At 38.7% G+C, this 270,793-nt stretch overlaps 17 protein-coding genes and 1 pseudogene across 33 annotated transcripts; 12 read left to right on the forward strand and 6 right to left on the reverse strand.

Moving 5' to 3' along the window:
* Positions 1-6,081: 6,081 nt before the first annotated feature.
* On the forward strand, positions 6,082-9,038 carry LOC127447551 (uncharacterized; annotated as a pseudogene).
* A 14,772-nt stretch (positions 9,039-23,810) lies between these two features.
* On the forward strand, positions 23,811-28,383 carry txndc9 (thioredoxin domain containing 9). Its single transcript, XM_051708365.1, has 5 exons — positions 23,811-24,018; positions 24,500-24,706; positions 24,902-25,020; positions 25,218-25,472; positions 27,730-28,383. The coding sequence occupies exons 2-5, from the start codon at positions 24,521-24,523 to the stop codon at positions 27,848-27,850; spliced, it is 681 nt and encodes a 226-aa protein (XP_051564325.1). The 5' UTR covers positions 23,811-24,018; positions 24,500-24,520; the 3' UTR covers positions 27,851-28,383.
* Positions 28,179-33,067, reverse strand: mrpl30 (mitochondrial ribosomal protein L30). Its single transcript, XM_051708367.1, has 5 exons — positions 32,782-33,067; positions 29,205-29,282; positions 28,970-29,116; positions 28,811-28,884; positions 28,179-28,700 (listed from the first exon to the last, which is right to left on the reverse strand). Exons 1-5 carry the CDS (start codon positions 32,830-32,832, stop codon positions 28,568-28,570), a joined length of 483 nt encoding a protein of 160 aa, XP_051564327.1. The 5' UTR covers positions 32,833-33,067; the 3' UTR covers positions 28,179-28,567.
* Positions 33,068-33,166: 99 nt separating this feature from the next.
* On the forward strand, positions 33,167-45,266 carry zgc:162944 (uncharacterized protein LOC569993 homolog). Its single transcript, XM_051708366.1, has 4 exons — positions 33,167-33,384; positions 43,046-43,217; positions 43,342-43,540; positions 44,963-45,266. The coding sequence occupies exons 1-4, from the start codon at positions 33,277-33,279 to the stop codon at positions 45,156-45,158; spliced, it is 675 nt and encodes a 224-aa protein (XP_051564326.1). The 5' UTR covers positions 33,167-33,276; the 3' UTR covers positions 45,159-45,266.
* A 2,389-nt stretch (positions 45,267-47,655) lies between these two features.
* Positions 47,656-54,064, reverse strand: acod1 (aconitate decarboxylase 1). Its single transcript, XM_051708363.1, has 5 exons — positions 53,931-54,064; positions 53,563-53,724; positions 53,331-53,420; positions 52,331-52,530; positions 47,656-49,255 (listed from the first exon to the last, which is right to left on the reverse strand). The coding sequence occupies exons 1-5, from the start codon at positions 53,940-53,942 to the stop codon at positions 48,286-48,288; spliced, it is 1,434 nt and encodes a 477-aa protein (XP_051564323.1). The 5' UTR covers positions 53,943-54,064; the 3' UTR covers positions 47,656-48,285.
* A 5,991-nt stretch (positions 54,065-60,055) lies between these two features.
* On the forward strand, positions 60,056-61,521 carry kctd12.1 (potassium channel tetramerisation domain containing 12.1). Its single transcript, XM_051708364.1, has one exon. The coding sequence runs from the start codon at positions 60,108-60,110 to the stop codon at positions 60,975-60,977; it is 870 nt and encodes a 289-aa protein (XP_051564324.1). The 5' UTR covers positions 60,056-60,107; the 3' UTR covers positions 60,978-61,521.
* Positions 61,522-99,940: 38,419 nt separating this feature from the next.
* Positions 99,941-174,408, reverse strand: lmo7a (LIM domain 7a). 14 transcript variants are annotated; one of them, XM_051708353.1, is made up of 34 exons: positions 174,122-174,408; positions 166,274-166,344; positions 163,103-163,172; positions 148,517-148,623; positions 131,948-131,978; positions 131,097-131,210; positions 129,929-130,124; positions 128,398-128,638; positions 126,798-127,097; positions 126,280-126,561; positions 125,568-125,717; positions 123,619-124,383; positions 121,889-121,918; positions 121,112-121,244; positions 119,387-119,529; positions 118,367-119,006; positions 117,667-117,915; positions 116,919-117,033; positions 113,744-113,905; positions 110,437-110,519; positions 110,231-110,294; positions 109,802-109,858; positions 107,743-107,768; positions 107,366-107,464; positions 106,996-107,088; positions 106,511-106,806; positions 104,380-104,436; positions 104,145-104,200; positions 103,773-103,931; positions 102,939-103,122; positions 101,747-102,001; positions 101,435-101,543; positions 100,734-100,836; positions 99,941-100,650 (listed from the first exon to the last, which is right to left on the reverse strand). In XM_051708353.1, exons 1-34 carry the CDS (start codon positions 174,188-174,190, stop codon positions 100,628-100,630), a joined length of 5,532 nt encoding a protein of 1,843 aa, XP_051564313.1. In that variant the 5' UTR covers positions 174,191-174,408; the 3' UTR covers positions 99,941-100,627. The 14 variants fall into 14 exon arrangements, with proteins under 14 accessions (XP_051564313.1, XP_051564309.1, XP_051564308.1 ...); XM_051708349.1 differs by having other exon boundaries at positions 102,939-103,119; positions 110,437-110,594; XM_051708348.1 differs by having other exon boundaries at positions 110,437-110,594.
* A 568-nt stretch (positions 174,409-174,976) lies between these two features.
* uchl3 (ubiquitin carboxyl-terminal esterase L3 (ubiquitin thiolesterase)) lies at positions 174,977-183,989 on the reverse strand. Of its 2 annotated transcripts, XM_051709319.1 has the most exons (9): positions 183,807-183,989; positions 183,630-183,641; positions 183,165-183,293; positions 179,016-179,172; positions 178,787-178,872; positions 178,563-178,610; positions 177,310-177,385; positions 177,129-177,187; positions 174,977-175,413 (listed from the first exon to the last, which is right to left on the reverse strand). In XM_051709319.1, exons 1-9 carry the CDS (start codon positions 183,846-183,848, stop codon positions 175,330-175,332), a joined length of 693 nt encoding a protein of 230 aa, XP_051565279.1. In that variant the 5' UTR covers positions 183,849-183,989; the 3' UTR covers positions 174,977-175,329. The 2 variants fall into 2 exon arrangements, with proteins under 2 accessions (XP_051565279.1, XP_051565280.1); XM_051709320.1 differs by lacking the exon at positions 183,630-183,641.
* A 290-nt stretch (positions 183,990-184,279) lies between these two features.
* On the forward strand, positions 184,280-201,065 carry sgo2 (shugoshin 2). Of its 2 annotated transcripts, none has more exons than XM_051709362.1 (10): positions 184,280-184,445; positions 184,523-184,633; positions 186,026-186,201; positions 186,308-186,385; positions 186,548-186,593; positions 191,390-193,432; positions 193,651-193,765; positions 199,074-200,299; positions 200,819-200,889; positions 201,005-201,065. In XM_051709362.1, exons 1-8 carry the CDS (start codon positions 184,367-184,369, stop codon positions 199,183-199,185), a joined length of 2,760 nt encoding a protein of 919 aa, XP_051565322.1. In that variant the 5' UTR covers positions 184,280-184,366; the 3' UTR covers positions 199,186-200,299; positions 200,819-200,889; positions 201,005-201,065. The 2 variants fall into 2 exon arrangements, with proteins under 2 accessions (XP_051565322.1, XP_051565324.1); XM_051709364.1 differs by having other exon boundaries at positions 193,654-193,765.
* A 1,525-nt stretch (positions 201,066-202,590) lies between these two features.
* Positions 202,591-204,424, forward strand: si:dkey-57a22.15 (uncharacterized protein LOC795575 homolog). Its single transcript, XM_051709014.1, has 3 exons — positions 202,591-202,843; positions 203,143-203,385; positions 204,084-204,424. The coding sequence occupies exons 1-3, from the start codon at positions 202,835-202,837 to the stop codon at positions 204,357-204,359; spliced, it is 528 nt and encodes a 175-aa protein (XP_051564974.1). The 5' UTR covers positions 202,591-202,834; the 3' UTR covers positions 204,360-204,424.
* A 674-nt stretch (positions 204,425-205,098) lies between these two features.
* crygm7 (crystallin, gamma M7) lies at positions 205,099-206,801 on the forward strand. The gene is given in 4 exon segments (XM_051709062.1): positions 205,099-205,921; positions 206,025-206,208; positions 206,211-206,263; positions 206,366-206,801. Coding segments are annotated over 4 exon segments (519 nt in total). The 5' UTR covers positions 205,099-205,912; the 3' UTR covers positions 206,639-206,801.
* An 8,299-nt stretch (positions 206,802-215,100) lies between these two features.
* si:dkey-57a22.14 (gamma-crystallin S-1) lies at positions 215,101-216,152 on the forward strand. Its single transcript, XM_051709511.1, is given in 4 exon segments — positions 215,101-215,131; positions 215,257-215,331; positions 215,334-215,488; positions 215,877-216,152. Coding segments are annotated over 4 exon segments (537 nt in total).
* Positions 216,153-217,410: 1,258 nt separating this feature from the next.
* On the forward strand, positions 217,411-218,534 carry crygm6 (crystallin, gamma M6). Its single transcript, XM_051708956.1, has 3 exons — positions 217,411-217,520; positions 217,697-217,939; positions 218,206-218,534. The coding sequence occupies exons 1-3, from the start codon at positions 217,506-217,508 to the stop codon at positions 218,479-218,481; spliced, it is 534 nt and encodes a 177-aa protein (XP_051564916.1). The 5' UTR covers positions 217,411-217,505; the 3' UTR covers positions 218,482-218,534.
* Positions 218,535-220,732: 2,198 nt separating this feature from the next.
* LOC127447249 (gamma-crystallin M2-like) lies at positions 220,733-221,734 on the forward strand. 2 transcript variants are annotated; one of them, XM_051709009.1, is made up of 3 exons: positions 220,733-220,756; positions 220,911-221,153; positions 221,303-221,734. In XM_051709009.1, exons 1-3 carry the CDS (start codon positions 220,748-220,750, stop codon positions 221,573-221,575), a joined length of 525 nt encoding a protein of 174 aa, XP_051564969.1. In that variant the 5' UTR covers positions 220,733-220,747; the 3' UTR covers positions 221,576-221,734. The 2 variants fall into 2 exon arrangements, with proteins under 2 accessions (XP_051564969.1, XP_051564968.1); XM_051709008.1 differs by lacking the exon at positions 220,733-220,756 and adding an exon at positions 220,778-220,813.
* A 4,830-nt stretch (positions 221,735-226,564) lies between these two features.
* On the forward strand, positions 226,565-227,577 carry LOC127447251 (gamma-crystallin M1-like). Its single transcript, XM_051709013.1, has 3 exons — positions 226,565-226,678; positions 226,839-227,090; positions 227,257-227,577. The coding sequence occupies exons 1-3, from the start codon at positions 226,670-226,672 to the stop codon at positions 227,530-227,532; spliced, it is 537 nt and encodes a 178-aa protein (XP_051564973.1). The 5' UTR covers positions 226,565-226,669; the 3' UTR covers positions 227,533-227,577.
* Positions 227,578-237,246: 9,669 nt separating this feature from the next.
* Positions 237,247-238,820, reverse strand: LOC127447464 (gamma-crystallin M2-like). The gene is made up of 3 exons (XM_051709353.1): positions 238,703-238,820; positions 238,199-238,441; positions 237,247-237,585 (listed from the first exon to the last, which is right to left on the reverse strand). Exons 1-3 carry the CDS (start codon positions 238,712-238,714, stop codon positions 237,313-237,315), a joined length of 528 nt encoding a protein of 175 aa, XP_051565313.1. The 5' UTR covers positions 238,715-238,820; the 3' UTR covers positions 237,247-237,312.
* A 19,462-nt stretch (positions 238,821-258,282) lies between these two features.
* LOC127447448 (gamma-crystallin M2-like) lies at positions 258,283-259,152 on the reverse strand. Its single transcript, XM_051709335.1, has 3 exons — positions 259,039-259,152; positions 258,705-258,947; positions 258,283-258,607 (listed from the first exon to the last, which is right to left on the reverse strand). Exons 1-3 carry the CDS (start codon positions 259,066-259,068, stop codon positions 258,335-258,337), a joined length of 546 nt encoding a protein of 181 aa, XP_051565295.1. The 5' UTR covers positions 259,069-259,152; the 3' UTR covers positions 258,283-258,334.
* A 1,101-nt stretch (positions 259,153-260,253) lies between these two features.
* On the forward strand, positions 260,254-261,122 carry LOC127447449 (gamma-crystallin M2-like). The gene is made up of 3 exons (XM_051709336.1): positions 260,254-260,318; positions 260,438-260,680; positions 260,775-261,122. Exons 1-3 carry the CDS (start codon positions 260,310-260,312, stop codon positions 261,045-261,047), a joined length of 525 nt encoding a protein of 174 aa, XP_051565296.1. The 5' UTR covers positions 260,254-260,309; the 3' UTR covers positions 261,048-261,122.
* Positions 261,123-270,793: the final 9,671 nt, after the last annotated feature.

Below are 270,793 nucleotides of genomic sequence, written 5' to 3' on the forward strand. Positions count from 1 at the left end.
TAATATATATTATTTGCCTATTATTTCGATTTTATTTTTCTTGTATTGTCTTGTAAGGGTACGCCTGGGATTTGCTGCCTAATCCGTTAGTAGGCTTGTTTGAGATGCCATACGCCTCGCCTTGAAAGTAGATGAAGTAGTCAGGGGAGGAGTGAAATAAGAGCTGTGAAGTCGGACAGTTCTCACTTCTCGTAGTGGATCAGACACCTTCGAGATCACCTTACTTGGGAAATATATACATAAAGCAAAATGTATGTCAAATTTGCAAAACAATAGACTATTTTCCATTGACTTAGATATCTATTATTTTATGATTCATCAGTTTCCCTAAAGAATAATAAAAAAAGCTAATAAGACCTATCTACTTTTGAAAAAACAAACAAACAAAAAACATGTTTTTAAGGAAGATGGCTTATGTATTTATGTTGGAATGTGTTAGATGAATAATGTCTTGTAAACATGATTGCTTGATTGTACTTGCTTTATGACTATGGTTGTGTCTCGTTTGGAAGGATGCGCGCTCCGGAGGTCGCATTTGTCGGCCGCATACGTCATCGAGGCTGTCTCGTTTCATAAAAGCGAGCTTCAGAGGACACTTCGAATGCGACCATCTTTTACGGTAATTCGGAGGATGCATGAGGTGTATCCTTCATGGGCACTCACAACCCACAATTCTTTGCTTCAACGGAAATGTCTAAAAAAACAATAACGCCAATTTGCCCGAAAATATGATGTTCAAACGCAAGTAATGTTAATTCCCATGTTGAAGTACCTCAGTTGATGGGTGCAGAGTATATAATATGTATAATTATATTAATATATAATTAAAGTATTAGACTAAAAGTACACCTGTAAAATCTATTTTCTTTTCTCTTTACATCATTATGACTCCTAAAATGTACCTCATACATTCCCTTCCAGAGGGACTTTGTTCCCTTCTCACTCAGTTTGTCCTACGAAGGGCGTCTCGTTCAAACGAGGTTTGTTTAAAGGAGGACACTCGGTAAACTGCAGCCTTCCCCTGTTAAATTTAATAAAAAAGACACCTACGAGATCAAATGCAGATATCGTGGGATTCACGTTCATACGGGTCGCGTCTAACTCTCATCAATCTCGCGAGATTCATACATGACGTTAATTGGAATTCGCAGAACAACGAGGAGCGTTCGTAAAATATTATTTTTTAATTATCTATTTTGATGATCAATTCAAGCTCTAAAATAAACATTTCACATAATAAATTTGATAACTTTAGCTCTACGTCTGCTGCTTTCGGTCATGAGATATTGTTGGTCACTGCACAACTACATCGATCAGCTTAAATTGTAAAAGTTTTACTGGTGGTCTAGAGGCAACATTTTCGCTCATTGTATAAGAAGTACCGGTTTCAAATCCAATTAACTTTATATTTTAATAAACAAAGATTGCATCCTTACTTGAAGTATATCTTAAGTGGGGACACATTTGTTTGCAATTTCTTTTTTTTTTTTTTTTTTTTTTTTTAACACAAACACCTTTTAGTTAATAAATTACTATTAATGTCAAATAAGTCATAATAACATAATCTAAGATTTAAAGTAATATGTCCCTTAATAACATTAACTTATGTCAAAATATTACTGTATCCTAGAAACATGGGATGCTATATGAGATTTCAAGAAGACAACAGGATTTCTTAATAATAAGGCAGAGGTTATTTGCACTAAGTGTAAACAGCAACATCATTGCAATAAGTGTAAATAGTGTTAGACAGATACTATGTGCACTCCTAATTAAATACTAACAGGGTGTGACTGCAGTTTGTTTATTTAGAGTCCCACAGATACCCTACACCAATCTCAACCCCTAAACCTAATCCTAACCTTCTCTTACAAAAATTAACCATGGTTTTAATACAGTAACCATAGTATCATCATGGTATTTTATAGTAACCACTGAAACATGGTTATTATATTAACACCGAAATACTGTAGTAACAAATAAGGTTAATTGCATTAAAACTATGGCTTCCGCCAAAAAAAAAAGAGCAAACCTTTCTCTCAACTATCTGAACTTCACCGTGACCAAATCACTGCAAGGAAATCAACCTTTATATTCATTTTATTTATTATTATAAGTAGTATTAAAGAAAAATATTAAGAGTTGAGACAGAAAACAGAATGGGGAAAACTGGGTCAAAAGGTGTATTAGAACCCAGATCATCCACATGGTAAACTCACAATCACACAATTTTATCACACTAAGCCTTTGAAAACCAGACCTTTTCAGTGTAAATAGCAGTACTGTGTGACCTAGTACAAATAGTCACTCTGTGATAAAAATTTTATATTATTGATATTATTGAAGTTTTTAATGTTCTCCATCATTAATATGCTGATATGCGAGTGCAGAAATCACAGGTGAAAGCATCATAACAGAATGTGCACGCACGAGAACGTCTCCATTTACACTTGTAACCTGGGTAACCTGGGTTCCCTGAGATGAAGGGAACAAGACATTGCTGAACACTTAGGGAAATTCCTTTTCCATGACCTTGTAGAAGCCTTTGTATCATAGCGCCAATCTTATGATTGGCAATGGTGTTTGAGCCCCGCCCTTTTAATTGCGCATTTGTCCTATATAAGCAGGGCTCACACACCAATTCTTCAGAATTTTCTGACTGAGGACAAGAACGCATCACTTGTACCTGGAAACTCTGAAGTAGTAGTGCGGCCAAGTTTGCAATTTGTCATTCCCTTTATCTCAGTGAATCGAGGTTACAAGGGTAACTGGAGACATTCCCTATCGATTCAGTTCACGAGACATTGCTGAACGCTTTGGGGAATGGAGTTCCATCACGCTGCGCTACGTAACATAATACACTTAGATGCACCTGGGTATAAAACACTTAAAAGAATATGTATATAAGGTCACAGGCCCGTCGGGCAGTGACTTAGTATAATATCTCTTTAGTGTGAATGAAAATGAATAATCCCACATGGTGAAAACCAGACAGGAAGTTAATCTCAGTCTGAGGATGTGTATGAGTCATATACACACAGTATAATTTAACCCCTTTGTACCAGAGGTTGGGAGAGAGGTTTCATTATTTTTATTGGTAGTGCTTGTGACTTCTAGTGGGAATAAATTGGGTAGTGGCCTACACAGGTGACTATTAAAATATAACAGGTAGCCCGCCCGTGATAAGGGGCTCACCCGCCGGGTGTTGGAATAGTAAGCTCACTAGACAGAGAGGACTAACAAAATGATGGACGCCACGTCTAGGTTATAAAACCACACGAACGCGTCCTGCGAAGACCATCCTGCTGCATAGCATATATCCTGTAGGGATATACCGTTTGTCCATGCCCATGAAGAGGCCATGCCTCTAGTTGAATGCACCTTTACGCCAATATGACATCTCACGTCCTGTGATTCATAAGCGAGGGCGATCACATCAACGATCCAGTGAGAAAGCCTTTGTGTGGAGACGGACATGCCTTTTGTGCATCCTCCATAACAGACAAAGAGCTGATCTGGCAGTCTAAACTGGTGAGTTCACTCCACATACATGTGCAATGCCCACACGGGGCATAATAAATGTGCTAACTGATTCTCATCCAAATTAGACTGTGGAGAAGAGAAAGCTTGTAGGTGCACTTTTTGAGCCCTAAAGGGCGTGGAAAGCACCTTAGGCACATAGCCTTTTTTGGGTTTGATGGTGTCTTTTGAAAGCCCCAGACCGAATTCCAGACATGAACTGTCAATCGACAGCACCTGTATATCACCAACCTGTCTGACTGAGGCCAGAGCCAACAGCAGTGCCATCTTTAAAGAGAGCACACGTAACTCAACGGATTCCAATGGTTCGAACGGGGGGCTCGTGAGTGCCCTCAGCACCAGATTTAAGTCCCATGTTGGAACCGCAGCAGGGCGAGTGGGGTTCGAGAGCCTCGCTCCCCAAAGGTACTTTATGATTAGATCGTTTCTGCCTATAGAGGAGCCAGCCTCTGGGGCATGAAATGCCAAGATGGCCGCTACATAAACCTTGAGGTTTGACGGAGTAAGACCTGCATCTTACCGCTCTTGAAGGAATGTAAGGATCTTCATTATGGGGGAATTCACTGGGACTTTGCTGTGTAAAGAGCACCAATCAGTAAACACGCTATTTTAGTGCATAGAGGTGTCTCATGTACGGCGCTCTAGCCTGCAAAATGGTGTTTATTACAGACTGAGCCAATTCTGGCTTGTTCGTTGCGCTCTGTTCGGGGGCCATACGTGTAGGTTCCACATCTCTGGCTGGGGATGCCAAATCGTTCTCTGTGCTTGAGAGAGCTGATCCCTCCTCAGCGATATTTCCCATGGATGGCCGCCTAATATCTCCATAATTTCCAGAAACCATGTTTGGTTGGGCCATTTCAATGCAACCAACAGAACTGTATCCTTGTCCTCTCAGACTTTGCTGATGACAGCGTGGAGGAGACGTATCGGGGAAATGCATATTTGTGCATCGTCGGCCACTTGTGGGCCAAGGCGTCCACTCCCAGCGGGGCTTGAGACATGGAGTACCAAAGAGGACATTGGGCTGTCTCTGCGGAGGCAAATAGGTCAATTTCCACTTTTCTGAACAGTTCTCAAATCTTCATAACCATTTAAGGATGAAGTCTCCATTCCCCTGCCACCGGCCCCTGGCGCGACAGCATGGCCGCTCCACAGTTCAAATGGCCTGGGACATATGTCGTGCACAGGGAGAGGAGATGGTGCGCACTCCACATGAGGAGGCGATGCGCTAGGCTCAACATTGGTAGCGATCGAGTGCCGCCTTGGCGATTTATGTACGCTACCACTGACATATTGTCGGAACAAATCAGAACGTGATGATTCACTATGTTGGAATGGAAAGCTTTTACCGCTAAGAAGACGGCTATCATTTCCAAGCAGTTGATGTGCCACGCCCGTTTCGCACCTGTCCAAGTGCCGAAAGCCGGGAGTCCATCGCACAGTGCATCGACATATTTCGTGAACGTGTTCCCTTCAGAACGGGGTCCGTGCTGAGGTGGGCGAGGCTTTGTTTTGGGCCACAGTTTACTTGGTTTCACCGATGGCTCAGCGGCAGCTCTTGGTGACACTGAGGTGGCAGGAGTGGGTTGTTTTGCTGGGCACTGGCTCGAAGCAGAGCGTGAGCGGGGTGGAAGGACACTTTCCTTAGGCAAAAAGTGCTTAATCACTTAATTCCATAGCATTTCCGAAAAGGCCGTCAGGGGAGACGGGTGTCAAGTAGAGTGGCTTATTCAGCGTCAGGCATCTCCATGAGCATTAATCAGACATGCCAGTCCAAAACCACCAAATTACCCATCATCTTTCCGATGGCCTGTGCGGTAACTTTAGTAGCTCGCAGTGCCAGATCTGTGGCAGTGCGGAGCTCTTTAACCACATCAGGGTTCGGGCCTTGCTCATCCACATCTTTGAGGAGCTTTGTCTGAAAGACTTGAACCAGCCTGGCCCACCACTGTCTAAGCTCTTCCAGCCAGTGTGGACATCAGTCAGCATGCCTTGGAAGGGTGAGCGGCATGGAATTTCCATCCAACAGGGGCAAAGGGACAGAGATGTGCTGCAACCGCCTCTTCAATAGGGGAAGCTTAGCATATCCCTTATCCTCAGCATGGTCCACTGTTGTGAGGACCGCAGCTCCTCGGATCTGGATGCGAGACGAATAGGGCACGCGCCAGGTCTTTGTGAGCTTGTCGTGGACTTCCGGGAAGAATGGCGCAGTTTTCTGGACCACGGCCTGCTGGTGGGGGCCGGCCTGCAGGAACCACTCGTCTAGGCGAGTCTTTGCCGGCTCCTCTGGAGGGGACCACTCGAGACCGAGCTCCTCAACTGCTTGTGTGAGGATGCGAAGAAGCTCTCTTCCAGTGGCCAGTGGGCGCTCCTCACCCTCGCTGGGGAAAGGGGCTGCAGCATCCTCCATGGACCATTCTCCCATGCCCGATGCCAAAAGAGGCACGGCATCGTTATCATTATCAGACCCGCCAAAGTCGACCAAACCGCACTCATTCATAGAGGGCTGGAGGTCATCATGTGCGAACTGCACTGGCGAGGATGCTGCGTGGGAAGATCAAGGGGCTTGTGGGGCTTGCGTTGGCACGAGATCCTCCTCGGTTTCTTCCAGCTCTACCTCGCAGCCCCGCTGTGCTTCCTCATGTGGTCCCTCGAGACTTAACACAGAGGAAGCGGTCGGGAAGGCGTGGGAGGCAGAATCATCCCTCAGAACAAGAGCGACCCTAGAGCAGAGCGTCGGAGACTCATGTCCTCACATTGAGGGCAGTCTGTCTCCATGAGAGCTGCTTCGGTGTGGATGCAGCCCAGATAGTGAACGTAGCTCTCATGTTGGTCTGACAGAGCGATGTGTCGCTCAAAGTAACACTTGCGATATGACATCTTTAAAAAGAAGAGTACACATGGATACGTCCAGAGGATACAGCAACACCTGCTGTTCTCTCCAACAACTTCTCCTTCTCTCACACACCTCGACACACCGGTAGGGGTGGGGGAACAGGTTTGCTCATTCATAACAATTGGACTTTTTCACCACACTCTTCACTATGTAACAATACTAGTTTTGAATTCCATGCTATTACTACAATGCAACCCACAAAAATACATGTTGTTGTCATCTATCGCCCTCCAGGTCCACTGACAAACTTTCTTGAGGAGTTGGATGTCCTGCTGTCCTCTTTGCCGGAGGATGGTAGGCCACTTGTGGTTCTTGGTGATTTCAACATACACCAATACAAGCCCCAGGCCACTGAACTGAATAATCTCCTGGCCTCATTTGACTTGGAAAGACTACACACCACAGCAACTCACAGATCGGGCAACCAGCTGGACCTCATTTTTACACGTAACTGTACCAACTCAAATATTCTTGTTACTCCTTTACATGTCTCTGACCACTACTTTGTTCAATTCAACATGACTCTCCCATCTACAGTAAAACAGTCTCCACCTTTGGTTTCCTTTCGCTGTAACCTCCGTTCTCTTTCACCCTCACGCCTCTCCACTGCTGTCTCTACCTCTCTTCCCACACTAAATGTATTTACCACGCTTAATGTAAACACTGCCACAGACACACTAAGCTCTACTTAACAACCTGTCTAGACAACATCTGTCGTATCTCCTCTAGGCCAGCACGTGCTACACCACCCAGCCCCTGGCTGTCTGACGTCCTTCATGAACATTGGACTGACCTCAGGACAGCTGAGAGGAGATGGCGGAAATCTAAAGATCCAGCTGATCTAGGTAAATATTAGTCTCTGCTGGCAACTTTTTCAGATAACGTTAAATCTGCAAAAATCTCCTATTACCAGAACAAGATCAACAGCACCACAGACACTCGCAGCTTGTTTAGAACATTCAACACACTTCTCTGCCCTCCCCCTCCACCACCTGACACATCACTGACAGCAGATGTCTTTGCCACATTTTTTTACTAATAAGTTTATAACCATCAGCAATACATTCTCAGCACCACACCCTGTCAAACACCCGTCTCCTGTATGCAACTCTTCTGTCTCTATGTTCTCTCCTCTGACTGACACTGAGGTCTCTAAACTCCTCTTCTCCAACCACCCCACCACCTGTTCCCTTGACCCCATTACCACTACAGACCAGTCTCCACATCCCATTCATGGCAAAAACACTTGAAAGGGCAGTTTTCAATCAAATCTCTGCCTATCTCTCACAGAACAAGCTGCTGGATGACAATCAGTCAGATTTCAAAAGTGGACACTCCACCGAGACTGCCCAACTGTCTATCACTGAGTCGCTGAGACGGGCGAAAGCTGAATCCAGATCATCCGTCCTGATTCTGCTGGACCTTTCTGCAGCCTTTGACACAGTCAACCATCAGATCTTACTCTCTAACCTCTCCTCGCTGTGCATCACAGGAACTGTGCTTGACTGGTTTAACTCCTATCTCTCAGGTAGGTCCTTCAAGGTAGCCTGAAGAGGTGAGGTATCCAAGCCTTATCGGCTACTTACTGGGGTACCTCAGGGATCAGTGCTTGGGCCACTTCTCTATATACACAACATCACTGGGACCCATCATTCAGGCACATGGTTTCTCTTACCACTGCTGTGCTGATGACACGCAACTCTACTTGTCTTTCCAGCCGAAGGACACCACAGTGACTGCTCGAATTTCTGCCTGCCTGGCAGACATCTCGACCTGGATGAAGGAACACCACCTGCAACTCAACCCAGCCAAGACTGAACTCCTTGTCTTTCCAGCCAACCCTCTGTTGAACACAACATCACCATGTAGCTGGGTGCAACTAGAGTAACGCCTTTCAAATCAGTCAGAAATCTAGGGGTAACCATCGACAACAGACTAAATTTCACAGACCACATCTCAAAGACCGCAAGATCATGTAGATGTACACTCTACAATATCAGGAAGATAAGACCCTTCCTCTCTGAACATGCCACACAACTGCTTGTCCAGTCACTTGTCATAACTAGACTGGAATACTGTAACGCTCTCATTGCAGGCCTCCCTGCATGTGCAATTAGACCCCTGCAAATGATCCAGAATGCAGCAGCACGTCTGGTCTTTAATGAACCAAAGAGAGCGCATGTTACACCACTCCTTGTCTCTCTCCACTGGCTGCCGGTTGATGCACGTATCAAATTCAAGGCTCTGATGCTGGCATACAGAACAGTCACTGGGTCTGCTCCAGCATACGTAAAATAATTTATGCAGAGCTACGCGCCCACTAGAAGCCTGCGGTCGGCTAAGGAACGTTGCCTTGTTGTGCCAACACAAAGAGGCACCAAAACACTTTCCCAGACTTTCAGCTTCATCATACCATGTTGGTGGAACGACCTTCCCAACTCCATCCATGAAGCTGACTCACTCTCTGTCTTCAAAAAATTACTAAAAACACATCTTTTCCATGAGCACTTAACCAGTCATTAAAAAAAAAAAAAAAATTCCTGTTGCACTTTATTCTGTTTTGAATACTATTCTGATGCTAGTGAAACTTTGTAATATGGCACTTTTCATACCACTGTCTTCATTAGATGATTCGCTTATGTTTTCCTCTTTTGTAAGTCGCTTTGGATAAAAGTGTCTGCCAAATGAATAAATGTAAATGTAAAAGCGGCTCTTTTATTAGGTTTTTACATCACATGGATGGAGTATTACTAATATATATATATATATATATATATATATATATATATATATATATATATATATATATATATATATAAGTTTTGAAACACTCATTCTTTATTATAATTTTTTTTTTTTTTTTCACATTTTACAATAATAGTAAAGTCATCAAAACTATGGAATAACATAAATGGAACTATGGGAATTACGTTGTGACTAAACAAAATCCAAAATAAATCAAAACTATGTTATATTTTAGCATCTTCAAAGTAGTCACCCTTTGCCTAGAATTTGCAGACATGTACTCTTGACATTTTCTCAACCAACTTCTTGAGGTATCACCCTGGGATGCTTTTTAAACAGTATTGAAGGAAATCCCATCTATGTTGGGCACTTATTGGCACTTATTGCCTGCTTTTCTTTATTATTTGGTCCAAATCATCAATTTAAAAAAATTTTTTTTTTTTTTTGTTACATTTTAGTTTTATAATGATATAAATTAATATGGTGGCACAATTATATTTTTGTCTACCAAACTAATTTCAAACATTTAAGCATACGCCTTCAGATCAAAAGATTTTTAAGATCACGAGAAACATTTCAGTCAAGTGTATATATATTTATATATATATATATATATATATATACAGTTGAAATCAGATGTTTACATAAACCTTAGCCAAATACATTTAAACTCAGTTTTTCACAATACTTGACATTTAATCGTAGAAAAAAATTCCTGTTTTAGATCAGTAAGGATCACTACTTTATTTTAAGAATGTGAAATGTCAGAATAATAGTAGAGAAAATGATTTAGTTCAGCTTTTATTTCTTTCATCACATTGCCAGTGGGTCAGAAGTTTTCATACACTTTTTTTTGTAATTAACATTTTTTTATTAAATCATACAATAACAATGAAATGCAAAACATATATATATATATATATATATATATATATATATATATATATATATATATATATATATAAAACAACATTTAAACCCCTCAACCCCCCCCCCCCTCCCCCTAACTTATTAAAATGCAATCTGGGACGTTTACCATTCCAAATGAAGGACTTCGCTATGCTATCAAATTGCTTGAAATAAGAGAGGGGGACATTTACAGGGAGAGATTGAAGCAGGTAATTAAATTTTGGAATACAATTCATTTTAATAACATTAACCTTCCCAATCATCGATAAATGTAATGAAGCCCACCTGCCCACATCGCTTGAAAACCTTTTTATTAAAGGGTCAAAATTAACACTAACTAAATCAGACAAATTTGCTGGGAATAAAATCTCCAAATACTTAATGCCCTGTTTGGGCCACTGGAAGGCGCCCGGCTGGAAAGCCGTTACTGGACAGTACGCTGTCAGAGCCAAAGCTTCGGATTTAGACCAATTGACTTTGTATCCTGAGAACTTGGAAAAGGAATTAATAATTCTGTGGAGGCAAGGCATAGATCTAGTAGGTTCAGAGACAAATAATAAAATATCATCTGCGTAAAGCAGAAGCTTATGTGCCACGCCTCCCGCCACCACCCCTGGAAAATCATCCTCCTTTCTTATCGCGGCTGCTAATGGTTCCAGGGCAAGACAGAACAATAATGGGGAAAGAGGGCAACCCTGCCGAGTGCCCCTATCCAGAGTAAAATAATCTGAAATTAATCCATTTGTTTGAACCGCTGCTACAGGATGTCTATAAAGTAACTTAATTCAACCAATAAATGTACTCCCGAACCCATACATTTCCAAAATCTTGAAAAGATAATCCCATTCTACCATATCAAATGCCTTTTCGCTGTCAAGTGAGATGGCAGCGACCGGAGTCTGATCGTTCACCACTGCCCACATGACATTAATGAAATACCTAATATTATCAGAAGAGCTGCGGCCCTGAATAAACCCCACCTGATCTATATGTATAAGAGATGTCATAACCTTACTTAATCAGTTAGCCAAAATTTTTGACAAAATTTTTACATCTAGTTGGATCAGGAAGATTGGACGGTAACTTTTACACTCGCTTGGATCTTTGTCCTTTTTAAGAATCAGACTGATCTGGGCTTGTGTCATGGTTGGAGGAAGCTTTCCATTCTTTAATGATTCAGTATAAACTTCTAACAAAAGTGGAGCCAGTTCTGTAGCATAGGATCTAAAAAATTCAGAGGCAAAACCATCTGGCCCTGGAGCTTTGACTGTAGGTAAGGCCTTAATTACCTCGTCAAGCTCCTCCAAGGTTATCTCAGAATCAAGAGAGTTTTTTTGCTCAATCGTCAGTTTAGGAAGATCTAATGGTTCCACAAAGTTTCTAATATCTTCATCTGTAGACGAAGATGTGGAACTATAAAGATCAAGATAGAACTCTTTAAAGGCATTATTAATATCAATGGCTGAGGTAAAAATTTCACCACCAGCAGATTTCACTGAGGGAATGGTAGAAAAAGACTCTCTCTGCTTTATATATCTAGCCAAAAGCTTCCCTGCTTTGTCCCCCGACTCAAAGTATGACTGTCTTGCCCTGAATAACCAAAACTCCACTTTCTGCGACAAAATAGTATTATATCTATATTTAAATCGGGTCAATTCTCTGAGGCCATCAGATGACATACGGTGCTTCAGCTCTGCCTCTGCACTTTTAATATTTCCTTCCAACTCCACAAGTTCTTGTGGTTTGGATTTTTTGATGAATGAGGCATACTGTATGATCCGGCCCCTAAGAACCACCTTAAGTGCCTCCCAAGCCACGCCCACAGAGGATACTGAGGACCAGTTCGTCTCCATATAAACATTGATTTCAGTCTTTAACATTTGTTGGAAATCAGGATTTTGCAAAAGGGATACATTAAGCCGCCAACTATATGATTTCTTTTTCTCTATATGTGGCAACACCTCTAAACTCACCAGAGCATGATCTGAGACTAAAATGTTTCCAATTGAGCAATTAACAACAGATGAAATGAGGGATTTGGATATATATATATATATATAAATCTATTCTAGAATAAATCTTATGGACTGATGAAAAAAATGTATAGTCTCTACCAGATGGGTACAAAAGTCTCCAAATATCTGTAAGACCAAGATTTTTACACATCCTGTGAAGCGTCACTGTTGCTGTAGGGAGCTTACACACTTTTTCTTCACTATGATCAAGGACTGAGTCCATCAAAAGATTAAAGTCTCCTCCCAAAATTATATCATGAGGGGTGCCAGTGTCTTGCAACATCCCTTCAAGATCTATAATATCCCTGATCATCAGTGTTAGGTGCGTAAATATTAGCCAAAATCAGACTTTACCCCTGAATTTCTGCTAAAACAATAATGACTCTTCCTAATTTATCAAACTGTTTGAGACATTTGAATTGTAAATGTTTATTTACCAATATAATGACTCCCCTGCTCTTACTTGAGCCAGCACTAAAGAAAACATGTCCACCCCATATCTTCCCAAATTTTTCAGCTTCCTGCAGATAAAGATTTGTTTCTTGAAGAAACACTATATCATATTTCTTACGTTTAAGAAAATAAATAACCTTCCTTCTTTTTATGGGGTGCCCCAACCCATTCACATTCCATGTGGAGAGAGATAGTACACTCATATTAACATTTGACATTTTGATATAATAGAAAAAATAAATTGTGTACCAAAAATAAAATGATGAAGACCACATTTCAACATTAATGCAACAATAAAACCCTGAACTTCCCCCCGAACAAAACAAACAGAAAAAAGAAAAACGTGCGCATTAACCCCACGCGCACGACAGCGCCAAACGGCGTCAATCCCTCTAAACTCAAAGAGTCTATGTACGCCTACGAGAGCCCCCGTGACAACTTTGCCATCGGATTGCTCAATTTTGCCTCACAAATTTGTAAGGCAAAATTACATAACATCAAATATTTTGTAAAACAAACCCCAGCCAATAGGCAGAATAAACACAAAGAACATGTAGACTCATTCACAGAACTGTCTCAAAGGTGTGTTCCTTCACAAAACAAATTCCAGCCAATATAAAGCCGTTCAGTTTCCTCAGACAGACACACGAATCTTCAGTGAGCCAGCTGATGAGTGCAATCATTCCAGTGTCCCACGAAAATACTCCACAAATCATACTCCAGCCAACATGAGGCATAAGCACAAGGAACTGACAGATTCATCCATAACTGTCCCGAAGTAGTGTTATTTAACAAAACAAGCTCCAACCGCTAGGCGGCACCAGCACAAAAGGAAACGAAACACGCATCCCGGTTCCTCGGATGGTCAAGAGTCAATTCACTCGGAGGCCACATAAAAGTATATTCCATGATTTACACAGTCCGCCAACTTTATAAAAGACATCCGTTGTGTGGGCATGTAGATATTTTGCGGTCATGCGTAGTGTCTATTCTCAATCTGCCTGGGAACTTCATTGTAAAAGTGATCTTCCGTCAATGCAAAAGTTCCTTTAAGGAAAAGTGTTAATCCACAAAACAAAACAAACAAACTCCAGCCACTCGGCGGAGCCAACGCAAAAAGAAACAAAAATGGCATCCAACTTCCTCCGAAAGCAAGAGTATGTACAGTGTCAATCCACTCACAAGAAAAACACCCAATGGTTACTCACCCATCTGTAGGGCTTTACTGGTTATTTAGATCAGTGTTACTATCAGAAATAATTAATAATTATTTCTTTAGTTATTAATTAATATTTAAATTAATTAATTGAATCTAACTCATTAAAACCTCATATGGGGCTCCAGTGCGCTAAGTTTAGGAGCGGGTTTGGTTATTAGCAATAATTAATAATTATCAAAGACAATTATTAATTAAAATCAATAGAACATTGATGAGAATCAATGTTAGCTTTTTTAATCCTTTAAATCAACAATTATCAAAGATAATCACCAATCATTATCATCGATGAAACATTAATTAAAATTAACACTAGCTTATTGATCCTTCAAAATCAACAATCATCAAAGATAATTATCAATTATCAAAAATCAACAGAATATTAATGAGGATTAATATCGCCGGGGCACCACCCTGGAATCAGGGACTAATAACCAGATAGTATAACAGTCTCAATATTAGACTGTTTTTTTTTTTTAAGAAAATCGACATCCGAAGAATATCGATTTTCGGGAAAAAACAATGAATGAAGGCTTGAATCCGAGCACTGACATCCCGTCAGCATGACACAGGTGTATGCAAAACAAACCAAAACACTTCTCTTTGTAATATAGCAAAGTTTATTTATGCAGTAATATCAATTAATAATTAATACAATGCAGTCAGTAAACGTCCGACTTACAACTACAAACTTAACAGTGATATGATTAGATATGGAAATCAAAATAATCCCATAACACATGAGGGTGTGTGTGAGCATGTGTGAGCATGTGTGAGCGTGTGTGAGCGTGTGTGAGCATGTGTGAGAGTGTGTGTGTGTGTGTGTGTGTGTGTGTGTGTAAGGAGGGACGTGCACAAAATGGCGGATGTGACTCTCGTGGAGAGTATGTCACGCGAGACTTCCGGCCAGAGAATATGGCCGCGAATGTGGGCGGAGAGAAACCAGTCAATGGCGTCTATCAGTTACCGTGTGTACGATAGCTTAGGGACAAAGCTGAGCTTTATCACGAAGCTATCTACTAGCCAAAAATGTGTGCGAGAATGTTTGTGAGGGGTCGCGCGCGCGTGTGTGTGTGGTTAGTATGAGAGAGAGAGAGAGAATTAAGTGACGGCCCCAAAGCCGGTTTTGCAATCTTGGGAGAGAAAGCAGCTGTTAGTTTATCACTCAGAGACGCGGTGGACGGCTCGTAAACCGTCCCGTGGTCTTTGATTCTTTAATGGATAAACTCAGTTTGCCGGTCTCACCCGCTATGGCGGAAATGCACAACAGTCCAGTGTGGTTGGACTACAATACAGCAAATCTCATTCTTGATAATTAATACCCTGAGTATTAATCGCAATGAGCGGACACGGCGGTCCGTAAACTGTACAAGCAATAACCTTGATACACAAGAATAACACACTGTAATATTCTATCTCTGCCCAGACGTAAACCTCTTACTTGAATCGTATGAGGATGTAGAATGTGTATTCATCCGTCCTTTAACTCCAACTCGGTTCCTTGAGGCTTGGGTGATGACGGGAGGCCGTTTCCTCGCTCTGTTGGCGGGCGGTATGGCTGCTGATTCTCGGCGGGCTGGCGGAGAAATCAGCGACATCGACTTGATTGAAGATGGAAGAGAAATCTTTTCTCTCTTCACTTCTGCAGGCAAATGGATGAAGATGCGAATTGCTCGGCGGTCTCCTTCGGATCCGTTAGAGTGTTCGGTTGAACACAGAGTAATCTCAACTCGTCCAGTGAGATGGAGATTGTATGGCCACAGTTTCAAGTCGGACGTTACTTCCTTGTGCCACGAGGCTACACCTGAGAGCAGCGATAAGCTGCGTCTTCGCGCGGCGAGCAAAGTTGCTGGAAGCAAATCCCGGAAGCATTTCAGAGGTATTTCTACTCCTGATGATGTCATGGTTGAGGGACATTCTGTTGTGTGCCTCATCGAATAGGAGTTGAGAGTTCGATCCTTTAGTGAGCAAGGCTTCATGGGATTTGTGGTCTGTTTTGGACTCCCTTTGTTTGATTTTAGCACGGTTTTTATCAGTAAGATTTATGACTTGGTATGGGGGCCTGAGTTAGGTTTTACGACTGTGTTAGGCCTGCCTTTGTCTTCTATCTGAATACATGAGGCCCAACACATTGTTTCAATAAAAGACATTGCCTGATTGGGACATGTAAATACTTTGTTTATTCTCAGTCTGGCCGGAAACTTCAGAGCAAAAGTGATCTTCCACTGATGTAAGAGTTTCTTGCATTCCAGCGAGATCTTCCATGTCCGCAAGTACCTTCGTCAATATCACCGACATGTTGGACAATTGACGCTGGATTCCTTCTCCCGCCGCGCCATCCAAATCGAGTCTCCGGTCCACAGGCCTGTCTGGGCTTTCATCTTGAACTCGTAAGTGTCTTTTAATGTCTCCAGAGCCCGAGGATTTTGACTTCTTTGCCATGTTTACCTCAAACAGCAAATGTGTAACTGGGTGTATTGAATTTCACCAGATTATATCATGAAAATAATTTTAAAAATTAGCAAAGTGCGCAGAGCTGTCTCTCATATGTCTGCCCTTCGCATGGCGTCACTTGGCTCCACATACACTTTGTTAATATTTGGTATCATTGCCTTTAAATTGTTTAACTTGGGTCAAACATTTTGGGTAGCCTTCCACAAGCTTGTCACAATAAGTTGATGGAATTTTGGCCCATTCCTCTAGACAGAACCGGTGTAACTGAGTCAGTTTTGTAGGCCTCCTTGCTCGCACATGCTTTTTCAGTTCTGCCCACAAATGTTCTATCGGATTGAGGTCAGGGCTTTGTGATGACCACTCCAATACCTTGACTTTGTTGTCCTTAAGCCATTTTGACACAACTTTGGAGGTATGCTTGGGGTCATTGTCCATTTAGAAGACCCATTTGCAAATTAACTTTAACTTCCTGGCTGATGTCTTGAGATGTTGCTTCAATATATCCATATAAATTTCCTTCCTTATGATGACACCTATTTTGTGAAGTGCACCAGTCCCTCCTGCAGCAAAGCACCCCCACAACATGATGCTGCCACCCCCATGCTTCACGGTTGGGATGGTGTTCTTCAGCTTGCAAGCCTCACTCTTTTTCCTCCAAACATAACGATGGTCATTATTGCCATTTTTTTTCATCAGACCAGAGGACATTTCTCCAAAAAGTAAGATCTTTGTCCCCATGAGCAATTGCAAACTGTAGTCTGGCTTTTTTTATGGCAGTTTTGGAGCAGTGGCTTCTTCCTTGCTGAGCAGCCTTTCAGGTTACGCCGATATAGGACTCGTTTTACTGTGGATATATATACTTGTCTACCTGTTTTCTCCAGCATCTTCACAAGGTCCTTTGCTGTTGTTCTGGGATTGATTTGCACTTTTCGCACCAAACTACGTTCATCTCTAGGAGACAGAATGCATCTCCTTCCTGAGCGGTATGATGGCTGTGTGGTCCCATGGTGTTTATACTTGCATACTAATGTTTGTACAGATGAATGTGGTGCCTTCAGGCTTTTGGAAATTGTTACCATGCATGAACCAGTCTTGTGGAGGTCCACAATTTTTTTTTCTGAGGTCATGGCTGATTTCTTTTGATTTTTACATGATATCAAGCAAAGAAGCACTGAGTTTGATGGTAGGCGTTAAAATACATCCACAGGTACACCTCCAATTCAGTACAGCTCTTATCAGAAGCTAATTGGCTAATTGTCTAAAGGCTTGACATCATTTTCTGGAATTTTCCAAGCTGTTTAAAGGCACAGTTAACTTAGTGTATGTAAACTTTTGATCCGCTGGAACTGTGATATAGTCAATTAAAAGTGAAACAATCTGTCTGTAAACAATTGTTGGAAAATTACTCATAACATGCACAAAGTAGGTGTCCTAATCGACTTGCCAAAACTATAGTTTTCTAATATTAAATCTGTGGAGTGGTTAAAAAATGAGTTTTAATGACTTCAACCTAAGTGTATGTAAACTTCTGACTTCAACTGTGTGTGTGTGTGTGTGTGTGTGTGTGTGTATATATATATATATATATATATATATATATATATATATATATAAAATATAACACAGTTTTGATTTATTTTGGATTTTGTTTAGTCACAACATAATTCCCATAGTTCCATTTATGTTATTCCATAGTTTTAATGACTTTACTATTATTCTAAAATGTGAAAAAAAAAAAAGGGGAAGCGGGTAGATGTAGTCCTGGTTCTATGGTGCTAAGCACCCTCAAACGAAACTTAGAGCACCCTCAATTGCGGACCAGGGCAAACTACTGCCCGTGGGTCGATTTATCATGAACGTTTTTTATTAGATCTTTCAGATCTTGCTTTTGGACCTATCCCGCATCCACAAGCTTTTAATATGCTCAGGGTTGCCAGATTATAAATGCAACACCCCAATCAGAGAGATTTATACTTGCACAAATTGGAAATATTTCACCTTATGTCATACTTAATTTATGCAATCTGGCAACCATACATGCGAGTGCAAAACAAAAACAAACAAACAACAACTTAGGCTCAATAGTACACGGAGGGGACATGTGAGTAAAACCAAGTGAGAGAGGAATATATTTATTCTTTGTGTTATTTGTAAAATGCTGAAGTCCCTCACACCTGTATGTGAATGCTACTCTGGCGGTAATCATTTATCAGTGTCATGCAGCCTGTTTTATTCAGTGGTGTGCTGAATGGGGTGCCAAACATTGACAAGACCCACATCATGACCCATGAGCATGTAAACAGGTTGATAATGTTCTGAGAATAAAACAAGTAAACGGGTCCACTTTGCGGCCAACATTAAAATAAGCTTTTAGAATCTCTTTCCCAAATATTTTATTTTAATTTTAAACCAAACTCCTGATATAGAGTGTTAAATTGAATACTAAATTACCATTGCATTGAATAAAATGGTAAAATAATCAATTAAAAATTATTCAGCCTTTATTCAGTTTTATTAACACATGATAGAAAGTATAGCAGCAAAAATTCAAGCAATCGCAGAATGGTCCCATCAGTATACACTTCAGAAAATTGTGCATCATTCATTGAGTGCATGTCTGTGCTTAAAAGATAAAACTATGCAGAACTTTTTATCTTCTCTGTTCCATGTTCTATTTAACGGCTGATGTGGCCCCAGTACTAAAATAACTGCACACCCCTGCTCAATTGAATATGTAAGACTAATACTGTAAATTGGCAAGCAGATTTTCTTAAAAATCCTTGCATATTGTGAATGCACAAAATGCTGCATCAAAACGTATAAACGTGTATGATTTTGCAAATCAGTATGTCCAGATGCATATCGCTCTGTCCCTAGAGCAGCTTTGGGACTCTCTGATCACTGTCTGGTTCATCTTTTCCCAACCTACAGGCAGAAATTAAAATCAACCAAGCCAGTAGTAAGGACTGTAAAAAGTGGTGGTGGCATAGTGGACTAAAGCACTGAACTGGTAAGCAAAAGGTTGTTGGTCCAATTCCCACAGCCACCACCATTGTGTCCTTGAGCAAGGCACTTAACTCCAGGTTGCTCCAGGGGGATTGTCCCTGTAATAAGGGCACTGTAAGTTGCTTTGGACAAAAGCATCTGCAGGAACTAAAAGTCTGCTTCAATTGCACAGATTGGAGTGTTTTTTAGGCTGCAGCTCACATATACTGTTACATCATATATCAGTTTCTGTGAGGATATGTGCATTCCAACTAGGACTTATTTAAAGTTCAACAATGACAAACCGTGGTTTACAGCAGAGCTCAGGCAGCTTCGTCAGGCCAAAGAGGATGCTTGCAGGGGTGGGGATAAAGTCTTGTACAATCAGGCCAGGAACACACTGAACAGGGAAATCAGAGTGGCTAAAAGAAGATACTCTGAGAAGCTGAAAAACAATTTTCAGCTAACGAACCTGCATCAGTGTGGAGTGGCATGAAACAACTCACAAATTACAGGACACCTACCCCCAACCTTGTGGTGGACCAACAACTGGCTGACGACCTGAATGTGTTCTACTGCAGATTTAAAGGCCCAATCTCACACCCCACACCCACTCTGACCTTCACTTCACACACATACCAACACCTCCTGCAACCCCCCTCCTGCTACTCAACCTGCACTTAAGATCTGTGAAGATGATGTGAGCCGCGTCTTTCGGAAACAAAAGACGAGGAAGGCTTCAGGACCAGATGGCGTCTCACCAGCGTGTCTTTGATCCTGTGCTAACCAGCTGGCCCCTATCTTCACACAGATCTTCAATAGATCACTGGAGCAGTGTGAAGTCCCATGCTGCTTCAAACGCTCAGTCATTATTCCTGTCCCAAAGAAACCAAAAATCACAGGACTTAATGACTATAGACCTGTTACCCTGACGTCTGTGGTCATAAAATCATTTGAGAGACTGGTGTTGGCCCACCTGAAGGACATCACTGGACCCTTTCTAGATCCCCTTCAATTTGCTTATCGAGCAAACAGGTCTGTGGATGATGCAGTCAACATGGGATTGCATCATATCCTGCAACATCTGGACAGACCAGGGACATATGCAAGGATCCTTTTTGTGGACTTCAGTTCAGCTTTCAACACCATCATCCCAGCTATACTCCAGAATAAATTATACCAACTCTCTGTTCCCATGTCTATCTGTCAGTGGATTACCAGCTTTCTGACGGACAGACAACAGCTTTTGAGACAAGGGAAACTCACTTCTAGCACCTGTACAATCAGCACAGGTGCACCCCAGGGATGCGTGCTCTCCCCATTACCCTTCTGCCTCTACACCAATGACTGCATCGCCAAGGACCCCTCTGTCAAGCCTCTGAAGTTTGCAGATGACACCACTGTCATCAGCCCCATCCGAGATGATGATGAGTCTGCATACAGAAGGGAGGTTGAACAGCTGGCTGTCTGGTGCATTCAAAACAACCTTGAGCTGAACATGCTCAAAACAGTGGAGATGATTGTGGACTTTAGGAGGAACACCCCAACACTGACCCCCCTCACCATTCTAAACAGCACTGTGGCAGCAGTGGAGTCATTCAGGTTCCTGGGCACTACCATCTCACAGGACCTGAAGTGGGAGACACACATTGACTTTATTGTGAAAAAGGCCCAGTAGAGGTTGTACTTCCTTCACCAGCTGAGGAAATTCAACTTGCCACAGGTGCTGCTGATACAGCTCTACTCAGCAGTCATTGATTCTGTCCTCTGCACTTCAGTAACTGTCTGGTTTGGTTCAGCTATGAAATCAGACATCAGAAGACTACAAAGGACAGTTCGGACTGCTGAGAGGATTATTGGTTGCCCCCTGCCCCCCCTTCAAGAACTATACACTTCCAGAGTGAGGAAAAAGGCTGGAAAAATCCCTCTGGACCCCACTCACTCTGCCCGCTACCTTTTTGAACTGTTGCCTTCTGGCCGATGCTTCAGAGCTCTGAGCACCAGAACCGTCAGGCACAGGAACAGTTTTTTCCCTCAGGCTATCCATCTCATGAACAGTTAAATTGCCCCATTGAGCAATAACTACACTATATTGCCAAAAGTATTCGCTCATCTGCCTTTAGACGCATATGAACTTAAGTGACATCCCATTCTTAATCCATAGGGTTTAATATGATGTCGGCCCACCCTTTACAGCTATAACAGCTTCAACTCTTCTGGGAAGGCTTTCCACAAGGTTTAGGAGTGTGTTTATGGGAATTTTTGACCATTCTTCCAGAAGCGCATTTGTGAGGTCAGACACTGATGTTGGACGAGAAGGCCTGGCTCGCAGTCTTCGCTCTAATTCATCCCAAAGGTGCTCTATCGGGTTGAGGTCAGGACTCTGTGCAGGCCAGTCAAGTTCTTCCACACCAAACTCGCTCATCCATGTCTTTATGGACCTTGCTTTGTGCACTGGTGCGCAGTCATGTTGGAACAGGAAGGGGCCATCCCCAAACTGTTCCCACAAAGTTGGGAGCATGGAATTGTCCAAAATCTCTTGGTATGCTGAAGCATTCAGGGTTCCTTTCACTGGAACTAAGGGGCCAAGCCCAGCTCCTGAAAAACAACCCCACACCATAATCCCCCCTCCACCAAACTTCACAGTTGGCACAATGCAGTCAGACAAGTACCGTTCTCCTGGCAACTGCCAAACCCAGACTCGTCCATCAGATTGCCAGATGGAGAAGCGTGATTCGTCACTCCAGAGAACGCGTCTCCACTGCTCTAGAGTCCAGTGGCGGCGTGCTTTACACCACTGCATCTGACACTTTGCATTGCAATTGGTGATGTATGGCTTGGATGCAGCTGCTCGGCCATGGAAACCCATTCCATGAAGCTCTCTACGCACTGTTCTTGAGCTAATCTGAAGGCCACATGAACTTTGGAGGTCTGTAGCGATTGACTCTGCAGAAAGTTGGCGACCTCTGCGCACTATGCGCCTTAGCATCCGCTGACCCCGCTCTGTCATTTTACGTGGCCTACCACTTCGTGGCTGAGTTGCTGTCATTCCCAATTGCTTCCACTTTGTTATAATACCACTGACAGTTGACTGTGGAATATTTAGTAGCGAGGAAATTTCATGACTGGACTTGTTGCACAGGTGGCATCCTATCACAGTACCACGCTGGAATTCACTGAGCTCCTGAGAGCGGCCCATTCTTTCACAAATGTTTGTAGAAGCAGTCTGCATGCCTAGGTGCTTCATTTTATACACCTGTGGCCATGGAAGTGATTGGAACACCTGAATTCAATTATTTGGATGGGTGAGCGAATACTTTTGGCAATATAGTGTATGTGCAATACACAGTTTAGTCTTTCTTATATTTATCCAACACATCCAACCTCTTCTGCCATTTGATTCCTTTGGGGGGAAAAACAAAAAAGCATTTGCACTGTACATAACAGATTTGTATTTGCACTGTACATAACAGATTGCATTAGATTTGCACTACCCATGTGTATGTGTGTATGTATGTATGTGTGTAATTACTTTTATTTTTGATTTTTTTTATTATTATCTATGTCTTGCTGCTGTTTTTGTATTGTTATTGTATTGTTGTACACTGGAAGCTCCTGTCACCAAGACAAATTCCTTGTATGTGTAAGCATACTTGGCAATAATGCTGATTCAAACGAAAATCAAACGTTTTAAAAGAGCATAAAACATCACGGTTGTTCAAGCCAATGAGCAATAAGCAGTGTCGTCAGCAAGTCTTTTCACATCATGCCCATGACAGCGCAGGCGGAGGAGAGCAACTGCGGTTGTAGCAGACAGGCGCAGTTGCTTTTTCCGAGCTGCGCGAATTGCAAGCACAATGGGAAATGACTTGCTGACAACACATCTTAATGCTCATTCGCTTAAACAACGTGATGTTTTGTTCTCTTTGAGAACAAAACATGTTTTGTCATGTTTTATATGCATAAGTTATATGTGAATATTCCCAACACTATAACAGTGCGATCACTGTATGGGATATGTGATTGGTAGCCTATTATATTTCTGAAATTCTAAAATACGTGTCTTTATTAAACTAGAAATGGATGAAAATACACGTCTTATCAGGGGAATTAAATAGCAGGTACACTGAGTGTGTTGTTCATATTTATTTTCATTTTAAAGTAACAGAATTTAAACTGCATCCACTTTATTACAGCAAAAGACATTCACGTGATTCACGCGATATCTGCCTTTGATCTCGTAGTGGCTGATTAAAAGAGCCAATCACCGTTTAGAAACAGACATCACCTGTCAATCAACTCTAGAATGCGCATGCGCATTAGCTATACAAGCCGGGAAAATTTGTTTTTTTAGTGTAATACGACGAAAAGAATCACAATTTATTATTCCAGTATTGTCAGATTTTATTGCAGATTTGAAATATGTTCGTTGATCGTAGTCTTGACCAACCGTTTTTGAGATTTTGTTCTTTCTCCATTCAAGTAGAGTTGGAGCTGCACTATCATGACTGGAAATAGCCTCCCGAGAGCGTTCTAGAGATGGCCGACAGTGGACTTTGACCACACTCGAACAAGCCTAATGGCTTAACCGACAGCGTTTTTGTATGAATGGAACTCCTAAGGAAATTGGTCTCAGAACAGTTTGAAAAGCACCTTATTTTCATCCTACATGCGTATAAATCTTCAGAAGGCTGCATTTTCCAGCTTTCAGACGCAGCATACACGCTTTGCTTGACGTAATCAGTTGACGTCACTACGTTCAACATTTCGTCATCGTGCCGCCTTCTTGAAACCACACAGCGTAGGTAAGTACTTTTCTCTAACCTATATAAAAAAAATCGTTTTTTACTATACAAGATAGATACATTGAGAGAGATTATAAGTGGTGTTACTTTCTTCAGAGTCTATCGCATTGCATTAAACCGGGGGCTGCAGCATAGCAAAGCTGTCGCCAGAAGCCAAACCTAGACGCTAGCACTAGCATGATTCGACACAGTCGCATAAATATGAACGTTAAGCTCTAATGGTTCTTATTTTCTGGAGTTTATGGTCATTTAAAACCAGAATATGTTGTTGAGGCACTGACATAAGGTCTAGAAAGAATTGGCACATTTGTCATGCTTGTCCATATGCGTCTCTATTGTTGTGGCTCACTTTCTGTCGTGTGCCACTCCTTAGTAGCAGTTGGTTTGTTATTTCATGCTGTATACACATCTTATTTTCATGCAGTTTTACATCTCCAGCCAGGATTTTGTTGGATGTAACAATGTGCCATATGTGTATCAGGCAGTCAGTGTTTGAAAGAAAATGGCCAGTCAGTCAATGGAGATTGTTGCGAAGGCTCTGGAGCAGCAGGTGCTGCAGTCTGCACGGATAGTGGAAGAGCAGCTGGATGCTAAACTGGACAAGTTGGAACGGCTGGATGAAGATGACTTGGAACGGCTCAAAGAGAGAAGACTCGAGGCCCTTAAGAAAGCTCAGAAGCAGAAGCAGGTCGGTAATATATAAGCTTTTTAGCACTCTAGTCCTAGTTTGGAAGTTTGTTGAAAAGCTTGTTCTAGCATTTAATATTAAAAGTTTTTATTCTGAGTTATCTTAAACATGTGATCGTTATAATGCATTGAAGCAGATCAAATTTCCCATTAGTATGATGAGACTTTTTAATTTGTGGTGTGTGTCTATTCTCAGGAGTGGATATCTAAAGGACATGGAGAATACAGAGAGATTCCAAGTGAGAAAGATTTCTTTGCAGAAGTGAAAGAAAGCAAAAATGTGGTCTGCCATTTCTACAGAGATTCTACATTCAGGTGCTCAAGTTAATCATTTGTGCTTCACTAAGAAACAAATACTGTTAAAACTATTTAAGGTCAAATGTTTTATTTTCAGTGCATTGTTCACATTACCTGCAAATCTCTGATGCGGTAATACAAATATTTTGTATTGTAAAATAATGCAGTAATGCATACCATTTTTTTTAATTGTCTGAAAAATTATTTCTCTAAAGATGCAGAATTTTAGACAAGCACTTGGCTATTGTGGCTAAGAAACATCTGGAAGCAAAGTTCATCAAGCTGAATGTTGAGAAGGCTCCGTTCTTAACCGAGAGGCTGAGCATTAAAGTCCTTCCGACACTGGCTCTGGTAAAGGATGGAAAGACAAAGGATTTTGTTGTGGGCTTTACTGATCTGGGCAACACAGATGAGTTCCCCACTGAAGTGCTGGAGTGGAGACTGGGCTGCTCAGATATCATCAACTACAGGTAAATAACAACATAGAAATATATTTTCAATGGAAAATGAGTGCTCCTTTGTCTTTTTCATGATACTCATCCACCAGTGTAAACTGTTTTTTTAGTTGGGATTCTCCGATCAGGATTTTTACAGCTGATACGATCTTGTCACCTGATCAGCAGATACCGATCATTTCACCTTTTATCAGGATCTCTGTCATAACTGGCTATATGCAAGCTTTCTGCACAGTCACTGTTAATTTAATTTTCCTCTTCCCAGTAATATCACATTGCCTAGTTTTTGCTGACAAAAGAAGTTAAAGTTTAAAAGGCTTATTAAAAAAGCTTTTTAATTTTTTTTTTTTTTTAAAGACTTTAAATCAAGTATAGGCTAACAAAATATTCTCTGTATTAAGATAAAAAAGAAGCTTAGTGTCAAACTGAAGACAAACTGATAACCCATTGGTGCAGTTAAACTTAATGTGACATTTTTGGTTATTGATTCATTGTCATTATTTCCTATAATTATTATTCCTTATTTTATTTATATTTTTTATTTTTGCATTATATATAATAGTTATATTATGGTATCTTAATACTGTTTAAAGAGTTATTATATTTATAAATTCCTTCCCTGCCTTTTCATTTAGTTGGATGATTGTATTAATAGTTAATTTTTCACTTGTTGCTGCTTAAACTTTAATGAGGGGAACATGCGCTCTGTCATGAGGGGACTGAAAACCCTAATAAGTTCATTGCACTCATTTGAGTAAACTCGTTCCTTCAATTCCACTGAGTAATGGGGTCTCCCAAAACTTGAGTATTTAAGTTCCATTAACTTGGTTTTCAAGTAGAGTGAACTTAATTATTTAAGTTGAGTTAACTACATACAAGTAGACTTAAATCAGATGTTATTTTTACACAATTTGGAATGCCCAATTCCCAGTGCGCTTTTAAGTCCTTGTGGTCGCATAGTGATTCGCCTCATTCCGGGTGGCGGAGGACGAATCCCAGTTGCCTCTGCGACCATCAACCCACACATCTTATCACGTGGCTTGTTGGGCGCATTGCCACGAAGACATCTGCGCTCAACTCGCCACGCGCCCCACCGAGAACGAACCGCATTATAGCGACCACGAGGAGGTTACCCCATGTGACTACCCTCCCTAGCAACCGGGCCAATTTGGTTGCTTAGGAGACCTGGCTGGAGTCACTCAGCACACCCTGGGATTCGAACTAGCGAACTCCAGGGGTGGTAGCCAGCGTCTTTTACCACTGAGCTACCCAGGCCCCCGATAGACTTTAATTTAAATATTGTTGTATCTATTGTTGTACATTTTAATTGAATTGATTCAATTTTAGATCAAACTACAGCACAGCTCAAATAAAGATAACTGATTCTAGGTCAGTTATTAACTAATTCTTTACAGAAATGCATATATGCACTTCAGCTGCACATGCACAAAGAGAACTGAGATAGTGTGACCAGGGTCCAACTTGACCAAAGAGACACAGATCACCTTAATCGTGACATTACACCAAACAACTATTTGCAACAAAACATAAATAATACAACAAAAGAGCTAAAACAAATATGAATTCTTAATAACAATTATTTAAATTCCCCAATATGTTCCCTCTGACCACGGAAAAATAATTAAAGCAGCAAGGGATTGTGGGTATTCCCCATAGCCTCAGTTTTGTACTCAATAGTTTGAGTTAACACTTCAAATCATAAGTCTAAGATTTTTAAGAAAAATAAGTTCAGTGAACTTAAATATGAGTTATGAGTCCAAAACTTGACATTTCAAGTAATACTTAAGACAACTTGATTTTTACAGTAATGACAACTTTAGTGTTTACAGTGTATTGTTAATGTCATTTAATTGTGAGATATTTAATAAAGATGTTTGAATTACACCACATCTTGTAACTTGCATTATAACTGAGATGCCTGTGCCCAGCGGAGACTGAGAAGCTGCCGCCATGAACAATAAGGATGCCAAATTAACAGTACAGTACCCAAACTTTTCATATTCGTCATAACTCTCCCACTGCATCGTTTTTAACCGCTGAATCAAATTTGTTGTATTACAAAACTGCCACTATTCCCCACACTCCATTCCATGACAGTGCTACTGATGTCATAAAGGAGCCGCGCATCTTTTGCGACATGAGCGATTAGTTTATGTGATCTATTGGTGGCCGATTGATTGGAGCATCCCTACTTTCTAGCATACTCTACCTCAACACAGCATATTAGTAATTGTATCCTGTTTCCTTCTAGTGGAAATCTTTTGGGGCCTCCAGCAATTGGGCAGAAGCAAGGGTCAAAGTTCACCAAGGTGGAGAAAAAGACCATCAGAGGCAAAGGTTATGACTCGGACTCTGAATCTGATGAGGATTAGAGAACCCAAACATCAAGCTCTTTTTCAGGGCTTCATACATAAGTCTTGTAAAACCACATTGTGGTCACTTGTTTTCTTGCCGTGTCTATTTAATTTCTTGTCACTCAGCTATTACCTATGTTTGACCAATGTAAATGACTGAAAACAGCCACCTGATAAGGTGATAATTCATGCTTAAACCTTTATCTAAGTTTGATCTACTGAATTAAACCTTTCTACAAGGCAGAATTCTGGTTAAATGTCTTTTTTTTTTTTTTTTGTCCTGATGTATTAACCAAAGAAGATTGAATTTCTTTCAGACAGATTTCCTGTAGGCTTTCGTTTTGCAAAAAAAAAAATATATATATACACACAATATTTTGGCCTCTTAATGGACTGGTGCTTAGGTCAGCGAGCACCAAACAAGTGCTAAGGAAGCAAGCTTCTTCATTCCAATAAAAATTGCCACCTCTTTCTCCCATTGATGTGAAAGGTCGCAGGCTTTTTTCTTCTTTTGTAGCAATACATGACTCATTAAAAACTATCATTTTAAACATGTGAAGCTCATTCTTCTGATCATGGTCGTGAAAACTGTTGGGTGTTCTCTTTCTGTCTTTCTAACCATATCAATGATGCAAGTACTGAATTACCTGAGGGACTGTACAAATTAAAAGGAATGTTTAGTTATTTGAAACTTTATTAAACAGCAAAGACAAACACATCGTGGGTCAAAAAATCCTATGACTCAATGGCTTTCTGGTCAAGTGGTTTAAGGAGACGTTTCACTACCAGCTCCCCTCTGCTATTCAAATAGGTGTTGGCCATATCCTCCTCCGCAGGTAGTCCATAAGGGAGTTTGAGGGGCTGAATCCTGCACACAAGGATATAATTTAAATAGGATATAGTATCCTAATGGCCTACAATCAATTTCTTAAAGCAACAAAAAAAGAAACTGTGATGAAATGCAAGTCTCCAACTTACTTAACAAGATGCTTAATTATTTTTAGTTGATTGTTTACAGAGGGGGTGTTCTTGTGGACACGGGGTTCATGTGCCTGATGATAATGAACAAGATTTATTCAATTATACATTTTGTGTAGTGTGTTACCATTTTGTAGGTAAACAAAGACCACAGCCCACCTTCATAAGACCCAAACTCTTTACAACCTTCCTTTCCCAATAGGGTCGTCGCATTGTGCTTTTAACCCGTGTCACTATATGCAGTTTATGAGGCTGTTCTGGATCCCCACCATACTTTTCATGTTCCTTTGATCGCTCCTCAAATACCTAAAGGGAAAAAAGAGGGTGTAATGTCAGTGCTTTCAATAAATTGAATCAATTAATTTGTTGCATGCACACTTGAACCATCACATACCTGTGGAGGGATGCGGCTCCTGGTGAATTTAGTGCGACATGCTCCTTTCAGTGGACATGATGTGCCTTGTGTCAGATTCTGTAATGGCAATTTAAAGAAATAGTTCACCCAAAAATGAAAATTCTCATCATTTACACACCTTATTGCCATCTCAGATGTCCATGACTTACTTTCTTTTGCAGAACACAAAGATTTTTAGAATAATATCTTAGATCTTTAGGTTTATAAAATACAAGTGAATGTTGACCAAAGCTTTGAAGCTCTAAAAAGTGCATTAAGGCAGCATAAAAGTAACCCATAAGACTCCAGTGATTTAATCCATGTCTACAGAAGCAATCCAATCGGTTTTGGGTGAGACTGGACCAAAATGTAACCCATTTTTCACCATAAATCTTGCCATTGCAGTCTCTGCCCAATCATGATTTCAAGCTTGATTATACTTAATAGCACCATCTAGCACTCTGGTTAAGCACTTGGAAGTATAATAATAATAATTAATAATTTTCTTTATTTATCACACATTATACATTTGCACATATACAGTGAAATTCTTCTTTTTCACATATCCCAGCTAGGCTGGGGTCAGAGTGCAGGGTCAGCCATGATATGGCGCCCCTGGAGCAGATAGGGTCAAGGGCCTTGCTCAAGGGCCCAACAGTGGCATCTTGGTGGTGCTGGGGCCTGAACCCCCAATCTTCTGATTAGTAACCCAGAGCCTTAACCGCTGAGCTACCACTGCCACCCTTGTGGGATTGAGGTTGAAATCATGATCGTGCCTAGAGACTGCAATGGCAAGATTTATAGTTAAAAATTAGTTACATTTTGGTCTGTTCAAGGGGTGCACCGATCGATCAGCTACGGAACCGGCCGATATTCGTCTTAAATCCGTGATCGGCTGATCGTGCCTAGATTTAGGGACGATCTTTTTTGCAGAATGCAGGGAATCACACATACACTGCTACTCTAAATGGGCGCTTGATCAGCCCTTTAAGCACGAAAGAGTGGCCTTTGGAGGGTGAGTTGTTGACAGTTCTAAGCATTCACGAATTTAAACTTTCAGACATCCTGTAATTCAGATGAAATATGCCGGTTTGGCTTTAAAAATGTGTAAGAATATTAACTTGCCCATTTTCTAGAGTCGTTACGGTAGTAATTCTGACTCACTGCACAGTGAGCAGGAAGAGGATAAAGAGGCTGCTAACGGGTGTAAAAACGAATAAAACAAGTAAACATACAAATACATGACGTGAGTCGCGACAATCAGACGCTGTGTGGAGCGACAGAGAATGTTTGAGCGATCATGAGCACTTTTAGCTTAACTCTCTTTAACATGAGTGCTCTTGGTGTCAATCAAACATGCAGCTCTCCAGGTGCTCTCAATATCTCATCAGTCTCTCATCTCAGCGCTGTTCTGTGAGGATCCCAATTTAAATCAGATTAATATTAGTCACAATACCACTAATAACAGATGTAACTGTTTAACCTTCAATAACGGCACCACGTCTTCACGCATTTGCTTAATAATTAGTGATTTGTGTTACAAGACGCCAAAGACAGTAAACAAATCATAGATATTAATGATTTCTCACTGGAGCAGTTTTAGAGCTTGTAATGGATATATTTTTCTTATTTTTAGAAGTATCTCTGCTGTGTGTGATGCTCTCATGGTTTTTACTGGTTGCCAGTATGTCACAATGACCTTTTGATATTGACAAAGCTATTAATAACTGTTTCCAATACAAATAAATGTTAGCAATTCACAATTAATGTAATTATAATGTAATTTTGGTAACTTAATAAAAAGGTTTCATTTCTTTAACATCAGTTTATGCATTAGGTAGCATGAACAAACAATGAACAATATATTTTTACAACATTTATTAATCAATGTTAGTTAATAAAAATACAATTGTTCATTGTTAGTTCATGTCAGTTCATAGTGCATTAACTAATACAATTTTGATTTTAAAAATGTATTAGTATATGTTGTAACTAACATTAAGTTCATTAGTTCATGTTAACTACAGTTATGTTGTTAAATAATATGAACAAATTGAACCTTTTTGTAAAGTGTTACTGTAATTGTACTGTGTGGGGCATAAACATATATAGCAGCATATAACTTGAAAAAGTGTGGCAAAGGGCACTTTAAAGAAAATTGGTATCCGCCGATCTAAGTGTAAAAAAAAAAAAAAAAGGAGATCATATCGGCCTCAAATTTCCTGATCGGTGCACCACTAGAGCTTAATATGCAGTTGTTGCCTCTAATTTCACATAGCTACAGATATGTTTTCATTTAAGGCCAGTTTGGCCTGTAAAAGAGCAAATATATTTTTGATGAACTCTTTCATTCTTTCTTGTCTGTTGCTTAAACAAAGAAAAACAATTGGCTATCAGAATCGGCCATGAAAAATCATGATCGGTGCATCCCTAGTCTGTTCTCACCCAAAACCGAATGGATCGCTTCTGAAGACATAGATTAAACCACTGGAGTCCTATGGATTACTTTTATGCTGCCTTTGTGCTTTTTGGAGCTTCAAAATTCTGGTCACCATTGACTTGAAAGGTATGGATCTACAGAGCTGAAATATTCTTCTAAAAATCTTTGTTTGTGTTCAGCAGAAGAAAGTCATACACATCTTTGGTGTGAGGATGAATAAATGATGAGAGAATTTTCATCTTTGGGGCGTTTCCTTTAAATATATGGGTAAATGATGGGACATTCATATTTTAAAAAATACATGAAAAACAAGAATCACACAAAACAATTACTTTGAACTCAGAAATTTACAAAACTTTCATCGTAGTAGAGGTTTAAAGTCATTTAAATATTTTTTCTGGGACTTAAAATAAAAAATGTCTGGTGTAACTGTCCAGAAAGTCTCATTAAAAGCTGAAATTCTTGATAAAAGAAATATTGGCATAAGTAGTTTGAAATAATCTTTTATCATTATTTCTGAAAAGCAAGCAGTGAAATAATTTAGTTTCAAAATATAAGTATTTGAAAAACTTTCTTCCATAAATCTGTCAGATGGTGTAACTGACATGCAAGTTGCAATTTTGTGGTCATGTGACAAAATTTTTTAATAAAACATAGAGCCCTTTAGTCCTTTATGTCCGTGTGTGAAATAAAAAATCAAATCAGATATTTTTACATTTCTATAAAGGCGCACATTTTGTTCAGGTCCTTGAGAAAATGTCTTGATATTCATGACTCAAAAACTAATGATAACTGTAAAAAATACTTTACCTTGAAAATATATGTTTAAAAATTAAAATAACAATAATGATCAAGACTGTACTCTCAAGGAAAGTGTTTTAATACCTTTACTTTATTGTTACATCACTTGACAACTTTAAGTCATTAAATAAGTTTTAATTAAGAAAATGCTATAAATGTTTTTTGTTTTTCAAAAAAATGTATAAAGCCAACATGGAGACAAATATAAAATTTCTACGAACTTGATTCATATATCTTCTCGTACAACCTTAATCGTCAATTACCAGGATCACTCTTTCATTGACAGCCAGAAAATCAGTCATAACGGTTGATGGTTTAAATGTGAAATAATCTCACCTTTGTGACAGAGGAGGCAGCTGTTAAAAGAGCTCTATATAGTCCTGCCATGACCACACGCTTGACTGAGGTTGGCTTCAGTGATATCCACGAAGGTTATTAGCTAGCAAGCTTTCTTGAGTGAATTAAACACCACAGAATAAGTGAAGTACTTAAATACCGCACTTACATCAAGGAATGTAATGTTATTTACACAAGTCCCTACGTTAAACGTCACAGAGTAAAGATACCATAATTACAAATAAAAACACTACACTACATCGCATACACATATGTCAAATGTGTAGACCGGAAACGGAAAACGAACTTTGGAAATGCATTTCAAAATAAAAGTTTTCCGGTCCACAGCGCTCTCCTCTCTTCGCCACTGCCGCTGGAGGCGCTGTAACATTGTCGCTATCGCACTTTTCATTCCCGAAACTGAAAGAAAGTACTGAAGCTTTCAAGATCACCGCGTGTTTCAGCGAGTTTGTGATAGTCGTTTAATTTGAAGACATGGCAAAGCGTGTTGCTGTAGTGTTGGCAGGCTGTGGTGTATTTGATGGAAGTGAAATCCACGAGGCGTCTGCGGTGCTCGTTCATCTGAGCCGTCAGCAAGCTTCTGTAAGTATAAACAGTATACTGGGTGTGAACCTGCATGCCAACCGTATCTATATCAGCTCAAATGATCAGCTCCACTTTGCAAAATGCTCGAATTGATATGAAAAATGCCCCAACAATTGTTGTATGTTGGGTTGAAACAGCGCGTTTCTGAAAGATTATTGGAGATTTGGCCTTCTTTAAATTTCCTTCATGATCAGGATAAACTCAGGTTTTGACGTGATTAAAGGGATAGTTCATTTTCTCATCATTTATTCACCCTCATGCCATCACAGATGTGTAGGACTTTCTTTCTTCTGCGGAACATAAAGATTTTCAGAAGAATATTTCCGCTCTGTTGGTCCATACAATTCAAACATTTGTAGCTCCAAACTCACATAAAGGAAACATAAAAGTAATCCATATGACTCCAGTGGTTAAATCAATATCTTCAGAAGCAATATGATAGATGTGAGTGAGAAACAGATCGACATTTAACTCATTTTTTTTTATCTAAATTTCCACTTTCACGTTCAGATGTGAAAGTGAAACTAAACAGGCACCACGTGTGGGTTTAAGATGTAAAAGAGCCGGTTGCACCAGCTATGCGTATGTTAAAACTTAGACTATTTGTGGCGTAAATGGGCACTAAGTCACAATTTACGCACTACTAAATATTTGAGCGTTGCACCATTAAACTTAGGTAGAACCTAACCCCTACATATAAACTAAATATTTACGGCAGCCTCCATCCAGGAGTAAAGGATGGAATAAAAAAGCAGACTCATTTATTGACAATGAGCTCATGTTTTGGGTGACAGGCATCAATAATTTCGACATACAGTATGATGTTGACATTTACACTCGTTTACATTTACGAGAGAGAAAAAAACTTTTTATCGGCTCTTCAGCATGAAACCGATCTAACGGGGCCGTTTTTAGGGTGTGTCACCCGGTGTCAAGTTTCAACACATTCAAATATATATAGGATATTAAAATTAATGTCTATTTTTCCTGGCTGTTGTATTAGTATTTATTTATCACTCCTTATTTATTTTTGATACTAGTTCCTATATTTTGTTATTTACACAGGGCAAATATAGCCTACTATTTAGCAAATCTACTTTTATTACGTATCGTATTTTAATGGGGGTATAATTTATTACAACTGACAGTTACGAGCAAACAAGTTTTGAACATCAACTGTAACGAGATAAAACTGAAGCTGTTTATTGGATAAATACAGGTAAACGTCATATTATGCGACTACGCATTACTTTACAGAGAGCTTACGACCTACTAGTTAAGTCTTGCATTAATAACAGGTGGTGCAACCAAATTAAACACTGACTTAGTTACAAACTAACTAGTAGTTACTAAGCCCTTAGTGTGAACTTTACATCCCAACTTACGTGAGAACTTATGCACAGCTGGTGCAACCCTACCCTGATCACCATTCCCTTGCATTGTTTGAACCTACAGAGCTGAGATATTCTTCTAAAAATCTTCATTTGGTGGCACCTCGTGGCCCCCCTTGAAAAAAACTGGCCATCCCACTGGCCCCCCCAACCACCATGATCATTATGTCACTTTATATTTAACTCAGAATAATATTGTATGTATGTAATATTCTATATATATTCAGAATAATGTCTCATCAGCAGTGCTTGTAAGAGGAGCGCTGTGAAACAAACACAGCAAAACAAGCTCTTGGACAAAACAACCAAGTAAGCATTTATACAACAGTTTTTACCAAACATTTTACCTTGTGAAAGAGAGATATTTTCCCCAGGTGAACCAAAAGTCACTGTACGTACTGTATAGACTCACTGTAACTGTAATAAATTTGTCTTCCTTAAACAAACAGGTCTAGTTTCATTTTGAAAAGAATTAAGAATTAGCTTTCCTACTTTTTGTTTCCCATTCATCCAAGATTGGTTTCACGTGGAAGGTGAATAGCTGTTTTACCAGAATTTAGTATAATAAAAAACATAGTTTTTTTCTCGACGAGGAGAAATGGAGCATCAGAAACGTCATATGGTTTACAGTGAAAATATGTGTGCAGACTATTTAATGCACAGAGATGTTATAAATATATTAAGACCAGGATTACAATCGCGGGAAACGTCTCGGTTACGTATTTAACCTTGGTTCCCTGAGACGAGGGGAACCAGACATTGCATCACTAAGCTGACACTATGGGGAACAGAGTCTCATCACACCGCACTACACGACATAACCTCCCCAGAGAGGAAACATGATGCCGCAGTCCCGCATGAGTGAATATGCCGCAAGTGAATGACCCTCATGGTGGGCCAGGAGGGGAACACTCAGATATATATATATATATATATATATATATATATATATATATATATATATATATATATATATATGAACTATAATAATATATTATGAATTAACCCCTTTACGAACCCAGTCGGGAAGAAAGTTTTTTTTGTAATGAAAGTGCCTGTGACTTTTGGGAAATACAGCAGTCTGATTGCAGGCAGTTGTGTAAAAAGTCATTGAGCCCATATTTAAAAAGAGGGGCATAAGTATATGTTTGACCAAAAAAATAGCAAGCGCTCTAGACAGAGATGACTTGCTAAGAGAGAGACTTTGTCTAGGTTGTAAAACCTTGCAAATGTGTTTTGAGAAGACCATCCTGCTGAAAAACATACAGTGCATCCGGAAAGTATTCACAGCGCTTCACTTTTTCCACATTTTGTTATGTTACAGCCTTATTCCAAAATGGATTAAATTCATTATTTTCCTCAAAATTCTACAAACAATACCCCATAATGACAATGTGAAAGAAGTTTGTTTGAAATCTTTGCAAATTTATTAAAAATAAAAAATGAAAAAAAATCACATGTACATAAGTATTCACAGCCTTTGCCATGACACTCAAAATTGAGCTCAGGTGCATCCTGTTTCCACTGATCATCCTTGAGATGTTTCTACAACTTGATTGGAGTCCACCTGTGGTAAATTCAGTTGATTGGACATGCTTTGGAAAGGCACACACCTATCTATATAAGGTCCCACAGTTAACAGTGCATGTCAGAGCACAAACTAAGCCATGAAGTCCAAGGAATTGTCTGTAGACCTCCGAGACAGGATTGTATCAAGGCACAAATCTGGGGAAGGGTACAGAAACATTTCTGCAGCATTGAAGGTCCCAGTGAGCACAGTGGCCTCCATCATCCATAAATGGAAGAAGTTTGGAAGCACCAGGACTCTTCCTAGAGCTGGCCGCCCAGCCAAACTGAGCGATCGGGGGAGAAGGGCCTTAGTCAGGGAGGTGACCAAGAACCCAATGGTCACTCTGACAGAGCTCCAGCGTTTCTCTGTGGAGAGAGGAGAACCTTCCAGAAAAACAACCATCTCTGCAGCATTCCACCAATCAGGCCTGTATGGTAGAGTGGCCAGACAGAAGCCACTCCTCAGTAAAAGGCACATGACAGCCTGCCTGGAGTTTGCCAAAAGGCACCTGAAGGACTCTCAGACCATGAGAAACAAAATTCTCTGGTCTGATGAAACCAAGATTGAACTCTTTGGCCTGAATGGCAAGCGTCATGTCTGGAGGAAACCAGGCACCGCTCATCACCTGGCCAATACCATCCCTACAGTGAAGCATGGTGGTGGCAGCATCATGCTGTGGGGATGTTTTTCAGCGGCAGGAACTGGGAGACTAGTCAGGATTGAGGGAAAGATGAATGCAACAATGTACTGAGACATCCTTGATGAAAACCTGCTCCAGAGCGCTCTGGACCTCAGACTGGGGCAAAGGTTCATCTTCCAACAGGACAACGACCCTAAGCACACAGCCAAGATAACAAAAGAGTGGCTACGGTACAACTCTGTGAATGTCCTTGAGTGGCCCAGCCAGAGCCCAGACTTGAACCCGATTGAACATCTCTGGAGAGATCTGAAAATGGCTGTGCACCGACGCTCCCCATCAAACCTGATGGAGCTTGAGAGGTCCTGCAAAGAAGAATGGGAGAAACTGCCCAAAAATAGGTGTGCCAAGCTTGTAGCATCATACTCAAAAAGACTTGAGGCTGTAATTGGTGCCAAAGGTGCTTCAACAAAGTATTGAGCAAAGGCTGTGAATACTTATGTACATGTGATTTTTTTTTTTTTTTCTTCGTTTTTTTATTTTTAATACATTTGCAAAGATTTCAAACAAACTTCTTTCCCGTTGTCATTATGGGGTATTGTTTGTAGAATTTTGAGGAAAATAATGAATTTAATCCATTTTGGAATAAGGCTGTAACATAACAAAATGTGGAAAAAGTGAAGCGCTGTGAATACTTACCGGATGCACTGTATGTCTTATAAGGACACACCATTCGTGCATGTCCATGAAGAGGCCACGCCTCTAGTTGAGTATGCTTTAACTAGGGCTGCAACTAACGATTATGATGACGGGGCTTCTCTGTGCTTACTGCAAATATCCAACTAATCGATAATGAAATTCGTTGTCGATGATTTCCATTATCGATAATTATAAATTTTATCGATGAGTTGTTGCAGCCCTATCTTTAACACCAATTGGGCAGTTTGCACCCTGCGACTTAGTCCAGAGGCTCGAAGGGAGGCCCCACGAGCACTTTTAGGACCAAAGTTAGGTCTCAAGTCGGGACTGTAGCTGGGCAAGGGGGATTTAGCCACCCCTGCCCCCTTAAGGAATTATGATTAAATCATGTTTGCCTATAGAGGTGCCGGCTTTAGGTGCGTGATACGCAGATATAGTCGCCACATAAACTTTGAGCATTGACGGAGTGAGCCCTGCGTCCAATCGATCTGAAAGAAATGTACGAATTTCAGGTATGGGGCAGTGCACAGGGTCTTTGCCATGTGAAAAGCACCAATTAGTGAACACATTCCATTTCAGTGCGTAAAGGCGTCACGTGGACAGTGCTCTAGCCTGTACAATGGTGTTTATATCCGACTGAGCCAATTCTGTCTCGTCCGCTGTGCTCCGTTCAAAGGCCACACATGAAAGGCTTCACAGCTCGTGCGGTATTTCCCATGGAGGCCCGTCCAGTATTTCTACCATCTCCAGAAACCAGGACAGATTGGGCCATTTCGGCACAAGTAACAGGACTGTTTTCATGTCCACTCGGACTTTGCTGATGACAGAATGGAGGTGCACCGGAGGAAATGTATACTTGTATTTTGCCAGCCATACGTGGGTCATTGTTGTCCGAACGATTCAGAACGTAGTGATTGATGATTAATGAAAAGCACTCAAAGCTAGAAAGACAGCCAGTACCTCTAGGTGGTTTACATGCCACACCCGTTTCGCACCTGTCCAGGTGTCAAAAGTCATGCGTCCATCACATACCGCGCCCCAACCTGTGTTGGATGCATCTGTGGTCAGCACTTTCTCAATTCAACTCAATTTTATTTATAGAGCACTTTCAAAAACCGCACTGGGTACCAAAGTGCTGTACATGGAGTTACAAAAAAATACAATCACATACATACAGCTTAAGAATACAACAAACATTTAAATTCGACAAAGACAGGATAAGAGAAATTGACATAATACAATTTATAATGCAATTAATTGAAAGCTAGGAAAAATAAATCAGTTTTTAAGGCCCCCTGGAAAGACACTAGTGATGGAGATGACTTTCCTTCTGAAAATTTGACCCAGCATAACACCCTGTTGGTAGAAGGCCGGTGCTGTCCATGGTGCAAGAGCAGCCAGACAGCGGCGAGTCACCGTGATGCGCACGCGCCCGAGGCTCCAGGCCCAATGTGGAACATCCAGTCAGTACTGGAGAGGTCTCATGTGTAACAGACCTAACGGTATGACGTCGGTTGCTGCCGCCATAAAACCCAGCATTCTCTGAAATTACTTAAGTGGTTATGTTTTTCCAGTTTGAACTGAAATAGACACAGAAGAATTGTCTGTATGCACTCATTCATGAGGTGCGCACACATGCTCACAGAGTCGAGATGAACTCCTTAAAAGAAGATTTACTGGAACCAGATTTTCCAAATGGCACATAGGCCTGTCACAATAATTACGTTATCGACTTATCGTGTGATGTATGGACATGACCTCGATATTGCCCATTGTGTTTACATGCGTGTATGTTTACATAAGAATAAATGTCAGCAACAATTTAGCCAGTCATGCTGCTTCTGTTCTCTCATCTGCTCTCTGTGTTGGAGGCGGGGTAGTTCCACACACACAGAGCGGACAGCGACAGGTGAAGATTGCGTGTTACTCGAGACTAATAGGTGTTTTAATAGGTGTTTTTCCTGACGACTGCATAATTCCAGCCTGAAAGTTTGGAAGAATAAGTCCAAATGGACTTGGTTTCAAAGCTGCAGTCCACAGCTCCGGTGTGGGAACATTTTGGCTTTAAGCCAAATGAGAGAGAGAGCCCATTAACGTGAACGAGCCAGTATGTCGACTTTGTTTAAAAACAGTGGCAACGAAAAGTGGCAATAAAACTAACTAGAGCTGGGCAATACATCGAATACCCACAATGTCATCGCGATGATTTTGCTGAAGATATAAATTTCAACAATAACGTGTATATTACAATGATTTTAATGAGCCTTTTATTTGGCCATTAAGTTTCATAGAGTGCATCAGTAGACTTATTTCATGATTTTTCAGGGCTGTATAATTAATCAAAATAACATCAAAACGGAGATATGATCATATGTGATCATTTAACTGCCAAAGGCTTTAAAGACCGATAAACATGGTCTGTGTGCACTTCAGAATGAACCGGCAACGCGTACCATGTAGTGCTGAACCTGCTTTACCCGCTATTGTGTATGCTTTCCCAGCCAGTGCTGACGCCAGTTCCTCGCAGGGCATCCGCACTGGCTGGGAAAGCATACTCAATGGCGGGTAAAGCAGGTTCAGCACTCCACGCGATGGCGGTGCTCCAAGTTTTCCAAGCTAAGCTCCTCAAGCAAATGGACGAGCAAGGCTATGATCCAGAGACATTCAAAGAGCTCCGCATCGCTACGGACTTAGCACTGCATTCTGAGAGAAGAATAGCATTCTGAGATGCTATTCTTCTCACCACAATTGTACAGAGTGGTTATCTGAGTTACCGTAGACTTTGTCGGTTCGAACCAGTCTGGCCATTCTCTGTTGACCTCTCTCATCAACAAGGCATTTCCATCCACAGAACTGCCGCTCACTGGATGTTTTTTGTTTTTGGCACCATTCTGAGTAAATTCTAGAGACTGTTGTGTGTGAAAATCCCAGGAGATCGGCATTTACAGAAATACTCAAACCAGCCTGTCTGGCATTAACAATCATCCATGCAATTATCTAATCAGCCAATCGTGTGGCAGCAGTGCAGTGCATAAAATCATGCAGATATGAGTTCTGCTCATAAAGTTTCTATTGGATTGAGGTCAGGGCTTTGTGGTGGCCACTCCAATACCTTGTCTTTTTTGTCCTTAAGCCATTTTGCCACAACTTTTGGTATGCTTGGGGTCATTGTCCATTTGAAAGACCCATTTGCGACTTGTTTTAACTTCCTGGCTGATGTCTTGAGATGTTGCTTCAATATATCCACATAATTTTCCCCACAAAAGATCTTTGTCCCCATGTGCACTTGCCAACTGTAGTTTGGCTTTATATGGCAGTTTTGGAGCCGTGGCTGCTTCCTTGCTGAGCAGCCTTTCAGGTTTTGTCGATATAGGACTTGTTTTACTGTGGATATAGATACTTGTCTACCTGTTTCCTCCAGCATCTTCACAAGGTCCTTTGCTGTTGTTCTGGGATTGATTTGCACTTTTCGCACCAAACTACATTAATCTCTAGGAGACAGAATGCGTCTCCTTCCTGAGCGGTTTAAATGCTGCTTGGTCCCATGGTGTTTATACTTGTGTACTATTGTTTATACAGATAAACACGGTACCTTCAGGCGTTTGGAAATTGCTCCCAAGGATGAACCAGACTTGTGGAGGTCCACAATTTTTTTGGGATTTCTTTTGATTTTCCCATGATGTCAAGCAAAGAGGCCCAACTTAGGCCTTAAAATACATCCACAGGTACATCTCCAATTGACTCCAATTAGCCTATAAGAAGCTAATTGCCTAAAGGCTTGACATAATTTCTGGAATTTAACTTCATGTATGTAAACTTCTGACCCACTGGAATGATTGTGATATAGTCAATTAAAAGTGAAACAATCTGTCTGTAAACAATTGTTGGAAAAATTACTAATGTCATGCACAAAGTAGATGTACTAAACGACTTGCCAAAACTATAGTTTGCTAATATGAAATCTTTGGAGTGGTTAAAAAATTAGTTCTTGAATTCATGTGTTGGTAGCAGGAAAAATGGGCAAGCGTAAAGGTCTGAGCGACTTTGACAAGGACCAGATTGTGATATCTAGACAACTGGGTCAGTGCATCTCCAAAACGGCAGATCTTGTGGGGTGTTCCCAGTAAGCAGTGGTTAGTACCTACCAAAAGTGGTCCAAGGAAGGACAATCAGTGACCCGGAGACAGGGTCATGGGCGCCCAAGGCTCATTGATGATCCTACAGTACCGATCCTACAGAAGAGGTACTGTAGCATAAATTGCTGAAAAACTTAATGCTGGCCATGATAGAAAGTAAGTGCATCGCAGCTTGCTGCATATGGGGCTGCGTAGCCGCAGACCAGTCAGAGTGCCCATGCTGACCCCTGTCCACCGCCGAAAGCACCTGCAATGGACACATGAGCATCAGAACTGGAACATGGAGCAACGGAAGAAGGTGGCCTGGTCTGAATCCTGTTTTCTTTTAGATCATGTGGACGGCTGGGTGCGTGTGCGTCGTTTACGTGGGGAAGAGATGGCAGCAGGATGCACTATGGGAAGAAGGCAGGCCGGTGGAGGCAGTGTGATGCTCTGAGCAATGTTCTGCTGGGAAATCTTGGGTCCTGGCATTCGTGTGGATGTTACTTGACACGCACCACCTACCTAAAGATTGCTGCAGACCACGTACTCCCCTGCATGGCAACGGTATTCCCTGATGGAAGTGGCCACTTTAAGCAGGATAATCTGCCCTGCCATACTGAAAAAATTGTTCATGAATGGTTTGAGGAACATGACAAAGAGTTCAAGGTGTTGACTTAGCCTCCGAATTTCCCAGATCTCAATCCGATTGAGCATCTGTGGGATGTGCTGGACCAACAAGTCCGATCCATGGGGGCCCCACTTCGCAACTTACAGGACTTAAAGGTGTCATGCATTGAGAAATCAAATTTTCCTTGACATGTAAGAGGTCATAGTACTATAAAACATACTATAAAAACATACAAATGTTTACTGTTCTACTCTGGCCACCCCATAAAAAAATCCTGGAGGTGCATTGGTTTGTTTTTATCAGAAGAGAGAAAGTCATACCCATCTGGGATGGCATGAGGGTGAGTAAATGATGAGAGAATTACATTTTTGGGTGAACTATTCCTTTAATAGTGGAGTGGTACATTGAAATATACAAAAACAAAAAATGAGAAACACTTGTTATCATTGTATAATTTGGATATTTATAGCCAAAGAAATATTTTATAGTATAGTGTATTTATAACTTGGTTTGCTGGTTTGAAATCAGTCCCAGCCTTATTTGTACTACATTTTACAATGAATTGCTTATTCATGTCTAGGATTTTCTTTAGTAACAGAATCAACCTCCCAACAGGTCAAGATATTTGCACCCGATGTTGATCAGATGCATGTTGTAGATCACCTGAAAGACTCTCCAACTGAGGAAAAGAGGAATGTGCTTGTGGAGAGTGCCAGACTTGCCCGGGGTGATATCCAAGACCTTTCTCAGGTTAATGTGAAGAATCTAGATGCCATCATCTTTCCTGGTTAGCACACATCTGCTGTTTACAGCTGTTTTGGAAGAATGTCCATACTCTCTTTAAATCTGCATTTAATTTAGTGTGTTGTGTTAAAAACACCAGGATTTACTTTCTTATATTATTTTGTCAGGTGGTTTTGGTGCAGCCAAAAACCTGTGTAGCTGGGCTGTCCAGGGTAAAGACTGCTCTGTCAATGAGCAGGTGAAAACAGTGCTGCAGGCCTTTCATGCCGAGAAGAAGCCCATCGGCTTGTGCTGTATCTCACCTGTGCTGGCAGCTAAGGTTTTCCCTGGCTGTGAGGTGACTGTTGGCCATGAAAAGGATGAAAGGTAAACCATATATATAGACAGGGATGGGAGGGTTACTTTTGAAATGTATTCCACTACAGATTACAGAATACATGCTGTAAAATGTAATTTGTAACGTATTCCGTTAGATTACTCAAGGTCAGTAACGTATTCTAAATACTTTGGATTACTTCTTCAGCACTGGTCGATTTTTTCACTTGTTTTGACTATAAAAACTCTGCCAGTACAGTAAGACAAAATACACATGTTAAAAATACATTCTCTGAAAAACCTAAATATCTTATGCAGCGTTGTTTCTAAAACAAGATATATCTAACTGATCTTGTTTTAAGGATTTTTTGATATTTTTACAGAAAAACAATACAATTTTTTTTTAATCAAGAATATGATTTTTGCCCTAATATCAAAGGTCTCACTAGAAAAAAAGAAATTATGATCTAACGTGAATTGTCTTGATAAAAAAATATTATCGTGCCTTGTAACGTGCATGTAAAATGGCTAGAAATAGCATTTTAGCTTAGCATAAAGCTGACAATTTATACAAGGTTTATTTCTATTTCTTCTGCTTCATACTTACATCTCTGTCTGCTTGTATGAATGTAACACATAATAAGAAAGTGTTTCACCGCTGTTCAAATGCACTTTAGATCGCATCATTTATATGCATAAATGTTTTCCATCTGAAAGGACTAAATATTAAAATGAAATAAATGACAATAAAATGCAAAGTAATCTCTTCAGTAATCAAAATACTTTTTGAATGTAACTGTATTCTAATTACCAATGATTTAAATTGTAACTGTAGTGGAATACAGTTACTTATATTTTGTATTTTAAATACGTAATCCCGTTACATGTATTCTGTTACTCCCCAACCCTGTATATAGACAGTATATATTAAGATTTTTAGAGAGTGGGACTTATAATGTTTTCATGGAATTTAAAGCTTAAGCTTAGTATACGGGGCAAACTTGTTTTTATACATACTTAGAAACCGGGAAAACTTGTATTGAATGCAGCAGAGTAAAATAAATACAAGCTTTATTGTCAAACATTGTGTGTAAATGCTGCTTTAAGACATAATACATAAGGCCGTGTGTGAATGTGCATGCATACTGAGTGCAATACTATATATACTAAATAATTCAATGTACAATAAAGACACTATACACTACAGTACCATATACATTACCATGTTCCTAAAAGGCTAAGATTTTAGGAATATATCCTAATAGGCTAACATACTCAGGATGGGGCTTTTTGTCTTTGTATGGCAAAATATGATTTTGAAAAAAAAATGGAGGTTGCTTAACACACAGAAAAGCCTGAGCTGATTTGCACCAGGAATAGAAGGTCAGGAATAAATCTATACACAATTTAAAAAAAAAAAATTGCCATAATTGTGTTGATCTAAAATGATGTCACTGAATCCTTGTCTTTCAGATATCCAGATGTTCCAGCCACTGCTGAAGCTATTACTCAACTTGGCTGCAAGCACATCTGCAAGCATGTCAACGAGGCCCATGTTGATGAGAAAAATAAGATTGTCACCACCAGTGCTTTCATGTGCAAAGCACCACTGCATGAAATATTTGATGGAATTGGAGTGATGGTACAGGAGGTGCTGAAACTTGCCTGAATTCCTCCAAAATTCATTTATAGATTGACCATGTGTCTCTAATGTTTTTATATACCGTAAAGATTTAAATAAACCTTTGTTTTGGGCAGAGCATTGCAAAATAAGAAACATTGTGGACTCTTGATTAATATAAAGGAGAATTATTTCAGATAAATCATTCAGAGTTTAGGCCCTTTTAAAATATTTAGTCATCATTCAAAGCTATATTTGTGATGCTTTCATTAGAAAGGAGCATGTTGTAGCTGTCTTCTTTGATCTGGAGAAAGCCTATGACACGACGTGGAAACATGGCATTTTAAAGGATCTGTATCGAATGAATTTTAGAGGTCACCTGCCAATCTTCATTAAAAAAATTTTATCGAACAGACTTTTTAGAGTAAAGATAGCAAACACCTTGTCTAATCTACATAAACAAGAACTCGGAGTACCTCAAGGTAGTATTCTATCAGTAACTTTTTTAGTATTAAAATAGACAGCATTGCAAAAGTTATTGGTTCTGATGTTCATTGTAGTTTATATGTAGATGACATCTGCATTTGCTACAGAAGCAAGTACATGCATACTATCGAGTGAAAAATCCACATGAAGATAAACAAAATACATTCCTGGTCAACTCGGAATGGTTTCAAGTTCTCACAAACAAAAACTGTATGCATTTCTGTCAGCTCCGTTCGTTGCACAGTGAACCTGAGTTGTTTATGGACGGAGTCGCCATCAAAGTCGTTAAAAAGAACAGGTTCCTTGGTATCAACTTTGATAGTAAGCTGTCTTTTATCCCTCATATTAAATTATTGAAAAAGAAATGTTTTAAAGCTATGAATGTTTTAAAGGTTTTATCTAAAACCAAATGGGGAGCAGACAGTTCAGCTCTGTACAGAACCTTGATTCGCTCAAAGCTGGACTATGGAAGCATCATTTATGGATCAGCCAGGAGATCATATATATGACTTCTAGATACTGTTCACCACCAAGGAATTCGACTGGCCTTAGGAGCATACAGAACATTACCAATTCTAAGTTTTTATGTGGAAGCCAATGAACCTTCCTTGGAAATCCGATGCCTAAAGGTGGCCCTACCTTATGCAACCAAACTGAAAACAAAGAAAATCCAGCCTATCCAGCAGTTTTCTCAACTTAACATTCAATACTATATGAAAGAAAACCAAGTAACATTCATCCATTTGGCCTACATATAAAAACCCATCTAGAGAATCTGAAAGTGCATTTAAACATTCTGGAGCAGACACATTTTTGCGAAATCCCCTCATGGGATCTCAAAAAGCCCAAAACCCATCTGGATTTAACAAGAAACCAAAAATCAAAAACTCATCTGAATGAGTATTACCAACAGTTCCTGGATATAAGAGCAGTGTTCCCACAACATATCCCAATATACACAGATGGATCCAAATCTGGAAATCAAGTGGCAGCAGCCTTTGCAACAAGTCAACTGTGTCAAGGCATAAGCATCCCTGACCAAAGTTCAGTTTTTACTGCAGAGGCAAATGCTTTATTACTAGCACTGAAATTCATTGAGACTGTTCCACAGAAATCCTTTTTAATGATAACTGATTCCAAATCATGTCTGGAAGCATTGGAGTCTATAAAAACCGATCACCCAACAATCGTGAAGATTTTAAACAAATTGTTATCTCTAGAATCAAAGAATTTTAGTATTATTTTCTGCTGGGTACCTGGCTACTCAGGAATCTCTGGTAATTAAGAAGCAGATAGAGCTGCCAAAGAAGCATTATCCTCAGAACCAGTCAAATGCTCTATTCTGTTCACAGAGCTAAAACCAACATTAAACGTATACACTAAAAACAAATGGCAGTCGGTATGGGATCAGTGTTTAAACAACAATTTACGGGAAATAAATCCTGTTGTTGGGACAAGACACGTATTCCTTTTTAATAATCGTTGGGATCAAGTCACTTGCACTTAATGCCGGATAGAACACGCAAGGCTCACACACCAGTTTTTACTATCTGGAGAAAATTCACCAAAGTGCCCATCCTATCAGAACCCACGATTCATTAAACATGTCTTACTGGACTGTAACGCTTCTACACATTTGAGGAACCTGTATTATTCTGTTGACACTTTTGAAAAGGTTTTTAACCAAGTAAATCCAAATTTAGTTTTAAGGTTTTTAGAAAAAAATTAATCTTAAACACCTTTTTTAGTTTTACTCTTGAATAACTAAACTGGCTTTTGCCATGAATATAGCCATAGAAGCTGGCATGGCGTTAAAAAGGAAAGAAAGTCATCATTCACTCATTTAGCTATGTAACATTTAAAGAAAATACACATTATTAGTCTTCTGTTATAAAAAGTATTATAAAAATTAATGAGTAAAAAGGTGATTTGAACATGCTGGAATAGAACACAAAATAGAGCACAAAATGATATAAAAACTGAAGAGAAAGTGATCTGAATACTTTCGATCAAAAATGTGTGAGAGTGAAAACAGCTTTTTTGTCTGTGGTCCCCACTCTCTTTATTTTCTCTTCTCTAATTTCAGTTTCATATGCCAAAGGAATTTCCTCTCCATTGGGGCAAAAACAAAAAGAGCACTATTATGAAATTCTGTGCATTTGAAAAAAACTTGTGATGTTGCCCAAATCGACTAGCCAGGATGTGCTCAAAATGTAGTCTTTTTTTCCTTCTTTTTATTTTTCTTGCTTTATCACATGAGTCACATCCCAAATGTACAGACAGTGTCCAAAATTAACACCAGCTAAGTTGACTGATTACTTTATTGGTAATTACAACATAACTTATGGTTTCATTCAAAATAGTGCATTCACTGTCATGCTTTTCCCTCATCTGAATTTCTCTATTTATCTTCAGAAGTTTAGCTAGAAAGCCTGGCATTAAGATGTCAAAACGATGATAGGTTGGATAGGATAGAATAACATTTTCATGATAAGTCATGTTTCAAAAACATACGTATATTTTAGTTCAAAGTTTGCAATGCTCAAAACAAAAATATCTTATGACATAGTTTCAGCCAGGTACTGAAAGTTTTGAATGTATGACCATATCAGATTTTGTTCAGTTTATAATTATACATATCTACATTTTTAAAAGAATTACATAGCTTTGTCAGACATTACAATATAATTCAAGCCGAAACTGAGTAGTAGCACTCATCTGTGTGCAGCATTTCCTTATTAAAGTGCATATATGACCAAAGCATTGAGCAGTCTGGGTTTGTGTCCAGACTGTCTACAGTATAAATAATACCCTCCACTACATCTGGGGTTAGCACAGTTGACGCATTTGCCTTGAACTTCTGCACCAGATCCTCATGACTAAGTGGTTTCCTCCAGTGACCGTAAAACGTGTTGCAGCGAGCAGTGAACATTTCCCCCTGTGTCGTCTCCACAGCAATTTCACAATACATCTTTTCAAAGCTCGAGTGATTGTCTTGTGGATTTTCCAAATGTACTTTGAGAAGCATATCCTTAAGAGTGCTCCTGTTCATCTGACTTTTGCTGAAAGATTCAACGGTGACCTCACCATCAAGCAGAGCAGTGCAGCAGTTGAACTGGAAAGAGTGTCTGGCCTGGTGCTCAGTAACTGGAACAGGACAGTCTACATATCTGGATAAGGGCACTCTCAATGTAATTTTCTTAATCTGATTGAGATTGGCATTTGGGTATTTGTCCAGAAATTTCGCTCTTGCTTCCATTGCTGCATCTGCTACCCAGTGCATCCCAAGGTGGGCAGGGAAGCGCTTCTGTGCAATGTTCTGATCTTCCAACGCCCACCTGTAATAAGAAATAGGGGTGACCTCAGCCAGCTGGTGAGGAACATAATCTGAATAAAAGGCCCCGAAGCCTGATTCCACATCCAGAATTTGTGTATTGCCCACAAGACCAAGGAGAGCAAGTTCAGAGGCTTCCAGACCCCCCTGTGCAGCGTTGCCCATGTGTAGTGGCTTGGTTTGTGTAGCAGCATTTGCCATGGGAGCTCCAGCAGATGAACAGGCTATAGCCAGAGCTGCTATGCTCTGGGATGGAGAGAGGCCTAAGAGTTTAGCCGTAGCAGCCGCGCTGCCCATAACCCCAACAACTGCAGGTGGGTGAAATCTGAGCGAGAATAAATTTCAAAATGAATAAATCATTGTGCATCTTTATTAACAGACATACATTTCCATGCAATCATATTCTAGTTTGTCCTGAGGTTGCTTCTGAAAAGCTGAGCTTTGATAGTCCTTCAGAGTGTTTTACAGGAATAGTTCACCCGAAAAATAAAATTCTCTCCTCATTTACTCAACTTTATGCCATCCCAAATTCGTAAGACTTTCTTTCTTGTGTGAAACACAAAGATATTTTTGAAGGATGTATGAGGTGTTTTTGTCCATACACTATCAGTCAATGGGGTCCAAAACTTTCAAGCTCCAATAAGGCAACATAAAAGTAATCAATACGACTCGAGTGGTTTAATACATGTCTTCTGAAGCAATAGGATTGCTTTGAGTGAGAAACAGATAAAAAATGTAAGTTCTTTTCACATGGGCAGGGTTACGATTTCTGAGGCCCCAAGCAACCATCCAGCCATTACATAAAAGTGATTTTATATCATAATTTTAATATAATTTCTACCAGCCATTGTAGCAAAGTACATTCAAAATATTTAATGAAATAAAAATCTAGATAAAGATAACGAATGCATGTTCCAATAAAATGAACACAAGGAAAAATCTTATTTAATTTATAATATAATAAATATAATTTATATGCACCGATACAGTAATAAAAAAAAGCAATATTTACCTGTACATATATTTTTTGAAAACTTTTTTTGTAAATGAATACAGTGTGCAAAACTACAACTTCACTCACTTATAGCCTATTTTGGAACCCAGATGAATATTTTTTTATTACTGTTCAGTAACTATTTTTTATACAATAATTATATATTTCTGTCATATTCACCTTCACCAGGAGCTTTTATTTCGATGAACGTTGTTAGTGCACTGCAGTGTCTTTCAAACTCTATTTTACAGTTTACAATATTCCTCCTTACAAATTTGGTGAAACGCTGTCCCCTCCTACATTTCTGTGATACTGTGTTGAGTTTTTAGATTTTTATAATAACTTCAAGCAGGTTCAAATGTTCAGAACAGCTCGAATGGGTGAACCTGCAGCACTTTGCCTTCACAATGCATGAGAACCGCTCAGAGACAACTGAAAACAGCATCACAGCACATGAACACAAAACAACGCGTCACCGTCACCCCTTGAGCGTTTTTACTCAGCTTTCCGACCGAGGCCCCCCCAGACATCCGGGGCCCCACGCAATTTGATTTGCATGGTGGTTAACAACGATATTGCTTATTCATTATAAATCTGACATCTGCAGTCTTTTTGGTATGTTCATGAGAGAAGCTTGTTCACACACATCCTTGCACTTGACACATTGAGCACTGTACATAAACCAGACAGTGTTGCCAGGTTCACAGTTTTCAAGTGAAGTTGGGCTATTTTGAAAATGCAGATGCGGGTAAAAATGATAAGAGTTGAGGATTGGGGGGGCCTGGGTAGCTCAGCGAGTAAAGACGCTGACTACCACCCCTGGAGTTGCGAGTTCCAATCCAGGGGTGCTGAGTGACTCCAGCCAGGAGCCTAAGCAACCAAATTGGCCCGGTTGCTAGGGAGGGTAGAGTCACATGGGGTAACCTCCTTGTGGTCGCTATAATGTGGTTCGCTCTCTGTGGGGTGCGAGTTGAGTTGTGCGTGGATGCCGCGGAGAATAGTGTGAAGCCTCCACACTTGCTATGTCTGCGTGGTAACGCACTCAACAAGCCACATGATAAGATGCGCGGATTGCCGTCTCAGACGCGGAGGCAACTGAGATTCATCCTCCGCCATCCGGACTGAGGCGAGTCACTACGCCACCACGAGGACTTACAGTGTATTGGGAATTGGGCATTGCAAATTGGGGAGAGAAAAGGGGAGAAAAAAAAAAGTTGAGGATTGAGCTTTCTTGGCTGCCAGAAGGTCGATGGTAAACACAAGAAAAATGAAAATGCAACATCTGATTGATGTGAAGTATGAGACCGGGACTGAGTACAGGCATCGTGTGCAGCATCAAATAATCACTGTCTTGAAGCCTGCACTGTGTTCGGGTGGATGTCAAGATTTATAGTGAATACAAACGTAAATTTTGGGCCTTTTCTCATCCAAAGCAATCAAATAGCTTCAGAGGACATGGATCAAACCACTGGAGTCTTTTATGCTGCCTTTATGTCCTTTTTGGAGCTTGAAAGTTTTGGACCCTATTGATTTACATTTTCTTTTGTGTTCCGAAAGTCAGAAAAGAATGTCATACGAGTGTGGGATGACATAAGGGTGAGTAAATGATGAGCGCATTTTCATTTTGGGGTGAACTATCCCTTTAAATTCTCAAATTAACATTCTTTTCTGTCAGAGATTTGGTACTTGTAAATCTGTGATGATATTCTGTCACTTGGTCTTAAAGGCCTTAAAACTTCTGTTAACTTTTGTCCTTAATTATGCAATAAGGGGCACTTCATCATATGTAACTTTACAATGTTTTTCAATAAACAACACTTACAATTACTATTTCATGATGTATCCCAAATAGTTATTTAGTTAATGTACATTCAAACAGTTCTAAATTTCATGGTGCTTAGATTTTTAAATTTTAATACAGAATATATATTCATATTTGATGTAAATCAACTACAGATTTGTTAAGCAATATTAAATACTTATTAATGATTCACTAATAAAAACTATTATGATGTGTTACTTTAAGATGTTTCCATTATTGAGCAATTTGTTTTTTTCTGACTAGTCTTCATGGACCATAGATTGCATATGACATTTCTCTACCTCTGAACTTATTGTTTCTAATATTTCTTTGTACGTTTTTCAACCCCGATGACGCATAATTAAAATGTGTACTACAACAGTTTGAAAGCCACAGCCACAATTTGTGAACGTGTTCAACTTCTCCATAGTCTGTCTTGTGAAAATACTTGGGGAAACAAAATGGAAACATATGCTTTTATAGATCAACAAGTGGATCATTTTGGAGCCTCAGATTACTTACAGGACTATTTTATTTATTTATTATTTTATATACATATAATTTTAAACAGTGCATTATTTTAGACTCTTGAAAGGTATTCTTACCTTTTGGGAATGTTGTATGCCTCTTTGGAAAACCTCAGGAGCCTCCCCTGAACCTCTATGCCCACATTGAAAGCCAGCAACAGCTCCAAGCCAGAGGGTTTAACAGGCATTGTTTCAGCTAATGCCAGGAGAGCTGGCAAAACAGCACCGGAGGGGTGAGTGGCTGGATGCCAGGTGTCATCAAAGTCCATAGAGTGCACCTGATGTATCAAAACATTTCACAGTTTCAACATATTATTAAGTATCCTCTGCTGTCACTTCATCTGAGATAATACATTCATTCTCTAGTAGGACCAGTATTATTTTCTGCAAATCTGCTTTGAGATATACAAATAAAAAATGACTTGTTGATCACTTAGAGATGGACTGCTTTTGACAATGGCAGTCTGATTAAATGTATTTATCACAATACAAACTGGATGACTAACAATTTGCTTAAAGTAAAAAACCTATTCAATCACATTTAAATTCATGTTCTTGGCAGATGCATTCATACTAAAATTACATATAACATGAAAGTGCTTTACTGTAAATGTACTAAGATTAGCTGAAGAAATTACATGGTACACTTTACAATAAGGTTCCATTGGTTAACATTATGCATTAGATGTAATGAATTAACCATTAACAATAAGCATTTATTCATCTTTGTTAATGTTAGTTAAAAAATACAGTTGTTCACTGTTAGTTCATTTTAGTTCATAGTGCATTAACTTATGCTAACATATACAACATTTGATTTAAAAAGTATTACTATATGTTGACATTATCATTATGTTAACTAATGTTAACAAATGGAACCTTATTGTAAAGTGTTACCAATGACATTAATGCAACTGGGGTGCTCATACATGAATCAGAGAAGTGGTATGCAATGTGGTCAGGAATGATAGTTTTTTATTATTTAAAAAGGGTCTTTTAAAAATAAACATTGAACCACATATTTACAAAAAATCCCTCAGACATTTTTAAGTATAAGAGGACATTTAAATTGACCTACTGCAACTCCATGAACTAAGGCAGCATACTGCGGTGGAAGTGATGATCCTGGTCTTCCCCAGACTTTGCTGTTTTTCATTGCTTGCTGTCTCTAGTTTATAAATCATCAAAGAAATACACAAAACAATCAGACAAAAATTTAGGACAATTGAATTATATCGGTCTTTGCATATAACTGATAGTTTAGACTAATTTCACAAGGATTAATAAACCTGTAGAATATCAGAACCTACTTGGCTGTACTGGAGAACAGTTTTAAAGACTGGCGTGCTGGTTCCAAGTAATCCCACTCCCAGTGTGTCCAGTATCATTCTCTTACTCCTTCTAATCACTTCATCCGTCAGATGAGATGTGCTCAAACATGACACTGCTGCCCCAAAACTTTCAGTAACACTCTGAGAAAAATAGAAAAATCAAATTTAACACAAATTTTACACAGGCCATTGACAGCATTAATAATTTTGGTATTAAAAACTTGAATTCTAGGAAAAGAAGTAAATAAAGAACAATAAAAATAAAAGGCTGTATGAAATTTGTTTAAAATAATTTCAAAGTAGCACTGCGTAATTTAAGTGACTAGTAGTCAGTACGTAGTCATTACCTTTCTGAGCATCGTGTGAGGTCTGGATCCTACTGTGAGTTCAGGATGTCAACTTGTTCGCCTTATATACTAATGTGCCTGAGCAGAAACTGGCTTGTCAAATTTCCATTGTTACTTAACCACAACATCATAAAGTGCATGGTTTCACAATGCTGAACAACCCCATGGTATTAAATATCAGTTCAAACTTTGCTTGGGGGGGGGTATAGATGCTTCTCCATGCTTTTGAAAAACATTTGCGTTCCCATGAAATAATTTGCATTTTCATGACTTCAGCTTTTATATGCATTCCAGCATTATTCCAGCTATTGCGAGTACAACAAGAAGAGATAGCTAGAGCAGTGAAAAGTGTGACGCCATGAAGACAAGTGTAAGATGTAAGCAAAGCATAATTCTCAATATATAAACGTATAAAAGACTACAGAGTTAAATTCCATTAAATGTGAGTGGTCTAATTGGATTGGAATGCTTTTTTGTAAACATAGAAATTGCATATTATTATTTTCTTTCTTGTTGTGATCCATAAATAGGCCACAAATTGCTTAATTACGTTGGAAGTCATGTCAAGTCTCTTAGTAAATCTATACACACAGAGATTTTACATAATAAAGGATAATAAGATTTTTTTTTTTTCAAGAACGACTCAGGGTGCGTTTCATTCGGAAATGATCATCCCTATACCGTATTCCCTTCTAAGTCTTGGAATTGTGACTTTTTTAAGTCATTTGTATGTGAATTTGTGTTCAGAACAACACTGCAGCCTGGCATCCATGATTGTTCTCCCTTTGAAGTGCCCTGTGGTAGTGGCATAGCCACAGGTGTGCCAGGGTGTGCAAATGCCACCCAAATCGTGAAATCTGACATACGGCCATTTATAAACGTACATATAAAATTATAGTTCAGATATTTTCAAACATAATATTCAAATTCCACTAGTATTTGGGAAAACATATGCTACAAATATGAATAACTGCCATTTTGTAGCATTTTGGAATGTGTTGCAAATACAGTATGTACAAGGATGTGATTTTTCAGTAAAAGGATCAGTAAATAAACATATATGAACATATGTTTTGCTTATTGCCATATATCAGAATTCTGTATGGGTTAATGATGTAATACAGAAAGAATTTCAGTATTTCTGCAAAAACAGGCACTGGCCCCTGTCATCTTGACTTATCTCTCATAAATGCTAAAGCCTGAAGAGCATTCAAGTGTGCATATATGAAAGAACAAGTTTTCCAAGGGATGGCAAAACATTTTTCGAGAGAATACAAAATAATTTATGAGAGAATGCAAAAGTTGTGCGAGCGAACGCAAAGTTTCTCAGGGGAATGCAAATGTTTGATAATTGTTTTCTATCTTGCTTTTTATCTTAGATGTTTTTAGAACATTAAACACACACAGGAAAATTATTATTTTTAATAAAAAAAAAAAAAATTTATTGGATAAAATCTTTTCATGGAATTAGTATTATTCAGTGCAATAGATTTGAAAACAAAGGAACAGAAGACATCATCATATCATATTTCATTACCTTTACCATGAATTTCTTACATGTTGTATTTTCAACATTTGTGAAAACTGGAATTTTTTGGCAACAGTTGTTTAGTCAGAGAATGTGTCTGTTTGTCAGTGGTTCCTCATCGGGTCAGAGAAATTCCAAGAAGCTGAGGTTAAAAAGTGCAACTTGAATGTGACCATTGTTAGGTGAAAGTGAAAGAAAATTATTTTATTGTTTTATGTTTTATCTTAGAAAGTATTAAAACATTAGAATTTCCAATTGTTTGTTTTATCCTTTGATTTGCATTTATTCTTCACATGTTTTAGAGAACAAAAGAAGCTGTAAATATTTAATTATAAAACAATAAAACTTCATAAAACAATAGATATACTGTTAACAAATAGACAAAAAGTAGGCTATTTGGACATTTTCTGTTTATTAAACATTAAAAAAAACATGACCATAGCTAAAATAATGAACTACACCTGTGGTATGAACTTCAGAATAACTGACTATTAAAATAGTCTTGGCTAAATTGGTTAATTGGTTGATAGCAATGACAAGTATAATTTGTTTGCAGATGCCACTTAGTTGTAATGCAATGAAATTCACACAATTTAAAGTGTGGTTTAACCTTTCAAATACCTTAAAGCTATATGTCAGAATCATATCATTTTTTTTTTTTTTTTTTTTTTTTTTTTTGCCATAAATTTATTGTGGTGATGTGGCCGTGGCCGAGCGACATCTGTGGAGAGTGAGGCTGGGAGAGGAAGAACGGTAAGGGTTGACTGTGGGAAATTATCTCTAACAGCTGTTCTGTGTTACAGTGAGAGCTGGAGAGGGATAAGAGGGCAGTCCAGATGGCTGGAGGGGAGAGAGAGGGAGCGACACACGAATCTGACTGTGTGATTGGTTGTTCTGAAAAGCTATCAGTGTGTGTGTTTATACTGAAAAGTATCAAGAATAAAAGACTCACGTTGAATTGTTTGTCAGGCTCCCACTTTCTCCTTGAAAGAAAGTTAGTGATCTGTCACATATATATTTTTGCAACCCTATGAAAGACTGTATGAGTTTAAAAAAAATAAAAAATAAAAAATCTTTTGTATAGGGCTGCAACTAACGATTATTTTGATAATCGATTAATCTTCGATTATTTCGACGATTAATCGATTAATCAGATAAAAGTTCAATTTTATTTCCTGTATTTTATTAAAATATGATTTTTCAAAAAACTGAAATGATAAAGGGTGTAAGGATTTGGTTTGATTTTCATTACTGAATTAACGATTCTTTACTCTCACAAAACTTTGAACAAAGCCTGAATCATAAAAAGTTAAGTTTAAATGTATTATTATTATTACTTTCAGGACATATGCGAAACAGTTGCTTAACTCGTAAAACTTAACAAAAAATTCTCATCATTAAAGAGTAAAATGATCCATAGGGCATGGAGTGGGACAAAAGATCAGCCCAGCAGAGGGCAGTAGTGACACGAGAACAGAAATGTTAATAATTCTGCCCAACTGAAAAATACATAATTATGTTAGACACATACAGTATGCTTGTACACTGTCACTGATTATATACATTTAAATATTTTAATATTATAGTTTTTAAAATAGTATTTTCAAAAAATTGTGTATGTTTATCCAGTAAAATAATGTTTGCCATTGTATAAATTTACTAGTGAAATCAGACATTACATGATGTGGCATTATTAGGAGGACTTTCAAATATCAGGACCCTTCGCATTATTATACATTATATTCAGCATTACATACAGTTTAATATAGTACAATCATCTGTAAACACTGTGCAAATTCACTCTCGCGCTGAAAAGACACGTCCCGGTGCTCACTGTATTACATGAGCTTACATGAGCAGGAGAAAACACTTTGAAAACCGGCACACCTTGACTGCTGAGACTTCAGTCTGATATCCATGAAAGCTGCACAACTGATTACATTGAAACTGAAATCGTGGTATGATGTTGGACAGTTTAATCAAAACGATTGCACTCCCTTTCTCCATTGCGATCGGTTTGATTGACGTGGATGCGCGCGCTCGCTTGCTCGTTAGAGTTTAACAGAGACTCGCTTGTGGTAAGAACAAAATTTTTTGCGAAATACACGGCTGATTTTGAATTCATAAGATGTTTGCATTATAAAATATAGTAGGTCTGCCCCCGACCAAAGGTTTTCCTAGTCGACTAGTAGTCGTTAATTTAAGCCATTAGTCGACTAGTCGCACGTTTATGATATTAATTTAATTACTTAAATATATTTAAGGGGGGGGGGGGGGGGGGGGGGGGGGCATCATAAAATGGTTTGAGTTCCAGGGCTGAGAAAGAATGTTATAAGTAACATTGCTAACACTGTTCTACATTACAGAGAAATACTAAACCGTAATAATGAGCCTTTAAAATATATATTTTACTAGCGCATGCACGATAAAAGGTAAAAGCAGTAATGATTCTGAATATGTTGGAAAAACCAGCAAGGAGACTGTCTGAACATTTTGTTAATTTATAGAGAGAAATGCACATTAGGGTTGTGCCGACAGACGATGATCTCGGGGATAGACGATGGTCAGAGTGATCGCCAATAGCTGATGCCTTTGACGATGTCAAGACGATTTTTGGCTCGTTTTCCCATGTATTAAATTATTATTATTATTATTATTATTATTATTAGGCAATTATTATTATCAAATGAATATTACAAATAATTTGCCCGTAGACACACAGACACGCGCTTGAAGAAATACTTTATTATATTATTAAGAACAGATGACAGAAAAGCCGTCTATGCTCATGTATGACACGCTGTTTGTACGGAGGCGTGCAGTCTCATGGAACACGCGCATCTAAAAGTTTCTCACTCTTTCTTTGTTTCTGTCTGCTGAATTTTAATTTTTTTGTTTTGTTTTGCAAGAACATTATCGTCTATGAGTGCTGCAAATGACCTCAGACATCTCAGCTCAGGAGGCTTTGAGTTCATTCACTTTATTTCCACAGAGCAGTTCATTGTGACCACAACTCTGCAGCAACTCTTCAGCGCATCAAACAGCACTATCACCCTGTAAACGCACCTGACGCACAACCGGTCCACATTAAACCGTATGCTTATTATGATCTTCTTTGAAGTGTTTATAAAGTGCTCTGGTGTGCTGGACAACTTGTCTCAGCTGTTTTTCAAACGAGTTTTATCATACAACACATTTTTCACTGGGCTGTGAAGTGACGTCACTGACGGGGCTTCGCCGTGCTTACGGCAAATATCCAACTAATCGATAATGAAATTCGTTGTCGATGATTTCCATTATCGATAATTATCGATTAGTTGTTGCAGCCCTACTTCTGTATATTTGATGGATTTATGCCTATTCTTTTGTTGTCCAAAAGTTATGACAAAGGGCATAAATAAGGGTGAGAACTTTTCATTTTGGAGTCAACTATTCCTTTAAGAGTGGTTTCCCTTTAAAGGGAAATTTCACCCAAAATTGAAAATTCTCTCATTTAGTCACCCTCATGCCATCCTAGATGTGAATGACTTTCTTCTGCTGAACACAAACAAAGATTTTTAGAAAATATCTCAGCTCTGTTGGTCCATAAAAAAATAAAAAAAAAAGCTCCAAAAAGCAAATAAGTGGTTAAATCCATATTTTCAGAAGTGATATGATAGAAGTGGGTGAGAAACAGATCAATATTTATGTCCTTTTTTACTATAAATTCTCCTCCCTGCCCAGTAGGTGGCAAAGAATGCAAATTGCCAAAAACAAAAGAAGAAAGTGAAAGTGAAGACTGATAGTAAAAAAGGACTTAAATATTGATCTGTTTTTCACCCACACTTATCATATCACTTCTGAAGATATGGATTTAATCACTGGAGTCTTATGGATTACTTTTATACTGTGTTTATGTGCTTTTTGGAGCTTCAAAATTTTGGCCACAATTAACTTGCATTGTAAGGACCAACAGAGCTGAAATATTCTTCTAAAAATATTTGTTTGTGTTCAGCAGAAGAAAGAAAGTCATACACATCTGGGATGGCATGAGGGTGAGTAAATGATGAGATAATTTTCATTTTTGGGTGAATTATCCCTTTAAGGTAAACTGACTTTCATGCAATGGACTGTGCCATTTTGAAACTATTAGATTTTTATGTTAGTCATTGGGGCATTTTAAGTTTATTGTTAAACCAATGAGCTGACATACTGTATATCTCTCCATTTTATTCTATAGAGTCTGGCATCAACATTTTCATTGAAATGAAAATTCTTGACCCATGATTGCAACTTTCTACCACTAGATACCACTATTCTCCTGTGTCATAAATGGCAATGCTGTAATTTAACATTAGACAACGTTAACTCTTTCCTTTTTCCTTTCTCCTTTGTACAATGCACTGTAATGTATGTCCTTACTTGCCATGGACATGACAGACATCAAATAATGGTCACTGTAGCTTCTGACGTGCTGTATTAATCGCACGCCACCAGTTGGTCCCATTTAGCCAATAAAGTGTTAACATCTTGCGCCCCTAGCCATACATCAGCCGTCTTCTCTTCCCTCCCACAACCTATTTAAACAAACATCTGTCCTTATCTCGAGTCTATAGAAAGCTCGTTGCATACAAGCGCGCGTCACTGGCATCTCCTGTTGAAGACACGCGATGGCTTTGGCAGATCCAGAATGTGTAATATCAAACTGCGCAGAATCAGCGTCTCCGTTTTCTGAAATCGTTGAACTAAATGTTGGAGGACAAGTGTATTTGACACGGCACACGACTTTGACAGCCGTACCGGATTCTCTCCTCTGGCACATGTTTAGTAAGAAAACACCAAAAGATCTGGCACGAGACAGCAAGGGTCGTTACTTTCTGGACAGGGACGGGTTTCTTTTCCGCTACATTTTAGACTATCTACGGGATCTAAATCTGGTTCTGCCCGACTATTTTCCAGAAAAGAGCAGACTACAGAGGGAGGCAGAGTTTTATCAGCTGCGGGACCTGTCCAAGCTCTTGAGTCCCAAAATGAGCAAAGACAACTCCATCACCGATGAGATCTGCCAGAGTGATTCGGAAGAGCTGTCGATGCAGAGCGCGACTCCTCTGGTCGGACCGGACCCCTCACGCGCGCTGTCCGCCGTCAGTAACGCTCACTCTCCATCCCTGGAGTCCAAGAAGTCGGGCTACATCACAGTCGGTTACCGGGGTTCGTATACAATCGGAAGAGACATACAGACAGACGCCAAATTCAGGCGAGTCGCGAGGATCACGGTGTGCGGGAAAACTTCTCTGGCGAAGGAGGTGTTCGGAGACACTTTGAACGAAAGCAGAGACCCGGACCGACCTCCGGAGAGGTATACATCACGCTATTATCTGAAATATAATTTTCTCGAACAAGCGTTTGACAAACTGTCCGAGTCTGGCTTCCATATGGCCGCGTGCAGCTCCACTGGCACGTGCGCCTACTTCAGTAATGATCCGAACGAGGATAAAATCTGGACAAGCTACACAGAGTATGTGTTCTGTCGAGAATGATCCCACAATTGTTACATGGAAGCGTGTCCACTACAATAGTAAAGTTTCATCCACTCTTATAAAAGTATACTGGAGTTTTGTTTCCCATTGCACCTACCAGTTGTCTTGGTTGTTGTTATATATTTTATATATAAGGACGCATAACGTGTAACTATCGTGTTGCATTACTGCATAATATCATTTTTTAATTCAGAGGGCCTATTTGTGAAACGTTCGCATGTCCTAGATGTATTTTGTTTGTTTTATTCATTATGCATGTATTCATGTATACACACACATGAACGTTGCTTTACTAAACATGATCAGAAACATGGAGCATTTTCACTAAATAAGTTAAGTTTGGTCCTATAAACAGCCTCACGGTTTTTTTTAATTAATCAGTACGATTAATTTTTTTTTTGCATACATTTCTTTTGTCTTAGGTTCAAAACTTACTGTATCTATGTTCATTTCTTTATATTAAACAAAGTGCACCTTTTTCTTCCAGCTGTAAATGACTTAAGATGTCTGTTCAAAGAGAGTCAATCATTCAATAAATTATAATCTGTCGTCTTTCAGACTCACAATTTTTAATTATTCTCATCAAAATTCTTATATAAAAAAAGTGTCTTTTGCAGCTCTAACAACTAGAACATGTGTAACCATCTGTCTGTGTAACAGCCCAGATTTGCCCTTCTGTATTGTGCAAATGCATCTTCTGCTTCAAGTGCATTATATCTTTTAAATATCTTTTGGCTAAATAGAAATTTAAATGGGACAAAGTGCCAAACCATATTTGGCAATGTTTGTTTTAATAATGACATAAAACATGAGTCATTAATTCTTGGCTTGACTTTTATCTGAAATCATCAAACAATGTTAGAGATTCAGGGAGAAAATGAATCTTAAATGGGAGAAATACAACTGGGATTAAAAAATAGGCCCTCAAGCTTGATTTTTGGATGGGTGGAGTATTATTAACTGGGCTCTCAAGAGGTTTGGGGGTCAGCCAGTTTATTTAAGTGGTGAGATCATGAATCATAGCCAGTCCTAATGAATGCAGTAATTGTACCAATTAACAATAGTTCCCTTTCCGTTTTTTTGTGACACAAATTCAGTCTATGATGTTCAAATGCAGATGGCACAGCTGTGTGCAAATATAGGTGGCATTATCATTTCAAGGGTCAATAATGAAAGGATCCAGCTGCAAGGTTAGGGATACAGGACGGGTCTCTCTGAGTGCAGTGCACACAGTGGAGGACCTCAGCTCCAAGAGAGAGGTTTTGCATTCAATGAATTATACTGAAACATTTACAGTACACATAAACAGTAGGACCGATTTGAAAAGTGTGGAGGAACAATTTAAGGTTCCTACACTCCTAATACACTCATTACTTTCATACTGTTGTTATTACAGTACATATTTATTGTTATTGTGTATTGTGCAAATAAACAAATACAATTCTGTGCTGTTACACAAAGAAAAATGCATAAATTCCTGAACTGGTAATGAAGGGGGTGATATCTGAGCCACAACCAATGTTTAAGAAATTGTGAGGAAGTGTAATATGTGACTGGTCAGCTTGAAATACTATTTAGGCATAGCGAAAATTCTACAATAAGGACACTGTTCCCAGGACAAACAGAAAGAAATGACCAAACCCCTTTTCTAAAAGCAGCTACAAGTCTCAGGACATTACCAAAACAGAAAAAGCTTAAAGTTGGATTAACTCTGTTAACTCTGGAGAAGCTTTAGATGTAGATGAGCTGATAGGTGGGATATAGCAATAAGCAAAGCAGATGTTGTTCTTACTGTAAATATTACGCCAAATTTAAGATTAATGCTTATCAGACAGTTGGCCATTTCTGAATATCTTGAAAGTGCAGATATGTCTAAACCTATGCACTCTTAAACTTCAAACTACATATTCCTAGAAAACTTTTTGATTTTATTTTTTATTTATTATTATTCTTTTTTTTTGTGTGAAAATCAGATCAAAGCATTGCATAACAAAGCCATATTTACATACCACAACACTGAGTTCACACTAAATACTTGATTTTAAAACCAAATTCTAAGCTAAAAATGGGCTAACTCCCTGAGCACTGCAGCTGGGATTTTATTAATGGTATATGCACTTACTGCACAGCTTTTGTTTTTTCATGGAAAATATTAAGTGAAGTGCATATTCCACAAATTCCATGAATTGACGGGTTTCAAGCATAGTTTGTCTGTACATTCTCCAAAATATATAATTATAACTTTACTTCATAACATTCTGTTTGATTAAACCATAAACCAACCCTCAAGGTGGTCACTCAAAAGTAGAGTAATTGGTAATGTGATCACTTTTTTCAATGAAGTAATTAGTAAAGGAATCTGATTATAATTATAGACAAATAATTAGTCATTTGTAGTGGATTACTATTTTTAAGTAACTTAAACACTGAAGTTACGTAATATTTTGTTGGCATTAAAATTGGTATGTTTTGTACACACCATTGTTCACCTAAATTAATTATTGTTGCATCCATAATCTTATGTCTATACACCGATAAGCCACAACATTAAATCCACCTGCCTAAAAACGTGTAGGTCCCCCTTGTGCCACCAAAACAGCTTTGACCCGTCGAGGCATGCACTCCACAAGACCTCTGAAGGTGTCCTGTGGAATCTGGCACCAAGACATTGGCAGCAGATCCTTTAAGTCCTGTAAGTTGCGAGGTGGGGCCTCCATGGATCGGACTTGTTGGTCCAGCACATCCCATAGATGCTCAATCAGATTGAGATTTGGGGAATTTGAAGGCCAAGTCAACACCTTGAACTCTTTGTCATGTTCCTCAAACCATTCCTGAACACAGCCATCAGGGAATACCGTTGCCATGAAGGGGTGTACGTGGTCTGCAACAATCTTAAAGTAGGTGGTACGTGTAAATGTAACATCCACATGAATGCCAGGACCCAAGATTTCCCAGCAGAACATTGCCCAGAGCATTACACTGCCTCCGCCAGCCTGCCTTTTTCCCATAGTGCATCCTGCTGCCATCTCTTCCCCAGGTAAATGACGCACACGCACCAGGCCATCCACATGATCTAAAAGAAAATGTGAATTATCAGACCAGGCCACCTTCTTCCATTGCTCCATGGTCCAGTTCTGACGCTCATGTGCCCATTGTAGGTGCTTTTGACGGTGGACAGGGGTCAGCATGGGCACTCTGCGTCTACACATCCCCATACACTGCAAGCTGCGATGTACTGTGTGTTCTGACACTTTTATATCATAGCCAGCATTAAGTTTTTCAGTAATTTGTGCTACAGTAGCTCTTCTGTGGGATCCGACCAGAAGGTCTAGCCTTCACTCCCCACACGCATCAATGAGCCTTGGGCGCCCATGACCCTGTCGCCAGTTCACCAGTTGTCCTTCCTTGGAACAATTTTGGTAGGTACTAACCACTGCATACTGGGAACACCCCACAAAACCTGCCGTTTTGGAAATGCTCTGACCCAGTCATCTAGCCATCACAATTTGGCCCTTGTCAAAGTCACTCAGATCCTTACGCTTGCCCATTTTTCCTGATTCCAACACATGAAATTCAAGAACTGACTGTTCACTTGCTGCCTAATATACCCCACCCCTTGACTGGTGCCATTGTAACAAGATAATAAATGTTATTCACTTCACCTGTCAGTGGTTTTAATGTTGTGGCTGATCAGTGTATGTACATTTAATATTAAAGGCAGAGAGGTCTAATGAGGATACCACAACATGTCACTCATTGGCTTTTTAATTTAAGAGTATGCTCAGCATTCCTGAACCTGGTGCTAATAGCTTTTCTATGAGGCATTTGTATTTTACATATGGAAGCTGAGATTTTATATTATCCTCAGCCTTCTGAGTGGTGTCTTCACATACCAATTTTTGTTTAAAGATTGATGAAGACTTCATATGACCCTAATCCTAACCCTACTGAACCCTAATCCCAATATGATGTTAAATAGCAAAATTGTCTAGGGAACAAGAACAATATGAGAACAACATGTCAGGCACAGAATGTCTTCATTGTGATCTCAATGTGTTTATAATAATATACTATTGTATTATCCAGCTGTGACTGAGCCTGAGATGACACTGCTTGGTGACGTGTTGGTTTTTCACACCACTTCTTTTCAATTGATGTCACTAGAATGTGTTGTGAAAAGTTCCCTTGAATTAAAGGGAAAGTTCAACCAAAAATGAAAATTCTTTCATCATTTACTCACCCTCATGCCATCCCAGATGTGTATGAATTTATTTCTTCTGCTGAAAACAAACAAAGATTTTAAAAAGAATATCTCAGCTCTGTAGGTCCATACAATGCAAGTGAATGGTGGCCAGAAATCCGAAGGTCCAAAAAGCAGATAAAAGCAGCATAAAAGTAATCCATATCTTCAAAGTTGATATAATAGGTGTGGTTGAGAAACAGATCAATATTTAAGTCTTTTTTTACTATAAATATCCACTTTCATTTTCACATCTAAAAGTGAAACTGGAGATTTATAGCAGAATTTATCTGGAGCAGAAGAAAGTCATACACATCTGGGATGGCATGAGGGTGAGTAAATGATGAAACAATTTTCATTTTTGGGTGAACTATCCCTTTAGTTATTAATAGTTTTTCATAACTGAATGCAATAAAAATTAAATAATGTGACACGGATGTGTCTTACCAGGACTGTTTAAATGTGAGCTGGTAAAGCTAAATCAACATAGATAAAAACATTTGGCATTATGCAAATTTAAAATGCAGCTGTATCATTTTCTAATACCGAGCTGTTAAATCAAAAGAAAAAAAAAATTAAAATAGATTATTATGAAATTGAGGGTCATATCATTAAATCATCTTGTTTGTGTTCATAAAAACAAACGGCCTATGCTTTAGATATGAAAATCCCCTTTCAATGTGGGACAACAATACAGTGTCTGCTGTAGTGTAGTGACCATTAAAAATATAAGAATTTGCAGTCTGAATCTTTAATTTGACTGACAAGGCTCTCCCCACAAAAATCTAAAGCCTGGGAGTACAGAAGGTTGCTAATTAAAATATTTTTAATATAAGAACACACATTCAACAATGAAGAACTTTGAATGTCACTATTGTAGTGACCCCCCGTTACATTCACACCCACAACTTCTTATAGTAAGAACACTGGGCTGGCATGGCTTTTGCCTCATCTTTTATCACATCTTCTGACAAGAAACACTTCACACAGGTGTTATGCGAAACACTTGGCCTAATACTTAAGTGACTGTAGTCTGCTGATCACAAACCCTGCCTAATCCAGTGAAAAATTTGCTAAAGAAACCGGTGACATGTGTCTACAGGAACAATATTTCTGTGAGTCTCTGCATGTTTGAATGTGTTTTTCCATCTAAAATCATGGCTGTGTTCATATTCTCTCATCTCTTTGCTTTTAAGAGCATGTAAAATGTTCCACTACTGTGAACTGAGATGTGAGGATTGTTTGACAGTCTTCTCTCCATGGCACAAGAGTAAATAAGTATGTTACAGTGCAAATGACACAACAGATGGTCCACTCGCATAGATGGAAGGGGCCTGTCCTTTGGGCTAAACATGTCTTAAGGGGTAGGCCTTGTGTGGTTTGTAACCACTTTAAAGTGACATACCCTTACACACAACTACAAAACTACATTTTCCGTATGTTTGTGGGGTATTTATCAGACAACAAGCAATAAAAAATGTGTAGTCACAGGGGCAACATGGCCAGAGTGGTGAGATAAGAAAACATATCATGTTTCATTATTATATTATCACCAGATGTCTGCTTCTACATCCTATGCTATTATCAGGGTAGAGCTTCAGTATATAAGCAGAGCAAGGAGATTCCATATAAAAATGTACAGCTGTTTTATGCTAGCACATAAATCTGTTTTTGGAGCATGAAATATTTCACAGCAGTGACCTGGACTGTGATTTCCTGGTTGACTTGCTCTAGAAATAACATTACTTAAAAATCCCCCTTTTAATTGGATCAAATTATATGGTAAAACAGTAGGAGCACTACCTTTTTTTAATTTTTATAAAGTTACATCCTACGTCTTTCATAAAAATAGAAAAAATTCTAAGACAAATAAAAAATGAAACATTATGGAAAGTTATACTACTAGTTTAAGGACTGCAGCAGATCCTCAAAGCACTCTTTGGCACAGGTTATGGAAGAAGCTAATGCAGAGACATTCCTCAATGGAAATCTTATTGAAAAGGCAAACTGCGCAGCTCCAAAGTCCTGAGGCTAAGATTGTATATTTGGATTAGCTGAGGCAGAATCATTTGGATGCCTGCCTCAGCCCTGGCTTGAAAAAAAAAAATTTTTTTTTTTGAGGCAGCCTTACATTTTATGTGATAGTGACTTGACATGAGCATACTTCTTAAATCAATACCCATTCTAAGATCATCAGGTGCAACAGGGTACAATTTGTAATGTTTCTGTCTATCTTAATTTATTTTTGCAAAACCAAGTAAAATCTACAGCATTCTTCAGATAATGTTATTCATGTCCTCCTCGAAACATCAGCCACTGGACAAGTAATACATGGATCACTTTGATCAATATAGAGATTAAAAATCCAATAAGCAACTAAGTGGAAAGAGAAACAGCCCAAACATCAAACATCCCTGTAATCATTCGTGGGTAATCAAACCCACAAATCCTTCATCAAGCATTAGCTTTTCAAAAGAAATCAGTCGACTGTATTTCAGTGGGAGGGGGCTCATTTCATCACTAGCTGTATTCTACAGTGTGTCTACCTAAGAGGCAGTATACAGTTTTAAAAATGCAATCACATTTTATCAAGCATATGGGTTTCTACATAAAAACACATGATAGACCAACAAAATTCCTCAAGATGTTGTCCCAACTAGCCTAACAGAGTTTTCTGAAAAAACAGTTTCATATTTAACAATGTTGCTGATTTGCAAGTTCCCAGCATGCATTGCAACATGAATAAATTATGTTATTGTTATATGCTTATTTTTTTGCTGTTTGCTGACTTTCTTTATGCTGTTGTTGTTGTTATTGTTGTTTTGTTGCCACTGTTAGACAGTTGTTGTGTGCTGATTTTAAGAGCTCATCTTTTTACTTAATTGTTACGTCATTGAGGTTTGTGTGTTAAGGGTTGAGGTGTATCTGTATGAAACTATTGCAGGTATTGTCTTGTTCTCTGTAAAAAACTGTGGGTTTTGTGCGCATCTTCCTTCTGTAGCAAAGATTGCAGTTAACTTCATATAAAACTCATATAAAACAAAATATAAGAATGAAATGGTGACAAAATAAAAATTAGTGTATTGCTAATTGCTAATTTGCTGAACAAGACATCTGTAGTTGCTTCGACAAGACATTATTGGCTGAATAAAGTATTTTGCGTTTAGTGAACAAACAAATTCAAACTGATTAAACAAAGCAACCATACTGAGGACAATTCTTCTTATTGTTATTATTAATAATAATAATTATTATTATAAATAAAGTTGTTGAGAGAACTCAAAACTCCTATTATATAATGTTTTTTATTTACTTTTTTAACTCAATAATTCCATTTAACAGTGTAGTCTATTTCATTATTTAAAGGGGTCATGTCCTGAGGAATAACATTTACCTTTATATTTTGACATATAAGAGGTCTTTCTACAATAAAAACATACTGTAAATTTCAGAACTCAAAACTTAATCCCCAGTGCAATAAAAGTATTTACACTGCAAAAATGTACATTAATTCTCCTCTACAGCTCAAAAACATTAATGCCTACTTAAAATAATTGCACCCTTGGCCCCGCCCACTGGTGCTTCAGTTCATAAACATAGAGACAAGGACAAACAAGGCCTTCTGTGGCCTAACTATTCGTGAACAAAGGGGATCCATCTTGACTATTTTTAATTATTTTTGTATTTAAACATGCACAGTCTTTGACTGCTTGATACATATCTCAGGCCGCTTTTAAAAGACATGGTGTCAAGTTACAACTCTGAAAAGGAGACTTCATTCGGTTTCATTCAGCTGCTGCCTCTTGTTGTTTTGACCACACGCATCATGGATGCGTTCTTTCACCCATCTGAGCTATTTTTAATTGTTGTTGTATGAAAGCATACGCTGGATCGACATCTTTGACCATTAAGATGCGTTTCAGGATATTTGCATTTCAGTGCAGGATGATCAGCTAATATCAATGTGGATTGTTTGTGAACCAGTCATAATACGATTCAAGCTTTGCATAGGAACTGTTATTGAAGGATGGGGCAGTTAAGAACACTTGGACCTGAGCAAAAACGTAAGTAACACATTTAATTCATGAACATTTCAAATGTCATGACTGATTTTTCATTAATTTATGGTGCTGACACCCTGTTTACACTGGGCATGTCCGTTGACGTGATGCAGTGCAACGGCTTGAGGCTGTCTGCACCAGTCGCGCTGACACAAGCTTTCTAAACCATTTATTTGTGTTTTTGGCAGTAGTAACACCAGCGCGTGCAGTGCAAAATGGAACGGGACATCTATTTACTGTCACCGCAATGCGATGTGCCACAACAGACGCTTCCATGGTAGATAGCATCATTGATTAAAATGGTTTTATGGGGGCCTGGGTATCTCAGCGAGTATTGACGCTGACTACCACCCCTGGAGTTGCGAGTTCGAATCCAGGGTGTGCTGAGTGACTCCAGCCAGTTCTCCTAAGCAACCAAATTGGCCCAGTTGCTAGGGAGGGCAGAGTCACATGGGGTAACCTCCTTGTGGTCGCGATTAGTGGTTCTCGCTCTCAATGGGGCGTGTGGTAAGTTGTGCGTCGATCGCGGAGAGCAGCATGAGCCTCCACATGCTGTGAGTCTCCGCAGTGTCATGCACAACGAGCCACGTGATAAGATGCTCGGATTGACTGTCTCAGAAGCGGAGGCAACTGAGACTTGAGACACCCAGATTGAGGTGGGTAACCGCACCACCACAAGGACCTACTAAGCAGTGGGAATTGGGCATTCCAAATTGGGAGAAAAGGGGATTAAAAAAAATATGGGTTCTATTGCTTTTGGCATGACTCTCGCATCTGGTGTTGAAAGGTTGTGAGTGTTAACAGTTGTGCTTGAGATGAACAGTTTAATATATTCAGATGCAATGTGTCTGATGGCGCATACTAGACTCAAGATGGCGCCGAGTATGGCTGCTGCGTTGCAAGCTCCGACACAACATTGTAGTGTTTTGTTTGTTTTGTTTACAATTCTTATGTTTTTTTGTCTTGGATGTTGTCTGCCTTATTGTCTAGGACAGACAAACACTTTTGGACATTGGTTCTGCAATTAAACACCGTAAACTGGACTTCAAATTCCTCAATGCCGACCCGCTGTTTACAAACACACCAGTGGAGCCCTTTGTCTGGGCTGCCCGGCCGCGGAAACGCAAAAGGAAAAGGGGAAACAGAATTGGCGTTCTCATCGGAGTAAGGTGTCGTGCAAATCGACCCCCACTACCCAGTATTCTACTGGCAAATGTTCAGTCTCTGGACAACAAGATCTGCGAGCTGAGAGCGCGGATCTCTTTCCAACGAGAGATGAGGGACTGCTGCATTATCTGCCTTACAGAAACTTGGATGTCTGCGGAGATTCCAGACTCTTGGGGTTCCAACCCATGGGGTTCTCCGTGCACCGAGCGGACAGAGTGAAAGACCTCTCAGGTAAAAGCAGAGGTGGTGGTATATGTTTTATGATCAACAAATCCTGGTGTGATCAGAGGAACATACATTCTGTCAAGTCTTTCTGCTGTCCTGATCTGGAATTTGTCATGCTTCTGTGTCGACCATTCTGGCAACCGAAGGAATTCACAGCGGTCATTATCACTGCTGTGTACATCCCGCCACAAGCCGACACAGACTGGGCACTCAAGGAACTGTACGAGATTATAAGCAAGCAGGAAACCACGCACCCTGAGGCCACGTTCATTGTGACCGGGGACATTAACAAAGCCAATCTCAAATCAGTCGCACCAAAATACCACCAACACATTCGTTTTAACACACATGGGGACCGGGTTTTGGACCATTGCTACTCTCCCTTCCAGGACGGCTACAAATCCCTCCCCCGCCCACCATTTGGCAAATTGGACCATTCTTCCATTCTGCTTCTGCCCACTTACAGGCAGGAACTGAAACAGGAAGCACCCACCCTCAGAACAATCCAGTGTTGGTCGGACCAGTCAGACTCTACGCTACAAGACTGTTTTGATCATGTGGACTGGGAGATGTTCCGGTCCGCCTCTGATAACGACATCATGCTTTACGCTGATAGCGTAATGTGTTTCATCAGAAAGTGCGTAGAGGACATTGTTCCGAGCAAAACAATACGGATCTACCCGAACCAGAAACCTTGGATTCATAGCGATGTTCGCACAGCACTTGATGCGCGGACCTCCGCTTTTAATTCCGGGAGCGCGGAGGAGCATAAACAAGCCAGTTATCAGAAAAGCAAAACGTCAGTACAGGAACAAGATTGAAGGACAATTTAACACCACCAACTCTAGAAGCATGTGGCAGGGAATTAACATCATCACAGACTTTAAAGGGAATAAAAACTCCGCCGTGAACACCGTTGCCTCTCTCCCAGATGAGTTAAAGAATTTTTATGCTCGTTTCAGGGGAAATAACACCGCCCTCGCGGAGAGAGCTCTCGCGGCTGAAGCTACAGAGGTCAGTTCACTCTCCTTCTCTGTAGCGGATGTAACCCGATCCTTCCGACGGGTGAATATCCGCAAAGCTGCGGGTCCAGACGGCATTCCGGGCCGCATCATCATAGCGTGCGCGAACCAACTGGCTGGTGTTTTTATGGACATTTTCAACCTTTCCCTCTCTTTGTCTGTGGTCCCCACATGCTTTAAAACGTCCACCATTGTGCCTGTTCCAAAGCGATCCAAAATCACTTGCTTAAATGACTGGCGTCCTGTTGCTCTGACCCCCATCATCAGCAAATGCTTTGAGAGACTAATCAGAGATTACATCTGCTCTGTGCTACCTCCATCACTGGACCCATTGCAGTTTGCTTACTGCAACAACCGCTCCACTGATGATGCCATTGCATCTACACTACACACTGCTCTCTCCCACCTGGAAAAAAAGAACACTTATGTGAGAATGTTGTTTGTAGACTACAGCTCAGCATTCAACACCATAGTGCCCTCCAAGCTTGTTGAGAAACTCCGGGCTCTTGGCTTAAACAGCTCACTGTGCAGCTGGATCCTGGACTTCCTGTCAAGCAGACACCAGGTGGTTAGAATGGGCAGCAACATCTCCTCATCATTGACCCACAACACTGGAGCCCCACAGGGCTGTGTTCTCAGCCCACTCCTGTATTCCCTGTACACACATGACTGTGTGGCAACACATAGCTCCAATGCCATCATTAAGTTTGCTGATGATACGACGGTGGTAGGTCTGATCCCTGACAATGACGAAACAGCCTACAGGTCACCATCAATGGAGCACCAGTGGAGAGAGTCAGCAGCTTCAAGTTCCTGGGTGTCCACATCACTGAGGAACTCACATGGTCCGTCCACACTGAAGTCGTTGTGAAGAAGGCTCATCAGCGCCTCTTCTTCCTAAGACGGCTGAGGAAGTTTGGAATGAACCGCCACATCCTCACACGGTTCTACACCAGCACTGTAGAGAACATCCTGACTGGCTGCATCTCCGCCTGGTACAGCAATATCACCGCCCACAACCGCAAAGCCCTGCATAGGGTGGTGCGAACTGCCAGATACATCCCTCCAGGACATATATACCAGGCGGTGTGTGAAAAAAGCTCGGAGGATCATCAGAGACTCCAGCCACACGGGCCATGGGCTGTTCTCACTGCTACCATCAGGCAGGCGGTATCACAGTATCAGGACCCGCACCAGCTGACTACATGACAGCTTCTTCCCCCAAGCATTCAGACTTTTGAGCTCTTGATCTCCCACAATCAGTATACATCAGCACTGCACTTTATTACTCTTATATCTCATGCCAGACTGTCATAAATTATATTTTCTCTTAACAACACATTGGCAATTTACAATCAACCGACAGCCTGAATGTCAATACAGTACAATACAACCTACTGTACATTTTATATATACTATATATACTATTTTTTATTGTATAATGTGTATCCTATATTGTGTGTATTGTATACTGTGCATTGTATGTTATTATTTGTATATTGTTTTGTGTGTAATTATGTGTATATTAGATTTTAAATTGTGTTGTGTAAATCTGATGTTTATTGTAAACTGGTATATGTCTCATCACTGTCACGACTACTATGTTGCTCGGAACTGCACTCAAGAATTTCACACACCATTGCACTTGTGTATATGGTTGTGTGACAATAAAAGTGATTTGATTTTATTTGATTTTGATTTGATTTGATGTGCATTATTTGTAAACACTGAATTTTAGTTTTATAATGTTGTGGAGCTTGTTCATTCTCTTTAGATTGAGTTTCAGAAATTACTGAAATTGAGGGGCTGCGTGATGATAGCCAATCAGAACAGTGGGCATTTACATAGAAGGCGCTTAGGCCAAAACTGAGCGTTTTAGACAGAGGGCCAGAAACAGGTTGGAAAATGATCATATATTACTAAATTATGAATGTTTTAATACAACAAAAAAAAAAAACAGAAAAAAAAAACAACTTTGCTAATATTATCAGTGGACCTCAGGGAAGATAATAAAACTATTTAAAAAAAGAGCATTTCATGTCCCCTTTAACTGTACAACAGGTGTCTGTGGTTTTCAGTAAGTCAGTGAAAAGAGTGATTCATTGACATCATATGATCTAGACTGAATGGTAGAGAATCAAACACAACTTCCTCATGGAACACAAGCATCTCTTTGTTCACCTTCTGTTCATGCAAAAATTCTCTGTAAAACACTGTGGGTTTTTGGTGTGTCTGTTGAAATTCAATTCATGTTTCTATATCATTTTTGCTTGAATTTCACAGAAACAAAATATAAAATTTATATTTATTTACAAAAATATTAATTATGTTCAGATTCTAATTAAAGCAGCAACTCAATTAATAGAGTGCACATTAAGTTGCTAGCAAATATCAGGACAAGGAGAATACATTTGTAATTTGGGCTTTTAATTAAATCTGTTAATTTAATACAATTCATTTTATATATAAAAAATCAGAAAAAAATTAAGACATTTAATCATGCCATCTGACACATACATACAATCTATAACAGGGAATTATCCTATCATCAGAGCAATTCAGTCCAACCCCAATTGCTTCTACATCAACACACCTCACCAAACCACACTTACCGAGCAAAAGTATGAGTAAGATTGAGAAATGAGTAAGGAGCAATAAAAGACAGAGCATAACAGGATGGAACAGAGAGCAGGAGTCTCTCATTTTTAAAAGCTACTTATATTTTACACATCTGGCGCATGTATACATAGACAGGGTTGGGGAGTAATGAAATACATGTAACGGGAATACGTATTTAAAATACAAAATATAAGTAACTGTATTCCACTACAGTTACAATTTAAATCATTGGTATTTAGAATACAGTTACATTCAAAAAGTATTTTGATTACTGAAGAGATTACTTTGCATTTTATTGTCATTTGTTTCATTTAATATTTAGTCCTTTCAGATGGAAAACATTTATCCATATAAATGATGCGATTTGAACAGCAGTGAAACACTTTCTTATGATGTTACATTCATATGAGCAGAAAGAGAAGTAAGTTTGAAGTAAGTTTGGAGCAGAAGAAATAGAAATAAACCTTGTGTAAATTGTCAGCTTTACGCTAAGCTAAAATGCTGTTTCTAGCCATTATAGATGCACGTTACCAGGCACGATCATATTTTTTTATCAAGAAAATTCACGTTAGATCATAATGTCTTTTTTTTCTAGTAAGACCTTTGATATTAGGGCAAAAATCGTATTCTTGATAATAATTTTTGTACTGATTTCCTGTAAAAATATCTAAAAATCCTTAAAACAAGATCAATTTGATTGATCTTGTTTTAGAAACAACACTGCATAAGATATTTAGGTTTTTCAGAGAATGTATTTTTAACATGTGTATTTTGTCTTACTGTTCTGGCAGAGTTTTTATAGTCAAAACAAGTGAAAAAATCTACCAGTGCTGAAGAAGTAATCCAAAGTATTTAGAATACGTTACTGACCTTGAGTAATCTAACGGAATACGTTACAAATTACACTTTACAGCATGTATTCTGTAATCTGTAGTGGAATACATTTCAGAAGTAACCCTCCCAACCCTGAACATAGACCATCAATTAGAACACATTTAGAACAGAATGTGCTAGAACACATTCTGTGTGAATGGTCCCTAAGTTTACCTTGGACATTGACTTCTATATACTGACTTCTGAAGCCGCATTTTGTAATGTTTATTCAATGCATTACTCATCTGCCAAAATAATGTAATGTCTTTGAATTATCTTCATTTGGGGGCTTTTCTAATACAACCCCAATTCCGAAAAAGTTGGGACAGTATGAAAAATGCTAATAAAACAAAAATGAGTGATTTGTAAATTATATTCACCCTTTGCTATATAGAAAGCACTACAACTACACATTTATGATGTTTTACCTTGTGAATTTCATATATATATATTTTTTTAAATGTACAGTAATTTCAAATCAGATGATTGCAACATGCTCCAAAAAAAGTTGGGACAGTCAAGTGTTTACCACTGTGAAACATCACCATTTCTTCTAATAACACTTATTAAGCATTTAGGCACTGAAGACACAAGTTTGTTAAGTTTAGAAAGTGGAATTTTCCCGCAGTCGTCCATTATGTAGGTCTTTAGCTGCACAATTGTACAGGATCTTTGTTGCTGGTTGGTGTGCTTAATAATGCGCCACACATTCTCAATTGGAGACAGATCAGGACTGCAGGCATGCCAATCTAGCACCCACACTCTCTGCTTACACAGCCATGCACTTGTAATCTGGGCAGTATGTGGTTTGAATTTGTCCTGCTGGAAAATGCAGGGACGTCGAGTTACCCATGTCATGGGCACTGACACACCCCTGGCCCATACAGACACTGGCTTTTGGACCTGACGCTAATAACAGCTTGGATGGTCCTTTTCCTCTTTGGCCCGGATATCACGACGGCTGTGTTTTTAAAAAAAAATTTAAATGTGGACTCTTCGGACCAAAAAACACAGTTCCACTGTTCTACTTTCCATCTAAGATGTGACCGAGCCCAGAGAAGTCGGTAGCGCTTCTGGACAGTGTTGATGTTGGGCTTCTGCTTTTCATAGTAAAGTCTTAACTTGCATCTGTGGATGCAGCGGTGAATGGTGTTGACTAACAGAGGTTTACTAAAGTTATCCCAAGCCCATGTTCATGATATCCATTACAGATGAATGCCATTTTTTAAAGACAGTGATGACTGAGGGATCAGAGATCACATGCATTCAGAAGTGATTTTCGAATTGCCTTTACGCACAAGATTTGACCAGATTCCTTGAATCTTTTAAATATACTGCACTGTAGAAGGTGAAATACCCAAAATCCTTCCAATTTGTCTTTTGGGAACATTGTTCTCAAAGTGCTGGATTATTTTCTGAAGCATCTGTTGGCAAATTGACAAACCTTGAATGATCCTTGCTCTTGAAGGACTAGGCTGTTTTTGGAGGCTCTCTATATACTGTGACACAATTGCCTCACCTGTTTAACATCTCCTGTTTCACATCACCTTGTTATTTCAACTCGTCAAATTGTTATTAGTCTTAAATTGCCCCTCTCAACTTTTTTGGAGCGTGTTGCAATTATCTGATTTTAAATTACTGTACATTTAAAAAAATATATATAAAAAATAATAATAAATAAAAAAAATTCACAAGGTAAAACATCATATAATGTGTAGCTGTAATGCTTTCAATAAGCAAAGGGTGAACATAATTTACAAATCACTCCTTTTTGTTTTTACTAGCATGTTTCATACTGTCCCAACTTTTTCGGAATTGGGGTTGTATAATATTGATATATGCCATCATTTTTGATGAATAAATCAGCGTGTCATTCAATTTGAATAATTTTTAAATTGATTGACAATATGTATTTCTAACACATCCCAATATAGCAACCTTTTCCATTCAAGAAAAGATCCTTCAAAACTAGATAATGTCCTTGGATATGCTTTGGACTTCCATCTTGCTGCGCACATCCCTGTTGTGATGCAAACCTTCATCATTTTAGAGGCCAGAGCAATTCAAATGGGCCTGCCTGTGCTTTTGTGGAAATAACTGGGTGCTTGCAAGACTGTCAGGAACAAAGTCCAGCCACTTCTGACTCAACAACAGCAACAGCTCAACCAACAGGGATTAAAAGTCTTTATAGCTTTAAAAAGATATTATACAATATATATAAAAGATTGGGTAATGAGTTATGCATTCCTATTACTCAAGGGTCCTGGAGTCTCTGAGCCTCACATATGAACCTGTGAACATATGTGTCCATGTGCATTTGTATGTGTGTGCTTGTTAGTGGACATGCACGTGGATGTGCATGTGCATGTGGTTCCTGCAGGGCTGTGAGAGTGTAAAATATTGCTGCTATCCATTACCTCAATGTCTCCCATCTCAGTATCTCACTAACAAGAGATTGTATATATAGGTAAAGACAAGACCTAATTTTGAATTCATGTTCCTTTTATGTTGATCGATGTTTATCTCTGTCTTCATTTCAAATGAATGCTCATTTGTCTGGGTGCAGGAGTCAATTGAATTTGGAAAAAAGACAATTACCAGTTCCTGTTGAGGAGCACAATCCTTCTTGAAGCAGTATTGCATTTCATAATTTTATTTTGAGGGTATTCTATCGAATAGAGGAAATTTGTTCAGTTGACCTTGTGTTATATGGTTGCATAATTATTGCACCAAAATGTGCAAAATAAGCAAAATGCCACATCATGACTATTCTGTAACAGCTAGTAAATATAGTAGTTTGTGTCAGTTTATCTCTTAATGCATTCTTTACAGTTAAATGTAATAATATTATACAATTAGTTATTGGTTTAATAAAATATCTATTTCTATGGAAATGCTTTATGCATGTCTATCTATAAATTCTACAGATTTTAAGACCTTTTGTCATGCCACTTCTGAATGTAGTAGTGTTCTGCAACAACAAAGAATGTATTCTTTTTTTTTGTTAGTCAAAGCCGTACTGGGATAATCTCCCAAAACTGGATCTTGGCAAATGATAGCAATCTGAAGCAGATTTTATCGCATTTCTGCATGACATATTGATTGTGCTCTGAGAACAGGTGACAACTTCTCTTTGAAATGCAAAGCTTGATTCACATTAATTTCAGAGACTGAACATTTTGGTACATGAATATAACACTGCAGTTCACTGCAGATGGGTCTGTGTTATGCAATACTTTACTGATGACATATGGTAGCTCAGAAATTTCTCATTCACCAATTTAATGATCTTATGTTAATATTTCTATGTTTAAAATCTGTTTAATTATTGACCATGATGAGCTCCTTTTAAAATATTTGTCATAAGCATAATTGTAAGTATGTCACACAGCCTGTATTCTTTATCCACATATTCATTTTGCAGTAATCATTATTTGTGATCAAACTCAACAAACGTACCAGGAAACCACTGTGCTGCACATCAGAATTGAGTTGTTAAGAGGGAACAACAATGCTAATTGTGGACAAAAAAGGCATAGTTCACCAACATCAAAACCTCATCCCAATCCCAAGGGCTTAGACAGTTTACTCACATCAATAGAAAAATTAATTGGTCCCTCTTTATAATAGGTGTCTTTAACTACTATGTGTTAACATTAAAATACATAAAATACATTGTATTTATTGTGTAACTACATGTTGTTCTGTAAAATTCTCACAAGATTCACATTTGCTGCTACTGAGGTTGAGGTACGCGTAAGTTTAGGAGTAGGGCTAGGGTTAGGGTTTAGGGTAAGGGTTGGGATAGTGGTAAGGTTAACAGTGTAACTAAAGATGTCATTAAATGCAAGTACTTTAAATGTAAGGACCATGCAACAACACAAATGTACATAAGTACATTATATCAAATGCTTAAGTACATAGTAGTTAAAGACACCTAATACAAAGTGAGTCCAATTATTTTTTTTATTTATCAAGACATTTTGGAGGAGAATGTAAGGCCATTCATGCACCAACTGAAACTCAACAGAAGTAAGGTGTTGCAACAAGACAATGACCAAAAGAACAGGACTATATCATAAACAGAACGGCTTTAACAGAAGAAAATATGCCCTCTAGAGTGGTCCAGCCAGAGTCCTGACCTCAGCCTGATTGTGATGCTTTGACATGAACTCAAGAGAGTGATTCACACCAGACATCACAAGAATATTGCTGAACTGAAACAGTTTTGTACAGATAAATGGTGCACAAGAAATCACAGGAAATGTTTGGTGGAGGTTATTGCTGCCAAAGTAGGGTTAACCAGTTATTAAATGCAAGGGTTCACATACTTTTTCCACCCGGAACTGTGCATGTATACACGGCATGTTTGAATACTAGTCGCTTAATCTCAGTAACCGCTCTGTTATTGTACACTTTCACTCATGGATTAAATTAATCATGGCTGACTGAATAGTGAATTTTTACAATGCCAACGGTAACTGAAAACTATTTATTTTAAATGATGCTGCATCCATGCCCTTAGGTGTCAGTGTAAGTACATGACAAAATAAACACAAAAATTACTGATAGTACCTTAAAGCAGATTGTGTTTATCTATTGTTGCAACTTAGCTGAAGATCAGATCAAATTTGATGACAAATTTATACAGAAGTCCACATACTATACATTTATACATAAGGGTTCACATACTTTTTCCTGCAACCGTATATGTATGTAACTGTGAGTGTAGTTAAAGGTTTAGTTCACCCAAAAATTATTTTACTGTCATCATTTACTCCCCCTCACATTGTTCCCGTTTGACTATTTCTTCCGTGGAACACAAATGGAGAAGTTAGACAAAATGACAGCCTCAGTCAACATTCACTTTCATTGTATGGACAAATGATGCAATGAAAGTGAATGATGACTGAGACTAACATGCAGGTCTGTCTAACATTTTCTTTATGTTCCATGAAAGAAAGAAAGTCATACAGGTTTGGAACAAATGAGGGTGAATGCATGATGACAGAATGTTCATTTTTGGGTGAACTAACCCTTTCCCCTAATTCACATGAACTCAAACAGCAGCCCACTTTAGCACCTTTAAGGATAATTCTTCTGTTAGTATCTCAAAATGAGGTCCGGTTTAATCACTGAACATGCTTGAAAGAGACAAAATGTTTTAGGTTCGGCCTGCCAAATGCCCCATCATCCTTCATATGATCAGCTTATCTCCCTTCAGCAGCAGGAGTCTCACCATTCTGAGCTCTGTATATGGCAGCACAATTGCAGTGTTCCTGGACCAGAAGATGCAAGTCTATTGATCTGATTTGGCCACCAGACCTAGTAGGGGGTGATATTGTCAATAAGATGCAACCTGTACAGCTGCTGAATCAGTAGGTTGCCCTTTAATTGAGGATTACATTCTCATGACCTGTCCCTCTCTTTGGAAATGCATCATGGGAGATTTATATTGATAAAGAACAGTAACATCTGTCACTCACAGCAGTGATATCAGGTGAGCTGAAAATGGTACACAAGGTAGATTCCAAATAACAAGTGACTACGAATGAGAACCTAAATCCTCAATTCAACAGCCACTCATTCACACTCATTCAGACTATTCCTAGCATTGTTCGGGACTCAGACACACTCTCTCAGTTTAAGTCTAGACTAAAGACACATCTATTCAGCCAGGCATACACCTAATTTATCCATCAACTCATTGATATTCTGCATTAGTAAGGTCTGCTGGAACCAGAAACACTTCTCCTATCCTATTCTGTTACAGAAGACTCTTACAATAGAAGTGAATGGGGCCAGTTCATAAATGCTAAATTAAAGATTGTTTCAAAAGCTATAAGATGTAAACATTACATGTGTTCACACTTGATTTTAGTGTGATAAATCACTTACTAATCTTATCTGTATAATGTTATATCCAGAGTTTAGTTGTCATGACAAATTTATAATATTGGATATAAATTTATGTGCTTATAATATTGGTTAGTAAGCAAATGTTTTTTATTACAATAAAATCATGTTAAAGTGCTTAATAAGGTTTTATAAAGTTAGTTCTGGTCCTCTAATCTGACTGAACAAGTGCCATTCCAAGGGTACTAATATTAAATATCACAGCACTGGGACGCTTCACTGTTTGTATCTCTGTTTTCATTGTGCACCAGTCAGTGCGCTGCTCAGCAACAGGTTGATCCTGTTTTGGCTTCATTTGGAACTATTTTAAATAGCAGAGCAAAAACAGTCAAAACAACTGGCATTAAAAATGAACTAAGTACATTGTTAACAATGACATTAAAAATGTGCATGTGAACATGACATTCATTTCAATTGTTTAAAAGAAAATAATTAAGTAATATCACTTTAGCAACTAGCTGTTGTACTGAATATCATCATGGCCGTGATTACCAGTGGCACTATGTATGAATCGCAGCTGTGCTTTAATAGAAAGCAGTGGCATGTTTACAAGCAATTTGATTTAAATTTGATTACATTTTATAATTTCCTTTCTATTACAGGTACTCTTTCTGATTAATCTTATCCAACAAAAGGCCTAGCTTCTAAAAGTAACGAACACAAAATTTACAGTGACGTGATTCAGTGCTGCTCTGTGATAATAGAGCAAACTTCCTCAGCGTTTTAAAATGAAACATTTCTTTCCCCCCCAAGAAAGTGAAAAATAATATCATAATTGATTAGACAGCATTAGATTGGGTTCAGAATAAAACAAATGCAATTTGATTCATGACAACAAACAATAGCCGTGAAATTCATCAAGCACTGTGTAATCAAAAGGCTCTGCCATTGCAGCGGTCTTATTCATCCCTCAAATGTCTACCTGCCTCAAGCTTTCATCATCTGAACAGAATGCAACTAAATAAATGCTATTATCGGCATGGGCCTTTCAGCAACTAAGAGAAGCTCATACATACAAACAAACAGATCACACCTACAGATCCTCTAAAGATGAATGGGTCAATGCAAATGTCTATATAAGGAAAATTTTGTAATTTAATGATGTGGTATGGGGATTTTATTAAAGGTAGCAGTATTAAAAGGGATTGCAGAGAGGCCTAACAGGCTTTTTAGGAAAAGGGCAGACACAGTGTTGACATGCATTTCAGAATCAACACCCTGCTAATATTTGAAATCAATGATGCCGTTTGACCTGAGCTCAAATCTCATTTGAAACTGTGAGCAAAATATCTCACAGAGACTTATGATGATGACAATAATACAAAAACAGAATGATGTGATTTATGTTATTATAATACATTTATAATATCTCTTTTATTAAATAATAATGCTCTGTTTTTATGGTTTTAGATTGGTTTTGGGTACTTTCCAGCTGGTTGAGCAACTAAACCAGCTAAACAGCAACTTTGCCAGGCAGGGAGATCAGATTAAAACAGCTAAGACAAGCAAACCAACTTTAGACTGGTTAAAGCTGTTTTTTAAGGTACAACAATCACTATATTTGTATGGAGTCTATCTACATAAAAGAAAAAGAGCATATATGGAGGACTGTAGGAGGTTAACAATTATCACTTTATAAAAGTAATCCATCCTCTGCTTTATTTGCAACTCCCATTATACTGCATTGACATTATACAGCAATCTCCATTGAACAGCATTTCACAGCATTTAGCAGTGTGTGCACACAATGTAGGCCTATCACTAACAAACCAAAAGAAAAATGGTTAACAACAATCTGGGGGTACAATTCCCGTACAAAAACGTAACTCACTGCTTAACCACCATAGTATGATGTATCGTTGGAGAAATTAACTAGCTAGTATCAACTGTTTCGCAAAAGCGTAGGAACTACGCTGCCTGGCCAAAAAAAAAGTTGCATACTTTTATTAACTTACATACTAATATTTCGTTGGACTGCATTTAGCTTTGATTATGGCACACATTCATTGTGGCATTGTTTCAACCTTATGCAACGTCACAACATTTATTTCCGTCCAGAGTTGCATTAATTTTTGGCTGAGATCTTTTATTGATGATGGGAGAGTCAAACCACTCCGTAAAGTCTTCTCCAGCACATACCAAAGACTATCAATGGGGTTAAGGTCAGGACTCTGTGATGGCCAGTTAATGTGTGAAAATAAGTTCCTCATGCTCCTTGAACCACTCTTTCACAATTTGAGCCTGATGAATCTGGAATATGCCTGTGCCATCAGGGAAGAAAAAAAAATCCATTGATGAGATAACCTGGTCTTTCAGTATATTCAGGTAGTCAGCTGACTTCATTTTATTGCCGCATAACGTTGCTGAGCCTAGACCTGTCCAACCAAAGCAACCCCAGATCATAACACTGCCTCCAGAGGCTTGTACAATGGGCACTATGCATGATGGGTGCATCGCTTCATGCACTTCCCTTCTTACCCTGATGCCAATTGCTTTGGAATAGGGTAAATCTGGACTCATCAGACCACATGACCTTTTTCCATTGCTCCACAGTCCAATCTTTATGCTCCCTAGAAAATTGAGGTTGTTTTTTCCAATTAGCCTCACTAACAAGTGGCTTTCTTGTGGCCACACAGCTGTTTAGACCCAATCCTGTAAGATCTCATCGCATTGTGTGGAAATGCTCTTACTTTCACTATTAAACATAGCCATGAGTTTTACTGTCGATTTTTTACGATGTGACTTCACAAAGCGTTTTAGTGATCTCCGATAACAATCATTCAAGATTTTTTTTTGCACTGGACAGTTATTATCCCGATTCCAGTGATTTCTGCAATCTCCTTAGTTGTTTTCTTTGCTTGATGCAGGTCAGTAATTTGCCCCATTGAAACACAGTAACTGTAACGTAGCTTGGCAATGACAGGCAGACGAAGACGATGATGATGTGAAGAACCCAAGTGCAGTTTATTTACATCAGTGATAATCAAAAACGTGAGCAAGAACAAAACATAAACATGAACTTGACTAGACTTGATGAAACTAGACTTGACTTGACTTGGAACGATTTTACACCAACAATACCGGACAAAGGACCATGGCAAACATGAGGGTTTAAATAAATGGACAAGGGTAACAAGACAACCAATGAACAGACAGAACTATAAACAAGATAACAAGACTAATAGACTTAAACCACGACAAACTAGAACTGATAACGAGTTAACAAGACAATAAACCAATGAAAACAAGACACATGAACATGGAGGGAAACAGGATATCACATGACTATAAAACAGTAAATCACATGATATGAAGCACATGACTATAGAATGGGAACTAGACTTCCAAAATAAAAGACATGAACACAAAACATGAACAAAAACACATTAAACGGCTCCTGATGCCCAAACAAAAACATACGGAGTTCAGTAGGGAGTTGGGGGGGGGGGGGGGTTTGGCAGGGTCCTTGAGGTGTGGCCTGGTGAGATAGGGTGTGGGGCGTGGCCTGGCGAGACAGGCGTGGAGCATAGCCTGGCGAAAACAGGCCGTGGAGCATAAGACCAGGGCGGAGTCATGGAAGGTAGAGCCGTGAGAGGCTCGAGGGGCAAAACTGGAGAACTGGGAACCCGGAGAGTAGCCAAAGGCTCGAAGGGCCAGGGTGGAGCTGGAGGCTCGGAGGACCAAGGCAGGGCCACTTGACGTGGCAGACGTGGTAACATGGCATGAAGAGGTAGGAATGGCAACATGCCATAACGTGGCCGCTGAGGCTCGCAACTCTGGTTCTGGGATGGATGCAGCTTGCAACACTGGCTCTGGGATGGACGAGGCTTGCAACGCTGGCTCGTTGGCCGCGGCAGGCCCGGGTGTTGGCTCATTGGCCGTGGCAGGCACGGGCGTTGGCTCGTTGGCCATGGCAGGCGCGGGCATTGGCTCGTTGGCCGTGGCAGGCGTGGGTGTTGGCTCGTTGGCCGTGGCAGGCGTGAGCATGGGCGTTGGCTCGTTGGCCGTGGCAGGTGTGGGCGCTGGCTCATGGAACGTGGTAGGCGTGGGCGCTGGCTCATGGAACGTGGAGCAGAGGCGTGCCTGGACCGTGACATGGCATGGAGCAGACTGAGGCTTGGCTGTGACATGGCATGGAGTAGACTCAGGCATGGCCGTGACATGGCATGGAGCAGACTCAGGCTTGGCTGTGACATGGCATGGAGCAGACTCAGGCGTGGCTGTGACATGGCATGGAGCAGATTCAGGCGTGGCTGTGACATGGCATGGAGCAGACTCAGGCATGGCTGTGACATGGCATGGAGCAGACTCAGGCATGGCTGTGACATGGCATGGAGCCGGCCAAGGCGTGGTTGTGACATGGCATGGAGCAGACTGAGGCTTGGCTGTGACATGGCATGGAGTAGACTCAGGCATGGCCGTGACATGGCATGGAGCAGACTCAGGCTTGGCTGTGACATGGCATGGAGCAGACTCAGGCGTGGCTGTGACATGGCATGGAGCAGATTCAGGCGTGGCTGTGACATGGCATGGAGCAGACTCAGGCATGGCTGTGACATGGCATGGAGCAGACTCAGGCATGGCTGTGACATGGCATGGAGCCGGCCAAGGCGTGGTTGTGACAGGGCATGGAGCAGACTCAGGCGTGGCTGTGACATGGCATGGAGCAGACACAGGTGTGGCTGTGACATGGCATGGAGCAGACACAGGCGTGGCTGTGACATGGCATGGAGCAGACTCAGGCATGGCTGTGACATGGCATGGAGCATACTCAGGCCTGGCTGTGATATGGCATGGAGCAGACTCATGATCCAGGGCAGAAGGTGGCGCAAGCTCGACAACCATGACATGGGACACTGGCTTGGCGACAATGATGTGGGACCCCGGCTCGGCAGCCATAACGTGGGACCCCGGCTCGGCATCCATGACGTGGGACCCCGGCTCGACAACCATGACGTGGGACCCCGGCTTGGCGGCCATGACGTGGGACCCCAGCCCGGCGACCATGTCGTGGGGCCCTGGCTCGGCGACCATGACGTGGGACTCTGGCTCATTGACCATGACGTGGGACTCTGGCTCGTCGATCACTGTAGGAGTGCACAGTTCCTCTTCAGCCTGGGGGTACCACTCATCCGCAGGGTGAAGTTGATGTATTGCGCCAGACTGAAGGTACTCCGACCGCCAGGCATCAAAGAGAACACCGGCTCAAGCCTGCCCGGAAAAAGTATTTGAAGGCGATCCCATTAAACCCAACCTGGTTGGCCAAAGCGCAGAAGTCTTCTAGGTATTCCTCCAGGGGACGATTCCCCTGACGTAAGCGCATGAGCTGAACTGCTGGGTCCATAGTGTAGGTCCGGTATTCTGTAACATAGCTTGGCAATGACAGGCAGACGAAGACGATGATGATGATGATGATGTGAAGAACCCAAGTGCAGTTTATTTACATCAGTGATAATCAAAAACATGAGCAAGAACAAAGCATGAACACGACATGACATGACATGACATGACATGACATGGAACGACGTTACACCAACAATACCGGACAAAGGACCATGGCAAACATGAGGGTTTAAATACATGGACAAAGGTAACAAGACAACCAATAAACAGACAGAACTATAAACAAGATAAGACTAATAGACTTAAACCAATGACAAACTAGAACTGATAATAACACAAAAACAAGACACATGAACATGGAGGGAAACAGGATATAACATGACCAGGAAACACATGACTATAAAACAGGAAATCACATGACATGAAACACATGACTATAGAATAAGAATAGACTTCCAAAATAAAAGACATAAACACAAAACATGAACAAAAACACATTAAATGTGACAGTAACATCTTTTCCACGTCCACGGGATATGTCTTCTGACATGGTTGTTTAAAGGGGCATTCAGTAGTTTTCTAGCTAGAGTTAGCATTGCTCTTCTTTGTATAATTTAAGTACCGATACGACAGTGACGTTAGACGCTGTACTGCTATCTATCAATGTGGATCAGCATGATCGTTTCTGCTGCCCCCTCCAGCTCTGGAATATCATTTGCATCTGGAAAATGTTAAGTAATTTCTAAAGTTTCAAAAAACAAAGTCCAGTATGCTCCGAAGTTCTTCAAAAAATATATGAAGGTGCTCAAAAATATAGTAAAAACCTTTATTGTCAATGGCTATAACAATAGTTAAAAACAATGGAAAAAAGAGGGCTGCAATCCTACGCGTATCAGCAAAAATGCCTTCTTCAGGGTGCTTTCTAAAGTAATTTCTAAAGTTATTTATTACTCCTATAATATAATTGCTTTGCCTAAAAACAAAAGTCAGAATTCAAGCGAACAGACTTCTACAGTTGGACAGATTATTATTGTCCTTCATATCAATAATCTTTGGAGACTGTCTGTTTCACGTTATTTCTAAAGACAGTTATTACCTTTATTAAATAAATGTTTTGTGTAAAATAAACCTCAATTATCTAGCGATACAGAATGTCATGGTAAAGGAAAGATTTGAATAGTTTTTGATTATCAAATTTAGCATGTCCATGAAAACTGTATTTGACGAACTTGTTTTGTTTCCAAGCAAACAGAGTCAAGGTTTACACAAAATCCACAACAATCGCTGTGCCAATCTACTTTGCACTAAATGAATGAGGATGTATGCCATTTCATAGAGGTGGATGTAGATGGCCTCCCCTTACTATAGCTGTGATAACAAAGAAAATAAAATTACACCTTGCTTTCTGGTTGCATTTGAAAACACAGCTGAAAACTGTCCATTACTAACATATGATGACTACACACATAATTTAAAAAAGTTCGAGGGAAACTTGTGAGTTTTCTGTAAATTCCACTGATACTATTTTAGAGAGTGGTCTAAACAATTAATAATTCCTTACCTGCCAACAAAAAAGAAGCAACATCAGCATCACTATTGTTTTTCTATGTCATCAAATCTTTCCACCTTGTGTATGCCTACCGATGTTTACTCTAGTTTTTTGCCTTTGCCGGTCTTTCTGTCTTCTTGTTTCAGACCTTTTTGGCTTCTTCAGCAGTATAGCTACTGAATCTCCTGTTGTCTCCACTTCTAAAGCACGATAATAAATATGTTCCATTTTGTTCTTTTTGCTCTTCGCATCACCAAACAACATTGCAACAATAAAAACACTTTTTATAGAAAACTATGAGTACAGTCTTCATCTCATGTGAGTGTACACCATTCAGATCACTCTTCACAAAAACACAATTCATTCGTTAATGTGTAAAACTTTTTAAATTAGCCCCAAATTACTGAATGCTGTCACAGTTCTGTCACCTTGTCAGGTTGAGTTTTTGTCTGATGGGACCGTGACATCATCACCCTATGTTCTGTCTTGTGTTTTGTGTCCTGTCTTTGTATGTATGGTTTGGTTTTGGCCTGTGTCGGGATCCGGACACTCATGCTCCATGTTCTGTTTCTTTTGGTCTAAATGTGTTGACGTTTCTCCCTCATGTGTTTCAGGTGCTGCTGGCATGCGGAATCAGCATTTCCAAGGGAACCCTGATTGTTTCCATGGGAACTTTCAGCTGGCGAGTGGCACCGGTCCCTTGTTTGTTCCTGCTTATTTTAATCCCCTCGTGTGTCGTGTTCTTGGCTGGACTGTTGAATGTAGTCTGCAGTGATTGTTGTGTGTTATCATCATAGAAATCTGTTTGATGTGAAATACTTACCTCACTCTCTCTGCCTAGTTGGTCCTAGCTCGTGTATCTGTTTGGTTGCCCGTCTCTGCCCGCGTGTCAGGAGTGTGGTTGCCTTCCAGTTTGCTGTACGCTTGTTCTCTGCACTCATGAGTCTCCAACGGAGGATTCCTTGTCTCTGCCTGTGTGTTGGGAGAGTGATTGCTTTCCAGTCTGCTGGGCGCTGTTCTCTGCACATCACTACGCTTCAACGGAGGATTCCAACGAATCTGCTCCTGACTCCCACAACACACACACTCGCCTACAAACACACTATTCACGGATTTTCCCATTGCACGGCCACGGTGCACATGCATCCACAAACTTCTCCCTGCTACTGCAACTGGTGCCGGGATCCTCAGTCTTCGACAGCAGAGTTGAAGTGAATATTTATTGTTAATAAATCCTTTGAACTGTTCCTCTGCTCTTGGGTCTCTTTGTCTCGCTCTCACATCTCTGACAGAATGCACCTTTAAGAAATTAGAAGCTACACACTGCATCAGTTAGGGTTAAAAGAATTGTTGCCAGCTGAAACATATTAATCACTGCAATAATGATCCTCTTAAGTATCTGCTTATTTAAATCCAAACAGCAACTTTTTCTTTTGGCCAGGCAGTGTATGTTGCACATCCATTGTTAAAACCACATTGGTTGAGCTGTCTTTAATGACGTTTCTGGGGGTGGAGTAATAACTTCCACAATTATTAAATTATAAAAGCATTTACACGTACACCAGAAAGCCGTTTAATGTGAGAAACCTGCTGAAGACACGAAAGCGGCATGCACTTTGTAATGTGACAGATGCATTGCGCTGCAATAGATTGGTTTCCCTCTACATTAGATTTCGGTGTTCCCCTGACGCACTCTTAAAAAAACATATTAACGGCACTTATGCTTCAACATAAACACATAAAAGCCATGTTCTCCGACAGAAGCCATGAGTGATAAAGCACTTTCTTTTAACAGCTTTTAATCCCTTCAATGGCTGCACTCACGTTTACGTGACGTTTCAGAATGCCGCTTTCTGCAAAACCCCAGAATAAATTATCTTCTTAAATGCATGTAAACATGGTCAGCATCTTGACAGAATAATATATATATATATGGAATAAAAGATATAGAAACCTCAGTGATGTCAAATGATATAACAAGGAACTACGCTTCTAACCACAGGTAAAGAGCTGTAGTTCCAACCACACAACTTTACAATGCTGTTTGCGAATGTTCATTGGAACTACAGTTTCGGGAACCACCAAATCGTTCCACTATGCAGCTAACGACTGAAATTGCAGCCATAGTTGCCTAAAGATTCTTTTGAAAAATGCACCCCTGACTGTCTCTTCTTGACTCTGTTTTGGAGGTAATGAGTATTCTTCTAAAATAAACAAGAAGCTAAGCTGTGCAAAGAGTGGGCATTGGCGTCATTACCTCCTGGGGGTCTTTCTCTACTGCAGATACTTTAAGTTTATTGGAGGGGTTGAGGAGGCCGATTATTGAGCGGGGGGCGGGGGGTGATGTTGGATTGCACCACCTTTAGTGAGCCGCTGGCACCCCATGGGGACTGGATTCCCCGACCGCCTGGAGCAAGGGAGCCGCTGCCGGGGGCGGAGGAGTGCCCTGCCGTCCCCCCGGAAATGCGGAGGGGTCGAGAGAAGACCGCCGTCCGCGGGGGCGTCCGGGTGGTCGGGCTACTCCGTCCCCCGTCGGATGGCAGCGGCGCTCCCCTGGGTGGACGGCAGTGTCGAGGACTCTGCGACGGGCATCCCTCCTCCTTCCCAGGTTTCGACACCTTGCATATATGGTTTTTGCACCTCTGTGTGGCAGACAAGCCTCTTGTTAATCGGAAAGGAGGAAGAGGGAACCGGATTATCAACCAAAAGACTTTTAATAAACAAAACACAATATAAAACTGCTTTTCAGCATAACCAAAACACACACACACACACACACACACACACACACACACACACACACACACACACACACACACACACACACACACACACACAGCTCCGTGTGTCCCCCTCTCTCTCTCAAACTGGCGTTTCCAGCTCCTCCTTATCTCTCTCCCGCTGACTGGGATAATTTAGCACCAGGCGTCCATCATCATGGCACAGCAATGCCCTCCTCCTCATCACATTATGTTTTTGCTGTTACTTAATATGATTGTGTCAAGACCTGAGAGGGCTTGGTAGTTGTGTAAGCCTCAGAGCAATATAGTTTTCGATCGTCGTTCCATATATTGTTGTTATTATATAAAGAAAAGTTTGTTCCTGCTTGAAAATTCTAATTAAAGAGTTATCAAAAGGAATATAATGACTTGGATGAGTTCGTCGCATCAAACTTGTTGCTTTTCATATGGACGGTACATTTTCTTGCTTGAATTATACAGAGTGCCATTATAGATACAACTCAATTCCCTCAAGCCCTTCAGTCAAGGAGGAACGAGGAATACAACAGCTGACTTATAATTTCCTGGGGACAGACAAGCTTTAAAAATGTTTGTATAAAAATAAATAAAAATACATTTCACTTCTACAAGTCACACAACTAGTCTTCAGCTAATATTTCATACAGCTGCTGTATTTCTGTCACATTTATTTAAACATGACATAAAATCAATCTAGTGATGGAAGTTTAGCCCCTTCATACACCTGTTAATGCTCAGAATCATAATCAGAAAAGACTTTGAGATTACAAGTTTTCTAGGGTTATTTGGGTTATTATCCAATGCTAGATTTGATAATATTGGATAGGTTGCAGACAAAGACAGCCTGTAACAGATTAGGAAAGAGGCTCCACCAAAAAGGTAGAATGACAAAGGGAGCACAATCATTCTCACAGTCATCCTGGATAACAAGGTTATTATAATGCAAAACAATTAAATCTGTGAGCTGTGAGTAATAGCACAGATCACGAAATGACTAAGGGATATGAAAAATCCTATATAAATATGATGGTGGTATACGTATTCATTCTTTGACTGGACAGGTCAGAGAGTTCAGGGAGTGATGAGAAATCACATTGGTCAATGGGAAACAAATAGTGCAAGAGAAACCCAGATGAACTTCCAATGTAAGGAGTAATGGACTACATGTAATCTGGATTATGTTATCAGATTACACAAAATTCAAGTACTTGTAATTATATTACATTACATTTTTAATTATGTATAATTGTGTATAATCAGATTACACATACTTGTAATGGATTACATGATTACACAGCGATTACATTATCTTTCAATCTTCACTTTAAAAGATGTGCCTAAATTTAGTTACCAGTATCAGTACCAGATTACATTCCAGAAGTAATCTACCCAACACTGTGAACATCAAAGCTTTTTAGAACGTTGACTTTATTTGTATATTTAAGAATATTCTTATTCTTAGTAAGTTTTATTTTTATGGAAAAATTATGTTAAGTGGAAACTCAGAGCTGACTCTCAAAAACTAAACAGAGATTGGGATTATGGATTATACAGGGGAACGGTTTTGTTTAGAAGCACATTTGACCTCACAGGTGTTTGAAATCAGAGAGTGCTAAGGCTATGCAGGAAATAAAAGCATTTTTATCTAAAAAAGGAAATGAAAATCATCAAAGTTAACATCAAAAGGAAGCAAACAGTTTAGATATGGTTTAAAACAAGCACCATTTACTGTAAGACTCGGTTCTTGTGTCTCGAATGGTATATAGCACTTGTCTCTGGAAGGGTTTTCAAGTGATTAGAAGTAGCTTGACATATTCACAGCAGTGAATGAACCACCTGAGTAGGAGGATTTGTGCCACTCTGTTGCCCCTTCCTGCCAGTTTGCAGCTGATGCATTGTTTAACTATGTAAAATTCAAATAGACTGTTCCTTTTCTAATCAGAGGTATAAAAACATGACTGTGTTCTCAAAAGTAAAAAAAAAAAAAAAAAAGGTGTGCAGTCCAAATCTTGACACACTGCACAAAAAAGATGGCCTCAAACTACACTTTGAGCTACCATTATGGGAAACATTTGTCTCTGTAATTCTACAATGGTAGTTGTGAAGCACAGGAAGCCTCTGTCTTTTAATCCAGTTACAAATAGTACCTTGGCTTACCTCCATTCTAAGTCCGGACATTTGTTTCTATGACAGCAGATGCGTCACTGACCCTAGAGAACCACTGATCAACTGAACTGCCATCTTTCCTGTAAAGCTGCTTTGAATCGATGTGTTTTGTGAAAAGCGCTATACAAATAAAAATGACTTGACTTGACTTTAGAAAATCTGAGGTCACTACTTAATGCTATGATAAAAATATACCTTCAAATGTATGTATCTAGTTTCTCAAATGCAATCAAAATGATTCAATTACATCAGTAAGTCAGAAGTTGCCAAATCAATCATGTGAAAACAGAGCAGTGGTTGGTTGGTTCAGTCAGTCACTAAACTATATGTGACTGATATTATAGCTCTGTACTGCTTTAGTATACATCAGTGAGAGTAGATGTAATCTCCCATACATTATGATTAAATAATAATAAAGACTGGATTTTGATATTTTTGGGATATATTCCTTACAATGAACCTTTGCCTGTCATTGTAGCACATGACTTTATTTCCAATTTTGATAGCTTTTCTAGTGGAGTTCACAATCTGGGATGTACTGGTAGAGTATTTATAAGCATTGAGCGGGGGGGAGGGGGTGATATTAGAGGGGTCAAGGAGGCCGATTGCACCACCTTTAGTGAGCCACTGATGCCCCCCTTTACATGGTGACCCTATTTTGGGTCTTGTTTACAGAATTGTAATCTGGTACAAATGACATGACTAAAATTGAAGTCAGTAATGTAATCTCTTGGATTACATTTTAAATTAAGCTAATCTAAATGCTTTTGGATTACTTCTGAACTGTTTATTTGATGTCACATTCATTTGGGTAGGGTAAGCTTGTACCGATTTAACAAGAAAACTTACTTAATGGATTGCAATATGAGAATTGATGTGATTTGTGTGTGTGAGTGTGTATTTTACTTGCCAATTATCTGTTTCTGAGTGAAATTAAAAAAGGCACATAAAATGTTCATACTCTGGCAATTTTGGCATAACAAACACCATCCATGTGCTGTAACAGATTGGACCAGTTATATTTGTGAATCAGTGTCACAAAAGCTGTCATAAAAGCAAAACTTCTGAAAGCACACTGAAAAAACATTTTGAAGCAGAGTACAAAAGCAAACAACCCCCCCCCCCCCTCGATTTAGAATTTAAATGTTTACATTTTTAAAAAGAAGAAAAATTTGAGGGATCAATACTTTATGAACAAATAACTGCCTTTGCCTGATTAATATGTAAACATGTAATCAATAAAAAGTAACTTTAATCTGATTATAAGTATTTTAAATGTAATACACATGTACTTGATTTTTGTAATTTTATTAATTCAGATGACATGTAATCCGTTACTACCCAGTGCATAAAGCTTGCATAATACAAGCAAGATACCAGAAAGGGATGTAAATATCGAAAAGTACTGTTTGCACTGAGCAACGAAACGAACTGAGCAAAGAATTGTACAAATTCTGTCAATGGAAATTAATTTGTATCAGTCCTTTAAGTCATTTTGGCAAGAAGTGAAATAATAATTGACTGTGTATTTATAAATTGGTTAACAAATTTGATGACTGAAGTCTTTCCTATTATCTATGTTTCAAAAGAGGGACATGTTGTTGAATATTACTCTGGTAAGCCCAACACAGAAAAAATAACAGTTTAAAACGTCCTTAGAAGAGCGCTCATTAACTCCAAGTAATGGTGGATGAAAATGACTTGTGGTGACATTGAAATATGTGGATGTGCTTTTCACAAGCCCAGCTAAAACACGAGAAGTCCAAAACATTTTAGACAATGGTAGAATTACAGCCATATGGGTGATGCACACAGTGGCTTCCTCTAAAAACAAATTGTTTGACAATAGGTGTTTGTTCATGTTTGTCATTGATAGCATGTTTTAACTGATGGATCACATCTTATCAAAATCATAATTAGATTAATAACGTTCTCAGAAGTGCTTTTTTGGGGATTATAAAAGTATTAATATGTCTTTCAAAGCATGCTTGCTCCTCTCATACCAATATGCCCTAAAATGTTACCGTACTTGATCTCCTGGGATCATCAAAATCATTTTGCATGAAAACAGATTGAGAACATTAACTTATGACTTAAAATTCACCTCCATGCTTAGCTCAGAACAATGGCAGCTGAATTCACAGTGGGCTAGAAAACATCCTCTTGGCATAATAACTTCAAGCATATCTACATTCTCCAGCTGCGGCTGCCTTAGCATTCATGAGAAATGAAACACTATCCATGTCACTGAAAATGAAGGGCCAGCACATTGCATTGGAAATTATGCATTAGACAGAGCGGTGCAGTATGACAGAAGACATGTATAGATTGGATCTTTGAAGTATGCCTTCAAGGAAAATTAGTGATAGCATTCTGCTTAGGTTCTGACATAAGAAATGAAGTACTTTCCCTGCCAAATCTCCATTTGACTGAAGAGCAGACGCTCTGCCCCTCTGTAAGAAAACCCTTTGATTCTCAAACCTGAATGAAATCTTCCCATATCAAGAGAGGCTCTCTTCCGTTAGGTATCCACACACATTCTCATATGTGTGTGTTTTGCTCTAGAGTGCAGAGGAAGCACAGTGTAGCACCTGAACTATGATTGAGGGTTGTGCAGCATGTCACTGGCAGGTTACTAAGTGCTGGTTTAATGGCCACTGCAACAGAAGCCTCCTGCACAGAGAGGCTGATAATAACAAGCCATGACAAGTAGAAAACACTAGAAAAGGGGGATAAAACCCAACTGACTATGCAATTTACCAAAACATGATCACTATAATCTTTGAAAGGAACAGTGCATTAATTTAGGTGTTTTATAAAACTCACAGTATTGTGAAACAAAATGTGAGTTTCAAGACAAATGGGGTATGCACACAGCACAAAAACAAAGCAACACCATTATTTTCCCTTATTTGATCCAAGGTATTGCTGCGAGCTACTAATCAATCCAGGACACACCAGGATCTAGCTTGATTTCCATCAGAGACGGGTCACTTCTATTTAAATGAATGGCTCAACCAAGGAGCTCTGAGCGCCCAACAGTCAACAGATATAGATAGGAAGTCCCACCTTACAGTTAAAAGAGCCATTTACCTTTTAGATTCAGACATCACCTGTCAATCAACTCTAGAACGCGCATGCGCATTAGCTATAAAAGCTGGGAATGTTTTGTTTTTTTTGTGTTTTTTTCTTTTCTTTTTTCGTAATATGAGGTAAAGAATCACAATTAATGATTCCAGTATTGTCAGATTTTACTGCTGATTTGAAATATGTACTTTGATCGTAATCTTGACCAATCATTTTTGAGATTTTGGTCTTTCTCCATTCAAGTAGAAAGGAGCTGCACTGGCATAACTGGAAATAGCCTCCTGAGGGCATTCCAAAAATGGCCAACAGACAGTGGACTGACTTGCTAGAAAGACTTTTATTTCTATTCACTTACTGAAAGGTCATGGAACAATCTTTTTCAAAGCATCGAAAGAAGTGTCTGCGTATCATGACAAAAGATCACATATAAGAACAGTAAGGCATCGGCTTAGGTGTGCAGCCAAAAACACATTCGATTTGAAAAGAGCAATGATGAGATAGCCAAAGCGTTCAACACTATGTTAAATAAAATTGGTAAGATCTTAACACCCCTCTTTATTACTCCTATGTATACTTATGTTATGTGCTGGACTTAATAGGTAAAGGTACAGACAATGTTACAATATGGCATAGCAGCAGCACCAAACATGATTTCCTTTTCATTTATTTTTTCAGTCGATCAATTTACTTTTTAGATCCAAAATGTGGCCATGCCCATAGACAGGGTTGGGAGGGTTACTTCTGAAATGTATTCCACTACAGATTACAGAATACATGCTGTAAATTGTAATTTGTAACGTATTCCGTTAGATTACTCAAGGTCAGTAACGTATTCTAAATACTTTGGATTACTTCTTCAGCACTGGTAGATTTTTTCACTTATTTTGACTATAAAAACTCTGCCAGTACAGTAAGACAAAATACACATGTTAAAAATACATTCTCTGAAAAACCTAAATATCTTATGCAGTGTTGTTTCTAAAACAAGATTAATCTAATTGATCTTGTTTTAAGGATTTTTTGATATTTTTACAGGAAAACAATATACAAATTATTACCAAGAATACGATTTTTGCCCTAATATCAAAGGTCTTACTAGAAAAAAAGAAATTATGATCTAATGTGAATTTTCTTGATAAAAAAATATGATCGTGCCTGGTAACGTGCATGTAAAATGGCTAGAAATAGCATTTTAGCTTAGCGTAAAGCTGACAATTTACACAAGGTTTATTTCTATTTCTTCTGCTCCAAACTTACTTCAAACTTACTTCTCTGTCTGTTCGTATGAATGTAACATCATAAGAAAGTGTTTCACCGCTGTTCAAATCGCATCATTTATATGTATAAATGTTTCCCATCTGAAAGGACTAAATATTAAATGAAACAAATGACAATAAAATGCAAAGTAATCTCTTCAGTAATCAAAATACTTTTTGAATGTAACTGTATTCTAATTACCAATGATTTAAATTGTAACTGTAGTGGAATACAGTTACTTATATTTTGTATTTTAAATACGTAATCCCGTTACATGTATTCAGTTACTCCCCAACCCTGCCTATAGAGTGGTATAGATATTTTAGATAGGACATCTGTAGCGCTTCTGTATCTAATCAGATCTCTGTATATATGTGTCTGTTTAATTTACTGTCCATTCAGCCCGACAGCGCCCCCTTGAGCTGAACAGACTCCAAATTAAAATGTCCCTATTATCTGACAGAGATCAGAATTAGGTATATACGTATTCTGGTATTCTGAGAAATCCCACCTGTCTCTGACAACCCAAAACTTGGCTTTCACTTATGTTTCAGACGGCATAAATCAGACTGTGAACCAGGGCAAGTAGGCGCATGCGCTTACTGCGAGTTCAGAGTAGGCACGGTTTAGAAAAATTGGACCGCGCGCGTTCAGTGCTCGAAAACTCTGCCGAATGCCGATGACGAAATTTGCATAGCGTTCGCGAAAGTACACTTCGGGCTTAAATCCCCTCAAAACAGCGTTGTTATATCGTTAAAGAACAAATTAAATGCTCAAGGTAACAATGGCATAATAAAATGGCATATCAAGCAGAAATATGATTAACTACATTTAACTGTTGAGGTCTCTGCCATTTTAGTTCTTGACGTTACAAGTCAGAGCTTTCAAAGAATATCAAGTTCACAACTTGTAATTACTAGTTCTCCGAAGACGTGAACGCTTTTTACAATTTGGAATCTTATTGTTTTGTAATTCCTACATGATATGAACTCAGCATTTATGTTGTCATAATGGGGCCTCCATGATGCCATTATGGGGTGTTTATGATGTCATGATGGTGCATCTAGAATTAAATATAATAAATATTATGTTAATAATTAATTGTTAATAAATTATTGATCATTTTCATATCAATATCATCATATTCTTACATTAAAGCTCAATAGTCCCACAGATTAACATTTATATTGATATGCACCTCAGCTAAGGAACAGGTGATGGACTAAGTAGTAAGGGTTAAAAGTAAGGGTGTCAGAATTTTGAGCTGTTAGCTTTGACCTAGCAATGTCATTACTGTTGATTTCAGGTTCATTACGGTTTGTTCATGTAATGTTTGTATTGTTTTATGCACTTAAAATGAACTAGATATGTTTTTTTTTTTTGTTGTTTTTTTTTAATATTTATGATTTCTTACTACCTCACCAATGGTGTGCAGCTCACACATTGAACTTAATTGCTTCAAAGGATCTAGTGGATGCCATCTCTAAGGGTCTTGCCTGCAGGGTACACAATAATTCAACTGCAAAATGTGCAGCAATACAGAACAAAGTCCATCGCTCTACTGTTGCTGCTGATGCAGTGGAGTCCACTGTATGAAACTTGACACAGTTGTTCCTTATGTGACTTGGTGGAACTCTGCTGTTTTGAAATATTCTACTCTTTTAGAAAATATTCTTGCACCTCAGCTTTAGAAATGGCAATGGACTATTAGTAAGCAGTAAGTGTTAAAAGTGTTTCAGTGTTTTTAGATGAAAGCTTTGACCGAGGCAACGCCATTGCTGTTGATTTTATGGTCATTAATTTTCATTCATTTTATGATCGTTTTATGTTGATTATATGGTCATTAATGTTCATAATGCTGCTTTTTATACACTTTTATTGAATTATAAACTTTGGCCATGCACTGTCATTGCTGTTAGATGTAATGTTTAATGCACTTTTTAAAAATGTCATGTGCTCATTTTGTTAGTAATAAAGAATGGAATACATTTCTCTTTTTACTTTTATGTTAAAATTATTATCCTACTCAAATGCATGTGACATAAAATTAGGTTGAAAGTAATCCAAAAGTAATATTAGATTACCCCAAAATGTAATATATGGTATTACATTACTGATTACATATGTCATGTAATCTGTAATCAGTACCTGATAACATTTCAAGTAATCCACAGTGGTAGAGTATATGTGATAATCATCTGATGCTCAACATTAGAAGAAAACCGCGTTTCAGCTGCATGAACTACAGGGTTCCTCTTTTTCTCTCTTTCAAGTGCCCACAGATATATAAAGTTAACTATAGCTATTTGAATCGGAACAATAATGCCATAATGCTCTTGAACCCCTGGTGCATCTAAATTTACTCTGAGGACCCTCATGAATTCCCAACAAATGTTTCCAGTGTGCAGATGTAATGGCATTACTTGTGAGCAAACATCACCATAACAGCACACTCACTGAAAACAGTATCATGGAAAATTGCATTGGATGCTATGTGATAAAAATACATGATCCATTGTGCTGGAATAGAAAATCTCTTGTGGGGGACTGTGATTGAAATTCAGGTTATGAACACTACAGATGATAAACAAATGTTGCTTTGAGTGGTGAATTCAGTCTAGCCTAAAATGGAGGAATACAATTAAATTAATGAGAATTTAATGTAGTAAATCACAACCTGGAGAGATTTATTGTTTAGTCATTTTATTTACAATTATTGCTGAGTGAGCCGCTTCAGGTCCACATCAATCTCTTTTTTTCCTCTGCAGAAAACTTAAAATAGATACATAAAATAAAGTCTACCAATGAAAGAGTATATAACTCATGAGTGCTTCTTACTAACCATGCCACTTTTAAATAAATTCATAATGGATTTCTCCTTAATCACCTTTTCTCCTTTAGAACACAACAGGCACACAGATGAGGTGGAATAAGATATTTTAGTCAGCAAACCCTTAAATAGAAAAGACTGCAGGAGAAACCTAGATAAGCAATGACAATAAAATAGCAAATATCTATAATTTTCTATAAATACTTTTAGGACCATACAGTTGTCAGTTAAGCCAAGCAGAAGTAATCAGAATCTTTCAGTGATGAAAAAGACAGTGTATGAATTCTCTTTAAATGCATAGATAAATTGCAGGTACATGCACATCCCTTTTGTACAGGTAATTACTAATACTTTCAAATAAACAGAGCCTTTGGAATCTCACCCACTAATAAGTAAAAAAAGGAAGAATAGAAGCTCATTGAATAATCAAGGGTGGCTAAACCACTCAATGCTCATCACTTCTCAAGCAAACTCTTAGTGTTCACAGGTCCTTGTCTGTGATTGGTTCCTCCTCAATCTGCTGCAATACAGCACGGTCACATGGCGGTGGGTTGCCCAGCTGAAGAAAGGAAAAATATATCATCATACAGAATCGAGATCACTCAATGAACAGCTCAAAATGCAGAGAGATGTTTGGCCTACTTTTGAGTCGCATATAGCAGGAGCTACAGTACATCTGTTGGTTTCGTATTCTGACTTCTGCTCCAGCTTCTGAGCCTCCCAAATCCGACCTGCAGTCAATACACTGAAACACGAAATTAAAGAATACACAGTTAGAATGACAGTATCCTCTGTGTAATATCGTGCACTCACCTCCATGAGAAGAGTGAAAGGGCGTCTGATAGACTTCTAGCTTGAGGTATGACAGTACCATGAGAGGAAATTAAATTGAAGTAGAAAACACCAGCCAAAAGGACCAGAAATAACCCGACAACAAGATTAGGAGGACAATGCAGTGTAAATGAGAATATGAGCAGACACAAATGATTGGCATTTGGAGACTGAGGGGGCTGTGTGAAGAATGATTAAACTCAAGATTAAGCTCTGAAGGTACTGAGAGTAGAGTCGCTGGAACAAATTAAAAAAAAAAATTTTTTTTTGGCACAGATGCAGTCAAAGATGGTTTGTTCTTATTTGTCAGAAACAAATGATGTAGTCTTCTGGAACAAACTAAAGTCACAGGGCAGTGCTGTCAGTGAAGTCATCCATGAAGCAGATAAAAGGTTAGTAGAATTGGCACTTGGATTTACTGTTGCACACAACAGTGGTTTACAATAAAGGTTATAGCAGGCAGAGGAGAGTAGTTAGTCATTGACAACCTCCGAATAGCTCTGAAGTCTCACCTTGAAACAACTCAAATGATAACAGAGTCCCAGGGACTCGATGATCATTGCCGCTCCTTTGCCCAGTGGTGTATTACAGAACGAACAGATTTTCCTGCCACTCACTGACCTAAATTACAAAAAACATGATCTGAGGGCCCAGCACAACAGACTTGCACATCAGCCTATGGCTCATGTGGACAGCAAAAACAGCATCTTGTAGACATCGAGACTATGGGAGAAACATGATGGCTACAGGATGGATGAATGTCATTATACATGCATCAACAGTGTTTAGAGAAAAGATAACAAATTTAAGTAAGTGAGGAATACCTATTTCGTGGTGGAGCTTGAGGCTGTGGCTCTGGTGAAGTAGCTGAGGTTGGGGACCAGGACTGTCTCAGGGAGCTCATGGACTGAGATGCCTGCAGAGTGGCAGACCCTGGACGTCCACTATGATAGGATGAGGAGCCAGAGAGGGCAGAGTGAGGCCGGCTGTAGTCTGGTATAGACGAGGTGCTGTCAGATGTGCTCCATGATGACCTCCAGGATGAATGAGGCATATCAAGGTTGTCAAGAGACTCACCCCTGCAAGCCATGTGATTTTGTCAATGTTAGTGCTTAAAGCTCACAAGTAATATTAGTTACGTTTTCAGTTACGCTTATAAGAATTATTAGCGAGTTAGAAGTTTTGGAAGTATGTTTTTAGTACCCAGGTACAACCATGGAATAAACATTGAACTTCCATGACTTTTACATTTCCAGTGCATGATTGTCAGATAAAGATTAAAAAAAAAAAAAAAATAATAATTTTAAAGAGATTGCTCTCACAAAGAGAAATTTCTTGCCGGTGGAATATTTTAGGGCTGAGAATGACTAGAAAAAAAAAAAAATTATAATAACTATTCCCATCAATTATTTATGACTTTGTAAAATGGTATTAATTTCCATGACTTTTCCAGGCCTGGAAATCACAATTTTCCTTAATATTTCCAGGTGATTCAAAACAGGGATGCAAATAACAATACAAAACATTTTAAACGTGGCTCACAACCAGTGTTGGGTAAATTACTTCAAGTAATCCACTACAAATGACTAATTACTTCTCTAAAATGTAATCAGATTACTTTACTGATTGTCATCAAAAATGTAATCACATGACTAATTATTTTATTTTTAAATTACTTTCCAAATAATTTTTTTCTAGAAATGTCTCTTCATTCATGGTCGCACACCCTTCAGCTGTCTCAGAAACGCTAACAGATGTACATATTAATTCATACTTTAACTGTATTATACATATAACTTTAACACAATTAATGTACTTAAAAATAATTACTTCAATTTAAATTCAGTTACTGTAATCTGATTATAATATTTTAAAATGTAATACATTACTTTTCGACTAAAAGTATTTAGATTACAGTAACTAATTACTTTGTAATCAGATACACCCAACACTGCTCACAACACACTTATTTTGCCGTTGTTTACATATGATTTTGAAATGTCCTCTCATACTGACCTCCTGATAGGCAGGCTGACAGGTTCTCTGGCAGTGTTGCTGGAAGTACTTTGCTGGCGAATCCAGCTGTTGTCTGTGTTCAAGGGAGTCTTCTTCTTCATCTCCTGAAGGATCTGCTGCCTATCCACCTCAGCCTGAGACAGCAGCTCTTTCTTACCGACTTCACCCAGACCACCGCTTGCTGCTGAAGCAACCATAAATAGTTTGATGATGTCATGATGTAATTTTACATCAGGAGCAACTGATTTCAGATCATTTTTCTTAGCTTATATGTATCCGTATATACAGTGGCCCAAAAGTATTTGAACACTTAAATGAACAAAATATCAAACCAAGTGACATTCATTTTAAATATAGCACCAACACACTTTTCAAGCAAGATTGTTATGTTTATAAAACAATCCCAAAAACGGGTATTAGGACATTTTCTGGGTATCAAACATGTGTATATTTAATGTGCTGAACTACACCTATGGTTACTCTGCTAAGGACATCTACAAAAATCACCTTGAGACCAGATGCTTGAATGTCTTTGCAAAAATGGCTCAGAAAAGCGAAATTCTAGCTTCATTTAGTTGCAGATGACACTTGTGATATGTGGTATCTATTGTAATGACATTCAAAAGTGTCTAAATACATTTGAGCCATTGTATGCACATATATATTTATCATGCAGTAAATACATTTTTAATCAAATGCAAACTGATCACAGGGAAAGGACACAAGCTCAATTGCATCTGATTTTGTACGACATTCCATCAGTCAAATTTCTGTAAATCACTTCGAGCTGATTGGTTCGGCTGATTGATTTTCGTAGTTCCAAGCTGTGCCAACCTCTCTCTGGATCTCTGTATTTCATGGCATTGAGGATGCTCCTCCTTTCGAGCTCTAGCTCACTTGCAGCCAGCTGTCTCTGGATCTGAGGGTTTTTCTTTCGTTTAATTTCCTCCTCCAACAGCCATCCAGCCAAACCCCTGTGCCTGCCATACACACCTGCACAGAGCCGCACACTCTACAGCACTGTACTGTGTGTCATCTAACTCCAGTACACCTTTGCAATGTGTAGTGCTGGCACATTGACAACATGCTCTTGAGGAATCTGACACGATAACTTACATAGCGCTGCCTCAGAGGTTCTTTATCAGTCCAATGACCAATAGACACACAAAACAAACTGTCTGACAAAAAGATAAAAGCAACACTGACCTTTAATATCGGGTTTTGCAACCTCATCAAGCTCTGGAGTGGATTTGGACATGGCCCTGCAAATCAAATCAAATCGAAAGAGATAATATGATTACTCTGAAAAAATATACAGAAAAGATGTTATCAGTTTATTTGGCAGAACTAACTCTAGTATGGGTGCATAGCATGAAAGCATTGCGTTCTATTGATATACAAATTTGTTAACTGCAAGTGCAAACAGAAGAGTCTTTTTTACCTGTGTGAGTAGGATAAGTCAGAGTAAACATTGGTATAGCCATAGCCGTCCACCTTACTGTGCCCACACAGCAGAATCAGCACAGGCAGGCAGATGTTCATAGCACACATTCATAATAGAACAACATTAATGGAAAACAAATTAGTGCTGTTTTTAATGCATGGAAAAAAAAAAAAAACAAGCAGACAAGCATGTTAGTTTAATAAAGCAGGACTAATACTTGTGAAGCATGCTATTAAAAGACATTCTTTTATCTGACTGTTCTGGAATTGAACAAAACAGATTTACAAGCTTGTAAAATTTCATTTTAAAGGAATATTTCAGGTTCAATACAAGTTAAGCTCAATCGACATCATTTGTGGCATAATATTGATTACCACAAAAATTAGTTTCAACTTGTACCACTTTTTCTTAAATAAATAAATAAATAAAATAACAATCTGGGTTACAGTATGGCACTTACAATGGAATGGGGCCAATCCGTAAACATTTGCAGTTTCAAAAGTACAGCCACAAGACATAATGTGATTCAACAGGCACATTTGGATCCATTTGCAGAAATGTTTATTAACAAAAGGCAAACTTCAGAGCATAAAGGGGTTTGATCAACATCAAAGCAAGGGTCAAAGCCAAAAACAGTCCAAAAGAGCATGTAATCCAAAGGACAAGGCAAACAAATAATCCAGCAGGGCAAGCATAGAAGTTGATACACAGAAGTAGAAAAACATTGCACAGAGAGGCTCAGAATTGCAGCTAGAAAACATACAACACTTCAGACTGCTAGTGAGAAAACCAGCCTCAAGTGTGCATGATTCCCTAGAAATCAGGTGAGGATGATCTCTGGTGGCAAGAGGTGGAAATTGCAGGAGTGGCTGGTGTCACACATAAGCAATGTGTTAACATAATTTTAGTGTGATACAATCACTTACTAACCTTTTCTGTGTAAAGTTATAACCAATTTTACAACTTTGTTGCCATGATGATGTAATGTCAACAAACCCTATAATTAATGTAAAAATTACGATTTAAACAACTTTACATCTCAAATAATACACAAGTATTAACAGAAGAATTAATGCAAGTGTTTTTATAAAATTATAAGCTTCACATTTCTGCCTTTAAACCCTCCAAAAATTGTCCCCATTCACTTCCATTGTAAGTGCCTCACTGTACCCTTGATTTTTGCTTTTTTTTAAAAGATGGAAGAGATGGTAATCAACATTATGCCACAAATGATGTCGGTTGAGTTTAACTTGTATCGAACCCGGAATATTCCTTTAATGTGCCACAGAGCTGAAAGATGGGACATTTAAACAAATATCATTTGAGCAATCATACTTAAATTAAGTACTACAGCATGATTGTGAGCGTGACATTAATTTTATATAACAGTTCTACAAACACAAAGTTAATATCAATGTATATTTTAGACACAATATGGCCAGTTATTTTGTTTATTTTTTTCTCAGTAAATAGTTCAAAAAGAAGCCAAAGAAGGATCAACTGTTGTGTCTCACAGAGCAACACACAGACTAATAATATCAGCACTCTTGGGATGCCACTTGTCCAATCAGATTAGAGGACTGGAACTAACTTTTGTATCAAGCGTTTTCCTGAACACAGAAGTGTTCTCCAATTCATAACGGGTGCCTGTTTTCATTTTCCGGTCTCCAGCTTTTTCACTCACATCGGCGTATGTTCTTAGTGAATAATGTGATATTTAGAATACTAAATTTGTCAACAAAAAAAATTTAAAACTTAAAAAAAAAGCATGTAGCTCCATAGTGCTGATACTATAGAGAGTCACTCGCCAAAGTTTAAGAAATGAGTGAATGATGTGAAGCTATGAACCGAGGTTAGTTATATTGATACCACTAACTACTTCAAGTTGTTATAACAGCCAACAACTGCACAAGTTGCTGCCTGAACTTATTTTTACTCCAAATAACACTTAAAATGGTTGTTGTTCTCAGTCCCCAACTCTCAAATTGGTAGTTTCCTACGGAGAGCAGAACTAGAAAACAGTCCAGCAGCAATCAGAATCATCATGGTGCAACTCATTGGTTAGTTGGGAAAACGGTGGATAAAATAAACAAAACAATGTAATGACTGTTGCAATGCATAAACTCACTCTTTCTCCTCCTGAATTCTCCTTTGCTCTTCCACTTGTCTCTTCTCCTCCTCCTCTCTTCTTTTCCTCTCCTTTTCCTGATGGAGGCGCTCTTCCTCCTCTCTCTTCTTTCTCTTTTTCTCAAGGTTCTCTTGTTCCTCCCTTTTTCTCCTCTCTTCATCTAAACGCTGCATTTCCTCCTGTCTTTTCTTCCTCTCTTCCTCTTGCAGGGACAATCTGGAGGCCTCAAGCTCCCAAGGAGGAGTAGGCTTTGTGTAGGTGCTGTGTCTGTCCAGCTCCAGAGACCTCAACTCCTGCTGAACAGCAATTGTATGAAGTGATTTTTTTCTTCACATTTGAGAATTATGAAGATTGCTTTCCTTCAAGCCCTGTCTAACTGTTACTGATGCATCCTTACAATAGTGACATCAATACAACAATTATAAGGTTATATAATATAAATATAAAAATATAATTATGATGTTACAATGTAATATTATGCATACATCCTCATGGTTTCTGGAGGTCTCCTTCGCTATGTCCTGCTGGGCCTTTCTCCACTCCTCGTCAAGTTTTTCTTGGTCCTTCTTGTACTTCTCCTGCAGGTAAGAAAGAGAGCAAGGAGAAAAGAGAGAGAGAGAGAGAGAGAGAGAGAGAAGCAAAGTGCAATGATTGTAGCTGTTATCTGTCTCTGAGGCAACTTTGGTATTTAATAACAAAAAGTTATGAATTAGTATCTCCATCATACTGTAGCAGTCAAAAAGAGTTCAACATTACAAACATCTGTCACCATTAAAAGTTTTAACTAAAATTTTTAGTTTAACTCTATTAACTAGCTCTTTTAAAGCCAAATGCATCAGCATGTAGAATATTCACCTGTAGCAACCGCTCCTGCTCTTTCTGCCATTTCTCTTGTCGCCTGCGCTCTTCTTCTGGTTCCCAGGACCAGCGGGTAGAGACGGAGGACATGGGCACCTACAAACAGATAGAACATATTAAATCATTACAGTAACACCAGAGAACAGCCACTGGGCAAACAAAATTTTTTTGAAAAAAAAAGTTTTTGAAAAATCATGATCACATTGTCTTGTCACAGATCTGAAAAGAAGTCTGCGTTTTTTGTTCAGGCAGTATTATGTACTGAACAACATAATCAGTCTAAATAGTCTCATTTCTCATATGCAAATACCAGCTCAATCCACAATGTCTACTACACTTGTGAAAGTTACTATGTTAGGAGCAACTCAACTTACATCTGATATTGCTGCATCAGAGCCACCTGTAAAAAAGGGAAAATGAGATGATTTTTCTTAGATGCATTTGAAAACATGTACATTTACAATGAAACACTTTGGATTATCGTAGTCTGAGGGAAGCACATGAACAGCATTTCATCTCAATATCCAATAACATCAAATATGAAACCCATAATCCAACAGTATCACAAATAAATGTTAAATCAGTGACACATGCAATGACTTGCATAAATAAACACAAGCAAATACTTAAATGAGCTTAAATGATACACAAAAATTTAACAATGCAAAAACACATAAAACAATAGATAAAAAACTTTGACCAGTCCCAAAATGCGATGCAATGCCACATGCAAAAGCACTGGATATTAGTAAAACCAAACCCCACGTCCATGCCCAGCACAGTATGCACTATTCAAATTCAGAACACAATACCAACACACTCCACACTGATTAATGATTAATTCCCCTGAGCTGCTTCTATATTCAAGAAAGCACAACAAGATTGACTTGAATGTGGGATCAGAAGGTAGAACAGCCGTATATTCCTGTCTGTGTGTTTGCAATGTTGCATTTGCACATGTGGGGAAAATCATTACACATTACTATAGTAGTTCTCTATTTTTTTTTCTTAGGGTGCTTCATATGTTGGTACGGTTCCTGGCATGCTGTCTTGTAGAGGCCACAGAGCACGTCTACTAAAATTACACTATAAAATATTGCTTAAAGGGATAGTTCACCCAAAAATGAACAGTCTCTCATTATTTACTCACCCTAATGCCATCCGAGATGTGTATGATGTTTTTCCTGCATAACACAAATGAAGATTTTTAGAAGAATATCTCAGCTCTGTTGGTCCATACAATGCAAGTGAATGGTAACCAGACCTGTGAAGCTCCAAAAATCACATAAAGGCCACTTAAAAGTAAATATATATCTTAGGAAGCAATATGATAGGTGTGGTTGAGAAACAGATCAATATTTAAGGAGATTTATGGTAAAAAAAAAAAAGAAAAAAGGACTTAAATATCAATCGGTTTCATCATATCACTTCCTAAGATATAGATTTAACCACTGGAGTCTGAGATATTCTTCTAAAAATCTTTGTTTGTGTTCAGCAGAAGAAAAAAAGTCATACACATCTGGGATGGCATGAGGGTGAGTAAATGAGGAGGGAATTTTTTTTTTTTTTTTTTTTTTGGGTGAACTATCCCTTTAAATCGCTTGAAATCTTTGAGGGGCGTTCACACTGACCAAGCAACCAAAGTAAATTGTTTTCAATGAGAGTTGGCAGTCTGAAGCGACATGAGCGACAATAACCATTAGTGATGCGACAAAGTTGAGCAGAGTTTAACTTTATGGAAATCAGCTGTGACTACCACCAGGAGTGTAAAAAAGTGGAGCTCATGTGATCAGGACCCCAATATGAAGCAGAGGGGTCTTGCTGCATCCTGAAGGGGTATATCCCGCTTATTATAGGGCTACTTACCAATAAGTACAGTAAATCAATGGACATGACACATTGATTTAAGATTAAATAATTTTATTATGTGCGAAGAAAGAGACCTTGGAGATATACAAGAACAAATGGTTGCCATGCCAATGGCCAAATATAGTGCAGTGGTCACTATATGAAAACATTTAATTGCAGAATGGCGTGAATCAGAATCAAATACTCCAGAAAGACATGTAATTAATTTGACTTGGCAACCTTCAATGACTGAATCGCTGTCAGTGTGAACACAGTTTTATTTGGCTGCACTGCACATTAATAGAGGGCACTATTTCCTGTACTATTTAACTATTCAGGGCAACTGTAGACAGCATGTCAGTGCTCGAGATGGAGGTGGACACTGCAAACTCAACCCCCCTTTACCACAGAGGTAGACCAGAGAACTGACTGTGAGCCCTGCAGAGCCTGAGGGAAGAGCATAGAAGTTATGAGGGGCTTCTACTCGAGGGAGGAAGAGGATGGCAGGATGAAGAGCTAGCGGCACCCAGCCCCCAAAACACAAAGCCTGAATGTACTAGAACTGAACTGATGCCATTCTGTTACCTTGTTCAAAAAACTCTGATCTCCTTTTTAAGTTTTTCAAAGAAATGGATTCAGATTCTACATGGGGGGAAAAAAGGTTAGAAGAAGGTGACTGTAAAAATGGAAAGGTTCCAGGGACACTGGGGAACTACATTTAAAAAATTAGTCTCGAAATGCAGGACAGAACACTTCTAGACAACTGTAATAATGTAAATATGTATACAGTGATTGAATAGCTTATCTTTCATTCTGTTTTGTTGTAAGGTTATCAAAAACAAACATTCTCATCAAGCTATTAAACACATTCAATCTCTGAAAAAGATTCACAAATGCTTTTCACAAATTGTCTGTACTACATGCATTTAATAAAACAGGCATAAAAAACCTAGGACAGACTAGAAAAACACTATACAGAATGTTTTCCTGCATTTAGCTGAAAAGGTAATTTACCTTTATTATTTATGGTCCCAGATTCATCGCGGAAACCACCATTTATCCCATTCGAGCCATAATTCTGAAATAAAAAAATAAAAATAAAAAATCTCCCCACAAAAGCAGGCCATCTGTTTAGTGCTATGAAAGAAGCATTGAAATATACCCAAATATCAGTTAGAAAAGAACAAGCATCATAATTAGGTGACTCGTTGTTCTCTTACATTGCCAGGCTGAGAGCTGACGTTCACGGTTTTCACAACTGTGTCTTTATCCAGGTTGGTGCTGCGGTATGACTCAGGGGAACCTAGAGGATCCATACTTGTCAGATTGATGGTCTTATGGCTTTTATATGGAAGGGAAGGTTGGTCTCTGCCCCAGTCTGATTGTGGCACGTCAACAAAATCATTCAGTTTAAAAACAAAGAATTAGCAAGCTACAAAAGCAGATGTAAGACTACAGACATATACTAAAACAGAATGATTCTGGTTAACATTTCTAAATAGTGGGAATATCAGACCGACCACCTTCCCCTGCTATGCAGTCAACAGAATGAGCTCCACACACTGGGTTTACCAACATCTGCTTACAGATGACCCTTGATAGCTCTGCCTTCAGTCACAAACCACAAGCCTGTTAGTAAACACTGAGAATATGACATCATTTGCTATAAAGAACAGTGCACTTTAGAAACTGCACATTGCTTAGGAAGATGTATCAACATACCACATTTTACCATAAGGATATTCAAGGGATAGTTCACCCAAAAATAAAATTGTCATTACTTTCTCATTCCAAATGTTATTTCAAACCCTGTTATTTTTTCCATGGAACACTCCTAATTTAAAAAAAAAATCTCAAACTATAGGATGCAGTGAAGGTGAGGATTGTAGCCACAGTATCTTATGACTTCAGAATACTTGGAATTTTGTGCACAAAACATACGGACTACTTTTTATGAAGCTTTTATTTTTTTGGAATTTGACAGAACGTAACGACTATGAGCTTTAATTAATAATGATCTACAGAATGTGAATTCCTTTAAAGGAAATTCTGTTCAATATGGTTCAATACAAGATAAGCTCAAATGACAGCATTTGTGGCATAATGTTAATTACCACAAACATTTATTTCGATTCGTCCCTCCTTTTATTTAAAAAAAGTAAAAACCGAGGTTATAGTGAGACACTGTATGGAAGTGAATGAGGCCAATTTTTTGGAGGATTTAAAGGCAAAAATGTTAAGCTTATAATTTTATAAAAGCACTTACATTAATTATTCTGTTAAAACTTGTGTATTATTTGAGCTGTAAAGTTGTCTAAATTATAGTCTTTAGTCATTTTAGGATTTTAGAGTTTACTGCGATACGTCGTCATGGCAACAAATTTGAAACTGGATATAACTTTACACAGAAAAATTTAGCAAGCGATTGTATCACACTAAAATAAAACCCCAATTCAAAAAAGTTGGGACAGTCGAGTGTTTACCACTGTGAAACATCACCATTTCTTCTAATAACACTTATTAAGCATTTAGGCACTGAAGACACAAGTTTAAGTTTAGAAAGTGGAATTTTCCCCAATCATCCATTATGTAGGTCTTTAGCTGCACAATTGTACAGGATCTTTGTTGCTGGTTGGTGTGCTTAATAATGCACCACACAATCTCAATTGGAGACAGATCAGGACTGCAGGCAGGCCAATCTAGCACCCATACTCTCTGCTTACACAGCCATGCACTTGTAATCTGGGCGGTATGTGGTTTGAAGTTGTCCTGCTGGAAAATGCAGGGATGTCCCTGGAAAAGACAGTGATGGATGACAGTATATGTTGCTCCAAAATCTGTACATATCTGTCTGCATTCATGATGCTCTCACAGATGTGCGAGTTACCCATGCCATGGGCACTGACACACCCCTGGCCCATACAGACACTGGCTTTTGGACCTGACGCTAATAACAGCTTGGATGGTCCTTTTCTTCTTTGGCCCGGATAACATGACGCCTTTGTTTTTCAAAAACATTTTGATATGTGGATTCATCGGACCAAAAAACACAGTTCCACTGTTCTACTTTCCATCTAAGATGAGACCGAGCCCAGAGAAGTCGGCAACACTTCTGGACAGTGTTGATGTTGGGCTTCTGCTTTTCATAGTAAAGTCTTAACTTGCATCTGTGGATGCTGCAGCGAATGGTGTTGACTAACAAAGGTGTACTAAAGTTATCCCAAGCCCATGTTCATGATATCCATTACAGATGAATGACATTTTTTAAGACAGTGATGACTGAGGGATCAGAGATCACATGCATTCAGAAGTGGTTTTCGTCTTGCCCTTTATGCACCAAGATTTGACCAGATTCCTTGAATCTTTTAAATATACTGCACTGTAGAGGGAGAAATACCCCAAATCCTTCCAATTTGTCTTTGGGGAACATTGTTCTCAAAGTGCTGGATTATTTGCTGAAGCATCTGTTGGCAAATTGACATGTCTCAAATGATCCTTGCTCTTGAAGGACTAGGCTGTTTTTGGAGGGTCTCTATATACTGTGACACAATTGCCTCACCTGTTTAACATCTCCTGTTTCACATCGCCTTGTTATTTCAACTCGTCAAACTGTTATTGGTCTTAAATTGCCCCGTCTCAACTTTTTTGGAGCATGTTGCAATCATCTGATTTTAAATTACTGTATATTTTCAAAAAAATAAAAAATAAAAAAACGAATTTGAAAATTTCTAATTTAAATGAAATTTACAAGGTAAAACATCATAAATGTGTAGTTGTAGTACTTTCAATATAGCAAAGGGTGAATATAATTTACAAATCACTCCTTTTTATTTTTATTAGCATTTTTCATACTGTCCCAACTTTTTCGGAATTGGGGTTGTAATATTAACATGCATTTTATTTAAATTTTGTGGCTATACTTTTGAGACAGTGAGTATTTTGACATTTACAGATTAGCTCCATTCACTTCCATTTTAAGTGCCTCACTCTAACCTCGATTTTTGCTTTTTTTAAAGAAAAGGAGAGATGAGTCGAAATAAATTTTTGTGGTAATCAGCACTGTCACAAATGCTGTTGATTGATCTTAACTTGTATTGAACATGGAATTTTCCTTAAAAAAATACAGCATACTCATTTGGAATGACATGAGGGTGAGTAAATAATGCCTGAATTTGTTTTTTGTTTTTGTTTTTTTTGGTTTAGTGAAATAATTTGTGAAAAGGACATTAGCACCCAGAAAGCCAGTTACACAACTAACAGGCATAAGCAGATACACACTGAAGATGCATATTACTACAAGATATTCAGTCTTTAACTACAGGGCCAAATAAAAGCAGAGGAACGTTTCCTTGATTGTAAGGTCAGTTTAAATGAAAAATCTGCTACAGTATAACATAAATGTCAGACGATGTTATTTAATTAGTTTTACCAAGTTTTTCCAAGGCCTGTTGTGGTCAAGTAAGGTTAAAACAGTCTGTGGCAAATCAACACTACTGTGGAAAGAGTGTTGAACTCGATAAGACTTACTATTCCTGCCATGTCTGCGGATGTCCATGAGCAGACTACCCTGCTGCAAAGCCTCCTCCATCCTGTTCTTCCACTCATTATAGCTCATCTCTGCCACCATGTGCCCGTTCACTGTAAGGATCTCATCACCAACCTCCACCTGAGCGAGCTCCGCTGGGCTGCCTTCTCACACACACACGTCAATACACACAATCACACATAAAGACAAGCCCAAAATATTAATGAAGAAAAAAAGACATGACTGAAAATTACTTTAATCTACAAATAACTTTTCATCAGGATTGAATTTACCATAATGCCAAAGAGCTAGACACTAGAAAACGGCAATGATGCTCTAGTAGATTTAGACAACTGAACAAAATTCAGTTTAGCTCCTTAAACAATTAGATTTTGTTCCAATGCTGTCTAGGCTCAGAGATTGTTTGAACTAGTGGCTCATCAGATTCAACATAGAAAAAAATCTGCCCTATATAGCTCTAGCAATGGCACAAAATATGCGTTTTATCAGCAGACCCTCTGAAGCTGCACATAGATCCTGTACTGAATGTTTCAACATTTCATTGGGCAGCACATAGGTGGTTGACATGCAATACTTAGGGGAGTTGACCTGTCTTGCAGTGTGACATGCTACATTCACTGAGAACTTTATTAGGAACACTATGGTCCTAATAAAGTGCCCGACGTGATCTTCTGCTGTCATAGCCCATCCGCCTCAAGGTTTGACATGTTGTGCATTCTGAGATGCTATTCTGCTCACTTTCCCTCTCTTTGTCTGTAGTCCCCACATGCTTTAAAACATCCACCATTGTGCCTGTTCCAAAACAATCAAAAATAACTTGTTTAAATGACTGGCGTCCTGTTGCTCTGACCCCCATCATCAGCAAATGTTTTGAGAGACTAATCAGAGATTACATCTGCTCTGTATTGCCACTCTCTCTTGACCCGCTGCAGTTTGCTTACCGCAACAACCGCTCCACTGATGATGCCATTGCATCTACACTACACACTGCTCTCTCCCACCTGGAAAAAAGGAACACTTATGTGAGAATGGTGTTTGTAGACTACAGCTCAGCATTCAACACCATAGTGCCCTCCAAGCTAGATGAGAAACTCCGGGCTCTGGGCTTAAACAGCTCGCTGTGCAGCTGGATCCTGGACTTCCTGTCAAGCAGACGCCAGGTGGTTAGAATAGGCAGCAACATCTCCTCATCACTGACCCTCAACACTGGAGCCCCGCAGGGCTGTGTTCTCAGCCCAATACTGTATTCCTTGTACACACATGACTGTGTGGCAACACATAGCTCCAATGCCATCATTAAGTTTGCTGATGACACGACGGTGGTAGGTCTGATCCCTGACAATGATGAAACAGCCTACAGAGAGGAGGTACACACTCTGACACACTGGTGTCAGGAGCACAACCTCTCCCTCAACGTCAGTAAGACAAAGGAGCTTGTGGTGGACTTCAGAAGAAAAGACAGAGAACACAGTCCCATCACCATCAATGGAGCACCAGTGGAGAGAGTCAGCAGCTTCAAGTTCCTGGGTGTCCACATCACTGAGGAACTCACATGGTCCATCCACACTGAAGTCGTTGTGAAGAAGGCTCATCAGCGCTTCTTCTTCCTGAGACGGCTGAGGAAGTTTGGAATGAACCGCCACATCCTCACACGGTTCTACACCTGCACTGTAGAGAGCATCATGACTGGCTGCATCTCCGCCTGGTACGGAAATAGCATCGCCCACAACGGCAAAGCACTGCAAAGGGTGGTGCGAACTGCCAGACACATCATCGGAGGTGAGCTTCCCTCCCTCCAGGAAATATATACAAGGCGGTGTGTGAAAAAAGCTCGGAGGATCATCAGAGACTCCAGCCACCCGAGCCATGGGCTGTTCTCACTGCTACCATCAGGTAGGCGGTATCGCAGCATCAGGACCCGCACCAGCCGACTCCATGATAGCTTCTTCCCCCAAGCAATCAGACTTTTGAACTCTTGATCTCCCACGATCAAAATACATCAGCACTGCACTTTATTACCCTTACTCTTATATCTCACACCGGACTGTCATAAATTATATTATTATTATTATATTATGTTCTCTCTTAACAACTGACTATCAACCGACAGCCTGAATGTCAATACAGTACATTCTATATATATATACTTTTTTATATATTTTTATTTTTAATTTTTATTGGATAATGTGTATCTATATAGTGTGTATTGTTTACTGTACAGTGTATGTTATTATTTGTATACTGTTGAGTGTAATTATGTGTATAACAGATGTTTAAATTGTGTTGTGTTAATTTGATGTTATTGTAAATTGGTACTGTCTCATCACTGTCACGACTGCTATGTTGATCGGAACTGCACCAAAGAATTTCACACACCATTGCACTTGTGTATATGGCTGTGTGACAATAAAGTGATTTGATTTGATTTGATTTTGATTTGAGTGGTTATCTGAGTTACCGTAGCATTTCTGTCAGCTCGAGCCAGTCTGGCCATTCTCCATTGACCTCTCTCAGCAAAATGGCATTTCCATCCACAGAACCGCCGCTCACTGGATGTTTTTTGTTTTTGGCACCATTCTGAGTAAACTCTAGAGACTGTTGTTGTGAAAATCCCAGGAGATCAGCAGTTACAGAAATACTCAAACCAGCCCGTCTGCCACCAACAATCAGGCCATGGATGAAATCACTGAGATCAAATTTTTTCCCCATTCTGATGGTTGATGTGAACATTAACTGAAGCTCCTGACCTGTATCTGAATGATTTTATGCATATCACTGCTGCCACATGATTTGCTGATTAGATAATCGCATGAATATGTAGGTGTATAGGTGTTCCTAATAAAGTGCACAGTGAGTATATATTCCATCTGAAAACATGCATGCAGCTTTTATGATTATTTTCTCTTCTAAAAGTGAATTTTTCACAATGTAGGACCATTTAAAAAGAATTGATGACCAGTCACAGGATCTATGACTTGCAACTTTTCATTTAAACCTTTACCTCCAATCTTATCTTGATGTTTATAAAGAAAAAGTCCATTGACACAACCATGCCTCAACTACATGCTGACACATATTATGGGCATCCTTCGAGAGAGCATGTTTTACAAAAATCACCTTGATTGTTTTAATGGAATTTAAAACAATTTCTTTTACCTGGCACTACAGATTTGACACGGACTCCTGTAGAGTCCCAGTCAGTCTGGAAGCCAAAGTCTCGGCTGCTGTTTGGTTTCTGGTTCAGGCTGATTCTCATGTCACTGTAGCTCACCTGCAAGACACATTCAGGACAGTACAAGAAGCATGAGACCATCTCTGTGTGCCTGAGATCATGACATAGAAACATAAAAAACATTTTGCAATGTAGGAATAAGATAAATTCTCTAGAGAAATTATGTAAATTAGTTATGATTAATTGATTGACTGGCTGTGTGTTCCTTTCAAGGTTGCACGTCAAACATCATTCGTTTTTGTGGCATCAAACCTGCACAATAGGTGCAATATTTCATTTGAGAACTGCATAATGATTTGCATGAAGTATTTGATTTGATCAATAATTGATGAGTAATGATTAATGAATGAATAATGACTTAAATTTGGGACTGTTCCTCACACAAAACAATTGTATGGCTTCAGAATACTTGGAATATGTTGTATGGGACTACTTTTATAGTACTTTTTAGTCCTTTTTGGAGCTTAACAGTCCATGATCAATAAGAACTGTTGGTGTATGAAAAAGAGCTGCATGAATATTCTATTTAATCTCCTTTTGTGTCTGATGGAAAAAAAGCATGTGAGTTTGGTGAGAGTAGATAGTGACAGAATTTTCATTTTTGTGTAAACTATTCCTTTAAAAGCTGTGGCTGAGGTGAAATCCCTCCTTATCAGTTATAACCTGTCTTACCTCATTCGGAGGGCTGATTGGGGATGGAGCTTTGGGCAGGGGGAACACCCTATTGACTGGAGGGACAGGAGAAGGGGTTTGTAATGCTGATCGCACTTTCTCCTCCTCCTCTTCTTCATTACTGCTGTGTACAGGGCTGCCCTGAGAGAGCTCTTCATCCCTCGTCACATACTGAGCATTGTGGAAGGGAATCGTAGTTTTCTTAAGGCTGTCAGTCTCTCCATTCATGCGCTTATGAGAGACATCAGTCTAAAAAGATTTTTGATGCCGAATATGAGTAGACACAATTAATTAAATTCATTTTTCAACAACTTATTGCATACCTGATATTCACTACTTAAAATGTATTCTTTACTTTCTGTAAAGTTACAAAGTCCCCATTGTTTGTATAATGCAGAAGAGATCATGACTACTGATTTACCATGGGATAAGTCTATGTTAAAAACGAATAAGTTCAAACAGAAGATAGATGACATGATACACTTTCTCAAAACATCAGACTTCCGGATTGGTTCATTAGTGGTTTAACTCAATTAGTTTACTTTAGAATTGATATGAGCTATAAATAGATAAGTACTTGAAAGTAAATTCACCCCACACTGTAACATGTAGCATAATATTTCAACCTTATTAATTAAAAAAAAAGAAAACATTTAATTTGAACATGTCATGATGTTTGAGACCAAACAGGGCCACTCACCATGAACGGTCTGGGAAGGGAGGTGATTCGGTTGGACTGTGTGCCGAATGGTCTGGGCGTGACTACAGAGGTGAGCCTTGCGCTATCTGATCTCTGGTAGCTCCTGGGGACAGAGGCAGAAACTCGATCCAGCCCAGACTGCTTTGTCTCCATTGAATTGGGTTTATACAAAGAACTAATGGGGCCGCTGGAGTTCTCAACTGGCTTAGTGCTGTTAATCGAATCCAACTGTTGAGAGCCGTTCAGAATGGTGCTGCTGGTGTTGTTTGGTTTACTGACACTGGTGGGCTTGATCAGGCTGGTGTTTCTGTTGGGGATAGCTGGAACTGGATCATCTAGAAGGCTTCGGGCTGTTTGGATGTCTTGAATGTTGTTTGTCATATAAAGAGGGATCTCTGGGCTGGAGCGATCACGTTTTGCAGAACAATCGGTTTGGTCCGATGCCAGGGTGCCAGCGACAGGCTCCTCTTCCTTCAGAGATGGCACGGAGGGTAATGAAGGTTTGTCCATAGGGGCATAAGGGACATCAATGGTGTGGCTACGTGGTAGCAGAGTTCTGATTCTGGGTACAGGTTCTTCAAAGACATCATCAACACTTGTGTTAAAGCTGTTATTGTAGTTGCCTTGCTCTCGGTTCTCTCTGAAAGGGGCAGGATTAAAAGGGCAGGACAAGAGACGCGATTAGATTACACTTAGCTGAAGACCCATCAGAGAAAGTAGCACAGACTTCACTCTATTCTAACACCATATAGTGTTACGGATGCAACAGAATAACAAAAAAATAACAACAGTGACATCTACAGCTTCTAAAATATTTTAGCCATATTTATCCTAATCAATAAAATATAATAAAATAAAATGTATTGGTTTCTTGCAAAGGTTAAAAGCTAAGGTTGAAATACAATCCCTCCTTATAGCTTGCAGATTATTGATCAGGAGAAACATAACATGTCTTACACATTTCAAAATAAAATAAAATAATAAAATAAAATAAATTGCTGTGATGGAATCTATGTTCACCTCTTATCCTGCATCTCCTTGAAGGTTTTTGATTTCCTGGGGCCACTGCTTGAAGTGATCTGCTCAATCTGCTCTCTCTCCTCTCTCTTCCTTACGATATCAGAATTCACACTCCTGCGCTTGTTCTTCCACCTTGTAAGATCCTGCAGGGGTAAGAAGAAAGACGCTCAGCCTCCATAACTGGAGCACAGATGCTTATTCATAAACACTAATGGTAGGAGGACAGTGCAGGGGAAGGATGGAGAGACAGGAGGACAGATTGAGGAGTGAGGGAGGACTAGATTTTACTGGTGTCCTATTTTGTGTCTTTGGCTCCACCCAACTCCTTTCCCTTGTGAATTAGGGGCCCGTATGTGACCTAAATGCTCTACAGAATCTCAGTCCAACCAATTCCACACTCACTACATATTATCATAGAACAGTTAGAAACTATTCATTATTGACATTGTTGTGTGGCTGGAAATAGAGTCCTTCATGGTACAAACGTTTGGAACCTTTGGTCATTTTCTTTCACATTTAAAAAAAAAAAGAAAACCTTTTCAGTATTGCTTTCAGATCAGACAATTAAGCAATTAGCCACTGATTTTAAAAAAAATCACTGTTTTGCATGGACACAAGTGGCTTATTGCTGTTATAAAACAGCGGCAACATCAAAATAATAAACACCAATGTTCAACCTATACATTTATTATAAAAAATAATCACAATAAAAATTCTTCCACCAATTAATATAATTCATTATTCTTACTTTAGGAGCTTGTAGTTGCTAAGCAATATACACTCACTGAGAACTTTATTAGGAACACTGTGATCCTAATAAAGTGCCTGATGTGGTCTTCTGCTGTTGTAGCCCATCTGCCTCAATGTTTGACATGTTGTGCATTCTGAGATGCTATTCTGCTCACTACAATTGTAAAGAGTGGTTATCTGAGTTACCGTAGCCTTTCTGTCAGCTCGAACCAGTCTGGCCATTCTCTGTTGACCTCTCTTATCAACAAGGCGTTTCTGTCCGCAGAACTGCCGCTCACTAGATGCTTTTTGTTTCTGGGACCATTCTGAGTAAACTCTAGAGACTGTTGTGCATGAAAATCCCAGGAGATCAGCAGTTACAGAAATACTCAAACCAGCCCGTCTGGCACCAACAATCATGCCACAGTCGAAATCACTGAGATCACATTTTTTCCCCATTCTGATGGTTGATGTGAACATTAACTGAAGCTCCTGACCCATGCACTGCACTGCTGCCAAACGATTGGTGGATTAGATAATCGCATTAATTAATAAAGTGCTCAGTGAGTGTAGCAGCTTGGAAAATATAGAATGTGCGGTCACAGATGTGTGTTTATAGCATGTTTATTTACAATGGCCTCGAATGTGGCTCATCCAATCAGAATTTGGATCTATCCATTTCATAATAAACTTGAAGTTTGTAATTTTTAAATTTAAATTTTATTATAACATTATTACAACTTTATCCAATTATATTATTACTTTTATTATTACTCCTTATTTTAATATAACATTATTATAACATGTAAAACATTTCTATTTTTTAAACTTCTTTTTATGAAAGGTGCTCTAAAATAAAGTTTATTATTATTGTTATAATTATTATTATTAAAAGAGGTCCATCCACTGACACTGGGGAAATCACATCTTATTACTTTTAAGGCCACACAAAGCACAAACATCATCAATAACAAAACAATGTGATCCGATACTCACATCCTGCCACTTGTCCTCACTCTCTTTCAACTTTTTCTGCAACTTCTGCAACTCTTCAAAGCGGACTTCCTTGCTCAAGTTGCTCAAGTTCAAGTTAATCTGATCCTCTGTAATATCACTCACTGATTTGCTCCTGAGAACAGATTTAAAAAAAATAACTAAAAGTCAGTTGTCAGATTAACAACAAAAAAATTCCATGAGGAAAAACTTGCATGCATTAGGATAAAGGAAAGGTTTAATGTATTTCAGCAATTCAGGTTTTTAGAAGGGTAAAAAGTGTTACAGCTCATGTTAAGCATACATAAATAATGGAAATGACCAAATATTTAGGGTTAGTAAAACAGCAGGCATGTCCCGGATATTCTTCAAGCCAAAAGTAGTTGTTATGGGTGAAAACGAATGAGTTGTCACATATTGAAATGTAACAAATTAATGGGTTAAAGTATTCACAAGTATTCAATAACTTCCACTCATGCGATTCATCACTTCCACATTGTGAGAGCACAATATCTCCACATTACAGAAACACTAGTGGTTCTCACGTTCTGGATCTTTCTAGAACAGCACATTTAGTAGAGATTTAGATTAAACTAGCTAGTAGTGTGTGTTGTCTCCACTGTTTTGTAGTGAAAAGAGTTGCGCAGCAGCCCATGGTGAGTAAAGCATTGTGGGTGTCATTGCATAATGTAGGGGAGAGCAGAATAAAACAAAGGCCCGGCAGCATGACCACACAAAAGAGAAAAAAAAGTGCCATTCCTACACAAGGCCACAACTCACCCATCACTACCAGAACTGTTCTGTTGCAGTCTAGGAACCAAAGAGAACCACACAAAACAGTCATATATCGGTGTGATGATTGAGACTTTAGTTTATTGACCAACAAAGTAACACATGCCCACTATCAAGAGAGCACGCACACACAAACACACACACACACACACACACACACACACACACACACACACACACACACACACACACACGTTGGTACAGCTATCATTATGAGGACTCTCCATAGACATAATGATTTTTATACTGTACAAACTATATTATATAGGGGATTCTATCCCCTAACCCTAACCCTCACAGAAACCTTTTTGCATTTTTACATTTTCAAAAAAACATCATTTAATATGCCATTTCCCTTGTGGGAACCGCTGGCTGGTCCCCACAACGTAGGTGATCTCAGGTTTTACTATCCTTGCGGGGACATTTGGTCCCCACAACAGAGGTTAAACCTGTACTCACACACACACACACACACACACACACACACAAACAACTTATCCTAATCAGTATTTTTGTCTTGTTTTCTAGTAAAAATATCTAAAAATCCTTAAAACAAGTTACATTTACTTGAGAAGCAAACATGTGTAAGATTTTTTCATAGAAAGTATCTTGAATTAAGTTTATACAATCATCTTCGGACAAGGGCTTTAATTTGAAAGCAGGTTACACAACCATGCACCTGGGTGACATTTAAAATTTGCTAACGTAATATTAGCTGTCACCAATTACTTTATTTATAAACAGTGGAAGGCAAAATGACATCATAGAAAACTTGCAGAATTTCCCACCAATCTCAGTGCGGTTGCTCATTTAAATGCCGTAGCATTACATGGACCCTCATCAAATGAAATGTTTGGCTTGGGAAGCGAAGGCTAGGTGTGTTTGAGTGTTTCCAAGGACACGTAAGTGTAAGTTCCAGCTTTCACAGGATCACAAGGCTGTGGGGAATTTTGACTGTAAGCTACCTCATAAAGAGCGAATGTGTCTGACTGGATTATTTATAGACATTACTCAGGATTTTACATTCCACCAAAGCTTAGCTGGATACACTTTCACCTTATAAAGTCGGTGAGAAGCCACTCACTTAATGGAAAGTCAAACCACTGAACTAGAATGTGTACTTGATGCAGTCTCTTACATGTCTTTTTTTTTATTAACCACACACAAAATGCAATATACAGGCAATTGGTCAGCCTCTCCACAGGAAAAAACAAAACAGATGTAAGTGTATGGCAAAGACACATTCTTTGGTGTTGCTGTTAAAATTGAGGCTTATGCATCCTTAATAAATTGTTAATAGTTAAATAAATGAAAAATTCAATCAAATTATTTTGTTATTATAGAGCTTTAAGAATTCAAAATATGTATAATTGACCAAATTAAAAAAAACATTTACAAAACATTGCACGATTCTTTCACCCTGTCAAATTACAATGCTTAGAACTATTTGACATTAACACTTGGTGTACACATTAATTACAAATGAGTGTCAATTTTTAAGCTGGTCCAAAACATTCAGAGTAAAACCAAACATCTATCTGATACAATCATTTATCAAGTGGCACATCTCATGCAATCAAAGGCAAACCCATGTCAGACTCCAGCAAACATTTGCCACTTCAAAGATCATAGTTAACATGAGAATGAGAAAAGTACACTGCATCCAAGACCACGATGACAAGCAGACACAGGCATTTCTGCAAGCTCAAAAACCTAACCTCTCCACCAACAGCCTCTTCCTGTATCTCAGACGGCTGGCCTCTCTGATGGCTTGCCATTTCTGCATGTCTTCCTCATTGCAAGGAAATGGAACACTGGGACCTCCTTGAGTAACAGCTAAACTGTGTCTTGCACCAGAAATGTTTGCTGTTCCTTGCGTATTTAATGCTCTTAGCTTCCTAAGAAGCATGTCATCTGTTTTCAGGTGCTCTTCTGCTTCCTGTTTATTCCTTGGCTTGGGGTCTTTCTGTCTAGTTTCATATGGGGCACACAGAAGCTTGGCCTGCAGTTTTGGTGGCAAAGTCCATGGCTCTGGAATGGGCACAGGGTGATAGTTATCAGGGGCCCCAGAAAGAGGGCGTTGACTGGTTTGCTGCTGAACCCTTCGAAAAACCACATCGTCTTTTTCTAAGTCAGGGTAAACAGGTTCAGCCTCATGGCGGGGCTGAATTACCACATTAACATCAGCCTCTGATCTGCGACGAGGGGCCAGGAATTTACCGTACTTCAACTTGGCCAGGTCATCGCTGGAGTGGAAGGTGTTTGTACGCCTTGTAAACATATCATCATTTTCCAAGTCAGGCAGGATGTCTGCAGAAACGTTGTATGGGTCGTTAGGGTGTTCACGCCCAAGGAGTGGACGCTTTTCACATTTAATGAGTTTGGGGCCAGAGGTGGGATCCGGCCTGGGCCAAAAATTAGGGGGCCTTAACTTAGGCAGCCCAGCACTCCGCTGAGCAACCATGGGGGGTGGTGTTTGAGAGCTGCAGGCGAATGAAAGGAGAAAAGAGTAAAGAAAGGTTTCAGAACATGCAAGAGGACAGTAGGAGAATGCAAGTAAACAAATGTGTAAGCAGGTTTACAAGAGCAGTGCATGGAGGAGAATGCAACAAAATGTTATAAAAGATGGTATTCAGATACTCAAGTAACACTTAAAAATTTCTGAATGTCATTCACTGCAAAATAATAATAATAGTCTTACTTTTTTCCAAGTAAAATGAAACATAAATATATTGTGTATATATATAAACATCCTTAAAACAAGAGACATTTACTTTTTATCAAAATTGCATTAGAGGAAGAAGAAAAAACTATTTGCCAGTGGAGTATGAAAAATAAACTTAATTCTCAGGAGAAACAACATTATTTTTCTTACCCCCATGGCAAATAAATAAATATATTTTTATTAGACTTCACTGAAAACAAGACTTATAATCTTTTGCAGTTTTTCAAAGTAAATGTATCTTGTTTCAAGGATGTTAAGATATATATATATATTTTTTTTTTACTGGAAAACAAGACAAAAATACTGAGCAAGTTTTTTTTTTTTTTGCAGGGTTGCATTTTATAACAAATTATCAACCCAATGGGAATCTGCAAACAAATGCTGCTATAGACCTTTTGTAACAACTAACTTCACTTTTCTGTGCCATTTTTGCAGTAAATTTGAACTAACTGGTATCAAGGTAATTTTTAATGAATGGATGACATTCCAATGTTTTGCTGTGTGTTTATGCTATCTTTCTTTAAAATAAATGTCAAATGCTTTGATGTATTGTTATCTAATGCAATGGTTCATAAATTTTTTAATGTGACTTAAGCGTCCAAATACTATAAGTAATAGCAGCATCATGTAAACTTAATTTGCTCTGGATTTTGCAAAGCTGCAGTGTGAGCACTTAATGTGACCACAAAATAATAAAGTATTTTTATACTTGGCTGAATTGTGTAAAAATGTATACTATACTGACAGTATGGACCTTCTCACGTTTTCCATTTGAATACAAATGTACTTGAGTGATGAGATAAATGTTTTTCAGTATGATTATTTGGAACAAAAAACACTACATGTTAGTAAGCATTAGTTGATACTTTTATTAGAACATGAGGAGAAGCTGATCTGGGGTATTGAGTCCAGTCCTACTGCATATGGGGCTGTGATAAGGACCTGGGAGTGGAAGTGAGGCTAGAGTGGGCGGGGCCTTCAGGTGCATGAGTGTGAGGGGGTTCAGACTGAGTGCGAGAGAAAGAGGGTACAGAGAGCCAGGGGCTGACGTCACCGTCTGAGTCTTCTGAGGACGAACCTGACTTCTTGCGGCTGGAAAATGTGAGGTAAAAGAGCACAGACAGAGACAGGAGAAAAGTTAGCAACCATCACCAGAATGAAGAGTGAGAGAGAGAAAGGGAGAGGTAAGTCTTAGCATTAAATTTTTTTGTATTTTTTTTTTTTTTTTGTATAGTGAATTAGAAACTAATATCTGAGCAGCTGATGGACTGTTTTATCATGCATGTCTCAAGAAAAAAAGGTTTCCTGGATTTATATTTTTTTGTTTAAATGTATACAGGGTTCCCACACTTTTTAACCAACGAATTTTCATGACATTTCCAGTCATATGAGATTATTTAATACAGATTTTTAAAATCCTTCAAATTCAGACAGATGCGCTAATGATTTATTCTGACCAATTTGCAAACCGATACGATTCACTGAAAAACAAAAACATGTATATTAATTATAGAAATTTCCAAGACTTTTCCCTGACTTCCTAGGTTTTCAATGTCCATGCGAACCCTGTGTACATAAAGCACAGCTTGTTTTTATTTTCAAAATAATTTATTTATTTATTTATTTATTTTTTTTGCCTCAGTACCAGACAGACCTGAAACCCTGGATCTTCCTATACCAAGGGCGGTGCTGGGATCCCAGTTTGATCTTCTTCACATGTGCATCCTCCTCAGGTGTCCAGAATTTGGGCAGAAATTTATCATAAGGCACCGTGGCAGAGGGTTGAGGTATCAGGCCTACTTTACGGGCATAAAGGTCATCTTGAACAGGGTCAGCATTGCCAAACTCATCATCCTCTTCGTCGGAGTCATCGTAAATGCAGACGCCAGTGGACACAGGCCTCCTATAAGTCCTCTGAAGAGGCTGTGACTGACTGCTGCTCAAAAGACAGCCATTTTTGTTACATAATTCCAAGGAACAATGCACATCAAACCATCCAGCAAACCAAATTAAAATCAAACAGAAAACTCCATGGTATGGTGTGAAAATCAAGCAAACCAATGACACCACAGCAACTGAAAATCCAAACCAATTAGAGTTGGCTGAATAAGACCTGACATTAGCACTGACAACATGCCAAATAGAAGCGTGTCAATGATGCCAGTTCCTGACCTGAGGTGGGTCATTGTCTGCCAGGGCATGTTAGTGACAGCCACCTGTGACCAGGTGCTCCGTGGGAGAGCAGCTGCCTCCATCGGGTTCATGGGTAAGGCAAAGTTGGTTGGTGGGACAGGAGAGGAGCTGTGAAATCTACGGCTAGCAAGGTCATCTAGAACCACATCAGGGTCTGGACGATCTGCATCTGAATCGCTGCTCTCGTACTCATAAGCCCAAGACAGGTGGGCAGCTGGTACAGAAGTCTGGGATTTCATCTCGGTATTAGAGGAGAGGTCTGAACTTGTCATCTTATGACTGCAATGGACCACCAGTGGTGGTCACAAAAGCACAACGGCAAAACAGTGGGAAAAATAAGCATTGGCATTCAAACATTAGGAACTTTGTTTTAGATACCATAACATCTCAGCCAACAAATGAAAACCTGCATATGATGTGTTTTGGATGCTGGTCCCCAACATGGGGTGTTGGTATGCTGGTGTCTTAAGGATGCTGGTATAAGGAATCTTAACTAGCTTAACCAGCAAGCATCCCTTGATCAACTAGCTTCATTAGAAAGGCCATACTGGTCTACTAGCAGTTTGTGCTGATGAACAGCTTAGCTATGATGGTCCACCAGTTAGACCAGCACTAACCAGCTTGGACCAGCATGGAAATTCATGCTGGTCTACACTATAAAAATTTTTAGCATGAGTTTACAGTAAATTCCTGGCTATTATTTGCATTACTTTCACAGTATATTTGACAGTGGTATTTCTACAATTTATTACAATTAAAAGACAACTGTAAACTGTGACTTCACAGTGAACAGGACCTATAATTACTGTAATGTAGCAGTGCTGTATTGTAGAATCACAATGATCATCTGCATTTTTTTATATACAGTGTTTGTTAATTGTCACCATCGTAGAGATTTGTATGCTGAGTGTTGATATCTTGCATGCCTGATTGACAACTCATGATAAAAAGTTAATGAGCGATAAACCAACCATATTATAGCCTAGCTTTGCATACATCCACCATAATGGTGACTTCAAACGAAACACAATTTTCCCATAATGCAGTGCGATATTAAAATTTCCTTTTCACAGTTATTTATTGTGTTGTGACAGAACATAAACTAGCCTGCATTGATTTTACAGTAAAATATTGAAAACAGTATTTTATTGTGAGAAATTACTGTTAAATGTTGTAAAATGCAGCCAATTTTTTTTTACATTGTAAGCTGGTCTTTTCAGAAGGGGAATATAATGATAAACACATACAGTAAAAGCAACCTGTGTTTTCCTAGATAGCAGAAGGATTGTTTTCCTCATTAGAGAAAGACTAAACACACAGAAGGTTAAGTTTCTCTTACACTGTAAAATAAGGGTAAGAACAAATTCATGTGCGTAAGCACCTGGAAATGTTTTGTGAGAACTTTTCCCTTGCATATAAGTACACAAAATCCACACAGTTATTAGTGAATGAGACCCATTGAACATCTTTGATCAGGACACTAGAGTAGTTGAATCATCCAATGAGATCCTTAGAACAATAAAAACCCTAGAATCACTAAACTGCATTTCAATACTAGCCCTTCACAGGCTTGCATTACCTAGTAAATGTGCCGTCCTCATCTGTGTACAGAGGACTTCCCCAGCTTCGTCTGTTGTCGTCATTTCGATCTGCACGTTTCTTGCGCAAAGGTGCTGGAACATAGCCTGACTGCTTGTCTTTGGAGGGCAGGAACTGGTTGAACGAAGCGGTGGTCTTGGGAGTTAAGACCAGCGAGCGGCGGTATTCTTTATTCTCCGACATCATGAAGCTCAGCTCTGCTTCAGGGTCACTTCCACAACCTGGTGAATCACAACACAGAGAGCCAGGAGTAAGAGCTTATATACTGACAGCCTCAGACAGCATTCACATTCATTACTTGCTTTTATCCATACAATGTAAGTGAATGGTGACTGAGGCTGTCATTCCCAAACATTCTGCCTAACATCTCCTATTGTGTTCCACAAAAAAAAGTAATTTGGGTTCGGAACATCATGAGGGTAAGTTTCCATTTTTGAGTAACTATCCTTTCAAGACTTTATTTAGTTTGTTTATTAAGCCATTTTCCTAGTGGGGATCATTGGTTGTTCCCATAACGCGCGCGCACACACACACACACACACACACACACACACACACACACACACACACACACACACTTCTCTGTAGTAAACATGACAGTGGGAATGGAGAGTGACTCATTGGCAAGTCAGTGGGGAATACGAAAAAATGTCTCACTGGGGTGAACAAGTTGAGACCAGAAGAAGACTAATTACATTAGCACCATCCTCACAAGCTAAAATTGAGCCCCAGTGGCCATGACTGACTTGAAAAATGCTACTGTCAATAAAACAGAACCATGTGGAAGAGTATGAACTGAGGGAAGTTTGCACTTTCCATCAAAATATCTGCTGACCATCACAAAGACAGCAAAACATAGCTCATGACAAGTTGAGGGTTCTCCGAAGCCTTATTTATTTCGCTTTTAGAGATGTAAACAGTATTATTCACGTACCACTAGGGGGCACCAGGCATTTGTTTTGAGCGGCAACAGTTAATTGATAAAGTACACTTCAGCTGAAGCAAGAACACATGCAGTCTTATTTTCTGTGTTCAGGTTTTTAAACTTGGTACTTGTCAGTTACCATTGACATAATTAAAAGTGTTATATATATATATATATATATATATGAGTTAGTCTCCACCTCCATTTTTCATTCAACTACTCAAAGTCAAGCCAGAACACACAAAAGAGACTTAAAGGGATAGTTCACCCATAAATAAATATTCAGTTTTATTTCCTCACTCTCATGACACTCCAAACCATATCACTGTCTTTTTTTCATGGAACACTAGAGATGAAACTCTAGAGGGTTAATGCTGCTCTTTTTTTACATACAATGAAAGAGAATGGTGGCTGAGGCTGTCAGTCCCTAACATTCTTCTTAACATCTCTTTTTGTATTCCACAGAAGAAAGAACGTCATATGACATGAATGACATGAGGGTAATGTAATTGAGGGAGTAAATGATGGGTGAACTATCCCTTTAAGATATTTAATTGAAGAGTTTTACTCAAGTTAAGAGTCTTACCCTCGCTGCTGCCTTTGAGCGTAGCGTCTGAAGATGTGCTTTGAGTTATGGAATCTAGTGAGTCGAGACTGTCTAGGGAGTCTTCTCTCCTGTGTCCAGCCCGTAATGGGAAGAGCTCTTCTTTCTCTAAGTACCAGCTATCTCCACAAGAGCTGTTTCGCACACTTCCTTGCAGTGATGTGCAGTTCTCTAGTGTCTGTCGAGCACAATGGTGTTAGTGTGAGGGAAACAGGCCACACACACACACACACGTTGGTGCAGCTATCATTATAAGGACTCTCCATAGACAATGATTTTTATACTGTACGAACAATAGATTCTATCCCCTAACCCTATCCCTAAACCTAACCCTCACAAAAAACTTTCTGCATTTTTACATTTTCAAAAAAAAAAAAAAAAAAAAAATATTTAGTATGTTTTTAAGCAATTTGAAATATAAAGGACACTAGAAAAGTCCTCGTAAACCACTCAAGCACCCCCCCCCACCCCCCCACACAAAGTATGAAGAAACGATATCGCTCATAATAATCTGCTGTCTTTACTATTGAGTCATGCCAATGAAGCCAATCAAGTACACAAATATGTTTACACTCATGTGTTGTAATGGGTGTGTACATAACATAAAGGTGGGCACTGTTGATTCTGACCACAATAATTGAGATGCGCAAAAACCTAAAGCAGTTAGTTCACACAAAAATGAAAATTCTGTCATCATTTCCTCACCCCTATGTTGTTCCAAAACTATATGACTTTATTTCTTCCATGAAACACAAGGAGACATTAGGCAGATGTTAGGCAGAATGACAGTCACCATTCACTTTCATTGCATCTTTTTTTCCATACAATGAAAGTGAATGGCAACTACCAAGGCTAACAAGCTGCCTTTTGTGTTCCACTGTCAAATAGGTTGGGAACAACATGAGGGTGAGTTTTCAGAATGTTCATTTTTGGATGAAATATACATATAAATGGAAGTTTACACAACATAAATGAAGAACATTAATGGAACCATAAAGTTTAAATAAGAATGTAATAAAATGGATAGACATGAACAGTCTACATTTAAAAGTCTACAAAAATACACCATCATGAAGTACTTCAATATACCACCTGAGAGTAAAGTAAAAGACTAAAGCGCAATACTGTACAAAGTCTTCACACATCCTACCTTATATAGTGCTGTGCCAAGCAATCCTTCAAAAGCTTTTAGTTTTAGGTAAGGTCCATTATAAAAAGGATCAGCATGTGCCTTTCTGCCCAACCAATATATGGTGATCAAAACCTTGGACAAAAATCAACATAACTGTATTAGAACAGTCAGGGCCGTAGCGCGGAATTCTGGGCCCCCGACTGTATATTGCTCTGGGGCCCTTTTATATGAAAAAATACTTTTTAAAATTTGTTGTGGGCCCCTAGAATTGTTACCATCTTTCACCCCATTAGCTACGGCCCTGAGAACAGTTTACAATTATGATACAGTTCAGTGATTATTAATAATGGAATATTTGGGCTAAAATGGGCCATAATTTTACACAGAAAAAGTTAGTAAGTGATTTTATCACACTAAAATCATGTTATACTTTTGAAACTGTGAGTATTTTAATGTTTACAGATTGGCCCCATTCACTTCTATTATAAGTGTCTCAATGGAACCCAGATTTCTGTGGTAATCAACATGAATCCACAAATGCTGTCGATTGAGCTTAACTTGTATTGAACCCAGAATATTCCTTAAATCATTAATTGCATTGTAAGATTTTAAGCCATTACATATTGTATGCAGTGTTTGTTCAAGATGAAGCCTTTAGAAATGTGATCATATTTGCTACATTGACATGATACTGCCAATTAACTGCTTTATGAGATAAACAAACAACCACAAGCCACAATATGGGAACGGTAAAACAGGCATTTTATTTGACACCACAGGAACGAAGCAAGACTCTTTCTTTTAAATGAGCAAACTAGGTAATAAACATGATTTCACATTCACACAAATAATTCAGCATTAGCACTTACATTATTGAGTCTCCTGGTGCTCTCCTGGTGCCTGTAGGGGAGAAGAGGTGCGTGGTTAATCACTCACTGCCTGGGAAAAGTACAATAAAAGAATAGTGGGCATGTTTTGGATCTCTGTGTTCACCAGTGAAAGAGCTAGAAAGTGAGAGCACAATTCCATCAGCCTGGCTTCCAGCAGCTCTGTACAAAAGCTCTGCATACACATGTTCACTCCAACACACTGACAAACATGCACCCATACTCCAACCCACACACCCAGAAAAAAGCACTCTGTCCTGTGAGAGAGTCTGTCCTGCTTTGCAAGTCTGCAACATCACCCTGACAGGAAGGCTGACTTAGTAAAACAGATACCAGGCCAAAAGCAGACGATCTGTTCTGATTAACGGGTTTGGCTATTTTAGTTATACACCTATTACTAACGGGTGCATAAAATAAAGCATAATAGAGCCATGCAATCTCTTTAGAAAAACATTTTTAGTGTGTTGCAGCATGACAATACCCTTTGCACAAAGCGAGTTTCATAAAGAAATGGTTTACTGAGTTTGGTGTGGAAAAACTTGACAGGCCAGCTCAAATCTCAGACCTGAATCCCATTGGACAGCTTTCAGGTGAATTTAACTGTCAACTGCAATCCAGGCCCTTACTGATTCTCATATGTCTAAAAAACATCTATCTGAAAGCCTCAGCAGAAAAGTGTAAGCCCTTATAGCAGCAAAGAGAGGACCAATGGTTTTGAAATTAAATGTGCAACAAGAACAGACAGTATGAGTGTGGTGTTTTGGGTGTCCACAAACTTTTGGCCATAAAGTAATAGTGTTATTGTATTTAACTTTACATAAACAGTATATCTATTTCAGGAATGCACAGTCAACATAAACACACACAGACACACAAATTCTAAGACACAGTACAAAGGCCCGTTGTGCTGTTACATGATCTTGTGCTCCACTTGTTTTTTATAAGAATGGTCGCTTAAGGTTAGGACCAAATATTCTTCCATTTAAAACTTCAATAGCATTTTGAACATCAGATTCTTTACATACTGTTGTTGTGTGTAAAGCAAAATATTTCCTCTCTGATGTTTACACCCAAACTACAGTACACCTAAACCTGAACATAAATTACATTTCCAGTTAAAACTAGTGGGTGTATGTACCTGGAATGAGTGTTTTCCAGAACTCTTTCTTTTGCTCTTTTACCTTGCTGAAAAGACCAGCTTAGACCAGCATACATTTTCATGCTGGTCCAATCTGGGATATGCTGGTGGATCAACCATGTTCTTTACCGGCAAAAAAAAAAAAAAAAAAAAAAAAAAATCGGGTCAACCAGCATGGACTTTTTGATAAAGATAGTTGACAGAGGAAGGCATGTCGGTAAAGTTAATTAAGTAGCCAGGTAGGGACACCAGCATACCAGCATCCCTTGCTGAGGACCAGCTACCAAAACACAGCATATGCTCATCTATTCAAAAGCTTTGTTATCAAATGACATAATGGGCCACAGATACACCGATCAGCCACAATATTAAAATCGCCTGCCTAATATTCACAAACTGGTTAAATGGTTTGAGTTTACAATGTCCATTGCTCAGTTCTGACTCCGAAGTGCTTCATGTACTTTGTTAATGTGAAACTGGAATAAAGACTTCAACATCATCATCTCAAGATCGACGCCAGGTCCTGTGTGTTTTATTTTTCTTTCAACAGCCATGAAAGATTTATGATAGAAGTTACGAAGTTTAACAGGTGAAATCATTCAGAGATGTTAGAGAGCGATTATCCTGTTCAGTCAGTGACTTGTGCTTTTCCAAGCAGGTGAACCTGTATAGCTTGTGCAACTAGCTGAATTAAATAAAGGCGTTCACCACTCCTGATAACAACAATTTATTGCTCCAATAAAAGACCTTTTTCAAAAAAAAAAAAAAAAAACCTATGTCTGCCACTGAAACAAAGTCCACATTTACAAAACCTTTGGAAAAAAGAATTTCAGGAACATTCTGTAGGGACACCAGCATACCAGCATCCCATGCCGAGGACCAGCTACCAAAACACAGCATATGTTCGTTTATTCAAAAACTGTTATCAAATTACAGTTGAAGTCAGAAGTTTACATACACTTAGGTTGAAGTCATTAAAACTCATTTTTTAAAAGTGCACCTATTATGATTTTAAACGTGCCTAATTTTGTTTTAAAGGTCTCATACAATAGATTTACATGCATCCAAGGTAAAAAAAAATAAATAAAAAAAACACTTTAATTTGCTCATAATTTAAATTGTAGCATTACCTTTTTTTTCACAGTGTCAAAAACGACTCCTTCAATGATCCGTTCTAAAGGATTCATTCTAAACTCCCCCTTTCAGAGAGCCTACTCTGCTCTGATTGGTCAGATGTCCCGGTCTGTTGTGATTGGTCTACCGCGTACAGCGCGTCGGGAAGGAAACGCCCATTACCATATCCGAGTTTCAGCTCCGTCTGAAAAAATGTCTGTTTTACCTCACCAATTTGAGCCCGAGTCTGATAGTGATATATCGGAAGATCAACCCGAACAGGACGTTTCTCTGTGGTAAGTTTATATGTAGTTTGACAATAACGTGAGTTAATCGGTTAGCAGAGGCTAACAGCTAACAGCCTGCACTGGCTGTACATGTAGACAGACCAGAGGCGGGTTTTTTGTTACCAAATTACGTAGGTTACTACAGGAAGTAAGCCTGGAATTACTAACGACTCGTTTCAGGTGTTCAGAATCGGTTCTTTCTTTTGGGTGTCAATAACTCCATATTTCGTGCACTTTGATTTTTGAAACTTTGCAGACTTTTTTACATTCACAAACAGCTATATAACACACTACATGAAAGGTAATATTTGAAAAACCATAATAGGTGCTCTTTAACCACTCCACAGGTTTAATATTAGCAAACTACAGTTTTGGCAAGTCATTTAGGACATCTTATTTGTGCATGACACGAGTAATTTTTCCAACAATTGTTTAGAAACAGATTGTTTCACTTTTAATTGACTATATCACAATCATTCCAGTGGACCAGAAGTTTACATACACAAGTTAACTGTGCCTTTAAGCAGCTTGGAAAATTCCAGAAAACGGTGTCAAGCCTTTAGACAATTAGCCATTAAGCTTCTGTTTGGTGGTGTACTGAATTGGAGGTGCACCTGTGGATGTATTTTAAGGCCTACCTTTAAACTCAGTGCCTCTTTGCTTGACATCATGGGAAAATCAAAAGAAATCAGCCAAGAACTCAGAAACAAAAATTGTGGACCTCCACAAGTCTGGTTCATACTTGGGAGCAATTTCCAAATGCCTGAAGGTACCACGTTCATCTGTACAAACAATAGTATGCAAGTATAAACACCATGGTACCATGCAGCCATCATACCGCTCAGGAAGGAGATGCATTCCATCTCCTAGAATCACAGAACAACAGCAAAGGACCTTGTGAAGATGCTGGAGAAAACAGGTAGACAAGTATCTATATCTACATTAAAACCAGCCCTTTATCGACATAACCTGAAAGGCTGCTCAGCAAGGAAGAAGCCATTGCTCCAAAACCGCCATAAAAAAGCCAGACTACAGTTTGCAAGTGCACATGGGGACAAAGATCTTACTTTTTGGAGAAATGCCCTGTGGTCTAATGAAACAAAATTGAACTGTTTGGCCATAATGAACATCGTTATGTTTGGAGGAAAAAGGGTGAGGCTTGCAAGCCAAAGAACACCATCCCAACCGTCAAACCGTGCTTCGCTGCAGGGGGGGACTGGTGCACTTCACAAAATAGATGGCATCATGAGGAAGGAAAATTATGTGGATATATTGAAGCAACATCCCAAGACATCAGCCAGGAAGTTAAATTTTGGTCGCAAATGGGTCTTCCAAATGGACAATGACCCCAAGCATACCTCAAAAGTTGTGGCAAAATGGCTTAAGGAAAACAAAGTCAAGGTATTGGAGTGGCCATCACAAAGCCCTGATCTCAGTCCGATAGAAAATTTGTGGGCAGAACTGAAAAAGCATGTGCGAGCAAGGAGGCCGACAAACCTGATTCAGTTACACCAGTTCTGTCTGGAGGAATGGGCCAAAATTCCATCAAATTATTGCGAGAAGCTTGTGGAAGTCTACCCAAAATGTTTGACCCAAGTTAAACAATTTAAAAGCAATGCTACCAAATACTAACAAAGTGTAAGTAAACTTCTGACTCACTGGGAATGTGATGAAAGAAATAAAAGCTGAAAAAAATTATTTTCTCTGCTATTATTCTTTTACTATTAAAATAGTGATCCTAAGTGACCTAAGACAGGGAATGTTTTCTACGATTAAATGTCAGGAATTGTGAAAAAATGAGTTTAAATGCATTTGGCTAAGGTGTATGTAAACTTCTGACTTCAACTGTACATCATTTTATGCTTTATAATGGGCCACAGATACACCGATCAGCCACAACATTAAAATTACCTGCCTAATATTGTGTAGGTCCCCCTCGTGCCACCAAAACAGTGCCAACCTGCATCTCAGAATAGCATTCTGAGATGATATTCTTCTCACCACAATTGTACAGAGCGGTGATATGAGTTACCGTAGACTTTGTCAGTTCAAACCAGACTGGCCATTCTCTGTTGACCTCTCTCATCAACAAGGCGTTTCAGTCCACAGAACTGCCGCTCACTGAATGTTTTTTGGCACCATTCAGAGTAAATTCTAGAGTCTGTTGTGCATGAAAATCCCAGGAGATCAGCAGTTACAGAAACGAGGGGGACCTACACAATATTTGGCAGGTGGTTTTAATGTTGTGGCTGATTGGTGTATGTGTTAATCCAGGACAGTAAAAATTGTATTTGCTCTCATCTACATATGCCCCATTTCCCTGGAGTTATAGGTAATACAATATAAGCACATGTCCGGGCCGTGGGGCATTTTAGTATCTGGAACGCATGGAGCATGTCATGACATTGGCTGAACTGGGATTGCACTGTGTACATTCCATCCTGACACCAGTCTTAGAGGCCTCTAGTGAACTCTCTCTAGGTGACATTCCCACAGTTCTAACAATACTGTTTTAGAATACAAATACATTTTAGTTGCGACAGTGTAAGGAAATGCAGTCCGCCTCTGTGTGAATTCCACTCAACCCAATTTGTGTAGATAAACCGCTTCAACCCAGACGGCTTAATTATCATAGAGATGAACAAACACAACACTTATGGTTGAGACATCAAACAATTATAGCACGGGCCATTGAAATGGGCACCACAACTTTTGTCAAATCTAATTTACATTAGGAGCACATCTTCATTTACATTGTGGGTGGCAAACTATTTCACAAACTGCTTAAAAGGTTTGAGTTTACAATATCCATTGCTCAGTTCTGAGTCTGACAAATATGAAGTGCTTCATGTGCTTTGTTACTGAGAAACTGGAATAAAGACTTCAACATCATCTCAAAATTGACACCTGGTCCTGTTTTATTTTTCTTTCAACAGCCTTGATGCAAGACTTATGATAGAAGTTACCGAGTTTAACAGGTGAAAGCATTCAGAGATGTTAGAGAGCAATTATCCTGTTCAGTCAGTGACTTGTGCTTTTCCAAGCAGGTGAACCTGTATAGCTTGTGCAACTAGCTGAATTAAATAAAGGCGTTCACCACTCCTGATAACAACAATTTATTGCTCCAATAAAAGTGGTGAGAGGAAAAAAAAACCTTCTATGTCTGCCACTGGAACAAAGTCCACATTTACAAAGCCTCTGGAAAAAAGAATTTCAGGAACATTCTGCCTCAAATGCTGGTTACCTAATAATAATTTATGAGCCCTACAAAAGCTAAAAGACTCTTTGTTGAGGTTAGAAAAGATGGAAGATAACTATTTTATTTGTGAAACCTCAAAGGTGTATTGTGGGTTTATGTGATCAGCTGTTCACTCACATGAATTTGAGGCATTTATCTATCAACAAATTATTTTTGAAAGTATGAAAGTAGATCATATTATCATAAAAATAATCTAACAATCAGTAACAGTACTAACAGTATTGATTTTAATTTGCTGATAAAAGTAAATTATATTCTTACTGAAAGGTTTTAGTTTAAAGCAAAACAAAAACACAAAACACAACACAACAAAAAACAAAACAAAAAATGGACACATTTAATGTATTTATCACATGATTTTCTTTTTAATTGGTGACTCCTAATAATACCACAAGATCAGCTGAAAGGAAAGCTCCAAAATCAGCAAAATCAGCAATTCTAATCTAATCTGATAAAACTGTTAAAACATGGTTATGCTGAAAAAGTGCATTAGTGTTTAACAGCTAAAACAATATTTGTTCTCCATCCTTTAATGAGAGAATTGTGACTGAAACATTCCAATTTTAACAGCATATTTTTCTACTCATAACATTGTCAGACATAATCAGAGCACAAATGCTTTTCAATAGGGTAGACTTTAAACGACTTTGAACTACTGTGTCTAAACAAGTACAAGACTGTTAAATTGCTTATAACCACCCATATGTTCCCAGGCAAGTTTGTTTGTGCCTATAAACCGTTTGAGAGAATGTGATGTTTTACACTGTTACATTCTTACAAAAGATGACATCAGCCAGCTGCATTCTTTAATATTAATATGCAATGAACTCAGAAACCAAACTCCATTCCAAAAAGCTCCATTCTTCTGATGGTTTTAGGTCCTAAAGATACAGTCATCTGAGCACATCAATGTCATAAAACAGTACTGAACCAGTTCGTGGGAAAATTACACTAAAATTTAAGATGTCTCTCTCTTTAGAAACAAAGCAATTTCTGGATATGTGATTATCATGTTGGTTCATTTATAAGTACATCACAATGGAAGTTTCTAAATGGTACTTTGCTATTTTCCTGCAGTCAGCTATACAGTGAGGGAATATCCAAACCACCGAGGCCCATGCAGATCTTGTGATAGTCTATAATAGAGATCCAGAATATCACCCACACACAATCTAAAATACTTACACATGGACAAAGTCCAACCCTCAGTTACACAATGTCCACTGCATATTTTGGATTTTCATCCATCCTAAATACAGTATGTAAATAATTCAAGCCCATAAAAGGACGACAAAGGCTTGCCAATCCCTGTTGAGCAACGCAATAAATGATACACTGACAATGGATAGGCAGGTTCACGAAACATCAACACCACTCATTTACGAAAATTTATGCTAGTGGGTGTGTGTGCATAGCTGGGATATTAAGACCTTACAGCCCTGTTCAGTAACATTCAGCTGGCAAAGAATGTTCCTGTGGTTTTATGAATCAATGCTACTATAATGAGTCATGTCAGATTGCATTAATCATTCTCAATACAAAGTTAAAAAGAAAAAGTATTAACGGCTCTGTGATGCAACAAATACATATTTCAAAGTTGGATTTAATGCATCCTAAAAGGCTTGTTACATTCTGATCTAACTCTTAAGCTAAAGTAAACCTAGCAAGGATAACATTTTCAGTGCCTTGATAAGCAAATGGGGCACAAATGTAGCCCTTGTGTGCCGGCTTATGGCGTGGACTGGTACCATGGAAGAGTCTTTATTGGCAGGCTGAACATCACAATCGTGTCCTTCACAATTGAACGATTTACAATGTACCAGTGCCCAGTGTTAGAGACTCACTGATGCCACCCAGTGCCACACGCCATTAAGCAAACGCCACATTCATTCTCTTCCCATCCACAACTTAAAAACACTATAGTCTTAAAGTAGATCTGTTATAAGCATACATCAATGCACCAATGGTGCTCTTTTACTGACCTAATCTGACTTATTTCAGTCAAATAAGCAGAGATCAGTGTTTTCCACACTTTTTGACCAATGATTTTCCATGACCTTCCCACTTGTTCATGATTATTGGATAAAGATTTTTAAAAATCAAACAAATTCAGGCCGATTCGCAAATGAATTATTCAGACCAATATGGGGAATCAGTTCAACTGATTTAGTGAAAGCAAACTACTTAACAGAAGAATTCACTCAGAAATCAGAAAATTACTAGGGTTTGCAAGTAAGTTTTACCCTACACAAGCAGTATCTGAATGTTGAGATAATTTAGAGCCGAGCATATGCGGAAAAATGTATTGTCACAATAAATGTCAAAGATTTCTCTGTGACTTTAAAGATTTTCTTTATCGATTAATTTTCCAGCTCTGGAAAACACAAATTTGAACTTTTCTGATATTTCCAGGTTTTCCATGACTGTGGGAACACTAAAGAATACAATATTCAGAACACTGAGTTTCCAGTATTTTCCCACTTACTGTAAATACGTTGTACCAGCTAGAAACATCCAACAGGCATGTATGTAACAAAACTACTGCTCTAAAAGTGGTTTATTGGTTAATCAGTTTGGCACTGGAGCATGAGCAGTTAATAAGAATATTACTGTCATTGCACTACTCTGACATACTGTATAACTCTGCTATAAACCTCTGAACAGATACAGAATGAAATGATGACAGCATGTTCATGACCACAGCATTTCTTTTGTGATCAATTTGTCCTTATGAACAAACAAAGCCTCTCTTATTTGGAGCAATATAACAGCTCCTGATGGGAAGCCAGGTAACTGATGAACGTCCATAGACTTCAGAGTATAAAATCTAAGGGTAAGGTTTTATCAAGACTCTAGATCAGTTGAAATGCACAACTCTATGAATTATATATGATGGCCCTGTCACTGCTGAGGTAACAATGACAGGAAAAGGATTGCTTGTAAGATTATGAATCCCTCCCTCTCCATATTCAAAGCAGTCTTATCAATATGGGCATTTTGATGTCACATATTAGAATAATTACTGAATTGATCTGTCAATAATAATCAAAAACATAACAAGATATTGCACTGGACTTGTCATGCCAGAGTTGAACACACCTTAGTCAAATGAGGTGGTTCACAAAAGGATCAACTATCAGAAAACTCAGGAAGGACAAAATTATTTATCATTAACGATATTATGTAATCGGTAGTAACATGGCAATATGTAATAAAACACAGTCAAGCACAAAGTTCAGACACAGCTCTACATACATTTCACCATCGCTTTGACGACAAGAAATGAAACCTAAACTGTGATTTACAACTAGTGATTACTGTCATTCTGCCAAAATTTTACTCCAGTCCATGATTTTTGATGTTGGTGTTTGAGAATATCTAAGGATGTTTAACATAACCTGCACCAATAATACTTCTACCATCAACTGGACAAAACTGTCATCATGTGAATCTAGTGTAAATCATGTTCACGTTGGACTCTAAAACTGCTTTCCAGAATGCTGCTCTTTATTTAGAGTCCCAGAAAAAACACTTACAAGCACTTAGTACACTGGTATTTCTGTAATGTTTTCCATTAAAATATCTAAACCTTTTTTAAAAGAAGATACATTTTCTTGAGAAGCTAAATTGTGTGAGATAATATTTGTTTTCAGAGATAATATTTTGTAAACTTAAAAAAAAGTTTATTTTTCCTTACCTTTTTGTAAATTTATATTCTAAGGGCTGGGAAATTTAACGTGTTAATTTCTGCAATTAATAGTTGACTGTTTAACGCATTACAAAATGAATACAATTAATGCAGTATCCGTTTTTTTTTTTTTTTTTTTGGCTTCCTGAAACTTCACTAATGTTTTTCCCCACTTCCTGTGGCTAAAATTGGCATATATAAATTTCCAAGTGGTACAAGCTTGACTCAACTGCACATCCTAGCACAAAAACTGATGGTGTGGAGCAGTGCACGATTATTCATTACACGCAATGCATGTCCTGGGCATAATAAACATGGTAACAGATTTACTGTATGGAGAATGGAGACTACACCCGCAAGTGGTGAGCCAGGTAAGGGAGAGATACGGGCAAGCTGTCATCACTGTCATCTGAACTAGTGTCAAAAGCAAAAATGCCAAACTTTTAATTACAGCATGTCCACTGATTTTATGGCATGTATACACATACTTGTTCTAAAGATTTATACCTGTAAAAATGTGTCTAACTCTATCCACAAAAACATTTTAACATGTACATTTTTAAATAATTAAAATAAATGACAAATAATAAAAAACAATATTCTTGCAATTTCTTTGAGACAAAGTATAAAGTAAATATATATAAGATTATGCTTTGTTTGTTTTAATGTACCATGTACGATGATTAATCACTATTAAATCACAGAAAACTGTGTGATTTATTAGTTCGTTTTTAATCGATTGACAGCCCTTATTTTTTTAAGCATATGCCTCACAAAATATTAAAATGTGTTTTTATGCTTATACAATTTACCAATGAGATAAAATATATGATCTAAAAACAATTCTTATTATCTTACACAAGAAAATGTATCTTGTTTTAAGGATGTTTGGATATTTTAATTGAAATGAAGACAAAAATTATGATTAAGAAAATTATTTTTTTGTAGTTTTGATACTACAGGCACAAGGAATAGATACTGTGTCCAAGGTTGCTCAGCCTGAGAGATCTGGGGAGTTTTTGTTTTGAGATAGCCAGATGATCTGATGCTGATGGTGTTTATGGACAGAGAAAAACAAGCCATGTAACAGAGCAGCTGTCAGGCTGTAAGAGGAAGGAGCAGATGAGCAGATGACCTGGAGTGGCTTCCCTCATTTGCTTTTCATGGACTGATGAGTAATGATGAATGGAGGCTTTGCTTATCTCAAGCCTGCTCGCAACAGACTGCAGTATCTCCTCATGTTGCCATCTGTGTGATTGTGGACATTTGGCATCAAACTCCACAAGGGCTGTAAACCTCTCCCATCAGTGTGAGAGATCTGAGAACTTTGATGTGGCGTACAAACTGTGCCCTCACATTGCAGAAAGTTTAGTGTAATCTGTATTAAAAGTTGGTGAGAGAAATCTACAACAGGAATGTGGCATAAAACAAACACTCGCCAAGCACCAAATGTGAGTAACAATTAGCTTTGGCAAGTAAATTTAACAGATTTATTGGCCATTTGGTCATTAGCCTGACTTTATCATGAACTGCAATGAAATGGTTTAAGTCAAATTGTAAAAATAATATTCTCACCCTTATAGATGTAAGCAACTTGAGCAATTCAAATCAAAGACACACAAACCGTCTACAAAAGAAAGTATCTGGTACAACTCACATGCTTTCTAAAAACTTTTACATCATTGGAAAATGTACCCTCATTATCAGATGTAAAGTTTTTTATCTCCAAAACTATATAGGGGCGACACATATGTGGAATATTCCTCGCACTTGCTGAGCCACCATAGCAAAAATACACTCACTCAATGGATGTTTTTTGTTTTTGGGACCATTCTAAGTAAACATACTGTTTTCCCCATTCTGATGGTTGATGTGAACATTAACTGAAGCTCCTGACCTGTATCTACATGATTTTATTCATTGCATGGCTGTCACACGATTGGCTGTTTAGATAATCGCATGAATAAGTAGGTGTTCAGGTGTTCCTAATAAAGTTCTCAATGAGTGTATGAGCAACAAAATCACAGTCACGTTTTGTGACACTGAGAGATGGAAATGACTATTCTCATATATGATGTTGCAAGTGGCACAATGACATGCACAACTAGTTTGTAACTAGTTCACAAAGAAAAAAATAGCTACAAAATTCCACTGTAATAGCAACAAATATATACTTCTAATAAAAATAATGCAAAATACAGATTCATTGCCAGTAAGAAATATTTATGGTCAGTAAATTCTCAATTCAAGTTAATTTCCGACCATGGAAATTTTTTCGAACCATTAAAAATATAATGTAACTTCATCATTTTATGTAAAATACTTCCATTAAATCAATTCATTCAAATCAATTTTCAATCGGAATATAATTAAATGAACATGAAATTATTTTTACTCAATGTGTATATCTAGGCCTAGAACAAATTATATATATATATATATATATATATATATATATATATATGAGATTTTACAAATAAGAAGTAGAGAAATTCAGGTGGCAGTTTTCGCCTCCCAATTTTCTATTTCGGGGATATTTTGTCACTTTCAGTGGCATTTTTGCCCATAGCACCTATAAATGTCTGACCCTGGGTTATGGTTAACAAACTTTTAAAAACAGGCTCTATAACATAACAATGTTGGACAGTGCCAACCATATGAAGCTGATGGAGATCAGGTGCAGTCTATTTCTTGGCCACCTTACAGTTAGCATATGCAAATTGCACAGCCATCAGGAACCCGCAACAGAAAATACATGCTGATACAGTAGTGTTCTTGTTGTAAACACCAGCACGCATTCCTGATGGATGTAAAGCTACACCAGAAGAGTACAGAGGAGAAAAGAAAACAGGCTATTTAAAAGTTACCATCAGGAGTCGTGTCACTGCTACACTTCATCTAGTGTCAAAAAGTGACCTTTCCATTTTAATTTTAGCAACACTGGAACACTTTCAACAAATGCCTGACAGTGGACGCAGACAAACAAATGCAGCAGGGTGCACACATAAAGATCCTCACTTTCACACTCACATACAACCAAACACACACCACACACATATAAAAGCAAAGCCAGTAAGTGAGTGATCATAGCCCTAAGGGAGTGGATTAACACTGTGTTTAATCAGAGTCTCGGTACGGTTGCTATGGCAGAGAGGGTGTGGTGTGGTAACCGTCATGAAGCAAAGCTTGCTTTGTTTAATCTCAGCCCACGGCTGAGCTTATAATGGCCCTGTCACTGCTGAGGTAACAATGACAGGAAAAGGATTGCTTGTAAGATTATGAATCCCTCCCTATCCATATTCAAAGCAGTCTTATCAATATGGGCATTTTGATGTCACATATTAGAATAATTACTGAATAGATCTGTCAATAATAATCAAAAACATAACAAGATATTGCACTGGACTTGTCATGCCAGAGTTGAACACACCTTAGTCAAATGAGGTGGTTCACAAAAGGATCAACTATCAGAAAAATCAGGAAGAGAACAAAAATGGAGTCCATTATACATTAAGAAATAGAAAATTAAAATTCATTAACTCACCCTCATGTTGTTCCAAACCTGCATGATTTTCTCTCTTTTGTGGAACACAAAAGAAAATGTTAGGCAGTAGGTATGTCATAAAATATTGATATCTAGATTATTGATCAGCATGTTATTTTATCAATACGTTTTTGAGGCATCAATATATTAACATTAGCCGGCATTTAAATTAGGATCTAGTCATCACCATGCACAAACTTCACGATGGTTTTTGTACTTCTTCAAGAATGAACAAAGTGCCGTAGATGTGTTTGCAGGTTAGTGTATGAAACTGGTGTAACTGCGCAAACTGAACGATTAGAAATTATTACGCAATTTCTCTGTATGTAGCCTTGAAGAGGTTTCATTCATGCTGTCAAACCACAAAAGCATTCTTCCACCTAAGAAATATTGCTAAATTACGACACATGCTCTCTGTTGCTGATACTGAAAAACGAATTCATGCGTTCATGACCTCAAGACTAGATTATTGTAATGCATTATTGGGAGGATGTCCAGCAAGATCAATAAATAAACTTCAATTGGTTCAAAATGCAGCTGCCAGAGTGCTGATTAGAACCAAGAAATATGATCATATTAGCCTCATTTTATCGTCGTTACATTGGCTACCTGTTAAATTTCGTATTAATTTTAAAATTCTGTTAACTACTTACAAAGCTTTGAATGGTCTAGCTCCGCAGTACTTAAGTGACCTTTTGACACGCTATATTCCATCACGTTCATTACGATCGCAAAATTCTGGCCTGTTAATAGTTCCTAGAATATCAAAATCCACAAAAGGAGGTAGATCCTTTTCATATTTGTCTCCTAAACTATGGAATAGTCTCTCTAACACTGTTTGAGTTACAGGCACACTCACTCAGTTTAAATTTAGACTAAAGACTCATCTATTTAGCCAGGCATACACCTAATTTATCCTTCAACGCACAATTAGGCTGCTTTAGTTAGGTCTGCCGGAACCAGAAACAGTGATCATGATCTATAACTCTGCAATAAATGTAATGGCATCTATGCTAATATTATTTTATTTGTTTCCCTGTCTCAACCTCAGGACTCCTATCCTGAGGTCACCAGAACCGGCTGGATCCAGCTCCATTCCTGCTTGGTGTTGGACTCCACTGCTACGTGTCGCTGAGTGATGATGACTAATAGCAACCGGTGCCAGCCAAACATCACTTCAGTCTATTACGATGGACTTCAGAGGATGAACTGATGCCAACTCCAACCATAAAACATGGGATACTTCATGTGCCATTGCCTGAACCTTGGATTTAGGATAGACCTCACTGAAATTACCGGCCAGGTTGAACTGCGATGCACCTAACTGATCTCTGCCTACATCACCTCGGTCTATTGATGGACTACACTCTTGAAATATAATACACAGACTATCAATTAATTGCCAACAAAACCCTTCATCAGCCAACTAACAAGGACAATTGCATCTATGTGAACTTCTGCAGTTAATCCAGGATGGACATTAGTCATTAATCTTACAGTTCATACAAAATCTTTGTTTAAACACTGACCCTTAACACTTAATTAGTTTAATAATTTTAAACCATGACTTGCACTATACATAAGTAATATTGGCATTATATTCATGATGTTAGCCAGAGGGGAACTGGCCCCCACAATGAGCCTGGTTTCTCCCAAGGTTATATTTCTCCATTAACCAACATCTTATGGAGTTTTGTGTTCCTTGCCAAAGTCGCCTTCGGCTTACTCACTGGGGTTATAAATACAATTATTATTTAATTACTTATTTTTAAACAATTCACAATCGTGTTTTATCAAACTACACAATGATGACTCTAAGACTTTATAGATATTACAGTTTCATTTTCTGTTAATGCATGATCTTCTGTAAAACTGCTTTGAAACGATGTGTGTTGTGAAAGGCGCTATACAAATAAAAATGACTTGACAAAAAGACGTAACTGAAAATTCATTGTGAAGGCAATAGAAAAGATACATATACACACAGTATATCATCCAGTGATGGCTAGAGTAAATAATCTTTGTCCTTTGATAGTGATCGGGGTCGAATTTAATGGGAAACTATTCGAGTTTCGCTCTGTGGCGCTGCAGAATTTTGAGCAGCCTCAGGAAATGGCGAGCGGCGGTGTGAGTGTACCTTTGTGGAAAATAACATTTTTAAATTTTAGAACAAGCCATGTCATCCGCCAGAAGCATCCGGTGTGCGACCCCTTTTTAACCCTGCCACTCACACTTTACCAAAGTTGTGATGAGAAATATGTTTGAAGAGACAAAGACTATTATGCAACGAGCAGCCCAATTAATATCTGAAAAATGTTCAGATTATCGATGCGTGAAAAAGGCATCAATCCCAAGCCTATTAGTCAGTGTTTGCCTCAGTCACCATTCACTTCCATCAAGTCTTTTTCCATACAATTATAAGTGAATGGTGACTGAGACTAACATTCTGTCAAATATCTCTTTTTATGTTCAATAGAAGAAAGTCAAACAGGTTTGGAACAACATGAGGGTGAGTAAATGATGACTATCCCTTTAAAACACTGTTCAGAATTTTATACAAACACTGTGTGAAATATGAACGTTCTAGGTCACTTAAATGACTTGACTAGGATAATAGCCTAGCACTGTTTGTGCTTTTGTTCCCAAATATCAAAAAGTACTTCTGCGGTGATGAACATGTCAGAGCTGGACTGACAGAGCTTAACGTCACTGCCTCCCAAAGACACACCTGTGAAAATACTGGTTGTTCAACATGCCATGTTTTTCCACCCAAGTCACAGGTATGGGCTGATCCAAAACACTGAAACCACAACAATATAGCATTATGCTGCATAAACACCTGCGTGCCGTATATCGAACACCAACTGCGCAAACAAAACAAATGTTTAATCTCTGCTCATCTCACATTTAGATATAAACACCAATTCTCAGCTTCAGTTTCAATGACAGTGTGGGTTTATGTTTTACTATGATCACATTATGGTTTCATTGCCACTTACCTCCTCACCTCTGCTCTACTTCATTTACTAGCTGTTCAATGAAATCACTCTTCCTTAACTAATGGCTGAATTCACATTATGTTTTCTAATTCATGTTTCTATGTTTCTAACCTGACTGCATTAGATTACACCAAAAAAGTCACTTTTAAGGGTTAGATCAGTTAGAAATACACAGTGCACATTGTTAAATTGTTACATTTTTACAGTGTGGTTGTCAAGAGCCACATGACTTTCCTGAATCTATTTTAAAACAGTAATTTTCATGACATGGTTCACATTACTGCATTTCTTCAATTTTAATACTGGCTCAGTTAAATTTAAACAGAGGGCTTGGTAATACAAGCCTATTTTACAAAGGTATGTGGATATGAGACCCATGGACAATGAGATCTGCCAAAATGACCATGCAGTGAGCCGTAAACAGCAGTCGTGCGCATGTCCACAGCTATTTTCACACTGGCAAAGGGTCAAACGTATTACAGAACTTGCTGTTGCATTGTAAGCTGAGGAAATGAAAACTTACTTGACAGTTACACGTGTGGATAAGTCTTGCAGGTCTCCTGGGTGGAAAAGCTGGGCCTCTTTTAGTCCAAGCTTGACACAGGCTTTTAGGAAGATGTTGAGGTTGTCCTGTCGGCAAATAATATGTGTCCACCTAATGAGTTAGACAGTAATCATACAAGAACTCTTTTGCGCACGCAGTCCAGAAATCACTGCATCCAAAGTTCAGACAGTCCTGTGAGCTCACAGGGGGTGGGAGGAGACAAGAGAGGGCAGGTGGCAAATAAGGAGTGACACAACAGACTGAAAGCCAAGAATGAAGGCAGATACCAGTAAGAGACCTGTGCCACTACCTGTGAGAGCAGGAGTTTGCCCTTGGGGCGGTGCAAAATACATGACAGAGAGTGCCAAAGCCCCAGCTCCGTCCCCCACATATGTAAGGCAGTCAGTCATACAAACGCAAACACACACACACACACACACACACACACACACACACACACACTCGCTCCTCTCACTCTAGTAACTAACCCAGACACATACCTACATGTGCACACATACTTTTGTACACAAACATATAACTCAAGTGGACTCTCCCTTTTCACACCCAGAAACTGTCACTCAATCTCTCAGAAAACTATCTGAGGAATCTTCAGGGCGGTGGATTATTTTGGAGACAAGGTTGCCATGAAACAGAGGCCATGTGACTGAAACAACAAACTATTTCCCCCAAACAACTGTTAATATCTTAGGGTGTGGGTAAGGAAATGCTAATTTAATATATTAAAGGGCTAGTTCACACAAAAATAACAATTCTTAATCATCCTCTTGTTGTTCCTAACCCAAATTATTTTCTTTCTTCTGTGGAAAACAAAACTGAGATGCTAGGCAGAAAGTTTGGAAACGACAGCCTCAGTCACTATTCACTTTCATTGTATGGCAAAAAGATGCAATGCAAGTGAATGGTGACTGAGATTGTCATTCTGCCTAACATCTCCTTTTGTGTTCCCTGGAAGAAAGTCTGTCAAATTTGGAACAACAGGAGGTAAACAAGACAGAATTTTCATTTTTGGGTGAACTACCCCTTTAAGAAAACTTGAGATTGTATTGAATACAAACTATCATGTCACTGAAGTAGTGTTATGACATAGTTTCAATTTGTTTTGATCGACCATCTGGACTTCATGCACAGCCCACCCTTTCCCCCTCCCCCATCCCCCCACTTATGGTTTGCTCTGAAATAATCACGGGGTGCTTTGGCCTATATTTAAACAGCAAACATGCTTATTAGCAGATGGCAATGAAGAGTTACCTCTTAAGTTTGACTTCATTTCTCAATCGCCTCCTCTCTAATGCAACTTCTAAAAGTTTTCCTGAGGCACAGGGTCAAAGGTTGCGCCCTGACCCTGTGGGTGGGGGTCAATGTGTTCATTTTTTACGTTAAGCACTAGTTTATCTGTATTTACAGGTGACAAATGAGTTTTTCTAACGGAACACACACACACACTGATTTCTGAAATCCAGTGTACATGGTTTACAAAATATATAATTCAATTCAATTCACACTAAGATGTCTCTATTTGTCCCATTCCTCAACCAAGCACTCAAACCATGTTTCATCAGTGTCCTTGACCTTTAACACAGATGTATGTGAAATATCTAAGATATGAAAATGTATGTTTAAGCAGGGTCACTTTCTTTACTTGCAAATATCTGCTGAATGTCTTAGAACAGGTGACAATGTAGCAATGATAATAGACATATGGACTGGGAACAAACAGGCTCTTAAGTTTAATCATTACTTACTTGGAATTTAAATGATCTGCAATGCCTCTAAAGGACATGTTTTTCAAAGCATTTGTGTAAATTTTACACCGATAGATTCATGATAGTGACATGATCACTGGCTGGAATGTGTCAGACAGTACCTATACGACAGCAATATCACCTTGCACCAGCAAAATACTTGATTAAATTAATTAATTTTAGGTTTAGCTTTTAGACAACACAAAGGTTGTAATTTAATCCCAAATACAGGTGATACAGGATCTATAACTTTTGTGTCCTTGTCTTACCCAGGTTGTTACTAAGAAACTGTTTAAGCAATTAGTATACTTTGTTTATTTTGTTCAAAAAACCTAAAAGTAGTAGTTCACCAAAAATTGATAATTGCTCTCTCAAACTTCCTTCTGCAGAACACAAACGCAGACTGTTTTTTTTTTTTTTAAGGAGATACGATGTGTTTTTATTCATATAATGCAAGTAAAAAGGATCCAACACTTTCTTGCTCCAAAAAGGACATAAAAGGCAGCATAAAGGTAATCCATACGACTCGAGTTGTTCAATATGTGTCCTCTGAAACGATACAATCGGTTTTGGGTGGGAAACAGATCAAAATGTAACTCCTCTTTTACAATAAATCTTGACAGAACATCTACAATCTCCTTGGCATGATCATGATTTGAAGCTCGATTACACTTCCTCGCGCTTGACGCATGCACAGAGCTCTGCTCATGTTCACACGTTGTACACGTGTTCTGCACATGCGTCAAACACAAAAAAGTGTAATCAAGCTTCAAAGTGTTGGACCCTATTGACTTACATTGTATGGACAAAAACACTTCTTATTTCCATCAAAATATCTACATTTGTATTCTGCAGAAGAAAGAAAATCATTATGCAGAGTTTAAGACTGCATAAAGGTGAGTAAATGATGAAAGAATTATAATTATAAGGTGAAATATTTCTTTAATGGTAACTGTCGACAGTGTCTAAGTGTCGAAGTGTTTTCAGAGTAAAAATATATAAATGATACACTGCCTGGCAAAAAAAAAAAAAAAAAAAAAGAAAAAGGTCACCGTTTGGATTTAAATAAGCAGATACTTAAGAGCCAATGGTTGGATCATTATTGCGGTGATTAATATGTTTCAGCTGGCATTAATTCTTTTAACCCTAACTGATGCAGTGTGTAGCTTCTCATTTCTTAAACAACCATGTCAGAAGACATGTGCCGCGGTCATAGAAAAGATGTTACTGTGTTTCAGAAGGGGAAAATTATTGGCCTGCATCAAGCAAAGAAAACAGCTAAGCAGGTTGCTGAAATCACTGGAAATGGGTCAAGAACTATTCAAAAAAAAAATATATATATATATTTTAAATCGCCTTTTCTCCCAATTTGGAATGCCCAATTCCCACTACTTAGAAGGTCCTCGTGGTGTCATGGTTACCTCAATCCGGGTGACGGAGGACAAGTCTCAGTTGCCTCCGCTTCTGAGACAGTCAACCGACACATCTTATCACGTGGCTCGTTGTGCATAACACCGCAGAGACTCCGAGCACATGGAGGCTCATGCTACTCTCCGCGATCCATGCACAACTTACCACGCGCCCCATTGAGAGCGAGAACCACTAATCGTGACCACGAGGAGGTTACCCCATGTGACTCTACCCTCCCTAGAAACCGGGCCAATTTGGTTGCTTAGAAGACCTGGCTGGAGTCACTCAGCACACCCTGGATTCGAACTTGCAACTTCAGGGTGGTAGTCAGCATCAATACTCGCTGAGCTACCCAGGTCCCTAATTTCTTCGCGGAAGAAATGTGGTCGAAGATCACTAAAACGCATGAAGTCACATCGGAAAAAATCGACAGTAGAACTCACGGCTATGTTTAATTGTGAAAGTAAGAGCATTTCCACACGCATAATGCGATGAGAACTGAGACTAAACAGCTGTGTGGCCACAAGAAAGCCACTTGTTAGTGAGGCTAATCGGAAAAAAACCTATTTCAATTTGCTAGGGAGCATAAAGATTGGACTGTGGAGCAATGGAAAAAGGTCATGTGGTCTGATGTGTCCAGGTTACCCTATTCCAAAGCGATGGGCGGGTCGGAGTAAGAAGGAAAGCGCATGAAGCGATGCACCCACCATGCATAGTGCCCACTGTACAAGCCTCTGGAGGCAGTGTTATGATCTGGGGTTGCTTCAATTGGTCAGGTCTAGGCTCAGCAACATTATGCAGCAATGAAATGAAGTCAGCTGACTACCTGAAATGTACTGAATGACCAGGTTATCCCATCAATGGATTTTTTCTTCCATGACGGCACGGGCATATTCCAGGATGACAATGCCAAGATTCATCGGGCTCAAATTGTGAAAGAGTGGTTCAGGGAGCATGAGGAATCATTTTCACTCATGAATTGGCCATCACAGAGTCCAGACCTTAACCCCATTGATAGTCTTTGGGATGTGCTGGAGAAGACTTTACGGAGTGATTTGACTCACCCATCATCAATACAAGATCTCGGCCAAAAATGAATGCAACTCTGGACGGAAATAAACGTTGTGACGTTGCATAAGGTTTTTGAAACAATGCCACGACGAATGCGCACCATAATCAAAGCTAAAAGCGGTCCAACAAAATATTAGAGTATGCAACTTTTTTTTTGGCCATGCAGTATATATTAATCCATATCATGTGTGTAAATAATTTAGAAAGAGAGTAATCGTTATTATAAAAAGTATTTAATAAAGTAAAAATGGATTGGATAAGTCACTTTTGCAAAGAAATAGTATCCGTAATTATATATCCTGAACCTCTTCTTCAGGTCAAACTAGTCCCATAGAGGAGATCCCTTTAATACACTTAAGCTACTTTAAGTATCCATTAGCAACAGTTATGTCATTTTAGAATTCATCCTATAGACCAAATTATGTAGAGATAATGATGCTGAAAGAATCTCTAACTTTACAGTTAAATTCACATAATCCTGAAATGAATGCTGCACTCAGCCAGCTTTTACAATCCTCTGACAAAACTATCAAGCCTCCAGTTAGATCATAAAACACTTTAAACGTTTTTTGCACTCTGTTGGATAGTTGATTGGTTCTGATTTAGGAATTTGGATAAATGGCTTAAAATTACTGCACAGACATCACTGGTGATATGCTTTCATGTAATCTGTGGTATACTATCTATGTTAATGTAAATTCTCAAAACTGTATTATAAAATGTATCGGCAATGTATAGAACAGTCAAGTTCTCATTTGAAAAAGAAATTTATTTTTCAGTAAATTATTAATGTGAATAAGGGTATGTCATTAAATAAAAGAATGTAACATTATGGTCATAATAAAGCTAAATAATAAAATATACAATTTTAAATACACACTTTTAAAAGCAAACAAACCTGGTGGCCTATGGAAAAATCTATTTAAATAATCTGTTCTGCCAATTCTCCATTCATTGTGGTTAGACTTGTTTCAAAAATATCCATCCAACTCAATTATAGGGGGTTTATGAAGGGCTGCGCTCTACAGAGTCATGTTTCTGCTAAACCTCAGGGCAAAGCCCTGCTAGAATGACTTTTCTAGTGTGGCCGACCAATGTGCCACACAAGTGTATGGTTCCTCTCTTCAGATTGTTAAAAGCAGGATCAACTATCCAGAGAAACACAAGGGTAAACCACGGCTCTGGGTTTGATGGAATACGGAGTGCGCAACTATGGGAAACTGATCCAAAGATCAGCAAAAGCCAAACCCTGAATAGAGTTTAGCAATCCAAAGCCAGAGTCACTACATAGTCCACAAAACCAAAGATTTCTGCTCTTGCTCTAATAAGCCTTAATTTAACAAAATGTAAAACCTCTGTATTAAAATGAAATTGTTTAAAAGGATACTGTAGTTTATCCAAAAATCGTCAAAATTTACTCACCATCATGTTAAACACAAAGGGAAAAAAATTTAATGAATATCCCGGTCCGTCTCAATACAATAGGCCCTTTCCCACCACAGGGACTAAAGCCCCTGCCCCTTTCGTTCACAAATCTAAAAGTGCCCTTTTGGACTTCCAGAAAAGGGGAGACATTTTAATATTTAAATTAAAATAGTTAAACAAAAATTAAAATCACATCATAATCTCACAATAATGTGTAATTAGGAGATTTCTTTGTAAATCATGGGCGTATTGAAGAAAATTAAGCAGAGGTGCCTTTAATGTGCGCGCTACAGCAGATTGAGGGCGGATTCTAATCGCAGGTGATCCTCCCTATGCCCTTCTCACTTCAAAGTGAGTGAAGAGCCCTTGAAATTGGTACTCTGAAGGAAACATGGCATTCCTGTGTGAATGTATCCTTCGCCAACTGTCTTGTGTAAGGGCCCTTTGAGGAAAGTTTAATTTTCTCACTTTCATTTGTAATTAGCTTCTTTCGAGCGGCGTCCACTTCCCGCAGCAGTGCCCTTCAAGGGAGCAAAAATGCAGTTTGGAATTCGCCCCCAAACATCGAAGTGTCGTGGTCAAATAAAAAGTCCACTCCACTCTATGTATTGTGTTGTAAGTTCATCCAAAGAATAATAGACAGTGTAGACAGCTTTATTAATTATAATGGGAGAGATCGTGTTGCTTTTAGTGATAACATTTCAGTTCGTCTTTTATAGAATACTGTCATAAAGGAGCTGTCTGATTCAGCTAAAGCCAGTTTGGTTTTTGTTTAAACCAGCGTTTCTAAACTATGGGTCGCAACATATTTCAGTATATGTTTCATTATTTCCTTTAACTGAGTAACTGAGATTGCCAAGAGCAAATCTGTTCAGAACTCTCTTCCACGCTGTTGCGCTGGCCGGGACTGTTTTTCGGCTATTTTCCACAGTATCATTTGATAGACTCACTCTCTCACCCAATATCATGTGATGGAGGTGCGGTCAGGTGTGAAGTTGACCAACGGATCACTCCACTTGACATCATCAAAACACCGTGGTTACCATGCACACCCACCAAACAGAAAGATGACAAAGTATCAGAAAGAGCAAAAAGCATCTCTTTTCCTGACTAAAAGTTCCCACCAGTTTTGTTTATCTTTTATTTTTTTTAAATATTTTTTTATTAGGGGTCAAGCCCTGAAAGGGCGAAGACCCCTATTGTAATCGTTAGTGTTCTTATTATTAAGAGTCAAGTCCTGAAATTCTTCTTCTTCTGCCATGGGAGTCTATGGCAGCCTATAGAACTGTTCACAGGAAAGTTATGAAATTTTGCACACAGCTAGAGGACAGTCTGAACTGACACCACAGCAAATTTGTCTTTAATTCAAGTCTGTAATTCAAACCCTTTAGCATCACCAACAGGTAAAATTTCCACTCATGTTTACACTAATAACTTTTGAACTGTATGTCCTAGAGACAAAATTGATTCCTGAGCTCACTCCGAATCGACTGCATACCTTGGTTTCGATTTCCGCCTGACTAGATTTTCCGCCATTTTGAATTTTAAGGAAACACATTTTTTCGCTACTCCTCCTACAATTTTTGTCCGATTTCCAACAAAATTGTTTTAAAGCAATCGTGAGATAGAGCTACACAAAAGTTATCACTTTTTTTTCGATGTTTGAAATCGTTCCTGAGCAATGGCTTCACGAAGTTGATAGCGAGCACGCCAAAAATGGACTTCATGCTGTATCTCCGCATCACTTTGACGGATTGTGACAAAACTTGGTATGCGTCATCGCCATCATGCCTTGAGGTCACCTGCAGTGTTTCGCCACACTGTCCCTACTGGTCAGGAGATAGCAAAAACGGCTATTTTGGCTTATGACTCTTGAACGCTTTGGCCAAAAATGATAAAACTGGTCTCTTTAGATTCAGTGAAACATTCAGACTCAAATGATACCCAAATTTCCCATGTCGGCCATTTTGGGCATCGGCCATTTTGAATTTTGTTGCAAAATGCTGTATTTTATGAACGCATTGGCGTATCGTTACAAAACTTTGTATGTGTCATCAGGACCATGTCCTGAAGGTGCCTGAGAAGTTTGGGTCTGGCACCACCTAGTGGGTAAAAAATGTAACATTTTTTAAATTTGTGAGCTTATAACTTTTAGTGGCATTTGTCTATTTTCACAGGACTGGTCTCGTTAAGTTCAGGAGGACTTGCCGAGCACAACGATACCATATTTGCTATGGTTCACCTTATGACCTGTTGCCACTTTGAAAATAGTTCAGAAACTACTTTAGCGAATTGCTTCAAAGCCATTCGTCCAATCGGAACGAAACCAGTAGTAAATAATTAATAAAAAATTATCAAGACACAAATTAGTCTAAAAAAATGTGTACATTTCTTAAGATAAAAGAGAACATGGCAAAATTTTGCTCATAAATGCCAAAAACAGGCTGATGAATTTTAAAAGTGGTCTCTGCTTTTTACGTAAATTGATATAACTCTTACTTAAGTAAAATGAGATATTTTCACCAAACTTGACACTTATATAAGGGCTCAAACTGAGAACACACAGAAAGTTGTGGGGTTTGGCAATTTGGTGGCACTATACCAGGGAACAATATGAAAGTGGCTCTAAATATAGAAATATTGGTCCGATTCATTTCAAAATTTGCATGCAGTGTCTTTGCATTCAGTGTCTTTGTGGGAGTTGCCATCATTGATCATAAGGACAGTTGCATATATTGAGAAACATGGCAGCCATTGGCCAATCATCAACAAATTTGACACGGAGCACACCAAAATGGACTTGAGGCTGTATGTTTGCATTTTTGTGAGACCGGACTTGTTAGATTGTGTGGGTCATGCAGAGAACAATGATACCATGGTTGGCCATGATTTGATTTTATGTAAATGTTTTGTAGTTGCTATTACTCCTATAACATTTGTCCAATCAACATGAAATTGAAATCTGCTGATTATTTGCAGACAATGCCTGAAAATATTAGCAAATAGATTTTTGTTGTTTAGAATTGTTTCACAAACAAATTTGAAAGTAACAAATGTATAAAAAATACCAAAGAGGAATTAAGGCTGTTGCATTTGCTTTGTAAAATGAAAATATTTTAGGACCTTGCCCTGGGTGGGGGGGTGGGTCATTGTGAATTCTGGATGCCCTGTAATAAACAATGGCTAAATGTGCTTGCTTGAAATATTTCAATCAATTAGACAAATTGTTTTCAATTAAGTTAGTGTCATGGAGATAATCAAAACTTTTTCTTTTTTTTTTTATTGGATTAAACTAAATATTGCATAGATGTCTAAATGTATTGTACATAACTCTATGGATGTAAAAACTGACTTTTCCAATTTTTTCCAAAAAAATCCTACAAAGTGCTTGAGAATACACAAAATAATGTATAGTGTGCAATGTTGCACTTAACACCCTCTGCACAACCTTGAATTGCTCTTTATCAATGTACTAATAGCCAAAAGAGCAAGCACTTTTGTTCTGCCGATGATAGAGATTTTAATGTGCAACTAGTACACACAAATAGAATAGTAGTGTATCCTGAGAAACATGGCCATAGATGTTTGTTTTTTTTTTATCTTTAACTCCTACTGCATTCATCAGAATTCTAACTTAAAATGTGTCACGATGCTTCTTTCGCTGCTCATGCTGCCGATAATTGGCTTGACTGCCAATTGCTGTATTGCTGCTATATTTATTATTATTATTAAAATACCTGTAGTAACTATGGTATTTCTGGCAGAACTATGCTTGTCATGGTACATGTTTGTAGGGGTAAATATGATGCTTTCCACAGTTCACACTGGATGCAATTATTTCTATCAATATCAACGCATTTTGTCCTTTATTTCTACAGTTTGAGAGTGTGCATGCTTGACTTTTTTTAGTCTGTGAAAGGATAATTATTTCTGTAAGAGTCTGTCTATATCACAATTGCTTTAGTAATAAAAAAGTTAATCAATTAAAGGAATGTTCTGGGTTCAATACAAGTTAAGCTCAATCAAAAGCATTTGTGGCATAATGTTGATTACCACAAAAATGAATTTTGACTTGTTCATTTTATTTCTTTAAAAATAAAAATTGAGGTTACAGTGAGACACATACAATGGAAGTAAATGGGGGGCCAATTTTTTTACACTAAAATACTTTTTCAAAAGTATAACCACAAGACATAAAGGATAGGTGTGTAAACATAATTTTAGTGTGATAAGATCACTTGCAAACCTTTTCTGTGTAAAGTTATAGCCAATTTTACAACTTTGTTTCCAGGAAGATGTAATGTCAACAAACACTAAAACGACTGTAATTTTAACAGAAGAATGAATGAAAGTGCTTTTATACAATTATAAGCTTCATATTTCTGTGTTTAAACCCTCCAAAAATTGTCCCCATTCACTTGATTTTTTTTAAAGAAAAAGAGGAACGAGTCAAAATTTATTTTTGTGGTAATCAATATTATGCCACAAATGCTGTCGATTTAGCTTAACTTGTATTGAACCCGGAATATTCCTTTAAAGTATAGGCTATAAATATAGTTTTGGAAGTGTGGGTCCGAGGTAAACACAAAATTTCTAATTTGGGTCCTGGGCTGAGAAATGTTAAGAACCTCGGGTTTAAACTAATGAGACATTAGACTAATAACTTTCAGAAAAATAGTATTACCATTTTTGGACAAGTAGACAACCAAGATAACCATTCAAAACAATAGTACCATATCTTGACACCATTATTGTATCATGGTTCTGCCATTTTATTGCTGTAATGTCCTAAATATTAATGACAGAATACAGTAAAATAATATTATATGAATATTGAAAGAAAACAAGAGAAAGTAATATAAGAAGTGAAAGTTATATAAAGAGAATGATAAGGTCAGAGTGGAAGCAGCAGAGATTAAATGATAAAGTGAGGGAGCAGAGATGAGAGAAAGTAAAAAGAGTGAAGAGACAAGAAAAACATTATCCCTACCAGGGTAACACCATGCTACTGAATGATTACTATATACATATTTCATGATACTGTCATGGTACTCCAATGTACTTAAAAATCCCATGGTTTGACACATGTCCAAAACATGGGATAATCACAGATGTCTGAATAAATAAATAAAAAAACAAGTGTAATAACACTGTGCTTTTTGTGAGTAATATAACAGAATAGGCTATTATTTGTGATAAAGAGAAAAATGGAAAAATTATGTATACTGTATAATACAAGAAAAATGCTTAAATATTCAAAAGGCAAATAAATTAGTTAAATATATATAGTTACTACTCATAAAAATATAACTTAAACCATTAACTGATCTGTGCCCTTTTTTATCCTCCCGCCCATGTACCTGCTAAGGTCTGCGCACGCCACTACTTTATTGTAAAAGATTGTGTTGATAAATAGGTTTTTAGTACATTTTCAACACGTAGTCCGATGAGTTAAGCATGTGCTGCGTGGTATTCTGACCACCTTGTCTCTACTCTTACATCGGCTTCAGGACACAGCTCCCCAAGGCTCGCACGCCCAGTCTAAAACCGTAACCCGAAGACACAGGCTGCATCCAAAAACGGGAAAATGCTGCTTACAGAAGCTGTATAATGAGGTAGGATGAAATAAGGTGCTTTTAAAACTGTTCAGAGACCAGAAACACAAAAAAACGTGTTTAAATGACTGGCGTCCTGTTGCTCTGACCCCCATCATCAGCAAATGTTTTGAGAGACTAATCAGAGATTACATCTGCTCTGTATTACCACTCAATCTTGACCCGCTGCAGTTTGCATACCGCAACAACCGCTCCACTGATGATGCCATTGCATCTACAATACACACTGCTCTCTCCCACCTGGAAAAAAAGAACACTTATGTGAGAATGTTGTTTGTAGACTACAGCTCAGCATTCAACACCATAGCGCCCTCCAAGCTAGATGAGAAACTCCGGGCTCTGGACTTAAACAGCTCGCTGTGCAGCTGGATCCTGGACTTCCTGTCAAGCAGACGCCAGGTGGTTAGAATAGGCAGCAACATCTCCTCATCACTGACCCTCAACACTGGAGCCCCGCAGGGCTGTGTTCTCAGCCCACTACTGTATTCCCTGTACACACATGACTGTGTGGCAACACATAACTCCAATGCCATCATTAAGTTTGCTGATGACACGACGGTGGTAGGTCTGATCACTGACAATGATGAAACAGAGAGGAGGTGCACACTCTGACACACTGGTGTCAGGAGCACAACCTCTCCCTCAATGTCAGTAAGACAAAGGAGCTTGTGGTGGACTTCAGAAGAAAAGACAGAGAACACAGTCCCATCACCCTCAATGGAGCACCAGTGGAGAGAGTCAGCAGCTTCAAGTTCCTGGGTGTCCACATCACTGAGGAACTCACATTGTCCGTCCACACTGAAGTCGTTGTGAAGAAGGCTCATCAGCGCCTCTTCATCCTGAGACGGCTGAGGAAGTTTGGAATGAACCGCCACATCCTCACACGGTTCTACACCTGCACTGTGGAGAGCATCATGACTGGCTGCATCTCCGCTTGGTACGGCAATAGCACAAAAAGCACTGCAAAGGGTGGTGTGAACTGCCAAACACATCATCGGAGGTGAGCTTCCCTCCCTCCAGGAAATATATACAAGGCGGTGTGTGAAAAAAGCTCGGAGGATCATCAGAGACTCCAGCCACCCGAGCCATGGGCTGTTCTCACTGCTACCATCAGGTAGGCGGTATCGCAGCATCAGGACACGCACCAGCTGACTCCATGACAGCTTCTTCCCCCAAGCAATCAGACTTCTGAACTCTTGATCTCCCACGATCAAAATACATCAGCCCTGCACTTTATTCCTCTTTTATCTCACACCGGACTGTCATAAATTATATTACTGTTATTATATTATGTCTCTCTTAACAACTGACTATCAACCGACAGCCTGAATGTCAATACAGTACAATACTGTACATATATATATATATATATATATATATATATATACACTTTTTTATATATTTTTATTTTTTAATTTTTATTGAATAATGTGTATCTATATAGTATCTATATAGTAAAAAACAAAAACAGCATATTGTATACTGTACAGTGTATGTTATTATTTGTATATTGTTGAGTGTAATTATGTGTATAACAGATGTTTAAATTGTGTTGTGTTAATGTGATGTTTTAAGTTGAGTGTAATTATGTGTATAACAGATGTTTAAATTGTGTTGTGTTAATGTGATGTTTTAAGTTGAGTGTAATTATGTATAACAGATGTTTAAATTGTGTTGTGTTAATTTGATGTTATTGTAAATTGGTACTGTCTCATCACTGTCACGACTGCTATGTTGATCGGAACTGCACCCAAGAAGATTGTGTATATGGCTGTGTGACAATAAAGTGATTTGATTTGATTTGATTTGATTTGATTCCTTAAGAGTTTCATTCAAAAACGGTGTCATTTAAACCATTAACTGATTAGGCAGCAAAAACAATAATGCATGTGCCGCATGGACTGCTTTTAAGATACTTTTCGGTGCTTTTTTAAGCTTTAAAGTGAGTCACGATCAACTGCCATTGTATTAAGACGGACTGGGATATTCATATTTGTTTTTCCTTTTGTGTTCCACATAAGAATACGGGTTTTGAATGACATTAGGGTGAGTAAATAATGACAGAATATACATTTTTCGAGGAACTATTCCTTTAATAGAGCTAATCAGCCACAAGGAATAACAATTGTACTTGGAAGATTTCAGAGTCTTGAACGAACTTTTCGTTCTGTGGAAAAAAAGAGATTTCATCAGTCACAAACATAGTTGAATAGAGGCCATTATGTTCTTTTGGAATTTGTGTTATATATATATATATATATTTTTTTTTACCGGTTGCTAGGAGCTCAGTGATGGTTCTTTTATGGACAAACTTTACAATCTCCACTACATTTAGCAAACATTAATATAGTCCAAACTGTGTGTTTTTCTTTGCATGCCTTTGCTTAGCCATTGCCATTTAAGCCCTCACTTGTGAGTTTATACTCGGTGGGTTTCAGGGTTGGAACTATTTTATGGAAAAACCTCTGTGATGCTGTTGGACATGGAGATGCTTATCCAGGCTTACCTGAGTAACCAAATACCAAAGGGCAATGGTATATAAATGAGCTTACATGTTTTGCATAGATTAGGCCAAAAAGCATGATAAATGCATGGTTTAATTCAAGCCCATAGGCCACTTGTCTTGGCTCTTGAACTAACAAGAACTAAAAATGTGTATGTTTATGCATGTGTCTGTGTTAAAGCATTAGTTCACCCAAAAATGTAAATTCTGTCATCATTCACTCACTCGCATGTCGTTCCAAACCCATATGACTTCCTTGGAACACAAAATGGAGAATTTAAGGGCCTGACAGCCTCAGTCACTATTCACTTACATTACATCTTTTTTCCATATAAAAGTGAATGGTAACTAAAGCTGTTTGCCTACAGTAACACCTATTTTGGTGTTCCATGCATGTAGAAAACAAAGAGATTGGAACAACATGAGGATGAATAAATTATGACTAACCCTTTAACCCCACATGCTCCAGCTACCCTTGTGCATGCTCATAATGCAAGAATTGCAATGTTTTCTGTAAGAAAAGATGGACACTTGGTGAGAGTTTTCACTAAAGCATGTGACTCCTATTGAATACCAGGTCAAATTAAATTATTAACTCAACGCAAATCACTCCAAATACATAATTACATGTCAGCCATTTAGTAAATAATTTGAACTTCTAATTAATAGTTTAGGTTACAGAAAACACATGGTCTTAGTCAAGGTGGAATACTACAGCTCAATTCTGCAGAACTGTTAATGTATGCACATCAAAGAGCAATAAAAGAAAACAGCTTACCAAGCCAGCAATAGGTGTGGATAGCCTGTTTAGTTTCTTAATGAAGCCAGGCTTGATCTTGTTGATCAGACTAAAAAGAGAGGGGAAAAAAGAACAAAAGTCAACACAAACAATCAAAATTTGCCTCCGGTTTACTGTTTAAGGCTTCATTTAATTTTGGCCATCTGGCTTGAGTTTACAGAATCATCTAATGCCATAAAAAATAATTCACTGTGGAAACATACACAGGCATCACATGATGGCTTCTTTGAAAATAAGTCTAGTTTTGTGTGAAAAACTGGTTTGGAGAGATACCCATACAGAAACAGTGACGTGCCAAGTCAATGGTGAGCAGCTGATGTGAAAATGGGTGGGACTGATGTGCAATACTTGATTTCTGACTGTCTTGTTTATGTGTAATAAAGGGAGAGGCAGACATTCACGTTTTAATTATCTGACATCTAGTACTGTATAATTACTCCTAAGGAAATAACAGAGCTGTCATGTCTGTTAAAGATAGATAGGAAGGTTTCAAAATCATTAAAAGCATGAAATTTGTCTCTTTTTAAATCACAGCGGAGGCACATAGATTCTGTTTAAGTCTTTTAAACACACTATGAGAAATGCTTGTGTTAAAGGTGCACTCAGTGTTTTTGATTTTTATGTTGTGCTGGTCTATATGGCAGTTGTCTTGGAATTACACTGAAACATACACTGTAAAAAAAAGAATAATTGAGCAAACTTAAATTCAACGCAACATGAGGCAGTAAGATTTTTGGGTTCTCTCAAAAACGTTTGAATAACTGTCCTCAGTAACATTTATTTGCTTAGTCAATGTGAATTTGTTCACTAAATGCAAAAATTCTTGTTGAGAGAACTACTAATTTCTAGTTCAGCCAACTGACAATTCACAATGTGAGAACTTTAATTTTTTCACCATTTAAATGACTATTAAATGATGTTACCAGCAATCTTTACCTTTGAAGAGAGAGGCATGTCTTGCGAGGCAAGGCAGTATGAACAACTGTTTGATGTAAACACACAATAGACCTCAATAACGGTGACAGTCAACAAACCTCATTAAGTTACAAGATGGGCTCCTAACATCACCACACAACTATTAACTAACAGTGCCAACAGTGCCAAAATAAAAATAAAAACAGCAGCAACAATAAAACACATAAAGTCAGCAAACAGCAAGGAACAAGCCTAAAACACTAACCACATAATTTATTCATGTTGCAATGCATGATGGGAACTCACACATCAGCAACACTGTTCAACATGAAACAGTTCATTCAGACAACTCTGTTTGACTAGTTGGGACAACATTTAGGGGACAATTGTTGGTCTAACATGTGTTTTTATATAGATGCAAAGTAATTTACATTGAGTTTCTGTGACTCAAAAACCCCCATAAGCTGGATAAAATACTATTTCATTTTTTACAGGCATGGAGGCAGAATCATTCAAACACAATAGTTTTCAGTTGCCGATGCCATTATAATTCACTATTCACAGTCAGCCATGACATTTAATCCATGAGTGAAAGTGTCCAATAACATTGGGGTTACTGAGATTAAGTGAGTAGTATTCGGCTGGTCACGTGATCCTAACATGGCAGCCCCCATGAGGGGACCATCTGCATGTAGAATAAAACAGCTTTTTTAAAGTAACTTATATGACTGGAGTCTTCATCTCATGTAAGTGCTTGTGATTTTATACATATGACCTTTAAAGAAAACGACTTTCTAAAACTCATAGTCATCTTAACAATTTGCACTTCTGGACATCATTTGTTAAAGTGATAGTTCACCCCAAAATGAAAATTCATCCCAGATATTCTTCTAAAAATCTTTGTTTGTGTTCTGCAGAAGAAAGAAAGTCATACACATCTGGGATGTCATGAGGGTGAGTAAATGATTAGAGGATTTTAATTTTCCTTTAATCAACCAGACACTAAGTGTAAAAGACAAATGTGAATCCTGCACAACAATACTGAGAGATCTGTTCACACTTGAATTATTTGTACACTCCTTCAGCAAAACTTAGCTGTTTTGGCCCCGGCGGTAGTTTCACAGTAGTCTTTGTTTAAATGTGAGTTCCAGAGTGGCAGTATCCTCAGGTAATGTGTGCCTTTGCTTGTTCATGTGAAAACAAAGCTAATGGCTCAGCTCTCACTGCATGTAAGCAGCATGGGAGAACAAGAGATGGACGTTGAGATTCTGCACTGGACTGGGGTAATTAATTAGTGTGCTGAGTCACTGAACTGACACCAGTGTGTCAGGCTAGTGGTGCTGCAGCCCACGCACTGTCCTAGAATCATCCAGTCAGGTTCACAAATGGCCTGAAATCACTGAGCTTGCACCCAGCCCACTGACCCAACGCTCTCTCTATATAAACAGCAAAGCACTGCTACTGTAGAAGAGGCCCGAATGCTGCCTCTCCCTGTTTGCACTCTGCCCTGCTCAGGTTTCTGAAGCCTGCTAGCTGGCAGTGGCACTATGGATCACCTCATCACAGCTGTCCTTTTAAATGCTCTGCCATCCGTGTTGTTTTCCCCAGTGAGTCTTACTAATACTTCCTGGGACAGTACAGAACAAACAAGTCTGAATGTGACGGGATACAAATTACGTTTTTAAATATATAGCTGCATGACATAATGCTCCCTAAATGGCATGCAGCTGACTTGAGATGCTAATTACAAACGGAAAAGTTCAGTTAATGTTAACTTGCACATTTATATAATTACATAATTACATATTACGTCACATTTCAGCCACACTCAGCATAAGTTGTGTTATGGATGCTGGTCTGGATTGCTGGTGTTCCAACCAGACTTCTTAACTAGCTTAACCAGCAGTACAGCTTTGTCAACCAGCTTCACCAAGTCTATGCTGGCTGACAAGCAATTTCTCATGGTGATGCTGATCCACCAGCACGACCAGCACCAAACCAGGACTAACCAACATAAACCTGTGTGAACTAGCATGGTAATTCAGGTGGGCTGAATATTGTTTCGGTCCACAATAATAAGTTATGCCAAAAACACAAAAAACGATTTTTACCTTGTAAGCAATTGAGGACTGAGCTTACAATACTTCCTTAAATTATAATATATATAAAACACTCTAAGAACAAGAAAATCAAAATAAAATCTAGAAAAGTAGTAGTACAAACAGTCTTACTTACTCACACAACAGAACTCCATTCTCCAGAGAACTCCGGAAAGTACTGCTCCCAAACTTCTTCTTAGTAACTGCCTGCAAGAACGAGACAAACACAGGAAGCACCAGAAACCAGTGAGAGGGAAGGTGGTATGTGCAGGGAGAGGAGAGGGAAAGTAAGTAAAGTTATTCTTCCAAGCTGCAAGTCCAAATGACTAGCACACCAAGCACAACAGCACAGTCTCTATTGGAGAATCTTGGGTTATTCAGCATTCAGGGCAGAAGCCCAGCGGCCAAACCAAAAAGAACGAGAGCATCTGGAGGAATGTCACAGTTTTGCACACAAGCTTCATGCCTTTCCAATGATCTCAAGCAACTCCTGCTGGATACAGAAGGCAGGCAGCCCATTGTTGTTGCTCGCACACAGGGAACCATTAATGTTGCATTTATACCCTCAGAGTATGCCGTTACTATGCAAGCGCTGTTAGTCCACACCTCATATAACAGCAACGAGCAAAGCCCTTTTAACAGAATGCAAATGTTTTCAATTTTCAAGTTTTAAGCGCCCACATAAAAACAGGCAATTGTTTTTATTTAGCTTCCATGAGACAATGTAATGATAATAACTCATCTTAAAGAGCTTTATGTTTATAATAAGCCACTGGAACTGGTACAAGACATCATCTTGTCTAAATGTTTAGACCACTGCAGACAATAATGTCATAAAAAACAATTTCATGTCTACAAAATCTAATCTGTTACACAAAAACAATGTTTTTCTGAGTTCAGAGGTATACGATTAGGGTTGAAAAACAACCAAATATGTACAAGATACAAAATTTAGAGATGTAAATAAAGTGCAGCCAATTATAGATAACATCAAGTCTGTTTTTTTAAATAACACTCAAGCTGCTTATTTGGCATGCTTCTGAAGGATGGCCATGTATTCAGAGGGCGTGGTGTGCCTAACATGTAAAAGGACACTGGATGAGAACAGTACTGACTGTGAGATCTGAACCACAATATGCCTGTCCTCTATTGTTCTCTTTATGTCAGAAACAGGGCTTCAAAGGAAACTTTCAATGTCTGCTTAACTAAAGAACACCAAAAATAATGGGAACATTTTGGTATTATTGATGTGTAGACAAATAATATGGTTTTCTCAAAAGATCAAGTTACACTTCAAATTACAAACTAAAGGTAGATAATTTCAGCAGGACTTTCAGTCAAGCCTTTTTGGAATTCCAAAAAAGGTGTGACCTGTTCTTGCCCAAAAATAATTTTAAAGCTCAAATTTACGGTTTACTTTTCAGCACCTCACCCCTGCTTAACATCCATGTAAACTCTCAGTAAATTATATTCAGCATCAAACTTATCAAAGCCTTTCAAAACTACACATAACTAACAGTCTTAACAGTCACATAACACTCAAATTAAGACAAAACAGTCAAAAGTATTATTTTGCCAAAAAAAAAAAAAAAAAAAAAAAAAAAAGGGGGGGGGGGGGGTTATGGGATAAAGGGGCAAATAATCCCTTCATGTGAATTAATGCAACCGTTACAACCACTCACTACTATGGAGTGTGAACAGAGAAGAAGTTGATCAGATGGGGCACATTTCACACAACATGGTGCAGTAAACATCACAGTTCAATGAAATCCTGACCCCTGCTGTTCCTGTCATTGTAATGTCAATAATGTTTTGTAATGGATGGCTATAATACATATTAAAAAATATATAATATGGGGGGGAATGAAGATAATCTTCTTATTAAAGGAATAGCAGACCCTCTGTAAATCCATTCAATGCAAATAAATGGTGACCAGAACTTTAAATCTCCAAAAAGCACATATTGGCAGCATAAAAGCAATCCACACAACTCCAGTGGTTAAATACAAATATTCAGAAGCGATATGATAGGTGTGGGTGAGAATCAGATACAAATTTAATTCATTTTTTACTATAAATTCTCCTCCCTGCCCAGGTGGCGGCGATATGCACAAACAATGCGAATCGCCAAAAACAAAAGAAAAATGTGAAAGTGGAGATTAATACTAAAAAAGGACTTAAATATTTATCTGTTTCTCACCAACACCTATCAAATCACTTCTGAAGATATGGATTTAACCACTTGAATCATATGGATTACTTTTATGCTGCCTTTATATGCTTTTTTGAGCTTCAAAATTTTGGTCACCATTTACTTACATTGTATGGACCTACAGATATTAAATATTCTTGTAAAAATGTTCGTTTGTGTTCTGCAGAAGAAAGACAATCATAAACCTCTGGGATGGCATGGCGGTGAGTAAAAGATGAGAGAATTTTCATTTTTGGATAAACTATCCCTTTAAGCTACATAAAAAAGCTTGAAAAATCCAACTATTTAAATGTCAGTAAATCACACACAGTCAAATTTAAATTCCAATCTGCAAATTTGCACAAAGCTATTGTTCATTCATAAAGGAGCAATGATGCATTCCAAGTTGTTGGGACACATGGAATGCTGCACATTGTTAATTATGCCAAAGTGCTTTAAACCCTTTGCCCAAGCAGGGTCCATTGAATGTGAAGGAATATTGTGAAGGAATATTGTGAGAAAACTCTCAACATTAATTTCTGTGGAAATTTTAGGCTAAAAATAACTGTCAGGAATACATAGATGTTTCAAAACGTATGAGTTCAAAACATACAAGAATACAAAGCAAGGTAAACAAACAACCTACCAAAATCAAATGATTTACATTATTTTCAATTACAATTAGAAGTGGTAAATCAAATTATTACAATTAAAAATCTGACCTCTAAATCAGATTACCCTCATTTACCTGCTGAAGACATACAACGAACATCTGTGGGTGAAACATTATCTGAATGTACAAACTCTATTGTACATAATCAAAACTTTGTTTGGTTGGTAAATTATACCTTAGATGTGCTATCTATTTTTTTTTCTTTTGTTAACTTTATATTATGGAAGCCATGGAGTACAGATTAAAAAAGAATGAAGAAATAAATGACCAATCTATTAATAATAAAAAAAAAAAGGTGAATAAACCAAATAATTAATGGACAAATCAATAGACATTTAAATGTTTATTTACTTCATGTTTAAAAATGTAATTATATTTAACAATAAAATTGTGCATTAATAAATCATGTATGTTTAAAATGCAATTAAATGTAATAATAAAATAGCACATTAATAAGCCATTTTTAAATGCACCTTTTAAATTGTGTTTTAAAAAAGCATTTGGCAATTGCTTTTATTCAGTCATTTGCCAGTTGCTTTTCTTCGTCTATTTGCCAATGGCTTTTTTTTTTTTTCATTTTACTTTGGCTTTTCTTTATCCATTTGACAATCGAGTTTAAAAATGCCACTGGACAGTTGACACGTGGGAGTAATGAACTTTCAACTCAGTTTTAAGACACATCCCCTCTCCCACATCCCACTTGAAGGAGATGTAAGACGGTCTGTCATTGGACAGCTATTGATAGAGGTTTACTTGGTCAAAGCCTGTGCAAAAGAAACAGACGCGAGGCGTATCAGATCACTGGTATCACTTTAATGGTCACTTGTCGCTGCTGCAGTTAAATGCAGAGCACGGCCCTCTCCGAATGTGCACAGTGGTACGTGTCCAAGAAGGTAGCCGGTAACCGCGATGCCATCTGCAGAACCGATCCGCGCCACTGACCGAAAGCACGCGGCTGCAATGCTCGCGCTCCACCAGCGTGAGGTACTGTGCAGCTGATCCTACCTGAAGCAAACACTTCTCTGTGCTGCTCTTTATTCTTAGTATTTCTTAGTCTATTTGTCCTGGTGCTGAGTAGGAGCTTTTTTTAAATTCCTACACCTTGACATTTGTAAATCAAAGTTACTTGTGCCAACCAACTTCAAAAAGGGTGGCTAACTGTGGGTTTGACATTAACAAACACCAGGAGGGAAAACAAGAATGTTTCCACAGTCATGGTGCCTGGTGCAAGAATGAGCACGTGACAAACTCCAGATCATTCAGCTGACTATAACACCCAACCCTTTACACATACACACTTACACACTCAGACTCCCAGCGCTGCTCAGTGTGCCCTCACGCCTGACAACCTGTTAGTCATTCAGCTCTGATGCTAAACAACACTACCATCCTTTGCAGGGGAGCAATCAGCTCGGGGGCTGAAACTGCCCTGCCGAGGTCCACTGCCTGTGACAATGAACCAGTGTGCATTTGTGATGTCACAGTGAAAGCATTCAGATTCACCCCACATGAATTAAGAAAAATATTTGTTCAGTTACAGCCAGTGCTTTGGCCCTGCCATCTCCCGCTAGGAAAGGAATGCACAAGGATAGGAAATTCCTAATCATTTATGCTCTTTAATAAAAGGGTTCCTCAAGGTTTGATGGAATAAACCCAGTACAGCATGTGAAACTGTTTCAGGAGTACTTGATTTTCCTTTGCAAACAGCATATACAGTGCATTCAGAAAGTATTCAGACCCCTTCATTTTTTTTCACATTTTTTAATGTTGCAGCCTTATGCTAAAATGCTTTAAATTATTTTTTTTCCACATCAATCTACACTCCATACCTCATAATGACAAAGCACCAGATTTTTGATAACTTTGCAAATTTATTAAAAATAAAAAAAAAACTGAATCATTCACATTGACATAAGTATTCAGATCCTTAACTCAATACATAGTTGAAGCACCTTTGGCAGCGATTACAGCCTCAAGTATTTTTGTATATGATGTGACAAGCTCTGCACACCTGGATTTGGGGATTTTCTGTCATTCTTCTCTGCAGATCCTCTCAAGCTCTGTCAGGTTGGATGGGGACCATTCATTGCTATTTGGACAGCTATTATCAGGTCTCTCCAGAGATGTTCAATTGGGTTCAAGTCTGGGCTCTGGTTGAACCACTTAAGGACATTCACAGAGTTGTCCCTAAGCCACTATTGCAGTGTCTTGGCTGTGTGCTTAAGGTCATTGTCCTGTTGGAAGGTGAACCTTCGGCCCAGTCTGAGGTCCTGTGCGTTCTGGACCAGGTTTTCAATAAGGATATCTCTGCATTTTGCTGCTTTCAGCTTTCCTTTAACCCTGACAAGTCCCCCAGTCCCTGCCGCTAAAAAACATCCCCACACTTCACCGTTGGGATGGTATTGCGCAGGTGATGAGCGGTGCCTGGTTTCCTCCAGATATGACACTTAGCACTGAGGCCAAACAGTTCAATCTTTGTTTCACCAGACCAGAGAATCTTGTTTCTCACAGTCTGAGAGTCCTTTATGTGTTTCCAAGCGGGCTTTCATGTGTATTGCATTGAGGAGAGGCTTCTGTCTGGCCACTCTGCCATAAAGCCCAGATCGGTGGAGTGTTACAGTGATGGTTGTTCTTCTGCAAGTTTCTCCCATCTACACACATTATCTTTGGAGTTCAACCAGAGTGACCATCAGGTTCTTGGTCACCTCTCTTACCAAGGCCCTTCTCCCATGATTGCTCACTTTGGTTGGGTGGCAAGCTCTAGGAAGAGTCCTGGTTGTTCCAAACTTCTTCCATTTAAGAATTATGGAGGCCACTGTGCTCTTGGGAACCTTCAATGCAGCCAAAATTTTTTGTAGCCTTCCCTAGATCTGTGCCTCGACACAATTCTGTCTCTGAGCTCTGCAGGCAGTTCCTTTGACCTCATGGCTTGGTTTTTGCTCTGATATGCATGTTCAGCTGTGAGACCTTATATAGACTAAGGGTCGACCGATATATCACCAAGGCTGATAAATCGGCCGATATTCTGAATTTTTTAATTATCGGCATCAGCTGATACATTTTCCTGTTTGGCCGATTTGTTTCTTGAGGGCGCTGAAAATCACCTGCTTGCATGTGAAGTGAACGAGACATGTAAACAACCAGTCACGGTTCGTTTTGTTGTTACGTGCCATCGTGTTACTACAATAATAGACTGGTGTGCAACACAATGTCATTTAAACGGTCCGTATATCAAAGCTGTGGAGATGCGTTTGAACTCATAATGTTAAAGTGCTTGCCTGTTTCATTCTCCCTCTCTTGTCTAATGATAAAAAGGCAAATATAAATCAAATTAATCATATACCATCTGCAAATATGGGCATATCTCGTTTAAAAAGATGTAATAAACCAACCTCACACAAATTCAGCAGATCCAACATCCTGTGGAACACTCATTTATCTTCCTCTGAAGTACATATTCTAACGATCTCTCCTCAGCAGTTCCCTGTCACTTTAAACTTTCCTTTCTAATGATAAAAGGCAAATATCAATAAAACTTCTATTATATACCGTCTGCAAATAAGCAGTTATCTTGTTTAAACAGATGTGATTCACAAACCTCACGAAAATTCAGCGTTTTCTTACCGTCGAGCACTCATCTAATATCTTACTCTGAAGTGCGTATTCTGCCAGCCAGAATCAAAACTTCAGGATCAAAAGTTCCTCTGATTCACAAACAACAGTCAAATGACCGTCACTACATGACAATCCAAGCAGGCGATCCAGGTCATTTAAACTGTCAGGAGATTGCTGCTCGCACTGGATCCGCATGAGCGTGTGAGTGCAACTTCAAAGTAAAAGCGCTTCACGTGTGCTATAAGTAAATGTCATGTTCACTATGCACTGTATGTGCAATTGGTTTGATTCTGCATTTTTTGAGTAAATGCGATTGCTAACATGGACATGCCATCCATGGTTGCTGTACTACTCTGTGTACTGTTATTTTCTTCTTCCTAATATATTAACAATTTCTTTGTGCAAATAAATTACTAAAATTTTATGACTAAACAGAAATCAGAATTAAAATACAATATTATTTTATATTTTATTATTATTATTATAAGTTCAAGTTTAGTGTGAAATTGAGTAAATATAGTGCTACATAAGAGTTTATTCATTATTTAGCAATTTTATGTTTATATTATTTACTATATTAAATTGTGTGACCCTGCTCTCTGGATATCGGCATCAGCAGTCCATTAAAAAACTCGGTCGATCACTAATGTAGACAGGTGTGTGCCTTTCCAAATCATGTCCAATCAGTTGAATTTGCCACAGGTGGACTCCAATCAAAGTGTAAAAACATTTCAAAGATGATCCAGAGAAATGGGATGCACCAGTGCTAAATTTCAAGTGTCATAGCAAAGGCTCTGAATACTTATGTCAATGTGATATTTCAGTTTTTTCTTTTTAATCCATTTGCAAAGTTATCAAAAATCTGGTTTTTGCTTTGTCATTATGGGGTATGGAGTACAGACATGTTTTTAACTTTTCTTTAGCTAAATTAATAATCAAAATCATGTAGTATCCCTGTTTTTTTTTCTTTTTCTTTTGCTAGGTTTCTAATAGAAAGTAACGAGCGATACTATACTAGTGTGACCTTTAAAAAGAACATTCCACAAAAACTCTGCAAATACAAATCTACAGTTCTTTGGCCAGCCTAAGTACAGACATTACCTGAGATAAAGATAAACACAAACTGTAATGATTCACCTATTCAAAACATACTAAAAGTTTTTGGTCTTTGCAGGATTGTAATCTGACAGTAAACTGAGACTTGTTTTTTTTACTTATTACATTTTATATACAGCACAAAATGTTATATTTGGTCAGTTTATACAAGTTCACATGAACTTTTAAACAGGAATTCAACAGGTCTGGATGATTCAGTATCAAGGTCACATAAAGAAGATTAATTATTCTTTTTAGTTTGCACGTGAGACACAAAGAGGGAGAAATTGTAAGAATTAACGGTTTTAGTCATCTCACAATTAAACAGTTAAAACAGTCTCAGTTGTTTCATTACCCTGAGCTATCTGCATCTAAATGAGATCAAGTGTGGAACAGAGAAATGTTCTTACCTCTATCCATCTCTGTGCTTCGGAGTAAGCAGTCTCGTAACCCAACGCAGACCGCTGTCTCCACTCCATCACAGTTCGTGATCCTAGGTAATGTTGTTTTAGAGACAGGCGTCTACACTACAAGAGTGCACGAGACGCGCGAAGTTCTGTCGGGTGCGAATACTTACCTGCTCTCTTAAAAATATAAATGTGTAAAACAGGTCGCAACTACCGCTCTTCCAAACGTCAATGAAAACAACTCGAACAACAGCCGTTAACGACGCGGTGTAAAAACCTACTGCAGTCTCCCCTTTTCCTTAACTTCTGAGAAACTTACGAGTTGCGTTGTGGACGTTATACGCCCTCTAGTGCGTCAGGATATGAGCTTACACTTAACCTAATATCAAAAGGTCACATTAGGTGCCGATTGTAAAATTAAGCGCGTTTCGAAAAACAGCACATTTATTTTTTGCACTGAAGTTCAGCCATATTTACCTAAAAATAATCAAACTAATGTCTAATTTATCAAAATATCAATATATAATAAATGCCACTTATTAAAGTCAATTAAACTTAAATATTTTAACTATTAAATATCTTTGTGCTGTTTTGAAGAGTAAAATAATTGATATAAAAGGCTGTGTATTCTGAGTGAGCTGTTGTCACTCCTAACAGAGCAATGAGGTCACAATGGGATGAAAACATTAGACATTGTTCTTTATAATCTCCATGTGTGTCTGCTTAGTAAATGCTGCATTTTTGGGAACTTTAAGCACTTTTTAGAAGTGTGAAGAAACTGTATACAATGACACACGAATTAGGGTGTAACACTCCTGTGAGATGAACTTTTTTGTCAAAATATGACAAGCCTGTATATGCATAAGTATATAAACCTTTATTTTAAAGAGGTATTCTCCTCTGGCCAGCATCACCATTAGGTGCATTAATATCATTAACATCAGAAATTAATTTTACTTTATATAAGTGTACAGGGGGCAACATGGTTCAGGTACAAAATTGTAGAGCTTTGTTTTTATTTGAACACTTTTTAGATACTGGTTATTTTTTAATATTCTTTTTCACATTGTGAATCTGTTATTGTCAACTTTTAACATTTGTTTTATCAAAGTCAAAATCAAACCTATACTGTATAAATGCTTATGTTCTAAAGTATTCAGCACTTTAGAATGATTGGCAGTTTTTCGTCTTAGGTGAAACATCAAGGACATTTATGCTTTGGAAAGAGCCACCACAGTGAAGCGGAGCTCCTGAGGATCACGTGCCATGAACTTTTTACAGACCTCTGCAGAATCCTGTAAATCAGGCATAACTAAATTAGATAAAATAAAACTGGGACATCAGATATTTTAAAATTCCACAAGCCCAAAGCCATTTAAACAATACATTACAGAATGTCTACAGATAAATCAAGCTGCAAACTAAATATACAGTGTGTGTGTGTGTATATATAAAATATATATATACACACACACACACACACACACACACACACACACACACACACACACTCCTTTTTAAATCATAATAAGAACAGAAATCACCCAAATGGCCCTGATCAAAAGTTTACATACCCTTGAATGTTTGGCATTGTTACAGACACACAAGGTGACACACACAGGTTTAAATGGCAATTAAAGGTTAATTTCCCACACCTGTGGCTTTTTAAATTGCAATTAGTGTCTGTGTATAAATAGTCAATGAGTTTGTTAGCTCTCACGCGGATGCACTGAGCAGGCTAGATACTGAGCCATGGGGAGCAGAAAAGAACTGTCAAAAGACCTGCGTAACAAGGTAATAGAACTTCATAAAGATGGAAAAGGATATAAAAAGATATCCAAAGCCTTGAAAATGCCAGTCAGTACTGTTCAATCACTTATTAAGAAGTGGAAAATTCGGGGATCTTGATACCAAGCCAAGGTCAGGTAGACCAAGAAAGATTTCAGCCACAACTGCCAGAAGAATTGTTCGGGATACAAAGGAAAAACCCACAGGTAACCTCAAGAGAAATACAGGCTGCTCTGGAAAAATACAGTGTGGTTGTTTCAAGGAGAACAATACTTGTTGACCCCTCTCCAAACATAGCGCTTATGGTTGTGACCATAAAGCTCTATTTTGGTCTCATCACTCCAAATTACAATGTGCCAGAAGCTGTGAGGCATGTCAAGGTGTTGTCGGGCATATTGTAACCGGGCTTTTTTGTGGCATTTGTGCAGTAAAGGCTTCTTTCTGGCAATTCGATCATGCAGCTCATTTTTGTTCAAGTATCGTCATATTGTGCTCCTTGAAACAACCACACCGTCTTTTTCCAGAGCAGCCTGTATTTCTCCTGAGGTTACCTGTGGGTTTTTCCTTTGTATCCCGAACAATTCTTCTAGCAGTTGTGGCTGAAATCTTTCTTGGTCTACCGGACCTTGCCTTGGTATCAAGATCCCCGAATTTTCCACTTCTTAATAAGTGATTGAACAGTACTGACTGGCATTTTCAAGGCTTTGGATATCTTTTTATATCCTTTTCCATCTTTATAAAGTTCCTTTACCTTGTTACGCAGGTCTTTTGACAGTTCCTTTCTGCTCCCCATGGCTCAGTATCTAGCCTGCTCAGTGCAACCACGTGAGAGCTAGCAAACTCATTGACTATTTATACACAGGCACTATTGCAATTTAAAAAGCCACAGGTGTGGGAAATTAACCTTTAATTGCCATTTAAACCTGTGTGTGTCACCTTGTGTGTCTGTAACAAGGCCAAACATTCAAGGGTATGTAAACTTTTGATCAGGGCCATTTGGTTGATTTCTGTTATTATGATTTAAAAAGGAGCCAAACAACTGTGATAATAAATGGCTTCATATGATCACTATCCTAAAATAAAAGACATGGATTTTTTGCATGATCAGTCATATTTTCTAAATCAATGCCAAAATTTCACAATTTCTGGCAGGGTATGCAAACTTTTGAGCACAACTGTATATATATGTGTGTTTGCACATCAATATTAAAAGTAAATTCACCTCAAGAAATGTGTCCCCTGTGGTTTTCCCATGAACAATTGGAAAAGGTTTGCGTCCATCTGCAACACATGAACAAATGATGAATACCCCAAATATCTCCACAATATTTCTTTGTTTGCAGTAGTAACATACACTTATAGCTTAAGGACAATATTCATGATGTAATTTTAAATGTACCTACCCAGTTCATATAAATGTCCCTCAATGTTTACAAAGGCAATAAAATGCAAATCCACTTTTTCATCTAAACTTGGAGCCTGTAGGATTGAGCAGAGTAAATACATGTGACAGTCAACAAAGGCACATTTACTGCATATTATTTTAGAATACTTAATATCAATGCAGAATTCATCAGCATAGCAGTGATAACAAAGACAATGACTAATAGTGACCAAGGGGAAGAATGTAGATAATAAAAAGGACCGGGCAAAAAAAAAAAAAAAAAAAAAAAAACATGAGGGACACCTTCCTTATGAGGAGAAGTGGAGGACTTATGTAGATTGCAAGAGGAAAACCAGACAAGAGCAGTGCCAGCTACACACTACCAATACTCAAGAGCTGAGACAGAGGTATGGAATGGCAAACAGTGTCAAAAGCAGAACTGAGATCTAACAGAATTAGAATACAAAGGGCCTCAGAGTGCACAGAAAAAAGTCATTAAGAACCAAGAGAGCCGTCTCGGTGCTGTAGAAAGGAAGAAAACCAGATTGGAAGGGGCCATAAAAGTTATTTGAGAGTAGATGTGACTATTGTTGGGTGGCAACATTTCTCAGTAAAGGTTTGTCTATGAAAAGATTACAGATGTGTCTATAACTGCCAAGATTAGACTTCAGGTTTCTTAGTGATTGCAGCAGTTTTTTAGTCCAAAGGAACCATGCAAGATACTTATTCATCAAGTGGAACATTGGAGTAGTGATATCAGATAAATATGTTCTGAGAAGAGCAGTGTCAAGCTGACAGGATGAGTTAGATTTCAAAAGGAAGTATTTTAAAAAATGTGAATAATCTGAATTAGATCCCTGTAAAAGAACCCAGATATACAAACTGTGCCATGTTACTACATGGATCTAGAATTTAAAAAAAAAGGAAAAAAACAGAAAACAAAAAAAAGAACAAAAGGTCTGTCTGAATACATAGAAGTTCCATGAAAGCCCCGATAGGTCTTACAATAATAGTTAATGACAACTCAATAATTACTTCACACCACTTGAGTGTCCATTAATAAATAAACATATCTGCAAATGCAAGCTGTGCCTCTATTCAGAATGACCTACATTTTCATACAGAAACAATTAACCAAGGACTGACACTCAAATATTTGCAATATGGTGTTTCTGCTACAACACAAGTAAAACATTACACTGAAAAATCCTTCGACAGGATAAAACGCAGTACTACTTAGAAAGACAGCTACTCTGTTTTGCAAATACCAACCTCTGTTTGTCCTTCCTGAGCACTTGACTCATGTGATACACGGATACTCTGAAATCATAAAATATCAGTACCATGAATAAGTAATTGCTTCATTTAATGCCTGTAGAGATTTACTGAAAACAGATAGTGAACAGTCAGTTAGTGATCAACTTCCAAAACAAGTCTTTTCCAAGTTTAGATATATAATGTACTCTGTTGCATCAAAAGACCTGATACTTAATTACCTCATCTTTTTCAAGGAAAGTTGCTTTTTCCTCTGGGCTCATCTTTGTAGATTGCAGTAAAAATGCCTTTAGTGGGGAACTGGGCTCTGCAAAAGCAGAACTTCATGAATATACCACAAACAGCTAAAAAAAAAAAAGTACATTAAACAATGAACCAACACAGATATTTTTTTCAATGTAGTGGAAACCTTAAGACATTTCTGAAAAATATATGAACACAGATACTAACCAAATTCCAGATGCCTTTGATTGTTTGCCACAGCATGAATCAACCCTATCGTACCACAAGCATTGCCAATGGTTTGTTTCATGAAGTACACATCCGAGGACACCTCTTGTCCTTGTGCTTTAATTTTTGCCTCCTCCTCCTGTCTAAATGTTTCATACTATATAGAGAAAAATAATTTATATTAAACATAATTCTCCTTTCCCATGCAAGTAAATATCATGCCTTGTAAAAATCAAAGTCATTTTTAAGAATGACAAAGATGCTCCACTAAATTTGAACTAAAAGGAACCAAATTTGCTTAACGGTGCACTCAGTAATTTTTTGTTTATGCCATCTTCAACTTACACTGACACCTAGGGGCGTGGTTGCAACATCTTTCAAACGCAATAGTTTTCAGTTACTGATGTCACTGTAGAAATTCGCTTGTCACAGTTAGCCATGATTAGGAGTGGGTGATATGACCAAAATTCTATATCACGGTATAAGTAATTTTATATCACGGTAACGGTATATATCACGATACAGTTTTACTCTTTCTTTTGGAAAATCAGCAAAAAATGTATTAAATATCCATGTGATGGGGCGGGCGATAAGCAAAACATTATATATCGAAATTCTTAAATGTTTTGGTTGATAAATATATACATGAAGAAGATAGCATATAGACTACATTTACATCTATTTTGAAAATAATTAAAGTTTCTTTTTTATTTAAAATGATGTCCAAAGTAGCCTAATGGTACACCTGTTATGTCCATTGCAATGAAAAAAAATAAATCTCAATCAATAAATAATTATAATAATCATTTATCAGTTTTATTTTCTATGCATTGTTTTTCAATCCAAACAACAAGAAAAATAATAATAATAATAATAATACATTATATATATATATATATATATATATATATATATATATATATATATATATATATATATATTTTTTTTTAATTTATTTATTTATTTTTTAAATTATTATTATTATTCTTCTGGAGCAAACCCCTCAAGGTATTTGTTTTGAATTTAGCCTTCCACTGGACACTGCAAAACTTTTTGGCAACTATATAGCCTACAAGAGTATAAATACACGTTTGACTAAGGTGTCATTTATTTAATAATTCCTGAGGGAATTTACTCAGTGTGTTTGCTTCTCTCTTTGTGTTTGCAGAGGTAAAGATGTGGGTAGGACAGCTTAACGGCGTCAGCAACTCTAAAGAGCAGCGGGGCTTTTAGTGGACGGTACATTTCACACCACGGAGAATGCAGCGTTTTATTAACAAGCTCTTCCTCATTTTCTCTCGGAACGTAAAGTGATTCGAATCTGAGGTGTGCACTCTCTTCCCCCGCGCATGCTGTACACGCACATCAGAAAGAGTGCTTTCATCCATGAATGTGATAAAACGCCGCCAGGATCATTCCATGAAATTGGTGCCTTTTGCATCCCTAAGAAATAATCAGACATAGAATTACTATAACAACAAATACATTTGTGATTTAAAAACATAATAATACTATCACTTTCATTTGTGTGGCTGTTCTCAGTCTGTTTTAATTGCTACAAAATATAATGGTTACATTGTAAGTTTTGAAATTTGTTCCCTGAAATTGTTTGCAAAACGTTTTTTCACTTTGATATGTGATGTGAAGTTTGTATGGCTGTTCTCATTCTCTTTTAACAGCTACAAAAATGTTATGCTTACCATAAGCTACCAGTTTTTTTACCTTATTGCCTTTGGTGAAATGTTGGCTCCTTTTATGTGCTGGCTGTTGTTGTTTGGTTTTAATGCTGCCAGTTGGTTTTAACATGTTAATGACCAGGATAAGATGATCAGTCTCAATAAAACTCATTTTTTCCATAACTTATTGTCAATAACGCATCCATGTAAGTGCAATTACAAACAAGAGCAGTAAGGTGACTGCAGACACTCGCCCCAATCTTGCAATGTTTAAGAAAGCGAAACCAAATTTCAGCATCAAGATCTTGGTCTGGTTTCAGATGATCATAGGAAGACCAAGATCTGATCATCGTCCTTGCCTAATAATTTAACCAGATCAGTATATTTTAAGTTCTGTGAGGGGACATACTCACACAGACAAACAGATGGACGCATGGGTCTAATTACAATACCCTTAAAACATTACATCTCCTAGAAATGTTGTGCTTCACTAATACAACTATGCCAAGTAAGTGCAAAACAATATAATGCAATTTAAAAAGGTAAATCTTTACAATATTATGTAAACAAATATGTGCAGTGTATGCCGGAGAATGGGTGTCCTGTCATCCCTGTTGCTCTGGTCAGTCCTGTTACTATGATGTCTATCCTGTTGCTGTCATTAATTTCATAAAAATGTAAAAATGATATTTGAAATGGCCTTCCACATTGTAACTTTAACTATATTGTATTTTGGACAAAGCCCTTCTTTTAATATCTCTGTAAAAATATATATTTTTCTTAATTGACATGTGATCACCCTCCAAAATTAGGATGTTTTTGGTCATCTGAATAAAAAATATAAGATTGAAAAAAAAAAAAATCCAAAATTTGAAAATCCCAGTGAAAAGAGGGACTAAAATACTGCTCATATATGTGAAAACTATTACATAGTTCTAATTAAAACTATAGTATATAGTAACGCTTGTGTCTGTAACAGGGATGACAAAAATATCAAAACATGAGGTAGGTAAATAGTCATAAAATAAGAAATGACATAGCCTGAGATGGTACAATACATTTTCTTGTCATTTTAAGCTGTCTTCATTTCATGGATATTTAAAAAAAAATGATTAAACTTATTTTATATTTTAATTTTTCAAAGTTGAAAAGGCACCGATTTTGTGGAATGACCTGCCATTAAATGCAAAAAAAAATCATATTTTTCGAGTTTGAACTGATTTGGAGTCGTCCCGCATTCTGTGTTTTTTCTTCGTGTTTGTCTCTCGCTATCATTCTCACATTTTTACATACCGCGATATAGACAGTACAGAAACATCTCTACCGGTTGACATTTTATTACGGCCCCACGATATATATCGGCATACCGCCCAGCCCTAGCCATGATTAAAGGGTCCAATAACAGGGCCATACTGGGATTAGGTGGTAATGTGATCCTAATATAGCAGCCCTTATGAGTGGACCCTCTCCATGTAGAATAAAAAGGCTTTTATACGGTTACTGATATGACTGGAGTCTTCATGTCATATGAGTGCTCATGATTTTATACATAGGTTTCAAAATTACACTTTATTTAGCAGTAAAACTTTTTAACGAGGAAAAAATTACAGACCAGTAGGTGGCAATATGCATGAAGAATGCGAATTGCCAAAAAACAAAAGAAGAATGTGAAAGTAAAATTGGACATTTATAATAAAAAAGGAGTTAAATATTGATCTGTTTCCCACCAACACCTATCATATCACTTCTGAAGATATGGATTTAACCACTGGAGTCTTATGCATTACTTTTATGCTGCTTTTGTGTCCTTTTTGGAGATTCAAAGTTGTGGTCACCATTCACTTGGAGCTGAAATATTCCTCATAATCTTTGTGTTCAGCAGAAGAAAGTCAGTCATACTCATCTGGGATGGCATGACGGTGAGTAAATGATGAGACAATTATCATTTTTGGGCTTACTATTTCTTTAAAGGTGCACTTTGTAATTTTTTCCTTGTTAAATTAAGTGTAATTTTGAAACATGTTTAAAAATCATGAGCACTCATATGAGATAAAGACTCAAGTCATATCAGTAACTTTATAAAAGCCTGCAGAAGAATGAATGTCATACACATCAGGGATGGCATGAGAGTGAGTAAATGTTATTTTCCTGACACATTTATTCTGGCTAGAAACTTTTATCTTTTATCAAACAAACGTTAAGCTGTATAGGCTATTTGGCATAGCCTATACAGCTCAATGGGATAGGAATTGCCATATGATCCCAAACAGAGCAAGAACCTTGCAGTCAATAATAGATATTAATAAACAATTATCAATATAATTTGCAAAGTTATTATAATAATGACACCAGCTACAACCATGTCCACTTGCACATCCATATATCTTTAATGGACATTTACAAACAGTCATCTATAAATACAAAGCTTGTTTTGCAAACATGGAGCCTATATGGGTGTGAACTGCAGCCATACCTTTTCTGTAATGGGGAAGAGTAAAAGAACAGCACACACAGGCCTTGGCACCAAACTGAGAACTTCAGGTTCCAAACCGTACACATCCCCAAACTGCCAGGTGGGTACCATGCCCAGCTGCCGTAAAAACTTAACAAAGGTACAACACAACATAATTACTAACTCAATTAATATAAAATAGGACAAGAGATCAGAAGTATATGGTCAGAGACATGGACAGAATACGCAAGGGCCTACACAACCCTGATAGCTCTCTATTTAAAAGTTTAAATAATAAAACATTTACTTTAGAACATATGCAATAAAGTTACAAACAATATTTCAAGCGCTTTATTGTACATAAACACAATACATCAAAGTGGATGCAATTAGCTTGATCACAAACGTATTTAAATAAACGTGATTTATTCATTTGGCACTAGTTTGAATCCTCGGCACACCCAGAGAGCCGAGACATCTACTCACTTGGTTCATAACCTGAAAAGCAGACACAGAACACAAAACAATGTCATGTGAAATATGATTACAAGACGTGAGTTGCAGCTTACCGTTCCTGCTAAAAGCTGCCTATAAAATGAATCGATAAATGATATAAAATTGAATTAACGTGCATGGATCGTGAATGCAGGACGAAAGCCATACCTCTGGGTTAGCTTCCAGTGGTAACCAGCGCTGGCCCTCCATCTCAGACTAAGCCCAGACTGTTATCTTAAATAAAAAAGATGGTATTACTACCCTGAGCAATGGTGTGTAAACGCGTTGACAGCTGAGAAGGAAGTTCAATGGAAAATGTGCATGCGGCTGTGTGAATTCAGCCACAATGTTAATGAGCAAACCGGAGGAAGCGACTGGAGTTTCAAAATAAAAGTTATTGATTAATGGCTTATTTTACGTAAACGTTCCCTTTTATTTAATACGACGGGCTCATGCGGCGTGAAACTTAATGACTGTCTCGTTGTGAGAAAATGAACTGTTTTTCAACAATACTAAATATTAATCAAGGTTTTCAAACCATCAAAAGTTGGTGTTTGGTTTGTATGTCACATTTTAGCTTGAGTCCAACAGGCGGCACTCATGAGTTTCTTATTCTACAAACGCCTTGGGCCACGAGAGAAGAAGACTTTTGAGATTCCGCGGTTTCTTTGTTTGGGTTTAAATCGGAACGGAATATTAAACCTGCAGTTTAATTCGCCTTACCTGTTATGCCAGTTAAAATGTATTATAACAAGTATAAAGACAAACCGCGTAAAGAGTCAAGTCTGTCGTCTACTCTAACTAGTGGTGAGTAATCCAAATAGAGCTTCGTATTTGTAGCGATATTTTTCTTTTATTCAACAAAAACGTTTTCCTTTCTACAGCTTCCAACGATAAAACATTAACAATGTCTTCTAAAGAGAAGAAGGAAAACACAAGAATGGGAAAACAGGCACCATCTGTCTACGCAGCTAAGATAAAGACGAAAATTCACAGTAAGAAATTTCAGTTTTACTCGAGAAATGCTCACAGTTACAGTGGGCTGCATAATTTGTGAAAGAAAACATTTAAAGGAATAGTTGAGCTCAATCGCGAGCATTTGTGGCATAATGTTGATTACCACAAAAAATATTTTTGACTTCCCCTCCAGGTTAAATGAAGCAAAACTCAGGGTTACAGTGAGGCAATGGAAGTGAATGGGAGCCAATCTGTAAACATTAAAATACTCACTATGTCAAAAGAATAGCCACAAGTCATAAACAAAATGCATGTTAACATGATTTTAGTGTGATAACATTTTTCTGTAAAACGTCTGTAAAGTTATAGTCAATATTACAACTTTACAAGTAACGACTGTAAAAATTACGATTTAAACAACTTTACAGTTCAAATAATACAAGAGTTTTAACCGAAAAATGTATGTACAGTAAGTGATTTTATAAAATTATAAGCTTCACATTTAAACCCTCCAAAAATTGGCCTCAATGTGACTTCAATTTTTGCTTTTTTAAAAGGAAAGGAGGGACGATTCTAAAATATTATTTGTGGTAATCAACGTTATGCCACAAATGCTGTTGATTGAACTTAAAGGGATAGTTCACCCAAAAATGAAAATTCTCTCATTTACTCACCCTCATGCCATCCCAGATGTGTATGATTTTCTGTCTTCTGCAGAACACAAACAAAGATTTTTAGAAGAATATTTCAGCTCTTTTGGTCCATACAATGCAAGAGAAGGGGTGCCAAAATTTTGACGCTCCAAAAATGAAATAGGTCAGCATAAAAGTAATTCATATGACTCCAGTTGTTAAATCAGTGTCTTCAGAAGTGATATGATAGGTGTGGGTGAGAAACAGATAAATCTTTAAGTCCATTTTTGCTAGAAATTCTTCTCCCTGCCCAGTAGGTGGTGATATGCATGAACAATGTGAATCACCAAAAACACAAGAAGAAGAATGTGAAAATTAAAGTGGACATTGATTGAGCAGGGAGGAGAATTTAAAGTAAAAATGTACTAAAATATTGATCTGTTTTTCACCCACACTTCAGAAGACATGGAATTAACCACTGGAGTTGTATGAATTACTTTTATGCTGCCTTTATTTCCTTTTTGGAGATTCAAAGTTGTGGTCACCATTCACTTGCATTGTATGGACCAAAAGAGCTGAGAAATTCTTCCAAAAATCTTAATTTGTGTTCTGCTGAAGAAAGAAAGTCATACTCATCCAGGATTGCATAAGGGTGATGAGAGAATTTTCATTTTTGGGTCAACTATCCCTTTAACTTGTATTGAACCCGGAATATTCCTTTTAAGACTCTCCTGTGTAGTGAGTTGATTCATGACAACAGTGACACTGATAATAACTAGACCTTTCATGATCTCTCAGACACATCATCATTCTTCAAGCTCTCTTTGAAAACCAACAACAAGGCTCTTGCCCTGGCTCTGGTTGCTCAGAAGCAGAGAAGCCGAGAGCTGGAGATGGATGTTGTGCGACTGAGGAAAGAAGTGCAGGCTCATAATTTTGATCTTGCCTTTCAGCGTCATAAAAACAAACAATTGGTGAGTCTGTGAATTCGGTCTATTTTAAAGTGAAAAGGAAGAACATGCATCATTTTTATTTTCCCTCATACAAATAATTGTAGTTAAGTGTTTTTGCTTTCTCTAGTTTGCCATTATACGTGAGTTTTATGACTCTTCCCTTAATTGGATGACAAAGGCAGTGGACATTTTTTCTAATGAAGAGGTAAGCTGTCACATTTCTACTAATGATTTACTTTGTTTTTACCATTAATGTCTATTGTTGTTGTTGTTGTTTTTGATGTTGTTGTTAGGACATTAGCTAGGCTTTGTTGATTGTTCACTATAGCTATTTGTGAAATTGTCACATGTAATATTCATTTTAAAGGTTCCAGAGAGTATAAACACAGATGCAGAACACAGCAGCACTGAAGGTATGACAAGACATGGTGCTAGTACATGATTCCATAGTTAGTTAACCAACTAACCAAGGGTTAGTTGACCAAAAAATGAAAATTCCCTCATAATTTACTCACTTTAATGCCATCCCAGATGTGTATAACTTACTTTCTTCTGCCGAACACAAACAAAGATTTTAAGAAGATATCTCAGCTCTGTAGGTCCATACAATGCAAGTGAATGGTGATCAGCACTTTAAAGAGCTAAAAAACACAGTCAGTCATAGTAAAAGTAATCCATGCGACTCCAGGCATTAAATTAATATCTTCTAAAGTGATACGATTGATTTGGATGAGAAACAGATCAATATTTAATAGAGCTGTCAGAATTAATGTAGTAACGCATGTGATTAATTTGAAAAGTTTAACACGTTAAGTTTTCTTAATTGCGATTAACACACATACCGTTAATACAGCATAAACACTGGTGTGATGGGTGGAAACTTTGTAATGTGTCCACCCGGAGTCATTACACTGACTGTCTTACACCAAGGGTCTGACTTCACCTTGTCACTTCAAAATAAAAACAATGTGTTTTACTCCAAAAATCAAAATACTTTACTACGTCCTCAGATCCCCCATTAACAAATAGACATAAAAACTTTTAATATCCAACATAATAGTAATGTCACAGATCACTATTTTCCAATGACAAAAAATTAGATAATTTAATCTCAAAACTGTTTGGATGGAATAAATCTCACAAATGTTGATATTCAGATGAATTATCAAGAGGAGCATTTAATAAAGGTGTTGAGATGAGCACCTGTCCCTCGTTAATTACCTCTCTGTAAGGGGGTTCGGTGGAAAGGAGGAGGTGAGAACCGGCTTAACAACTTAAATAATAATTTAATAAACAACTTAAACAAAACACACAACTATAAACACACAGTACAGCTGTCTGTCATTCTCTCTCTCTCGAACTGTCGTCCCCGGCCGCCTTTATCCCTCGCGCGCACCATCAGGCTGATTGGGGACCGGGTGTGTCTCATTCCAGCCTGGCCCCGCCCTCCTCGACTCTACACTCTCCATATAAGCTTTCCTCGTGTTGAGTCCGGTGTCAAATCATTTGTTATTGTATTATGGTGCTGTTTCGTATTCAGTCAGTCTTGTCCTGTTCCTGTGATAACTTTGGTCGGTTTCTGCTTTGAGTTTTTCAAGTTTATTATTCTGTTTGTTTTTCTGTTTTGGTTTGTATTTTTGTTCTTTGTAAATAAAGCCCACATTCTTGCATCTCTGCGTTTGGGTGCTGCTTCTCTCTTTATTAACGTGACAGAACGATTTGACCAGTTTTGGACCCAGCAGAGGAGGTATGGGTATTTTTTCTCCACCAAGCTCATGGCCAGAAGAAGTGGGTCTCTCATGGTGCCACCTCGGGTAAGATTTCGCAGAATGGGCACGGCTTTGGCATTTATGCTGAGGAGTTGGTCCGGGTGCCCCATGGGTGGTGTTATGATGACACTTGTCTCAAACATCTTTTTCTGTCGGGTCTGGACAACCCATGCAGTGTTGAGGAGCTGGATGAGATTTTTTTTTTTGGCCTGTTTGGGATCTCTTGGGCCATGTCTGCCGACTTGCTGAGGTGAAAATCATGCTTCAGACATGGAACTCGAGATCCAAGGACTCCTCTTAAACAGTGCCCTGTCCTACCCCAAGCTCTTCTCATCGTCGTAGGAGGCGGAGGAGCCCGCTGCTGGCCGCCAGGAGGCGGAGGAGCCCGCTGCTGGCCGCCAGGAGGCGGAGGAGCCCGCTGCTGGCCGCCAGGAGGCGGAGGAGCCCGCTGCTGGCCGCCAGGAGGCGGAGGAGCCCGCTGCTGGCCGCCAGGAGGCGGAGGAGCCCGCTGCTGGCCGCCAGGAGGCGGAGGAGCCCGCTGCTGGCCGCCAGGAGGCGGAGGCCATACACGCAGCAGTGCTTCTGACAGTCCAGAAGAGGATAAGGGCCCCTGCTCCCCAGTCACTGTCAGCGCTCATGGCCACAGAGGCCGTTCCCGTGCCGGTGCCAGCATCCTCGGCCACGGAGGCCGTTCCCCAGTCACTGCCAGCGCTCACATCCACGGAGGCTGTTCCCCAGTCACTGCCAGCGTCCACGACCACAGAGGCTGTTCCCCTGCCCCTGTCAGCATTCACGGCACCGGAGGCCGTTTCCCAGTTGCTGCCAGCACTCACGGCCATGGAGGCCGTTCCTCTGCTGCAGTCAGTGTTCTTGGCCACAGAGGCCATTTCCCAGTCGCTGCCAGCGCACCCAACCATGGCAGTCGCCGTACAGCCTGTGCAGTTCCCAGTGGTCATAGAGTCTGTTCAGTTTCCTGAGGCTGTCGGTGAGCCTGTCCAGTTCCCTGTGGTTATCGAGTCTGTCCAGTTAACCGTGGCTGTCGACAGTTCTGTCCAGTCCCCTGTGCCCAGCTCTCAGCCTGATCACTCCCCAGCGGCCGCTGCTATGCTCCACCTGTCCAGTCCCAAGTGGGTGTTTTGGTTTGTATTTTTGTTCTTTGTAAATAAAGCCCACATTCTTGCCTCTCTGTGTTTGGGTCCTGCCTCTCTCTCTATTAACGTGACAAGTATTCAACATGAACAACAGTACGATTGTTGGCGTAGAGACATTTTCCTAGAACATGTCATGTAATTTTTGTATTATAATTTTTTTTTCTTCAAATTAGTCTACAAAAGGTATCAAATTGACTCATACTCACAAGTGCACATTCACTGATGTGCTGTCTGCAGCGAAAGCCATTCACACATCATCCCAAAGTAAGATATGCCTCCATAACCATTCTTTTGTCTGTATTCTCTTTTATAAACCCATCTTTACAGTAGTATCAATGACGTCATAAATTACAATGAGTGTAATCGGCGCATATTATGGCATCGTGTGAGTGCATTAGCATCATTAATTCAGAATCTAAACGACAAATAAAAATTTTTCTACTGCATATATATTACCTTAAATCATCATCGAGTGGTTAAAACAGCTTCTTTTACTGACCTCATTTGAATTCTACACATAGAATGAGGCATAATGTCATTGATAACACATTTTAATGTCACATTAGTTTCTTTTCCCTCCCTTTTTCTCCCCAATTTGGAATGCCCAATTCCCAATGCGCTCTAGGTTCTCTTGGTGGCGTAGTGACTCGCCTCAATCCGGGTGGCTGAGGACGAATCTCAGTTGCCTCCGCGTCTGAGACGTCAATCCGTGCATCTTATCACGTGGCTTGTTGAGCGCGTTACCACAGAGACATAGCGCGTGTGGAGGCTTCATGCTATTCTCCGCGGCATCCACGCACAACTCACCACTCGCCCCACCGAGAGCATGAACCACATTATAGTGACCACAAGGAGGTTACCCCATGTGACTCTACCCTCCCTAGCAACCGGGCCAATTTGGTTGCTTAGGAGACCTGGCTGGAGTCACTCAGTACGCCCTGGATTCGAACTTGCGACTCCAGGGGTGGTAGTCAGCATCTTTACTCGCTGAGCTACCCAGGCCCCCTTAATGTCACATTAGTTGAGGTTTTACTGAGCATCCTCATATTTAAAGAGTCTCAACACCCCCCTGTTTCAGCACAGTTGAGCTCTCGCCACATTTTTAAAAGATGCACTCAAAGTGGGCGTGATCAGCAGCTGAGTGAGGGGAGAAGGGGGAGTGAACCCAATAACTGTCTGATACAGTCACTCAGCTTTATTTTAATAATGCTGTTAACAGCATCAAAGATCCTCACATTTGCTCATAACAGAATGCACAAATAAATTATACACAGTATTGTAAGCTGTTTTGTAATTTAATACGCAAATAAATGCCAAGCCATGTACTCTGTATCGAAAATGTGTAAATGTTTTTTACACTTTAATAACTTTATAGACTTATTCCAAGACAATGATTTACAAATAAGTGCTTAGATCGGTTAACACACTTACATTAGTGAATGATGGATCATGAATGGATGGATGGATCATGGATGGATGGATGGATAGCATTTGTGTCTGGGACAATCAATGTAAACCACGTCTAACAGCATAGCTCAGATCACTCACGTTAATAAATGCGTGCTGCTCGAATGGGGGGTGGGGCTTGCGTCACAGTACTATCAACTCTCTCAACTGACTGATGGCGCTTGAGAGTTTGAAGCGCTGGTCACGTGCATTGGAAACGACTCGCTTGTCAAAGGGTAAAGGCCACGCCTTCTCATGAATAATATCGAGAACACCCATGATGTAGATTTGTTGAAATTCAATGGAAAGCCTAAACCACGTACGTCATGACCTGTGACGTTGACTCGATGTTAAGTTCAAACCCAGAAGACGTAAATAGCCCGAAGAATCCCTAAATGAACCATTTTACCCTTTAAATTAAAAATAACGAATGTTGACATTCTCTGCCCTTGTGTGCTAGACATATATACCTGTTAACATCTCAAAAAAATGTTGTAGTGTTTCATGACCCTTTAAATGATCCTCTAAATGCCGCCCACAGCGGTGTGATCATTGTCTGAATGTCTGAACATTGCTTGGCTGTTTAGAACTTCCTTTTACCCCTGAACGAAGAACGAATAAGAACTTCTCCGGAAGTATATCGGGACCTTAAATGATGAGAGAATTTTCTTTTTTTGGAGGGGTGAACTATTACTTTAAGAATGTCAACCAAGCTTTCATTTAGTTTAGTTTGAATGATTGGCATTTTTATGTAAACTGTAACTTGCACTATAGCCACCACATTACCTCCTGATGCTGTTATTTTCTATTTAATTTCCTATTCATTGATTTGTTTCTTTTCAGAACAAATGTATGAAATGGAGGCAGAGGTTGGAAGTTTGCAGGATGTCCTTAAAAAAGACAGTCCAACAATGTGTCCAAAACAGGACCATGTCACCTCTGAATCAGTGAATACAGCTGTAGTCAATGCAGATCTACTTTTCCATTGTTCTAAAAAAGGCAAAGAAGGGCCTTCCAGCCCAGAGAGGGACAATCCAGTGCTGCAGAATACCCTATATTATGCTGAAATGGATATGACCATTGCTGACAGTGGTGCTGAAATAGTGACAGTTGAAACAAACACGAGAAGAAACTCTAAAGTTATGGAAGAACATCAGGAAAAGAAGGATTTGTGTCTGTCAGGAAAAGGTAGTAAGAGTATATCTGCAGATGAAGAAGCACCAACTGAATCAAATTATACAGCACCTGTTTCAAAAGAGATAACCAGTGCAACACAAGATTGCTCTCCTGCTGTCCAGAACAGGGAACAGAATTCTCAGGAAAGAGATGAGTGTTTGTTTGGAGAAACGGAATCATTAACTGCACGCAGGAAGACTCATGTCACCTCTCGTCATACTAAAAGTAGCCGGCGCACATGTAAACAGAAAAACCCAGATCCAAGGAAAACTTACCTAATCTCCCAAGATCCCCCCAATGACATTTTAAATGATTGTTTTGGTGATCTTGAGGTTCAGAATTGTCAGAGAAACAAAGCAATTCTTTGGGATGAAAATCTTTCATGCATAGCTGCTAAAAATAAAGCAAAGGAGGCTCATGCTACCCAGGAACCTGAAAGTCAAGGTGAAAATAACAGGAGAACATATATATTTCAAGATGAGCTAAGAACTCAGAAGAGCAGGAAGACCAAAGTCTCATCCCTTACTATGGATCAGGGGTTTGTACATGAAGATGTTGAATCAGCCAGTACTGTGTACCCACAAGCTGCTGCTACTGATATGCATGTCAGTGAGACCACAGGCCAAGTTATAAAACATAACAACAAAACACTAACACATCCACTTTCACAATTTAAAGAATGCAACGCACAGAAAAATAGAGGAACATTTGTTATACAAGCAAGTGAATCGTTTGTCAATGGTAATTCAACAGACATTTTGAATAAAACAAGTATATTAGAGGATGCTAACAGACCAGATGAATCAGAGGAAGTAGCATCAGAAGGGCAAATGATCCCTCAAGTTATCAGTTTGGATGACATTGCAGAACAGCAAAAGGATCCAGTGGCTGTTCCTTATGAATTATCAGGGGAAAACAACTATTCAGAACGTTCACATAATGTTCATAATCACTTACCAGAGTCCTCTCAGTTGACATCATTAGTGCCCAGTAAAGCTAAAAAACACAGAACAGAGGTGACCGATAAAGTAACAAAGAGGAATACAACAGGAAAAGCCAAATCTAAAGCAGTAACAAGGAAACAGTTGAGCAACAGTACTCCAAGTAATGTTGGTAATTCAGCAACTGAAAAGCAAGATGTGACTGATCTTGAAAATGGAGAAGAATGCAGGTCTTTATCTCATACCTTGCAGTTAACAAGGATATCTCATTGCTCAGTCTCAAAGGAGGACTTCAGGAATGAACATCATGCAAAAACCCATAAAACAAACATTGACATTAGTGCAAGTGCTTCTTCCACTTTTGACAAGGCTGATAAGGCTAACCATATCAACATGGATGATCTTTGCATGTATATGGATCAAACCAACCATGGCCATGAGAGCATGTGCAGGAAAACTTTCATGATTTCATCTAGTCATAATTCACCTGGCAAACAAACAAATGGCAGTGGGGCTTCCAGCTGCATTTCTGAATATCATCTTGGATCAGATGAAGTTTTACCTTCAGTGACTTTAGATAGTTTAAATGGACACATAAAGGACCAGAGCCTTCAATTCACAGAGGAGAGGCCTCCCTGGGAGTCCCTAGGTGGTTACACTGAAGTGCTCTCAGATGAAAGCTCTGCTCACAGCCCTCAACCAAAGGCCCACTCTCAAACCATGAACATTTATCAGGACCAGGATTTGAACTTGATGCACCAACCTCCAGGTAACCTTTCTACATCGAATATAGAATAAGTAATTAATAATTAGAAAAATAATTCTAATAGAGAAAATAAATGCTTTACAAATGAATGTGTTCTGAAAGGAGAATTAGTGCAAATGTACTTTTTTTTTAATACAGATATGTAATTTTCATTGCCATGCATTTTTTTGTCTTATACACTATATATGTCTTGTATACTTAATTTTTGTTTCTGGAAACAGTAGAAGACCGGGTTATGAAGAGTTTAACAAATAAAGACTGGAACGTTAGCTCTGAATTTGGGAGATCACGAAGGAGAATAGCACCAGTGTCCTACAAAGAACCCACACTTAACTGGTGAGTGGCACTTTTTATAAATTAAAGGAATATTCCATATTCGATACAAATTGAGCTCAATCAACGGTATTTGTGACATAATTTGTGGCTTACATTGTAAGTGCCACACTGTAACCTTGATTTTTTTAAACACAAAAAACGATTTTTTAAGAAAAGGAGGGATGTCAAAATTCATTAATTTAATTAAAAAATAATAATTATTATTATTATTTTGTGGTAATCAACATTATGCCACAAATGCTGTCGATTGAGATTAACTTGTATTGAACCTGGAATATTCCTTTAATATGGTGTGTATGTGTGTGTGCGTATATATATATATATATATATATATATATCACACACACACACACACACACACACACACACACACACACACACAGTATATATTAGGGGTGTAAAAAATATAGTATTGTATTGTATCTTACGATACGACGCTAACTATACAATACCATATGTATCGTACGATACATAAACAAACACACACAGTGTAATTAAAACCAAGCAGAGCAACACTTAGAGCTGCAAAACAATCTCCTCCCCGGAAAGGGGCGCTGAGCGCTCACAGGAAAAACAGAGCAACATATCTTAAGTACATAGGCGAGAAGAACACCAGGTAGATTGTAGTGTTACAGCTTGTCGAATTTGCCAGACAATGGTGTTATGTCCCGGTATTACAGTACATCAAACATGTCATTTTATTTACTTTGACATCACCGCACAAATGAGTCATAACTATCAAAAAACATTATAAGCAGGTAATAACGGCAGGAAAGTTTACATGCAAAGTGAAACAAACAAAAAAAATTATATGTGTGTTGATCGGTTTTTGCCGATCAAATAGCCACTAAATAATATTGGACTATGTACATACAGGTGCATCTCAATAAATTAGAATGTCATGGAAAACTTCATTTATTTCAGTAATTCAACTCAAATTGTGAAACTCGTGTATTAAATAAATTCAATGCACACAGACTGAAGTAGTTTAAGTCTTTGGTTCTTTTAATTGTGATGATTTTAGCTCACATTTAACAAAAACCCACCAATTCACAAAATTTCAAAAAATTAGAATATGGTGACATGCCAATCAGCTAATCAACTCAAAACACCTGCAAAGGTTTCCTGAGCCTTCAAAATGGTCTCTCAGTTTGGTTCACTAGGCTACACAATCATGGGGAAGACTGCTGATCTGACAGTTGTCCAGAAGACAATCACTGACACCCTTCACAAGGAGGGTAAGCCACAAACATCCATTGGCAAAGAAGCTGGCTGTTCACAGAGTGCTGTATCCAAGCATGTTAACAGAAAGTTGAGTGGAAGGAAAAAGTGTGGAAGAAAAAGATGAACAACAACCGAGAGAACCGCAGCCTTATGAGGATTGTCAAGCAAAATCGATTCAAGAATTTGGGTGAACTTCACAAGGAATGGACTGAGGCTGGGGTCAAGGCATCAAGAGCCACCACACACAGACGTGTCAAGGAATTTGGCTACAGTTGTCGTATTCCTCTTGTTAATCCACTCCTGAACCACAGATGACGTCAGAGGCATCTTACCTGGGCTAAGGAGAAGAAGAACTGGACTGTTGCCCAGTGGTCCTAAGTCCTCTTTTCAGATGAGAGCAAGTTTTGTATTTCATTTGGAAACCAAGGTCCTAGAGTCTGGAGGAAGGGAAGCTTACCTAATCTAATGGAGAAGCTCATAGCCCAAGTTGCTTGAAGTCCAGTGTTAAGTTTCCACAGTCTGTGATGATTTGGGGTGCAATGTCATCTGCTGGTGTTGGTCCATTGTGTTTTTTGAAAACCAAAGTCACTGCACCCGTTTACCAAGAAATTTTGGAGCACTTCTTGCTTCCTTCTGCTGACCAGCTTTTTAAAGATGCTGATTTCATTTTCCAGCAGGATTTGGCACCTGCCCACACTGCCAAAAGCACCAAAAGTTGGTTAAATGACCATGGTGTTGGTGTGCTTGACTGGCCAGCAAACTCACCAGACCTGAACCCCATAGAGAATATGTTGGGTATTGTCAAGAGGAAAATGAGAAACAAGAGACCAAAAAATGCAGATGAGCTGAAGGCCACTGTCAAAGAAACCTGGGCTTCCATACCACCTCGGCAGTGCCACAAACTGATCACCTCCATGCCACGCCAAATTGAGTTAGTAATTAAAGCAAAAGGAGCCCCTACCAAGTATTGAGTACATATACAGTAAATGAACATACTTTCCAGAAGGCCAACAATTCACTAAAAATGTTTTTTTTATTGGTCTTATGATGTATTCTAATTTTTTGAGATAGTGAATTGGTGGGTTTTTGTTAAATGTGAGCCAAAATCATCACAATTAAAAGAACCAAAGACTTAAACTACTTCAGTCTGTGTGCACTGAATTTATTTAATACACGAGTTTCACAATTTGAGTTGAATTACTGAAACAAATGAACTTTTCCATGACATTCTAATTTATTGAGATGCACCTGTATATCGTAAAACCAGAGATCAGGCTGATCGAGTTCTTTTTTTTTTTTTTTTTTAACCACTAAATAAAATTGAAAGGAGTTTTTTCCTTGCTACTGTCACTTCAGCTTGATCACTGGGGGCTTTCAGACATTAAGGCATGATTTTCTATAAAGCTGCTTTGAAACTGTGTATTGTGAAAAGTGATATACAAATATAAATGACTTGTGTAGACAATAGGGCTGCCCCCGACCAAAGATTTTCCTAGTCGACTAGTAGTCGTTAGTTTAAGCCATTAGTTGACTAGTTGTCGCATGTTTATGATGTTAATTTAATTACTTAAATATATTTTTGGGGGCATCAGAAAATGGTTTGAGTTCCAGGGCTGAGAAAAAAATGTTATAAGTAACACTGCTAACACTGTTCTACATTACAGAGAAATACTAAACCGTAATAATGAGCCATCTATGAGTGCTGCAAATGACCTCAGACATCTCAGCTGAGACATCTGTATTATTTTTTTGTTGTTGATCATTTCATTACTTTAATTGCTTTTTCATTTAGTTTGGAGTACATTTTGAATTTAGAAATGTATTTGATTTAAGTTGTTTAAATAAATTACATTTTCAATGCAAAATCACTAAAGCAAGAATATTCACCGATCCCTCAGCCCGGGGGTTGCTGATGTGTGGATATTATATATATCATGAAGGAGGGAACAAAACTAATTTATTCACACACATGATGTATTTTCCCGGACAACAAAATACCCGTCCAGTAGAGAATGCACAGATGAAGCAGGTTCTTTGCCAGAGGGATGGTGACAACTGTTATAAAACCATCTTTCAAAAAGCTGAACAACACACATTTTAATTTTTTGTTAAAATAAATAAAAGTTCAAAGTTTGAAATCAAGGTGTCTTGCTTTATTGTGTAGGCTTAACCCTAACCCTGCTTAACGAAAATTACCCCATAGTACCACCTAGCGTCCAACCAGCGGTAATAAAGGTGTTGTCGGTTTCCTGTGGAGTTTTTTTTTTTTTCTGTGACCAACCGACCAATCAAAACTTGGTCGACCAAGACTCTTCTCAAGGTTTGGTCGACTATTAGGGGGCAGCCCTAGTAGACAAATTTATTTTCTCAAGAAAAACATGAAAATTGTGAGTTCATATTAGTTTTTCTCAACAATCAAACAAAATATGACACACTTCAGACACTTTTGTGAGATTTATGATTTAAAAGACATTTATGTCGAATCCTTTAAGTTTGAGCGAAACATTTGTGGGTGTTTGTATCGTATGGTATTGTGAGGCTATGCATCGTATCACGAAATTTGTGTATCGTTACGTGCCTTATACAGTTGCAATCAAAATTATTCAACCCCCCCCTGACCAGCAATACGTTCTGGTGATGTGAATTAAAACACATCAACTAAAACCTCAGTAAACAGTCAAAGTAAGTTTTTAATACACATTTGAGTGATTTTGAGAACAAAGAGTTCAGTTTATCCAAATTCTAAAATAAAAAATATCTAATTCTCTCCACAAATGTCATGTCAAAAATATTCAACCCCCTAAGTCAATCATTTGTGGAGCATCCTTTATCCTTAATAACAGCAAATAAATGTTTCAGGTAAGTGTTCTCAGGCTTTGGACACCTCTCTATTAGAATTTTTACACATTTCTCATGAGCAAAAGCTTCCAGCTCATTGACATTCTTTGGTTTCTGTGCTGCCACTGCTTCCTTGAAATCCCAACAAAGGTTTGCAATGGGATTTTAATGATTGACTGAAAGGGCCATTTAAGGACATTCCACGACCTATCCCTGAACCAGATTTTGGACAACTTGGATGTATCCTTGGTGTTATTGTCTTGCTGGAAAGTCCAATGATCACCAAGCTTCAATTTACACACTGAAGGCATCACATTGTTCATGCCAAAATGGCCTGATACCTAAAAGAATCCATGGTGTCAGTCACATAGTCAGGATAGCTGTTTCCTGCAGCCGCAAAACACCCCCATAACTGGACTGACCCACCTCCATGCTTCAATTCACAGAATTACTCCAGATGTGCTGCTGACCCATGAGTCTAAAACTCATTTTCAGTTTAGTGTCATACGTCTATAAAACCATCTTCCAGGACTCCACAGGTCTTTCCTAATTACTTCTTGAATATTCAAGTCAACATTTCCCTTGGTGAAGTTTTGCTTTCCTCCACACCCCAAGAAGGTTGCTGTTGTACCATATTTAAAAAATTTATGAATGGTGCTGTCAACTTTGTCTATTGGAAATTGAAGTGCCTTAGAAATGTACTTTTAGCCATGACCTTTCTTGTGTAATGAAATAATCTTCTCTATTAGCTTTTGAGACAGCTTATTTTTAATTGCATTTTTTGCATAGAAATACATTTTTGCTTAAAACGCTAAACTTACATTTTAAAACTTAAGTGCCATTGCAGATTGATGACTTAATTTTGTTTTAAAACAATTACTTGTGTAGCCTTACATATTTAAGAATTATGACATGGCTGTATTTTTAAAAAATCCTGCTATTTACAAATATTAGGTTATATATTCACACTGTGACTTTGAATGTGTCACTCAACTGATATAGATGTAAAGTTGAAAAATTCTGGGTCATCAGAAAAGCTTACCTTTGTATATCCTTACTGTCTTGGGGGGGTGAATAATTTCGATTGCAACTGTGTGTGTGTGCGTGTAATATATATATATATGTGTATATATATATATATATATATATATATATATATATATATATATATATACATACACACACATGTATTTGTATACTATATATAGTTCATTAATAGTTTTCAATTGGGTTTCTTTTTTTGCAGCAAAATGAGGCGTGGGGACAAATACTCTGATTCAAAGTTCTTGAATTCTCCTGTGTTCAAAGACGACAAGAAGAAGAAACGAACTCAGGAAAAAGGAGTGATCTCCCATTAATTGATATACATTTTTTTAAAATTTATTTATTTTATTTTGTGTCTGCTTTTATTCCATTTTGATATGATACATGTTTAATAGATTACATTTTTTTTTAACTGAAGCTGCACATTTCAGCTCAGTTTTAATCTCATACACTTAGTATAAGAATATATTGTTTTTTGAATTTTAGATGTAGATATTTATTTCAATGATTAATAAAGAGAAACTGCTCTTTTAGTCATTTATTAGTAAAACTCACTTCTGCTTGCCGACCCATCTATAGTTTTCTTGGAAGACAGCTGTGTTCATGACCTCAGCTGTTCTCTGATTAAGATTATGTTGGCAAGTTGCACCTGTGTGCAGGGGTGTAGATTCCAGGGGGGATGGGGGGGAGGTAACCCCCTTGCCTGTGTGTTATATAACTGGGCACTTGTGATTGACAAACTGAATGAATAATTTAGAGTAGACTGTTCACCTGAGATGACTACTATTCTAAGATCAGGAATAGGAGTATCTGTTTAACCAGTTTATACTGCTGTCTGAAAGCAAACCAGAACTTCTGATATTTACTATTATTTTGCTAACAGGAAGTTTTTCTGTCAGTTTTAGGTAAGTTATCAAACTTTTCTATGCATTTTCATGAGAAAGGATTCTTTTCTGGTTGAAGTGGTAAGTCTTTTTGCATCAGAGCAGAAAGCAATGTATTCCATTCAAATGTTATGCGCAAATAGTTCATGTTCACTTTTAGCCATTAAATGTTTTAATTCAATTAATAATTTGTAGAGCATCTCAACTTGTAAATGCTTGTGTTAGTTTTATCAAATGCTTCTGGTAACCTTACCCTTGTCTGTTGGATACCATGTCAAATGTCCATCTCACTTTTCTTGTTCATTGCTAGACAATATAGTGTTTATAGTTTGCATCCTGTGTTTAGTGTTTCCCTGGGCAGAGGATTAACTACTAGATAACTCATACTGTTTTTCTATGTAATGTTATTTTCATTGTTCCAAACATTACTGCTTTTTTTTCTTCTCAGACTGAATTTTAGAAATAAAGGCTTGTGTACAGTTAAGTGTCTGAGTGTCTGAAACATGGAGGCCAAGCGTGTGAGGAGGGATGTTAAAGCTTTGCTGTAAGTTTCATTTCATTACTGTAATATGGTGCACTGAACTGCATTAGGCCAAATGTCATAGAATTGACGTTAAGCTTTAAGTCTGTCTGCCTACAGGGTTACGTGACTGTCACCATTTTAAGTGAACAAGTCAATGAATCACTTTAGGATACATTTCAAAACACTGATTAAGTGTAATTGTACGCTTGGCTGTTTCTGCTATCCAGATAATAAATTATTAATCTGTGAGGTTAGAGCAACTTTTAAAAGCTTACTTGTAACTGCGGTAAGGATCTATACTTATTTAACAAATTTTTAGGGGTGAATATATTGGACAAAGACTCAGAGAAAATGGTTTTGATCCAAAGGGGAAAGGCACCTCTACAATGTTAGATGATCTGGTAAGTGATCAATATACAGTAAGAGCAACAGTGTAATGGTGCATTGTTGAGATGGAAAGAACCATTAATAATTATTTTTGGTTATTGTTAAAGCTTGTATTGCTTAAAATGTTATAAATGCATTTTTACATTCATATAGGCCCATTATGACTTGGCTATAAGTGTGGCTTTGTGGTGGCTCAATAAAGATGATGGGAAGAATGACATCATGTGAGTAATTTATAGTAATGTGTTATGTGTATGTCCAATAAGATTATTGTTATGTTGGCAGTGTGTTTGCTACTGATAGTTGAACCTTACATTTGGCTTTGGTCTGTCTTTATAGAGGAATTGGTAGTCCAGGACATAGCCACCAGTACCCTAATCGCCTGGAAAGAGAGGCAGTGATCCTTTCTTCCTTTGCTGGAATGCTTCTGGTAAGGTTCCGCTATAAGGATAATTTAGTGGTGGCAAAAGCCTTTTGTGTTATTAGCCAAGTTGTATCATTGTCCTATCATTTTCAGAATAGTTTACCAATAGAAGGCATTCTGTCTATGTATAATTGCAAGCCATCTGCATCTTACCCTCATAATCACACTAAGGTAAGTTCATCGTTGTTCATTATAGTTCATTGTTTGTGGTGTAAATGTCATACTGGATGAGAATTAGTGAGATAAACTTGCAATCTGCAAACTTTCATGTCTGTTTAGTCCCTCCCCTCACATAACTGTTTAGACATGGTCAGTTTTATGTAAATACATAAGGGTTTATGAAAAGATCACAAGTGACCTCACAGTCTTTTCCTCAACAGGGTAATATTGTTCACCCATTCTCCCTCTCCTATCATCCATTTGCCATGCTTAGTTCATTCAAAGCAGTAGACCACTCAAGAAAACACAGTATGTGACCTTTTCATATGTGCAATATAATATACTATAAATTAAGAAAGTGTTCATTAAATAGAGCAAAATATTTTTGTTATATTATTCTTATTTCTCTTTAAAAGCACAGGTGCTAAAACGCTGGATCAAGGAACACAGTAAACAGGATGTCCCTGCAGGAACAGAGACACTGGAGTCCCCCTCCTCGTCGTCCTCTTCTAGCTCCTCATTTAGTGTGAGTTGCAGTCAACTGTTCCTCAAATACATTTAGCCACATTCTGTTATTACCAAATACACGTTTTAGTCTTCACCACCGCTCATGAAGTTGAGAATTACTGCCATCATGTGTTCAGATTGTGAACTGTAATTGTTGCAGCTAAGTTTTCTGTCAAATACAGGACAGTGAGGACTCCTTTAAAGATGAAACAACACACTATGAGGGCTCTCAAGAATCTCTGCAGGAGTAAAGACAACAGCTGTCCTACAAGCAAATTTGTATTTGTATAAAATATTAAACATTCCTGTCATAACACGTTTAACGTCCTAACAGGTGTTTCATTATTTAGAGATGATCCCAGTCATCATGTAGCTTTTTCATCAAACATATTTTGACATTTTATGTGGTGAGAAAATAGACTTTTATTACTTTTATCAAAAGTTTAAATTCTTTTCTCAAGACTTCCTCACAACCAGATGATATGAAAGAGGGGTGGGTAAATAAAGTGGGTTATGTTACAAATACAAAGTTTGTTTTCCTGACTTTTAAATATCTGACGAAGATGTTCATATCTTTAGCATATTCAGGTAATGGAATAGTGTGCATATAAATTAATTTTCCTATGCATTCTAATTATAAAGTAACTGTGAACAAAGAAGATGCAATGTTTACAATGCAGTGATAAAGTTCTTAAACCAGTTCTTACACAATATAAAATAACCTTTAAAAACTCATTAAGAGGTAGTACACAACAACTATTTGTGACGAGTTTTCCATTCCATGCTATAAGCAATGATTCTGTAGATCATAAAATCATTTTAGTGTCTGGATCAAAACAGAAGAGGCAGTTGAGGTCAGTAATTTGCCAGCTAGGAATTTTGATTTGATGAATCAGGGCTTTTAAATCTATGGATGGGATCAAGAGGTTGGCAGCACCACCAGGATGCCAAATCCCAGTCACTGAAATGGCAAATAAAGTTCGATCCACCAAATGTTGATGGAGGTTTATAAAGCAGACCTCATGCCTTAGTTTGACTGTTTCTCTTCTTCAGGACTGTTTTCCAGGGCTTCCATCAAAATGAGTAAGGTAAATGAGACATGGATTAAAAATTGGGTATTATTTTTGCATTTCTTGAAGTAGATTTGCATTTGGGTCCAAATACATAATAAGAGAACAAGCATTTGTGCATTTGCCATTGAACAGTTATTAGCCAGATGCCAACTAAAATGACTAATATATTGTATGTATCTTTGAACAGAAAAACACGTAATTCTTACAGTTACTAAATGCTAAAGTCTACGTGATATCAGGACTTTATAGAATGCAGTTATTAGTAGAAGGCACTGCTTGCCTCGTTATTGCTTTATGACATTTCTTGCTTTCAGATTATCTTTTACGAGGAGAGAAACTTCCAGGGTCACTCATATGAGTGCGACACAGACTGCCCAGATATGAACCCTCATTTCAGTCAATGCAACTCTATCAGAGTGAAGAGTGGCTGTTGGGTTCTGTATGAGAAACCCAACTACTCCGGTTTCCAATATGTGCTAACCAGAGGGGAGTACCCTGACTATCAGCACTGGATGGGCTACAATGACACTATTCGTTCCTGCCGTACCTTTACTTATGTGAGTAATGCTAATGTGAATGACCAAAGCTTTGCAACTGATGAATAGCTGTTTACATAATGATTTTAGGATATTGTCTAACACAGTTCTCAACCAGGGACCAGGGCCCACTAGGGGGCTGCAATATGACTTAAAAACCACTACAAATCAATTTCCAAGATTTTTAGTACTACAACCTGTGAGCTGACATCATACTTCTTATTTTAGTTCAGTAAATTAATAAACTGTTGTCTTTATTGAAGAACGTACAGTTCTTGAAACCTTTTCGGAATCACAAAATGATTTGCAATTAATTATTTTTAATTTATTCCTACTTCTAGAATCTGTTAATAATAAAAAAAGGTTTGAAAAAAGGCAACATTGTCATCATTACAGCATAAGAACCAGAGGAAATATCTAAGCCTAAATGGTGGGGCCTTCGAATATTTGCCTTGGAGTCAAAAAGGTTAAGAACCACTCATCTATATCCGTTTTTTTCTTTTTTTTTTCTTTTTTTAAATGCATTTTTGTTTTTTAGTATATTATTTTATCCTTGTAGTTCACTGTTCTGTCACAGACAACTACTTTGTGTAAACCTCATAGCAAGCTCTGTACTGTATTTTGTGATGTTGTACAAATTAACACTGCACACATCCATACTTCAGATCTTTTAATCCTTTGGAGAAAAAAAAAAAAAAACCCTTTGAATTATTTTGCAGCCAAGTGGTGGATCATACCGCATCCGGATCTATGATCGGCCAGATTTCCAAGGTCAGATGATGGAATTCAATGATGACTGTGAGTCAGTTCATGGAAGTTTCCAGTGCCGCAGTGTTCACTCTTGCAATGTCATGGAGGGCTACTGGACCTTCTATGAGCATCCCAGTTTTCGCGGCCATCGGTTTTTCATGCCGCCTGGCGAGTACCGCAAGTTCAGCGATTGGGGCGCCATGTGTGCCACTATCGGCTCCTTCCGCAGAATCACTGATTTTTAGAAACCACATTATTAAAATATTTGTGCCTTTCCTGGCATTGATTTGTCAATAAAATGTCACAAAACCATATGCTTTGCAATGTATGCATATTTGCATATTGTGTATGGAGATGTGTTTTTCCTCACTCAAAATTATTGTGTTACATTAAAGCTGACCATGTTCAGACTTTCAATTTCAAGCCAAATAGCATCCATGGGCATATATTTTAAAGGGGTTGTGACATGTCCTTTTTTGTTTTTTTAATTATTATTTTAAAATGTTCCTTATGGTTCACTTATAATACTAGTAAAGTTTCTTGCACAAAAAACTGTTATATATTTGTAAAACATGATCATTTTCCACCCTGATACAGCGATGTGTACATGTTTTCGGACGTCAAACAAAGAATATATAAACTAGTCAGTCCACTTGAGCCTTCTCCCATTCCATCCGTCACTAATTCCAGCACTTCCAGGGCTGAGAAAGTGGAAAGGCTAGGTTTTTAGAACGTTTTATGCTATTATAAACTAAGAATCCCATGCTGCATGCAATGTAAACAAACATGGCAACGCACATAGCTGGCAATCACGTTCGTGATTGCATCTTATCAGTTGTAATCAATCATTATAAACATTTAAAACCCACATTATATGTTTTATAATATATCATTTGTACTCCAGTGCATCTGCTGTGAAGTGTAAGGTAAGATTTTTTTTTTTTTTTAATTACAGCATGCATTAAATAACTGATGCTGGAGGATCTGTCAGTATAGGAGAAACTCACATCCGAAAGGGTGAAAGGTAATGTAGGCATTGATGTGTTGTTGTGGAGGCGGACAGATGCAAATGTCTACCACAGTGTGACATCAAAATGTGGAGGAAGTAGAGAACGAGTCATTTGGCATTTCAACAAATGTTCTTTTTGCAGTACAGTTACCTCTTAACTTTAATATTGGCAACTTCTTAGAACATGCCATGCTGCAGTGTTCCTAGTCTGAAAAGGAACCATTGACAATGCCTTGAATGTTGGGTGTTATGCCTGAATTTGTTTGAGTAGCCATCCTATACATCTTCCAGTATGATGTATATATAGAATAGTTGCCAATAATAAACTTTTCACTAAAATGAATCATGGTAATAACATATTTTACACATAACTGTACATATATTATAACATTACTTAATTACATACATAAACCTCCAATATCTGCCAAAGGCATTTAACAACTCCAAGGGCAAAACGGTTCTGTTATATTTAAAAGTCCTTATTTAAAGAGTCTTGTGCTGTGAAATACAACAATAAATCCAGAAAACTCATTCTATTGTGCTGTGTCCCCTCAAACTTCCAGGAGCTTTCAATTGTGCAGCTTTTGCTGGAAAAAGCAATCAAAGTGGGGTTTTTAGGGTTAACAGGCAGTTGCATTTACAATATTGCTGTGCAGTTTCTGCTGACATGAGTACACTCTGATTTAAATGACAATACAAACAGTCGCACCACTATCTTCTTGGATGTGTATTTAAAGTTCCAGCACCACTTGGCACCGAAACAGGAAAAAGCCCAACCCCCCTGCAAACATGGGAAAGGTCTGTACAAATCAGAATAACTTTTTAGTGATAAAATATTTGTAAATGATCTATTTGCTGTGATGACCATATCAAAATGTTTTTTTGTTTGCTCTCTCTCTAGATTATCTTTTACGAGGATAGGAACTTCGGCGGCCGTTACCATGAGTGCATGAGTGACTGTGGTGACCTGCACTCCTACTTCAATTGTTGTCACTCCATCAGAGTAGAAAGCGGTTACTTCATGGTCTATGACAGACCCAACTTCATGGGCCACCAGTACTTCCTAAGAAGGGGCCAGTACACTGATTGCGTATGATGGGAATGAACGATTGCATCAGGTCCTGTTGTATGATTCCCATGGTAAATACTGATGCTTATCCTTACGTAAAGCTATCAATGGTCTTGTTTTGATATAGATAAATTAAGCACTCAGCCTTAGCTTTCTGTTCTTTTCTACATCAGCATCGTGGTTCCTTCAGAATGAGGCTCTATGAGCGTTCTGACATGGGTGGCCGCATGATGGAGCTTATGGATGATTGCCCCAACCTCATGGAACGCTTCCATATGTCTGACTTCCATTCCTGCCATGTAATGGATGGTCACTGGCTCATGTATGAGCAGCCCAACTATATGGGCAGGCACTTCTACTTGAGGCCTGGCGAGTACAGGAGTTACAGCGACTGGGGTGGAATGAGTTCCAGGATGGGATCCATCAGACGTAACATGGATCCCTAATGAAAGGAGTACTTGTGAAATGTCTGCTGCATGCCCTTTTTCACACACTAAATAAAATGGTGTCTGTGCTCAAGTGTATTCAGTTTTGTTCTTGCTCTCTCTACCTGGAGGGGTCACTGCCTGACAATGACACTTGCTATTAGGCTGCCAGACTTCATTTCACTGTTTGGAGAGCTGAATAAAAAAATAGAAACATTTTTACCAAGAGTGTTCTCTCTGCTTGTAATGTACAGTATGTTAGAACATGTGAATTACTAAGGCTAAACAGATGAAGTGTAGAAAACTGAATATATGTATCATAATCATATGGCTTATGCTCATGTTGTTCATATAGATATTCATAAACATATATATAAAAAAAATAATCTAATTATTGGATGACAGGTTCAAACCCTTGAAGGGGTTAACTATAAACTATGAGCACTGTGCTCTTGAGCAAGGCACAAACTGTAACCCAGTTTGATTAAGATAATCCATATAGTTTAACTGTGCTGTAAAATTGCTATGGATTACAAAGTGTGTAGGTTTTATGTGCACCAGGCAGCAAACATTCCAAAGGACACAAAGCAAAAAGCGAACCTTCTGGAAGAATGACCTTAGGGCCTTTACAGGCCATAAAGCTATGAATCTGAACATTTGGTGCTGAAAGTCTCCCAGCTGCATCCTGTGACCCTTTTCCTGAGCAAAAGAATTGTGAGGAAGATTGCACTCCCCTCATGGAGTCTAAAGCTTCTTTTAGGTTGTTGATTTGAGATCATTAACGAGTGCCAAATTGCTGGTCAAAGAGACAACCATCCTGCTAAAACAGCAAAAACAGCATGATTTAAAACAAAGGGCCAATACTCAGGGAGGCCCCTTTTAACCCACAAGACACTGACACAGGGCAGACTCAGTTCTCAGTTTACAACCTTCTGAACTTTTCCACACAGGCACCGAACCTTTGAACTCTCTTTGTGTGGGACAAAGCTTACAAGATAATTTTATACCCAGGCTTAGCCTGACTATATAATCTACAATAACAGACAATCAAGCATCACCATGCTCTAAATTAATAGAGTAACCATTGTAACTTTTAATCTGGGTTTCCTAACACATGGAACTAACATTGTTTTTGTCCTTCTCATATGTATATCTACCATAGATATTGTCAGACTACCTCATGTAATGTTATCTTTGCTTGAAACATATGATTTATTCTTATTACCTCATGTAATGTTATCCTGGCTTTAACTATATGATTTATTCTTATTACTCTTTTAATCACTTATCATGAATGTTATTACCATTGCAATGACTATTATCTTTACCCTCATGTTTGGTATCCATGAAGTCCATAGTTAATTTCCATAATATTGATGTTGGGTAAAATCGTATAACTTGCATTGTATTGTTGCTATCAAAGTTTAGGCCTGAAATACCTTTAGAGAGCAGGAAAATCGGGGAAAGCATGTAACAAGAGAATTATATGCTAATTAACTTAAGGGGGGAAAAGCTGTTTACTCCCTGCGGTCAAGTTAATTTCTGACTGGTCAGAAGTCTTCTTGGTTGTGCCCAGTCAGAAAGGTTAAAACCTCATGACATTGAACTAACGAGTTGAGTTGAAACGAGTTGGGTCGAGTCGATGCTGAAAACAGAATCTACACTAACACAGAATCTACGCTGAACACAAAGTCTATGCTAAGTCTACATTTTCTTTTGAGCTGTTAGCATTATCATCCAGTCTTTGTTTTCTGCAAAGTCTTTAGCAAAAGTAGTTTACTTGGCCGCAACTGCCTTTGGCCCTTAAACGCACCGGAGCAACCCACATATGAATGAAACATGGCTCATTCTTCCCTTGACTCGTCATTCCCGATTGGTTTCTCTGACCCCTCACATCATCTTTGGCTCAGCTCCCAAACCGCTGACACAACGAAAGAAACAACTCACCAAGTAACCAAGTACAGTATTTCCATGTCTCGCTAAACTGGTGTATTAGATAAAATCAATAACGCTATTGTGGGCTAATACGAAGGTGAAACGGTTAGACAGATGGTTTGTTCTGTCATGGTTTGCTAAACTTCATACATTGCAATAACTCAATATTCTGCATTTTCAGTACTCCAAATTTTTTCTTTTCTGTTCAATTTGTGTGTGTGTGTGTGTGCGTGCTAGATCAGTTTATGTATTAGGTTTAGAATAGTTTAATAAAGTCTCGTTTGTATTCAAAGAGAAGTGTCTTGTACTTCATGCTCATAAAGTTAATGTCTTAAATGGTCTGATCTTGTTACTTGCTTATAAACAGTGATTATGCTAAATTTAGGATATTATTTCATTGGCCATGAGGTGATATTCCTTCCATATTTGATAGAGATGCTAGCTTCAACATATCGGTGGGTGAATATGTTGATTGTGTGTTAAATATTAATTCTGTTAGATTCCCTAGATAATAGATAATTATTCCCCCTTTTAACCAATAATAAGCTAAAATTCCTACAAGTGTCTAGTAAATTAGAATTATTTCAGTTAAAATTATGTGCACATATTGAACAGATTTATGAGATATAACAGATTTAACTTTATGCTCCAGAGATGATGACAGACCTGTAAGATTTATGTGTTCAGGGATTATAAATACAGTATACAGGTGCATCTCAATAAATTAGAATGTCGTGGAAAACTTCATTTATTTCAGTAATTCAAATCAAATTGTGAAACTCGTGTATTAAATAAATTCAATGCACACAGACTGAAGTAGTTTAAGTCACTGGTTCTTTTAATTGTGATGATTTTGGCTCACATTTAACAAAAACCCACCAATTCACCATCTCAAAAAATTAGAATACATCATAAGACCAATAAAAAAAACATTTTTAGTGAATTGTTGGCCTTCTGGAAAGTATTTTCATTTACTGTATATGTACTCAATACTTGGTAGGGGCTCCTTTTGCTTTAATTACTGCCTCAATTTGGCGTGGCATGGAGGTGATCAGTTTGTGGCACTGCTGAGGTGGTATGGAAGCCCAGGTTTCTTTGACAGTGGCCTTCAGCTCATCTGCATTTTTTGGTCTCTTGTTTCTCATTTTCCTCTTGACAATACCCAACATATTCTCTATGGGGTTCAGGTCTGGTGAGTTTGCTGGCCAGTCAAGCACACCAACACCATGGTCATTTAACCAACTTTTGGTGCTTTTGGCAGTGTGGGCAGGTGCCAAATCCTGCTGGAAAATGAAATCAGCATCTTTAAAAAGCTGGTCAGCAGAAGGAAGCATGAAGTGCTCCAAAATTTCTTGGTAAACGGGTGCAGTGACTTTGGTTTTCAAAAAACACAATGGACCAACACCAGCAGATGACATTGCACCCCAAATCATCACAGACTGTGGAAACTTAACACTGGACTTCAAGCAACTTGGGCTATGAGCTTCTCCACCCTTCCTCCAGACTCTAGGACCTTGGTTTCCAAATGAAATACAAAACTTGCTCTCATCTGAAAAGAGGACTTTGGACCACTGGGCAACAGTCCAGTTCTTCTTCTCCTTAGCCCAGGTAAGACGCCTCTGACGTTGTCTGTGGTTCAGGAGTGGCTTAACAAGAGGAATACGACAACTGTAGCCAAATTCCTTGACATGTCTGTGTGTGTTGGCTCTCGATGCCTTGACCCCAGCCTCAGTCCATTCCTTGTGAAGTTCACCCAAATTCCTGAATCGATTTTGCTTGACAGTCCTCATAAGGCTGCAGTTCTCTCAGTTGGTTGTGCATCTTTTTCTTCCACACTTTTTCCTTCCACTCAACTTTCTGTTAACATGCTTGGATACAGCACTCTGTGAACAGCCAGCTTCTTTGGCAGTGAATGTTTGTGGCTTACCCTCCTTGTGAAGGGTGTCAATGATTGTCTTCTGGACAACTGTCAGATCAGCAGTCTTCCCCATGATTGTGTAGCCTAGTGAACCAAACTGAGAGACCATTTTGAAGGCTCAGGAAATCTTTGCAGGTGTTTTGAGTTGATTAGCTGATTGGCATGTCACCATATTCTAATTTTTTGAGATAGTGAATTGGTGGATTTTTGTTAAATGTGAGCCAAAATCATCACAATTAAAAGAACCAGTGACTTAAACTACTTCAGTCTGTGTGCACTGAATTTATTTAATACACGAGTTTCACAATTTGAGTTGAATTACTGAAATAAATGAACTTTTCCACGACATTCTAATTTATTGAGATGCACCTGTATGTTCATATATTAAAATACAGTGCATCCAGAAAGTATTCACAGCGCTTCACTTTTTCCACATTTTGTTATGTTACAGCCTTATTCCAAAATTGATTAAATTAATTATTTTCCTAAAAATTCTACAAACAATACCCCATAATGACAACTTGAAAGAAGTTTGTTTGAAATCTTTGCAAATTTATTAAAAATAAAAAACGAAAAAAAAAAAAAAATTATATGTACATAAGTATTCACAGCCTTTGCCATGACACTCAAAATTGAGCTCAGGTGCATCCTGTTCCCACTGATCATCCTTGAGATGTTTCTAAAACTTGATTGGAGTCCACCTGTGGTAAATTCAGTTGATTGGACATGATTTGGAAAGGCACACACCTGTCTATATAAGGTCCCACAGTTAACAGTGCATGTCAGAGCACAAACCAAGCCATGAAGTCCAAGGAATTGCCTGTAGACCTCCGAGACAGGATTGTATCAAGGCACAGTTCTGGGGAAAGGTACAGAAAAATTTCTGCAGCATTGAAGGTCCCAGTGAGCACAGTGGCCTCCATCATCCGTAAATGGAAGAAGTTTGGAACCACCAGGACTCTTCCTAGAGCTGGCTGCATGGCCAAACTGAGCGATCGGGGGAGAAGGGCCTTAGTCAGGGAGGTGACCAAGAACCTGATGGTCACTCTGACAGAGCTCCAGCATTTCTCTGTGGAGAGAGGAGAACCTTCCAGAAGAACAACCATTTCTGCAGCACTCTACCAATCAAGGCCTGTATGGTAGAGTGGCCAGACAGAAGCCACTCCTCAGTAAAAGGCACATGACAGCCCGCCTGGAGTTTGCCAAAAGGCACCTGAAGGACTCTCAGACCATGAGAAACAAAATTCTCTGGTCTGATGAAACAAAGATTGAACTCTTTGGCCTGAATGGCAAGTGTCATGTCTGGAGGAAACCAGGCACTGCTCATCACCTGGCCAATACCATCCTTACAGTGAAGCATGGTGGTGGCAGCATCATGCTGTGGGGATGTTTTTCAGTGGCAGGAACTGGGAGACTAGTCAGGATCGTGGGAAAGATGAATGCAGCAATGTACAGAGACATCCTTGATGAAAACCTGCTCCAGAGCGCTCTGGACCTCAGACTGGGGCGAAGGTTCATCTTCCAACAGGACAACGACCCTAAGCACACAGCCAAGATAACAAAGGAGTGGCTACGGGACAACTCTGTGAATGTCCTTGAGTGGCCCAGCCAGAGCCCAGACTTGAACCCGATTGAACATCTCTGGAGAGATCTGAAAATGGCTGTGCACTGACGCTCCCCATCCAACCTGATGGAGCTTGAGAGGTCCTGCAAAGAAGAATGGGAGAAACTGCCCAAAAATAGGTGTGCCAAGCTTGTAGCATCATACTCAAAAAGACTTGAGGCTGTAATTGGTGCCAAAGGTGCTTCAACAAAGTATTGAGCAAAGGCTGTGAATACTTATGTACATGTGATTTTTTTTTCTTTTTTTTTTCTTTTTTTCTTTTTAATCAATTTGCAAAGATTTCAAACAAACTTATTTCACGTTGTCATTATGGGGTATTGTTTGTAGAATTTTGAGGAAAATAATGAATTTAATCCATTTTGGAATAAGGCTGTAACATAACAAAATGTGGAAAAAGTGAAGCGCTGTGAATACTTTCCGGATGCACTGTATATCCAGAAAAATTATGATCTAACATGGATTTCCTTCATATGATTGTGCCTGGTAACAGGTGCATTTAAATGTCTAGAAATAGCATTTTTAGCTTAGCATAAAGCAAAATCTTCACATGTCGCAAGGTGCGTGAGGTCTGAGAACCAGGTCTGGGTAGGTCAGTAGGGCGCTACTAGGATGACCTGCTCCTTTTCCTCCCTGACCTTGCACAACATCTGTGCAAGTAGGCTCACTGTGGGGAACACATACTTGCGTAGCCCCAGGGGCCAGCTGCGTGTCAGCCTCAAACCCGCAGGTAGAAGGACCGAGGCGGGGAGCCGCTGGGGTGGTCTTTCCCTCTAACGAAGGAAAAACTGCGACCACAACATTGCCATGGTCATGCTCTAGCAGTGAGAACATGACCCGTCCACGAACGCTGTCTCCGCATGGGCTGCGCCCAAGCACGTAAGACCGTGATCGTGGCCATCGGAAGCGGACCGCAACCAGGAAATACACACAAACGGAGAGGCATCTTTAAAAAGACGCTCTCCGTTAATGCCACTCTTTTAGAAGGGAAAATATACTCTTTCGGTAGGAAGAATATACTCTTTTAGCTGCTGAAGGGCCCAGGGGCGTTCTCTGCACTTCATCAGTGCAAGAGGGGGAGAAGCCGCTGTAATGCACCATAAATGTGAATGGATCGGCAGAGTAATTCAGCTCGCTGAACACAGCCGTTTGGCTCCGAAGAGAAAATCTGAATGAGTGGTTGCGAGCAGTGTTGCCAGCTAGTTTCAATGGAAAGTAGCTAAAGCCTGCTCGAAAAGTCGCTAAATGTTGCTAGATGACGTCATACGCTAATTAGCATATTCGTGACGTCATCGCGTCTCATTTGAATTTTGCAGAGTGTCCGCCCTTTACATGCGTTTGCTTCTCTGTGCTTACCGTACATACTGTAATACCCTATTAATTCCCTATATCTATCAATCACTCAGAGAGAAAGTTAGAAGTGACAGAAACTTATCTTTTCTCTCACACAGCGCTCAGCCATAACAAACCACTATGTGCATATTTACAAACAAAAAAAACCGATGTGCATGTTTAAAAAACAAAAAACAATACAGATTCGTGATTGGTCCTTGACAACGCTGTTTGCACATGCGCAGCTCATTCACGTCCATGTCAGCTGCCGTGCGGTCAACTGATTGTGCTGCTCCGTCTTCTCGCCTGCTCACCTCTCTCTCTGTCAGTCTCACTGAACAGAGTAGACGCAGAGAGAGGTGTGCCTCCGAGTCCGGGCAGGAAAGCAAGATCACGCGCTCGCGGGGCAGTACTGGCGACTTTCTTCTACGGAAGGTAGATAAGGTTTGTCCAAAAAGTCGCTAGATTTGTCGCTAGGCACTTTTTTGAATAAAAGTCGCTAAAGAGGTCTGAAAAGTCACTAAATCTAACGACAAAGTCGCTAAGTTGGCAACACTGCGAGTCAGCTCCTTTTATACCCGTATGTCCGGGGGAGTGGCATGCAAATTCCACTCACTAATTCCCATTGGCCTTTTTTCAAAGATCAGAGGTGTTCGGGGCTCCCAAGGGCGACCCCTAGTGTCACTACATCGACACAACGTCGAGTGAGTGACAGATAGGGAACAAATGACAATAAAATGCAAAGAAATCTCTTTAAATAGTTTTTGAATGTAACTGTATTGTGAATACTAATGATTTAAACTGTAACTGTAATGGAATACAGTTATTAATATTTTGTATTTTAAATACGTAATCTCGTTACATGTATTCGTGTATTCCTCAACCCTGGTAGCATCTTACATGCAACAGTTTAAAGATACCACTGACTACCACCCCTGGAGTAGCGAGTTCGAATCCAGGGCATGCTGAGTGACTCCAGCCAGGTCTCCTAAGCAACCAATTGGCCCGGTTGCTAGGGAGGGTAGAGTCACATGGGGTAACCTCCTCGTGGTCGCGATTAGGGGTTCTCACTCTCAATGGGGCACGTGGTAAGTTGTGCGTGGATTGCGGAGAGCAGCATGAGCCTCCACATGTTGTGACTCTCCACGGTATCATGCACAGCGTGCCACGTGATAAGATGCGCGGATTGACTCTCTCAGAAGCGGAGGCAACTGAAATTTGTCCTCCGCCACCTGAATTGAGGTGAGTAACCATGCCACCACAAGAACCTACTATGTAGTGGGAATTGGGTATTCCAAATTCCAAAAATAAAATAAAAATGTAAAGATACAATATGACTTAGACATGAATATTAAAGCAATGATATTTATCTATTCATTATGTGATGAACATCAGAAAAACTTTGAGAAAAATCACCTTTTCAACTACATTTCATGACAACACAATTAGACAATAGAAAATAAAAAACTATATTTTTAACAAAAGCAAAATTAAAATAACAAAACTTTTTAAAACAAATTACCAAAAAATAATCTTATAATTACCAAAAACCTTTGTAATTATAATATGAATGACAGACACAGTGTCGGCACTTAGTGTCGACTATATATACACAAAGAAGTGCCCTTAACATAATAAGCAGTGTCAAACTCATGTGGTACAACTAGACTGACAAAAATGGGAAAGGTAAAGCAATCCAATGAGGAAAGTGAGAAAGGCCATATGATATACTGTGTACTTTTTATTCAAGATATTAAGAATAAATGTGCACACAAATGGACATTATTATTATTATTATTATTATTATTATTATTATTATTCATATTTGTGTTTAACAGATCATTTTATACGAAGACAAGAATTTTGAGGGTTATCAGTATGAATGCAGTCGTTATTGTGCAGATATGCTCTGCTTACCTGCTGTAACTCCATCAGGATGGAGAATGGATGCTTGATCTATGAACAACCGCATTTCAAAGGCCAGCAATACTTGCTCCAGAAATGAGAGTACCCAGAGTATGAGTGCTGGTTGTGAGTGATGCCATCTTAACTTTCCGATAGCCATGTTGGCACCTTGCAGGGCTACTGCTGCTCAAAACTGGGACCTAGTTTATCACTGTAATTTATAAAACCTAGAAGCAACTGTGTGATTGCACAGCATAAAGTATTGTCATTCAAATAAATCTGTCTATCACAAGGAGAAAGTAATAGGGGCTGGAATCAGTTTGCTCCTTTCATATAATTCCCATGGTGATTATACTAATGTTTTTTAACAGTCTAATTTATAGATTCTTATTTTGATTCATTCTGTTTATTTGAGAGATCTATATTGAAAGAAATTATAAAGTTCACTTAATCAATTTTGCAAGTTAACCAACCCATGATGAGTGAGAAAGTGTTGTATCATAAAATGAACTTGATGTACACACACTTTATGCCCTTCTGTCTATCAGACACAGGGATCTTCCCAAGAGGTGAAGCTTTCTGAAAGAATAGAGTATGGAGGTGAAATGATGGATCTTGTGGACGACTGCCCTAATGTAATGAACATTTTCCATTCAAACAATGTATTCTCCTGCAAGGTAATTGGTGGAAACTGGCTCTTCTATGAACTTTCCAACTACAGAGGCAGGATGTACCTCATAAAGCCTGGAGGATACCCCAGATTCACTGAATGGGGAGGCAAGAGCGTCCGCATGGGTTCCATCAAACAGATCATGGATTACTAGAGTTAAAGGAATAGTTCACCCAAAAATGAAAATTTGCTGATAATTTACTCACCCTCAGGCCATCCAAGATGTATCTGAGTTTCTTTCTTCATCAAAACAGAATTTAAGACTTTTAGGATTTCATTTCAGGCCTCCTCCTCTAAACAATGCAAGTCAATGTCCTCCATTTTTTGACGGTCCAAAATGCATATTTAGGGTGCATCAAAATAATCCACACGACTCCATTCGACAAATAAAGTTCTTCTGAATGCAAACGATTGATTATTATGAGAAACAAAACAATATTTATATACTTTTTAACTACAAATGTTCACTTTTGTTTATCTCTGTGATGTGCGCTCATGAAAGGTATGACGTAAGCTTGTTGGTAAGGTCACGTGTCACGTGGAGGAAGAGTCAGGAAGCGCGTCATTGTTTACAAGAGAAACTTGTGCTGTTCACAAACCAAAACAGTCCAAAACAATTTCAAAACAATATAAAATAAAATAAAAAATAATTTCCAAATAATAATAATAAAAAAAACAATGTAAACAACGACGCGCTTCCTGACTCCTCCTCCACGTGATGCGTGACATTACCAATGAGCTTACGTCATCCCTCTCACGAGCGCACGTCACAGAGATGTATGGAAGCGAACATTTGTAGTTTAAAAGTATATAAGTATTGTTTTGTTTCTAAAAATAATCAATCGTTTGGGTTCAAAAGACCTTTATTTGTCGACTAGAGTCAATTCATAGAGTAAACTCACTTACATTGTTTAGAGGAGGAGGCCTGAAATGAAATCCTAAAAGTCTTAAATTCTGTTTTGATGAAGAAAGAAACTCAGATACATCTTGGATGGCCTGAGGGTGAGTAAATTATCAGCAAATTTTAATTTTTGGGTGAACTATTCTTTTAACTTGATCATCTTCACTATCATAAAATAGTAATTAAACAAATGCCAAATCTTAAACATGAATGCACTTTCCTTTTATTTTATATTGGTTTCTCTAACAAATCTCATTAGTCAATTGATTCTATAAAATATATTTCTATAAAATCTTTAATGCTTTTACATTTATTAATTGTGCTGATGCCCGGCAGATTGAGCATCTGCCAGCTAGAGAGGATGAGGTCCTGTGCATTTTGATGAATATGGAAAAACTGCACCAGGGCCAGGCCAAACATAATCAGATGGTTTAATTGCCCCCCGCCACCCCCGCTTCCAGCCCCTATTACTTTCTCCTCGTGATAGATTTATTTGAATGACAATACTTTATGCTGTGCAATCACACAGCTGCTTCTAGGTTTTATAAAAGACAGTGATAAACTAGGTCCCAGTGTTGAGCAGCAGCAGCCCTGCAAGGTGCCAACATGGCTATCGGAAAGGTAAGATGGCATCACTCACTTTCAAAGACTAATACTGTCATACATTATGGTTATAAATTCTACAACAGTTGTAAGTTCATATTATTGCTCTTGCCAGGCCTTGGAATAGTAATGGAGAGTTAAAAGTAGTTTGCATCTGTCAACTATAGAATTATTGTACCTTTTATTTTTATCAGATCATCTTCTATGAGGACAGGAACTTTCAGGGCCGCTATCATGAGTGCAGCAGCGACTGTGCAGATCTGCAACCCTACTTTACCCAATGCCAATCCATCAGGGTAGAGAGTGGGTGCTTCATGGTGTATGAGAATCCCAATTACGTGGGACAGCAGTACTTCCTGCAGAGGGGCGAGTACTCGGACTGTCAGTGTATGATTGGATTCAGTGACTATATCAGATCATGTCGTATGATCCCAGTGGTGAGTGTCTGAACTGGGAGAACATAATCCAGCAAGTAATGATAAGGAATGATAAAAATTGCAATTTTTTTTTCCAGAAATGTATATACTGTACAAAGAGTTCCATAACAATTTATGTTCAGTAAATGAAATCAATTTATATAAACCATCTAATCATGCAAAGAGTTCTCAAAAATAAGTGCTGTGATATACTTGTCATATTAAGGATATAATATTTATGCATACTGTATTTTGCTCAGTACATCCCAAGTGTATTTTTCTTGCAGTACAATGGCAACTACAGATTGAGACTATATGATCGGGCTGATATGGGAGGTCAAATGATAGAACTAACGGAAGACTGCCCAAACATTACAGACCGCTTCCACACAGCTGACATCCACTCCTGTCATGTGATGGATGGCCACTGGCTTCTATACGAGCAGCCCAACTACAGAGGACGAATGTACTACCTTGGACCAGGTGAATACAAGAAGTACAGCGACTGGGGAGGAACAGGCCCAAGAATTGGATCCCTCCGAAGAATCACCACCTTCAACTAGACCACATTAATTGCGCTGCAGCACATGCAATAAATAAATTCTCTTGATTGAAACCTTTGCTTGTTTTGGTGATTATTTTGCTCTAGTGTTTTCATGTGAAATAAATGTCATCATTGTAGGATAAAGCAAATTGCTATTCTAAATTAAACATCTTTCACTGACCTATGAGTTAAATTTTCTATTGTAAACCTGGTTACCAGACTGGAAAACATTAATTGAAATATTCAGTAAAGAAAAAGGTCTATCACACAGTTTATACTTTTGGCTGAACAATATGGGGCTCAATCTGGATTAACTGTCCTCATTGTAGTTAAATCTATCAATACCATGACTGTCATACACAAAAGCGGCCCTGCTATTTAAAGGCACATTGACCCCAGAGAAATTAGAGGACCTTTTAAAAATCCATATGCATTTAAAAGTGGTACAAATTGGAAATCAAATGCTATATTCCTAGGGAAAGGGAAAATGCATCAAGCTGTCCCTCTCAAACATGTATTCAGTGATCGAATTGCAGCTTTATGATGTGAAAAAGACAGAATGAGAAGACAAAATCATTCTCAATGAAATGATTTTTGATTTGACAGTAAGTATGTTATTCTTTGTATACATGTAGGGCTTTGTTATTAAGGGGTCATTTTTCACACTTAATCTGCAATACTGCTTACAGGTTTGTGAACAGGTTAGTCGTTCTGCATAACAAATGAGTACTATTGCTACGCATATTGTTAAATTGCTTTTTATGATAATGGAACAGGAAAATTAAATTATTTACTGCTTTTTTTTTTTTTTTTTTTTTTTTTTTAAGTATTTGGTGTAGCAGATGTGCCTAATTTTTAAAGCTTGTTTTATTTATCTGTATTAACTTAAAGGTGCATTAAGTAATTTTTTACACCTAAAGAAATGAATAGTACTTCACACAAATGTAAAATTATGTTTGTTTGTTTTTTAAGAAGAAAAGGGCCATGAAATAGTAACGGAGAGTTAAAAGTAGTTTGCATCTGTCAACTATAGAATTATTGTAGCTTTTATTTTTATCAGATCATCTTCTATGACGACTTAAGAAAAAACAAAAACAAACATACAAAAAAAAAAAAAAAAAAAAAAAACAGTCATATTAAAGGCCTATAAAAATCTGTTTTATTCTAGATAATAGTGGTTTCCCTGATGATGGATGGCTGCCATGTTGAGATCACATGACATTCAAAATTTACTTTATTTTGAAAACCCTGCTATCACTGGACACTTTCGGGTGTGCAGTTAATTATGGGTGACAAACATGCCTGCGAATATGGTATTTCTACAATGTCATCAGTAACTGAATACTTGTGGTTTTATGTTGTAGGTGTCAGTAAAAATCAAAACAAACAAACAAACAACAATAATATTAACAAACATTGGCAACTGGGCTTTTAGAAATTTGCTCATGTTGCACTAGCCTGTTGCTTTACTGGTGGAAGTTTTACAAGCCTGTATTGATGGTTTTACAAGAGATTATCAAGGATATACAGTAAAAGTCAGGGAGAATGCTTGCTTCCCACCTAACAGTTAAGGTTAAGAACAAACATTGTTAAAAACGTTAATGGAACATTCTAATGATGTTATTAATGTTTGATAAAAGTTCTCATACATTGTTAGGAGAACATTTTCTTAATGCAACATTGTATGTACCTTCTTTAAAAGGTATCATTTTAAGAACATAAACATGTTAGCTGGTTAACAGTTTTATTCAATCAAAAAACCAAAACACACACACACACACACACACACACACACACAATATCATATAACTTATTTGCTTCTCTGTTTCGAAAGGAATGTGTTCAAAACTCTATAAATTTGTGGGTAATTTGAACTTTTATGAGTAAAGATTCCTACTACATTTTAATCATATGTTTTGTTTGGAGGACAGTGCAGTTGAAAATACTGTTGAGAATGGAAGCAGAGTAACTGCTCCCTCTGTTGAACAACATCTTTAATGGAAAAGGGATGTTCCATATTGTTCTGTGTGCATTGTGCTTTGAATGTGTGGGTGCTGTGCCAGTCCTTTCCTTGGACCATGCAAGAGAAAACACCAAACGTGTAATTATTTATCTTTTTTTCAAGTAAAATCCATATTTCTGAACCCAATATTGTGCTCTAACAAAAAGGTAAACATGTGCCAGTACCCTGACATATTATGTGTACATTTGAATAACAATACTTTGTTTGTCAAGAGGTAGTATAAAAGGCTTGGGAAGCATATGGAATCTCTCCAACGGAGACCATGGGCAAGGTAGGATTTTTGGCACAACTATATTATGAAATGTACACTATATTGCACCTCCCCTATGTATGCTAACCTTTGCTTACAACTTCAAATGGATTATTCTTCCAATTGCTACACTAGATTTTCTGAAGTAAAATGTTAATTTTGCTCCCTTTTTCAGATAATTTTTTATGAAGACAAAAATTTTCTAGGTCGTAGTTATGAGTGCAGCAATGACTGCACAGACCTGCACACTTACTTCACTCGCTGCAACTCCATCAGAGTGGAGAGTGGCTGTTTCATGATCTATGAACGTCCAAATTATATGGGCCACCAGTATTATATGAAAAGAGGCGAGCATCCTGACTACCAGAGATGGATGGGCTTCAGTAGCTGTATTCGATCCTGTCGCATGATTCCAGTGGTGAGCTTCAATGAATGTGCCACACTTGTGGAGATACCTTTCAAAGAAACATTTGCTTGTCAGTCATTGTCAGTAAATCTTGGCCTTATGGTTTATTTGACCTTTCAAGAAGTGCACTGAAACATTCATTTGCATTTTGATGTCAACAGTACAGGGGTCCATACAGACTGAGGATCTTTGAGAAGGCTGACTACAGCGGTCACATGATGGAATTCATGGACGACTGCCCCTGTGTGTCTGATCGTTTCCACCATCGGCATGTGTACTCCTGTAATGTGATGAATGGCTACTGGATCTTTTATGAATATCCCAACTACAGAGGGAGGCAGTACTTCCTGAAACCTGGGGAATACAGGAGATTCCGAGACTGGTGTGCTACCTGCGCCATTGTGGGCTCCTTCAGACGAGTCACGGATTTTTAGGCAATCTGCATGCACTTATTTATATATGAACTGTTCATTTACTGTTTATAAGCATTACTGTTTATAAACATTTAGATTTTTTTTCACTTCTTGTTCCTGAATAATAAGTAAATAAGAATAAAATTGTATTTATAATATTAAAGCACTGTTTTTATTGCATTCTCAGCACTAATTCTTCACACCCCAGACTTAACCTTTATGCTGTCTATCAAGTTTTCACCTCATTCAGAAAAGAAATACATTTAAATTAGAATTGAAAGACCAAAAGTGAAAATAATAACATATCAGCATTCATATTAGTATATAGAACAGTATATAGCAACACAACACACAAAGAGTATGGAGGACCAAGTCTTCCAATATTAAAAATAAATAAATATATTTGAAAATAAATGTAAAAAAAGAAAAAAAGTGTTCATAGAAATAAATAAATACATTTTCAATTTGTGACATAAATGAGTATTTATACTTTTATTTCTTTATTTTAGTATTTATACATTTATTTATTTCCACATGCATTAATTTCTACACGTATATATTTCCTCATTTATTTATTCTATACATTTATTATTTATACATGTATATATTTCCACATTTATTTATTTCCAGATTTATATACTTCCACATTTATTTATTTATACATATATTTATTTCTACATTTCTTTGTCTGTATGGTAATGAGAGGGTGTGTTTTCTACTTCAGGTGTTGTAATCAAGCTCAGTCACAGTGACATCAAAAATTAAATGCAAGTCTACAAACTTAAAATATAGCCATAGTTGGGTGTGGACGTAGAAATTGTAAAATATACCTGTAAACAGATCAATTCAAATAGGAATGAATGAAAATGACCAAAATCTTATATCACTATTTTATTTATTGTATATCACTGTAACTGTATGTGCCTTTAGAGATGATACCTTTATTGAGTGGTGGACTATGGAGTGATATGGAGTGGTGGTGGCGTAGTGGGCTAAAGCACAGAACTGGTAAGCAGAAGGTTGCACGTTTGATCCCCACAGCCACCACTATTGTGTCCTTGAGCAAGGCACTTAATTTCATGTTTCTCATAACGTAATAAGTGCACTGTAAGTCACTTTGAATAAAAGCATCTGCCAAATGCATAAATGTAAATGACTCAGGATTTCTAAAATGTCTGGGATTCGGCAGAAAATCTTGGCAGACAATCTGAACAGAAACTGCAACTTGAACAGATCTGATAACAGTAACACTTTGACATGGACAAAAAGCAGTATGTGCATGTGAAATGATCCAGTACTAATATTTTTTTTTAATGCAAACACGTGGGATGTTGGTGATAAGAGCTTGTGTTTCTTCATGGTTGACACATATAAATAGCCGAACAACAGCAGCTCAGCAAGGGAGGAAAAAGGGTATTGAGAGAGAGAGAGAGAGAGAGAGAGAGAGAGATAGTGAGCTGACAGGAGGCAGAATGGAGGTGGCACCAGTGCCGAGAATTATTCATGAGAATTCTACCACTTTGTCTTGTATGGAGACAGAATGATCTCAAAAATAACATGTTTATAAAATACAATTTAGAAATGCACAGCACAACTCAAATTCACAAAATCCGATTCATAAACCCAAAATATAATTCATAAATACACAAGTGAGAGTACAAATATTTCCCCAATTTCCCACACAAATACTTTTCACTTAAATAAGGATTTACAAATACGTATCTATCAAGTTCTTGAATTAATTTGCATCAAAACATTTGTGAATGTTACATTTATTTATGGATAGTTGAATCTGCATTTGCAAATCGTCACACGTGTGGATTGCTTTGGATTTTTGTGTGGCTATTTTAAGATTTTTTTTTTTTTAAACTTCGATTCACAAATTCCTCTTTAGCCAATCACATTGAGCTTTTAATCCACCAATCCTAACACGCCTTGCTGAACTCTGGTGGATATTGCCTTGGGCGCATTCAATTGTGGTTTAGCGTGGTGGAAATCGATTCCCCATTACCATAGTTACTCATTCATTCCTAAGAGAAAAACGGGTAGAAATATCTGATAGTTTTAACAAAAAACAAAAAAACAAAAAAATGTACAAAAAGCTGTTGCTGTAATATGTTTAGGTACACAGTACTGGGTCTTGCACGACTGCTTGCGGCACACACTGTATATGACAATGTATGACATTAGATGTTGTGTTAGTATTTCACTGTGTACTGTATTGAGAAGACACGTGCATGCTTTACCTTATTCTGTTTAAATAAGAGATGCTCTTTATTAATCAGTATCCTTCAGTATTCAAGAGGAGTATTCCTAGAAAATGCACTTTTGCAACCCTGGCTCAAGGGAAGCAACATCAAGGACACTGAGACAAAATTTGCCAATGAAAATAATGTTTATTTAATTATAAAGATTAATATTGGAAAAAGAGGATGGTGTGCTCTAAGCACTACTGTTGCAGTGCAGACTGTAAGATGGTATTTGTTTTATTTGAAATGTCACATGTTACATTGTAACATTGTCATGTGTCACATGCATTTGAACTGTCATGTTGTGCGTGCACAATTAGGAAACGCAGATGTAAACTGAATTTGAACCTTTTCAACAGCATTGATCGCAGTGTGCTTGCATAGACTTCAGTGAGATTAATGTCTCATCAGCAATATGCCAGAGCAGACAAAAGGCTAAACACATAGGCTAAATGATAGCTAATTAAACAAACAGCTAATAATACTAACAACAATAAAATTACTTTTATTTTTCCATAAATTTGTTATTTCTCCATAAATAGTTTAACCACAACTACGTTCATTTCTGTGATTGTGATTCTCGTGTAAATACTTTATATTTATGATCTTTCCAACTTTAATCAGGCATACATATGATGATTTTTTGACTGTGCACTGAAATTAATCATAGAGGGCAGGCAGAAATAAGGAGAGTAGTTTTGTTACAAATAGGTTAATGACGTGTCAATCTGGCAGTGATAATTCCAAAATTAATAGCGCATCTCTCTCTCCGCTCATTTGCCTCTGTCACTGTGTTTGCATTAAATATGATTAATACTGGATCATTTCATGTTTACACATTGATTTTTGATGAAATTCTTACATTTTAGAAGTCTCCCTAGGTAGATACAACATGTAATATATTAAACGTTATATAAGTTATATTAAACACTAATATAAGACTTTAGTCATATCACCCACCTGTAAGTCAATCATTCAACAGAGATCATTAATTCCCTGCTTACCCCATTGCTCTCTTAACATATTTTAAGTATTTTTCAATTTCTAAATATACGTAAACACCTATCTGTGGCTATATTTTCGCGATGGGATAAAGATGCCTCAGGTTGTTCCTTGCAGGGTACTCAGCCTTACAGGCTCCATATGGTTAGGATTAGGGTGGGGGTAGGGTTAGGGCATCTGCTGCCTCCCAGGAACAAACTGAGGACCTTTTGTACAACGGTCCTATATTTCAAGTCTGTAGACTTGCATTTAATTTAGTCAATCACAAGATGTCACTGTGGCCTCCAAGCTTCATTTTGGAGCACTCTAAGCTCGATTGCTATGCCTGAAGTAGAAATCATGCTCCCTCACTACCAAACGGACAAAGAAATGTATAAATAAATAAAACGTGGAAATAAATAAATTTATAAATACATAAATAAGGACATAAAGGTATAAATACTAATTTATGTCACATTTGAAAATGAATTTATTTATTTCTATGTACACTTTTTTCATCTTTCACATTTCTTTGCAAATATATTTACACTATTGGCAGACTTGGCCCTCCATAAAAGAGTGGAAGAAGAGATTTGAAATGGAAAGATTCTTTAAGATGAAAAATTATCCTATTGTTGAATAGATGCAGCATAAAAAATATCAGATTTCAAATAACATAAATTCCCACACTCTAACTGACATTTTGATAATAGGAGAAAAAAGTGTGTATAAATTAGCAAATTAATAAATAATACAAATTAATAACAAAAAAATAAATACATTTAAAACCATGTAATTCATAAGATCTTTTAATATTGTTTTCAGTTGTCCCATTATTCCTTTTATTATTTAATTATTTCACTTGAATTACGCTAAAAAAATTATCTGTCGTTGTCACACGCACAGTTCTTTTGAGTGATAAAGAAAATGTCATTCTATTGTACATTCATAAGACATTATGTCAAAGTACATTATGCTGTGGTATAAAGAACATTTAATTTGAACCCAAAAAGTTTTGTACACTTAAGTGTCATATATAAGTAAAACATTTAACAAAAATAAGTTTGTTATGTTTTGAAATATCAGATAATATGTTCTTTAAAATTATTAAGTATTTGGACAATTTCTGGTAAGTAAATTAGTTTTTGGACACTTTCTGGTGGTCAAACATTAGTGGATCCTGTCCACAGTTAAGTCCACAGACCTCATACTTAATTGTCTTCATAATCACCTAGCACCAGGTGGTTGAAAGTAGAAATGAAAATGTTTCAGAAAAGTGAAGTCAATTCTGAGGAAAAGTCCTAACATTTGTTTGCAGAAGCCACTTGGTTTGATATTATGTATCTATGACTTAAGTGTGCAAAAGTACTATTGGGTATGTCCATAATGAATGGTTCTGGTATGTATAATAAGAAATATTAAATATTTAAGGGGAAACCCCTATTGGAGTGGAACAACATTTACATTTACAATTCCTGAGATTATCTGAACACTTTTAATTTACTCTTTAAGCATAATGTGATTGTTACAATTCAAAACGACTTTATCTAATAAGAGAAATAACTGCTTGTCATGGGCATACACTCATTATGTCACTTTTGATATTCAAAGAACTTTCGCTCTGGGTGTGACCAAAGCTCTGTCATACTGAAAAAGACAATGCATCAAAAACTGCCAGAGATGTATGGATGAAAACTATTGTTTCAGTTTACAAGACCAATTCAGCAGAAGCCATACTGCTTATTCAGTACTGCTTCATCAGCTTTTGGCATTTGACAATAAAATGTGGGCCCCTGGATTTTGTATATAAACCACCACCAAAGGCTATCAAAGTACAGAAAGTACAGTGAGCTGAAGCACTGAGGAAAAACAACACACTACCACGATGGGCAAGGTAAGAGTGCTTTAAAAAGGAGTAAATGCTTAACTTGCAGGTTCATATTGCAGTCATTTGCTTAACTCTTTTAAAGTCTTATATGAAATTATTGCACACTACTGCAAACTAAAGCAATTTATTTGTTTAAAATTATGGGCATTTTCCATCACATGGACAGATCATCTTCTACGAGGACAGGAATTTCCAGGGCCGCAACTATGAGTGCATGAGCGACTGCTCTGATATTTCCTCATACCTGAGCCGTGTTGGGTCCATCAAGGTGGAGAGCGGTTGCTTCATGGTCTATGAGCGCAATGGCTTCATGGGCAACCAGTTCTTCCTGAGGAGGGGCGAGTACCATGACATCCAGCGCATGATGAGCATGGGCATGATGTTCGACACTATCAGATCTTGCCGTATGATTCCTCAAGTATGGGTCTCACCTATGCTACCCTGAATATATGATTACCACTTGGTCTAAATATAGTGTTATGCTGATTTTCCATAAACAGCCATCCAAGGAAAAATGAATTGTTTACAAATGTATTGCTGCTAAATAATGAATACACTCCAATGAATCTTTCTTTGTTTTATAGTACAGGGGATCCTTCAGAATGAGGATTTATGAGAGGGATAATTTCGGAGGCCAGATGTACGAGCTGATGGATGACTGTGACAACATCATGGAACGTTTCCGTATGTCTGACTGCCAGTCTTGCCATGTGATGGACGGTCACTGGCTCATGTTTGAGCAGCCCAACTACAGAGGCAGGATGATGTACTTCAGGCCTGGAGAGTACAGGAGCTTCAGGGATCTGGGATACAGCAACATAAGATTCATGAGCATGAGGCGTATCACTGACATTTGCTAAACCTCAAGAATGTAGAAAACAAATAAAGTGTTATTTTCAATCCTAGCTAAACTGAGCTGTTCATTGTGTTATTGGATGAATGACTTGCTTACCTTTTAAAAGGGGTCTAACTGTCCTTTTTGTTTATCATTTTATTTTTTCCCTCTGCGTTCCACGTATAATGTTAGGTTTCTTAGGCCTAAAACATTTGTAATGTAGTTTTACATGACTGTTTTCCAGCCTCACTCTGATTCTTTGCATTAAACTCACATCTGCTTACTCATAGGTAGTGGGTTTTCTGCCAGGTCTAATAATTGGGGCTGCCCCATCCTTCAATTACAGCCTCTTTTTCTGATAAATATGTTATCCTGCCTTTTCTTTATTACTTTAACACTGTATCAGTATCGTTGTTGTGTAAATGTTGGCAGTTATGTGTCAACTGTTGGACATATGACAGTTTAGAAATCCAACAATTTCAAAATAAGCTTAGTTTCAATAGATGGCCTTTCTGGACTGGGGAGAAAGGGTTCGTTTTTTTAATCAGTTTTAGCAATATGTTTACATAAAGCATCAGACTCAGAAAATTAAACTCCATCATCAAAGCGAACCTTGTCGGTGTCCCTCATCTCGACCAGATTTAGCCATAGGTGGCACTCCTGGACCACCAAGGTGGACATCGCCTGCCCGAGTGCTCGCGCTGTGACCTTTGTCGCCCGGAGGGCGAGGTCGTTCGCCGAGCGCAGCTCCTGCATCACATCAGAATCAGGACTATCCATGTGCAGTACCTTGGCCAGGTGGATTTGCAGGAGGGCCATGGCATGCAGGGCAGAGGTGTCCAGTCCAGTGGCACTGTAGGCTTTGGAGGGGAGCGCCGGGCGATCCCGCCAGGTGGCGACGTTTTGCAGGCACAGATGCACCGCAACTGAGGGATCTCCGTGTACCCGTGGGCAGCCCCGCCATTGAGGGTAGTGAGAGTGGACGAACTGGGAAGTCGGGTTCGGGCAGAAAAAGGTGACCTCCAAAACCTCGTCAGCTCGTAGTGCACTTCTGGGAAGAAAGGGACTGGGGGGGGGGGCGGGGGCGGGGGCGTGAGCGGCGCCCTGAACCAGGAACCAATCATCTAGCCACGAGGGCTCAGGGGAGGGTGGAGGGTTCCAGTCCAACCCGAAACTCGCGGCGGCCCAGGCAAGCATGGTGGTCAGCTCTGTGTCGGACTCAGACTGGCCGTGCAGACCCAAAGGCGGCAGCCCAGTCGAGTCCTTGGTGTCCGACATTGCCAGCGTGCTCTACGGTGCAGCGATTGATGACTCATCCTGCTCATGAGCCCCGAAAGAGACATTAAGCTGGCCGTGAGGCAAGCCGGTCTCATCTCGGAACTCGACGGGGGCAAATGAGCATGCTGGGGAACGGGAGGTTTTACCCGGTGAGACCGTGCCCATTGTAATTCCCAAATCGCTTTCAGAGCCAGCCGGGCTGGCCTTGAACCCATAGGTAGAAGGCCCAGCATGGAGGGCAGCTGGAGTGGCTTTCCCCTGGAGGAAGGAAAGCCACGACCGTAACGAGAACATGAACCATCCACGAATGCTGCCTCAGTTTGATCACGGCCCAGACACGTGAGGCAGCGCCCGTGGCCGTCAGAGGCGGAGAGATAATGACCGTATCCAGGAATCACACAAAGACGGAAAGGCATCTTCAAAAAAGACGCGTCTTTAAAAAGACGTTCACGTCAATGTATTGCTCTAATAGAGAAAATATACTCTTTGCAGAAATATATACTATTTTTAGCGTTGTCGAAGTGCCCAGGGGCGTACTCTGCACTAATCATGCAGAAGGAGAGAAAGCCGCTGGAATGCGCCATATATCCAACAGCATACGCTTCTTTGAGGTGAATGGACACAGCAGTGGAATTCAGTTCGCTGACATACAACCGCTTGGCTCCGAAGAAGAAATCTGAATGAGTGATTGTGAGCCAGCTCCTTTTATACTCGTATTGTGGCATGCAAATTCCACTCGCCAATTCTCATTGGCCTTTTCACAAAGATCAGAGGTGTTTGGGGCTCCCAAGAGCGACAACTAGTGTCACTACATCGACACAACTTCGAGTGAGTGACAGAAGGGGAACGTGATTTTATGAGACCATGTAATATCTTTGTAATGTAATGCAAATCTTTAATCACATGTGCCATGTAAGCCAATGATATTACACCTTGACTTCACTGAAATCTTTTCCAAGTTTACGGACTGTTAGCAGTCCGTGGGTGTCCTGTCTAAAGCTGAGAGAAGCTAAACATAAACATACATTTACTTTGTGCAGAATGGGAATAATCACACTTTTTAAATAATTTCTATGCCCCTGCCTTTGAGCAATGATTTTTGATGTTTGTGAAAGATCATTCAACAGGATGTTTGTATATGACAGCTCACACTAAATTTACCATGTAGGCCTACATGTATTTATGGTGACTCAAGTGAGTAATAGAACAACACAAATCTTTGTGTGGTTTTGAGCCAGCTTTATAATAAGCATGAATGAGAAATAGTAACTATTTCAACAGGGTCAATCTAAGCTCAGATTATTTTTTTAAGGTTTACATTTACTAGTTTGAAATTTGTATACAAACAAGTAGTTTCCAATTTCTTGAAATTAGCCACAGGCAGAGTGAGGGTAAAAATAAAATCCAGTTTCTGATGCATAGTAGCATCAATGAATCTGCAATAACATCTTATAAAAACATAAAACAAAAACATTTAAGGATACAGTAAGTGTTACAGTATCTGTTAACTAAATGTAATTTAACATGCAACTCCTACTCAGTCAACAATAGAATGTTGGGGGGCCTGGGTAGCTCAGCGAGTAAAGACGCTGACTACCACACCTGGAGTTGCGATTTCGAATCTAGGGCATGCTGAGTGACTCCAGCCAGGTCTCCTAAGCAACCAAATTGGCCCGGTTGCTAGGGAGGGTAGAGTCACACGGGGTAACCTCCTCGTAGTCGCTATAATATGTGGTCCGCTCTTGGTGGGGCTTGTGGTGAGTTGTGCGTTTATGCCGCGGAGAATAGTGTGAAGCCTCCACATGCACTACATCTCCGTGGTAACGCACTCAACATGCCAAATGATAAGATGTGTGGATTGACGGTCTCAGACGAGGAGGCAACTGAGATTCGTCCTCCGTCACCCGGATTGTGGTGAGTCACTACGCCACCACGAGGACTTAGAGCATATTGGGAATTGGGCATTCAAAATTGGGGGAGAAAAAGGGGAGAAAAATAAATAAATAAAAAATAAACAATAGAACGTTGGAATATGAATGGTAAAATAAAATAAACAAAAATGGTAAAAGAAAAAAGAAAATAAAGATAACTTCATATTAAATATAAAATTAAAGAGTTAAGTTGAGTTAGAACTAGAATAAAATAAACCAGAAACTAATACCAGCCAACAAAGTTTTAAAGTACAATGTATAGATGACATTGCATCACAATAGTCAATTTATCCCTAAAAACATAATTAAGGTCAAAATGTTCTTAAAGGAGGTAGTTTTTAATTAAACTAATGGCATCTGGCAAAAAAAATTAATGAGATTACATGTACTTGTGAGTGAGTTGTTATATGAATTGGTATGTACACATTTGTGTTGAAGTCACTTAGAGCCACATGTCTAACATGATTTCTTTATTTTCAAATTTCAATAGTAAATGTTATTGGGGAAAGAAAAAACGTTTGTATAGTTTGTTGTATTTATTCCAGATCTCTCAGTTTTAGAAGGTTATACATCTGATAGAACCAATTCCTGAGCTCAAGGCACCCCAGTTGTTGTACCTCCTGTACTCGCCAGGTCTCAGAAGGAATTGCCTGCCTCTGTAATTGGGGTGCTCGTAGAAGATCCAGTATCCATCTAGCACATTGCAGGAATGGATATCATTGTAGTGGAAGCATTCATAAAGGGATTTACAGTCGTCAGTAAACTCCATCATCTGACCATCAAAGTCTGAATGTTCATAGATCATCATTCTGTAGGATCCTGTGGTGCTGTGGGCTAAAAAAAAATATTTATTTAAACATCACTATAATACGGAACGCCATGTATAAAAGTATATTTGTCATGTTTTCCAGTAAAAAGATCTAAACCTCTTTAAACATCTTTAAAACAATTTGGTGAAAAAAAAAAAAAAAAAAAAAAAAATACAAAACATATGTCCTGAAAACACATCTATTTTTATTACAGAATTTTGCTTCTAAGGAACAGTTTTCTTGATTTAAGGATGTTTAGATATTTCTACTGGTAAACAAGACAAAAATACTGATTAGAAAATTATTTTGTAGGCCAAGCTGTAAGATTTGATACAAGCTCAAGGGGAGGGCTCACTTGGGGGATCATATGACAGGATCTGACACAATCATTGAAACCCATCCACCACTGATAGTCAGGGTACTCGCTCTTGCTCAGAAAGTACTGGTAACCCATAAAGTGTGGCTGCTTATAAACCATCCAGTGTCCACTGTCAAACTCATAGGAGCGGCCCTGAAAGTTCTGGTCTTCATAGAAGATGTGTAACAGAGTCTTTGGAGTTGTTGTTTTCTTGTGTTATTTTTTGTTGTGTTACCCAACAAGTATGCAAATGTCATTGTTTATTAAACTCACAAAAAAATCAGCAAAACACAAAAGATTAGACAAAAGCCTCACCTTCCCCATTGTGCTGAATCAGTTTTGTCCCAGTTCAATGCTGAGCGAAAAACTGCGGTTAACCTTTTATATACTTTACGAAAGCAGACATTGTCAGTGACATCAATTAACTTCAAATGTCAGGTTTTTTTTTTTCTTTTTTGCAAGAGTGGTGTACTGCCATACAACAATAGGCATTTGTTTCAGTTGTCAATGGAGCAAATTATGTTTTGTCATCTTGACAACAGTGCTGCTTATTAACCCTTGATGTCCATGTATTTTTATATTATGAGTGTAGTGCAGTGCATGATGATATATTCAAAGAAAAAATAAGTAATTGTAATGGAGCTTTACAATTATTATTAACATAGTAAGAAAAATGATAAGTGCATGTGTCCATTGTAATTCCAAGTTTTTTGTTTTACTTACTTTTTCTTTATTCACTAAGACATGTTTGGTTCATGGACCTTAGTACAGTTGCTGATCTTAAACTACCATTATTTTGGTATAGCATCCTGTATGCTGCTTATGCTCACTGTTTTTTTACTATTGCCACTGACTAAATGTAGGCTGAATGTGTATAGGACCAAAAAGATGCTAAATTACAAGTGATTTGCTCAAATCAAAAGCTATTGGATGGTCTGCTGTGATTGCAGACAATATTTGGACCTATTTTGTAGCCAAAAAACAAACAAAAAACATACTTGCTTTTACTAATTGAGCTTATTAGTAAATAATGTAGTAATTTAGCTTATTAATAACTTTATTTTTTTATGAAATATTAACAAATGTGAAATAAAAAACAAAATAAAAAAACAAAATAGTGTATACGTTTTTCGTTGATCTTTGTGTGTGTGTGAATGAGGGTTACAGATCATTAAATAACTAAATATAACACTAGCTTTTTAATTTTTAGAATTTGTTTTAGACATATCACACACATGCCGCTGAGATCTTTGAGAAAAAATACAGACATTTTTTTAAATGAGTTAGAAAACCACCATAGCTCAGCTGTTTTTTCTTGAGTCGCTCAATGTTGATTCCTCAATGTTTTCAATATTCACCTCTTTAATTAGGCTGCATAAAACTCTTACATTTGCAAAGCATATAAGCAAATTTGACATTTCTAGACAGGCAGTTTTTAGATGACATGTAAGTAACAGACAGAATGGAGGTAGTTTCTGAATCAGAATTTCTGATCCTGCCTCTGACCTATCTGTTTTTATTTGATGTCATGCATTTGAGTAGGATAATTTATAAAATTTTGAGATATATCAGAAAATGTGTATTAACACATCTAGCTACGTTTCTGAGTCCTTATTACACATAACAGAATAATTACAGAGTACAACTGCTCTCATTATGCATGCAAAGAGGTCAGTGGCAAAGTTTGTATTAGTAAGTTTATAATTTATTTGCAAATCGGTCAACCTGATCTCATGACAGTTCATAAGAAAAGAATGTCCTTGTAGACCCAATGTTTCATTTCTTCCTCTTTAAACTAAATTTGTGTCAGTAAACCTAACAATAAAGTTAAACACCTTACCCAGACCCTAAATGATGATTGTAATGTAAAAATCCCTTTTGTTTGCTACAGAAGAAAGGGAAACTTCTGGGTTCAGAGTCCATGATATATTTAGTCATTTTAACCCCTAACCCAAACCCCATACCTAAACCTAACCATACATTTGAACCTGTGGCCATGATTGTAATTGATAAATATGATTTGTGTACAATGAAAGAAAGTAAATATTTGGGTTTTGAAGGAGACGAGGGAAGTGTATGAGATATGATAGTGTTGGTGAGCCAGAAGAAGATGAGTTATCTGTTTTGCTTGTCCCAGAATCCGGGCAGGTGGGGAAAGACAGAGACTGATAGGAGCTGCTGAAACAAAGGTGTGCTTTGCTTCAAGTCTCAAGGTCAAAATTGCCATAGGCCTCTAAAACAAAGGCAATGCTTGTTGGTGTGCTGTTTGTTCTCTGTGCTTAATAAAGGCAATGTACTACAGAAGCTCAGACTTGAGTCTTTCTTTCCTACTAAATTCCTGGTATACCCAGAGAACCTGGATGGGCTGGCTGTGGAAAAGTAGGACAGAGGACAGCGGCATAGTTAGACCCTGGCTGATAGGGCTGAAGCCCTGGATCTTTTGTTAATAGCCCCGAATATTTTTTTGTGATGATAAAAATAGTAGGAAGGCTTAATGTTAACTGCATCAGGGTACAAAAGCAAAAAGGCAGGCTGCAATTCTGGCTTCAAATGTAAATGAATTTCTATCAGTGAGCCCAACAAGCATTAATTGACAGTTTGCACTTTGACTTACCTGCTTTTCGTGCTCAAGCTCAGACACGTTACGAACGCCTCGTGTAGGAGCTTTCTATTTTCTCTCACGGCGGTGCAGCTTTTCTGCATCAGAGGCACTGAGGTTTTATTATGCAAGCCTTATTTCTAAATATATCATCTATAAGCTTCATTTCTAAATCTTAATTTGTTTTCAACAATTCACACACCAAGTAGATTTTAATGCATGCACCAGTCAACTTGTTCGGAGCACCCTTGCTCGCTCCCTAAGATGGACTCTTAAAATCAGCTAGCATGTTTAAGAATTACCATCCATAATCAAATTAGCACAAAGTTCACAGAACGGCAACCCTAACATACTTTTAGCATTAGTCAATCAGAATGAAGAAAGCATATCAGCAACAATACCTTAAATGCAACAAAACTTTAACAAGGATAAGATTTGTGTTATGTAGGCCTACAATGGTTATGCCAGTAGGTAGCCACGTTAATGACTAGTTGCTAACTGGTTAAGTTACTAATTAGTCTAATTACTGTAGGCTACTTAAGTCTGCTCACCAGAGCAAAAGGGAAAAACACTCCTACCGTTTATCAAGCACTGAAACTATGCTTTGGTTAAAACAACATGGAATCATGAATCCCAGTGCAGGTGTTTCGAGATGCATTTATAAAAATGTAAGTTATTTTTAACTATACTCTGTGATTGTAATGACACACTGACATGGGAGCGAAGATGAACCCAGATGCGGGAGTTTATTGCACTGAACACAGGAAAAGCAGGTAAGCAATGTGAGGTGAGTATTCAGGTAAGGTACCAAGTCTTTGAACACAGTGAACTAAGGCAGTAGGCACAGATCCACCAATGGTTAATTCCAAACAAACATGTGCCCAAACAGGTAACTTAGCTTCGGACAGGGTCAAAGGTGAGTCACTTTCATAAACTGAGGAGCAGGTTTGTATATCAAGATATTAAGTACATTCAGAGTTCTCAAAGTCACGTTTCCAGCACATTCAGAGAGGTTCGTTGTATAACAGGCAAGTTTCAAACAGGTGAGTAGATATGCAGTAAACTCAGGTTTCACAAAGTCACTTATCTTATGGTGACAATAAGTCCTCTTTTTCACGGACATGTCCTCATGCCGGGATTTCTAAATTTGCCTAAAAATGTCCGGGATTCGGCTTTAGTTGCATTATGATGTGCATCTGGTCTAATACTTAACTGTGTGTGCACGCATATTTGCATTGCTTTAACCCCTCTTTGTATGTCCCGCCTTCTCGCACACCAATTGGTCAATTATAAGAGGCTTGCAGCAACTGTTGGCCAAATTCCTGCCTGTCAATCTCTCCGTGAACATGCGAAGCGCTGTTGTGTTCAACATCAAACAGCTTTACAGTAGCACCAAATGCCAGCTGAGTGGAAACAATGCCCAAACGAAAGTGCAAATTTACAGAAGATTTGCACAAATAATTCCCATCCTATCGTCCAGGTCGAGATCCGTGGGAAGCAGAATGTATGACATGTAAAGCTGGCACTTATGTGTCAGTTGCTAATAAAGGTGCAAGTGATTTAGAAGCACACATTAGCTCTGTGAAGCATAAAGGACCAGCAAAAGGTGAAAGTTCATCAGGTAAATTAACGGAATACTTTTTGCGACCAGGTAAAATTGTTATCACATTGCTTCATTTTCCATGGCCATTCAAAATAATAGTAAATGAAGGTACACTCATGGCATCAAATATTTTAGTACATGGACATTCAAAAGAATGTTGGAAATTTTTATTTATATTTATGTTATGCTAATAGAGTATTTTTCACTGTATTAAAGTTTGAATTCATAGTAACACTGTTTTAAACCCTATTATTCTCACTTCGACCCTCCGCAATTTAAATTAAAACGTGTTTGATCTGTTTATTGTGTGCCTGACGTTTGCTTATATAAAGTTCTGAACTGGTGTCAGTGTTGCGCTTAATATAATTATTATTTGACAGGTAGGGTCGTCATTTTTTTAAGTCATGGAAAGAAGGATTCTTTTTATTTCTGTATTATAATATGGCCTGTATGCTAAGCCCCAGATGTCACTGAAGTCTAGCGACGCTCCTGACTGAGGAACCAATGGAATGAAGTGACATTCCCAAATATCTCCTCCATATAATTATGTCGAAGATATTTGAGAACTTCTTAAGTATTTTTCAAGAATTGCACATTTTGACGAACTTCTTATAATTTATCCTAAGAACTTTCTTTTTTCTTTAAGAACATTTTCGTGAGTTTTGTGGTATTTTTTGTGTGGATTTTTCATGCAAAAGTAGCATTAAATATTTTTCAAAATACAATGTTTTGTGTTGTAGAGAAAATATTTTATTGAAACACTAGAACATTTATAACAAGCATCCATGATATGCAAACATAACTGGTTATATTAGGATATAATAATTTACTAATGATTTATGATAGATATTTTTTTTAAACTCATACTTTAATTATTAACATATATTATTTTATTTTTTTTAATTTGGAAAAGGCTATCTAAGATTCAATTTTTCTGCAAAACTTTAATCTGAAAAAACCAATCTACAGTATAATTACTGTGGTTATTACTGCAATAGGAAGACCATCAGTACTATTGTTTAATTGAACATTAGCCTTTGTATTAATATACTAATACCATTTCTGTTTTCTGTCCCCCTCAAATTACATGTGAAAGATATAGGTTATACAGTGTATCAGAACATATTGATAAATAGAAAAAAAGCAAGAGGATTTTGAGGATTTTGAGTTAGAAAGTGCTTTATTGTAAAGTAACACCAATTTTGTGACATTAGTACAATTAACTTTTTAATAGTAGGAATCCATGATACGCCTCATGCTCATGAATCTCATGCCACCCATGTTGCTGAAGCTCCTGTACTCTCCAGGCCTGAAGTAGTGCATCCTCCCTTTGTAGTGGGGCTGCTCATACATGAGCCAATGACCATCCATCACATGGCAGGACTGGCAGTGAGACATGCGGTAGCGGTCCATGATGTTGTCACAGTCATCCATAAGCTCATACATCTGGCCCATGAAGTTCTCCCTCTCGTAGATCCTCATTCTGTAGGATCCCCTGTACTGTATAGTATAAAAAGAAAAGTCCATTAAATGTAAATTTAGTGGCCATAACCAATTTTAGATCAAGTGAAAAAAAAACTTAAAAGTTAGCATTTTTCATGAATTGCCATTCTGAAAGAATCATCTGTGCTTTTCAAGCATTCTCCCCCCATTTTTTTATTCCATAAAACAGCCTTAAAAACCAAACCCAGACCCAGATAACTTAAATTGTAAATATAAATATAAATTATTTTTTGGTAACACTTTACAATAAGGTTACATTTGTTAACATGATTTAATACATTCGGAATCATGAGCTAACAATGAACAACATATTTTGCACAGCTTTTGTTAATCTTTGTTAATTTTAGTTAAGAAAAATACAATTGTTCATTGTTAGTTCATGTTAGTTCAAAGTGCATTATGTTAACATATAACTTGATTTAAAAAATGTATCACTATATGCTGAAATTAACATTAACCAAGATTAATAAATGCTGTTAAAACTATTGTTCATTGTTAATGTTAACTAATGTTAACAAATGGAACCTTTCTGTTAATTGTTACCATTATTTTTCTTTTTCCAAGGTGAATCAATTTATTACAAACAAATCAAAATGTTCATGGAGCTCACCATAGGGATCATACGGCAGGATCTGATGCAGTCACTCATTCCAAACATAGACATGTAATCAGCATACTCGCCCTTCCTAAAGAAATACTGGTTTCCCATGTAGTTGGGACGGTCATACATCATGAAGCAGCCGCTCTCAATTCTGCAAGAGTGACAGCGACTCAGGTAGGAGGACATGTCAGCACAGTCGCTCATGCACTCATAAGAGCGACCCTGGAAGTTCCTGTCCTCGTAGAAGATGACCTGAGAAAAACACAAAATGGTCAATATTGACAGAATTACTATATATTATCAGTAAGAAGAGCAGTACAATTTTAAACATTACCCAACACAATACTCATTTATACTAAAATTAGGACTGCTGTACTGAGAATTGCTAAGTGTTTTTGTTTGAGCTGATTAGATGCTATTTCAAGACAGAAACACAAACAATGAAATCATGTATTTTAATAATATTAGTAATATAAGTGTTGAGGATATGGTTATCCTTTAGTCTCAGCTTACCTTTCCATGCATGTTTGCAGTTGTGGTTGTTCCAAACTTGTCATTTAAACGACAGCCTGCTGCCTTATTTATACTATATGGACTCCCAAAGAATTTGAATTCCTATTGTTTAAAAAGGCCTTAGTCAGCTGGATGATGTAGTGAGTGGTACCAACCTGAAAGGGTTATTATTTCAAGCCTTTTGGTGGAGAATATTAGAAGTTTCTGCCCATAAAGCAATTCTAGGGACAAGAAAGCACTCTACACAGCCAAAATACATCCCGAAACAAATATGCTGGTGTAACATAGGCTTGTGAGGAAAGTTAACAAACTCATATTATTTTTATCATTATCTTTTAATGGCATGTATGTCATATAAACTCACTCTTGCCTGGTTGTATACATTAGTTATACATATATAACCAAATACTTTTTTTTTGCAATATGCTCTCTTTTCTTTTGTGAACCATTGTTTTCATTTATTTAAAAAAAAAAAAAAAAAAAAAAAAAGACTGGTCACTGGTGTGTGTTACGTTTGCCAAGCTATTACATGCATTCAGGGTATATCATTTTTTTTAAATATTATTTTTGGGAAAAATAAATACATAAAAAAAACAAACAAACAAATAAACTACAAATTGCAATGCAGGGAATTAAATGGAATAAGAGTTCAAATAATTCCCTCACAATGTCTACAATATGTGTCCAAGCCTCAACAGTTTTGCTCTTTGCTCCCTGGAGTTTGGCACACGACTTGCCTGGAGAATAGTTTTCTTGGCTGCTGTGAGTGCAGCAAGAAGCAGATTGCGATGAGTGACGAGAGCTTCAACAAAGAGTCGTTGTTTAATAAGAACAAAGGAGGAGAGCGGGTCACGTGACACCATGCGAGAAGCAGACGTGTGAGCGGCTAGCTCTGCGCACTTTACTGTTTTTTTTTATTATTTTCATGTTATAACCGGTGAGACTTGATACACCCAGTTACATATTTGCTCTTTGAGGTAAACATGGCAAAGAAGTCAAAATCCTCAGACTCTGGAGACATTAAAAGACACTTACGTGTTCATGCTGAGGCCTCTGACAGGACTGCAAGCCGGGGACTCGATTTGGATGGCACGTCGGGAGATGAAATCCAGCGTCAACTGTCCAACATCTCGGTGATGCTGACGAAGGTTGTTGCTGACTTGGAGGATCTCGCTGTAATACATCGATCGATTACAGCGATGGAAACAAAATTCTCTGAGTTGGTCACAAGAATGACAGATGCTGAGAAACGAATCGATTGTCTGGAATCATCGGAAAGGTAATTATCTGCTAATCTGCCCGCGTCCAAAACAGACTTGGAATTTATTTTGGAAAAACTGGAAGATCTCGAAAATAGGAATCGAAGGAACAATAGTCGAATTGTTGGAATTCCTAAACATGAAGAGGGCAAAGATATGGTTAAATTCCTAGACGACCTCTTCCCGAGTCTGCTCGACATAACAGGCCATAAACTGGAAATCCAGCGAGCTCACAGAGTCCTGGCTTGCAGATCTGCTGAGGGAGACAGGCCCCGATCAATTCTGGGCAAATTTCTGAGATCATCCGATAAAGATCTCGTGTTGCGCCAGGCGAGGAGCAAAGGAAAGCTTTCTTGGAAAAATCACAATATTTTTTTGTTCCCGGATTTTGCAAATTCGACGAGAAAAACGCGATCGGTTCAAGGAATGTAAGAAACTCTTACATCAACGGAAGATCACTTTTGCACTGATGTTTCAGGCCAAACTGAGAATAGACAGCAAGGATGGCCCCAAAAAGGCACTGGCCTTCATACAAACTACGGGTGAGTAAACAATTGGGCGTTTCATATGTGAGTGGACTGACTCGCTGTTTAGTGACTCGACTATCTAAGGAAGCTGGGTGCCATTTTTTGTTTCTTTCTGCGTTGGCTCCGCCTAGTGGCTGGAGTTTGTTTTGTGGCATGACACTCCAAGAAACGTTTGCATTGACGGAAGATCGCTTTTACACTGAAGTTCCCGGACAGATTGATAATGGACACTATGGATAACAGCAAAATATCTACATGCTCACATAAAGGACATCTTTTATAAAGTTGACGGACTGAGTAAGTCATGATGTTTTTTTAATTTTTTATGCAGCCTCTGAGTGAATTTGACTCTTGATCATCCGAAGAACTGGGATGCCTCTTTTGTTTCTTTATGTGCTGGCTCCGCCTAACGGCTGGAGTTTGTTTTGTTGTATAATTTGTTGTATAATTCAGCTGTGGATGAATCTGCATCATTCTTTGTGCTTACGTCTCCTGTTAGCTGGAGTTTGTTTTGTGGAGTAATTTTAAAGGACATTAGAATGATTACGTCATCTGCTGCACTCATAACAGCCGGCTCACTGAACAATTGGCTGTCTGTCTGAGGAAACTGAATGGCTTTATATCAGCTGGAATTTGTTTTGTGGAGGAACTCACCTTCAAGACAGTTCTGTGAATAAATCTACATGTTTTTGTGTTTATTCTGCCTGTTAGCTGGGGTCTGTTTTACAAAGTATTTTCTGCTATGTAATTTTGCCTCACAAAACCTTTGCAGAAGCACCATACTTGAGCAATCCGATGGCAAAGTTGTCGCGGGGGTTCTCGCATGCGTACATGGACCTTTTTGAGTTTGGAGGGATTGACGCTGGTTGGCGCTGTCGTGCGCGGGGTTAATGCGCACGTTTTTCTTTTTTCTGTTTGTTTTGTTCGGGGGGAAGTTTGGGGCTTGATTGTTGCATTAATGGGGAATGTGGTCTGTATAATCTTGCTTTTGACACACACTTTTGACACACAATTAATTTTTTTATTATATCAATATGTCAATTGTTAATATGAGTGGATTATCTCTCTCCACATGGATTGTCAATGGGTTGGGGCACCGCATAAAAAGAAGGAAGGTTATTTCTTTTCTTAAGCGTAAGAAATATTATAGAGTCTTTCTTCAAGAAACGTATCTTTCCCCACAGGAAGCTGAAAAATTTGGGAAGATATGGGGTGGGCATGTTTTCTTTTGTGCTGACTCAAGTAAGAGTAGGGGAGTCATTATACTGATAAATAAACATCTACAATTCAAATTTCTCAAACAGATTAAAGATAAAATAGGAAGTGTCATTATTGTTTTAGCAGACATTCAGGGGCAAAGGTTGATTTTGGCTAATATTTACGTAACTAACGCTGATGATCAGGGCTTTTTTATAGATCTTGAAGGGATGTTGCAAACCGCTGGCACCCCTCTTGATATAATATTGGGAGGAGACTTTAATTTATTGATGTACTCAATCCTTGATCATAGTGAAGCAAAAATGTTTAAGCCCCCTAGAGCAACAGTGGCACTTCACAGGATGTGCAAAAATCTTAGTCTTGCAGATATCTGGTGACATTTGAACCCATCTGGTAGGGACTATAAATCTTTTTTCATCAGTCATAAGATTTATTCTAGAATAGATTTTTTTTTTTATATCTAAATCCCTCATTTCATCTGTTGTTGACTGCTCAATTGGAAACATCTTAGTCTCAGATCACGCCTTGGTGAGTTTAGAGATATTGCCATATACAGAGAAAAAGAAATCATATAGTTGGCGCTTTATTGTATCCCTTTTGCAAAATCCTGATTTCCAACAAATGTTAAAGACTGAAATCAATGTTTACATGGAGACCAACTGGTCCTCAGTATCATCTGTGGGCGTGACTTGGGAGGCACTTAAGGCAGTTCTTAGGGGTCAGATCATACAGTATGCCTCATTCATCAAAAAATCCAAAGCACGAGAACTCGTGGAGTTGGAAGAGAATATTAAAAGTGTAGGGCTTTACTGGTTGTTTAGATCAGTGTTACTATCAGAAATAATTAATAATTATTTCTTTAGTTATTAATTCATATTTAAATTAATTAATTTAATCTAACTCATTAAAACCTCATATGGGGCTCCAGTAAATGTAGTGCGCTACGTATAGGAGCGGGTTTGGTTATTAGCAATAATTAATAATTATCAAAGATAACTATTAATTATTAAAATCAATAGAACATTAATGAGAATCAGCGTTAGCATTTTTAATCCTTTAAATCAACAATTATCAAAGATAATCACTAATAATTAACATCGATGAAATATTAATTAAAATTAGCACTAGCTTATTGATCCTTCAAATTCAACAATCATCAAAGATAATTATCAATTATCAAAAATCAATAGAATATTAATAAGGATTAATATTGCCGGGGCACCACCCTGGAATCAGGGACTAATAACCAGATAGTATAACAGTCTCAATATTAGATTGTTTTCTTAGGAAAATCGACATCCGAAGAATATAGATTTAAAAAAAAAAAAAAACAATGAATGAAGGCTTGAATCCGAGCACTGACATCCCGTCAGCATGTGACACAGGTGTATGCAAAACAAACCAAAACACTTCTCTTTGAAATATAACAACGTTTATTTATGTAGTAATATCAATTAATAATTAATACAATGCAGTCAATAAACTTCCGACTTACAACTACAAACTAAACAGTGATATTAGATATGGAAACCAAAATAATCCTATAACACATGAGGGTGTGTGTGTGTGTGTGTGTAAGGAGGGACGCGCACAAAATGGCGGACGTGACTCTCGTGGAGAGTATGTCACACGAGACTTCTGGCCAGAGAATATGGCGGCGAATGTGGGCGGAGAGAAACCAGTCAATGGCGTCTACCAGTTTACCACGTGTATCCGCTTGTACAATAGCTTAGGGACAAAGCTGAGCTTTATCACGAAGCTATCTACTAGCCAAAAATGTGTGCGAGAATGTTTGTGAGGGGTCGCACGTGTGTGTGGTTAGTACGAGAGAGATAGAGAATAAAGTGATGGCCCCAAAGCCGATTTCGCGATTGTGGGAGAGAAAGCAGCTGTTAGTTTATCACTCAGAGACGCGGTGGACGGCTCGTAAACCGTCCCGCGGTCTTTGGTTCTTTAATGGATAAACTCAGTTTGCCGGTCTCACCCGCGATGGTGGAAATGCACAACAGTCCAATGTGGTTGGACTACAATACAGCAAATCTCATTCGTGATAATTAATACCTTGAGTATTATCCGCAATGAGCGGACTTGGTGGTCCGTAAACTGTACAAGCAATAAACTTGATACACAAGAATAACACACTATAATATTCTATCTCTGCCCAGACGTAAACCTCTTACTTGAATCGCATGAGGACACAGGTAGAATGTGTGTTCATCCATCCTTTAACTCCGATTCGGTTCCTTGAGGCTCGGGTGATGACGGGAGGCCGTTTCCTCGCTCTGTTGGCGGGCGGTACGGCTGCTGATTCTCAGCAGGCTGGCGGAGAAATCAGTGACGTCGATTGATTGAAGATGGAAGAGAAATCTTTTATCTCTTCACTTCTGCAGCCAAACGGATGAAGATGCGGATTGCTCGGTGGTCTCCTTCGGATCCGTTAGAGTGTTCGGTGGAACACAGAGTAATCTCAACTCGTCCAGCGAGATGGAGAAGGTATGGCCACAGTTTCAAGTTGTATGTTACTTTCTTGTGCCACGAGGCTACACCTGAGAGCAGCGATGAGCTGCATCTACACACGGCAAGCAAAGTTGCTGGAAGCAAATCCCGGAAGCATTTCAGAGATATTTCTACTCCTGATGATGTCATGGTTGAGGTGCGTTCTGTTGTGTGCCTCATCCAATAGGAGTTGAGAGTTCAATCCTTTAGTGAGCAAGGCTTCATTGGATTTGTAGTCTGTTTTGGACTCCCTTTGTTTGATTTTGGTGCGGTTTTTATAGGTAAGACTTAAGACTTGGTATGTGGGCCTGAGTTAGGTTTTATGACTGTGTTAGGCCTGCCTTTGTCTTCTATCTGAATACATGAGGCCCAACAAAAGTGCAGAGGCATAGCTGAAGCGCTGAATGTCGTCTGATGGCCTCAGAGAATTGACCGGATTGAAATACAGATATAATACTATTTTGTCACGGAAAGTGGAGTTTTGGTTGTTCAGGGCAAGACAGTCATACTTTGAGTCGGGGGACAAAGCAGGGAAGCTTCTGGCAAGAGTCTTTTTCTACCATTCCTTCAGTGAAATATGCTGGTGGTGAAATATTTACCTCAGCCATTGATATTAATAATGCTTTTAAAGAATTGTCTTGCTCTTTATAGTTCCACGTCTTCATCTACTGATGAAGATTTTAGAAAATTTGTGGAACCATTAGAACTCCCTAAACTGATGAATGAGCAAAACAATTCTCTTGATTCTGAAATAAACTTGGAGGAGCTTGATGAGGTAATTAAGGCCTTGCCTTCAGGCAAAGCTCCGGGGCCAGATGGTTTTGCCGCTGAATTTTTTAGATCTTATGCTGCAGAACTGGCTCGACATTTTTATTAGAAGTTTATATGAAATCATTAAAGAATGGAAAGCTTCCACCAACCATGATGCAAGCCCAGATCAGTCTGATTCTTAAAAAGGACAAAGATCCAAGCGAGTGTAAGAGTTACCGTCCAATTTCCCTGATCCAACTAGATGTAAAAATATTGTCAAAAATGTTGGCTAATCGATTAAGTAAAGTTATGACATCTCTTATACATATAGATCAGGTGGGGTTTTATTAGGAGCCGCAGCTCTTCTGACAACATTAGGCGTTTCATCAATATCATGTCGTCAGTGGTGAATGACCAGACTCCGGTCGCTGCCATCTCACTTGACGCCGAAATGGCGTTTGATATGGTAGAATGGGATTATCTTTTTAAGATTTTGGAAATATATGGGTTTGGGAGTGCATTTATTGGTTGGATTAAGTTACTTTATAGACACCCTGTAGCGACGGTACAATCAAATGGATTAATTTCAGATTATTTTACTTTGAATAGGGGCACTCGGCAGGGTTGCCCTCCTTTCCCCATTACTGTTCTGTCTTGCCCTGGAACCATTAGCAACTGCAATAAGAGAGGAGGAGGATTTTCCAGGGGTGGTGGCAGGAGGTGTGGCGCATAAGCTTTTGCTTTATGCAGATGATATTTTATTATTCGTCTCTGACCCTACTAGATCTATGCCTTGCCTCCACAGAATTATTAATTCCTTTTCTAAGTTTTCAAGATACAAAGTCAATTGGTCTAAATCTGAAGCTTTGGCTTTGACAGCATACTGCCCAGTAATGACTTTCCAGCTGGGTGCTTTCCAGTGGCCCAAACAGGGCATTAAGTATTTGGGCATTTTATTCCCAGCAAAATTGTGTGATTTAGTTAGTTAATTTTGACCCTTTAATAAAACGGTTTTCGAGCGATGTGGACAGGTGGGCTTCATTGCATTTATCTATGATTGGGAAAGTTAATGTTATTATTAATGTATTAAAATGAATTGTATTCCAAAATTCAATGACTTGCTGCAGTCTCTCCCTATAGATGTCCCCCTCTATTATTTCAAGCAATTTGATAGCATAGAGAAGTCCTTCATTTGGAATGGTAAGCGTCCCAAATTACATTTCGATAAGTTACATAGGCCGATTGACAAAGTTGGGCTAGGCCTACCCAAGATTTTATTTTATTATTATGCATTTGGTCTCAGACATTTGGCTTATTGATCGCTTCCACCTGAGAGAGCCCCTCCCTGGTTCTGTATAAAATAGGAAGTTCTTGCCCCAATTTACCATTGCAGAGCCTTTCTATCAAATTAATTGGAGAAGTTACATCCCGTTATCTCGCATTTTAACTTGGTATGGACAAAAGTGTCCAGAGTGTTTAATTCAGACATTTATTTAAATGTTGCCTCGAGCATATGGCTGAACCCCAAATTATGCATCAACAAGTCCCCTTTTTGCTTGTCAGAATGGATTGGGAGGGGGTTACTACACTCGGTGACCTATATGAGAGTGGAGTGTTGAGATCCTTTCAAAATTTGGTTCAACTTTTTGGGATTCCCAGATCTCAGTTCTATAAGTATTTACAGTTGCGACACCTGCTTTGTACTTTTTTGGGAGTGGTTTACACTCCCCTAAATTGGCAGATACTCTGGGAGTGGTGATTACTGCTTTTGGAAAAGGTCATGAGGCATCAGTGTATTACTCCCTGTTAATTCAGAGTCTGGGGGACTGAACTTCAGCTTCTCTTAAGAGATTACGGGAGAAAGATCTAAACTTGGTATTGGAGGAGGAAGTGCGGGCTAGGATTCTAAAAAACATCAAATCTGCATCTAGAGATGCAAGGGTTCGCCTTATGCAATTTAAGATTCTACATAGAGTCTATTGGACCCCCTCTAGATTGCATAGGCTTGGTCACTAGAGACACAACACATTTCTTTTGGGGATGTGTTAAGATTCAAGAGTTCTGGTTGAGGATTCAGAGTTTTATGTGCGAGGTTTTGGCCTCTCAGATTTTATTCTGCCCCAGCCTCTGTATTTTAGGAGATGGGGCAGTCATTCATTTGGAAAATAAACATGTGAAAAACTGGGCCCTAACTAGTATTATGATTGCCAGACAAATTATTTTAAGGAGTTGGAAGTCGGCTGGAATCCCCCATTTCAGGAGTGGTGTTCAGAGGTGGCAGCTCTTGAGGAGGGGATCTCCAGAAGACTGGGGAGTCTAGACCTGTTTGGGGAGAAATGGGGCAAATATCAAATGTCTTTTTTGGCAGGCTTTTGGGGAGGGACAGTGGAGAGAGGTGTAGGGGATATGTGTGATTAGTTTATTATTTATTTTATTTATTTTTATTTATTTATTTATATACTTTGTGTGTTTGTCTGTAATTATGTGACCAATCCCCCACCCGACCCCCATATGTTGATAGTTAGGGTTAAATATTGATTCTGGTTTGATATATGTTTTGCTGTTTCTTTCTTATAGATTAATCAATAAAAATGTTAATTGCAAAAAAGAACAAAGGAGGTGACGCCACAATTTTGTGGCCCAGAGCATCTGATAGAACTGAGGCTACAGAATATAGAGATGATGGGGCAGTCCCAAAACATATGCATCACGGTGCCATCAGTACTTTTGTTACATAAGTGAGAATAGGGATCCTTGTATGCTTTAATCTGAAAATGTTTCCAGGGTGTATGCCTTGTTAATTAACTTAAAATGTATTAAATTATGTGCTTAATTTTGAGATGAAAAGAAAGTGTTGCCCTAAACCCTATCCCTAAAACCCTAACTCTCTCTCCCAAATCACAAATGTAGAGATTTTCTCTGGTACCTGAACAGCACATTGCTTATATAGGTACGATTATGAAGCCACCCACTTACCCACAGACAGATATTTGATCAAGGGATGAGAAATTAGAGGTACACCCAAAGGAATCTGTGCAGCACTGCTAGGGAATTTGTGCAGCACTGCTAGGGAATTTGTGCAGCACTGCGAGGGAGTGACTAAAGGTAGGATCATATTTAACAGAAACGTCCTGGTTACTTCGTAACCTCCATTCCCTGATGGAGGGAACGAGACATTGTGTCGATGTAGTGACACTAGGAGTCACTCTTGGGAGCCCGAAACACCTCTGGTCTTTGAAAAAAGCCCAATGGGAATTGGCGAGTGGTATTTGCATACCACTCCCCCGAACATACTGGTATAAAAGAAGCTGGTATGCAACCATTCATTCAGGTTTTGTGCTGAGGAGCCGAGACAAGGTCCCAGACATTTCAGCGGGTAGTCCAGTGTTGTGGCAGGAGGGACATAACGTCTCATTCCCTCCATCAGGGAACGGAGGCTACGAAAGTAACCAGGACGTTCCCTATCTGTCACTCACTCGATGTTGTGTCGATGTAGTGACATTAGGGGTCCCTATACGAAATGCCACAACTAGCTGAACTGTGTTACGTGAACTGGCGGTGCGAGACGGGTAGACCACTGTGTGCCTCGTAGCCAGCTCACCAGGCTGACACATAACCTCCCCCAACGCTGTTATGAGTGTCGAACGGCCCTTCAGGGACAAGTCGACTGCCCAAAAGATAGGGACAGGCTAGCTTAGTCGTGGCCTCTTATCCTCTTTTTTCTTTCCCCAAAAAAAAGAGTGAAATTTGAGAGGGGGGGGCATTTTGAGTGGAGATACGTCACATGGTCTTGCCGAGCCTTGTCGGAAGTATGTCATGTGGAGAAGTCCCATGGTAGGTCCTACCCAACGGGGGAGGAATTTCTACAAACATGGTGACTGGGGCAGAGGGGCCTCTGCTCAAGGAAGACACAGTTTACCAACAGGGAAACAATTTAGCGGAAGATATACGTCACATGGGGTCACCTATGGGGAACCAACACATGCTGAGCACCCACCCAAGTGCAGGGCTTAGTTGGCACATGTACTGAGCCGGCAGCGAACTCGTCTGCCACAGGGCTCGGAGGAAGTCATCCAGGGAACACACTTTGTGAACACTACTGAGAGTCAACAGCGCACGTCTTCAGCTCAGGGGAGGTGAAAGGCGCTACATGCAAGCGATACACCCGGCCAGCTGTCCCGGACTTACTTGCTTCGTCGCCCGGAGGGCGAGGTCGGTTGCCAAGCGCAGTTCCTGCATCAGTCCTGGGGCAGAACTACCCTCGTGCAGTTCCTTTAGCGCCCTGGCTTGGTGGACTTGCAGGAGAGCCATGGCGTGCAGGGCGGAGGTGGCTTGTCCAGCGGCACCATAAGCCTTGGCCGTCAGGGACGACGTAAACCTACAGGCCCTGGACGGGAGCTTCGGCGCCCGTGCCAGGTGGCTGCGCTCTGCTGGCATAGGTGCACCGCGAGCGCCTTATCCACCGGGGATCATTGAATACCCCTTGGTCGCCCACCATCAAGGGTAGTGAGGGCGGGGGAGCTGAAAGATTGGGCCTGGGCAGTAAAAGGTGCCTCCCACGACCTTGTCAGCTCCTCATGCACTTCCGGGAAGAAAGGAACTGGGGTGGGGCATGGCTGTGAGTGGCGCTGCGGGCCCAGGAACCAATCATCGAGCCACGAGGGTTCAGGGGGGAGCGGAGGGTTCCACTCTAGCCTGACGTTCGCGGCTGCCCGGGAAAGCATGTCCATCATCTCCGCGTCAGCCTGTGACTGGGCGACCGTACCCGAGGGGGGAAGCCCAGCTGAGACTTTCGCATCCGACTGGACGAGCCCGCTCTCCGATGCTGCACTCGAGAGCTCATCACCTTCGCGGGCTCCGAACAAGAGGTAGAACTCGCCGTGAGACGAGCCGGCGGACTCTTCCGGAAGCCCGAACGGGGCAGACGAGCGTGCTGGGGAATGGGAGGTCCGTGGGGATACCCGGCGGAGGTGATACCATTGAGGTCCCCAAATCGGCCCCAGTGTTGCCGCGCTGGCCTCATACCCGTAGGTAGAAGGACCGAGGCGGGGACCTCAACGTTGCCATGATCATGTTCTCGCAATGAGTACATGACCCATCCACGAACGCTGTCTCCGCGTTGGTAGCGCCCAGACACGAAAGACAGCGATCGTGACCATCAGAAGATAACACACAAACGGAAGGGCATCTTTAAAAAGACGTTCCGTGTGTGCCGTTCTTTTAGAGAAATATACTCTTTTTTTTAGAATATACTCTTTTATTTCTGCCGAAGTGCCCAGGGGCGTTCTCTGCAGTGCACCAGTGCAGAGGGGGAGAAGCCGCTGAAATGCGCCATCAGATCCAGCAGAGGTGACAGCCGTGGGAATTCAGCTCAGTGAGCATCGACCGTTCGACTCCGAAGAGAAAATCTGAATGAGTGGTTGCATACCAGCTCCTTTTATACCAGTATGTTCGGGGGAGTGGTATGCAAATACCACTCGCCAATTCCCATTGGCCTTTTTTCAAAGACCAGAGGTGTTTCGGGCTCCCAAGAGTGACCCCTAGTGTCACTACATCGACACAACGTTGAGTGAGTGACAGATAGGGAACAGATCTATATTTATTTTCACTGAGAACAGGACATCATGCAGTTGTTGTGAATAAACTAATGAGGCCTCTATGGACCTCCAGGGCCACACCTGGATGGCCCGCATATGAAAAGCAATGTAATATAATTCAAAGCAGTATGCTCACATGATGTTAAATCCAAATATGAATTATGTGATATTTTTTTGAGTGTGTAATAGTCAGATTCCATGTAGTCTCACAATTAATATGAGCTCATAAAAGCAATTACTAACATATTAATTATAAAACAATTTACAAAATTCTTTTTAAAAATAATTTTAGGTGGAGCTGTCACGTGCTCTCCGGTCTCCCCATCTCAAGCCATCACCCGCACTCTCTGGGCCTGCTTACACATGGCCACTTCATGCGTTTTCACTGATCGGATAGCTATCCAGTCATGAAAAAACCAGGAGTAAATGCCCTCCGAAATGCATTCAAGATGGATTGCAATCTGAACGCTCAGACCACTTCAGGAGGTGGTTTGAGACACATTCCAGACGAAACTGGTCAAATCTAAATGCATCTGGCTGTTCAAGTCACATACAGTATGTAAAATTTACCCCACCCGAACAGCGCTACGTCAGCATAGGAAAAATTTGAAACATAACAGCTGTCACCGAATATTTGCATTGGGCTTGCGTCACGCAGTAAATAATAACAAACAAATAGACGAATGCATGTTGTTGGAGAGACAGAAATTTTTCCCTAATTTATTTGATGCAGATCGCTGATGAAACTGAAACTAAACACTAGGCTGTTTGAGATAAGCAAAATCCACGCAGCACCGATCACCTGTGATCACAGAAATGTGCATGTCGGTTAGAAAAGTGTCCGAGTGTGGTCCGACTTGCTGACGTGTGCCAAAATCTCGCGATGCCAGGCAGCGCAGTCGGGTGAAGTTGCTAGGCTTGTTCGAGGTGCCAAATGCCTCGCCTTGAAAGTAGGTGAGAGCAGGTGGCTGCAGTCAGGGGATGAGTGAAATAAAAGCTGTCAAGTCGGACAGTTATCACTTCTTGTAGTGGATGAAACACATTTGAGATCAAAGGCAGATATCGCAGGATTTACATTCATTCTGTTGCTTCTTCTTCTGTTTATTTTCGGAACGCAACTTACCAGTGCATAATTTAAATTTTTTTTCTTTAAAATGAAAATAAATATGATGAAAAAGACACTCAATGTTCATGTTATTTAATTTCCTCCATAAAATGTATCTTTTCATCCATTTTTTGTTTAATAAAGACACGTATTTTAGATATTTCAGAAATATTATAACAATCACATATCTCATACAGAGATCGCACTGTCAGAGTGTTGGGAATATTCACATATAATTTATACACATATTAGAGATAAAAAAAAATCTAACATTTTAAAAGAGAATGAAACATCTCGGTTGTTTAAGCCAATGAGCAATAAGTTGTGACGTCAGCAAGTCGTTTCCCATCGTGCCTTGACTCAGCACAGTTGAGGGAGAGCAACTGCGCTCTACCATGCTGCCTGGCAAGGCCACCTCGCCGTCGCAAGATTTTTTTTGGCATATTTCAGCATGACATCAGAGCAAGTTGGACCACACTAGGACACATTTCTAACTGCTTAAATAAGGAATTGGGTCCAGCGGGATTGGGCCCGATACCCCCAACTGAATCAGTAGTGTTAGCGTTAATAATGCCACCCGATGAAGCATTAAGACAAGACCCAAGATGTCCGAATGCGGAATGTAGCCACACAAACAGTCTAATATGCAAAATATATAATTTGACGGCATGTCTGGGGTGAACTGTTAACACCCTTGCCCATCTTTTATTGCCGATTACCTTGGTCACCTTGGTCAAAGGATGGACTACACTCTTAAAATGGAATACATACATAATAAATTAATTATCAGCTAAAGCTTTCATTAGCCAAACAACAAAGGGCAATGCATCTGTGTGCACTGTGTACATATACTGAGACCAAGAGCCTGCCAGACCCAGCTCTGGTCCTGCCTGATGTCCGACTCCCACTGCTACGTGTCTCTGAGTGATAAAAACTAACTACAGCCTGTACCAGCCAGATATTACTTCAGTCTACTATGATGGACTTCACAGAGGATGAACTGATGCCAAATCCAACTGTAAGACATGGGATACTTCACTGGCCACTGACTGAACCTTGGACTTAGGATGGACTTCATTGAAATGAAATAGCACAAGCTGCCAGTAGAACTTCGATGCACCTTACTCACCTCTGCCTGCATCACCTTGGTCAAAGGATGGACTGCACTCTTAAAATGGAATACATAGATAATAAATGAATTGCCAACTAAAGCCTTCATCTTGTAAATGACAATGCTTCTGTGTGCACTTCCGCAGTTAATTCAGGATGGACTTCAAAGACTTTAGTCATTAATCTTACAGTTCATACCAAATCTTTTTGTTTAAGCATTGGCCCCAAACACTTAATTTAAACCATGACTTGTGCTACACATAAATAACTAATACTGGCAATATATTCATGCTGTTTAGCTAGAGGGGAACTGGCCCCCACAGTGAGCCTGTTTTCCTCAAGGATATTTTTCTCCATTAATCAACATCTTATGGATTTTTGTGTTTCTTGCCACAGTTGCTTTTAGCTTGCTCACCGGGGGACTAAATACAAATATTATTCACTTATTTATTTATTTTAAGGCACGATTTACAACTACGTTTCTATCAAACCGCACAATGATGACTCTAAGACATTATAGATATTACAGCTTCATTTTCTGTAAAAGCATAATTCTGTGAAGCTGCTTTGAAACAATGTGTGTTGTGAAAAGCAGCTTTAAAAATGACTTGACTTGACCAGTAGTCAGGCTAGACATGTTATACTAACACCCCTTTCAGTACTGGCTGATGGAAAGGCACCTGTCAGCCAGAACTTAGAGGCATGCATAAGTGAGCGTGACAAGGGTGGCGTCACAGTCATTAGAGCCCTTGCGTAGTGTGAATTTTCTCATACGGAGGGTTCCCGTGGGACCACCCCACGTGAGGAGAGAGATCGTTACCACGGATGGCAGCCAGCAAGGCTGGGGAGGTGTCTGGAGGCAGCTCGGCATGAGGGGAACATGGACAGAGAAACTCCGGTACCAGCATATCAATTATCTGGAGCTGAAAGCAATTGGAACACAAACATGTTGGTGCGGTTGAAAATATGTCTGTGATTTTCCACATCAATCACCAGGGCGGTACGAGATCAATGAGGCTTTTTCAGGCTGCGTGCGAACTATGGCTCTGGGCAGATGCTCACCTACTCTCTTTAAGAGCTGTGCACATACTTCAGCACGCAAACCACGTAGCAGATGTGTTATCTTGCAGCATCCCTCTATCGGGGGAGTGGCGATTACACATGAAGATAGTTCAATTGATCAGAAACACGTATGGGACAGCAAACTTGGATCTATTTGCGAGCATTCAGTTAACCCAATGTCCAAAATAGTTCTTTCTGAACAGGAATGTAGGTTCACTAGGGCAGGATGCGATGGCTCACAGCTGCCCGAGCGGTCTCCTATATGAGTTTCCTCCATTTTCATTAATTTGGTTGGTTCTGAGCCACATTTGTATAATGAACCAACCACTGTTATTACTAGCCCCATGTTGGCGAAGCAGACCGTGGATTTGACTAATTCAACAGCTCTTAACTGGGCCGTCATGCCACTTACCAATCAGGTTGGATCTCCTAACCCAAATGAATGGCAAACTGTGGCATGGCCAGCTTTAGACCCTGAAGCTGTGTGTCTGGCCTTTGGGGGTGACAGCAGCTTTTTAGTCTGTTCGCAAGGGGTTAAGGACACAATTTTAAACGCTCGCACTTCACCGAACAGGGCGTTGTATCGGAATAGGTGGAAGCTCTTTTCTGAGTGGTGTGATTTACTACAATTAATTCCCCAAACTTGTTCTATATCTGACATTTTGGAGTTCCTGCAGAGTTTATTGATGTTGGGCCGATTGCACTCCCCAATAAAAGTATATGTGGCCACGTTATCAGCACACAGATGTTTCACAGATGTCTGTTCTATGGGTGCGCATAAACTGGTTGTGGCATTCCTAAAAGGTGCCAGTCTCTTTAACCCTCTCTGTAGGGCTTTTTTTTTAAATTGCTTAATGTTGTTCTGGACAATCCTTGAGTTTTCCCCTTTATGCTTTTGTCAACGGCTGGCATTAAAGGGCATTTTTTTAAACTGCTTTTTTGCTTGCTATCGCCTCCGCAAGATGCGTTAGTGAGCCCGCTCACGCTCATGAAGATGGGGGCGGAAGATGACCTAGAAGCCTTCCTTGACCTCTTTGAGCAAACTGCTGAGATCTGGGGTTGGTTGCGCGCTCAATGGGCGACTCGGCTCATTCCTTTGCTGTCAGGGGAAGCCCAACTTGCAGCTCAACAACTGCCAGCGGCTAGTCTCCTGGTTTACAGCGACTTGAAGAAGACCATCCTGCAGCGGGTCGGCCGGAGTCCAGTACAGTACTGTCAGCTCTTCCGGTCAATGAAGTTGGAAAGGACCGGCTGCCCGTTTGCCTTCTCTCAACAACTCTGTGACACATGCTGGAAATGGCTGCTGGCAGGGGACCGCGATGTCGAGGGAGTTGTCGACCAGGTGGTGCTGGAGCAGCTGATATGTCGGTTACCGAAAGGGACGGCGGAATGGGTGCAATGCCATTGCCCGGCATTGCTGGAGGAAGTGGTCCAACTGGCGGAGGACCATATGACGGCGTACCCGAGGGCGGAAGAGCCCTCCCACTCTCTCCTGTGTTTTCCCCGATCTCTTCTCCCTCCCCCCTCCCCTCTCACTCTGCTCTCTCTCTCTCTCCCGAACTGCCGTATCTCGTTGCACTTATCCCTCTCCTCGGCTGATTAGCCCGATTGGGAGCCGGTCATGCATAGTAATTGCCCGGCCCCGCCCTCCTCCTTGTCACAGTCCCTTAATTGCTTTATGCTTTTATGTGGATACTAGAGCTGCATGGCAGACTACTGATCAATTATTTGTTTGTTTTGCTGACCATTATAAGAACGCTCCCCTGTCAAAGAACAGACCATTGGATAACAGAAGTTATTATGAGCTCTTATGCCTCAGTTCATAAAGTTCTGACTGATCCAGTGAAACTGATACATGAAGCAGTTGCTCCACAACAGTGCTGGGTAACCAAATGCACTTATGAGGAAATATTATCATTTGCCATCACTGAATTATTCTGCACTGGGTTTTCAATAAAATTTTGTAACCTGTAATTCTGTGAATGATTTCTGTGTTGTTTTATCCAATACATTGATAATGCATATCTGCATTTCTGGTTGGGTACTTGTACAATAACAACAAAGTTTAATATTCAGAATACTATTAATACAATATTCAATAATCTCTTTGCTGACTTAATATTGACAAAATACTTATTTGATTCAGGCCAGCTCTCTAAAATGGAAGGGCTTGATGTTGCAATCCTGCTAGTCACTATAGAAACGGACCCACGTTACAACTTTTTTATTCATCTTCCACTCAGTAGTGTCCTCTGGCGGTCTGGAGCCAAGGAAATAGAATGTTGGTTATGGTTGTAACTGTGGTTCTATGACTGGCAGAAGACCGCCAGAGCCTCTGGTCACTCGGGTCTGCCAGAACACTTCAGTGGAAATTATGACATGCATACTGAGTATTTATAGATGGACATGTCATCAATATGTCAAGAGGTGACAAATTTTTTATTAGGTTCTCGGCAAGAAGTGAGACATTATGGTTTTCCACTCAGTAGTGTCCTCTGCTGGTCTCCTTCCAGTCATAGAACCACAATTGCATTCGTAACCAACGTTGATAAAGTTGTGCTTTTATTTAGAAGTTTCAGAAAACAGACTTGACTGTTTGGGTAGAGTTTAGAACATCTTTCCATGAAAAGAAGAAAAAAGACTAGTCTGTAATTTTTGGCTAGTGCTAGTTTTAGTGACGTTTTGTAAGCAGTGGGATTACTCGAGTCTGCTTGAATGTGGTGGGAAATGTGCCAGTAAAGAATGAGGTGTGTGAGTCCAGGTAGGAGAGTAGGAGTACTGACTTGAATATGAGTGGGAATAGGGTCAATAGGGGGACTGCTGATGGTTGTTGCTTGATATTGTCTCTGAAAAATTGGCAAAGTCGTCAGCCGTTAGAGAGGAGGTGGGAGATGGAAGAGGACAGAGGAGACAAGTGAAGGTCCTGATCAGTTTGCTAGTGGTAATTTAATTGTCCTTTTAAATATTGTAATAAATGTTAATTCTGTGGGTTCTACCCAGCAAAATGAGCACACTTTGCTACAGTATAATGCCACATTTAAAGAAGAGCATTGTGGACATTGGGTGTTGTAAAGTTCTCCAATATGTACTGGCTGTTGTCTGTGTGATTTGTTTGAGTTTTATTTTTTTTTTTTATTTTATTTTTTCAAAATTCTATGTTTTCAGTTAAAAAAAATTCTGAATTCCATGTTTTAAAGGGTGGTGATGGCAAACTGTTATTCTATGAATATGTGTTACACAGACAGCTTTCTCTGTTGTGCACCATTTCATGTAATGCCACTGTATGACTGCACCTGTATGAGCAGTGTGCTGCACTGTGGGATGCAACAAAAGGTGGCAACATTGTTGTTTCTATTTATAAATCTCGAAAAAGTGACTGCTGTTTTTGTACCAGAGCGAATATGTTTTCCCCTGGGAGTTGGGGTCCCCTGGGTTTCAGCCCGTGTAAGCCTGTGCATTAATGCGCCACTGTACAGTAATATATTTCTGTCGGAATTTCTTCAGTCATGCGTCCGGTTAAATCGAGCTTTTACTGAGTAAAGCCCTTTCACTGTGTGTATTTGATAGAAGTTCAAATATATTTCACTCTATGGCCCAGTGTGATTATTTCACTGCAAAAAAGGCTGTGATTAAATTACATAAATATACTGTACAGTCTGCATGTGCTGTGCACTTAAAAGTGAATTAGCGCTTTGCTCTCTGTCATAACTACACACACTTTCAGTACACAGAGCAAGCGTGATGCGGTGTGTTCAGCGTATCAACAGCTTCCCACATTCACTTTGAAGAGTGCAGCACATGCAGACTATACAGTATATTTATTTAATTAAATTGCTGCCTTTTGAGGTTTAATAATCACATTAGGAAATATTGTGATTTTAAATGTATTAATTGTTTATTCATAAAATAATTTTCTCCCACAGTATGTATGTCAAATTCTCTGAAATTTTGCATTTTATAGTTACTTCCATTGTTATGACTGGATTCTACGATTCTGCCCAAGTTTTTTGGTTGCATAAATTATAGGGTCCAAGAGGTTGCAAAGTTTCAATTAATTTAGCTGTTGTTGCCACCTTATATGAGCAACTGTGCTTCTCTCCCATTTCTTTCATGTTTCACTTTAACTTATTGTTGCACAATAACCTTGCACATTTAATTTACTACTCGCTATATTTGATAATATAATAATGATTTCTGTTAGAAATTGTTTTTTACACTTATATTTTGATTTATAACAAATAATTAAAAAAAAAAAGTTTAGAAAATTTGGAAAAGGCTCTCTGAAGAGCAAAAGGAAGTCCATCAGTATTATTGTACAATTGAACATTAGCCTATGTATTAACATAATACCAATTCTATTTTCTGTCCTCCGCATATTACTGGTGAAAGCCATAGGTCATACAAGTGTATCAGAACATATTGGTAAATAGAAAAAAAAGCAAAAGGATTTTGAGGATTTTTAGTTCAAATGTGCTTTATTGTGAAGTAACACCAATTTTTATAACTTTTTAATAATAGGAATCAACAATACGCCTCATGCTCATGAATCTCATGCCACCCATGTTGCTGAAGCTCCTGTACTCTCCAGGCCTAAAGTAGTGCATCCTGCCTCTGTAGTTGGGCTGCTCATACATGAGCCAGTGACCGTCCATCACATGGCAAGAATTGCAGTGAGACATGCGGTAACGGTCCATGATGTTGTCACAGTCATCCATCATCTCGTACATCTGGCCCATGAAGTTCTCCCTCTCGTAGATCCTCATTCTGAAGGGTCCTCTGTACTATAAAGGTATTAATAGAAATTTACATATTGTGATAAATTGTGATAAAAGCATTTAGTGAAAATGCAAAGGAAAGTTCAGCATGTTATGCTCTTACCATAGGAATCATACGGCAGGACCTGATACAGTCACTCATTCCAAACATAGACATGTAATCAGCATATTCACCCCTCTTAAAGAAATACTGATTTCCCATGTAGTTGGGACGGTCATACATCATGAAACAGCCGCTCTCTACTCTGCAAGAGTGGCAGCGGTTCAGGTAAGGGGACATGTCAGCACAGTCGCTCGTGCACTCATATGAGCGACCCTGGAAATTCCTGTCCTCGTAGAAGACCGCCTGAACATGTAAACCATATGAGGTTATAGAAAATGTTGTGTGCATTTTAGTAAATATTGTATTCTATTTTTTTTCTTCTTTCTTTACTTACCCTGCACATGTTCATTCCAGAGGTAGTCATTTCTTTGCCTGTTCTGTTTTTAAGCTGCTTTGCTGTTTTTGCTTTTACACTGTTCTGTTCTCCTGCTAGGTTTCACCCTTACTTTTATACCCCCAGCGAGCTGAAAAAACAAATCAAAAACAAACTGTGAGCTTTCTAATTGGATAAACAACCTCCTGAATCAGCAAACCAGTATGGAAGCCTTTAGAATGCTTTCATTGTGGTCCTTTTTGACTGAACCTATATGTTGTGTACACTTGACACAATAACTTTTTCAAAGATTTTTAATTACAGTTTTGCTAATTCTTTGTTTCTTTCAGTAAAATCAATTATCTGTACCCATGTGAAATAACATAGCTGTTGTCTACAAAAAAGTTAAAACAAAGCCTATTTATTTGACTAACTGTGACGATTGACTGTTTAAACCTGCTGTGTGATTCACTAGTTTTTCTTTTTTCTCTTCAATCAAAAATTTGGAATCTTTGAATTCTGATTCAAGGTTGTTCTTTACACTCCCAAAATTCAAAAACAAAACCATAACACAAACTTTTCATGACCTCTTCAAAGGTTAGGGTTACCTTTACTCATCATCAATGTGAGAATTTTGACCACAGCTCTCAATAAAGTCAAAACACTGATTTTCCTGTTTCCAATCTTGGTAGTTTAAATGAAAAGCTGCTAAGGTTTTTGCTATATGGTGAGGACAACATTTTACTATCTTTTCCATGTTATCTGTTTTGTTATTTTAAACTTAATTCTCCATTAGGTGATTATTGTAGTCTACAATGGATTAACATTTGCAAAGCTTTTTTACTGTCAGATTTTCTTGTAATTTATTTTTTATTTTTTATATATATATATGTGTTCACAAAATCCTGCCACATCACATTTTTCAAAAAAAAAAAGAAAAAAAAAAAAAGAAAACTCCACACATAATTGCACACTGCCATATCCCTTTAAGTTCAGTTAATTGTGTATTAAACACTCAAGAAACATCAAGATGCTATACTGACTACTCAAGACTGGTAAATAGGAAAACATAGATATAGATACTCAATCACATGACAATATGTCCCTATAACATATTGCAAAAGCATTTTAGATTTTCATGAGCCTCTATACCATGTTGCTTGGTCAGGAGTTTTCACAATAGGAGGCACATATTCTTTAGATTTTGGCAGGTATAAATGTAAGGGTTAAAATAAGCAGAGTGTCAGTGTACCAGAACAAAAGTGTTCTAAAGGACAATTACCACCACCATAATGGGCAAGGTAAGTAGAGCTGATAAACTGTGAAATAAAAACAATCGTAAATCTTATTGATAGTTCTTTCCCTCAAATAAACATGCTGTGTACGAGTAGTTCATTGTTTCTTTTCATGTTCCAAAAAGATCATCTTCTACGAGGACAGGAACTTCCAGGGCCGCTCTTATGAGTGCATGAGTGACTGTGCCGACATGTCCTCCTACCTGAGCCATTGTCACTCTTGCAGAATTGAGAGCGGCTGCTTCATAATGTTTGACCGTCCCAACTTCATGGGAAATCAGTATTTCTTTAGGAGGGGCGAGTACGCTGATTACATGTCTATGTTTGGCATGAATGAATGCATCAGATCTTGCCGTATGATCCCTATGGTAATAACATAATAATGAAATTTGCTATGCTGTTTACTAAATACTTTTATAATAATTAAGCACAATTTGTAATTTTTTAATTACACCTTTACAGTACAGAGGACCCTTTAGAATGAGGATCTACGAAAGGGAGAACTTCATGGGCCAGATGTATGAGATGATGGATGACTGTGACAACATCATGGACCGCTACCGCATGTCTCACTGCAATTCTTGCCATGTGATGGACGGTCACTGGCTCATGTATGAACAGCCCCACTACAGAGGCAGGATGCACTACTTCAGGCCTGGAGAGTACAGGAGCTTCAGCAATATGGGTGGCATGAAATTCATGAGCATGAGGCGTATCATCGATTCCTATTATTAAAAAGTTCATAGCACAATATTTTTTCTAAGAACATGCGATACTACAATAAATTATAGAAATAATTTTTTCATTTAAGGGTTCACTCGATGTATTTATTTGCCTAGTTAAAAGTTTTACACATAAAGAAATGAATAGCACTATGGGCCAATATAATTAAAATGATACACACTCATTTGAGACTCCAGACAGTCAGTGACTTAGAAAAAGTAATTTTATTCTACATGGAGCAGGTCACCCCCACTTGGGGGCTGACATGTTGTGATCACATGACCAGTCATGTTTTGCAATTCGACTGAGTTAGTAATAATAACAACAATTACAATAATAATCAATACTGTACATCTAACAAAACAAGCAACCATAACAATATGAGAACAAACACAGCATCTATTAACCCCACCACAAACCACCAACAAAGTGCAAATATTCATTGGGATTGAAGCCAAGAAAGTCAATTTTATTGATGTTTGTCATGTGAGAGGAAAAAAAAAATAGATGAAAAGGAACAAAAAGAAAGAAATGATAAACAAACAAACATATGAAGCAGCTGTTAATAAGCAAACTTCATGCATCCATGCCAACAGGTGTTAGTACAATGTAAAATCTAAGAACTGACATGACCCTAAACAGCGAGAAATCCTTTCTGGGAACCAAGGTTGCATTTGCAACCTCTTTCAAGTCGGTCTCTTGACGCTTCATAAGAAGTAGCATATTGCCATGCTACTGATTCAGACAGACCAGAACAATGCTCACTAGTAGGGGTGTGAAGCGAAGCAGTTATCTGTATCTGTTGCAATGGCAAAATGATCTGTATCTGCATTCGATATAACCGGATGGGGCTTAACCCGGAGGAGCGTCAACAATTAATGAACAGCCCATTTTAAATGTGACTATTCCATTTATAGTTTCCATATAACAAATATGCCTTGTATAATTCATACAATTATTTCTTCCTCTTCGTCTTCTTCTTCTTCTTGTTATTATTATTATTATTATTATATTTAATTAATATTATTTTTATTCTTGAATTCTTAAATTGCTCTGCCTCATCATCCATAATGTCAAACAAACAAACAAAAAAAGCTAACAATATAATACAAAAAGATTCTGTCTGAATCCGAAAAAACAACAGCATGACTTTTTAAGGTACAACAGTAAGACTAAAAAAATTAAGCTACATCTTGATAATTTTCAGCCTATTTGATATATATCTCGATAATTTATTTATTTATTTTTTTAATCAGAGGCACCATCTTTTCAACCAAAAGTCATTCATGAAGTAAAAAATGTTGTTAAAAGTAATGAAGGCAAGTTTTCCCTAGTTTTTCACTGAATGAACACATGTAGGAATAATATTTAATCATTTTCATTTATATGCACAAATATACAACAATACAGTAATAAATTGCATTAGTTACCTGCATATATTTTTACTAAAAAAAAATTCTGTGAATATTAAAGGTGTGCAAAAACTAACTTCTCTCATTTCTGAACCCAGTTGATTATTATTATAATGCTGACGTGAATTATTTTATCATTTTGAGGATTAAATTATTATTTTTTTTGCCTATGCAACAGTACTTTATAGCACTTGAACCACTCTAAGCATATCCATTAGCCCTGTGCATGAACACAAAGAGCGTGTTACCCGTTTACTCTGAAGCGCACACAAACCATGTAGGCTTTTAATTTCATATAGCCTAATATAATTTTTTATGGTTTTAATAATCACATATGACCATATCACGATTTTTATGTTACTTTGATTAACTGTGCAGCCCTGAAGGATAGTGAAAGTAGTCGAATGATGCACTCTTTAAGAAATCAAGTAGCCAAAAAAAAACGCATTAAAATCATTGTGATATTCACAATATTACTTCATTTTAAATCGCCAGCAAAATCTTTGCAATGTTATCGCAGCCCTAAACAGCCCTACACAACAGTCCATGCTTTCTCTTTGCAGGTTAGTTTTATTAGCTTGATTTAGAAAGAAATCACTCTTACTGATCAGAAACTTAACCCTCCTTCGCCTCTCTCTCTCACACACACACACACACACTGTGTGCTGCCTGCTTGAGCAGCAAGTGAGACACAAAGGCTTGTTGAAGATATTTCAGATGAGCAAAAGTGCTGTATGTCCATCTATCAAGACAGCTGTGATTCAGCCATAGACACAAGGCCACTGTCCCAGTGCCGCAGGTAAGCAGCACTGATAGTACAGCATGATTGCGTGTGTGATATTGCTTTTATACAACAGTAAAAACGAACAAGTAAATAAATAAGTAGAGGAAAACGAAGGACTGTACCAAAAAATGCACTTGTGTGTGGAACTACATTCTTACACCACAGATCTGCTGTTGCTATTACTAATGCGCCCAAGCCCTCATTACTAATTCGAAAACCACACTTTTGAATTAGTAATGACAGCTTAGGCTGTTTTTATCAAGTTATCAGAGGAACAAGGATGTGTGTGTATTAGAGAGATAGAAAGAGAGAGAGAGAGAGAGAGAGAGAGAGAGAGAGAGAGAGAAAGCGACTGAGCATGTGATTACCTTTGACTGTTGCAGTGATAAACAGTAATTCTGTAGCTAGTAATCCGCTCCGATCGTGGAGTGATGCTGCCATACATGATACTGAAATGATCCTACGAGTATTTCACAGTGTTTTGTTGTCGGTGAGAAAACACAAAGGACGCCAGTTTCATTCTTGTATATTTCTTGGGGAACTCTTATTTTGACACCGACACAGAAAGCATTCTCTCCACCACCATTTTGAAAGTTTATGTCTTCTCCCAACTCAGAAACTTGGATAACAGGTAGGCGCCCTTAGTGTTTTTGATTACACCGTCTGTCGCAACTCTCTGTGATTGGTAATAATGTTGAAGCTGTTTGTTTAACTCTATTTCTCAGCATTAGTGTAGTAGTAATCCGAGCGATCATGGAGAGAGAGACAATTATGGATGGCTTCAAAGTACCTCACACACTGACTGACAACATAATTTGTCAGCATCAGCTCAACTTGCTCATAGCACTCACAAGACGGTCTTTTGTCACCACCTGCTGGCTGAAATCTGTAATGTCACAGGGATGAATGAAAATTCAAACATTTAGCTGCTATTACACATCTGCATGACTCTTATAGGTTAGTTTGGAATGCCACAAACAAGCGGAGCTGTACAAACAGTAAAGCATTCCAGTGCTCATGGTCTGAGCTATCAGTACACTTGGATTACCTCTCGTCCAATCAGATTCGAGGACCAGATCTAAATGTTGTATAATCTTGTATATCTTGCTCAAAATGTTTCAAAGATTAGGATAGATGTTTCAAAAAGTAAAAAAAAAAAAGTTTGATATAGTATCTTAGTTGATGTTGCATTTTCATTCATATAGTTTATACTTTAATCGTACTGGCTTCACAGAGTCACCATTACATTGTAATTTAAGATATGTTTATTTAAAATATTGTTCTCTCCCTGTGCTCATTGGATAATCAGCCTTACGAATATTTTTTCTATTATTCGGTAGAATTTGTTATTCGTTTTAAAGTGATCCCCTTAGCTCCCATGTCCCGTGAAAAGATGGCATTTTCTACACCGTTCGGATTACACCAATTCGTGAAGCTACCATTTGTTTTGTTCGGGGTCCCGGCAAAATTTCAGCGGCTCATGGACAGAATCCTCAGACCGCACGCTGCTTACGCCGCTGAATCTGAGGGCTGTTCTAGGTCATTGAGACAGGAGGGACTCATGGCAAACCCAAAAAAGTGCACAATTGGGCAGGTGGAAGTACAGTATCTGGGCTTCCACTTGGGTCATTGGCAGGTGCGGCCCCAAATTGAGTAAGTGACAGGCCAGATGACTCCCCGGCCTGAGTTGGGCGATAGGGGTATGTGGTGATGTGGGTGTGGCCTGTGGAGAGCGAGGCCAGGAGAGAAAGAGCTATAAGTATTGACACCTGTGGTAAATTATCTCTAACAGCTGTTTTGTGTTGCAGTGAAAGCTGGGAAGGGATAAAAGGGAAATCCAAACCACCGGAGGAGAGAGAGAGATGCACGCAGCAGTGTTGATGGGTTTTTTTTGTGCTATGCTGAAAAGGAAAGCTTTATGTGATGCTGAAAAGTGTGTTAATAAAAGACTATGTGGATTGTTTATCCGGCTCCCACTTCCTCCTTCACGAAGAGAACTAGAGATGTGTCACACATGGCAAATCACTACAAGCAATGACACAAGCCAGACCAGGTAGTGAATCATTGACATATTACCCTCATGCGCAGCCAGAATCTGGAATGAGAGGGAGGAAATGTCCAGGTTATAGAACCTCACAAAGGTGTTAGGGGAAGAGCAGCCTGCTGCCAGACATACATTCACTGAACACTTTACAGTACTTATTCATGCAATTATCTAATCAGTCAATCATGTGGCAGCAGTGCAATGCAAAAAATCATGCAGATAGGGTCAGGAGCTTCAGTTAATGTTCACATCAACCATCAGAATGGGGGAAAATGTGATCTCAGAGATTTTGACCGTGGCATGATTGTTGGTGCCAGACAGGCTGGTTTGAGTATTTCTGTAACTGCTGATCTCCTGGGATTTTCATGCACAACAGTCTCTAGAGTTTACTCAGAATGGTGCCAAAAACAAAAAAACATCCAGTGAGAGGCAGTTCTGTGGATGGAAATGCCTTGTTTATGAGAAAGGTCAACGGAGAATGGCCAGACAGATTCGAGCTGACATAAAGGCTTCGATAACTCAGATAACTACTCAGCATCTCAGAATGCACAACACGTCCAACCTTGAGGTGGTTGGGCAACAGCAGCAGAAGATCATGTCGGGTGCTTTATTAGGACCATAGTGTTTCTAATAAAGTGCTCAGTGATTGTTTGTCTTCTAGAGACACCCCGCAGTGTAAGCCTTACTGACCAGTGAGGACATAACCCAACATGGTTTATATGGAACTACTGGCTTAGACTTCCACACCAGTCCAGCAGAAGAGGGGCACAAATAGGCTCAGACAGCCTCTATGATTGGGGGAAACTCTCAGCAGTCTCTCTGCTCAGTGCGATAAAGAGTTGTGAAAGCCGCTGCAGTGGAGAATAGGGACTGTTGTTGAATAGGGATTGCACATGTCTAAACCAGCTGTTCGTGAAAATTTGGGAAGAACGGCACCTTGCGGCAGGACTCAGGGTTGCGCCAACTCGTAAAAAAATGCTCAAGTCGTGAACGCTCTGGCATGTCAAGCATGGGCCTTTCAAGTTCTAGTTTCTCACCCGCTCATGAGTACTTCAGTCAACTCAGTGTTAGAGGCCGCCCTGGCCTGGTTTTCGGCACCGCAGGGGGAAATTCAACCGAGCGCCTTATCCGATCGAGACCAGGTCTTACTATCAGAGGCCTCCAGCATTATAGCATCCCCCTAGTCATCTTCTCTGCCAAATGTGATTGAACCATGTTTGCTGGTGGTGGGGTGCAGTTCATCACAGGCATACAAAACAGGCAAAGCCACTTAAGATGAAGAAGAGTAGAGACGCAAAGCCTGACCTGACAACAAATCATCCTCAAACTCTCCGTGTTCTATATCCCGTACTCGCTTCCCTTGCTCATGGAGTCCTTTGGAAGTTGCAGAGGTTGGATATGGGGAGGAGATGGGATTGGCATCAGCTTTATGAAAGAAAGCCAGCAGAGAGTGAAGTGTTTTGAATTTCATGCGCTAACAATATACGCAATCAGTCTCAATGTGTCAGACAGAGGGATAAATCGTTTACATGGTGGGAAACACTTGCAAAGTGCTATCTTAAAAAATAGCTCTTTTAGGATTTCTTTGCTTGTAAGAAACAAACACAATACAATGCCCATGCAATTGGAAATACACTGTAGCGCACCGGATATGCTTATTGTTGAAAGCACAACAGGAAGATGATAAATAATCCACTCACTGTTTAAAAGTGCAGATCAAGACAACAAAGCCATTAGTTGGGCTCGCAGAGTATTGGAGATGTAATTGCGACCCTAAAGGAGAAAAATTCTAATGACTTCGGTTTATATGGCTGCAATGATGCATGCATAAGGGGCAGAGCATCGAGCGCCACCTTCCAATAGATTAGCGTAATTCTATTCGGCCTTCAGATATCGTGACTCTTGGGAGGAGTTACCATAGCGTCAGCTACTGATGCACCATCGAGATGTCTGTCTAGGAATATTACTAGCATACATATGTACAACTGTAATGAATGAAAAACACTGTGGTTCTGCTGGTATTTTAAAGCTTAAATACTGCGGTATTACCATGGATATATTTATTAATTGCGCCCTCTTGTGAATTTAGGAGACAATGTAAATTTCTGGTGACCATGTCTTTCTCCTAACTGAAATAATGTCTTTAAAGGTGCACTCAGTTTCTTTTGTCTTTGTGTCATCTTGGACATACACTAACACCTAGGAGCTTGGATGGAGCATCATAAATTATGGCATCAATGATGGCATCAATAGTTTTCAGTGTTACATGCCATGGTAGAAATTTAGTATTCATAGTCAGCCATGATTACTTTAACCAATGAGAGAAAGTGTCAAATAACTTGACGGTTAATGAGATTAAGCGAGTAGTATTTGGCTGGTCATGTGATTCTAACTTGGCAGCCCCCATGTATGGACCCTCTCCATGTAGAATAAAACAGCTTTTATAAGGTTACTGATATGACTGGAGTCTTCATTTTAATGTGAGTGGTCATGATTTCCTACATATATTGCAAAATTGCAATTAATGTCTTTAGGAGCTAAACTTTTTTAATGAGGAAAAAATTACTGAGTGCACCTTTAAAATTTGAATTAGGTCTGTCGATTTAACAAGTTAATTTAGTGTGATTAATTATATGAAAAATAACATGCTATAAAAATGAACGCAATTAATTATGCTCCCGATCCTTACTTAAACTCTCTGAAAGATTTAGCATATGAATGTGGGTTTGACATGTTGATAGGTTATTGGTCTTGGCAGACTAGATCTGTTACGCTGTTGCTGCTGCTGCTGCACAATGAGACAAAACACAAGACATGCTGCATCGTATGAAGGTAAAACAGTAGCAAAACTCGAGAGCTTGTAGATTTTAATTTGAGAACTTGTACAATAAACATTTGTATTCGTAAGTTGTAATTTACACTCACAGCAATGATGTGAATACTTGTAAAATAAAAATTTGAAGTTGAATGCTGCAATCTGCACTCACAGACAATAACCAAAAACCTGTGTTTTGAATTCAAAGTTGTAGACAAATAGTCACAAATGTGTAAAATGACATTCTCATAAATACAACAACAGACACAAATTTGTATTACATATTTACTTTTGTACTTTAATTCACTTTTGCAGTCCAACCACAAATCGGCAGTTACAACCTCTCAAATCTGGCACTGCAAATTCAAATCTTCCCGCCTTGACTTTTGCAGCTACTTTTGCAATAAACCTGGGCGGGGCCAATGAAGTCGTGACCAATCACACGAGCTGGACAACTGATGCTGGACCAATCAAAACAAATCATCTTAAAACGCGACGACGTCACGCAACTGTGCGCTGGCACCGTTTTTGTAGCAAAACAAGTCCAATGGCTGGTAGATGCAGTGGCAGGATAAGTTAAATAACTTGACTATTAAATGATTTAGAGTGAGTTTACCATGTAACAAATCAAATGATACGATTTCATCAAGTTGATCAAAGCAGAAGTCGGTGTCAACAGACCACACATGTGATGTCTATGAATGGCAATGAGAAATTCTCTGAAGAAAGGTTTCTGCAGGATGTTTGTATAAAACTACATGTGATGTGTCAATCCAGCTAGCTGACATAAGCCATGCATTCCATATTTCCATGAAAAATTAAATAGAGTTTAGGTACCAATAGGTATACGAGTGAAGAAAGAATCTCAATTATCACCAGAGAACTGTTGCTAAATGTTTTATCTTTTCCAGATAAAATGAGATGAATTAATGATGACAACAGAGACAGCTGACAAATCCTTAAATTGTCAGATTGCCACGTCCTGCTATATTTAAGTCATTTTCTGACGTATATTTATCTTCTGTTTTATTAAATTTTGTATTAAAATGTTTAAACTGAACAAAGTCTTGTATCATGTTGTTCCTTAAGTGCTTGGACGGAAACATGTTTGATTGTTTTGAAGTGTTATTCTTTCCAAAAAATGATAATTTTCACATGAATGGGTAACTATATTAATTATGCTTGTTGACTATCTATAGAAGATAAAAAATCATGCCTTTATTATTCCATTATTATTATTATTTCCGTTAGTTGTTTCCTTTATACATATTTCTACTTCAATGCTGTATTATTGCATTGTTGCAATTTAGCAAGCAAAGGCATACTGTACTTGCTTATATGAATTGTAATGGTACTGTAATTATTGTAAGAAACCCACTTGTGAAATAAAGATAATATTGTGCACAGTGTGCATTCTGTTTGAAATGAGACTGTTCATATATTTATCCATTCAGAATAAAACTAAGGTAATTTTTAAATGTCTTTTACATTACAGCAATTCATTTCTTAGTTCTAGTTAAAAGTCTGTTTAAACTGTTTTATCAGCCCATCCATGCTGATCAATCCTCAAAATCAAGCAGTAAGAAAGTACACCTTGATGCCTTAAGAATAAGTTATATCATTTAGAACTTATTAAAATACATTTGCCTGACCGAGATGACCAGAGGGGGGTAGTAACATGCTATATTTGCTCCGTTACATTTACTTGAGTAACTTTAAAAAAAAAAAAAAAATTACTTTTAGAGTAGGTTTAAAAGTGGGTACTTTTTACTCTCACTCAAATACATTTCGAATTAATTTTTTTTTACTTTTAATTTGTTACAGTGGAAGGCGTTCCTGTTGTTACAGTACTGCGTTTAATTTTAATTAATGTGTAATTTATTGAGAGATTATTGAATGGGACTTTTATGACAGCGGAAGTTCAGCTGTGTGTGCTGTCACAGACTGTCACTCAAGCCGAGTCTATCACTGCTGCAGCATCATGCTCTTCAAAGTGAAACACATTCTTCGCTCCGCACAGTGAAAAAAGAAGAGTTTCATCATGCAATGCCTTCATTTAACACCAAGACAAGCTGATATTTCAAGATTAAAATCCCAACTTCAATTTAAGGCAGTATGTCAAGGTAAGTTGTGGCTCTAATGCTAACACAGGCTTTTCTGTGTAATGTGGTGGTCATTTTCATGGTGATGCTGTAACTGGGCTCTTATGACATCAGTTTTTAAGCGCACATTTTTAAATCAGTGCAGGAATATACCACTGCACATTGTCCCGCATCTCGCATGTCATGAGCAGTATTTACGCATTTACTAGGCGCCCTCGCAGGGATACTGGAAACTATCGCAACTACTCCTCCGCCCCTGACAGTGGCTCCATCGCTCCAGGCAGTCAGGGAGTCCAGTCCCTCCTCGCCTAATGGATGGCGGCCGTTCCCCGCGTCCGGGCGGTCGGGGTACTCCGTCCCTTGGCAGATGGCAGCGGTGCTCCCCTGGGTGGATGGCAGTGTTGAGGACTCTACGACAGGCATCCCTCCTCCCTCCCAGGGTTCAGCAACAATGTAAAGGGGTTCAAAGGTGAAGGAGGATGTGAGAACCGGCTTGACAATATAAATAAAGTTTAATGATAACATTTTTCAGAATCCTTCCCCACACCCCATCTTCCAATGTCAAATTCAAATCTTTTCCCCATAACTTCTTAAGACATGT

The sequence above is a fragment of the Myxocyprinus asiaticus genome, chromosome 10 (assembly GCF_019703515.2).
Source record: "Myxocyprinus asiaticus isolate MX2 ecotype Aquarium Trade chromosome 10, UBuf_Myxa_2, whole genome shotgun sequence".
Taxonomy (NCBI): Eukaryota; Metazoa; Chordata; class Actinopteri; order Cypriniformes; family Catostomidae; genus Myxocyprinus; species Myxocyprinus asiaticus.

Bases quoted from the DNA above. Each gene is read 5' to 3' on its own strand.
- txndc9 (XM_051708365.1), top strand. From the start codon at position 24,521: ATGGCCAGTCAGTCAATGGAGATTGTTGCGAAGGCTCTGGAGCAGCAG. The intron at 24,707-24,901 runs GTCGGTAATATA...GTCTATTCTCAG, and splicing joins AAGCTCAGAAGCAGAAGCAG to GAGTGGATATCTAAAGGACA. The intron at 25,473-27,729 runs GTAAATAACAAC...GTTTCCTTCTAG, and splicing joins TCAGATATCATCAACTACAG to TGGAAATCTTTTGGGGCCTC.
- mrpl30 (XM_051708367.1), bottom strand. From the start codon at position 32,832: ATGGCAGGACTATATAGAGCTCTTTTAACAGCTGCCTCCTCTGTCACA. The intron at 29,117-29,204 runs GTATGTGATGGT...TTTTCCCTTTAG, and splicing joins GGAGCCGCATCCCTCCACAG to GTATTTGAGGAGCGATCAAA. The intron at 28,885-28,969 runs GTGGGCTGTGGT...CATTATCATCAG, and splicing joins AGAGTTTGGGTCTTATGAAG to GCACATGAACCCCGTGTCCA.
- zgc:162944 (XM_051708366.1), top strand. From the start codon at position 33,277: ATGGCAAAGCGTGTTGCTGTAGTGTTGGCAGGCTGTGGTGTATTTGAT. The intron at 33,385-43,045 runs GTAAGTATAAAC...ACCTCCCAACAG, and splicing joins TGAGCCGTCAGCAAGCTTCT to GTCAAGATATTTGCACCCGA. The intron at 43,218-43,341 runs GTTAGCACACAT...TTATTTTGTCAG, and splicing joins AGATGCCATCATCTTTCCTG to GTGGTTTTGGTGCAGCCAAA.
- acod1 (XM_051708363.1), bottom strand. The intron at 52,531-53,330 runs GTAGGTCAATTT...TTGATACATCAG, and splicing joins CCTTAGTTCATGGAGTTGCA to GTGCACTCTATGGACTTTGA. The intron at 49,256-52,330 runs GTAAGAATACCT...ATTCTCGCTCAG, and splicing joins GCATACAACATTCCCAAAAG to ATTTCACCCACCTGCAGTTG.
- kctd12.1 (XM_051708364.1), top strand. From the start codon at position 60,108: ATGGCTTTGGCAGATCCAGAATGTGTAATATCAAACTGCGCAGAATCA.
- lmo7a (XM_051708348.1), bottom strand. From the start codon at position 174,190: ATGGAGTGGAGACAGCGGTCTGCGTTGGGTTACGAGACTGCTTACTCC. The intron at 131,979-148,516 runs GTAAGTTTTCAT...TCTCCCCTACAG, and splicing joins TCCACACGTGTAACTGTCAA to GCACCAGGAGAGCACCAGGA. The intron at 107,089-107,365 runs GTGAATATTCTA...TCTTACCTGCAG, and splicing joins AGCAGGAGCGGTTGCTACAG to GAGAAGTACAAGAAGGACCA.
- uchl3 (XM_051709319.1), bottom strand. From the start codon at position 183,848: ATGGAGGGCCAGCGCTGGTTACCACTGGAAGCTAACCCAGAG. The intron at 177,188-177,309 runs GTAGGTACATTT...CATGTGTTGCAG, and splicing joins GGGACATTTATATGAACTGG to ATGGACGCAAACCTTTTCCA. The intron at 175,414-177,128 runs GTGAATTTACTT...CCTGATTTACAG, and splicing joins CAGGGGACACATTTCTTGAG to GATTCTGCAGAGGTCTGTAA.
- sgo2 (XM_051709362.1), top strand. From the start codon at position 184,367: ATGCCAGTTAAAATGTATTATAACAAGTATAAAGACAAACCGCGTAAA. The intron at 184,634-186,025 runs GTAAGAAATTTC...ATGATCTCTCAG, and splicing joins GATAAAGACGAAAATTCACA to ACACATCATCATTCTTCAAG. The intron at 186,594-191,389 runs GTATGACAAGAC...GTTTCTTTTCAG, and splicing joins AGAACACAGCAGCACTGAAG to AACAAATGTATGAAATGGAG.
- si:dkey-57a22.15 (XM_051709014.1), top strand. The intron at 203,386-204,083 runs GTGAGTAATGCT...ATTATTTTGCAG, and splicing joins CCTGCCGTACCTTTACTTAT to CCAAGTGGTGGATCATACCG.
- crygm6 (XM_051708956.1), top strand. The intron at 217,940-218,205 runs GTGAGTGTCTGA...TTTTTCTTGCAG, and splicing joins CATGTCGTATGATCCCAGTG to TACAATGGCAACTACAGATT.
- LOC127447249 (XM_051709008.1), top strand. From the start codon at position 220,787: ATGTACACTATATTGCACCTCCCCTAT. The intron at 220,814-220,910 runs GTATGCTAACCT...TCCCTTTTTCAG, and splicing joins CTATATTGCACCTCCCCTAT to ATAATTTTTTATGAAGACAA. The intron at 221,154-221,302 runs GTGAGCTTCAAT...TGATGTCAACAG, and splicing joins CCTGTCGCATGATTCCAGTG to TACAGGGGTCCATACAGACT.
- LOC127447251 (XM_051709013.1), top strand. The intron at 227,091-227,256 runs GTATGGGTCTCA...TTTGTTTTATAG, and splicing joins CTTGCCGTATGATTCCTCAA to TACAGGGGATCCTTCAGAAT.
- LOC127447464 (XM_051709353.1), bottom strand. The intron at 237,586-238,198 runs GTGAGCTCCATG...TATACTATACAG, and splicing joins CCTGCCGTATGATCCCTATG to TACAGGGGATCCTACAGAAT.
- LOC127447448 (XM_051709335.1), bottom strand. From the start codon at position 259,068: ATGACTACCTCTGGAATGAACATGTGCAGG. The intron at 258,948-259,038 runs GTAAGTAAAGAA...TTACATGTTCAG, and splicing joins CTGGAATGAACATGTGCAGG to GCGGTCTTCTACGAGGACAG. The intron at 258,608-258,704 runs GTAAGAGCATAA...ATACCTTTATAG, and splicing joins CCTGCCGTATGATTCCTATG to TACAGAGGACCCTTCAGAAT.
- LOC127447449 (XM_051709336.1), top strand. The intron at 260,681-260,774 runs GTAATAACATAA...ACACCTTTACAG, and splicing joins CTTGCCGTATGATCCCTATG to TACAGAGGACCCTTTAGAAT.